The sequence below is a fragment of the Ictidomys tridecemlineatus genome, chromosome 14, assembly GCF_052094955.1.
Source record: "Ictidomys tridecemlineatus isolate mIctTri1 chromosome 14, mIctTri1.hap1, whole genome shotgun sequence".
NCBI lineage: Eukaryota > Metazoa > Chordata > Mammalia > Rodentia > Sciuridae > Ictidomys > Ictidomys tridecemlineatus.
In genome coordinates, this window is record NC_135490.1 from 67773573 (window position 1) to 68061930 (window position 288358).

General features: G+C 36.3%; 5 protein-coding genes and 4 pseudogenes across 23 annotated transcripts; 3 read left to right on the plus strand and 6 right to left on the minus strand.

Moving 5' to 3' along the window:
• Positions 1-24087: 24087 nt before the first annotated feature.
• Positions 24088-30685, minus strand: Thap1 (THAP domain containing 1). The gene is made up of 3 exons (XM_005342507.5): positions 30546-30685; positions 27820-28015; positions 24088-27195 (listed from the first exon to the last, which is right to left on the minus strand). The coding sequence occupies exons 1-3, from the start codon at positions 30614-30616 to the stop codon at positions 26821-26823; spliced, it is 642 nt and encodes a 213-aa protein (XP_005342564.1). The 5' UTR covers positions 30617-30685; the 3' UTR covers positions 24088-26820.
• An 89-nt stretch (positions 30686-30774) lies between these two features.
• On the plus strand, positions 30775-197585 carry Hook3 (hook microtubule tethering protein 3). 12 transcript variants are annotated; one of them, XM_078031291.1, is made up of 24 exons: positions 30775-30907; positions 89165-89250; positions 107526-107598; positions 113785-113835; positions 119613-119745; positions 125908-125975; positions 134967-135029; positions 136089-136172; positions 142216-142379; positions 148484-148624; positions 150321-150522; positions 157815-157925; positions 158636-158723; positions 160401-160421; positions 164392-164461; positions 167789-167929; positions 173268-173355; positions 177660-177694; positions 179035-179117; positions 181256-181356; positions 182265-182369; positions 182684-182755; positions 186707-186843; positions 190751-197585. In XM_078031291.1, exons 2-24 carry the CDS (start codon positions 89228-89230, stop codon positions 190776-190778), a joined length of 2082 nt encoding a protein of 693 aa, XP_077887417.1. In that variant the 5' UTR covers positions 30775-30907; positions 89165-89227; the 3' UTR covers positions 190779-197585. The 12 variants fall into 12 exon arrangements, with proteins under 12 accessions (XP_077887417.1, XP_077887420.1, XP_077887416.1 ...); XM_078031288.1 differs by lacking the exon at positions 30775-30907 and adding an exon at positions 77863-78233; XM_078031294.1 differs by lacking the exon at positions 107526-107598.
• Positions 39438-78359, minus strand: Rnf170 (ring finger protein 170). Of its 3 annotated transcripts, none has more exons than XM_040268287.2 (7): positions 78230-78359; positions 70847-70990; positions 58941-59016; positions 55719-55827; positions 50490-50563; positions 46489-46599; positions 39438-42250 (listed from the first exon to the last, which is right to left on the minus strand). In XM_040268287.2, the coding sequence occupies exons 2-7, from the start codon at positions 70981-70983 to the stop codon at positions 41981-41983; spliced, it is 777 nt and encodes a 258-aa protein (XP_040124221.1). In that variant the 5' UTR covers positions 70984-70990; positions 78230-78359; the 3' UTR covers positions 39438-41980. The 3 variants fall into 3 exon arrangements, with proteins under 3 accessions (XP_040124221.1, XP_005342563.1, XP_040124219.1); XM_005342506.5 differs by lacking the exon at positions 78230-78359 and adding an exon at positions 77583-77798; XM_040268285.2 differs by lacking the exon at positions 78230-78359 and adding an exon at positions 77431-77576.
• Positions 66171-70840, minus strand: LOC120883980 (thymosin beta-4-like; annotated as a pseudogene).
• LOC110597323 (chromobox protein homolog 1 pseudogene) lies at positions 111411-112338 on the minus strand (annotated as a pseudogene).
• Positions 197586-200496: 2911 nt separating the features above from the next.
• LOC101961734 (lupus La protein pseudogene) lies at positions 200497-201857 on the minus strand (annotated as a pseudogene).
• Positions 201858-215639: 13782 nt separating this feature from the next.
• Fnta (farnesyltransferase, CAAX box, subunit alpha) lies at positions 215640-242633 on the plus strand. The gene is made up of 9 exons (XM_005330565.5): positions 215640-215897; positions 218192-218277; positions 222850-222964; positions 226977-227081; positions 231504-231630; positions 234960-235108; positions 239339-239401; positions 241565-241736; positions 242001-242633. Exons 1-9 carry the CDS (start codon positions 215698-215700, stop codon positions 242121-242123), a joined length of 1140 nt encoding a protein of 379 aa, XP_005330622.1. The 5' UTR covers positions 215640-215697; the 3' UTR covers positions 242124-242633.
• Positions 242634-250428: 7795 nt separating this feature from the next.
• Pomk (protein O-mannose kinase) lies at positions 250429-272780 on the plus strand. 6 transcript variants are annotated; one of them, XM_040268281.2, is made up of 6 exons: positions 250429-250872; positions 254414-254499; positions 255416-255482; positions 257783-257879; positions 259799-260101; positions 268795-272780. In XM_040268281.2, exons 5-6 carry the CDS (start codon positions 259820-259822, stop codon positions 269563-269565), a joined length of 1053 nt encoding a protein of 350 aa, XP_040124215.1. In that variant the 5' UTR covers positions 250429-250872; positions 254414-254499; positions 255416-255482; positions 257783-257879; positions 259799-259819; the 3' UTR covers positions 269566-272780. The 6 variants fall into 6 exon arrangements, with proteins under 6 accessions (XP_040124215.1, XP_040124208.1, XP_013216378.1 ...); XM_040268274.2 differs by having other exon boundaries at positions 250429-250754; XM_013360924.4 differs by lacking the exon at positions 255416-255482.
• A 10648-nt stretch (positions 272781-283428) lies between these two features.
• On the minus strand, positions 283429-285987 carry LOC144370488 (myotubularin-related protein 10 pseudogene; annotated as a pseudogene).
• Positions 285988-288358: the final 2371 nt, after the last annotated feature.

Consider the following 288358-nt stretch of genomic DNA (forward strand, 5'->3'; position numbering starts at 1 on the left):
GATTTGCCTGCTTTAGCAGACTGAGTGGTTTGTTCTTCACAGTTCTTTCAAGATGGATAATATGGAGCCAGCTGACCACCAAGAGTCTACCTTAGATATCAGAAGGGAGAAGGGATTGGAGTGGTTACACAGCAAATCCCTCTGGGTACTGTATCCTAAAATGTGTTCTATTTTATTTTATTTTTTTTAATTAATAATTTTTGTTTTTAATGATACCAGGAGATTTTACCCAGGGGCACTTTACTACTGAGCTACATCCCAGCCCTTTTTACGTTTTATTTGAGACAGGATCTTGCTAAGTTGCTTAAGGCCTTGCTAAATTGCTGAGGCTGTCTTTGAATTTGCAATACTCCTTCCTTAGCCTCTTGAGTCACTGGGATTACAGATGTATCACCATACTCAGCTCTATTATTAGAGTCTAGGTATCATGAATATTCTAAAACTTTTTTTAGTTTTGTGGTGGGGATTGAACTCAGGGGTGCTTTACCCCTGAGCTTTATCCCTAGCACTGAATTTGTGATCCTCCTGCCTCGTCCTCCTGAGTTATTGGGATTGAGATTATAAGTGTACTATGCCTGGCATGAACATTTGAGTTGAATGGCTAAGTTAGAAAGTCTATCAGCAAAGTAATTTTTTTTTTTTTTGGTAGTGCTGGGGATTGAACCCAGGCCTTGTGCACGCAAGGCAGGCATTCTACCAACTGAGCTACATCCCCAGCCTGCAAACAAATTAATTTTGGCTAACTTTAGCAGAACAGAAATTACCATATTTCATCAATCCTTATATGTACATTGTTTTTCACTTTTAACATCATTTGAAGTCAGGAGCATCTCCCATTAGGTGGTGCCTTATAATTGGTATTGGCCATGAAACAGTCATGACATAATTGTCAGTGTCTGAACATAGGCAGACTTGCATAATTTTCTTGTAGGCACGATGGAAAACTGAAACTCCTAAACCATTTTAGGAGACATCTGAGGAAAAAACAACAGTCCTAATTTTTGCCTGGGAATCTTCCATTACCACCTTATGGTAAGGTTAAGAAAGTGTTAGCATCTCATCTTGAAAACCTGTATCAGGAACTTAGAAGAAACTTCAGAGGACAATAAAATGTATTCTTGTAATAAGCTCTCAATGACACAGAGAACAATAATATGTGGGAGAATACTGTTCTAGGAAAATGGAGAATAAAAGTGCAGACTGCAAGTTGCTGTAAGACCAAAGAAAATGGCAGGCAGATCCAGGATTCTACAGAGCAGCGTTTACTAGGGACTGATAAAAGTACAGTCAAAAGGTCTGGGGTTTTGGCCACGCAGTAGAGTGCTCACCTAGCATGTGTGAGGCACTGGATTCAATCCTCAGCACCACATTAAAAAAATAAATAAAGATACTGTGTTCACCTATAACTAAAAAATAAATATTTTTAAAAAAAGAATAAAAAAATAAAGTATGGTCAAGGGAGGCAGCAAGGCCAGTGGATTTCCACCATCTAGGTTAGAGGGATCATATTAAAATAGTGGTAAGGACAAAAGCGACTGCCATCTAAACTGTAATGTACCTGTATTATCTCAAGTAAATATCAAGGTGTCCTGCACATTACTGACACTGATGACATCAGGGTTTGGGCATAAAGTTCCACTCACTACTCTAATGGTTTTGTTTTTCTATAGTGTTCTGGGAAATTACATAGGGAAAATAGACCAGGACTATTCAGAAGCAACCACGACAGTTACAACTCAAGATGGCTGCAGTCAGGTTAAACTGAATCCCTAAAATATACCAAGAAATCTAAAAAGTCATATGGATGAGAATTTTTAGGAACACTTTAGACAACTTATCTTTATAATATTTTTCTTTTTATGTTTCCACAAGTGATATATCATAAGGAGTTATGTCAAAATATCACTTTTGATGAGTATATAAACTTAAACTTCTTTTTTTTTTTTAGAGAGTGAGAGAGGAGAGAGAGAGAGAGAGAGAGAGAGAGAGAGAGAGAGAGAGAGAGAGAGAATTTTTAATATTTATTTTTTAGTTGTCGGCGGACACAACATCCCTGTTGGTATGTGGTGCTGAGGATCGAACCCTGGGCCGCACGCATGCCAGGCGAGCGCGCCACCGCTTGAGCCACATCCCCAGCCCAAACTTAAACTTCTTGTAGTAAGAAAGCATTGCATCATTATTAAACAGGCAACTATTTTTCCTTCAAAGTGGTACTAAAACGGTACTCCTATGATGGCTACAACTGATCAAAATTAACTCCAATTGACTGCTCCAGTCTTCCTTTGGAAGTTGCAAGTAATTGAACACACAAATTGATTTTGCCAGTACAATTATGTCTAGGACCAGTAAAACTGTCTTCAGCCAAATCTTATATATAATTCTATAATCTTATATATAATTTCTAATACACGTTAATGTGTTTCAGTTTATCAGTGTAAACAATCACATTGTCTTTCCAAAAGTCTTAATTTTCTTGGGCTGGGGATGTGGCTCAAGCGGTAGTGCAAGTATGCGTGCGGCCCGGGTTCAATTCTCAGCACCACGTACAAACAAAGATGCTGTGTTCGTCGATAACTAAAAAATAAATATCAAAAATTCTCTCTCTCTAAAGAAAAAAAAAACCTTTAAAGAAAAGTCTTGATTTTCTTATAATATTATGCCTTTAAAGTATTCTGGTTTTTTATTTTATAAGAGAAAAAAATGTGCAAAAAAAATGGAAATTTTGAATCAATAAGAAGATTGATTAATTGATTCTATAATCTGGGTTAGGTTGTCAGCATCTACACTTATAGTAAGTGCTCTCAAGTAATTCTGATATACATCAAAGCCTAAGAACAATATCCTGGTAAAAAACACTTACTATTCTTGATTAATAACTAATAATTTTTTTCAGATATAAAAATATTAATTCTAAAATTCATATGATATTTCAAGGAATCCAATATAATCTTGAAAAAGAATAAAGCTAGGGTACTCAATATTAAATCCCAATATTAAAACTTACCACAATGTTACAGTAATTAAAACACTGTGATACAGACAGAATAATAGACAAATAAAATAATAGCATAAAATTCAGAGTCTGGACATAAACACATATATCTGTAATCACTTTTTTTTTTTTTTAACAAAAGTAGCAAGACTATTCAATAAAAGAAAGAATAGAGCCAGGCACTGTGGTGTGTACCTATAATCCCAGCCACTCAGAAGACTGAGGCAGGAAGATTGCAAGCTTAAGGCAAGTCTTGGCAATTTAGGAAGACCTTGTCTCAAAATTAAAGTGGGGGTGGGCACTGAGGATGTAGTTCAGTGATAAAGCACTGCTAAGAACACAGAGAGAAAGAAAATAGTCTTATAAACAAATGGTGCTGGTACAAGGGGGTGTCCACAAACAAAAGAATCGATTTCAAACATAAACTTCACACCACACACCAAAATTAATTTAAAATGGATCAAAGAGATAAATGTAAGTTTATAAAACTATAAAATAAGGGACAGTAGTAAAGTTCATGCTTAGCATGTGTGAGATCCTAAGCACAAAACAAAACAAGAAGAGAAGAAGAAGAAAGAAAGAAAGAAATTAGAAAAATAATAATAAACTAAATCCAAATTTGGTAGAAAAAGAGGAAATAATATATATTAGAACAGAAATAAGTGAAATAAAGACTAGAAAAATAAAATATCTTAGTTTTTCTTTTTCTTTTTCCAAAAAGATAAACAGAATTGGCAAATCTTTAGCTAGACAAACTAAAGATTTTTTTTTTTTCTCTTGAGTTGCAATCTTGCTATTCTGGCCAGGGTGGTCTCAAACTCATGGGCTCAAGTGATCCTCCTGCTTCAGCCTCCTGAATAGGTATGGTGACACGGGCATGTGTCACAGGCATAGCTAAGACAGTTTTATTTGAAAGAAGACTCAAACAAATAAAATAAAAAATGAAAGAGGAGACATTACAACTGATATACAAAGGATCTTTTAAAAAGACTAATATAAACAATTATACATGAACAAAATGGATAACCTGAAAAAATAAATTCCTAGAAATGTACAAACTACCAAGAGTGAATAATGAAGAAATAGAAAGTCTGAACAGAGTAACATGTAAGGAATTTGAATCAGTAATAAAAATGTCTATCATCAAAGAAAATCCTAGGAGCAGGTGGCTTACTTGCTGAAATCTACCAAATATTAAAAGAAAAAATACCAACCACCCCAAACTGTTCCAAAAACTTGAATAGGAAGTAATTCCAGACTCATTGTACAAAGACAACATTACTCTTTTTTTTTTTTTAAGAGAAAGTGAGAGTGAGGAGAGAGAGTTTTAATATATAATTTTTTAGTTCTCGGCGGACACAACATCTTTGTTTGTATGTGGTACTGAGGATCGAACCCGGGCCGCACGCATGCCAGGCGAGCGCGCTACCGCTTGAGCCACATCCCCAGCCCAAGACAACATTACTCTGATACCAAAACCAGACAAGGGCAATAAGAAAAGAAAATTTAGACCAATATTTCTGATGAACATACATACAAAAATTCTAAGCAAAATACTAGTAAATCAAATTAAATAGCATACCACAGACTATCCACTATGACTTATTGGAATCTATCACTGAGGCCAAGGATGGTTTGATTTATACAAATTGATAATGAAATGAAATATCACATTAACATAACAAAGTACAAACCATATGATTATTTCCATAGATACAGAAAAAAAGCATTTGACAAAATTTGACATTGTTTCATGGAAAAAACAATCAACAAATTATATATAGAAGGACTATAACTCAACATAATGAAGGCCATATATGAAAAATCTCATAGCTAACATCATATTCAATGATGACAAGTTGAAAATGTTTCTGTTAAGATCAGAAACAAGACAACAATGCTTACTTTTCACCATTTCTATTCAATATAGTACTGGAAGTCCTAGCCAGAGCAATTAGTCAAAAAAGAAATAAAAATCATCCAAATTGGGGGGGGGGCAAAATAATCTCTGCGGATAACATGATCTAATGTATAGAAAACCCTAAAGACTCTACCAAAAGAACGATTAGAACTGATAAATTCAAGTAAAGTTGCAGGTTACAAAATCAACATACAAAAATCAGTAGCATTTTAATACACTAACAATAAATTACCCCCCAAAAGAAAAGAATTCCACTTAAAATAGCTACTCAAAAACAATAAAACATTTGGGAATAAGTTTAAGCAAGGAAGTGAAAGATCTGTATACCAAAAACTATAAAACACTAATGAGAGAAATGGAACACAAATAAATGTGAAGATAACCCATGTTTGTGGATTGGAAGATTTAATATTGTTAAAATGACCAGACGGGGCTGGGGATGTGGCTCAAGCGGTAGCGCGCTCGCCTGGCATGCGTGCGGCCCGGGTTCGATCCTCAGCACCACATACAAACAAAGATGTTATGTCCGCCGAGAACTAAAAAAATAAATATTAAAAAAATTCTCTCTCTCTCTCTCTCTCTCTCTCTCTCTCTCTCTCTCTAAAAAAAAAAGAAAAAAAAATCCTAAAACTCATATAGAACCACAAAAGATGCAGAATATCCAAAGCCATCTTGAGAATAAGAAAAAAATTCTGGAGTTATTACATTAGGGGCCTTTAAAAATCTACTGTAATCCTCAAAACATCAGAATAGTGAGGCCCAAAAATAAATCCATGTATTTATAGTCAATCAATTTTTGACAGATGTTAATCCAGGCTCTCCATAGAAACACAAATAGGAGATTTTACACACAAACACACATGGTGGTGATGTTTATTATGGGAATTGGTTTATACATTTCTGAAGGCTGAGAAGCTATATAATATGTTGTCTTGTTAGATGAGAACCAGGGAAGTCAAGAGTAGAACTTACTCCAAGCCTAAAAGCCTAAGAAACAAGGGAGCATATGGTATAACTCTTGTCTAAAAGTGAAAGCCTGAGAATCTGGGGTGCCACTGGTACAAGTCTTAGAGTACAAATGCCAGAGAACCTGGTATTCTGACACCAATGGGCAAGACATTACGGGTTTTTCAGTTCCAGAAGAGAGAGAAAAATTCCTTTGCTTTTGCCTTATTGTTTTACCTGTGCTCTCAACTGATTGGATAGTGTCTACCTACATTGGGTGAGGTTGGAATCTTCCTTACTCAGTCCACTGATCCAAATGCTGATCTCTTTCAGAAACATCATTGGAGACATATCTATAAATAGCTATCTGGACAACCTCAATCCAGTAAAGTTGGAACATAAAATTAACCATCACAAATCTACCCTTTTTCTACTTGGTACTCATATATGTCTCCTTAAACCATTCTTTTTTTTAATATTTATTTTTTAATTGTAGATGGACACAATATCTTTATTTTATCTTTACGTGGTGCTGAGGTTTGAACCTGACGTCTCATGCGTGCTAGGCGAGCACTCTACCACTAAGCCACAACCCCAGCCCCTCCTTAAACCATTCTTAATCTGCAAACAAAGATTATACCAAGATCATAGTTCTATGTAACATGATAAAATTATCCTACATATAACTGAAAATGCACAATCCCTTCTCCAGAAGAGCAGGTGAAGATCTTGAGTGGTGTTTATTCTTCTGATATCCTGTAACTTAAATACTATATGTGAAATTAACAGTACTTAAATAGTTATATAAAGTCAAAACTTCTTGTTACATGATAAAAAAATAGAAAAGAAAACACAAATATTTGCTCAATATATGTCTAGATACTCACATATTCTCGGCTGGGCACAGTGGCACACACCTGTAATCCCAGTGGCGAGGGAGGCTGAGGCAGGAGGATTGCAAGTTCAAAGCCAGCCTCAGCAAAGGTGAGATGCTAAGCAATTCAGTGACCCTGTCTCTAAATAAAATACAAAATAGGGCTGGGCATGTGGCTCAGCGGTCAAGTGCCCCTGAGTTCAACCCCTGCCCCGCCCCATATTCTTAACAAAATAGAGAGGAAATATTCGTGACAATTATAGACCTTGTTTCTAGAACTGGTCACATAATTGTACCTGGTATTTATACTCATCCTGTATTCCCTTTGCCTTCAGCAAGCATTTTCACTGCATCTGACTCTTCACAAGGTACATGACCCAAATTGCATTCTTAAAGGGTCTGGTCTATCTTAGTTCTGCCTGGACTGAGTTGTGGTTTCTCTTTGATCTTAATAACGTCATGGCAATACTAAGATATGCTCTAAGGAGTCTCCTGTATTACAGTCACACTTATCTCCATTGTGGAGTAGCAGTCTAATTTTCCCTGGTAACCAGGATCAGTCAGTCACCTCAGTGGACACTACAGCTCCATTCTTGGCCTGTTGACTCAGATGCATGGGAAGCCTTAAGTTGCCAGGCAGTAGTCATAACTTCCAATTCAATTAAATCATTGTGTGTCTCCCTCTGGAACTAAAGTATCTAGGCCAACAGAGCATAAAGTTGGAGGAACAGGAAGCAAAAATTTTGCTAGTAGGTCACTAGGGATAGTGGTGAGTGATGTCACTCCCATTTCCATCCTTAATTTTGTGGGCCCATGGATCCTGGGCCCAGAATTCACAGAGGAACAGTATCATGTATCCGACAAGATTTAATGCACATACAGCCTCAGGAGAACCTTGCCCATCCCTACAAGGTAAGATCACCGAGTTGGCTCAGTAACTGCATCTTCGTAAGGCAATGTCACCTTTCTATCAAGCTCACTACTTCTGGATGGTGAGAAAGTAAATAAGACCAGTGACATAAGTATGAGCCCATTCATTGCCCATCACTTTAGCTGTAAAGTGAATCCTTTGGCCAGAAGCAATGCTGTGTGAAATGCCACAAGATGGACAAGGCATTCTGTAAATCCCTAGATGGTCATTTTGGTAGAAGTATTACATGCAGGGAAGGCACATCACATCTGTATCTAGAGCAGGTCCCTATTCCACTAAAGACAAAACAGCACCTTCCATGATGGAGGTGATAGGTATCTTACTGATCACCCTGGTTAACCGTGAGGTGACACATGGGGAGCTCAGTGTTGGTCTCTGTTCCTGGAAGATTGGGCACTGTGCTGTGGCCATAGCCAGGTCAGCCTTGGTGACTGGGAGCTTATGTTGCTCAACCCTAATGCCAATCACAGTTGTAAAGGGCACAAATCACAAACATGATAATCCCAAATGTTGAAATCCTGAAAGATTAAAATCCTTAATATCCAAAACCCTTAAATCACAATCCCAAAAGATTAAAAAAAAACTGGGGGGAGGGTACCAGAAGATTGAACTCGGAGAGGGGCACTTGACCACTGAGCCACATCTCCAGCCCTATTTTGTATTTTATTTATAGACAGGGTCTCACTGAGTTGCTAAGTGCCTCACTTTGCTGAGGCTGGCTTTGAACTCAACATCCTCCTGCCTCAGTCTCCCAAGTGGCTGGGATTACAAGCATGCACCACCATACCTGGCTACAAAAGATTAAGTTTTGATATATTGAAATTCTGAAGGCTGCAATCCCCCAAAAATGCAATTTTTTTTTTTTTTAGTTGTAGATGGACACAATACCTTTATTTTATTTATTTTTATGTGGTGCTGGGGATCGAACCCAGTGCCTCACGAATGCTAGGTAAGCACTGTACCACTGAGCCACAATCCCAGCCCCAAAATGCCATTCTCATTGTAAAAAAAGGGTAGAAGCCAGAAGCTGGGCAAGGTGGCACACACTTGTAATCCCAGTGGCACAGGAGGCTGAGACATGAGGATTGCAAGTTCAAAGCCAGCCTAGCAACTCATTGAGACCCTGTCTCTAAATGAACTATAAAATAGGGTTGGGGATGTGAATTGTGGTTGAGGGCCCCTGAATTCAATCCCCTGTATCCCCCCCCCCAAAAAAAGTGGGAACACACATGCTCTGCTCTGTCCTGTCTCTCTGTGTGTGAAACCCACAAAGTTTCATCCATTTTTACATTATGTTATTACTGATAAAAAAGGACTTCTATTATTTTGATATTTATTTTATATATGTCTTATAGTTCTCTCCCCATTTCCTACATTACTATTTTCTTTTCTTTTTAGTTGGTTTTAGTAAAATATTTTAGTTCCCTTCAAATTTTCTCCTGTGTAATTCTATACCATTTTTTCTGTGGTTGCCATGATGATTACATTTAACATTCTAAAGTTATGACACACTAACTTGAACTTGTATCAAGTTAGTATATTAATGTCAATAATATACAAAACTCTACTTTTTTATAACTCTATCTCCATCTTTTGGAGTTATTGATGTCACAAAAATTACATCTTTATATATTTTGTGTCCAAAAACAAACCTAATAATGGCTTTTTGATGCAATTAAAAATTATATACATGAATTTTAGTATGAAAAAAAGTAGGGAGATTCCTCAGAAAACTTAAATGGAACCACCATTTGACCCAGCTATCCCACTCCTCAGTTTATACTCAAAGGACTTAAAAGCAGCACACTACAGTGACACAGCCACATCAATATTCATAGTGAAGGGAAAGCTAGGAACTAGAGATGGATAAGAGAGACAGAAACCAGGCAGAGACACATAGGAGAGTTTATTTGTCAGAGCTGACAAATAAAGACCATCTCTCTATAGGAAAGAGAGGGCCAAGACAGCCTTGGGTTCCAGACTTTTATGAGGGAGGCTCGGGAATCAGAACTGTGTGGGTCCTCATGCAGGCAGTTAAGGGTTGAGTTGGTATGAGGGAGTGGTGAGCCTTTCTCAGAACCGCCTTTGGGCAGGAAATCAAAACTTTTTCCTTAAAATGGTGGCTGTCACTTAAGATGGCCGTCCAGACACTAAGCAAGGACCTTATATACAGCAGCTCGACTCACAGTAGCGTAATTATGGAACCAACCTAGGTGTCCTTCAACAGCTGAATGGTTAAAGAAAATGTGCTATATATACACAGTGGAATATTACTCAGCCTTAAAAAAGAATGAAATTATAGTATTTGCCAGTAAGTGAATGAAGCTGGAGAATATCATGCTAAGCAAAATAAGCCAATCCAAAAAATCAAAGGCTGAATGTTTTCTCTGATATCCAGATGCCAATTCACAATAAGGGGGGTGGGTGGGGACTAGGGAAGAATAAAGTTACTTTGGATTAGACTGAGGGGAATGAAGGGAGGGGAGGAAGATAGGGGTAGAAAGGATAATAGAAAGAATCTGAAATTTTTTCCCCATGTATACATGAATATGAAGCCAGAATTACACAGGCGGTCAGTATAGACAGGTAAATCCAGTCAGGTTGGATCAAGGAGGCCAATTTTGATTGAGTCTGCAAAGTTGGAGACTGTTCCCTGAGGGATTGAGATGTTAATTCCTTCAGAGCCCTTCCTCCACCCTTAAGAAGAAGCTGCCCCTGCTCCAACCTGTTGTCAAGGTAACCCGTCCCAGTAATTTCCCCTCCCTACAGGGAGCTGTGAGGTTGTTTTTGTGTCTTTGGCTACTTCATCCTGCCCCTCCCCCTTCAGCCCACCTGCTCCCATCTTTGGGCCCTCCCACCAAGCACTCCTGGGCCTAGTCACAGATGCAGGAAGGAGAAAGATAAGGGGAAGAGGGCAGGAGAACAAAGGAAGCCTAGGACCTACCGAAAAGGCAGAACACCTCACCTCTTGAGACACCGGCTATGGCCTCCTTCTCTCGCCCTGGAGAAGTCTCTGTGACCCCTTTTTAATTAAACCCTGCTTTATATGCTTGCCTCGGCGTGCTTCTCTAATGTTCAAACTTAAACATGTGGGGAAGCAAGACTCATCACTGATATCCGGCGCTATCAACTCTACAACAGGTGTGATTCTACATGTACAACCAGAAGAATGAGAAATTATACTCCATATGTACGATGTGTCAAAGTGCATTCTATTGTCATTGTAAGGGTCTGGCGAAACGTCGGAGGGAGAGACCACCCAAGAGACTGACTCCATGCAATTGGCAAAAGGGGATTTATTGGGGATCCATTTCAGCACGCTGGGACTCTGTGCTCACTCAAGAAGGGAGAGCAGCCCAGAGCCCAGAGCAGAGGTCAAGCAGAGCTTAAGTACACTTTTTGGAGAGGGTGGGGGGCTTTGCATACATCAGAACAAATCATCATGAGGCGCGGGAAAATTGAACAACAGCCCTGAGTCAGGATTAGTGCATACATTGGCGGGAACAATCAGGGCAGGAGTGATTGGTGCTCCTAGGTGGGGTACACATTCAAACTGATTGGTTTAGGTCCTGCAATGCCTACGTGCCAAGCAACTCGGAACCCTTAGCTATTAAACAACCAGAAAGTCAATGGAAATATTTACTGGGCAGTTCCAGTATTGTCCTAACAGCTACAGGGATTACAGGTTTTGGGGGTAGCAGAGGGACTCTAACAATACTAGTCTTTTACTTTTTAACCCAATCCCTGCACTTTGGAAACTTTAGGATGCCTGGTCTTTTACACTTTAACTCAGGCTCTGCGGCTTAGAATCAGCTTGGAAATTTTACCTTTACATCATGTATAAATAATTAGAACAAATTCAATATATATATATTGAATTGAACAAAATCTGGAGTTACGAACCAAAGTTATACTACTACTGTAACTGAAAGTTGGTCCTTGTCTCCAATGCCAATTCATGTCAATTTAATAATGAGGACATGATTTTGAGAAATAGGGAAAAGAAGTTTTATTGCTTTGCTAGCAAAGGAGAAACAGGGGACTCCTGTTCCAGAGCCTGTATTTCTGCCCACTAGGGAAAAAGAGGGCATTTCTATTCAAAGGCTGTATTCCAAGTGTGTCCTGGCAGGGGGCCCAAGGGGGCGGTGGTGACGTGCTAGAATTAACTTGTTCTTTTGGGAGGTATTCACTTCCTAGATCCTCTGGCAGGTATCTTCTTGGGGTGGGGGGGGGGAGCACTGGTAATTTAAGGTAATCTCGTTTCCTGCCCCCAGGTTAGGGAGGGGGAGAGGGAGAAGAGGAAAAGAAAAACAAGTTCTTTAAAAAAATAAAGCCTCAGAGCCTCAGAGGGCTATATTCAAAAGGTGAACCACTGTTGTACTACTAGACCTTAAACTAATAATTGTTTTCTTTTAAATATATTATTAGTCTCCGCAATCATACAGAAAACAAAACAACAACAGAAAGGTGTTACAAAGCCTTGTTACAATAGGACTAGATTTTACAACTACCCATGTGTTTACTTTTACCTAGATCTTTATTTCCTCCTACAGCTTCAAGTTCATGCCTAAGCGTCCTTCTATTTCAACCTGAAGGACTCCCTTGAGCATTTCCTGATGGGCAAGTCCAGTGTTAATGAACTCCCATATCTTTTGTTTATCCTGAAATATCTTAATTTTTCCTTTTTTGAAAAAAAAAAACACTGCTGGGAAAAATGAAACAAAACCAGACAACAACAAATGGTGCTGGGGATTGAGCCCAGGGCTTCATACATTCTAGGTAATTGCTCTACTCCTGAGGTATGCACCTGACTTCTCCCTCACTTTAAAAGGACTGTTTGATGGATATAGGATTCTTGGCTGACAGCTTTTTTCCTTTTGGCATTTTTTTTTTTAATTTATTGATCGTTGGCAAACATTTATTGAATGACTGTATGAAGGAGATAATGGTTTACCTGGTTTTGGAAAGCTGAGTAGGATCTGGGAAATTGAAGAAAGGATGTGTTTAACTGTAATAAGAGCTAGCCCAATTATCAGCAGCTTAACTTGTGAGGGCATCTATTGTATATTTAGAGATGTGGATGTGGTTGTTGTAATGTTGATTCTGCTGCTTAACAATGTCATTAGTCACTGTGGTTCTTTTAATTCTTCCACACTGGTGTTACCGCTGTTGACCGGTGACGAGTTCTTGCTTCCCCGATGTTGAAGAATAACACCAAAGAAGCCCGCCGAGGCAAGGTCAGAGTAGAGATTAGAAATTTATTAAAGGACAGAAGAAAAGACTTCTCCCGGAGGAAGAAGGGGACCCAGAAGGTGGAATCCGTGGAAGTGCGGTTGTTTCCCCTTTTTATAGTTCTTTCAGTGATGGAATGTAGGTTGGAAGGCCGAGGGGTGGGACACAGGTGGGCCAAAGAAGTAGTCTGAGCAGGAAGCACTTCATTATCACTTCTTTGTGATGGGCTATCTTCAAATCTGCTGGGGGCTATTCATTAATACTTCTTCCAGGTGGACTTTGGCCTAGGGCCTTTTCAAGACTTCATTAACATTCCATGAGTTGTCCTGTGTTTTCCCTGAGTCATTCCCAGCATGGCCTCCATTTTAGATTTCACTCGGTATTAGTCCCGATTTACCTAACTACACTGACTACCTAACTTTAAATCTGGCTTCACTGGTATCCCCAACATGATAGCTCTTGTCTTTCAAGCTTGATACCTCATGGTCACAAGATGGCTGCCACAGCTCTAGGCATTATATCTTCCACAACAGTGTCCAAAATAGGAAGAAGGATAAGGGAGCAAAAGAGCAACCTCTTCATATGCCTTTTGCATCCACAGAGAGGAAAATCCTCACTGCCACTCCTCACACCCCTTCGAGAGCCCTCTTGACATTACCCTCACTCTTGAACTGGACCACATGCCCACTCAAAACCAACAAATGGTCAAGCACAGAAATGACCACGATTCCTTTGGCCAGTGGGATTTACCTCCTGGGCTGTGTTCAGCTCGACCCAGGAGCCCACAGCAGTGCCTGCCCCGCCCCGAGGCCATGTGGGGTGGGCAGAGCTATTCCTTCCTCTTGGTCATTTGGGAATACAAGGTTCAGAGAGGCTAGGAAATGTGTACAAGATCACACAGGAAACTGGGAGGAGCAGAGGTCAGCTCCCACCCCACCTCCAGGCCCGGGAGCAGCAGGGCCCTGCACGGCCCTCACTCAGCTCTGCTGCTGGGTGACTGGCAACTTTCCCACGAGGCTGTCTCTCCCTGCTTGTGGGGACCTGGGGTCTGCCCACCATGTTACAGAGCCCACACAGCAGGGGTCCCGGGTGTATGGGACTGAGGACATCTGGCCTGTGGCTTGACACCCCGCAGCAAGTGGGAACGAGAGCCCTTGGCTGGCGCAGGCTGATGGGGACGCTGAGAGGTTCTGCTGTGTGGAAGAGAAGGAGCAGGAGAGGCCACAGCTTCCAGTGGGAGAAGCTTCCAGGGGACCGCCTCCGCTCGGCCACCGTGGGCGGCGGGGAAGTGCTTCCAGAGGTGGAAGGTGTCCTCTGGGTGCTCCTGGAGGGATGCCATGGGCACCGCGATGGGAGGCCCGGCAGTGCGCGCCCCAGGGCCCAGCTGGAGAGTCTGCCACTGGATCTTACAGTAGGGGACATGGGAACTCAGAGAAGGTAAGTCACCTGTCCGAGCCACACAGCTGATGGTGGAGACGGGATTTGACTCAGGTGGAGTGCCTGTCCCTCCTCTTGGTCACGAGGCCACACGGCCTCTCATGGTCCTCTAGCGGCCTAAGGCTCTGTGATTCTGGGATCTGGGCTCCAGCACGGTTAGGAGGTGTCTCTCTGATTCTCTGATTCCGAGCAGACGCGGGGATTCTGAGAGCCGTGGTGTCACCCCAGGCCAGCAGGATCCTTGGGATCCGCCATGACATTTGGTGTGATGGAAGGTGCTGGCTCTTTGGGATCAGCTACCGTGGGCCCTCTGCCTGCAGGCCTGGCCGCCGGTCCTGCGTCCAGCTGGCTCCAACCTGGCTCCCCCCATTGCTGCCCCAGGGCCAGGCGGTGTGAGTGCTGCTGTGCAGGAGGGACCTGGGGGAGGGACCCAGAATCAGCGGGAGCCCGGGCAGTGGCGGAGTCGCTAGCACGCAGAAGTCCCCTCTCTGCGCCTGGTGCCCGGCCCTGCAGGAATGTCCTCCCGCAGGGCAGCCCCAGCGCCCAGGGAGCCTCTGCAGGAGCCCAGGCAGCGGTGGAAGGCGCAGGCACTGGGGAGCGCTCCACTGAGCCCTCTGGTTTCAAGGGTGTCCCCGCAGCAGCCTCCGAACAGCAGGGCCTGGGACAGGGGCGCAGGGCCTCCCATCTGCCTTCCAGACGGGGAGCCTCGCTGACTGCAGGTCACTCTGTCCCTCTGTCCGTCTCCCCCAGCTGCAGAGACAGGACACTCCCGCCCTGGCGCCAGAACTACTCAGCAGCCCACCAGCCCAGGCCACCCTGGCCGGGTCCTTCCTGCTGCCTAGTTCCAGCGGCGCCTGCCAAGGTAGCACGGGGACCGTCCCTCCCCAACCTGAAATCCTGGCACTCTTCACTGAGGAAGGGCCACCTCCCCTGGTGTGCCCCCTCCCTTAGTCTCCCTCCAGGCCTCCCCTGGCTGACCTCTAAGAGCCCAAGTCTCTCTCCATGGAGCCCCAGCCAGCGTGCACCTGGCCCAGCCCTGCACCCTTCCCGCCCCCAGGAGCCCACGGGTGCGCCCACCTGAGCACTGAGCAGGCCACAGCCTCGCATCGCCAAGAGGAGCTTCTGCAAGTGGCTCTTGAGGCTGTTGAAACTCAAAGTAAAAACTTAATTGAAAGTATCACTGACTCCCAGAACCTGGGGATGCTGCCCCATTAGGGAACTCCTGAAGCCAAGAGTCGGAAAAGCCGCAAAATGTTTCCCAGCTGGGAATACAGGGGAAGTTCATCACACCACTCACAGAACCACCCACCCACCCAACCATCCACCCCGCCATCCATCCATCCATCCCCTCCTTTTGGCATTTTGAATATATCAATCCACCTTCTGTCCTCCAAAGTTTCTGATAAGAAATCTGTTGATAATTTTATGATGAGGTATGTATGTAATTATGGGATAATTAAGTAAGATTTCTCACATGATGAGTTCTCTCTTGCTCTTTCAAGATTATCTCTTTGTTTTTGTCTTTTGACAGTGTGACTCTAAGTTTTATAATGATGTAGGACACCTAGGCTGGACACTGAGGAATTAGCAGGAAGCAGGTTTATTGGCTGCAGCGGGTCCAGAGGGGTCTTTCACCTAAATCAATTCATCCCTCTGAACCTGAAGTCCAGAAATTTTTAGAACTTTATACCCAGTGTGTGTGGGGAGGGAGGATCAGAGGTTCACAATTTGCAAAAGTCTACATAAAAGTAGTTTTTTTGTTTGTTTGTTTTGTTTTGTTTTTAATGCAGCTGGTAAGTAACCCAAGCCTGGATACAAAAATAAACCAAGAATACTCTCTTGTGAAAATTAGTGCTTGGGAAAGGGAGGGTTCTCCTCCCCCTCTCTCCTCCCCAAGCTGACTTTCAAGTAAGCTAATTAGCACCATTCACTCTTACCTCTTTACCAGATTGTAGAGGACTTTCCCTAGGATCTAACTACTTGCCTTTGAAGTGTAAATGCTCCTGTGAAGGCTCCAGGCCCAAGACTAGAGCTTTTGTAAACCCACTTCCCATCTGAAAACTCTTACAAACTATCATATATTGTTTTAGATTAGAAAATTTATGACACTAGATAGCCTATAAATGTTCTGAAAATCTAATAAGGGGTGCTCAGAATGTGGAGTGCTGATCTCTTCTGTGCCCACCGCCAAATTTAGTTATTGCAAGATAGAGCAACAGGAAATAGAAAGCCTAACTATATTTGAACTCTTTTGCAGAAATTCTTGTTCATAGTCCAAGAACAACCATGGTAAGGGTCTCTGAAGAAGCTTAATTAAGATTTTCTGGGGAGAAGGGAATGCCACTACAATGATATGTTTTAATGTGGATCTCTGAATTCCTCCTACTGAGATTCTTGGATGTTTATATTCATGTCTTTCATCAAAATTGGGATATTTTTCAGCCATTATGTCTTCAAATAATCTATCACTTTCATTTTTTCTTCTCCTTCTGAAACTCCCACACTGTATGTATGGGTTCCCTAGGTAGTTCTTAGACTTTGTACATTTTCTTTCAATATTTTTTCTTTCTGTCCTTCAGACTTGATCATTTCAATTGTATTTTGTTCAAGTATGCTAATTCTTCTACCTATTCAGATTTCCCTTTGAATTCTTCTACTGAATTTTTCATTGCAGTTATACTTTTCAGTGCCAGGATTTCTTTCTTGTTTCATTTTAGGGTTTTCTATATTTTTATTGATATTTCCATTTTGTTTACACATTATTTTCTTGACTTTTTCACATCTTTCTTCTGTTATCTAGGTCCTTGTGTTACTGCTGTTGACCGGTGACGAGGTCTTGCTTCCCCGATGTTGAAGAATAACACCAAAGAAGCACGCCAGGCAAGGTCAGAGTAGAGATTAGAAGTTTATTAAAGGACAGAAGAAAAGACTTCTCCCGGAGGAAGAAGGGGACCCAAAAGGTGGAATCCGTGGAAGTGCGGTTGTTTCCCCTTTTTATAGTTTTGGTGATGGGATGTAGGTTGGAAGGCCTGAGGGGTGGGACACAGGTGGGCCTAATTATCACCTTTTGGGGTGAGATTATCACTTCTCTGGGATGGGCTATTTCCAAATCTGTTGGGGCTGTTGGTTAACACTTCTTTGAGGTGGACTTTGGCCTAGGGCCTTTTCGGGACTTCATAAACATTCCATGAGTTGTCCTGTGTTTTCCCTGAGTCATTCTCAGCATGGCCTCCATTTTAGATTTTACTCAGTATTAGACCCGACTTACCTAACTACACTGACTACCTAACTTTAAATCTGGCTTCACTTGTCCTCAATGCCAATTCAATAACGAGGGTATCCTTTTGATAAAAAGGAAACAGGTTTATTGTTTTGCTAGCAAAGGAGAAGCACCCAGAATTCCTATCCCAGAGGCTGAGATTCTTCCCTTCTGGGAGAATGCAGGTTTTTTTTAAAAGAAGAGATTCTTTCCAGGTGTTCCCAGTGGGGGCTTGTAATTCACTTGTTAATTTGGAAGATAGCCATTTTTTAGACCTTCTGGGTGCCATCCTGGGTGTAAAGATAATCCTCTTCCTGCCCCCAGGTTAGGGAGGAAGAGAGAGCAGAGTGAAAAAAAAAAATGAACCTTTTTTTTTTTTTTTTTTTGCAGTGCTGAAGACTGAACCCCTTGACCTCACACTTGCTATGCAAGAGTTCTGCCACGGAGCTATCATCTACAACCACAAGACTGGGATCCTAATTATCCATGTTTGTATAAATATGTGATAATATACTCTACTATTATGTATAACTAAGAAGAACAAATAAAAAGTTAGTATTAATAATATGAAAATATTAATGAAATTCAAACTAAAAATAAATAAAATGGTTAAAATTATAAGATTCATGTTATAATGAATACCTCTATATGAGGTAGAGGACAAGCCTCTACCTCAGAGCAAAGCTTGTCCAAGGAAGGGGGCGTGACCCTTGTCCTTGGAAAAACCGACAGAGCACTCCTAGGCACATACCCACCCTGCTGAGTTGTTTATCTACAAATAATGGGAGAGATCTGCTGTGCCTGGTGTCCCTGACTCAGTCAGGCTAGGTGAGAACCCATAGTAACCTCCTAGCAACTACCAATCAGCATGAGACAGGGAAAATAGCTGGGATGCCAGAAGACCCCCAGTAGTTTATGGTGGTTGATAATATGTTGAGAAACCATGTAGTTCAGCACGTACTCCCCTCGTGGCTTAACCAACCAGTTCAAAGGAATCCCTCTCTTGTACTAACCAATTACCCTTTCCCAACTTGTTCCTGCCAGTGAATGTGCTAATGATGTTTTAGAGTTGTTTTATGATTTTCCTGTGGTGTGTGATGATTTGCTAAGGGATGCTATTGTAAGGGTCCGGCGGAGCGTCGGAAGGAGAGACCACACAAGAGACCAGCTTCATGCAATTGCAGGGGGAAGTTTTATTGAACCAGCATACTGGGGCTCAAGGTTCACTCAGGAAGGGAGAGCAGCCCAGAGCCCAGAGCAGAGGTCAAGCAGAGTTTAAGTACACTTTTTGGAGAGGGTGGGGGGCTTTGCATACATCAGAACAAATCATCTTGAGGCCCGGGAAAAATGAACAACAACCCTGAGCCATGATTAGTACATTTATTGGCGGGAACAGTCTGGGCAGGGGCGATTGGTCACCCCTGAGCGGGGTACACATTTAAACTGATTGGTTTTGTGGCCTGGATGCTTACGTCTGAGCTATTTGGAGCCCTTAGCTAATAAACAACCAGGGAATCAATGGAAATATTTACTGGGCAGTTCAGGTATTGTTCTAACAGCTACAGAGATTACAGGTTCCGGGGGTAGCAGAGGAATTTTAACAATACCTGGCCTATTATTATTATTTTTAGCCCAAGCCTTTCAATTTAGAAACCTTACAATCTCCAGTCTTTTACACTTTAACTCAGACTCTTGCAGCTTAGAGTCAGCTTAGAAATTTTACCTTTACACTATGATGTATGTGAAGTGCCTACCTTCCCCAAAGACTGTATAAAAGTGCTGCAAACCCTGGGCCTGAGGGCCTCTCAGCATCACCAGTTGCTGTGTGTGAGCAGAGGACCGAGCTAGCTCTCAATAAACACCTCTTTGCCGCTTACATTGATCTTGGTCTCTGGTAGTCTTTGGGGGTCCCGAACTTGAGGAACTTGAGCATAACATATGTAGATTTCATAATGACAAAAGTGGAGATAAACCAAGCTCCAATATAAGTAACATTTTCTTATTTTTCTCCCTTAAAAATATTAAAAATTTATTTATTTGTCATCAGAACTAAATTGAAATATCAGAAATCAAATCAAAATTGACTTTAAAAAAAATAAAAATAAGCCTCAGTGGCAGAACAGTGAGGGTTATATTGAAAGCATGAGGTGACCTGCCTTTACACTTCAACTTGCAATTATCTTTAAGGTGGTTGTTATAATGCCCTTGTTTAATGGAAAATGTTAGCACAAATGATTGAGCTGGGTGCAGACTTCAAGGATCAGCAAAGCCTTTATTCAGCAGTGGTGTCATGCTTCTCATGGACCCACTTTCCTGATGGAAAGTGAACCATTGGCCAAAGTGGGAGTCTGTGCTTATATAGGTTACACTAAGAGGTAACTTTCTATCTATCTATTGTTGTAGATGGATAGCATGTCTTGATTTCATTTGTTTTATTTTTATGGGGTGCTAAGGATCAAACCCAGTACCTCACCATGCTAGGGGAGTGCTCTGCCCCTGAGTTTTATTAACAGCGCATGTCAGTTTGGGCACTCAGGGAAACAGGCTGGTGAGAATTTGAATTTTTTTTTTTTTTTTTTTTTTTTACTGGGCAATATTTTTACTTGGAGAAGAATGGAGGGTTTGGGGATCAGCGTTCAATGATGATCTCTTTCCATTATACTGTCACTGAGAAAGGAATTATTTGGGGAAGAATCAATGCTTTGGCTTCCATTTCCCACCACCCTAGGCTTTACTAGTTTTGTTTTTTGTACCAGGGATTGAACCCAGGAGTACTTAAATACTGAGCCATATCCTCAGCCCTTGTTTGTATTTTATTTAGAGACAGAGTCTCAGTGAGTTGCTAAGTCTAGCTTTGAACTTGAGATCCTCCTGCCTCAGCCTTCCAAGTCGCTGGGATTACAGCATGGGCCACCGTGACGGCTCTCTCTTTTTTTTTTTTTTAATATATATATATATATTTATTTTAGTTTTTGTCGGACACATCTTTGTTTGTATGTGGTGCTGAGGATCGAACCCGGGCTGCATGCATGCCAGGAGAGCACGCTACCACTTGAGCCACATCCCCAGCCCTGGTTTTGTTATGAATTGTCTCTGTGCTTGGAATCAGCCTGAGGTGTAGACTGCACTTTCCCCTGGGTAGGCACATTGACTTTATAATTTCCCCCTATGTGAAGTTGTTTTTGAATGTCCTAACTTTAATGCCTGGCTCCCAAGAGGGGTTAAAAAAAAAAGTGGGAGCGGGGAGGTGCCAAATCTTTAATTTCTGGACCTCCCTTCCATAGGGGAGGGGTTTGCATCTGTGTGTGTGTGTGTGGGGGGTGCAACTGTCAGATAAGGAAAATGAAAAACCCCCAAATAGTGCAGACTGGGAAAAGGAAGTGAAAAAGAAAGCCACACATTGATAGTATTGATCCTTTCCTGCATGAAACTCCATTCCTTCCCGGTGACAAAAAAAAGCCCTGGGGAGAAGGAGTCCTTCATACCTAGAATGACAGTCTCTGAGAAGAGACTTAAGCATTGATCTCTTCCAGAACAAATTATTTCCAGTTGCTGGCGGCAGACCCCCAACACTATACCTTGCCCAGTAAAAACAGGTCCCAGATACTGACTGCTGACCCCAACTCCTCCACTGCCCAGTCAAAACAAAAAACCCAAAGTCCTGAGTGCTCAAACTGACACATTCATTCATTAATAAAACAGAACCCAAATTACTGAGTGCCCAAACTGACAAGCTTCTCGCTCACATCCTGCATGGGCAAGAGAGAGGGTTCTCTGGACGGATGCGCCAGCTGAGAAATAAAAGCTATGAACAAAAGTACTACAGAAATAGGACACAGAAATACAGTTTCAGAATGGGGGCAGCGACCGGCCAGCCTGACCAGATGGGTACAGTTCTGACCAAGAAGGGAGACCGCAAGCTTGCTTTATTTATATCAGAATAGATTAAATGAAAGTTCTTCACCTAAACAGGATACAGGTGGGGGCAGGTAGGCCATCGGTTTCTAATGGGTCACGCCCATCTCGAGTGCTTCAGAAGATCTTTTTGGGCAGAGCTGAGAGGAAGTTCACTCGTATCAGGCAGTTTTAATAGCAGGAGTGCCACTATAAGTTCCCAAATAACGGATTCTACCCCCTCATGGGCTTCAATGCTGAAAAAGTCCTCGCTCTTTTCATGGGTGGATTCCCACACACGCAAGTCATCTCTCAGTATAACCAGCATAAGTCCAGACTCTCCCTTTGGCCAGTGGCTTTTTTCCACTAGGAAAGTGGACCCATCAGAGGTGTCATCCTGTTTCTGCATGAAACTCCATTTCTGAATAAAAAGCTGAGTGCTAACAGCAACAATGGCTGCCCCAGTGCACTTGCACCTCCGTGATTAGAAGCAACAGTAATAATTAGACACAGAAGCCTGGTACTTGGAGGGCAGGGTTCTTATTTGACTTGATTTTCATAAGTCATTTACAAACTGCTCCTGTAGCTTTTGCACTTTCTGCCATACGGCTGGGGGAAGGGGTGTGAAAAATTGTAAGTTGCCACTGAGCTAAGAGTTGAATTCAACTGAAGTTGACCCTGTAATGTGCCATTCAAGCCTTCTCTTGGTTTCAAGCATTCAAAAGACTAGAGTTCCAAAACAGTTTCAACACATAGATGATGACAACTATTTTTGTCTGTGTGGTGATATTTTCCTGGTATTTCCTATGATCCTGCCATTTCCCCAGAATCTGCCCCCCGCCCCACACCCCTTTTCTTTCATCCTCTGTAAAGAGCTGGGGATGGAACCCAGGTTTACTCTGAGTTACATTCTCTTTTTCATTTTTTAAAAATGTTTTTAGTAAAAAAAAATTTATATATATATATATTTTTTTTACTTTTTATGTGCTTCTGAGGATTGAACCGAGTGCCTCACATGGGCTAGGCAAGTGCTCTACCACTGAACCTCAGCCCCTCCTTTTTAATTTTGAGATGTCTAGCTGAATTGCAGAGACTGACTTTGAATTTATGATCCTCCTGCTTCAGTCTCCCAAGTGGCTGGGATTACAGGAGTATATCGGTGCATCTGGTTTACTTTCACTTTTGAGAGTTTTGCTACAGATAAATTTGACAAAAAGTTTTTCCTTTAGCACTCTGTCATTTGACTGCTTTCTGGTCTAATTTTTTTTTTTTTTTCCTAATAAGCCACAACATTAATCTTGTTGTAGTTCTCAGGTATACAACTTCACTCTTCTCCTACTGCTTTCAAAAAAAAAATTTTTTTTTAAACATTTTTATTACATGTCTGGCCGTGGATCTCTGAATTTATCTTGTTTGGTATTCATTAAGTTTCTTGTGTGCTTTGTGTATGTGTATTTCATCAAACTTGGGAATGATTATTTCTTAAATTTTCTTCTGCTCCTTCCTCTCTCCCCGCCCCCAGCCTCTTTCTTCTTTTGGTACTCCACTTACTCATATGTTGGTGTGTTTAACAATGCTACACATTTCTGAGGCTTTGTTCATTTCTCTTTTTTTCATCTCTACTCTTCAGATGGCATAATCTCTACCTTCAAGTTTTCCGATTTTTCTTCTATCAGTTCAAACTAGTGTTGCATTCCACTAATGAATGTTTTATTCTGGTTAATAACAACTCTAGAATTTTCATTTTTTTCCCCTCACATTTTTACCTCCTTATAGTTTTTTTTTTTTTTTTAAATAAGATATTGAGGATTAAACCCAGGATTTCTTAACCACTGAGCCACATCCCCAGCCCTGTTTATTTTTTATTGGAGACAAGGTCTTGAAGGTCTTGTTAAGTTCCTTAGGGCCTTAAGTTACTGAGGCTGGCCTCAAACTGGCCATCTTCTCATTCTCTTGCCTCAGCTTCCCAAGTCGCCACAATATAGGCATGTACCATGATGCCTGGCCTCTTTCTTTCTTTCTTTTTTAATAGTAAGGCTTCTTTATGAATTAACATCAACAATGAAAATAAATGAGCTGTTTCCATGAATAAACAGATAAAATTTAAAAACATGTTGAGTGAAGTTTTAAAAGATATACTCAGGGCTGGGGCTATAGCTCAGTGGCAGAGCACTTGCCTCCCACTTGTGAGGCACTCAGTTCCATCCTTAGCACCACATAAAAATAAATAAAATAAAGGCATATTGTCCATCTACAACTACAAAAAAAAAAAAGATATGCGTAGATAGTTGTATAACATAAAAAACAATTGATATATAATTTTTATAGATATATTTTTTTTTTTAGAGTGAGAGAGGAGAGAGAGAGAATTTTTTAATATTTATTTTTTAGTATTTGGCGGACACAACATCTTTGTTGGTATGTGGTGCTGAGGATCGAACCCGGGCCGCACGCATGCCAGGCGAGCGCGCTACCGCTTGAGCCACATCCCCAGCCCCTATAGATATATTTTGTATCATTATTTGCCTACTCAATGTTTGCTGCTATGCTCTTACCACAATGGCAAAATTATTAAGAACACACAACAGGTATAAGATCAGTATACACTTAAAATTCTTTTTTAATTCAAGACTTTAATTTTAGAATGTGACAGTTCAAACTAAGTAGGAGGTCAAAGTAAAGTTTATAGTTCCATAAAGAAATATTCTTTAATTAAAGTGGCAACTGATTCTATTTTTATCTAGAAACCCTATTTTAAAGAATTTAAGCAGAATATTTGCTTAAAAGTGAACAGAGAAAGGATCACCACTTACCAAAGATGTTATAAAAGGGAATCATACAGGGTTTGATGATGAGTCTTCAAGAATTTCTACACTACTTTGATTCTAAAGCCCTGTGAGATTTTCCAGTTCTCCCAGCAGTTCTGAGAAATAATTGTTTTTTGCTATTTCTTCCAAATTGTCACACACAAATGGATATTTTAGTATTTTACTATATGCACTTAAATTTCAACTTTCAGAATACGCTGCAATTCGCATTTTTTTTCTCCCCATTTCAGACTGACTTTTTCCCTACTTTTTTTCAGACTGAGTTCCACTATACTTGAACAGGACTTATTTTAGCCTAAATGTTTTACTTTTCTTGGAAATGTTATAAACAATAGATAAAATGAATTTTAAAAACATTCAACAAATCAGGCACAATGGCACACTCCTGTAATCCCAGCTACATATGAGGACATGGTAGGAGAATTGCAAAATTGCAATCAGCAATGGTAAATTTAAATTCATTCCCAGAATGGGGGGGGGAACAAAACAAAACAAAAAAAAAGAAAAATCAACAAGATGTTAAATTGTTCCACCTCAAATTCAGAAATAAGCATGTACATTTCAAACATTTAAATACAAGCTGTTGGTACATGTGCTGCTTACTCAGATACAAATGGGGATTTACATCTGTCATAAAGACAACAGCTTCAAATTAAATAACGCTAAATAATTATGATTACCACATTTATAATCTAACCTAGATTCTTGGTTTTGGACAACACACACACACACACACACACACACACACACACACACACACACACACACACAGTCTTTTATGTAGAAGACAATTTAGGTTAAAGATACACACTTTGAAAAAATATTTACCCAGTTTTCCAGGAATTGCTAGAGATGAAATATGAAAACAAACTATTTGAAGACTTTGAAGCTTCTAAAAAACGGTTGCGTTCCACCAGAAACCAATGAACGTGCTCTCATTCATTGTAGTCCTAAATATTGTTATCAGACTATGTAAGTAATCTAAAGATTATTTTCTATTTTTGAGATATTGGTTCACAAAGAATCAAATCTCCATGAATCAAACTGCTACCTATAGGTAGCATGGCAGTGAATAACAATAAAAATCAGTTCTATAAAAAACACTTTTTAACATCCTTGTTTTATCTCTTACTATTGTCTTTAAAAAAAACTCTGTTACTCTTCAACTATCTCAATGTACCTTTAAGTATAAAAGTGATAATTTTAGTTGGAATAATTATTCTAAATCTAAATAATTTCTATAGCAATATTTTGTACTCAGAACATGTTTTCATTTCAAATATATGTAAAATTTCTCACAAAATTAGACTACAACTCACAGTTTGAACAGAAACTGCAGTAAGTCTCAACATTTAGTACAATAAACATTACATATTAGGTTGCTTTTGAACATAAATCACTCATTTAAGTAGGTGGGATATAATTTCTAACATGTTACAAGTGAAAAACTAATTTTTTATGTGAAGTCTGGACCAAAATCAATTAGTTAAACACAAGAGTACCATGTCATTATACAAATCAAACTATCAACAGAACATATTTGGTAAGACATTTGGATGAAGATATAATTACGGTTAGGGAATTGGGTATCCTTTCATCAAGGGTCAGGTCCCAATTTTTACTTCAATGGTAACAAATGCCTTACTTTGTTGTTAAAGAATGTTTCTTCCAAAATTGGGCACTGCAGCCCATGTATGCAATCCCAGCAGCTCTGTAGGCTGAGGCAGGAGGATTGCAAGTTCAAAGTCAGGCTCAGCAGTGTAGCAAGGCCCTAAGCAATGTAGTAAGACTCTGTCTCAAAATTAAAAAAAAAGAAAAAAAAAATGGGGGAGTTTCTCTACCTGAGAATATATTCGATTTTATAATGCTGGGGAAAAATGAAAGGGTTCATTTTTTAAAAACTCACCTTTATATTTATTGATTACATACAGAATGATTCTTTATTTTCTGTTCTGAAGACAGTCAAATCTTTTTCAATTGATTTGCCAATTTATCTTTGACAAGTGATTCAGAAAGATAAATGAACCTTCTGCTTTTACGGATGTGAATGTTCGAATACACAGACAGGTTATACCCTACGATCTAATCCATACTTCTGATTTAAAATATAATTAAGTTTTTTCAATAAAGAGCATTAATTTTTAAAATTGAAACTTACATCTTATCTTTACTTCACTGTTCTCACTCTCTGTGCTTTTTATTTTTACATTATTTCTATAAATATTCAAACAAAATCTCCAATCTTGAAACCAACTTATTACAATGGCAGTCTAAGGCTTTTTTAAATAACTTTTAAAATATTTTTTTTAATGTAAAAACTCTGAAATTACAAACAAAAATTTACAATTTTACAGTATATATCTAATTTATTTTTTAAAAAAATATTCTGAATTGTTTTTATACAAGTAATCAAGTGCTTTTTTCCCCAAATGAAACTCCTATATAAGCTAAAAGAGGATGTGTGGTCTTGCCCCATTAAAAATCAATACACGTTTCATTTTTTTTTTTTATGCTGGTACTTCAACTATTTCAAAGAAGTCATTTGGTAGAATCACATAGCCTCTTTCTGATACATCATCTTTCTCTTTCTGGAAGTGTACAACCTCCTTTAGTTTTTCAAGCTGTCGTTCTTGTCTTCTGCATCGCTGCTGGGCAGTCTTGAGCTTCTTCCTGAGCTTTTCAACTTGTTGTTCTAGCTGATGAATCCTTTTCCTCTGGTGCATTGTATCCTCCACAGTATAGTTGTGGTCACAGAAAACTGAGAGATTATCGGGGGTTTGAAGTGGAGGCATTAGTAACCCAATAGCAGCATCGACCTGGGAAATGGGAGGTGTTAAAGGAGGTGGGGGAAGGTGTTCTTGTGGCTCCAGAAGATCTTCCTTCTAAAATAAAAATGCAGATCATATGTGAATTTAGTAACTAAAAATAATAGCTTAATTGAGTTAAACTGTGGAATTTTGGAAATACTAGACTTCTGTGACTCGGTGGTACAAAAACATTCCAAAATAAGAACAGAGCTTCAATTTTTACTACTTAAAATTGAAGTGGGATGCAGACAACAGATAATAACTTAAAACTAAACCATCACTGAGAAAGATAACCCCAAACTTATCAACATACAAGTAGAGGCATAGAGTGATCTATTTTTTTAATGTATATATTTATTTTAGTTGTAAATGGACCTTTATTTTATTTATTTGTGGTGCCCAGGGCCTCACATATGCTAGGCAAATGCTCTACCACTAAGCCACAACCCCAGGCCCTAGAGTGATCTTTAAGTCACAAAGTTAGATTGAATTCCTTAGGGTGAGGATACTTAATAAACTCCATTTTGTATTTTTAAAAAAGTATGTCACTGTTAAGAGTGGTTATTTACAAGCAATAGGTTCTAGCTACATCTGTTTTTTTAACTGTTCCCTAAGTTTTCCAAATTTTCCACAATGAATACATTAAACACATTAATTTTATAAATACAAGACAGCTCAACATTTTGAAATACATATTACCTTGTCATGTGGCTCAGTACAAAGAAATATTGTGGGTACAGCATTCTCTTTCAGTAACTTGTTGTTGCACTCCCTCTTAAAGCAGTCTGGAGTAAAATGTTCTGAACAAATACTGCTGTACTTGGTGGGCTTAAAGTTTTTTCTTCTGACAGCTGCCTCCCATTTTTCACAAAGACTGGGTCGAGTAAGAGGAAACCTAAGAAGACATAATTCAGTTCTCTAACCTTTTTAAAAATAAACAAATAAAGGCACCCAAACTTTTTTTCTTAGTAAAGAACTATCTTACATTGGTCTTGACATACTAAAGAGTACTTGATTAAAGATTAGCTCCACTTACATATTGATCTCACTGATTAATGTTTAACTTTCTATATTAAAGACAAAAAAGGTTCAAGTAAAACATATCCTATAGAATGAAACTGTACTTATATATTTTTTACTAATAAATTTCTGTGTGGTGCATATAAAAACAAAAATGGTATATACACATCTACTGTCCTAGGGGAAAAGAGATTTCTAGTTCTAGTACAATCACTCTGACTGAAAAATATGAATAGGCTGAATGTGAACTAATCAAATTATGGGCAGATAATGATAAAAAAAAAAGAGGAAATTATTTATTTTATTTATCTCTAACTCAACTGGGATATGTCCATTAGGCCCAAGTAAAAGGAGATAGAATTTGGAAGGATTAGGAAAAAAAGTCAAAACAAGATGTTTCAAATATATTTCAGTTTCTCTTCCAACTAAGGTATGCTAAAATTTGTGCTATAATCACAAAGATCTAACAAATCTATCCAAGAGTTCCTTTTCTTGGCACAGCAAGCTCTCTCTCTGCTACTATTTAGAAGCTGGGAGAAGAGGTGCTCTTTGAAAATCCCTGCTGGAAATGATGGTCAGATGTACAAACTAAGGTAGCAATCACTTGTAAAATTCAATACATAGGGCCTCCTGGCCCAAGGATTACAATTTTAGCTGTGAGAATCTATGAAGATCTTTCCCATCTACTTGCCCCCAAACTGTTCTACATTAAGGTTAGCCCTTCTGAATCATTCAACTTTTTTTTTTGTACTGGGAATTGAACCCAGGAGCATTTGGCCTCTAAGCTATATCCCCACCCATTTTATTTTAATACAGGATCTCCCTAAATTGCTCAGGTTGCTGTCAAACTTGCTATTCTCCTGCTTCAGGCTCTAGAGTTGTTGGGATTATAGATGTGCACTACAGTGCTCAGGCTTAATCTTTTAAAGATCTAACAGGAACACAGTATTTCTGATAAGTGTTATGTTATTCTCAACCATTTTCCATACTTTTAGATTTTTTTCTACCTGTTATTAGAAATGAGGGATGGGAAGGTGGAGAGCCAAATGCATATTCCTGTCATCTCCGGACCTATTCATTCCTACATCCTGAAAGGATATCATTTTCAAAAATTACAAAAACACCAATTAGGTTATACTGAACTGAATGTCATAATGGGCCAACCCTTTCTCCATGGGGAAAAGTAAACACTCCGAAGATCTCTTTATGCTCCATGCAGTTTTATTTGCCTGTGGTGCAGTTCAAGTTACATAAAACATATAAATATGCATCCAAACCCCCTATCACACATAAATAATTCCTCATAAAAATTTTTGAAAGAATATTTTAAAATCTGCTTTCGTATTATTTGGTTATGAAACACTTGTATAATTTACCATTGGATCTGACTTCTTAGCTATTTTATATCGTCAGGCACTCTGGCAGAGAAATCATGATGGAAATATAATAAAATTTGTAAACACTGAATTTGGCTGATTGAAAACATTGTGTGCATTACTTGATTATCGTTAATTTCAATCTTTTTTTTTTTTTTAATGGTGTTGGGGATTGAACCCAGGGCCTTGTGCATGCTAGGCAAGCACTGAGCTATATCCCCAGCCCGTTAATTTCAATCTTGCAATTTTCTTTTCTTATTTTCAAGAGAATATTCTCCACTACAGCTGGTTAGCTGCGGAAACTAGAGGATAAAATAGCCCTGAAAGCTGTGGAGCAGATCTGTAGTAGCTCACATTGACCTTTATTACTATTACGGCACCTGAGTATTGTCTATATTATCATTACTGTGTGCTGAAAGATAACAACTCCATGGCTGCACCAGAGGCTTCCTTTAAAACCAAGAGACCCTTAAAGGGTAATTCCTGGAAATTGTGTAAAAAAAAGAAAAATCCTGATATCCTGGCCAAAATCAATCATTAATTGCTATAATGCAAGCCTCCGAATCAGCGGAGATAAGAATATTGCGACTTCTTGGTGTTTTTAAAGGTTTTTGTTTTTATTTGAAGTTTGGGCCTTAGGGAGTTATTCTGGCTGCTCCACGACTCTTGCAAGACCAAGCCCCGAGGCCCTGAGCGGCCGGCAGAAATCGCTCCCGGTAGCGAGCTCGCCAGGCCCAGGAAAGTGAGAGCTTTGCAGCCAGGAACCCTCCCGAGAGCGAAAAAGGCCGCCTCGGCAATACACCCTAGAGCGCGCTGCTGTGGTCTCCTAAAGTATCCCCAACTCAGGCACGCCCACCACGACAGGGCCGGGAGACCCCTACGGAGCCCGTAGCCCGGAATCCCGTGCCCCGCCCCCGCCCCTCTCGTCAGGTCTCGCGCGGACACGCGCCTAGCTCCGCCCCCAGCCCGACCGGCCGCGCGCCCCCAACCCCAGCTGGGACCGTTCCGCGAGACGCTCTGGTTCCATACTTGTGGAAAGAAACAGGTTTATCCTTATCATATCGGTTCTTGCAGCCGTAGGCGGAGCAGGACTGCACCATCCTTCCGGTCCTCAGTCACTTCACTTAAGCCGACCCAGAAGAAAAGTGAAAGGGCTCACAGTGTCGCTGAGCTCGGTTTTGACACTCTCGCTTCTTCTGTAGTTTTGGTCAATAGTTAACAATGATGAAAACCTCACTCTGGGGCGACTACTGTGCCCGTTTTGTTGTTTGCATTAGCAGAAGGACCACAGCCATCGCCCGTCTCCCATCTCCAAGATGGCGGAGGCAGCTTCAACCTCACCTCTCGCGAGGAGTTCGTCCCACTGTCTCTGATTAGCCCAGCGGTCAGAGGTAACGTTTCCTGGGAGGCAGAACATTGGCTGAGGCCCGGCGTGACCTGCGGCCTGTGCTGCGTTACGGAAGTGGGCGGGGCTTCAGAGCTTTCGCAGGGAGGGAGGGATTTGTGGGGGAAGGAGGCGGGAAATGGGCGGTGTCCCGTTCCGACTTCCGCCTTGGGTGGTGGGTTAATTTATCCTTTTATTGAGGCGGCTTACAGTGGAGATCAAGTACGGCCTGTTGTATCTGGTGGGCTACAGAAAACACGTGTAAAACACCCATTTCTTTAAAAAGTGAGTGGGAGACTATTGATTTGTAAAACTTTTCAGACCCCTTTCCCAGACTGCTGATCTTTATCCCATTCCCTGTGTGTTCAGGCAACACAGCGCTCTGTGAGAGCCCAGGTGACCGATTTGTAGCAGTGAAAGAGGACCTACACATGCTGTATCTTCTCAGCTCCCGAGGCAGAAACGCTCTTTGCTGGCCATTCTGTGCTGTGATCTCCTTGTGTTCTGATGGAAATTACAAGCTGCTGGAGCTATTTCACATAGAGGTTTCACCTCCTGGTTCCTTCTTTCTCTCTTTTATGTAGATCTAAGTCTGGAAAACGGACTGTTAAATGGCTCTTGTAATACACTTTTCATCTCTCTTAAATGTTAATGTTTCCCTTAGGATTCCATCTTCTGGTCCTTTCAAATTCTAAATACCTTCCTCCTTAAATTCAGTGAAATGCCATGATTTCCTAGATTTTTTTTTTAAAATTTCCTACGTATATCTCCCTTCTGAATTATGTCTGTTGAGTTATTTGTTTAGCTGCCTAAATCAGAAACTTTGGAATCATCTAGGATGTGCCTCTCCCATCACCCCAACCTCTGAGGACTAGGTTGATTTTGTAAAATTCAAAATGAATCTCTTAAATCTCTTTCCATCTCTCATGGTATTCCTGACCAGCCCTTTCTGTTATTTACCTTGCTGCCACCCTTTGATTGTCCTGATGTCCAGCTTTGCCTCTCATCAATATATCATCCATAGAAACTTAATTATCACGCCTGTACATGTATCCTTCAGAGCTTTTCCTTATCCATTCCCTTGGACTGCAAGGTGCTTTCCCCAGATATCCTCCTAGCTAACTCACACTAATTTCAAATCTGTGAGCCCTTTCACTTTTCTTCTGAATAAAATCCATACTATTTATGGTAAGCTGTACACCCCTTTAGGAGCAAGTACTTTACTGCCACCTCCCTCTACTTGTCTTTAAACACTCTTTTTTTTTTTAAATAATATGTATGAAGTATCTATCTGCCCTTCTCCCCTGTGCACTTTTTTTTTTTAAAGAGAGAGAGAGAGAATTTTTAATATTTATTTTTTAGTTCTTGGGGGACACAACATCTTTGTTGGTATGTGGTGCTGAGGATCGAACCCGGGTCGCACGCATGCCAGGCGAGCGCGCTACCGCTTGAGCCACATCCCCAGCCCTTTAAACACTCTTATATATAGCTTTATGTTTTATCTTTTGTGACTTCTTTAAAATAGGCTCTTTTACTTGGTCAGAAATGCCTTTCCATGATCACTTTTAAGATATGGCCCAAGTGTTATCTGCTCCAACAAACTTTCTTTATCCTCTCTTCCTGCCCTCTCCAACTAACGAATTTCTCTTATTCCAGTGAAATCTTGTATTAACTTCTGTAAACACTTTGGAACCACATTTTAATGTTTATGTTGTCTTCCTCATCAGAACTGAGATGCTGTTGAGAATAGGTATTGTGTCTAACCCAGCCTGTAACCCCAAGAGTTTGTAGTGTCTGCCTTAAATTATTCTGAAAACAATGTTTAATCAAATGTATCTAAATTAAGCTGTGTATCTTTAATAGTTTTTTAAGCCATAATGCTAGAATAATAGTTTTTATTGCTATCATTTCCTAAAGTATTGAGACAGGTGGTAATCTTATTGCATAGTGATCCACTGTGCAAGAAATAACAGAATGTGATAATAGATGATGATCTGAAACTTTAACTTGAGTTCACTGAAATTCTTCATCAGTTAATTAATAAATTTGAACATCTGTGTTTTACGCACAGTTCTAGGAGCTTGGAATATATAAGTAATAGGACAATGATTTTTGCCCTATGGAGCTAATAGTCTACATGGAGTAAGGGGAAACATGTGACCACATAATATGTTACAATGTGAAAGGTGTGGGGTTGGGCTGAGAGGGCTGCAACTTCAAATACATGGAAAAGACAGGCCTAATAAGGAAGTGACTGTTGAGCAAAGATTTGAAACTGGTGTGAGTTAGCTAGGAGGATATCGGTTGGAAAGTACCTTGCAGTCCAAGGGAATGGGTAAGGAAAAGCTCCTGAGGCTCAGTGTTCTTGGCTTGTTCAAAGAACAGAAGGGGTTTGTGTATCTGGAGTAGAGCTGAGATGAGGGAACAAATAATAGATAAAATTATGGAAGAGGAAAGGGGACAGAAGCATGTAGGGCCTTATAGGCTGGTGCAAGGATTTTGAACTTTTCTCTGAGGAAAATAGGCTTTATCTTATTTTTTTCTTTTTTTGGTGGGTTTGGGAATTGAGGAAAGGATCCTATACAGGCTAAGCTGGCACTTATACTATTGAGCTATACACCTAGACCCAAGGTAAACTTTTGAACAGGGAGAAGATCATTCTGCTATATTCATGTAGATAGGAGGGGAGCAACTTAGAGGCTGGAAGACTGACATTTGTGGTAACATAGGTGAGAGATGATGGTGGCTTAGATGTGAGTGGTAGCAGTAAAGGAGTAGTGTTTCCTTGTCTCTTCGTGGTTTTTCTTTTATTTATTAATCCTTATTTATTGAGCACCTACTATGATATAGGCATTATGCTATGTCTGGGAATGTATTAGTGAGGAAAGCTATCATAGTCCCCATGTTCATAGAGCTTATATTCTAGTGAGAAGACACAACAAAAATGTAAATAAAATAACATTGTGTTAGGATGTTTGAATACATCAGAATGTTTTAAGAATGAATAGGTGGTGATGAGAGGGGTGATGAGAGTCACTACCTACTTTAACTAGGGTAATCTGAGTGAGGAGGGACATTTAACCTGAGAACCAGAGGATGAAATGAGTAAAAGCATGAAGGTGAGGAGGATAGAGGGAGCATTCTAGGCTTAGGAAGTGTGTGCTGAGACCCTGATTTGGTTCTGGTAGTACTGACAGTCAAGAGTTCTGTTTACTGGGAACCAAATAGAGAGGCTGTGGTGGTAAGGCCAGGGGGTAGGATGGGATAAAGTAAGGTTATTTGTTTGGATATTAAGTGCAATGGGAAACCACTAAATTATTTTTAGGCAGAGGAAACATGTGATTTAATAAGCATTTTTTAAAAAAAGGTCACTCTGGCTAAGCAGTGGCACATGCCTGTAATCCCAGTGGCTCCAGCTTGGAGGAAGAGACAGGAAGATAGTGAGTTCAAGCCAGCCTCAGCAATGGCGAGGCGCTAAGCAACTCAGTGAGACCCTGTCTCTAAATAAAATACAAAATAGGGCTGGGGATGTGGCTCAGTAGTTGAGTGCCCCAGACTTCAATCCCAAGTACCAAAAAGAAAAAAAAAAAAAAAAAAAGAAGTTACTCTGTCCATTGTGAGAAGAGTTAGGGACAACAGTATGAGTGAGCTGACCAACTAAGAGGTTGTTGCAGGTGAGCAAGAGATGGTAGTAACTTGCATCAAGGCAAAGGAGATATAGTGGTGGGATTTGAGATATTTGTACGTGTCAGAAATGCTTGCCTATTGATGGTTATCAGAGTTAGGAAGAGAGGAATCAAGATATCAAGGGTGATGATCTTGAGTTTCTAGTTTGAGCATTTGGCTTGAGCTTTAAGATAGATGGATGGATGGTGATGCAAAAGCAATTCTTTTGAGTTGCAAATGGATTTTTAATGGGAAAAAATACAGAACTTGGGGAGGAATGATTTAAGAAACTGAGTAATTGGCTGTGGGTGTTGTAGGCCTGGGGAATATCAGAAGAGAAAGTAACAGGCAGTTGTAGAAGTTGAGAGTGCCTGCCACTGAAAAGGGCACAAGGACCACAGCCAGTGTGGAGGATGAGTTTTGTGATTAGTCTAGAGTGAAACAAAACAATTTGGTTACTGTTTGATTGTATTTCCCTCAGTCAAGTTTTCTTCATTCTCTATTCTTATTTTCTATCTTCTATCTATCCATAACTTGAAAATTAAATACAGTTTTATTCTTTTGAGGATAATTCTAAAGTAAGGTGAATTTATGGATATCTTGAATTGTATATAATTTTAGAAATATTTGTTGAATTGAACTGAATATTGATTTTTTTTTAATAAAACATAGATCAAATACCTGTTTCTTATAACTTCTTAGTACTCAAGGGGTACAGTGGGGAGGCATTTTTACTTATTAAGATGATTGTCCTGCCTTTTAAATAAGTTGGTGGAAACAGACCAAATGTCCATTAACATTGGAATGAATAAATTGTAGGACGGCCCACATGGAATACTGTACAACAATCAAAATAAGCTTCAGCCCACAACAATGTGAGTGATTCTTACATATATAATGTTGAAGCTAACACACAAGAAAAAAAATATGTGGATAAAACTAGAGTCAGGAAAGGTTACTTCTGGGGAAAGAGGCAATGAAGATGGTCAGATAGCTTGTTAACTAATTCATCATTGACCCTCATGATTTAAACATTTTTTGGAATTTGTTATTCTTAATAAAACAGCTTGGGCTGGGGACTTGGCTCAAGCGGTAGCGCGCTCGCCTGGCATGCGTGCGGCCCGGGTTTGATCCTCAGCACCACATACCAACAAAGATGTTGTGTCCGCCGAGAACTAAAAAATAAATAAATATTAAAAAAAAATAAAATAAAACAGCTTATTAAAGGACTGTGTAAAATATGCAAAATTTGTTTATACATTCATTTGATCCTTCAATAAATATCAGATATGAACATATGTCTTAGCTTTATATATCATTGCCATTTAAGGGGAAGAAACTAATTAGGAATAAACTAAAGAAAGCTAGTTAGAATTCTTATGTTTTTTGTCTTAAAAGGCCAAGAGCTGAATTCATTTACTAATAGAATGCCTTTTAGGAAAAAAGAGAACCCATGATATTAAAAGGCTAAGTTTTTTTTCACATTTATTATAGATAAGTTCTATCTGAAGAAAAAAAATTATATTTTTTTGAGACAGGGTCTCGCTAAGTTGCTGAAGACTCTGAACTTGTGATCCTCCTGCCTCAGCGTCCCCAGCAATGTGCCACCACACCCAGCTGAAGGAAAGTAATTTCTATCCAACTGCTATGGACTGAATGTGTTCCCCCAAAATTCACATGTTGAAGCCTAATCCCCAATATGGTGACATTTAGAGGTGAGGTCTGCTGCAACACGTGAATGAATCAGTTGGGATCACTCCACATGAATTGGGCTGGCTACTAAATAACTACACAGAGACAGAAAATACCTTTTTTGGGATTCAGTGTGGCTTCTTGACCCCAGCTCCCACAAAGGAGGCAAGAGAGGCAGGCAAAAGAGAAAAGCATGCTTGAAACTCTCCTATTTATTTGTGGGGAAGACATTCAAGAAAGTTCAACCCAAATAAGGCAAGGGATTGGATTGCACGGGGTTGCTTAGTGATGTCTTCTGTTTAGCAGACTGACATCTTGGAAAGCCACACCCATCTCAGGTGCTATGTGGGGATCATAGGCAGAGTGATCAAAAAGGACAGATCAGAAAAGCAATGTCAGTCTAGGCTTGCGACATGACCCTCAGAGGTATGTGGGTAATGAGGGTGGAGACCTCATGAATGAGGCGGTCCCTCTATGTCATGTGAGGATACAACAAGAAGTGGGCCCTCACCAGAATCCAACCATGCTGGTACCCTGACATTGCACTAAACCATCCACTCTATGGTGTTTTTGATACAGCATTCAGGCTCTCTGTGCCTCTTTTTTCCATCTGTAGAAAAAGATTGTGGTACTAAATGAGGAAGTTTAAATCTGGAATCCATGAATAGTCAGGCCTTGAAACCCCTGAAAATTAATGCAAAATTATACATATGTTTGAGGATCTAGCTTGACATGTCAGCTATCTTGATCATAACTGTCATTTTGCTTTCAGATGACCCTGCACACGGTTCAAACCCTATATGATAGTTGTTGAGATATTTAGCCTAGTGTTTTGTACTGGCTACTGATGCCCAAACTGTTTGTTTTTATTTTTTATTTTATTTTTTTGTAGTTGGGTGTGGACAGCATGGCTTTATTTTATTTATTTTATGTGGTGCTGAGGATCAAACCCAGTGCCTCACCCAAGCACTCTGCCACTGAGCTAAAGCTCCAGCCCCCAATTTGTTTCTTACCAACACTTAATATGTTAATAGTTTTTTTTTTTTTAAGAGAGAGTGAGAGAGGAGAGAGAGAGAGAGAGAGAGAGAGAGAGAATTTTTAATATTTATTTTTAGTTCTCGGCGGACATCTTTGTTGGTATGTGGTGCTGAGGATCGAACCCGGGCCGCGTGCATGCCAGGCGAGCGCGCTACCGCTTGAGCCACATTCCCAGCCCCTGTTAATAGTTTTTAATAGCCCAAGTACATTCCTTTTTCCTTCCTTGGGGTGCAGGGATCTGTCTACTGCTGCCACCAAAGACATGCCTTTGCCCCTAGATCACTAATTGTGCTACGTGCAGGCTGTATATGTCTTGCCTTTTTCTTTGGGTACCTTGCACCTGTGGCAGGCCATCCTCATACACCAGGTTTTTCTGGTGAGCTATTCATAGTATTCACCTGATTTTCAAAAGAGAACACTAGAAAAAGCTAGCCAGTTGTGGCTCAGTGGTAGTGCACTTGCCTGGCATGTGTGAAGCCATGGGTTCACTCCTCAGTGCCACATATAAATAAATAAAAGATCCATTGACAACTTAAAAAATATTTTAAAAAGGGGGGAGGGGAAGCTAGTTTGTAAAAACCCTTACAGCTCTAATGTTGGAAGATTAGTAAAACAAAGATTAGTATAATATTTGGGTAGATAAAAATACTGTTTCACATAAGAATTATCAAAGTTTTGCTATTTTAATCTAAGTATTTTTTTATAATTTTTCTTTAATTTTTTTAAAAACTAGTTGAAATTTAAACTGATATCAGTATCAATGACTTTGAAATATCCTTAGCCCTTAACTCTCTTCCATCACATATTTTCTCAAGAGGCCTAGAGAATAGAGTCAACACTAGGAAGGATCTTGACTGAACATACTGTGTTTTCTAATGGAGCACTTACTCTTCTCATGTATCATTCTAGGACATAGTCATGTCACAAGACACGGGTGGATGAAGATGACACCCCTTATTTGTTTACAGTCAAGGACTGAATGCTTACAACAAATACTGATGCCATTAGAGTATTCTGACAGTAACAAAAGCTTAAGGATATCTTTTGAGAGTACTACCTCCTGTTAGTAGCTCTTAAATCTATTGGCCTGATCCTGGGAGATTGTTAAGGGCCTAAAACCCTTAAGTTCCTCTTGTTTCTCCAAGTCCAGGTTTATGAGTTGCTATTTAGCAAAATAGAGAGCCTAGAGTACATTTAGTAGTGATGGTGGTGGGAGTGGTGGTGTTGTAGACATGAAGGCATAGACTCAGAAAATTTCAGTTATTGAATATATGACTTAAATATACAATGAAAAGAAATGGAGGTGGGTAGTCAGTGTATAGGAAAATCAGCATATAGGTTTATTTAAATCTATACTCCATTTTTGCCCAGAATTAATAGATTGCCTAGATAAAGTATTAAAAAAATACCTTTTTACTTTTTCAATTTAAAAACATCTATAAATAAAATTAATTCAAAATGTGATGAGATGTTAGATGTCCACTAGAGATAGGACATAGTCATGTCACAAGACACGGGTGGATGAAGATGACACCCCTTATTTGTTTGGGAGTGGTGGTGTTGTAGACATGAAGCCATCACAGAGTGGTTATCCACAGCTAAGTGTGGGGAGCTGATGGGGAGAGATTATTCCATTACATAGGATTATCACTTAATATTTTTATTATATAATTCAAAGTAGCTAGGGGAGGAGTTTGAATGTTGCAAAGAGACGTTAAATGTTTCAGATATATATATAACCTAAAGATACTGAATTGATTACACAATGTATAATTGTACTGAAACATTGCACTGTAAAGATGAAAAGTTATTGTTAGTTCAAAAGAAGTTAAATTTATGAAGGGGGAGAATTTTCCCTTTTTGTATTTCATACATAAAAAGTTGAGTTGCTTCTTAAGACAGGTGTTAAGTTCTAAAGTCTGTACTGAAAAGAAAAAAATTGCTGCTGTAACACTACACATTGTTTTGGACATAACCCCACAGAAAAATGTTTATGTACAAAAATAAAATGTGCACAGTGATGTATGGGATCTAATATATATGGAAAATATTTTTAGAAAGCCATAGCAACCATTATAATCAATGCTTAAAAGAGTTAAGTTTTAAAGCAGATGGTGTTAAAGAAATGGAAAGAGTACACCTTTTAAACAATTTTAGATATGCTGCTTTTATTCAAAACAATAAAACACTTGACAAACTCTAAAATCACGAAGTTTTAACCAAACCACCAATACTCTATACCAACTCTGTGAGGTAGGTATCTGCATAGTCACAAGGGATCAGTACAAGTCCTTTCTGCCCTTGTTCCTCTCAAACACTGAGAACTGTATGAATTGAAACCACTATTCTAGTGGGCTGTTAGAACAGTTGTTTCCCCTTATTCCCCACAGAGCTGCCCAAGATGTGATCTGCTCCTGGGGTTGGACCATCTGTTTTTGTGAGTTATAATATTGTTTAAAAATATTTTTATTTTTAAACTGTTGCTTTGATTTATTTGATCTAACTGTGAATCACAGAAGTATTACTACAATGTTTAAAACACTGATTACGTCTACTTGCTTTAAATACTCTCTTGGATCCCTTCTGCTTTTGTCATCTATGATCGGTAAAAATGACATAATAAACGGGTCGAAAAATGTCAGCATGTTCCCTTTTCAGTTTAATAATGACTTCAGATCATACGGTGTTTTTGTATGTAGAAAAATTTGGTATAGTACATCTCTACCAAGAAAGTAATAATTCCAAATATTACAATAAAATTATTGTAACCAGAAATTTGACACTTGGAAACAAAACACATGCACAGAAAGTAAAATCCTTTCATAAGATGACACTGCTAATGCCCCATACCAAATTTATAATAGGTAGGAAATGCATTTCCAGTCTGATATAACACACTCCTACTCATTAGCTTCCCAAGTTGGTGATTGAGCTGAAATGTTCTTCTATGATATATTGCTACTTTCTTGGACATTTGATTTGGAAATATAGAATTTTCATGAAGTCTTTGATGTGTCATCTTTTTAGACCTTTCCTCTTGGGAGCACTTATCTCACTTCAGTGAAGAATTAATATATTATGAAAGACTTCCAAAGGATCCTGTTTTTCTCCTGATTTCTCCTCTTCAAAATAGTCTTCATGTCTAAATATCGACCAATTCATTCACTTATTTGCTGCAAAACTTCAGGCAAAATTGTAACGTCAGTCAATAGCATGGGATTTTCTCTTTTTAAAGTAAGGTGATACCCTGCCTTTCTCATAAAATTTCCCTAAGGATAAAATGAAAGTGTGAGAAATTGCTTTAATCATGTGCTATGTCTGAGTACTACTTCTGTGACAAGCAACAGCTTTGTCCTAGGGTCCAAATTAATTAGAAAACACAAATTGAAATTTCATTCAGAATCTTATCATTTAATGGCTAATCTGATTAACTTGGGAGAATGTGACAGGTTTTTATCTCCCTATGCATACACATACTTACTAAAATTAAAGGATAATATTAGTGACTGCACATGACAAAGGTAACACTCACTCCTGATCATCAACTGACATCAGGTTATGAATGATGAGAGCTGAAGTAAGGATCTTGTAATACTTTGTGGTATGACTCTTATCAAACAAAACTGCAGACAAGAGGATTAGATACTCATGCCATAGCTATCAGAAAGAAAGAAAAAAATAAGAGAACTTCCCTATCCAGTCACTTCATATTTGCTAATTCTGCACAAGAGATGGTGAATCTGGGCTATATGCTGCTATGTAGGTGACAGCATTATAAAAGTTTCTGACAGCAGACAACTAAGTTTTTCCATTCTGTTGCTAGAGCTAACCAAAGATGGTTAGTATGTTCCTAGTACTTTCCTAAGGTCTTTGATGCTAATAGACAAGAAGATCCAGTTTCCTGAGAAATGAATAAAACTATGTGTTTTCAGGATCATCTGGTTCCTAAAGTAATTTTCCCTTTACAAGTTATCTTTATATTTATTCCTAAAAATGACCAAACTCTTGTTTAAATGTTCTGTGACCATCAAGTGTGCCGACTAGAAACAAATATTTCTCATCTTGTTAATTCTTCTATTGATTAAAAAATGTTCCATAAACCAAAATATGGGAAATTATAAAGTTCAAGTTTCTTTCAGTTTTAGCTGATAACAAAGAATTAAATCAGAATGGAAAAGCGGAACTGGTCTAAATGCACAAAGCTTGCACTAAAAGAAATGCTGACTTTCCTCCACTATTGTAGGATATTTTATTGTAACAAAATATTTAGTTTCATAGCTACATATTATTGTATGAGTACCCACTGAGGAGGATAAATTAGATAGATTGTACATTTGACAAATTGTACTGTATATCCAATTAACATAAGTAATTTTGGGAAAAAAGATATCAAGTATCTCCCCCCACCTTTTTAAAATCTAATTCCATATTTTCCCAGAGACTTTATAGACAACATAGTATCAAGATAACAACTATAGACCATAATTAAGATCTCAACATTAGAACCTGCAACATGTAAAAATTCCAGTTATATATTGCTAAGCATTTGTCAAATGATAATCAAATGTTTGTCATACAATGGTTTTAAAACTTGTAAGATAGTATTTGGATGATTTACACTGCCTTAGGTCCTTTTGTTTGTACATTAGCTCAAATTCTAGTAAACTCTGTTTTTTAAAATTTTTCATCTCGTTAGTCTTTGGGTTATTACTTCTCGATACATAATAGAGATGTATATAAGCAACAAGAAGATGACAAAGAAATCATCTAGAAAGCCTAGAATTCCAAACAAGGCTTCAGGTACAAAATCTAGAGGTGATATTAGATAGAAAAAAGCTCCCATCAAACAAAGTATTATCCTAATGCGGAACATCCAGAAAAGACCCCCAACAGAAAACATTTCCCTGAATGCATGTCTCAGTAAAGTAGGTAGATCCATGATTCTTTCCATAATCTGGTAGAAGGAAAAACAAATATTAAGATTTAGCATCTAAAATGACAAGGTAATAAATAATATAATTTTCTTACAATGTGTAAACTCAGTTAAAATGAATTAAGGAGTTTCATGAGATTGAATAACCATGTTTTCTAATTATGTGTTTCACTTAAAAATCATTCTCTAATTACTGAGTTCTTATAAAATAGGTCTTAATTGAAGAAAAACAGCTAGAGTCAATAAGCTTAAATTATGGGATATACAGGTTGAACATTCCTTATTTAAAAATGTGACATCCAGGGCTGGGGATGTGGCTCAAGCGGTAGCGCACTGGCCTGGCATGCGTGCGGCCCGGGTTCGATCCTCAGCACCACATTTTTTAGTGTCCGCCGATAACTAAAAAATAAATATTAAAAAAAAAAAAAGTGACATCTAAAATGCTCCAAAATCCAAAATGCTCTAAAATCTGACTCTCTTCAAAAGCCAAAACTTCTTCATTGTCACCAAAATGATTTTGGATTTCAGAGCATTTCAGATAAGGGATATTCAACCTACAGTCATGCAAAACTCAGATTATTTCTATTTTGAGTTAGTAAAATAAACCAAACCAAGAAACCAGTGTACTGGATTGGTCTGAGTCTTATGCTTGGGTGTCAGCTTTACAGTGTGAATTTTATAGTGTGTAATATCAGCCTGGTGAATTTGGGGACAGTTGTTTAACTTACTAGAGATAATTCAGCTAAGTGCACATTTAGTAATTAATTAAGAGTAATCCCTGGGCTGGGGTTGTGGCTCAGTAGTAGAGTGTGCATCTTGCACATGTGAGGTACTGGGTTCGATCCTCAACACCACATAAAAATAAATAAAGGTACTGTGTCCATCTACAACTAAGAAAATATATTAAAAGAAAAAAAGAGTAATCACTGGGCTGGGGTTGTGTCCCAGTGGTAGAGCACTTGCCTAGCATGTATGCGTTACTGGGTTCAATCCTCAGCACGACATAATAAAGTTATAATGTCCATCTACAACTAAAAATATATTTTTAAAAAGTAATCCCCAAAGATTACTAAGAACTAAAAGAGAGTCTGTATATGAACTCTGTAAATTATCAGATAACATCTAAATATTACACATTAAAGATATGAAGGCTGTTTAAGAATAGCTGTCTTCCAGTGAAATCACTTCTCTTCATTCTTCTGCCTACAGTTCTGTTATTTTGATTTGTATAAAAATCTAACTCTGCATATATGTTTAGCAAGTACCAAATATGTTGAGAGGACAAAGGAAAGAGAAATGCAAAGAACTGAGTGAGGAGAAAATAGTTTTAAAAACTCAGCTACATAGCTTGTCACTTATCTTCTTTTCACTACTTTTGGAAAACTAGTCACAGGAGAACAGAAATGATCTTTTTAGAATGACTTCTTTTGATAATTTTCTCTAGGTATGGAAGAAACTTAAAAATAAATAAAAACAGCTACATAACTTTCACAAAGTCTATGGTAAAATATTTTAAATATTCTCATGACCAGCCAATATGTCTTCTGAATATCTTTCTGTTCTTTATAAGAGATATTTTGTTCACTTCTAAAGTGGTATCATCATTTATACAAAATCTATAATAATTAGGCAAAAAATATGGAATACTTTACAAGAAACCCTTGTATATCAAGTATAATCTTAACTCCAACTTTGAAGGAGGTAGAATATCAAAGAGTTAACTCTTTTTATTATAACTTCATCATATAACATGTCTTTTCATTAAATATTTGACTCCTATAAAAAATAATGAGCAATGATGTTTCACATTTAAAAATTTGAATTAAAAAATCTCAAAATGATTTTTGAAAATATTTTTTTAGATGTTGATGAACCTTTATTTTATTCATTTATTTTATATGGGTGCTGAGAATCCAACCCCAGTGCCTCACATATGCTAGGCAAATGCTCTACCACTGAGCCACAACCCCAGCCATCAAAATGATTTTTAAGTTCAGTGATAATTTTGAATTTGAAACAAGATGAATTTTCAAAGAATCATTCTATAGATATACCTGAGGATATGTTAAAAAAAATGTTGGATCAAAGTAGCAGAGGGGCTTCTAAATAATTATGAAGGACAACAATGTTTAAATTTAGTTTTTCTTATTGTTTAAACACCAAAAAAAAAAAAAAAAATGGTACCTGACAGAACAAAGAACAAGGGAGCACAAAAGCACACATTTGTTTAATACTGAACCACTTTAATAGCTTAGTATTTTTGGCTGGGAGCAACAGTATCAATTCTTATAAAGATAACTCAGTTTACTCAACAAATATTAAGGATCTACATCCCAGGCACTGAACATAGCACTGGAAATATAGTAGTAAATAAATAGACATAGTCCTTGCTTCACTGATTATAGTACTGTTTGTGATAAGTGGCATGAAGAAAATGCACAGAAGGCAAAACTAGAGAATACAGTTGGTGGTCAGGGGAAGCCTCTCTGAGGGTGGCTTATTTAAGACAGTTCTCATCCAAAGGATGAGAAGGTAGCCATAAGTAAAGTGAAGGGACAAGCATTTCAAGCAGAAGAAATGTCATGTGTGAATGTTTTAAAGTGGGAAGAACCTGGAGTATATTCTGAGGGCAGAGGGGGAGGCTTGTGTTGCTGAAGCACAGTAAATGAAAAGAAGTGGAATAAGAGATTAGAGAGGGAAGACCAGTTCAACTAGGGCCTTTCAAACCACAGAAAAAAGGGTGGGAACAATACCCCCAAAATTGAAAGTTTTAAAACACAAGGGCACCATGATCTGAACAAACTATTTAGGCTGCTAAGCAGAGAAAAAAGAAATGAGGAGGCCCCTGCAGTTATCCAAAGCAGAAGATGATGGTGACTTGCACTAGTATGATAGGTGCAAGTGACTCAGAGAAACAGGACTTAAAAAAAAAAAAAAAAAGTAAAGTGGGGAATGAAACCAGGGATGCTATGCCATGCACTACAAACTCAGCACCCCCCCCACACACACTTTTTGTTTTGAGACAGGGAATCACTAAATTGCTCTTATAGTTTAGATATGAGAAAAAGGTTAAATGCTCATGTGTGAGACAATGCAAGATGAAATGACTGGGTTATAAGAATCTTAATCTAATCAGTGCATTAATCTCCTAATAGAGAAATAGGATGTGGCTAGAAGGGGTAGGTCACTGGGGTGTGCTTTGGGGTACATATTTTGTCCCTAATCTGTAGTGTCTCTGTCTTGTCTGTCCCTCGCTCTCTCTGTTTCCTGATGCTATGTTCTGAGCTGCTTTCCTCTGAGACCACACTCTTCTGCCATGATGCTCTGCCTCATTTAGGGCTCAGAGCAATGGAGCTAAGTATTTGTGGACTGAAAGCTCTGAAACTGTGAATGCCAAATAAACTTTTCCTTCTCTAAAATTGTTCTTGTTAGGTCTTTTGGTTGCAGCAGCAAAAAGGATGACTAAAACTGTTGCCCAGGCTGGCCTTGAACTTATGCTCTTCCTTGCCTTAGCCTCCTAAGTATCTCTGATTGCAGGTTTGCATTATCACATCAGTGGTGAGTCAGGACACTGTTATGAAGCAAAAGTAACAGGATACCCCCAAAAGAAAAAGAAATAAAGAGACTTATAGATCACACCAGGAGAATGGAGGTTAAAGGAAATCAAGACTGAGAAAAAATGAGTCAAGGAGGGAAATCACTTTAATATTACACATGTAAAGTTTGAAATGCCTATGAAATATTCAGGTAGAAATGTCAGCTAAGTAGTTAGACATACAGAGTCTGGAGCTCACTCAGAAGAGAAGTTTAGGCTTCCCACTTAAATCCACTTTGGTATATGCTAGTTTATGAAGTACACACTCAGTCATATACACACTTCTAAAATCATTTGTTAGATTTTGAGAAAACAGAATCAGTCAGTATAATGCAAAAATTTTTAATTTATCAAATGCTTTTTGGAGGGAAGAGGCAATTACCTGTAGAATTGATGTTTTTCTTCTTTCTCTTTTATTTTTTATTTTTTTGCTAGTTACTCTTTCATAAAGATATTTATGATACTTTTTGTTTGTTATTTATGAAGGCAAACTTGTGGTCTTTGGAAAAGCTATATCTAAGTGATTAACAATGATGAAGGTAAAAACTTGACCCAACACACATAATGAAATTTTTCATAGTCAAAGAATACTTGTCAGTAAATCTCACTTTACAAAAAGTATAATGGTTCCCTCTAACCTTATGCCTGCTATAAGGTTACTTACAGATCTGGGCTGCCCTGAGAATCTCCGGTTATAATCATTAACATCTTGATGCAATCTTACAACATCCTGAGACTGATCATCTTCATCAAATACTGTTAGGAGTAAAGTTACCTGTACATTACATGAAAAAAAAAAAAAGCTGTTATACCTTCTGTTATCATTACTTTTTTTCACTTTGTTATTATTCAATAGAATGAAAAAAGGTTCTAAATTATATTTCACTCATTTGTTTTAATAAAAGGCAACATGGAGGGGGACAAGTTATTATTGCCTTATCAAGTGCAAATGCATATAAGATAAAATAGGTACCATATCCAAACACTGATTCTATTTACACCAAGGAAAAGTTCAATAGTTTTCTATTTGAGCGTATGTATACTTGAAGATAAAAGAATGATTAGAAAACATTCAGTAGTAAAGTGACACAATATATATATATATACCCATTGGGAAAAAATATATACCTATTATATTAAGAGAGAAAATCAGGCATTTCTACTTTGGTATTAAAGTAATGATTCCATATTCTCACTAGTATTTAATATATCTTTGCTACCATAACAGAGATTAAGTTATTGCAAGGATCAACTCTCCAACACCAAAATCTGCTACAATTAAAAAAATGTATTTTTAAAAAAATATATTTTTACTTCAAGTTGATGCATAGTAATTATACATATTTGTTGGGTGCAATATGACATTTCAATACATATACACTATATGTAATACTAATATCAGGGTAATTGGCACACCTGTCACCTCAGATATTTATAATTTCTTTGGGTTAGGAACATTCAAGATACTCTCTAGAAGCTATTCTGAAATATTCAATTAATTGTTGTCAATCACAGTTATCCCGTTAGAACATCAGAGGTTATTCCTGTCACCTAACTGAACCTCTACTCATTAATCATCCTTTCTCCATCCTTTCCTACCCTGTACCCATCTCAGGCTCTGGTTGTTACTACTTTCTTCTTTTTTGAAATAAAATTTTAGCTTCCACATATACGTAAGAACATGTAGTATTTGTCTTTCTCTGCCAGATGAACTTCACTTAACATAATGTTCTCCAGCTCCATCTATATTGCTGCAAATGACAGAATTTCATTATTTTTTTATGGCTGAATAATATTTTATTACCACATAAAAGATGTAATTCTTGATACTATTATAGAACCATGTTTAACCCTGCTATCTCCATGGTCTTAAGAAGAATGAGCCACAGATGTCCTGGGACCACACTGGATAATCTGAAGGTGATAGATCTTGAAAAATAAATTTAAAAAAATAACAACCTATAGAAAACGGTCACTGATGAGTTATGTGATAAGATAAAAATGGGAAGGAGTAGGAACAGATTTAAATCATCTCAGCTGTTGTTTTTTTATCTTTCCTCAGTTCAAGCTGTTAAACCAGGGCTTCTCACTGCCTAAATGCTTTCCAAATAGCTAAGCAAAGGAGTGACTAAGCTCAGTAGGTGGTAGGAACAACAGATATGGCCATCTCTTCATTCACAGATTTGTTAATAAAAATGCATTCTTTCAATAAACATCAATAGGGCACCTACTGTTGGCCAGGCACTATATTAGAGCTACCTATACAAAAAAGATGAAGAAGAAATGGACCTTCCCCTGGGTGATTTCAAGACCCCAAATAAAAGATCTGTTCTACAGCCTGTTCTATAGCACCGTGGGAGGTGTTATAAGATGCTTTTAGAGGACTTTTGACTTGGGTGTTTAGAAATACTGAAACTTAAAGCTAAACCATGGAATATGGGTAGAACTGTTTGTGTTGTGTACCGAGAGAAGTGATGAGTGTGTTCCAGTCAGAGGCACAGAGCCTGTACATTATTATTTCAATGACCATTTACTAAAGGAGCCCCATGAAGGAGGAAGTGTAGTGGTACCAGTCATCTGCCTTGCCTTTAGGATGAGTTACTCTACAATTAGGAAACCAATGGCTATTATATGAAGATACCTTCATCTCTATCTTATTAGCCTCAAGTTAATTTATGGATGGTACAAAAGATACTACAGCTTACATATGTCCTATGAAAAGTTGTGGATAGAGTCAAAGAGAAGGGACAGATGGTGGAATGAAATCTTTAATGCAAGACCTACTACCTGGTCCCTGTGTTGCTGGAAAATGGCAAAAGGTGATAAGAAGTGGTATTGGCAAATTAGCTCCAGTATTGACTTCCTTGTTTCATTCATCAAATTAGCCAAAGAGGCAATATGAAAAAAATCAGTTTCCTCCCAATCATTTGAGAAAATAAAACCTGAATGAGTCAGAATTTGGAACTGTAGAAACAAGAAAGAAAGATGATGTGGACTTCCCTCTGTGCTCAAAACAACAAGCCCATTAGTGATGAGGGAAATGGGACAGCCAGAATGAAGGCTGAAAGATTATATATATATATATATATATATATATTTTATATGTATAAAGATATATATACATCTTTATATGTATATATGTATACATATATATGTATATACATACATATATACACACATGTATGTGAGTATATATATGTATATATATGGGCGTGCATGCACACACACACACACACACAAAAACAATGCATACTATGTGTGTTTCATAAAGTTTAAGATTGGACAAAACTAAAAATAATACATGTATGCTGAAGTGAAGGAATGTCTACCACAAAAGTCAAATAGTAGCTACTTCTAGGTGAGGAAGGAGCAGGGTGGAGATTTGGAAGGAGGCCTAGGTGTGCTCCTGGGGCTATTGGTAGTTTCTAGTTCTCCATCTGATAGTAATTGCTAGAGTGTTGCTTTGTAATAATATAATGAAATGTACTTCTTTGTATTGTGTGTGTGTTTTTTAATGGCTTTTATGTTTCACGAAGAAATTTTTGAAAAATTGCTGCTTCCATCGTGTATTCTATTTTTTGGTCTCTATGGATTTATGCCTTTACAAAATGCCCTTCACTGTTTTAGTGGAGTTTCAAGAGGAAAAAAAGTAAAAGTGTGCATTCAACTAGACATCTTTGGAAGTTCTCTATTCTTTTTAGGACTTTGTTTTGCATACTGGAAGACATCTAAAGGAAATGCTATTTTTTACAAATATGTTCACAAATTGTTATCAGAAAAGTGTGTTTTTTTTGGGGGGGGTAGCAGGGATTGAACTTAGGGGCACTGGACCACCGAGCCGCATCCCCAGCCCTTTTTTTATATTTTATTTAGAGACAGGGTCTCACTGAGTAGCCTAGCGCCTCACTACTGCTGAGGCTGGCTTTGAACTGGAGATCCTCCTGACTCAGCCTCCTGAGCTGCTGGGATTATAGGTATGTGCAACCACACCTGGCAGAAAATTATATATTTTAAATGAAAAATAAGTATAAAGCTATATAATTACCAAAGCTATATAACTGACAGACTAAACTGTATCAAAAAAACTAAGAACTTTGGTTTTTCAGAATTGTTCACTATTTTGCACATTTTACCTGTGCTAACATTTTAGTCTTCAAATTTACACTTATAAAAACATACTGTCTCCTTTCACAGGTAGCTTCTACACTAACTATAATTGTCCATTGTGTAAATATTGTTATGTCTCTAAAAGAAATGAAAAATTTTAAAAAAATGTTATACAATATTTAAAGATATCAGAACCTTCACTAAAAAAGAGCAGATTAAATACAAGTGAAAAAAGAAAAACAATTTTTCAAAGAAATACATATAGGAGATATATGCTTAAGCATGATTAGCTAATTCAGATATTTCTTTACTGGTATTACAATAAAGACTTATGATTTGGGTAAGACTCAACTTCTACAACTGTCAGATTTCAAATAGAATGTCCCTTTTTGGTGGTATCTTAATGATTTTTTGTTGTTCTTGTTAAGTAAAATCAGAAGGTTTGGATAAATGAAGTTCTGCTAAAAAGTAAAAAGAATTCAAAATTTAAAATACAAAAACTATTAAAGTTTGTAAAAGAAGAATCATAAATGATGTTTTGTGGACATAAAGTATTACCGTTTGTCTACAGATTGGACAACTTATTGCCCCAAGCCATGAACCGTATCTCCAGTATGCAATAATGCAGGTACCTAATGGAAAAAAGAAAACATTAATACTGATGTTTTAAAGTCTATATATCTCGTGATAGCTTCAAATACTTAACAGTGTCACCTTATTTAAAAATAGGTTTTAGGTGCTGGGGCTGTAGCTCAGTGGTAGAGCACTTGTCTAGCATGAGTGAGGCACTGGATTCCATCCTTATCACCAAATAAATATAAACAAATAAAATAAAGGTATAAAAAAGACAATAACATTATTTTTTTCAAAAGTAGTTTTTAGGGATGGAGGTATAGCTGGGTAGAGTGCTTCCTCAGCATATGTTAGCCACTGTGTTCCATCCACAAATTTTTACTCCATCCTACCAACTCTCCAGGCAAATTCAAGCATAATAACAATTCCCAGCCATTAAAAAGTATTTTTATTTAAAGTATTAGTTAAGCAACAAACATTTTTATTTAATAGAGCAAAATATTAACTGCTTCAATAATAAGGCTTCATAGAAAATACTTTATTTCCTATGTAAAATAAATAAAATAATCATCACTGTAAATAAGATACCCAACAAGCTGGGCATGGTGGCACATGCCTGTAAGCCCAGGAACTCAGGAAGCTGAGGCAGAAGGATCCAGAATTCAAACCTAACCTCAGCAACTTAGCGAGGCCCTAAGCAACTCAGCAAGATCCTGTCTCTAATAAAATATAAAAAAAGGTTAGGGATGTAGCTCAGTAATTAAGTGCCCCTGGGTTTAATCCCTGATTCCAAAGAGGGGGCGGATAAGACAACCAACAAATCATAGCATAAATGGTTCCAAATGTGACATGTATGTTACAAAAATACAAGTTTTATTTTTTTAAGAATTTAGGTAACCATAATCTGGAAGTATTAATAGTAACTAAGTAGTAGTTAGATAAAATGAAGCAAGGAACCAAAATAAAATATTACATGATCTCTGCCCTAATAAAGTTTAAAATCCAGTTCAATAAATGAATTGACTCTTATTCTACATGAATTTGATTTTTCTGCTTGAAGGTATTCATGAGCAGCAAAACAGGTAAAGATGGGCAATATCGCCTAGAGCCAGTTTATGTGACTTCAAAAAGTGGCAGGAGAGCTAAGTGGATAAGCACTAATCTTTAGGCCAATAACATGAAGGACTATTTTAAAATACTATCTGTTTCTTAAGAGGCCAAATCATTTTCTTCTTTGTAGAATAACTGTAATCTTTGACCCTCCAAGTCCCATAAGCAAATCTGAACAAGTGGCTAAATGAGGTAGGATGGAATAAAACAAACAACAAAACCTGGTAGTAAAAAGTCATAAAGGAAGGACACGGAAATTCATCTTGAGATCACCAGACTGATGATCTACATAACTTCCCAAACCCATTCTTTTTTTTTTTTTTAAAGTCTTTTACATTTATTTATTTTTTCTTAGTTCTCGGCGGACACAACATCTTTGTTGGTATGTGGTGCTGCTGAGGATCGAACCCCGGCCGCACGCATGCAAGGCGAGCGCGCTACCGCTTGAGCCACATCCTCAGCCCCCCCAAACCCATTCTTTATCAAGTTTCCTATTAAAGGAGAGCTGGGAACCCCTCAAATGCATCTCTCACTCTTGAGATGGCCTATCTTCTCCCTTGAAAGTCTATTTCTTGCTTTCCTAAATAAATCTTTGCCTCTACAAAAATGTGTTGAAATTATTTTCCATCATGTCAAGGACCTCCCTGGTCCTGAGTCAAGGTCCCCCCTCTGAGAGCTCCTTGAGACCCTCTTTCCAGAAACATTTCTTTTCCCATGACACTAAGCCTCCTTTCACCTCCAAAATCCTCCCTGTAGTCTTAATCTCACCTTAGCAACCTAGCTTAACTTCCTGTGTTCCTTATTATTCTTCCAGATCAGAATTCAGAATAAGCAATGGTAACCCAATTGAGGAGACCAAGGTGATTTATTTAAATATGCTAGAAGATACCTAAATCTTTTCAAATTTTTCTTGTGGTACCAGGGATTGAACTCAAGGGGTGCTCTTCCTCTGATCTACATCCCCAGTTTTTCACCAAGTTGCCTAATCTGGCCTCAAATTTAAAATTCTTCTGCTTCACCCTCCCAAGTAGCTGGGGTTACAGGTATGGGACACCAAGTTTGGCAGAAGGTAGCTAAATCTTGAACTGGTTAATATTAAATAAAAAGGAGTACAGAGAGGGATGCAGTAGAAAGTTAAACACAGAGAAGAAAGGATCTGAACTGAACTTTGTGGGATACATATGATTCAGTAGGCAGAAAACATGAGGGAGGACAATTCAGGGTTTATGAACAGCAAGAGCACATGCTATGGGCAGAAATGGTCAATGTGAGCATAATGGTGACCAAATAAATAAGCAGAAGCTTATCCATTGGACATGGAAATTCATAGGGCCAACTGGACACTATAGGGCCTGTGGGGAACAACAGGTTCACCAATTTAAAGATTAGTTTAAAAGCTGGACAATAATCTTATATCTCTACCCTTCCAGAATACTGTATTAGATAACATTTATTAAGCACATCGAGCAATCTAATTTTCAAATAGAGACTATATGAAAACAAAATTCATTAATCTCTTAGTAGTATTATTACCATTTGTCACAATGTCTTCATTTTATATACTTTTTCACCCAATAAGTCAATGTGTTTTAACACATTAAACTCATTTAATCTCACATCTCTTTACAAATTAGGATGTAGGAGTCCTTGTTTACAATTTATGTCATGGCCACTTACCTGCACTGAAAAACTGTAGCCTAGAAAACCAAACACTTCATTCACTTAAATCTGCTATTAAATGCTTGATGTTTTCCTGTTCCTCAACTCTCCCCCTCCGTATAAAAAGGTCTCCATGTGAATAGAATGGTGGGAGAGATGACTCAGCTTTCATCTGGGTCACAATATTTCTGAATCTGTTTATTTGTAAAGTGATGAGATCTCATAAGCCTGCTGGATCATTAAATAAAATAATGTGTGTTACAAATGAAAGTAAGGTGATATCTGTTGCTATTTATTCTTAGTTCAATGAAATGTAAAAGAGGTGTGGTTTTTTATATAGGAATTCAGCCAAAGTGCTCTTGTAATACAGTTTAATATACTTGAAGTAGTACCCAAAGAAATATATTTCTGTTTACTGGGAAGTTGAGTAACTAGGTTTTTTTTTTTCTTCTTTAAACATTTGAGCCTACAGACACTAAATCAAAGTGCTTATTAAGAAGTACAGCAGGATATCAGAAGGAATCTACCCTATTACCTTAGAATCAGAGATAAAACCAAGAACACAATACAAGCCATCTTTCAATTGACAGGATAATCTACTCAATGAATTAGCTATACCTACGTTGGCAAATAATTCATCTTGCTTCTTTGACTGCTAACCCTTCCTGGAGGACTGTGCTAGAGGTTGAGTAAGGACTTATCCAGACTCAAAAGAGAAGAGTGTCAAATTGATTAAGAATATCTACCAAAGGTTTGAGAGGGGAAAGCTTTCTATTGTCTCTGATGGCCAGTAATATTTCCCCATCTGATCTTCCATTATTTTGCAGATCATTAACATTTCCAAGAGATAACTACAAAACTAAAAACTAGAAATAAATGTTTTATAATTTGTTAGCTCCTTAGGGAAGAAGTTATTAATGGATGAAGCAAGGTGGGATGAGGTTAAGGTACATAGAAAACCCAGCATTGCATGATAGGTATTTATATATTTAAGTCATCCTCCACAGCACAAATAATAATGTAGTTAAGAATTCTATGCTTTTTATCAAACATTATAACAAAGGGAGAAAGCAATTTATAGGATCATTGTATGCATTTATGTGAAAACTTATACATTTGGGGAACAATTAAGCCTCCATCTTGCCTGTAATTCCAGCTATTCAAGAAGCTGAGGCAGGAAAATAACAAGTTCTAGGCCAGCTTTGGCAACTTAAAGAGACAATGTCCCCGCCCCTAAAAAGCGGGGTGAGGGCTGGGGATGTAGCTCAGTGGTAAAGTGCCCTGGGTTCAATCCCCAGCACCACAAGAAAAAAAACAAAAACAAAAACAAAAAAACACAATCTTGATATGTCTGAGGTGATAAGGTAGATTACTTGTGTTATACTGCTTTACTTGCTATGCACTTTTATTTAGTGTCTGTACAAAGGTTAAAAAAAACAACCCTAGTTATTCTGAACTTCTCAAAAAACACAAAGTAGTACTATTAACAACAACATAAAAAGGTCTAATAATTAGATAAATTTAAAGACAGTTTTAAGAATGTCATCAATCACATACAGAACTGAGCACAGGACTTGAAGACAGACCAAGGTTTAAGACCTCACAAGCCATCTGGAGAATTAAATAAAATAATGTGGGTTACAAATGCACATAAGGTGATTATCTGTTGCTATTATTCTTCACTAACTATAATGGAACAGATCTCTGTTGCTTAGCAGTTAGGTTATCCTTTATAAAATTTCTTAATATCTGTGAGCCTTCATTTTTTCATTTATGGGGTTAGATGAGGTGAAGTATGTCCAGTACATATGGCCATCCCTCTAATCTTGTATAGCTGTAACAAGCAATGATGATATTTCATTATTTTCTGTGAAATCTTTCCTCTGGAGAGTCAAACAACAACAACAACAACAATAATGAGGTGGAAAGCATCAGTATGAGATCAGTACTCTCACTGTATGTTCTAGGTTTCTCATTGTCCTCCAAAAAGAGAGAGGGAAACTAAGAACTTCATATTAAATGAGTAAATAGAGATAGTAGAGCTAAGGGAAGGTTTTGGACAGGGTTCTTAAAAGAAAAACCTTTCTTCCCTGGGTAGGATGCATAATGAAACTACTACAGAGTAAAGAACAAGTTGAAATTCAGTGAATCCTTAATGCTACTGACATACTTGAATTACTATGCAAAGAAATGCATTGACTGAGAAGCTGAACAATTATTTTTTTAACCTTTGAACCAAAAATGCAAAATAACGTACTAAATAGAAAAAAACATACACATATAGTTGATTATTCAGATGCAGTATATACTTGGATGACAAGTAGAGCAGGATATCAGAAGCAATACAGAATGTGACAAAGGAAAAATTAGGGATCCAGCCTGTGTATACATATAGGTCTTGATTTAAACAGTTACTTCTACCAAAGTATAGAATTGTTTGCTTACCACAAAAAAGATGTCCACAGTTTGTTTCAACAGGTAAGGAAGCTTGATGTAAACAGATTGGACAGTACATGTCAGTGTAGAACTGCTGTCGAGTAGCTGCAGGTGCATCCTGATAAGAAGATATGTACACATAATTATATACTGAGCATTCAAAATTGTCTTTAATGTTAAATTACATATAAGAACACTGTCAAGCCAGGTATGGTGGCACATGCTTGTAATCCCAGCTAACTGGAAGGCTGAGACAGGAGGACTGCAAGGTCAAGGTTAACCTCAACAATTTATAGAGACCCTATCTTCAAATAAATTGAAAAAAGCTGGGTTATAGTTCAGTGATAGATACTTGCTTAGCATGTGCAATGCCCTGGGTTCTACCCCAGCACTGAGGGAAAAAAGAAAGAACACTGTCAATAGTGTGTAATCCATCAATTTTCAGATATGCAATAGTCTTATAAAAAATAGTTTAAGGGGCTGGGGCTGAGCTCAGTGGTAGAGCACTTGCCTTGCATGTGTGAGACCCTGGGTTCAATCCTCAGCACCACATAAAAATAAATAAATAAAGATATTGTGTCCATCTACAACTAAATAAATAAAAAAATAGTTTAAGGTCTTATATAAATTTAACAAGTTATAAAGCTATATTGTTTTTTTTTAAGCTATAGGGTGTCTACCTTCCTTCCTAAACACATTTAAAGAAATAAATCTAGATTAATTCAAGAGTTTCTCTTTTAGCCTTTCCATATAAGTTATTCTGTGTAGAATAAGGCTGAGCTAATACATTAAGCTGAAGAGTACGAAATGTCAGGCTGGAGGTGTAGTTCAGTATTAAGGCACCAGATTAGCATCCATGAGGCCCTGGATTCGATCCCCAGAACCACCAAAAGGAAAAAAAGAAGAGTCAAAATATTTTCTAACTATTAGCTTTTTAAAATTTTTAACCTCTTTTTCTGTTCTCATAGCTATCCTCCAGACAAAGTGTTGCATATATGTGATACTTTATACAAGATCAGAATTAAACTTTTGGAAAAGAATACTTCCTCATTTTGGAAGCAGAAAAATTTAAGATCACTGGTAACTTGAACTCAGAGCTTCAAAAAGTTGTGTTGTGATCGAACAGAAGTACCGAGTACAATTACCAGCATAAGAAGAATCCAGATATCAAAGATCTCACTAGAATACAAGTGCCATAAAGACAAGGCCTTCATCTGTAGGACTCACTATAGTCATTATTCATATGCTAAATATACTTGTATGACAAGCAGAGCAGGATATCAGAAGCAATTATACTACTTAGGAAATACAAAATGTGACAAAGGGAAAATTAGGGATCTAGCCTATGTATACATATAGGTCTTGAATTTAAAAAGGACTTAGAAAAGCATCCAGCATGAAATGTTTATCTTGTCAATAAACATTTATCAAAACCTGTTTGATAGCACCCAGGACATATCTTGTAAACAAAGTAGCTAGCATTAAAAACATCTAATTTTAAAAATATCAGATGTATTAAACATGAATTGTTAACTATAATGAATCAAAGAACTTGGCTTCCCTTTTTTTTTTTTTGGTGGTGCTGAGGATTAAACCCAGGGCCTTGTGATTGCAAGGCAAGCAGTCTACCAACTGAGCTATATCCCAAACCCTTTGTTTCCCAATATTGTAAACCACAATTTAAATTTCAAATTTCCTCTAAGTTACCTCTAAAATTTCAAATTACTGCTAAGTTACCAGAATATTCTATATTTCTAGGACACACTCAGATATTGTAATTATTCATGCCAGTTTTAATAGTACAAAAATAAAAATGTAAGGAGAACCTTAATGTTCACCTTTCCATTGTTTCTCATTCTTTTTAGATATTGACAAAAAACAATTATCAGTGCTGTTCAATAGAACTTTCTGTAATCATAGAAATCTTTATCTGTACCACCCACTTTGGCAGCTGCTATCCACATGTGGCTGTTGTGACTAAAGTACTGAATTTTAAATCTTATGGCTATTATGTTGAACAATGCAGAATAGGCTAAGTCACTAGTTTTATTTTAGTTCCAATAGGTATAATGTCATGCCCGAGGAAGCTGGGAGGTAAACAATGGGTTTGAGGTACAAAAAAATCTGGAAGATTCACTTCTATTTGTGACTCCACTATAGCTAAACCCATTAATGTAATTGCTAGTGTGAATTTAAGTAATTAGCAATCTAATGTGTTAATGCAAATGATAATAATTGCTATGCTTAGCATGTCTGAAGGTTAAATAAGATAGTTGTTTGTGAAATCACATTGTAAATTATAAAACATTATCTGAACATGAATTATTGAAAACAATTACTTTGGAATACAGCACTATTAACATGCTTAAACTATTCTCGAATGGAACTTCAGTTCCATGAGGGTAGGAATTTTTGTCTGTTTAGTTCACAATTGGATTCCCAATACCTATAACAATGCCTGGGGCATGACAGAAGTTTGAAATATATTTGGTGAATGGATAAATTATAAGCCTTCATTGGAACTAAAGTTTGGGTAGGAAAGCAATCAAAACTTTTTTTTTGCTACTGGGGATCAAACACGGGGGCGCTTTACCACTGAGTTACATCCTTTTCATTTTTCATTTGAGACAGGGTTTCACTATGTTGCCCAGGAGAGCTAGAAACTTAGGATCCTCCTGGCTCAGCCTCCTGGTTACAGGCATGTGCTACCAAGCCCAGCTAAAATTTTTATTTTTGATGTTAGTGATATAGGTATTAAGGTATAAAATATTCCATTTATTCTGACTTTCATAAACCATACTGTTTATGAGGTAAAAAGTAAAGAAGAGGCAGAGAGGAAAAGTTTTCTTCTTTTTCTAACTAGTTCTGTTAACTCTGATCACTGAAGAAAACGGGGAGGTACAAATATTTCTTTGAAGGTCTTTGGGTATATATGTTTTAAAAAATAATTTTCTACTACATTTCAGTTAATGCCAATTACAGTGATTATTTCTATACAAATAAATAATAGGAAAACTATTCTTTTTTAAAGCAAGTTAAAAAAACATGTAAACATCTGAATAGATGTTGACTGGGCAATATACTTAATCTGAAAACACACAACCTATAGAACAATGGAAGGCAGGAAAGAAAGCAGGAAAACAGTCCCTGTTTCTCAAAAGTAATTAACTGTACATTCAAAGGGAATTATAACATCTACTCCTTACATAAATGCACGTTACATAACAGTACCTGTTCTGTTTGAAGTTGTTCTCGAAGCACCCTCACTAGCTCTTGGTTTTCTGGATGAATGTTCTGATGTACATTTCTGTTGAACAGAATATAATAAACCTTGAATATAAAATATTGTCAGATTAATCCATTTACTTTCTGGGTCTGAGTTTTTTACTTAGAACCACTGGTAGTTTAGTAAATATAACTGATCATATACAATTGCACTACAATTCTAGGACTGTATATTACAGATTATTCTGTGCTTAGTTCTTCCCCAAATCAGTGGCCACTGGCTGATTTTGGGCTTAGGCAGCAAATGATAAAACCTCAAAGGCCTGGTACTTTTGGGATTTCTTGTAACTGCAAGCTTACAGATAATATAAAGAACAATTAACACATTTTGTAAAATTCCTTCAAAATAAGCTGCTATATAGCTCTATATATTATTGTGCATTTGAATACTTTTCCACATCTAATTAAGGCTTTCTCCTAATTTTTCACATTTGAGCAAAGGGAGACAGGGCAGAAACTAAATTTATGTAAATAAAAAAGCCAAAACTTAACATACCACTAATATCTTAACAAGTAAAATGAATTTGGTGGCTAATGATGAGACCACTAAAAATTAGAAGTGGAGGTAAGGTTGGGAGGGTGGGGGTGTCAATATTTACATCTAAATCACAGTGCATTTCATTTTAGACTTTCCCCCCTAAACTTAAAACATCTTGAACAAAAATATTCTGATTCTATAAAATCACAAGCTTACTCTTTAGAAGATCCTTTACTTACTGGGTAAACCATATACAACAGAAAAAAAGAACTCTAATAATTTCATGGGTTAGGGAAAATTAAATCCACCCTATAATTACTCAATTTTTATTAAGAAACACAAATTTTAGAAAAGAAAGCTGACAAAAAATAAAACCATTACTTCAATGAGGGCAACTTAAAGTCAAGTAACTAAAAAGAAGTGTAACATAAATGTAATGAAACTGCTTGCACTGTGTTCAGAACTCAAATTTTGGTAGATTCTTTTTTTTTTTTTTTAAAGAGAGAGAGAGAGAGAGAGAGAGAGAGAGAGAGAGAGAGAGAGAGAATTTTTTAATATTTATTTTTTAGTTCTCGGCGGACACAACATCTTTGTTGGTATGTGGTGCTGAGGATCGAACCCGGGCCGCACGCATGCCAGGCGAGCACGCTACTGCTTGAGCCACATCCCCAGCCCTGGTAGATTCTTTATTTCATAATAAGCTATACATTCTTTTGACTGAGTAAAATGCATATGAAAGCAATCAATCAAGGAACAATCTATCCAAGCACAGGAAACACCTCATTTAAATACCAGTGAACATCTAAACAGCATTTCTATTCTTTGAGAGTAGATCATCCTTCCAGTTTCATTGGGAAAAAAATATTGATGGCTTTTGGAAAAATATACTGATGACTTTTCAGTGTACTGATATGAACCATATGCCTGGAAAACCTTTCAGTTGGCATCTTTTCATATCAAGATGTTAAAATTATTAAATCTAGTGGTAGAATATTTGAAAAGTCAAAGTATAGCCAAAGAACAAGAACAGATAGACCAAGCTGCTGAACAGTACCTGGAGTTCAAGAAATTAAATGGGATTGACAGCTGTGAGTGAACAACCCAAAATTTAGAAAACAGCAGACAAATGTATAAGACTCTTTTCATTGGTTTGTTTGTTTGTTTCTTTTTAAAAATATAACATGTATTTTATATTACATATAAAATTTAGTTGGTATATAATTCTTATACCATACAATCTGTCAATTTAAAGTGTAAAATCCAGTAGCTTTTACTATGTTTACAGAATTGTGTATCTATCACAATAATCAGTTTAGAACATTTTCATTACCCCTCAAAAGAACCATTCTTCTTAGCCCCCTCAATCATCCTCCCCAAACTCCTACTGCCTCCAGCAATAGCCACTATTCCGCTTTCTCTCTGTACTTGTCTTTTCTAGACATTTCATATGAGTGAGATCCTATAACACATGGTCTTCTGTGACTGCCTTCTTTCAGTTACATGATGTTTTTGAGGTTCATTCATGTTGTGCCATGTACCAGCACTTTATTCCTTCTTATTGGCAAATAATATTCCATTGTATTCATCCACTGGTTTTGATTTACCCATCAATTTTGATTTACTCATCAATTGATGGACTTGTGAGTTGTTTCCACTTTTTAGCTGTTATTAACAAAGTTGCTTTTTTACATTTATGTACAAGTTATTGTGTGCACATAAGTTTTTTAAATATGAACTCTCTTATTATTATTATTATTATTATTGCATTACAATTCTTTTTTTTTTTTAGAGAGAGAAAATTTTAATATTTATTTATTTATTTTTAAAAAGTTTTCGGCGGACACAACATCTTTGTTTGTAAGTGGTGCTGAGGATGGAACCCGGGCTGCCTCGCATGCCACATTCCCAGCGCTTTTTTTTTTTTTTTTTTTTTTAGAGAGAGAGAGAGAGAGAGTACAATTCTTAATACACCTTTATACCACAATTTATCATATCTCTGATTGTATATAAGGTATGTTGACACCAAATTCACATCTTCATACATGTATTTTAGATAATGATGAGGGTCTCCTTCCAACATCCATGCTATTCCCCTTCCCTCTATTTCTCTCCCACCCCTATTCCCTATCTAGAGGTAATCTTCCTCCCTTGCTCTCACTGGTTTCTGATATGTCAACAAATCTGGTACAGATAGTTTGAGAAGGAAGGGCAAGCAGGGGATGGTGGTGCACACCTGTGATCCCAGTAACTCAGGAGGCTGAGGCAGGAGAATCAAGTTCAAGGCCAACCTCAGCAATTTAGCAAGGCCCTAAACCACTTAGTGAAACATTGTCTGAAAATAAAATGCTGAGGATATAGCTGCCCCTGGTTATATCCCCACTACCCCACCTCCCAAAAAAGAAGAGCGGGCAAATAAGAAAGAAATTAATTACAACTACAAAATACTGCTGAGGGGGACTGAAAAAAAAATAATGGAAAAATCCTGAGTTCACAGACTGAAAGACTTGCTAAGATGAAAATACTATCTAAAGGGATTGGTCTACAGATGCAATGCAATCCCTATCAAAATTCCCATGGCATATTTTAAAAAATTGAAAAGCTCATTCAAAAATTCATATGGAATTTCAAGAGACTCCAAACAACCAAAACAAATCTTTCTTCTTCTTCTTCTTCTGTTTTTTTTTTTTTTTTTTTTTTTTTTTAAAGAGAGAGTGAGAGAGGAGGGAGAGGGAGAGAGAGAGAGACAGAGAGAGAGAGAGAGAGAGAGAGAGAGAGAGAATTTTTAATATTTATTTTTTAGTTCTCGGCGGACACAACATCTTTGTTGGTATGTGGTGCTGAGGATCGAACCCGGGCCGCACGCATGCCAGGCGAGCGCGCTACCACTTGAGCCACATCCCCAGCCCCTTCTTCTGTTTTTTTTTAAGAGACAGTGAGAGAAGAGAGAATTTTTTTTTAATATTTATTTTTTAGTTCTCGGCGGACACAACATCTTTGTTGGTATGTGGTGCTGAGGATCGAACCCGGGCCGCACGCAGGCCAGGCGAGCGCGCTACCACTTGAGCCACATCCCCAGCCCCCCAAAACAAATCTTGAAAACAAAAAAAATTAGAAGACACTTCTTGATTTGAGAATTTAATATAAAGCTACACTAATAAAAGGGGATGATACTGTCATAAGGATATATAAACCAAGGGACTAGAACACAGACCCCAGAAACAAACTCTCACAAATGTGGTTGCTATAGGCTAAATATTTGTATGTTCCACACTCCTTATGTTGAAACCATAATCCCCAATGGAATAATATTTGGAAATGGGACCTTTGCGAAGCAAGTAGGTCATTAAAGTGACACCTTATGATGAGATTAATGCTCCTTAAGACAAGATATGAGCAGCTGGGGGTGTAGAACATATGCTTAGCATGCTCAAGGTTCAACCACCAGCATCACAGGCATACATAAAATACATGAAAGACATGTTTTCTTATCTGTGCTCTTTTCCATGCAAAGATGCAATGAACAAATAAGTCACCTGCAAACCAAGAGGTGGAACTGTGCCAGACACAGATCCACCAACACCTTGCGTGCCCCACAAAGGCCCCATAGGCCTATGTGTTAAAGGCCTGGTCCCGAGAGTGGCCTTATTGGGAAGTGGTAGAATGTTTTAGAGTGGGGCCTAGTGGGATATATATTGGGAGTGTGTCCTTGAAGGAGACTTGGGGACCCCAGTTCCTTCCTCTGATTTTTCTTCCATGATTAGATGCCTTGCCATAGGCTCCAAAGGAATGGGACCAATCAGTCATGAACTAGAACCTTCAAAACTATGAGCCCAAATAAGGTTTTTTCTTTTTATATGTTGATTTGCTCAAGTATTTTGTTGTAACAACAGAAAAGTGACTAATACCCCTTGATCTTGGACTTCCCAGTTTCTGGAATTATGAGAAGAAATCTTTGTTGATCAGAAATGTTTGTTATTCAATTTTTTCCTAGCAGACCAAACTGAGACAAAGGTCAATTGATTTTTGACAAGGGAACCAAGACTGTTTAATGGGTGCTGGGAAAACTGGATATCCACAGGCAAAAGGATGAAATTGGACCCTTACCTAAAATCATATACCAAGATGACCTCAAAATGGATCAACAAATTAAACTTCGGAGTTAAGAGGAAAAAAAATCCACAGATCTTCATAAATATTCAAAACTTTGGATTTGGCAATGATTTCATAAATATAAGACCAAAAACTGAGCAACAAAGAAAAACCAAATGAGCTGACTTAATCAAAATTAAAAACTCCTGGGGCTGGGGTTGTGGCTTAGTGGTAGAACGCTTGCCTAGCATGTGTGAGGCACTGGATTCAATCCCCAGCACCAGGGGATGTGGCTCAAGCGGTAGCACGCTTGCCTGGCATGCGTGCGGCCCGGGTTCAATCCTCAGCACCACATACAAACAAAGATGTTGTGTCCGCCGAGAACTGAAAAAAAAAAAAAAAAAAAAATTAAAAAAAAACAAATCCCCAGCACCACATAAAAAAAGTAAAATAAAGGTGCTGTGTCCACCTACAACTAAAAAATATAAATTAAAAAAAAAACTCTTATGCATGAAAGGTGCTATCAAAAAAATTAAAAGAAAATCCACAGAATGGAAGATATTTGTAAAGCATACACCTAAACGATAACATCAGAATATATAAAGAATACTTATAACTAAAAGACAAAAACTAAACAACCCTATTCAAAAGTGGGTAAAAGACTTAAGTGGACATTTCTCCAAAGAAAACACACAAATCATCAATGAGCACATGAAATGATGTTCAACATTAGTACTCATAAGGGAATTGGAAATCAAAACCGAAATGAAATTCTACTTATCTCCCGTGAGGATGGTTATTATAAAATAATAATAATAATTTACAGAAAGGAAGGAAAGAAAACCCTAGAAAATAAATGTTGGCAAGGATGTTGAGAAACTGGTGTCCTTGTACATTGCTGGTGAAAATGTAAAATAGACCAATCACAGTGGAAAATAGTTTAGAGGTTTCCTGAAAGTTAAACATACCAGTCTAGGCAACATAGCAATATCTCCTCTCAAAACAAAACAAAAAACTTAAACCTAGAATTATCACATGATCAGGAATTCAAAATAAAAGCAGGGATTCAAACAGGTACTAGTACAACATATTTCTAGTAGCATTATTCACAATGTAGTAGGTGTAATAGGGTTACAACTGGAGAACTGGAGGGAGAACGGAACTTATACAGACTTCCTACTCAATCATATGACAGATGCAAGCCAATGTCTAAATAATGGGGAGCACATTATATAATTTTAAAGTACTTCTTAAATTGAACCAAAATATCACCATTTATCTTTACCAATTGGCTTTGGTTCTATCCATGAAGCCACACAGAGGAAATCTAATTCTTTTTTTGTAGTTTTCTGAGATGGAATCTCATTTGTTGCCCAGACTGGTCTTAAACTCCTGGGTTCACATGATTTTCCTGCCTTAGCCTCTGAGTACCAGAACTATAGATATATATTATTGCGCTAGCTTCATTTAACAAAACAAGCCCTCTCCATATTTAGCAGACAGCTTTATGCCCAACAGTCTCTTTCCCTAAGCTAGATATCCCCAGTTCCTTCAAGGTGTTTTGTATTATAGTTTTCATTGTTTTGACAATTTCCCTGAACACTGTTTAGTTTAAAATAATTGTCCCAAACTGAATATAACCCAGTTATGACCTTTAGATGGCTGTTTTTCTCCTGTACATTTTTGTATTGGTGCATTATACTTGCACCCAATGGTGGGATTTGTTGTTACATTTTAGTATATACACAATATAACAACATAACTTGGCAAATATCTATCCCCAACACTTCCCACTCCAACCTCCATTCCCTGTTCTCCCTGTTCTCCCTTTAGCTGGTTATTTTTGTAAATGTACCCTATACTGTTACGTTTCTGGCATCTAAAATATACAATTGCCTATTAAACAGAAAATTTTAATTTGGGCTTCATATCATTCCCGTCTGTAGGGAAAAACTGCTATTATACAAGCACTAACTATTCATAGTAGACAAATTAGAAAAAATGAAAATGGTATTTAATAATAAAATCGATCCTATAAAATAGTATTTTAAATGGGCTACTTTAATTATGGTTTTGGGATACTCCTCTGCTCCCCACTACTTTTTCAAATAATTCACCTTAACTGAAACACTGTATCCTTTCAAACAAAATTTCTTAAATTCCACTAGGTCCCCACTTCTGTTTTGTTTTTGGGTTTTTTTTCTTCTTTTTTTTGGTACTGGGGATTGATCCCAGGGGTGCTTTGCCATGAGCCACATTCCCAACCCTTTTTTATTTTTTATTTTGGAACAGGGTCTCACTAAGTTGCTCAAAGTCTCGCTAAGTTGCTGAGTCTGGCTATGAACTTGTGATCCTCCTGTCTCAGCCTCCCGAGTTGCTGGAATTACAGGCATGTGTCACCATGCTAGCCCTTTGACTAAAATTTCTCCAGCTCTTCTCCTTTCTGATTCTATGATATCAACTTTTTAAAGATTCCACACATAACAAGATCACACAGTATTTGTCTGTGTTTGGCTTATTTCAGTTAGCATAATGTCCACTAGATCATACAGTTTGCTGCAAATGATAGGAAATCCATTCTTTTAAAAAGCTGAATAGTGTTCCTTATGTATCTGTGTGTATATATCTGTATATAAACATATATATCACATCTTCTTTTACTCATTTATCTGCTAATAGTCACTTAGTTTGATTCCATCTTGTAGACCCTATAAACCAATACTGCAATAAACAGTACAGACAGTTCTTTGAAATATTGACAGTTTCTCCTCAATACATAGTCAGAAGTGTTATTGCTGGACCATATAATAATTTCTAATTTTAATTTTTAAAAAAATTTTAATTTTAATGTTTTAAGAAATTTCTATATTGTTTCCCATAGTGACCACACCATTTTACATTCCCACCAATAATGTACAAGGGTTCCCTTTGTTCTACATTCTCACTGACACTTGCTATCTTTTGTCTTTTTGATAATAGCCATTCTAACAGGTGAGAGGTGATATCTTATTGCAGTTTCACTATAATTTTTCATTGGAGGAGTGTTAGATTGCATTTCCCTGATGATAAGTGAGGTTGAACATTTTTTCTTTTACCTGTTAGCAATTTGTATATCTTTTAAGAAATGTTTCTTTAGGTTCTCTGCCTTTCTTACTTGGGATCCTCCTGCCTCAGCCTCCCAAGAAGCTGGGATCATAGGTATGTGCCACTGCACCTGGTTGAACTAATTTTTATATATGTGAAGAAAGGATCCAATTTTGTTGTTAGGCAAGTGAATATATAGTTTTCCAAACATTCTTTATATTAAAGACACTTACCTTTTCCTGCTATGCTCTTGGCAACTTTATCAAGATCAACTGATAATAAATGAATTTATTCCTGGGTTCTCTTTTCCTTTCAATTGGTCTATGATGTCTCAGTTTTTAATACTAGTACCATTCTTTTTTTTTTTTGGCGGTGCTGGGATTGAGCCCAGGGCCTTGTGCATGTGAGGCAAGCACAGTACCAACTGAGCTATATCCCCAGCACTCCCATTCTATTTTGGTTACTATAGGTTTATAGTCAATTCTGAAGTCAGATAGCACTACATCTCCAGCTTTGTTCTTTTAGCTCAAGAATGCTTTGGGTATTTGGGATCTTTTCTGGGTCCACACAAACTTTAGAAATTTTAATAGTGCTGTGAAAAATGACTTCGGAATGAAAGGAATTACACTAAATCTGTAGATTGTTTTGGGTAGTATGAACACTTTAAGAAAATTAATTCTAATTCATAAACACAGGATATTATTGCACTTATTTGTGTCTTCTTCAACACTTTTATTAGTGTTCTCAGTGTACAGATCTTTTGGTGACCTTAAAAGTTTTGTATTTAATGCTATTGAAAATGGGATTATTTTCCTGATTCCCTTTTTGGATAATTCACTGTGCAGTATTGAAAATGTAACGATCTTTGTATGTTGATTTTGTATCCTGCAACTTTACTGAATTCATTAGTTGTTATATTTTCTGGTGGAGTCTTTATAGGTTTCCCATATATAAAACTGTCATCTGCAAACAGATAAAAATTTACTTCTTTCTTTACTATTTGGGTTTTTTTTTCTTCTTCTTTTTCTTGTCTAATAACTCTGGCTAGGAGTTCCTGTACCACACTAAATAGAAGTGACAAATGTGGGAATCCTTGTCTTGTTCCTTGCTCTAAGAATTTCATTAATGAATATGTTAGCTGTGACCCTCTCATATGTAGTCTTTACTGTGTTGAGGTATATTCCTTCTATACCTAATTTATTGTTTTTTTTTAATCATGAAAAGACACTGAATTTTGTCAAAAACTTTTCCTGTCTATCTTAAAGATGATCACATGATTCTTGTCTTTCATTCTGGTAATATATTGTTATTGCATTGATTTGTATATGCTGAACCATCCTTGCGTCTCAGGGGTAAATCCCACCTGATCATGGTGTATGATTCTTTTTATGTGCTGTTGAATTTGGTTTGCTAGTATTTTGATAATTTTTGTATATATGTTCATCAAGGAAATTGGTTGGTAATTTTCTTTTCCATAAGGTACTTTTTAGAGGGGGCAGTACTGGGAATTGAACCCAGGGTCTCGTACTCATATATGCTCTGTAAGCACTCTATCACTGAGCTACATCCCCAGCCCTTCTGTAATGTCTTTATCTAGCTTTGGTATCATGGTATTGTTGGCCTCAGAGAATAAGTTGTGTTCCTTTCTCTTTGGGTTTTTAGAAAAGTTTGAGAAAGACTAGTAATAATTCTTCTTTAAATGTTTGGTGGGACTGCAGAATTTCCTTTCTGAAGCTGAATATGTATCCACTGTATGTATATGCATATATACATATATGTGATCTAATCTCTTTGTATCTTAAAAAGTTCAACAGCTAAAAGAAGTAAAATAAAAAGGCAATGTTTGTGGAATGTACAGTGCATACTGGTGGTGTACCCCTCATTATGATTTGCCTGCTTGCTTCTCTTATTCAATTGTTTCTTTAGGTAGAGGATTTTTCTCTTGCATTTCTGTCTTCTTCAATTTCGACTTATCGAATTTCTCGATCTCAGCTGTATTGGGTTTGTCAGACATGGTTTCGGAGGAAGCAGAACAAGCCGCGAGAATGACAGATGTCTGATCTGCAAAGTGACCACTATTGAGTTTTTCTCCCATTCTTGTCGGTTATCTTTTCACTTTCTTGATGATGTCCTTTGAAGCATAAAAGTTCTTAATTTTGATTATGTTTGGTTGGTGTACTTTATCTTTTGTTGCTCATGATTTTGGTACCATATCTAAGATCCTTTGCCAGAAACTAAGGTCATGGGTTGGGGCTGTGGTTCAGAGGTAGTGCACTTGCCTGACATGTGTGAGGCACTGGGCTTGATTCTCAACACCATATATAAATAAATAGAATAAAGGTATATCATGAACTAAAAAAAAAAAAACCACCAAGGTCATGATTTACTTACTCATATTTTCTTCCAAAAGTACTGTATTGGTCTGTTTTGCACTGTTGTAACAAAATACCTGAGGCTAGATACTAAAGAAAAGAGATTTATCTAGCTCACAATTTTGGTGGAAGAAAGTGGTGAGGAAACCCCTAATCATACTGCATCATAGTAAATGGCCTCATGACAGGAGGTCATGGTGAGACAGGAAGCCAGGGACCAGGAAGGGGCAGGTCTTGCTCTTTAACAACTCAACTCTTCTTATGGGAACTAACTGGGGATCCAACTAGAACTGCATTAATTTCTTCCAAGGGCAGTGCCCTTGATGACCTAAAATCTTTCACTAGACCCCAGCTCTTCCACATCACTTTCTAACACTACCACTCTGAAGACCAAACTTCTAATACATGAACCCATTCAGGGCAAACTCATCACAAATATTATAGTTTTAGCTCTTACATTTAAATCTTTGATCTATTTTGAGTTAATTTGTGGTGGTATGGGTCCAGTTTCATTCTTTTGCATGTGGCTACCCAATTGTTTCAGCACCATTTGTTGAATTTTTTCCCCACTGAGTGGTAATTGAAGGTTATGGTTCCCTACCAGTCCTCCTGCCCCACCCTCAATGGTCCTGATACCAAAACTCCTCCCATGACCTGGCCCTGCCCTGCCCCCCAAAAGGGCCTGCAAAATATAACTAACTCCTCCCATGGCCTGGCTCTGCGAAGGCTGTATATAAAGCCCAGTAGCCAGTAGCCATTTTACCCCCTAAAAATGAGCCACATCAGATATTTGACCATTGACTCTGCCACTGAATCAAGAAAAGCTTGCTGATCCAAGGTCTGCTCCCTACTTCCACATTTGTGTGCCATGCATTGTCAGTAATGGCATGCCTAAAAAAGGTTAGTTGACTTATGAGTTGACTATTTCTAAATCTTCACTGTTTTACTAGCCTCCTAGCTGATAATTTAATAAGCCTGTTTCTTATGTATTCTTTACCCTAGTTGCTATTAAAAAATGAATATAACAGGCCCAAGGATAGTCTTTCAGTAATATACAGCATCCTCCTATTTGGTTTATATTAAACATTAGTCAGTATTCTTAAAAACAATGAACAAATCAGTTATGAATTCAATTATATCTGCTATCACCAAGACATCATTTCCTGATTATATCCACAACTTTATCACCAAGTAAAACTATGGAGAATCACTCCATAAAATATCCTACTGAAATCAAGGTTATATTATTCTAATAAGAGATTATCAATACAGAGGTAAAAGAATAAATCACCATTTCCCCCCCAAGTGTCCACAAAATGTTGAATAATCCTTTCTACAAATGTTTTACAGGAAACATATTTGTAATTGGGGGATTAAAAATCTACAAAAATCTAGTGTCTACATATTGTTATATAGACATCTGAGACCTTTAAATATTATTCCTGATTCTAGAAAAGTTCATTAATTAATTGATTCTAATCTTAATTTCCTCTATACTGTCTAAGTCTTTTTTTTTGCTCAGTTTTTTCATTTAAAATCTGAAAATATTTCTCTTATTATCTATATTGCCTACTATTGGTAGATTCAAATATGAAAATTAATTTTTTCACTCTATGATATTCCCCCAGAATGGATGATGGCTGGGTAAGTTAGGAAAAATATGTTAGCATTCAGAACCCAGTGGAAAATAAAATACTTTAGCAAATACATACAATCATTGAGATCAGTTACTTGCATTTCATATTAAGTACTATATATTACAAGGAGTCAAAGAGTCAATGATCTTTAGAAATATATAATATTTCAATTCATTTGTCTTTAAGTCTCACCTGAAAAGTGCATATACCAGGGTAGCAATCAAAGTGAAACTGACCACAACTGCCACAAGTACTTGGTCACTTACTCCTTCTATAACTGAATCATCATCCAGTTTCAAACTTTGAACTTCACCTTGATATCTGGCCATTCCAGGTCTAAAATATGAAGAAACAAGACAAAAGTACAAATGACACAGTGCAAATGAAATATATCAGTAAAAGTAATGTAAGTATAGCTGACTTCTAACATAATTAGCATTTGTGGCATTCCCTTAGTGTAAGGTACATTAACCACAACTCTTGTGAAGATTCCTCTACTAATGAATTCTTTAAAATTTGTCAGAAACATTATTTTGGGGCGTACAAAATGCTATTTCCTTTAAAACAACTACTATAATTTATCATCCATTTTTTAGACTTTTTTTTTTTTTTTGGTAGGGAGATTGAACCCAGGGTTCAATCCCTGAGCTCCAACCCTGGCCCTTTTTTATTTTTTGAGATAGGTTCTCCTTAAGTTACTTAACACCTCACTAAGTTGCTGAATCTGGCTTCGAGCTTATGATCCTTCTGTTTCAGCTTCCAGAGTCCCTGGGATTCTAGTGTGTGCCAGTTGTTCAGCCCTTAGATAAACATTTTAACAATAGCTTCCTGCTGCAGGGCACCCTGGCGCATGCCTGTATACACAGCAGCTAGGAGGCTGAAAGAGGAGGATGGAGAGTTCAAAGCCAGCCTCAGTAATGGGGAGGCCAAGAAACTCAGTGAGATCCTGCATCAAAAAAAAATTTTTTTTTGACCAACTACTCTTTTCTAACTCCTGAATACCAAAGAAATTCTTCAAGTTCATCAGATTACTCTTCTCCTTTATAGCACTAAATATGTATGTCTTATGGAATTTTCCATGTATGAATGCAAAAGGAAATATATTATAGCCTTTTACAAATATTCCTGTATTCCTATGTTGTGCTCTGTACACAGGACAACCTAATAAATATCTACATAAATAAGTCACTTACTATACTTACAGTGTAATTGGAAAAGCAAAAGATGGTTAGGTGATAGGACATTTATATTTATACTAAGATTACTTAAATTAATGAAAATTCGGATGCTTGAAAATCTATTAATCCTACCTAAAACTAAACTCAGCTTACTGTTCAGAATTCTTTCTGAAAATATGAAATTACTGTGAGGCTGCATTTCCTTGTGAAGAGAAGAGGAAGAAAACAAAACTCTCTTTCCCATACTCTAAACCAGAGAAAAATGGTAGTATCCAATTCTATAGGTAAGAGAGGAGAGAGCCCAAGCAATTAAGAGTCTATTAAATATCACAGGTACTTCTTTCTTCAGAAGACAAAACTATAAAGTTCAAACTTAAAGGGAAATAAAGAAAATATTAAATATATGTAATAGAACTAAATTTCTGCATTTATAGAATTTATTACATTGGAAGAGTTTTTAATCCAATATCATCATAAATCAGGTAAGTCTCTGTTACAAGGAAATTTTTGAGTGAAAGTCTAATATCTTTGAAAATGAATCAAACTGAATAACTAATAAGAAAAATACCTCTCATGGAAGAAAACTAAGCAGAAAAAGAAAGATCAAAGGCCAGTTTAGTAAGCTTACACTTAACAATAGCCTGATGACCAAAGGCCAGTTTAGTAAGCTTACACTTAACAATAGCCTGATGACCAGGAACTCTCTAATGACAGATTTCAAATCCCCTTTATGAAGGTACATACCAAGAAAGTCAGACAAAGAGCTCTAATTTCAGTATTTTCATTCAAAAAAACAATCAAATTAACTGCTAGCTGAAAATAGGGGTAGGGAGGAACCTCCAATAATACAAAGATAGGCCAGCTAGGTAACTTCAACTTTTTAAATAGGTTTCCTCTTTTTAAGTTAGAAATGCAATGTCAGTGTCAAAAGTCCTACAGGCAGCAAGACCTACTTGTATTTGTTCAAAGATAATCAAAATGCTATCTCTGTCAAGATTCCTGGCCTCTAATTACTGAACCTAATTACTTCAGAGTTGTGAGAATTAAACCATATTAAACAGAGGCAAAAGTGCTTTGCAAGTTAAGTGCACCAACAAATATACTATAATTATATTACTCATATTTTTTCCTATGTTATACATTTAGGCGGCCTACTACTCAGTAGTTAAAAAAAAGCTTACCTACTATGTGCAAAGCCCTAAATTCAATCCCTGGGATGTACAAAAAAGAAAAAAGAAAAAGATGCCTTATATTTGTTTCCCTGTCTTTCCATGTGTAATCAGAGATAATGTGATTAAATTCTACTGTACATGTATATATCCTGTCCATAATTTGACTTCTATGCAATTAAACCCTTAAGATATTACTTCCTACATACTTCAACAGCTCAGAGATCCAGGATACTTTAGGTATTTATATTATAACATATAACATTATCTGCATCATTTTACAGCAGACTCCAACATTGTTGAGAGAACAACAAAAAAGTGTACTCTGTCACATGGAGATCTACTAATGGTATTAGGTCTATGTTGAGGGACCATATAATACTTTGTCATAGCTTGATTAGAGTTAAAAAGGAATCAAGAGCCCTAAAATCAGATAAAATAAGGTACTATACTACAATTTCAGTTTGGAAAGAGGATGGTCTGATTTAAGAGAATAGGAGATAAACAATACAAAAAGATCACAATTTCCTACTCAAGTTGACATAATAACTCAGTCTTAAAGATGAATTCCAAAATCAATCTGGATTACAATTCTCCAACTTCTGTTTTTCATAGTCAATGCTGGTTTAGAACAATATTGTAAGGCAATTCTATCTGACAGCGCAGTTTCTTAATTGAAGCCCATTTTGCTGCTTGGATATTAATAGCCTGGATTTTAGTTCCAGTTCTGCTGAGGAGACCCCACCATCTTCCAGGACCTCGCCTTTTCTGCAAGTGTTAAAGTTGGACTAGATGGTTTCTTCAGTTTCTTTCACCAAAACATTTTTCAGTTTTCAGAATAGGAAAAAGTCGCAGGCTAGGGCTGTAGCTCAATGGTACTACAAGATGTTATAAATGAGGTCTTGAGTTCTATCCTTAGGACCAAAAAAAAAAAAAAAAAAAAAGCAAAGGAAAAGTTGGGCAAGATAAAAACCCCAAGTTTAAAGTGGTTATTCATTGGGGGTGCTGAAAGGAAAGGGCCAAACCATCATCTTCCCCAGGATATGGTTCTATATTTTAAATCCTTCTTAAGTATGAATTACTTTAAGAGTAAAAACAAAGCCAGTATCTGCCTCTTCCACTGAGATGCAAATTAGGCCTCAAAGTTCCTTCTTGATACCAGAGATTGAACTCTGGGGCACTCTACCGCACACACATTCCCCAGCCCTATTTTGTATTTTATTTAGAGACAGGGTCTCACAGATTTGCTTAGTGCTTGCTAAATTGCTAAGGCTGGCTTTGAATTTGCAATCTTCCTGCCTTAGCCTTCTAAACCATGGGGATTACAGGCGTGCATCACCACACCCGACTCTATACCCATTCTTATCACCTAGTTATTTATTTTATTTCCTGATGATATTTTCTAAGACATCCCTGAAGGGCAAATGGAGGTACCCAAATGGACTATAGGGCATGTCAATTGCTAAGATCTTTGTGTTATGAACTCCTTTCATTCAAGAAACTTGAGCAGTGCAGAATCTTACATGGTATAGGGGCAATTAAATGTTGATTACTTGAAACCCAGAAACAAGATTATTAAATGTATGGAACATGACCTTTAATTTACTTCATAGGATCCTGTGCAATACGAAAATAAATTTATTAGTATTTTGTTTCTGAGTATTTACAAAAACAAAATACCATAGACCTTGGAAGGTATAACTGATAGAAGTCTGAAGAGGAACTGGCTTTGCTATTGCTTAGCTATCGAAATCTTACTGAATAGTAGCTCAATATAGCAAAGAAAGCATAAGCTTTGGAGCCAGACAACTATGTACTTATGTAAAGCCTGAGTCTCAGCGTTCTCATATATAAAATGCATAAAATTAGGTTGAATCACATCAAACTGCTATTTTGGACAAAAATTAAAAAGTGTAACCTTGTGAAATTTACTATGAGAATATAAAGATAAAGCACTTAACATATTGCTGAGCACAATTTACAGGTTCTTAGAAAATGAAAGACATAACATTTTGATTACCTTAAGTAACTGCCAAGGAATCAGCAGAATGATGATAAAAGTTGTGTCTTGTAATATTGCAAAAGAGGTCCTAAGTAACTTAGCAAGACCTTGTCTCCAGAAAAAAATAAGAAGGGGCTGGGAGATGTGACTCAGTGGTTAAGCACAACTGAATTAAATCTCTGGTACAAAAAAAAAAAAAAAAAAAGACTTCAAGGGGCAAGTAGTATTTTCTTACATTTACAAAATAATGATAAATCATCATATGTAAACAGTTAGCTAGTAATCTTCTGCAAGCCATTATTAAAAACTCAATACTATTAAGCATCTCAACATCTCTTTAATTAAAGTTCTAAGTATCTGTTCCTTGGGGAAGACTGGATGAATTCGGGAATACCACCATATGGGTCACTACCATGTTCACTGGAATCCGATAAACATCTACAGAAGACAACTAGCTTCCATTTAGCCAGAATAGGGAGACAGCTAAGACAAGTTCAATTCACCTCTCCTGAGCCTTTTCCCTGAGCTTCAGGGAAGAGAGAAAAATAAAAACCAAAACCCCAAACCAACCAAACAAACCACAATAATAAGGAGAAAATAGGAAATTCTAGAACTTCTTGGAACAAAGGAGAAACTCAGGGTTTCATGTTCATATAGAAATGTGATGGCCTTATGGCTTCTTCAATTACTCATTCAATAAGCTTTTAATAAAATTTTCATAAAGGCTAAGTGGAACTATGAAATAAAATCTCAAAACACTGCAATATCATGCAGAAAAGCAATGTGGGTAAGCAGTCAAGCTTGGAAAAGGAGGCTTTAGATCAATTGTGTCAAAGCCTTGAAAACCTGAACACTTGGAATAAAGGTGCTTACTACAATATCATAGTCCCTCCAGCAGGGACAGGATCAATGGTCACATCCAAAGACAAGGTGCATAAAGTCAGCACAACATATACTTACTGAGTTTATTTACTTGTCTAAAAGGGCATAGTCACTTACAGTGACTAGTAATCTACAGAAACAACTTAGTATGGAATGAAGGAATTCTGGTTTGACAAAGATTCTGAGGTAACAACACAGGAACCAAAAGCAAAAGAGATTCACACTTTAATTTCTAAAAGCTTTTCCCGCTTGGTGTAAGGAAGAATGTTTGCAAGAAAGACCACTGAGAAGCCTTCAGGTGGAGATGGGCGTTATGACTGTTATTCCAGAGGCTGGAAGGGCTGAGGTTCAAAGCCAGCCTCAGCAACTGAGTGAGGCCCTAAGGAACTTAACAAGACCGCGTGTCCAAAATAAAAAGAAAGAAGCGGCTGGGAGATGTGGCTCGGTAGTTAAGCACACCTGATTTCAATCTCTGGTACCCCCTCCTCCGCAAAAAATGACGTCAAGGGACAAGTAGTATTTTCTTGCATTCACAAAATAATGATAAATCATCATGTGTGAGCAGTTAGCTAGTAATCTGAGAGCCATCATTAAAAACTCAATAATATCTTGACAGTTCTCAGTGCTGAGAATATATACTCCTCCTAGCCACCTGCAACACTGGGGACTGAACCCACAGCCTACACATGCTAGGCAAGTGCTTATTAATCGGAAGGGGGCGGGGCGTGGACTCCAGGAAACAAAATGAAAATGTGTCTTGGGAAGTTAATTTTGCACCATTACAAATAAAAGTTTTGTATTATATAGTATCTATGCACACCCTGTGAATTTACAATTCTTTCAGGACCTCAAGGTTCGTGTCTTAGAAACTCTAGCACCTTTGCATGGAGTCCACGTATTTTTATAGCAATTGTTCTGAGCAGCCTCAAACCTCAACAAAATGTCCAACACCAGATTGGATACACTGCTAAATTCACCCAATACCAATGATGAAAATTACCTTATATAATGACAAATTTAATAGTAGTTGAAAGTCACAAAATAACGGGATATGATTCCATTCATGTAAGTTCAAAAATCAGACAAAGAAGAACCAAACTGCATGCATACATAGGTAGTAAAATTATTGGGATGGAATTACGCTCAGAAGAACATATAGGTATGGGCGAAGAAACTCCTGAAGAGCCGGCAATGCTGAGTGTTTCATTCATTAGCCCTTAAACATGTATGTCACGCAAGTTTCTGCATATAACTAAATTGTTTTAAAATGTATCCGTATACCTATGGAGGATGGTTCGTCTGTAAGGGCGATAATAATTTACTCTTCATTATAAGGGAAGCCTACCCTGAACACCAGAAGAAACAGGGCCTAAGCACTGTTGCAGTCCTTAAGGATAGGTGAACTAGTGTCCACCCTCTCCGACTGCAAGTAAAGTTTTCGGGGAATCGAGGCTCCAAGAGACCCAATAGAGAACGAATGGCTCCCCTCAGGGAGGGCCAAACCCACTTAGAGCCACCCAGAAGCCCTCCACCTAGCCGTCCCACCGTTGCCGAGCGGCTCCGGACCCGGCCAGGGCTTCCCTGGCCCGCGGGCAGCGACTCCCGCGCGCAGCCCAGAGACGACCCCGCGCATCCAAGGGCCTGGGTTCGGGGGCGTGGCCGAAGACGCACTCGTGTCGGGAAGTGGGGGCGCGTACCTCTCCACCGCAGGGGACTACCTCAACAATTCCTGGTGGCGGAGATTAAAGATTATTTCCGGGGGATGCCCCCGCCACCCCTCCAGGGCAACCACAAGCCGTCCCCTTTACAATCTGAAATGCGGGCGCAGGCGCACGCGCACTGCTAAGCTTCCGTGACGGCGCCAGCGGGCTGGCAGGAGAGGAAGACCCGCGCCGCAGGCCGGGCGCGTGCGCGTCGGGCACGCTGCGGCCAGCGTCGGGGCGCGCGGGCGGAGTGCAATTCGATTGTGCGCAGTGGCTCGCCGCCGCGGCGCTCGCCGGCAGCGGAGCTCGCTGGAGGCGGTGGAGGCGGCCGGGGGCGGGGACGCGGGTTGGCGGGCGTGGTCGTGGGCTCTCGGCGGCGCGCAGTCCCGAGTGAAAGGAGAAGGAGGGGCACGGGGGTGACGGTGCGGGACCTACTGCCGCTGCCGGCCAGTGTTAGGCGGCCAGGGAGCGCAAAGGAGGTGGGCCAGAGGCCCGGTCAGCTGCCCGGACCCTCCGGACCAACCCCAGGCCGAGCGGCGGCGGTTTCTGGCTAGGTGGGGAGGCGCTGCCAAGCCCCAGCAGAGGAAGATGTTCAACGTGGAGTCGTTGGAGCGGGTGGAGCTGTGCGAGAGCCTTCTTACTTGGGTATGTGGTGACGGCGGGCCAATGGAAGACCCCCCTCCTCGGGCGCCTTTCCGGGGTACCCTCACGCTAGTCCCGGGGGTCGAACGCCGAGGGCGGCGGTGCCGTCACATCCGGGGCCTGGGGCGGGCGGAGCTGAGGACGCCGGTGCGGGCTATGACTGCACCCGCGGCCCGGCCGGGGTCAGCGGGGCGCGACCCAGATCGTGACAGGCGCGGCCTAGGGTCCGAGAGAAACTTGCCCTGATGAGGTGTTGGCTGTTCTTCGAGTGGAAACCGGCCCGGTGGAAGCTAATGACAGGGTGCTGGCGACACTGTAATTAGGATTGTTATTTGCAGCTGAGGCGGCGCTGGCGTTCTACTCTGGAGCTTCTTGGGACACCAAAGCGGTGCCCTGGCAATTGGGGGCTCTCGGGACCCCTGGTTATGACGCTTGCTTCTCGCCTTTGTTGTAACGTTCACGAAGGATAGAATATAGCCCCTTGAGGAATGAGCCCTGCCCACTGGAAAATAAAAGAAGTATTTCTAAGGGAGTGTTGGAAAAATATGAAGAGGCACCCGGGTCAGAGTACTCAAGATGCCCTATGCATTTAAGCTATTAGAAAGTAAGCCATGTGCAGGTACTTATAAAATGTATAAAAGATAAAAATTTAAGTAAAACTGGAAGGTATTTGGGGAATCATCAGTGGAACTCAAGGACATTTTGGGACAACGTTGTAGGATTCTAATCTGAAATTATTAAAGTAAAAGTGTTGGATTCTAATTTCAACAGTAGTGCCTTCAGTAGCTTCCTTCAAGAGCTGGACCTATGCTTCTATGTTTCATATTCTGGTGTAGGGGTTACAGGGGTATACAGAATCCTAGGTTAGACCAAGTGCCCCTTTCTGGAGCATTTGTTTGACTTGTTGCTAAAGAAATCAAATGTCCTTTCTAGAAGAAAACAAATGTATTTATGGAGGAGAGTATTTGTAATAATTTCATTTATTTATATATGGTTTGAGTGTTGGAGATTGAACCCAGGGCCTCCTGTATGCTGAGCATGGGCTCTACACTCAGCCGCAGCCTTCAGCCCTTTGTGTTAATTTTAAAGGTAAAAACACACATTAAAGGAATTCTGTTGTGCTGCCTTGGGTTACAAGTTAAGAATTCTGGAATATATACATTACTCTTTCCTGTTCAATGGCATTTTGCTAGAACTGTTTGAGAAGCATCACCTTGAGTTAGTTGTAACAAGTGAATGAAAGTAGTGTCTAACATTTTTATAATTTGACTACATTATGAATCAAGTTATGTCCTCTAGAGTCCAGAATATATACAGTGGTAGAATATGATATATTCTTTTAGTTTTTTATTAAACCATTCTTGGGATTTCAGTTTGTTTGCAATAATATTTAGAATTTACGTGCAACTAATGGTTCCAACTTCAGGCAAGGAGATAGACTTCACTGTTGTGTTTTAGAAAAGAGGATTTTGGTAAGTTGCATGATGTGGGCAAGATTTGACTAGTCAGGGGAGAGATAGATAAAGGGAAGAATTAGTAGATTCTTTGATTCTGTGGAAGAAAAAGATTTGCAAAGTTTGTAAACAGAAGGGTGAGGATCTTCAGAGTTTCAGTTGTTGGATCTGTACAAGTCACTACTCGCTATAGCCTCCCATAATGCTAGAAAAAGAAGCAGGAAGACAGATTGCATTGCATCCGAAGTGGTGCTACATTGTTTAAAATCTAGTTTAAAGTCTAGAAATAAAAGTCATGAGTATAGAGATATATTTGAAGAGCATCTGCAAAATAATAATAATAACAACAGTGCAATTGAGGGAGAATGCTTATAAAAAGAGGAAAAGTTAGAACAAATTTGAAGGGCTTCTAACAGAACCTTACAGTTTAAGAGAATTGTCAGATGCTGTGGAGCATTCCTATTATCCCAGCAGCTTGGGAGGTGAGACAGAAGCATCCCAAGTTCAAAGTTAGCCTCAGCAATTTAGCAAGGCCCTAAGCAACTTAGTGAGACCCTGTCTCAAAATAAATAAATAAATAAATAAATTTAAAAAAAAAACAGGCTAACGATTGGACTCAGTGGTAAAGCACCTCTGAGTTTAATCCTTGGTACCAAAACAAACAAAACAATCTGTTTAGAATTGGATACAGTGTCAGAAATAGGGGTAATCCACCTTATCAGCTGCAGGAGATGTCAAGGAATTTAGTATTATGGACTTCCTGAAATGTCACTGGAAGCCTCTTCAAAGAAAAGATCTAGAGAAGATAAGATTAGAGATTATCACTGACAAAACTGGAGGGTGGTAGGGTCCACTAGGTGCTATTCTCAAATTCACAAACATTTTAAAACATTTTTTATTAAAATGTTTCAAGGTAGAGTTTTAATTCTGGGTTTGCTCTCTTTTGGCTGTCATTGTAAGAAGAATAAATATTTATGTGAAAATGTTTAGGCAGCTGAACATGTTTGTTTAGTTTAATAATACTTCTGTCTGAAGGTCAGACAAATGCTGAACACAACTCCAAAACCAAATATAAAGGAAAATTTATATAATTCACTCAAAGAAAGCACTATCATTTATAATAATTAAACTTCTAGTCAACTTGGTTGTGTGGTTTTATTAGCACACCATAGGCTGGAAGGTGGCTGCAACACTAGCAAAATACAGATAGCTGTTAGTGATAGAGAAGCCCCAAGAACTGACAGTCAGTCTGGTGATTCAGTCTTTGGGCTGACAACCTTGTGCATCAAGAACTACATGTTTCAAATTTTTGTTGAAAGCGGAATGCTTATGAAAAAGACAATGTATCATCCTTCTAGTGGAAAACATTTTAAGCTTAAATTCCAAATCAGTTTATGCAGCAAGCAAGCTCAGCAGGGTGTTCTTAGAAATTTCTACACTACCTTGTCTCCCCACCCTCTGATTCAAAATATATTCCTACCTGTTAGGGAAAAAAAAAAATCGGTCCTGTCTATTACACCTATTAAGCCTAATTTGTGAAGTACATGAATTGCGTTTTCCTAGATTTTATGTATTGTTTTGCAATGCTGGAGGTAGAACCCAGTGCCTTCCAAATTGTAAGCACACTCTCTCTACTATTGGCCTACATCCCCATCCTCTTTCCCAGGCTTTATTTTTTTTTTTTTCCCCCAGGCTTCAAAAAGTGCTAAGAAAAACATTGTTGATGGCAAGAAGCTAAATGAAAGAGAATTGTCATATAGGCTTGCCTCACTTCTGGGAAATCCAGAAACCTGAACATATTCTTTTTTTTTTTTTTTTTTTTGAGAGAGAGAGATAGAGAGAGAGAGAGAGAGAGAGAGAGAGAGAATTTTATTTATTTTTTAGTTTTTTCGGTGGACACAACATCTTTGTTTATATGTGGTGCTGAGGATCGAACCCCGGCCGCACGCATGCCAGGCGAGCGTGCTACCGCTTGAGCCACATCTCCAGCCCCTGAACATATTCTTATTAATTTCATGTTATTTATTTAGAAGCCTATAAAATGCATAGTAGTGTATAGAATTAGGAAGGGTAAAATTATTATGGTGATATCTCCTCTATTCCATTGTTTCTCCTCTGCCTAATTCCATTCTACCTATAAATTTTATCTTTTAATGAAATAAAGAAATTTCTAAAAGAGAGGGTCAGTAAAGCATAGTAGTTCAGAATATAGCTTCTAATTTTAGCCTACCTAAGTTTGAATCCTGGTTTTAATTCATACTGCATTTGTTTCAGTGGCATTCATATTTATTATTAATGTTACCAACTCCAGAAATGGTTCTTATGCATTAGCATTAAATCAGCATTACCTGGAGTGTTTTCACTCTTGTGCACAGGGTCAGAGTTGCTAATTCTATTGGTCTAGGGCCTGCAATTTTGCATTTCTTACAAGTTCCCTGGTGATGTGTCCTTAGTGACGTGGGAACCACATTTTGAAAATCACTGCTATAGAGCAGGTTTTTTTTGACCTTATTGCCATTTGCCATTTTGGACTGGATAATGTTTGTTGTGGGCACTACCTGGTGCATTGTAGGGCATTTAATAGTAACAATGATTACTAAATGTTAATAGGACCCACCTAGCTGTAACTGCCAAAAATGTCTCTGAGGGAACAAAATCACCCTTGGTTGAAAACCACTGCTCTAAAGGTATTATTACCAGGTGATTACCATGCTTTACTTCTTTTGCATTTATGGAGGTGTGAGGGAAGGGGAAGGTTAGGTGGTGTTCATAGAGCTTGGTGAAATGAAAAGAGTAGGTAGACGGTTCTATCCTTCAGTTAGAATTTTATGACAATGCAGTTAAATGCAGTTATCTTTTGATTTTACTATACTGCTATCCTGAAATGACCTATAGATGTTAGCACAGAATTGGTGATAGCTTTTTTTTTTTCTTTTGAGGACTTAGACTTAGTTTTTTTTAAATATATGTTTATTTTTTTAGTTGTAGTTGGACACAGTACCTTTATTTTATTTATTTATTTTTACATGGTGCTGAGGATCAAACCCAGGGCCTCACACGTTAGGCAAGTGCTCTACTGAGCCACAACTCCAGCCCTCAGACTTAATTTAATAACTACCCTTATCAAAGTCTTTTGACTTTTCTGTACATGAGTTACAAATAGGTCACAGGTACATGGGCTAGAAGTATTCTAACTTAACCTTTTTCTTCTCACAACACGGGAACAAAAAGATACTAATAATTGAAAGAAGAGGAAGGCTGCTGAATCAGAATCTTATGAACTTTTTAAAAACCTTTTTTCTAGGCAAAAGCAAACTGTATATTCTATCAGTTTTTTTAATCTAGATAATCTACATACCATGAACTTTATCCTTTTAAAGCATACAGTTCATTGGTTTTATTATAATAGAAAATAATTAGATGCCACATCTTAAAAATCAAAATGAAAATTTAGCTTTCTATGAATCCTAAAAGAAAAACAGATTGAGTCTTAGAACCAAATCTCTTGTTTATAAAAATTACTTGTTTTATTGAATTGTTTCTTCTGATTGGCCCTAGGCAGTTTTCTAATTTGTGTCCTAGGTGGAGATAGAGCTCAATAATAGAGACCACATGCCAGCAGAAGTCTTTGGGTTCCCTTCCCAGCCCACAGGGGTTTAGGGAAAAAAATAATCTTGTATCCCAAAGTGCTTTAGATTAGAGGGTTCCAGATGTTAATCCAGTGTCCAGCTATGAGAGATTATTTGATGAGTTTGTTAAAAACATTCCTAGCACTGTGCACTGTGGCACATACCTGTAACCCTAGCTACTTGGGAGGCTAAGGCAGGAGGACCACAAGTTCAAGCCCGTATACACACACACACACACACATTCACATACACATACACACATACATTCTGATTTAGTAGCCAGAACTAAGGAATATGCATTTTCTTTCTCTTTTTATTTCTTTTTCTTTTTTTCTTTTTTCTTTTTTTTTTGTAGATGGACACAACAAAATGCCATTTTTAAATTTTTTTTAATGTGGTGCTGAGAATTGAACCCGGTCTGCCACAATCCCAGCCCAAAATATGCGTTTTCAAAATGAAAACTTCCTCTGGGGCTGAGGATGTGGCTCAAGCGGTAGCTTGCTTGCCTGGCATGCGCAGGGCGCTGGGTTTGATCCTCAATACCACATAAAAATAAAGATGTTGTGTCCACCGAAAACTAAAAAATAAATATTAAAAAAATCCCCCCCCCTCAGAAAAATAATGAAAACTTCCCAGGTAATTCTCACGTATACCAAATTTGGGGGCCATACTTTATACTTCAGAATATCTAATGTGTACTTGTTTTCTCATTCATTCCTCAAATAACACAACCCTCTAGAAGGTATTTTTTCTCAATCTTTTTTTGGGGGGAAGGGGTACTGGGGATTGAACTCAGGGGCACTAGACCACTAAGCCACATCCCCAACCCCCTTTTTTTTTTTAATTTAGAGACAAGGTTTCACTGAGTTGCTTAGCACCTTGCCTTTGCTGAGGCTGACTTTGAATGTCAGTCCTTCTGCCTCAGCCTCTGGGAGCACTGGGATTACAGGTATGCACCATTGCGCCCAGCTTCCCTGTCTTTACATGGAAACACAGATGAAATATCTAAGATTATATAACAATTTAGAAGTAAAGTTAGGGATTAAAATTAGTTCATTGGGTTGGGGTTGTGGCTCAGTGGCAGAGCACTTGCCTCTCACATGTGAGGCACTGGGTTCGATCCTCAGCACTACATAAAAATAAACAAAATAAAGATGTTGTTTTCATGTATAATTTAAAAAGTATTTTAAGAAAATTAGTTCACTAGGGCTGGGGTTGTGGCTCAGTGGTAGAGCGCTCACCTCGAACGTGCGGGACCCTGGGTTTGATCCTCAGTACCATATAAAAATAAATAAGTGAAATAAAGGTATTGTGTCCAACTACAACTAAAAAATAAATATAAAAAAATTAGTTCACTACATTTGAAGAAATATTTATACATTCTGGGCTTATTCTGTATGGGACATTGTACTAAGGTTAGTGGTGAAGAGATAAATGAGATAGTGTCCTCCCTGTTGCTTCACTTTCCTTCTAATCAAACCTACAAGAAAGGCTTTTTTTTTTAATTTATAAATTAATGGCCATTAATTTATCATTGCTAAAATGAAAATAAGTACTAATTTATTTTTAAGTTTTTACTACATTATGTAATATCTGATCATATGGTAAAGTTTTAAATCAGTTCCTGCAGATGATTATCTATTTGTTCCATTTATTCATTTACTTTTTTTTTTTTTGAGTTTGGGTCTTTTTATGTCACCCAGGCTGGCCTCAAACTTGCAGTTTTCCTGCTTTACTCAGCTACATGCCTGGGACTGTAGGCATGTAAAACTGTACCAAGCTCATTTACTAGTATTTTATTAGTGCATGCATTATCTTGAGAGCTTCTCACCACCTTCCCACCTTTGCCTAAGTAAAAACTACCTTCTATGAGGATCTTTAAGACAATTCCCTTGGCCTCTGCCACTTAACCATTATTACCCATGAGACTGTTCTATGTAAAATTTGAAGAAGCTATGACTCTATTGTTAACAGTTCTGTTTTAAAAGATTTTATAGATGGAGTAATGCAGAGAAGTAGAATTCTTTCACTGTTAGTAAGGGAGTAAATTGCTACAATATTTCGGTTTTAGTGGGGGATTTTCATGCTGTGAACAAAGGACCTGGCAAGAAAAATTGTAGAGGAGGAAAAGTTTATTTTGGAGCTTATGAGTTTACAGGTCTTATTCCATAGTGGCCAACTCCATTCCTTGGGGCCTGAGTGGAGGCAGAACATCATGTTGGAAAGGTGTGGTGGAGGAAAGGCAGCTCAGGACTTTACCAGCCGGAAGCCAGAGAGCTCTGCTAAATAAGGATGAAATATAAATTCCAAAGGCACACCCCCCCAAGGACCTACCTCCTCTAACCACACCCTACCTGCCTACAGTTACCACCAGGGATTAAAGCACTGATTACATTAAACTTCTTAAACCCCAGTTATTTCATCTCTAAACTTTCTTGCGTTGTCTTACTTAAGAGCTTTTATCGAACACCTAATATCTAAACCATAATATTTCGCCCTGGGCCCACAAAAGCTCATGCCCATCTCACAATGCAAAATCCATTTTCAAGAATTTCCTTAGCAATTTTAGCATTGTCCAAGGGTTCAAGTCCAAGTCACCACTGAGACTCAAGACAAACTCTCAGCATGAGCTCTTGTAAAAATCAAAAGCAAGTTAAACATATTCAATATCTAAAGAGTACAGAGTACTCTTTTTCCATTCAGAAAAATAGGAGCATAGAAAAGAAGGGATGGTACCAAAGCAAGACTGAAACTCAATTGATCAAACAAGTTCTAGAGCTCCATGTCCAGCATCTGGGGCACATGGCATTCTCACCAAAGGGCTTGCATAGTTCCACCCCAATGGCTTTGCTGGTTGTAGCCCATATGGTCCCTTTTGGCTTGTCTCTGATCAATTCCTGCAGTTTTCCTGGATAGGCATCACATGGTACTGGCATTTTTGAATCTTGGGGGTTCTCCACTGCAGCTTCAGTTTTCTCTTCACATTTCTACACATTGCTCTATAGGCACAGACTGCAGGGATCTGACCCTGCAACACTGCCTGCCTTCTAGGCCTTGCTTTAAAATCTTTGTGGAAGCCTCCATGACTCCCAAATTCTTGCATCCTGCAGTCCCTACAGAACCAGCACCATGTGGTAAATACCAAGGTCTGCTGCCATCTTGAGCAGTAGCCAAGCCTTCAGGGACCATGACTGCAGCAGCCTTTGAGTGCCTGGGTGGCTGGGCATGTTGAAAAAATTTACTATTCCTTCATGTGCAAGTAGGGTGCCCCAGTGGTCTCTGGTCTTTGCTCATAGGATTTTTACTTTACACCCTTGAGCCTAAGATGGGTTTGGTCTTGCCAATTCCTGAGATGTCCTCAAGCCATCTTTGCTATCATCTCAGGGCAGTCTTTAGCATATCTTTAGTGACTATAATTTGTCTGAGTCTTAAAAAACAATACTTTTGTATGTGTGTTAACAACAACTATGTCTTTAACAACACACACATTGCTTTACCCCACTTTTAATCAGTTTTCTGGCCAAATTGCAAGTTCTTAAATCTTTCTGCTTTGCTTTCTGCTCCTGAGTATCAAAATAAACTTGGCTAAAAGCTGTCAGCAATATCCGTGCCATCCCCTGAATGCTATGCTGCCTAGAAATTTCTTCCACCAAATTAAGAAGCCTTTAAATTCAGCCTCACAGAATGTCTCAGGACATGGACAAATGCAGATAAGTTCTTAGCCAAAACACAACACAAATAGCTTCTAGTCCAATTTCCAATAGAATCCTCCTTTTCCTCTGAAACCTTATGAGCTTGGTGTTTACTGTGCGCAGGCCTTCCAGCATTCTGGTCTTCTGAGCTCCCACCATAATTACCCATTAAGCTGTGCTTACAACAGTCAAAAACTTTTCCAGCTTGCATTGCTGTTTCTCAAAATTCCTTCCACAAATTTCAAAAAGCTCCAAAGCTTCTGAACCACGTAGTCAGGTTAGTCACAGCAGTGATCCTAATCCTGGTACTAATTTCTGCGTTAGCTTTTTCATTGCTACAACCAAAAGCCTTCACAAGAAAAATTTTAAAGACAAAAAGTTTATTTTGGGGCTCCCGGTTTCACAGGTCTAATTCCATAGATGGCTAATTCCATTCCTTGGGACTTGAGGTGAGGCAGAACATTGTGGCAGAAGGGTATGATGGAGGAAAGCAGCTCAGGTCATGATCAGGTAGTAGAGAGCTCTGTTCAACACAGGCAAAATATAAACCCCAAAGGCATGCCCCCAACATCTTGCCTCCTCCAGCCATATTTTATCTGCCTATAGAAACCACCAAATTAATTCCTATCCAGGGATTAATGCCCCAGTTATGTTAAACCTCTTATGACTCAACCATTTCATCTCTAAACTTTCTTGCTTTGTGTCTCACACATGAGCTTTATTGAGGGTAGTTTGGCAGTATTTATCAAAAACTTTAAAATGTCTTGAATATAGCAGTATGTACCTATAATCCCTGCTACTTGCAAAGCTGAGGCTGGAGGATTGTGAGCCCATCCTGGGCAGCATTGGGAGACCCCACCTCAAAAGAAAAAAACACAAACTAGAACTTTAAAATAGGCGTACTTTTGACCTTGCAATTTTGCCTTTTTTAACCCAATAAATACAAATAGATGGTCACCTGAGCATCATTTCCTGTATTTCCATCATTGCTTCCTAGTTTATCCTCATCTAAATCTATTAAAATACATCCAGTATAATCTTTATACAGCTTAAATCTCATGACTTCACTTTCCTGCTTAAAATCCTTTGCTTACTACCCATTGCTCTTAGGATAAAGTCCTACTATGGCTTACGGAGATTTTGGTGATAATGTTTCTTTCTTGAGTCCTATCCTTTACTATTTTATATTTCTGTGTTCCATCTCTTCCTACAGCTTGAAAACTTCACCCTTTATGCCCAGTTCCATACCAGGCTTATTTTAATTCCTATAGTATATCACACTCTCACTTATAAACTCTTTTGTGTTTGCTGTTTACACTTCTTATAATATTGTTTCACTAAATTATAAGGTCTAAAAGAGGATGCCCCATGTCTGTCTATTCCTAGTGATTTATTTTCTTCTAAATCCAGATTGGACTTCTGGTTGTAATTATTGTTGACTCTATTACTTTTTCTTACATTTCTTAGCCACATCCTGTTGACAATATGAAGTTAGTTCATATTCAGAATATATTTGAAATCAAGGTGAACTGAATGCCTAACCTAACCATGGTAAATATGACTTCTCCATCTATATAAAGATACTTTGGCACTGAGTAATAGAAACCTAAACCTGGCTAGGCTTAAACAAGAAAGAAATTTATTTCACACAATAGGAGGCTTTAAGGTTTTTTAATTTAAGGGTTCAATTTTTACCCCAAGTACCTAGTTCTTTCTCTTCTTCCTCTCTGCTTTCCATTACCTTGGCCTCGTTGCTTTAGTATTCAAAAGATGACTTCTAGCAATAATTGAGGCAATATAGACTTACTCATGTCAATAGGTGGACTTTTCTTTCCCAGAAGCATCTTTGTGTATCTCTTTGTTCCAAATTGTGTTCAACTTGTTTTTCACTTAGTCACTGGTAAAGGGGCTGAAGGTACGATGATTTTCTTAAATTGATCATCTGTGGTTAGAAGGGATGCTGGGAAGTTGGCTAGTCTACCCAACTTCTGTCTTGCCAAAAATTAAAATAATAATTTATAAGAAGTTTCCTTTAAAGGAAGAAGTTTCCAATTGTTTTCTTTTAAAACATTTATTTTAACCCCTAAGATGAGATGATCAATCCCCAAAAGCCCAAGAAATCTTTTCTAGTTAATCATAGAATCTTTTTTTTCCTTCAGATCCAGACATTTAACGTGGATACACCATGCCAGACCGTGGAAGATTTAACGAATGGGGTTGTGATGGCCCAGGTTCTCCAAAAGATGTAAGAATAATCTTTGTGTATTTTGTTATACATATTTATTAGATTGAAAACATGAATTAAAGATGAGTGTTCTTATTAATAAGCTTTCTGTCACTGTAACAAAACACTTGGAAATCAATTTATATGGAGGAAAGATTTATCTTGGCTCACAGTTTTAGAGGTTTGAGTTCATGGTTGGTTTTCCTTTTGCTATCGTGCCTGTAGCCTCTTTCTCTATGATTTTACTTAAATGTTATCACTGAGGCCTTCGCTGTTCACCCATATAAAAGAGCAACAACTATTTCCTATGTTTTTATCATTTTCTGAAGTATGAAATATTTGATATACTATATTTGGTTGTTCATTTATGTCCCCCTCCCTGGCACCAATAAGTATGTGTATACACTGCATGCACACATGCGCGTGCGCACACGCACGCACGCACGCACGCGCGCGCACACACTCTCTCTCTCTCTCTCTCTCTCATAGTGTAAGTGCATCAGGGAGCTTGTCTTTTCACTGCTGTGACCAACTGGAACAATGTTGAGTTTTTGATTGAACCATGTGAAATTACCATTTTTTTGTGAGTCAGAATAGATACCAGCAACTTATCCTGGTTTAGTCTGTTATTATGAGTACTCATGATTGATAAATGACTAAAAGAATGGAATATTTGGGATATATAAAAAATACCTGATTCTTTAACGTTCTTTGAAATATAATAGTTGTAAAACTAATATTATGTGAGTTTCAACTTTTGACTTGGACTTTTTAAAATAAAGCCTTGTGTGTGAATTGGATTTCATGTGATTTGGGGATACTTTTATAATTGGAAGTCCTAAGTATTTGTCAGCTTGGAATTTCCTGTTGTGAATCAGAATCATTAAGTGAATTCTTGCTGTTATTTACTTGAAGTAAGCTATAAAGTTGTGCATCTGAGAAGCAGCTCAAATGCCTATATTTCAGAGAATATCTTTGTGTCTTTTTAACTAGGGACTCCATGTTTGAAAACTATAGCTTATTTTCACTTTCTTCTATAAATGCATAGCATATTTCCCTCCAGATGTACAAACACAATTCTTTTCATTTTCATGTTCACTTCTGAGGGGTACCCTAATATTTTTTAGTTTTCTGATGGGTGAGAGTTTCTCAGAATTTGTTTTGTTTTGGCTTGGTTTTGGTATCAGGGATTGAACCCCGGCACTTAGTCAATGAGCCACATTGATAGCCCTTTTTAATATTTTATTTAGAAACATGGTCTTGCTGAGTTGCTTAGGGCCTCACTAAGTTGCTGAGGCTGGCTTTGAACTTAGGATCCTCCTGCCTCAGTCTCCCAGGCTGCTGGGATTACTGATGGTGCACCACGATGCCTGGCTCACAGAATTTCTTTTCTTTTTTAAAAATATTTTTTAGTTGCCAATAGACCTTTTTATTTTATTTATTTATATGTGGTGCTGAGAATCAAACCCAGTGCCTCACACATGCTAGGTAAACACTCTGCCACTGAGCCACAACCCCAGCCCTGACAGAATTTCTTAATAAAAATTATTTATGGGTATGTGGGCTTAAGTGAACTTTCCAGAAATGTGTCAATAAATGAATTTTTTTGCCTACCCTAGTTTTTTGGGATTTCAGTCACTTGCAGAAATCAGAAGAAAGAACAAATATGTGTATTTTATCAAAACAATATGTAGGGAATATGACAAGGATGTCTACTCTTGCCATATCAATTTAACATAGTACTGGCAGTTGTGGCCAGAGAAATTAGGCCAGAAAAAGAAATAAAAGATATCTAAACTGAAGGAAGAAGTGAGTGGTTTGCTGACAACATGATAGTATGTGTAGAAAACCGTTAAGACTTCGACAAAAAACTGTTAGAACTAATAAATGAATTCAATAAAGTTGCAGAATACAAAAATCAGTTGTGCTTTTTTTATATGAATTACCTGAAAAAGAAATCAAGAAGCAATCTTATTTATAATAGCAAAAACAAAAATTTAATCAAGGGAGGTGGAAGATCTATACACTGAAAACTATAAAGCATTAATGGAAGAAGTTAAAGAAGGTACAAAAAATGGAAGATATTCTGTGTTCATGGATTGGAAGAATTAATATTGTTAAAATGTCCTTCATAGATTGTCCCAAAGCAATCTATAGTTTTTGTGTGACCCCTATCAAAACCCTAATGTCATTTTTCACAGAAATAGAAAAAAAATCCCAATATTCATATGAAACTACAGAAAATTCTTGAATAGTGAAAGCAATCTTAAGCAAGAAGAACAAAGCTGGTGGCATCACACTTCCAGATTTTAAGCTATAGTAATTAAAACAGCATATTGACCAGTGGAACAGAATAGAGAGCCTACAATTGAACCCTCACATCTGCAGCCAGTTGATTTTTCCACAGAGGTGCCAGAATTACCCAATGGGGAAAGGACAGTTTCTTCAATAAAGGGTGTTGGCAAAACTGATACCCACATGTATACTAATTGGACCCTTAATTGTCACACCATATACAAAAATCAATTCAAAATGGATTGAGGACTTAAATATTAATCTGCAACTGTAAAAATACTGGAAGAAAATGGAGAGAAAAGTGATATATTGGTTAGGGCAATTATTATTATTTTTTGGTTTTGAGCCCCAAAGCTCAAGGCAACAAAAAATGGAATTACATCAAACTAAAAAACTTCTGCATGACAAAGGATACAGTTTACAGAGGGAAGAGACAAACCAGTGGACTGGGAGAAAATATTTGCAAGCCTTACTTCTGATAAAGGGTAAATATCCAACATACATAAGGAACTCAATAACAAAACAAATCAGTTTAAAATTGGGCAAAAGGCTTGTATAGATAGTCTCAAAAGAAGCCATACAAATTGCCAACAGGGGTGTTTGTGTGTGTGTGTCTGTATGTGTGTGTGTATAAAATCCTCAACATGACTAACCTCAGGGAGATGAAATTTAAAACCATGTGAGATATTGCTTGTTAGAATGAGTGTTATCAAAAAGATAAGAGTATTAGGGAAGACATGGAACAAAGGGAAGCCTTTCATACTTTTGGTGGCAATGTAAATTCATTCAGCCATTATGGAAAATGAACAATTTTTAAATGAACTTTCATAACATCCAACAATCCCATTACGGAGTATATATCCAAAGGAAATGAAATTAGTATGAAGGGACATCAGGATTCTCGTGTTTATTGTATCTTGATTGACAACAGCCAAGATAGGAATCAACTAAGTGTTCATCAGTGGGTGAATAGATAAAGAAAATGTGGGGGGTTTTTGTTGTTGTTGTTTGTTTTGTGTACCAGGGATTGAACTTGGGGGCATTCGGCCACTGAGACACATCCCCAGCCCTATTTTGTATTTTATTTAGGGAGTCTCAGTGTCACTGAGCTGCTTAGTGCTTCGTTGTTGCTGAAGCTTGCTTTGAACTGAAGATCCTCCTATCACAGCCTCAAGAGTCGCTGGGATTACAAACTTCCCCCACTGTACCCAGCCCCCATTTCATCTTTTAAAAGAAGAAAATCCTATCATTTGCAGAAGTATAAATGAATCTGCAGGACATTGTGCTTAGTGAAATAAGCCAGGCATGGGAAGACAAATACTAATTTTACTTACATGGGGAATCTAAAACATTTGAATTCACAGAAATAGATAGTTGAATGATGGTTGGGCAAGGGAACCAGGAGTTGATGATTAGACAGGATAAATAAGTTTTTTAATGTTTATTGAATAGCATGTTGACTGTACTTAATAGCATATATTTCAAAATTGCTAAGAGTAATTTCAAATGTTCTTACCACACAAAGTGAGTATTTGAATAGATGTTAATTAGCTTGATTTAATCAGTCCACATTGTATGTGTGTGTAAATATAGATACATCTATGTGTGTGTGTGTATATATATATATAACATTATTTTGTACCTTAAAAATATATACATTATAATTTGTCTATTTGTAATTAACATTAAAAATAAAACAAGATCATAATGTATATTGGCCTATAAAGTGTCTGTTTTTACTTACCAAAGTTTTGTGGGCATATTTGTCAGCAATATTTAGTTTTCTATTTAATTTTCCACAAATGCTTCTCAAATTTTCCTTTTTTAAGAGTTATATGACATATAGAAAAGCATACTTTAAAAGGGGATAAATTTGTATATGTTAATGTAGGTTGTGTGTGTGTATCTCCTTGTTACCACCATCCTGGTAGAGAAAACATTTCTAGTGCCCTAATGGCTCCCCTCATAGACTGCTCTGTAGTCCATATACCTTACTCCAGAAAATAGCTAAGATTGTGATGTCTACAACATTAAGTTCTGTCAGTTCTTGAACATCTTATTAAATGGAATCATGCAGTGCCTTATTCTTTGTGTTTCTGTTTGTTTTTTTTTTCCATTTATCTATGCAATACCTTCACATGTTTGGGTAACATCTACTTTATTTCAAATGACTGTACAATAAGCCCAACCTTATCATCATTGGATTACTACTTTGTCAATTGATATTTAATGAACGGCTACTTTGTGTCCAACACTGGTGATACAAGGACAGGCCACACAGACATGGTATCCACCTCCACAGAATTTATAACATGGAAAAAAATATTAATTAAACTCTAAAATAAAATTGTAACAGAAGCTACAGAGGAGACCTATACAGTGTTTCTAAACTTCCAAAAGGTATGGATATTCATCTTAGTTGAGGGAGTCATGGACATTTTTATTTATTTTTTTTTTATGTGGCGCTGAGGATCGAACCCACTTGCCTTACACATGGGAGGCAAGTGCTCTACCACTAAGCCACAACCCCAGCTCCAGTCATGAACATTTTTACCTGAATAAGTAAAGGTAAATTAAATCTGAAAAATGGTAAGAGATTTAGAAGAGAAAGTTGCATATAAAGAGGCTCTTCAGGTTGATGGAATGTGGTCAACACTGCTATGGGAAGAAAGATTTGAGCTAAAGCAGGGGGCATTGTGCAGAACAAGCTGTAGCCAGACTATGTAGTCATGTGTCTTTATTTTAAGGATGTGAGAAAGAATTTAGGGGCTTTTAGGGAAGGGAAATAGGGGTTAACACAATTGCATTTAAATTTTGAAAATATTTGGGCTGCTGACATAAAATTAACTGAAAGAGGTTTAGGTGATGAGGGATGGTTAATTGGAAAGAAGTTTGTAGTAATTCAGAAGGAAGATGAAGGTACCTCAGAGTAGGAAGTGGCAAAGGAGATACAGACAAATGGACTCAAAATGGTACATAAAAACAGCAGATTTGATAATTCGTTTGGGGTAATGAGTAAAAGGGAGATGTCGGTTGACTTTTTTGTTTCTGACGTGCAAATACACAGAACAGGATATTAGCCACTTAAGTGGGAACACAGAAAGAGGATCTATTCTGGAGGAGTGCTGGACAGGTTATGAGTTTAGTTTGGGGAACAGTATTCCTGAGTGGTATTGAGACATAAAGAGAAAATGCCATATTGGCAGTTGGCTATATAGGTCTGTGTTCAGAAGAAGAGTCTAAAGTGGCACTATCTACATGGGTATTTCAATTGAAGGCATAAATGCAAATTAAATCAACATCAGGAGAGTATTAGGTCAAAAGAAAAAAGTTATTGGTTAGAGTATGAGCCAACAGAGGAACCAGATAGTAGGAGGAAAGTCTGGAGTATGGGAGTTGATAAAAGAATTTTTTTAATATTTATTTTTAGTTCCATAGAACTAAATATTGGACACAATATCTTTATTTCATTTTTATGTGGTGCTGAGGATCAAACCCAGTGCCTCATGTGTGCTAGGTGAGCGCTCTATTACTGAGCTACAGCCCCAGCCCAGGAGAATTTTACTGAAAATATCAATCCTTTTCATTTTGTCTGAGCTAATGAGTAGAAATAATACCATATTGTAGTCTTTTTAATCAAACATGAATAGATCTAAATATGCTGATTATCAGAATAATTTTTTCTCTTTAGTCTTTTTTTTTTTTTTTTTAGAGAGAGAGAGAGAGTTTTTTTTTTAATATTTATTTTTTAGTTTTCGGCGGACACAACATCTTTGTTGGTATGTGGTGCTGAGGATCGAACCCGGGCCGCACGCATGCCAGGCGAGCGCGCTACCGCTTGAGCCACATCCCCAGCCCTCTCTTTAGTCTTTTAAATAATATTCCATTTATTTTACTACAGTTTCTTAGTTTGTTTTTTTTTTTTTTTTTTAATGAGCAGAAAATTGAGTTTTTACATTTGGTCTTCCTCCACCCTACTATCAGCATCCCACACTGGAGTGATGTGTTTGTTACAATGAATGAACTAACATTGTTACATAATTATCACCCAGAGGTGATAGTTTATATTAGGTTCACTATTGGTTTTGTATATAATGAGAGTTTTTATAAATGCATTTCTTATAATATACTACATATAGTGTAATGCAAAGTAGTTTTTGTGCCCTAAATATCCTCCATGTTCTGCTTTTTCATCTTTGTCTCTGAACCCTTGGCAACCCTGATCTTTTTCTGTCTCCATAGTTTTGCCTTTTCCAAAATATCATATAGTTGAAATAATACGGTCTATAGCCTTTTTAGATTGACTTCTTTCAATTAGAATATATATTTAAGGTTCTTCCATGTTTTTTGAGGATTGATAATTTATTTCTTTTTAGAGCTTTAAGTCTTCCTTCACAGTTTCATTGAGATTGCTCAGTGAATTGTTCTTTTTTGTGTGTGTGCTGGAGTTTGTACCTAGGGCCTTGCCCACGCTAAGCACATGATGTCCTATTGTTTTATACCCTAACCCCAATTTGTGTTAAAAGTGTATAATTTGATAAATTTTGACCAGTGTTTATTCCCATGAAACTACCCCACAGACAAGATAATTAATATATCTAGCACTTCCAAAATTGGCCTCATGCCCCTTTGTTATCTCCCCCTTCCTGTTATTCTTTTCCTATCTTCAATCAACCACTGATTTATTTTCTATCCCTATAGGTTAGTTTACATTTTCTAGAATTGTAATATCACTGGATACACACAGTATGCTTTCTTTTGTTTCTTCCTTTTGTTTATCTATTTATTTATTTATTTTGAGGAAGGTGGTGTAGCTCTTCCATGTAATGTAATTATTTTGAGATTCATTCATGCTTATGTTAATAGTTTATATTTATGTCATATGGATGGATATACCACACTTCATTCATCTGTTAGTATACATGCAGGTTATTTCCAGCTTGGGGTTATTACAATTAAAGGTGCTGTGAACATTAGTGTACAAGTCTTTGTATGAACATATACTTTCATTTCTCTTGGATGAATGCCACCCAGGAATCATATGATATGGGTTATATGGCAAGGGTTATTTGGTATTTGAGAAACTGCCAAACTGTTTCAAAAGTGAATTTATCATTTATCATAGGCAGTTTAAGAGTTCCCATTGCTTTAGTCTTACCAACACTATCTAAGGTCAGTACTTTTAATTTTAGTCATTACAGTGATGTGGTCTTTAATTTGCATTTCTATAATGATTAATATTGAGTATCTTTTCACATTTGTCATCCATATATCTTCCATGATGAACTGTCTACTGTAATCTTTTGTTTTTTGTTTTTTGTAATACTGAGGTGCTTTACCACTGAGTTACATCTCTAGCCCATTTTATTTTGAGTTGCTGAGGCTGGCTGCAAACTTATGATCCTTCTGCCTTAGCCTCCTCAGTTGCTGGGATTATAGGCATGCACCACCAAGCCCAGCTGTTTTCTTAAATTTAGAATTTACATACTGTAAACACAAGTCCTTTGCCAGATGTACCTTTTTGTTGTTATTTACTTTATTCATTTATTTTGTAGTACTGGGGATAGAACCCATGGGTGCTTTCCTCTACCCCCCTCCTTTTTTTTTTTTTTTTTTTTTTTTTTAATTTTGAGAGTCTTGTAAGTTGCTAAAGCAGGCTTCAAACTTTGAATTGTCTTGCTTCAGCCTCTCAAGTCAATGGTATTACAGATGTATACCACTAATGCCCAACTCTCAGATGTATATTTTAAAATATTTTCTTTTAATCTGTGGTCTGTCTTTTCATTTCTATAGTGTCATTTGCAGAGCAAAAATATTAATTTTGATACTTTATTTTGTAGTTTGATTTTTTTTATTATGTTACATCTTTCCCAAACCCACAGTCACTAAGATTTTTCTTCTTTATTTTCCTCATATGTTTCATAGTTTCAGTATTTACATTTAGATCTGTGGTAAATTTTGAGTTACGTTCTGCATATGGTACAAAGTATAAGGATAGAGTGCTTATTTGTTGTTGAAGCATTATTGAAAAGATTCCCACGTTTCAGGACTTTTGGTTGTTAAATTGCTTAATGATTTGACAGACCTCCATGGATGATTAGACTTTTGTTTATTTAAATATTTTCCACTAAAACTTAAGAGTTGCAGAAACTATCCTTTTGCATCTGTGTATCAAATGAAAATGAATTTTTTTCTTTAAGTCTTTAGGGAACTGTGATTGTTTGGATAATATTATCTAAACCATTTGTAGATTTAACTTGAGTGTTTATGCCAGAAAACCTGTGATTTTTGATAATCCTACAGTACATGTGCCAAAAACAGTCAATATTTTGCCCTGATCTGACTCTAGTTCCCTTTGCCTTCTTGCTCTGGAAGAGTTTTCCCTGAAAAACTGCTTTTGCAGACTTCACAAGGAGTGGCTATTTCTCTCAAAGGCTTCCTAATACCACTTTATCCAATGGTGGTGCTCCGCAATATGACTTCTAGACCACCTTCCCTCATTTTCTCAAAAAACCTGTAATTTTGAATTTTATGACATAATCTCCTACCCCTTGTTACTGTAATTGTGTTTCTTTTTTTAAATATGTTGTGTCTATAAATGTTCTCTTTTTTTTAAGCTCTACTTAGTTTTCTTTTTAAATATCTTTATTTATTTATTTTTTATGTGGTGCTAAGGATCGAACCCAGTGCCTTACACATTCGAGGCATGCACTCTACCACTGAGCTACAGCCCCAGCCCCTGTAATTGTGTTTCATTTCTATTTTGGATCCTGGCTCATTGTCTCTCTTTGTAATTCTACTTTTGTCTAAATTCTTGGTGATTCAAATATTCACCTACATGATCCTTCATATCCTTGCCTATCAGTTTCTTCTTCATTTATCTTCTGTTCAATTTCAGCCATCAATTCCCATGGTCATGCCCTATATCTCATAATTACAAATAACACGTAATCCCTCCATATCCTTAGTTTGCTATTTGCTATTGCTTATCACTACTTCTTGCCCTTCTGTTTTACTTGCTCTGGAATCAAGACCCTAATCATTCATCAATGCTTTCCTACCAGTAGGACCTCAGTACTTTCCTTCATCTTCATGCTGCTTGCTCGCATGCCACCGCCCCCCACCCCCCAATTCAGCTGAGATACCTTGGTCAGTCATAATCACTCCTTTGTTGTGCACTTTAGCTTCTTTGCTTCTTCCATTTATTTGTATTTATTTTATAGAAACCACAGTTCTGGTTATATCTAATGTTTTGTCTCTTCTGCTTTTCACCGATGTAACTGAATCTGGCTGGGTTAGGTGGTGGAGACAACACAAACAGGCTGATGGATCTCACTTAATTTCTTACCAAGAAACCTTAAGTGTTACTTTATAAAATCCCACAGTTGTATTAGCTTCCTAGTTCTTCTACTCTTCTAGATGACTACTTTATGCTTACTTCAAACCTCTAGTCTTATCCTCCTTACCTCATCTTACAAGATTAGGAAACATCCTACTTCTCAGCAAATTGAAACAAAGAAAAATTTCTGTAGAAACCATGACTACATTTACCCACCTACCAGCATTCTGGTTCATTTTGCCTTGCTGCTTATTACCACACATGATCTATAATGTTGAGCAGAGAGAATCGATCCTATCCTAACAGTAGGACCTGCACTTTGTATATTGGATCCTGCTCTCAACTAATCAGGATCATCACTTTACCCATTCTTCCCACTTACCCTACTCATCAGTTTTCTCCTCTTTACTGGTCATATCCATTACTATGCAAGCAAATTCTTAATTTCTTTTATCTTTAAAAATACTTTTCCTGTTCTTGCTTTTGTCAGACATTACTCCATTTTTTCTCCCTTTGCAGCAAAACTCCTTTAAAGAATAGCCTGTACCCAGTTGTCTGGATTCTTTCCCTCTTGCTCTCTTAAGTGCACTTTTTCCTACCACTATATTAAAACTACACTTGTCATGGCTTCCAATGATCTACATATAGCTAATTGTAGTGGTTCAATCTCAGTTTTTGTCTTAAACTGTCAGCACTGTTTTTGTGGTACTGTGGGTTAAACCCATGCTCAGCAAGTTCTGTATCACTGAGCTGTATCCTCAGCTTTGTCATCATTATTTGGTAATACTCATCAAACTTATTACCTTCTTGTAACACTTTTTAAAATTGGCTTCCAGGATACTAGAGTGATTTTTTTTTTGTTTTTATTTTTAATAAGTCATATTTACTGCTTAGAACCCAACACTGGTGTCCCATTTCACTCAGGGTAAGAGCAAAAAAAACTTAGGATTTTAAGTACTATTAAATCCTAAGTTATCTGGGCTACTTATATTACTGCTCGGACCTCATTCACTAGTGTTCTTTCCCATAAAGGCTGCATTGCTCATCCTTAGGCACATTGGGCATCTCCTGCTTTGGGGTTTTTGTGTGACCTTTCCCTCAGCCTTCACTGATATTGGTTCATTTCTCAATGTAACTATCCTGATCACCCTGTTTAATGTTGGCACTGTTCTTATACTTCATATCCCCTTATCCTGTTGTGTAGATGTTAAGAAAATATTTGCTGAATAAATGAATATGGAACACACAATTTTGATTTAAAGGAAGCAACTTTATCTTTTAGCGAATGAATCTCTTCTTTTAGTGAATCTTCAAGGATTCAGTACTCATCAACAATTTCAGGGATGCCAATTGGATATCCTGTAGTTGGATTCAATTCTGATACTACCTGAAATAGGCCAGACCTAACAAGTTAATGGCATAGTACTCCAATTCTGAGTTAATGCACACCTCACATGTGAAAGTTAAGGTGAGAGTTAAGACCTCAGTTCCATAGACAGCCACCACTTCAGATGCCAACTGGAAATAGGGTTCTCAGTGCATCTGTAATTTCTTCTGGTCAACTACAAATTCAGTTGTTCCCATGCCCCAAATTTTGATAATTTATTACAGTAACTCACAGAACTTAACGATTGCAATTTTATTATAAAGGACATAACTGAAGAACAGATGTGTAGGCAAGCAAATGTACTGCAGAGCTTCTATAACTTCTCTGGGTACAGCATCCTCTCTGTATATCAGTGTGTTACCAACCCAGAAGCTCCTAGAATTCTGTTGTTTACAGTTTTTATTTAGAGTTTTATTACATCCGGCATGATTGAAATCATTGGTGATGTGATTGAACTCCATCTCCAGTCCCACTCTTCTTCCCAGAGGTCAGGACTAAAAGTCCCAACCTCTAATCATGTGACTGTTTTTTCTGGAACCAATCCCAGTTCTGAAGCTATCATGAATTGCCTGATTAACATCAACTCTGGTGTGATTAAAAGGGTCTGATGAATTATAAGAAACACCTGTCACTTAGGAAGTTCCAAGGGTTTAGAAGATCAGTCTAGGAACAAGGATAAAGATTATATATTTTTGGGGAAGGGTGCTGAGGATTAAACCCAGGAGTGCTTTACCACTAAGCTACAATCCCCAGTTCTATTTTTTTATTTTGAGACAAGTTCTTGCTGAGTTGTTGAGGCTGGCCTCAAACTTTCCATCCTCCTGTCTCAGCCTTCTGAGTTGCTGGGATTATAGGCCTATGCCATCATGCCCAGCTCAAAATATATTTATTATACCACAACAACATGCTGATTGAGAGAATAAGGTCAGAAGGAGCAAGTTGTGCCCCTAAGTGCCATCAATTTTTGTTTTCAAAGCTCATGAAAGATGGAAAAAGAAAATAGATAGAACCAAATAGGATAAAATGGAGGTCAAACATTGGACAGTGGTGAAATGCCTGATAAATGGATACTTTTATGTTGATAGTACTCTAAGTTGTCTGTCCTTGGAGTCTATCCCTTATGTGCTTGTATTGCTTATTTCGACTAAGATAATTTGCTCTATTTCTGTTGTCATTTATGGATGTGAAATTTAATTATTGTAGTAAACATTTAGTGGCAGGCCACCAATATGATTATTTTTAGTAGTTAAAAAGGTTGTTAGGAAATAGTTGTAACTAATGTCAAAAGACAAAAATTATAACATTCTATAAAGTAGAATGAATGTTTCAAGGAGCTGAGCAGAGGAGGTTGGTTTTGTAAAGAGAAAAGGGCTGAGGAAAGCAAAAGCAGGAAAAAAGCCAATTGGTCATTTTAAAGTCATTTTTCTTGTAAACATTAAAAAGAGCACTTCCTGTAATGCCAGGTGAAACTGGCTATTCTTTCTTACTCCTAATTCCTTGGAAGCTTAGATGAACAATTTTGATTAACTTCACAGTGTATGACTGATTTGGTCTGTGGGCCTAGTGTGAAGAGCTTGGTCCAAACCAATGTCCTCATCTAAATTTATTTTAAGAATCAGCACATGTATAAAAATATTAAAGTTTGCTTATGCAAATGTCATTAAGAAATGGAACCAAAACACACTTGTGACCCATCTTAATTTGGAAGGGTTCAAAAAAGAATATTACTTAAATAATTTTAGCAGTAAAAGTAAAATTTTATTTTTTTGGTTTCTGTGAAGTTATTTGACTACAAAAAGATAATATATTCCTGGAGTTATTTTTAAGGATTAAAATCAATAGACTTTTCCCTTATCCTAAGTTATGATTAGTGTATTATAAGTACAGATATGTAAATGTGTTACTGGTAAAATTTAAGGAAATGATTTTGTTTTTTGTTGACAGGATTCAGATCATAGGAAGAAACTAAAGATACATTGTTGTTGTTATTTATATATTTGCAGAACTATAATCTGCTTATAGAGTTTTGAGAAAATTACCTTTTTTATGTGATCCTAGACTGAGACAATTAAGTAAGGAATACTTAGAAAACATTGCTGAAATTGTAAACTACTGAAAGAAAGAGAAGTTGTAGCAAGAGGCCTTCATTTGGAGTCAGAGCTTATTATTAGTAAAAGTTACATTGAACTTAAGAACATTTTAGACATACTATTCTTGGTATGTTCTGCCTAATTAAAGGTTGGAAGCTTATTAAGTAAGTGTTACCACTTTCCAGAAATTTATTGAGAAGCAGCTAGCTATGTACCAGACGTGGGACCAGATAAGATAGCAGTAACTACAAGTGCCAGCCCATAATTGATGTAGAATGTCATGAGTAACATTGGTCTTTTTCTACTTATGACCTAGTTTACTGAGCCTTAAGGAGATAATTGATCATGAGACCTTAGTGTTTTTTGCTAGAACCAGTTATGTTTGTTGAATTCTACCAATCTGTTTTAACAAAATGATTGTACTCTCAACTCTGCCATTTAACCATTTTTGAACCTGGGAAAATTAATCTGAGTCTAATATTCCTTAACTTTAACAAAATAATAGTACCTTCCTTACAATGCCTTTGTGAATGTGAAGTGCCTGTTTTAGTGCCTGATCTGTATCACATATTGAAATACATGCATTCCTGGTATAATATGTGATGTATTTGACACTAGCTGCTGTTTTTGTTGTCTTCCTTTTTTATTGCAAACATGATTCTGAGATTTTTTTAGAGAGAGAGAGAGAGAGAGAGAGAGAGAGAGAGAGAGAGAGAGAGAGAGAGAATTTTTTAAAAAAATATTTATTTTTTTTAGTTATCGGCGGACACAACATCCTTGCTTGTATGTGGTGCTGAGGATCTAATCCGGGCCGCACTCATGCCAGGCAAGTGCGCCACTGCTTGAGCCACATCCCCAGCCCTGATTCTGAGATTTTAATTGGTAATCTTTCAAGGATTAAGCAAACTATATCATGCTGGATTTGAAACATTTTAGACTTTTCTGAGTATTTTTTCATAAGGATTATTACTCTAAATTGGAGTATGAAGTATCCTATAACCTTGGAGTTCAAAATATATAATTTCATAGACATTTAAAAGCATTTTTAAAACAAGGAATTCCTGGATAAAGCATAACTATCTTTTAACTATGAATCTGACTCGTTACCTAGCCAGTAAGTTCAGAGTCCTTGGCTTTGGATAATTATCAGCTGCACAGTACCAGACTCGCACATTGTCCTCTTATGAGTCTTTTTTAATTGGAAAGATTAATACTTGATTGCCAGTGATTGTGCTTTTTAGATTTAGTATCAAATAACATTGACTATTTTCTAACTTTTATAATAATTCTTTAATATTTTGGGAAAATCCACGTTGGTTGTTTTTCTTTTATTATCTATTTTTCTAAGAGGTTTTAAGCAAAAAGAATGTTTTTAGGGATTATTCACACAGTTTACAGTAGTCCTTTACAAGTGTCCTTGTATGTGGAGAAACAGAAAAAAAGTTCATCTACAGAGAGAAGATGGTATAGATGGAAAGAAAGAACAAAGATGAAGGTCAGAAAGCACTGGGTAGATTCTTATTCTAGCACTTTGTAAAGCCCGGCTATCTTTTAGTAACATAATATACTCTAGTGATCTTCCCCCAAGTTGCCTTTCTTTGGGTAAATTTGCTCAGATTGGTTTCTCTGAATAGCAAAACCTCACATAAAAACACTAAAGTAAACTTAAAACAAAAATATATGGATATGAATATCCATATGCCTAACAATGAAGCCACCTTCCTTCTATATATAAATGGATTGTAAACCTAAATATAAGCCTGTGTAAATTTCTTTTACAAAACAGCAATAAATCTTTATGACCTTGAGCTAGGCAGACTCCCTAGATAAAACATCAAAACTATTAGAGAGAGAAATTAAATTTCATCAATATGCCGTCAAGAAAGTGAAAAGACAGCTCACAGAAGGGGAAAAATATTTACATGTGTCCTTGTATCCTGAATATTAAAACAAAAAGAACAGAAACTTATAATTTTGTAATAAAAGACACACAGTTTTTCAATGGACAAATTATCTGGTTAGACATTTCTTCAAAGAGGACAGTATAAATGGCCAATAAACCCATGAATAGATGCTTACCATCATTAGTCATCAAAGAAACACAAATCAAAAGCACAAGGAGATACCTTTTCACCACTAGTATCACTATAGTATCACTATAACTAAGTAGACAAATAATAAGTGTTGACAGGGCTGTTCAGAAATTGGAACCCTCATACATTACTTGCAAAACAGTGTAGCTGTTTTGGAAAACCAGTCGTGGTTCAGATGTTAAGCAAAATTGTCAGGGGACTCAGCAATTCTACCCTTAGCCATATACCAGGCAAAACATATGCCATACAAGAATGGGTATTTGAGTGTCAAAGCATCATTATTCATAATAGCCCAAAAGTGAAACAACCCAAATATAATTAGCTGATGAATACCAAAGGCAGAACATTCTCTCTAATAATGTGGATGATAACCCACAATATGAGAGGGCAAGATTAGAAGGTGGACTAGACAAAGGGGAAAAAAGGGAAGGGAGAGGGGATGGAAATAGAAAAGACAGTAGAGTGAACCAGACATAGCTTTCCTAATCTTATGTATGACCAGTGTATCTTCACATCATATACAACCACAATAATGGAATCCTGATTGGAACAAGTTATACTTATTCTACATATGTATAATATGTCAAAATACACTCATATATATCTGGAAAGAAGAAATTAAGCAGATGTGAGCAACTACAAAAAAAAGCTAATGAATGGATAAACAAAATGTGGTTACAATCATAGGTCACTTAACAGTAGGGATACTGGCTGAGAAAGCATCATTAGACAATTTTTGTCATTGTGCAGACATCATAGTACTTATAACACAAAGACAGCTACAGCATTACTAGGCAATATATCTTATGGAACCACCTCATACATGCAGTCCATCCATCATTGACCAAAATATGTGGTGCAGGACTATATACACATAAATGGAAAATTATTCAGCCATAAAAAAGTGAAGTAATGATACATGCTGCAATATTGATAAACATTTTCAAACACTAAGTGAAAGAAGCAGGAAAAGGTGAAGAGAAGACAAAAGAACACATAATGTATGATTTTATTTGTATGGAATGTTCAGAATAGACAAACTCATGGAGATATAAAGTAGATTAATGATGTCCAGGAACTGGGAAGATGGTGTAATGGAGAGTGACGACTAACGGATACAGGGTTTTGTGGAAAAGGATACAAATGCCCTAAGATTAGATTGTGGTGATGGTTGTACAACTTTGAACATTGTATGCTAACCTAGTTTGTATTCTTTAAATGGGTAAATTGTATGACACCTGATTTATATCTCAATAAAACTTTTTTTAAAGTAGATAGAAAATATAGTATGTTATCTAGTGATTTTTTTTAAGTAGATAGAAAATATAGTATGTTATCTAGTGAAACAAGCTCTAACTGAGTGGTGGATGCCTGTAACCCCAGCATCTGGGGAGGTTGAAGCAAGAGGATCACGAGTTCAAAGCCAGCCTCAGCAATTTAGCAAGGCACTAAGCAACTCAGTGAGAACCTGTCTCAAAATAAAAAAAAGAGCTGTGGATGTGTCTCAGTGGTCAAGCGCCCCTGAGTTCAATCCCTGGTACACCTCCCCCACCCCACCTCCACCCCCCAAAAAGAAACAGGCTTCAGCTGGGCGAGAGGTGCAAGCCTATAATCCCAGTGACTCACAGGCTGAGACAGAGAATCATAAGTTCAAAGCCAGCCTCAGCAACTTAGAGAGGCCCTAAGCAACTTAGTGAGTTGCCCTAAGCAACTTTAGTGTCTCAAAAGTAAAATATGAAAAGGTCTGGGGATGTGGTTTAGCACCCCTGGGTTGAATCCTTGGTATAGGGGGAAAAAAAAAGAAAGAAAGAAAAGAAAAAGGCTTCAAAAATAATTAACTGAGGGCTGGGGATGTGGCTCAAGCAGTAGCGCGCTCGCCTGGCATGCGTTCGGCCCGGGTTCGATCCTCAGCACCACATACAAAACAAAGATGTTGTGCCTGCCGAAAACTAAAAAATAAATATTAAAAATTCTCTCTCTCTCTCTTCTCTCTCACTCTCTCTAAAAAAAATAATAATAATAATTAACTGATCTCTATAAAAATAACAGTTTGGGGTTATGTATTTATTACCTAAATATTTTTTTCATAAGGAAAGTTAAAAATACTAAGTAGCTGTTGCTTCATTTGAAGCTAATTGGAATAAAATTTTGTACTGATTGTATTTATTGGCTTGAATTACACCAGAAGTTTAAATAGATTTATTCTAACTTATCTGTCTCATTGCCTTTTTTTTTTTTCCCCCAGGGGTAGGGGAGTTTGAATAGAGACAGGTGTGTCATGGAAAGATCATGGTCTTAGCATTTGTTAGGCCAGGACAAATACAGGTGCCCATCCAGGTTTTGGACAAATGATATAATTTCTTAGACTATCCATTTGAAAACTTTAAAATAAGTGAGTTGCTGGGTGTGAGAATTTTGAAGTTTCTTTTTCTTCCTAGTTGTTTGTTAGAAGTATGGGAGATTTTCCTAGGAAAAATAAAATTAAAATAAATAAATACAAGTATAATTAGGTTCTATCCATGTTTTAATATATTTGTTCATATTAATGTTAGATTTTAAGCATTTTATAAACAAATGTTTAGACTGTATGTAATGTCTAAACCTAAAATAGATTCTCAATAAATCTCAAGTTATTTAAAGAAACCAAAATTTAACTACATTGTGGGTGGTCTTTGAAGTATTAGGTGATAGAGATCATTAAAAATATTAACTAAAAATTTTTAAAAATTTTTTAGTCTTTTAAAAATTGTCATTGATTTTGACTTTTTTTTAGATATTTGCATAGCATCTACAATTAATTCTAGCACTTTCAACTAATTTTTTAATATACTAACTTATGTCACCATTTTTTTCCTGTTAGGGGTTTTTAATAATAAAATACATATTTTTAGGACAGCTAAAAACAGGTTGAATTTAGAGAAATCTGCTATAATTACACATGGTCTTTTATACTGAGTTATTTTGTGGCTGATGTGTGGCAAATACATTTTTATGCTTCACTTAAATAATGGTATGGGGTGGGATTCAATTGTCTGTTTTTTAGCATGATTAGCTTACATGATTTTAATATACTAGCATTTCTTTATTTGCAGAGATCCTGCATATTTTGATGAAAATTGGCTAAACAGAATCAAAACTGAAGTGGGAGATAATTGGAGGCTAAAGGTATTTCTTTTTGTTGTACCATCTATTGAATCTTTAAATGTTTGTGTGTGTTTGATATTTGTTATGGTGGTGGTTTTTGTTTGTTTGTTTGTTTAGTCTAATACATTTAGTAAGTTTTAGAAACCTAGGTAATCCGTAGTGAAATAACCTAGAATTAAAGATTGGAGGTATCCTGAAGTCAGTAAGACATAGTTAGTGAGGGCATGGGCTTTGGAGCCAGAGTACCTGTGTTCTCACACAGGTCTACCAGTACTTTCTGTGGGGAAGTGTTGTCATCTTTCTGTGTTTCAATTTCCCCACTGTAAAATACAGATTGTAATGGGATCTACCTCACAGAAGTAAGTGAGTTATTGTGTACTTAGAATAGCACACAGAGGCCGGGGTTGTAGCTCAGTGGTAGAGCACTTGCCTGGCACATTTGAGGCACTGGGTTTGATCCTCGGAACCACATAAAAATAAATAAATAAAATAAAGATATTATGTCCACCTATAACAACAACAACAACAAAATAGTGCATAGTATGTGTGTTGGTTGCCAATGATGATGGTTGTGTTGGTATTGAGAAAATGTTAATCATTATTTACTGTGTCCAAACACTCAAAGAATGAAACATTTTCATTTCTTTCCTAATAACCTTAAATTTCAGTATTTCTCAATCTTAAACCAAACCCACAATAAGAAATATAGTTTACTTTTGTAACCTGCTACCCACCTGAATGTGTGTGCATATATAGGCAAGCAGCTTATTATTCATACTTTATATACTGATGTTTTTATTTTATTTTTTCAAATGTTGGTTGCAATCCACTAAATTTTTTTTAATATTTTTACATAATTATATGCTCACAGGAAGTTGGTCCTGTGTAACTTTTCATCCAGTTTCTCTATTGGTAGAATCATCTATAACTATAATGCATTATCAAAATAGGGAATTAAACTTTTTATGATGTACAGATCATTTAGATTTTACCAGTGTTGCATGTATTTCTGTTTGTATGTTCAGTTCTTTGTCACCATCTCATGGCATAGCGTATTTCATTACTAATCACAGGGTACAGAACTATGGTATCACCAGAGGCTTCTTGGTGCTGCCTTTAAAGCCACATTCATAATACCAACACATTTGTGTCCTTGCAACCATCAATTTCTTCTACTTTTCTGTAATTTTGGTACACTAGATTGATAGATTTTTTTCTTTTTAATATATACCAGTATATACTAGTGGAGACTCAGAAATGCAAATGATTAAGCATGTAAAGCCCCTGATCTGTCTAGATTTTTTTTTCCTTTTTTCATTCATATATTCATTCACAAATATGTTTATGAACAAAGGAATGAGTAAATGATGAGGTCTCGCTCTGTTGCTCAGGCTGGTCTTGAACTTTTGGACTCACGTGGTCCTCCCACCTCAGCTTTCTGATTACCTGAGACTACAGAAGCATACCCACCAAGTCCAGCCCTGGTTTGTCTTTATATTTCCCCCAGAAAGCACTTGCTTGATTAACAGGTGTTGGTTGCTTAAGTATTGGGACTGACAAAATCTAATTCCTTCTTTTTTCTAAGCAAGGGAATGAAAACTGTTTAATGGCTCTGTTTTAATTTCTGAACAACCTTTCAAGATTAGGCAATTAAAGTAATCATTATATAATGTTATAGTGTGTTCAAAACAATTTAGGCATGTTTAAGATAATGCTACTAATCCTTTTGTGTTTGCTTGCTGGCTTGATCAAAAGGGGAGTTGCATATTCTCTTCCCAGTGTGCACAGAAACACACACATGCCCAGATGCACTATATTCGTTGTCATGAGTATGTGGCAATGGTATTTAGACAGATAAAAATACAGTTATACAGTAAAAATGTTTATTATATTCTTAATGTTTAGAACTGAAATTTGTTTTCCATATTTTACCTCAAGTTATACTTCCTAAATTTTATGATGCCATTGAGTAAAAAATATGGTATATATCTTTGTGATTGAGGAAAAGCTACTCTTTTAAATGAACATATTTGTTTTTAAAATATTCTAATTTTAAATATATGAGAAAAAGTATCATCTTAGAATTATAAAGAAAATAAAGAATTTTCATATCTCTAAATTCTTCCAGAAGAACAAACATGTTATTTTTGAAGTTTATTATTGTTTTTAATAAATGAGCAAGTTTTTAGTTTATTTTTTCTTAAAAATAAATGTCTTCAACCCTTGGGTTGCCCTTAATTAATTCAGCCTCTTTTTAAAAAAATATAAATCTATAGTTTTATTAAGACAAAAACTGACCATGTATAGGAAGTTTACATTTAAACAAAGTTTTCATAGAAATCTAACACAGGCCTAAAAAAGATTTTATAATGTAGCTCTAATACATGTTAATCTTCTAAGACCAGGTCTTTTGAAATCATTTGACCCTTAAATTGACTCAGTGAAACTTGTGCTGTCAGTGAATGAAACTTGCACTAATGGTTCCAGAGTTTAGAATTAAAAAATGAGTTTCCAGTAGTTTCTCCAGTAGTTTCCATCCTAAGAGCATGGGCTGTCCTCTTTCTCTAGTCTCCTCTTTACCTTCCTTGGTGCCCCCCCACATCCCTCCCACCTGTGCCCCTCCCCATGCCCCGCTCCCCAGTATATCAGCCATTGGTTTGGATGGACAAGCTGATATTTATAACTTCATAATTGGGAAAAAAAAAAGGGGGTCTTTTTGTTTAACTTCAGGAATTAGCACCTCTAAGACAGAATGATCTGCCTAAATATACTCTCCCAATAAAACACTTTCCCATCTCAACTCAGTTTCCATCTCCAAAGTGGCAGCTGTGATAATTTTGTGGGGAACAACATTAAGCTCACTTTGGCTCATAAGTTTCAGGCATTCACAGCCTTTAAATAGTCTCTCACAAGTCTTCATTTATGGTGCCAATGACATTTTTTGAAATGGTAAAATACTTACCTCTTCCAATCATTAGTTACTTGTTTTTTCCATTGTTTTACCATATTCCCAGTCAGGCCCCCATTTTTAAAAAATTGTTTATTTTATTTATTTTAATGAGGTGCTGAGGATCAAACCCAGTGCCTCACAAGTGCTACACAAGTGCTCTACCACTGAGTCACAGCCCCAGCCCCTCAGGCCCCAAATTTTAACTACAGTGATCCTATTCATTTCTCTTCTACCCCATCCTATCCTTCCCACCCCCAAATACTACACCATTAATAGCCAAAAACTATATACATGCTGCACTATAAAAAAAGCAAAGTTAAGCAGGGTATGATGGTGCACACCTGTAATCCTAACAACTTGGGTGGTGGAGGCAGGAAGATTGCAAGTTTGAGGCCAGCTCAAAGCAATTTAGTGAGACCTATCTGAAAACTAAAAAGGCTGGGGATGTAGCTCAGTGGTAAAGCACCCCTGAGTTCAATCTCCAGTACCGGAAGAAAAAAGAAAGAAAGCATTATTGGGAAGAGGGCTATGGGTTGTGGAGATGTTCTTGGAAGATTGACAGTACCTTTTTGCTTTCCCACACACCCAATTCTCCAGAGTTTGACCTTCATCGAAGGCTCTTTGCTTTTCTCAGTAAAGTGTAGAATGGGTTGCCTTGAAATACTTATCTCCTCTCCTCCCCTGGAATGGGTGTGCAAATTGTCCAGCTTGGAACAGCTTTTAAGTGCTTGGGCTGCTGCAGGACACAGATTTAAGACTGGTTCTTCAAAGGACATCTTCTCAAGCTACCTAAATTGTGTCAAGATAAGTAGAACTCCTCCTCTTCCCACTTGAAACCCAGTCTGAGGCAACAAGGGTTGAGACTCAGGAGAGTTAATTCTTATTATCTTTTTTTGTTGTCATCCTCCAGGGTGTGGGAATGCCATTGAGTCAGCCTTTACCCATAGAGTGCTATGACAGCCTGTGAGCACTTGACATTGGCTTCCTTGGAAGGGGTGAAGTCAGCCTTGTCAGAGTTTTTCAGCTAAAGTCTGTAGCTCCATTATTCAGCTCCAGCTTTAAAACCTGGGCAATGCCTTTTTTTCCTTCTTCTTTGGTTTGCTCTTTTCTTCATTATCTTGAGAGTCAGAATCAGCTTTGCACTTTCTTCCCTCTGATTTATCTATCTGTCCTGGGCTGTTTTCTATGACCTTAGAAACTCAGCAATGAGCTCCAAGGAATCCAGGTTCTCTTCTGGCTCTGTATGTTGTCCTCATCTGAGAAAACTTTGTTTTAGGAGGTACTTCACTTTGCCCTTTACAACTTGACCATAGATAACCTTTTCCCCCCACATATTATTCTTCCTCTTTTAGCACCTCCTCCACTTTCTTGTTTTGTTTTTTCTCCAAAGTGCCTGCTGGCTTTCTAATATGAAGGGGGATGCTGCCCAGAGCGTGCTTAAGAATCTGAAAGGAGGGGCTGGGGTTGTGGCTCAGCAGTAGAGCATGTGCGAAGCGCTGGGTTTGATCCTCAGCACCACATAAAAATAAACAAAATAAAGGCATTGTGTCCAACTACTGTCCAACTAAAAAAGTATTAAAAAAAAAAAAAGTCTGAAAGGAATCAGTGTTAAGCTACTGGTATATCTTGTTGTGCCAGTTGGGGGAATGCTGCCTAGGAATGGAACAAGTTGGGTGGCTGCAGTCAAGCCCCTTCCTGAAAGCTGCAGCATACTGCAGGCCTTGCCAATATCCCTCAGCTCAGCCAAATAAAAGAGCTGAGCTCAGGGCTTGACTGCAGCCAAGGTGGTGCTTCCCTACCACCTGTTCCATGTAGATGTGGACTAATTTAGCCTATTTGATTCAATAGCCACAAGTTCTATCATTTCCTGTTCTAAAATGTCTTCAATTACAGGTCCTTAATCCAAAATTTGAAACTCTCTCTGGTCCTAAAACATTCAGACAGTGGATGCTCAACCTGTTCTAATATAGGCCAAGGTCAGCTAGATCAATTGGATGATCAACAGAATCATATCATATACACATTTAATTTAACATAGATTTAACTGTATGAGTTGGGGGAAAAAATTACAATTTGCAGTAAACATGGCAGTGATACTCTGTTATTTCTCCCAAATAACCTATTGGCCAGAGAATTTAAGCTCTGGGATGAGTAAACACTGGGCGATATCTGTGGTGTTTCCTTTTATTTCATTTTTAGGGTTCTTCGTAGAGTATAAAGTCTTGTAGTACTCAGTATTATTTATTCTAATGTTTCAAGATATGACAGTAAATTTTACAACCTGTCCTAAAAGTATTTACTTTGAAAAGCTAAAGAAACAGCAATCTTTTCCAACAGTGAGGGAATTTGGAGACATTATATTTGGTGGGTTAAGAGATCTGTAAGGGTAATTTTTACTATAGTTTTTAGCTTAGTGCTCTAAATTTAGAATTTAAATCTGTGTGTAAGTGATAGCTCCACTTTGCTGAGGAAAATAGCACTAAACTTGAATCTTCATTAATGACAGCAATTTTTTCTTTGTAGAAAATCTGAATAATTCAATGTAACTGTTAAGTCTCATTCACTTACCCAGCATTTTCTGTCAATGTGGTCAATACATTGAAACTTAAACTAGTTGGAAATTTAATTTTTTGCTTTTTTGTTGTACTAGGGATGGAACTCAGGGCTTTGCACATGCTAGCCGTAAGCACTCTACAACTGAGCTATATCCCCAGCCCATTTTTAAATTTGAGACAGGGTTTCTCTAAATTGCCCAGGCTGAACTTGAACTTGGAATCCTCCTGCCTCAGCTGTCTGATTATCTGGGATTACAGGTGTGAGCCACAGTGCTCAAGTCTTAATTTTTTTTTAATAAATTTCTTAGACCTGTTTTGATGATGGTAAATTCAAATATGCTCTTAAATTTTATGTATTTTTTTATACATGTTGGGTGTCCCTTATCTGAAATGTTTGGGGACCAGAAGTGCATCAGATTTCAGAGTGTTTTGGATTTTGTAATATTTGCGTTAGATTTTGTGGGTTGAATATCTCTAATCTGAAATCAGAATGTTCCAAATCCAAACTTTTGAGTACTAATGTGACTTTCCAAAAGTTTCAGATTTGGGAGAATTTAAAATTTCAGATTTTTGGATTAGGAATGCTTAACTTGTATATGCTTTATGATTAACTAGAATGATGTTTGGCTTAGAAAATTTTATGTTAAACTATATTTTGATTTTTGCTTGTCTTTGACCCAGTTGTTTTCTCTCTTTATACAGATTAGCAATTTAAAGAAAATATTAAAAGGAATCCTAGATTACAATCATGAGGTAAGGACTCTCTTCTGATTCTACTTGGAAGTATTACCATAGGATAATTTAATTTTATAATAGTTTTAAATAAGGAAAATACATTTTCAAATTTAATAATGCACCTATTTTCTCTTATTTAGTTTCTAGGATATTGGTTCCAATAACCATCTGTTACATGCCAAACAGATGAATAAGCTTTATTGCATTATGGGTAGTTTGTGGATGATTACTAATTTATGTTAGATTTTGCTTTCTACTATTAATTTTCCCTTCTTCCCTAACTTGTGAAAATGGTTTAGAGCCTGTGCACTATCATGGTTAACTTCACTGCCTACTTGTGTCTTATTATTTGGCAAGACCCTGGCCCTAGGTGAACTTACTTTACCCTCTGAATCTGCATATCACATTGCTGGGGAAATTTTCAGAGAGTGTGACTAAATCATTTCACTTTAAATTTCATGATCATAGATTCCAAATGGACACAATACTATGTAGAAATCTGCATTATTTTCCTATTGTTTTCTTCCCCCTGCAAGCTTACGAGTGTTAATGATTACATTTATAACCATAACACCAGTCTTCCCATTTCAGTAAGTGTGACACTTCCATCCACCCTAGTACACCGTACAATCTTAACAATTCACACTCCATCTCTACCAGGTACTGAGGATGAACAAAGAGTTCTTTACCACTGAGCTATATCCCCAGCTCTTTTTATTTTTTGAGACAGGGTCTTGCTAAGTTGCTGAGGTTGGCCTTAAACTTAGCAGTCCTGCTGCCTCAGCCTCCTGATTACAGGTGTATGCCACTATGCCCAGCCCTTCCTTCTTTTAATACCATCTGCAAGATCTATTAAACCTTCAAAATAGAGTTTTCTCCAGCTCTCCCACCACGACCCTACACCAAACCATCATTAGCTTGTGTTTAGATTACTAAAACACCTAACAGATTTTACCATTATCCTTTGGTAGTTGGGTCTCCACTTTCAAGCTAGGATAGTTTTTAAAAATATAAACTAGAATATGTCAGTTTCCTTCTTTAAGTCTTAGGTGATTTTGTATTGCCTTGAAGATCAAATCTACATTTCTTACAATGTACCACCAGGTGTTACACGATCCTCTAACTACTTCTTACACTACTTTCTCCTCACCAACAACACTATAGCCCCTTCATCCTCCTCCTGTTCCGCAGATATGCCAAACCCCTGTGTGCCTCAGAGCCTGCACTCCTAGTTCTCTTGATATATGTCATGTTCTTCCTTCAGCTCTTGTCATTGCTAGCACATACTTATTTGAACCTATTCTTATTTCCCAGAGATGCATTCCCCAAGTATGCGCTATCTCAGCTGGGACAGCAGTTACTTCAGCCCCATTTATTCACAGCACTGTGTTTATTCCCTTTGATCTTTGCCATATTTGGGATCTTTTTGTTTTGTTTTGTTTTGTTTACTTGGTTGTCTCACCCTCATATTAGTCATGAAATGAGGTTGGGACCAGACCTGATGTAGTCAGTGTTACATCCCAGCCCCATTGCATAGTATTACCACATATTTGGCACTCTAGATTTTCTAATTATCTCAAGTATGTGGTGAAGCCCTCCTGTAATTTCAGCTACTGGGAAGGCTGAGGTGGGAGGATCATAAATTTGAGGCCAACTTCAGCAACTTAGATCCTGTCTCAAAATAAAAAATAAAAAGGTCTGGGCTTGTGGCTCAGTGGATTGAATTGCTGAGTTCAATCCCCAGTACCATAAATAAGTAAATATTTATAAATATTAGTAAATAGATACTATAAATGTTTATATATTTGGAAATATGTAAATAGATGACTACTCTAAAATTAATAGTATTTATTTACATAAAGTAAATACTAATTTCCAAGAAAAATACGACACTTAAGACGTATAACAGTATGTGTAGGGTTTGTGTTAGACATCTTGACAAATGTGTAAAGGAGTATTTTGTTACTGTTACTTCTTAAGTGTACTAAGAAGTAATATTTATTAGATCTTTTGGCTTAGAAGAAGTAATTGTTTTTGTTCTGAGCATTGTGCCTATTTTGTGAAGTATAAATGGTAATTTTCACTAAAGTTTTACAGTAAAAAAGAACGAAAACTTTTATCAAAGATCATGATGATGTTTCAGGAACATTTTATTGAGTGTTATTGTGAGGAAGGTATTATTTGTAATGCTGTACTCTTACTAGCTGTTAGAAGTCCTGTTATCCCCATCTTACATGTGAGAAATTTAGGTCAGGTAATCTAACCATATATACCTCTTTCTGTTAATCTATTTTTTTTTTTTTTAATTCCTCCAACTATTCTATCTCTACTCCACAAAATGTTCCTTGTCAATGTTTTGGTCCTTGAGTCTATCACTGTTACTCTGTGGCTTCAGTCAGCATCATCCAGTCATGCTCCTTGTATTCAGAGAGTAGAAAAATCCAATCTCTGAAGATGGAACTTTTATGTCTTTGGAACTTTTCTAATGCCCTTTTAAGAGCCCAATTCTATTCAGTACTAAATGATTATGACAAAGAATGGGAGAATAAGTAAAACTAAAATCAGTATATATAGTTGGTATTTGCTTAGTTTGTGCCTGCACAACTATTTAGTAAGCATACTATGTGACTCATTATCAGTCCTCATTTATTCTCATAGCCCAGTGTTTTTTTTTCTTCTGACTACCTACTGTAATTTGTAATTGTGTATTTCTTTGTGCGTTTACTTATTCATTTTATGCCTTCTACACCCTACATAAACTCCTTGAAGGCAGAATACTTCTCTGTTTTTAAAAGCCTTTAACAGAATAATTCTAGTTTTAGAAATTTACCTACTAAAACTTCATAACAGCCACTCAGAAGTCTGAGGCAGGAGGATCACTTGAGCCCAGGAATTGGAGGCCATCTGGGACAACAGAGTGAGTGAGACCCTATTACAGTAAAATAAAATAAAACTACTTAGGGCTGTCTACCTCGTCATTATTTCATAGTAGGTAAGAATTGAAAATAACCCAAATGTCTAACAATAAGAAAATGTTTTGTAAATACCTTGCAACCATAAAACTTCATATTAATAAAAACTATTTAATAATATGAAATATGAGATTGTATGTGGCATATGATACCAGTTTTATAGAAAATATACATAAATGTACTTGTAAAATATGTATGCAGATCCATAGTCTCTAATCCTTTAGACCAGATCCATTTTGAAATCCAGAGTGTTTTAGACTTTAGAAAGGTAATATGAGCCTGATGCAGTGGTGTACAACTCGGGAGGTTGAGGCAGGAGGATCACAAGTTTGAGGCCACCTTAGCAATTTAGCAAGATCCTGTTTCAAAATGAAAAGCACTGGGAAGTTAGTTTAGTGAGAAAGCACCCTTGAGTTCAATCCATAATATCTCCTTCCCACCCCCAAATAAAAAGGTAACATGGTATAACCATGTATTGTGTAAATACCCCCAGGCAGGTTCCCTTATCCTATTATGTTGATATTTCTGCAGTGAAACTATTTTTCACTCTAAATGGAATAATAAGAATAATAAATAAACTGTTCATTTATTACCTTTCACCCTTATCCTGGGAAGAATTCCTTTGTCCTATCCTACCTTATATTCCATTGACTGAATAATATGTATTTCTTGTTCCTGGTTGTTTTTTTTTTTTTTTTTTGTAAAGCACATTTTCCAATAACATCTTCTGAAAAGTACTTGATAGATAACTTTTTTAAGTCATGTACATTTGAAAACAATCTTTCTTGAGAGTTGAGTTGGTTATGGAATTTTAGTTGGAAATAATGTAAGTATTTTGAAGGCATTGCTGCATTGTCTTCTAACTTGCAGAAATGTTGAAATTTCATGTGGATTCTCATTCCTTCTTGGTAACTTTTTCATTTTCTGGAAATTTTTAGGATCTTTTTAAATCTCCCAAGTTTCAGGATGGTGTGCTTTGGTGTGAGGTGTATTTTTTGCAGGAAAAAAGCTTTATTTAAAAAATTATTACTATGCTTTGAGACTTTCCAAGTATTCAAACTACCCATCTATTAGTTTTAGTTTTAGAAATTTTTCTGATTTTTTTTTTTAATTTATATTTTTTCAATTTATTTTCTCTATTCACTTTCCAGCCTTTAAGCCTCCTGGATTAATCCTTTAATTAATTAGCTAACCATTTCTCTTGTGTTTTTGCTCTGTTTTCTGAGATAATCACACACCTTTCTTCCAGTTTGTGCATCAGAGCTTTCATTTATGCTATCATATTTTCAATTCCCATAAGCTTTGCTCTTTTCTAAGTGAAACTTTTATATCCTGTTCTTACTTTATGAATGTAATACTTTTTCTCACCTTTCTGTGAGTACTAATCACAGATTATTTTTACTTCCATATATTTTTTTTTACTTTATTTATTTATTAATCCATCTGCCCAGGTTCCTCCCAGTAGGCATCACAGTTAGCAACTGCCAAGGAAATAAATGATCTTCCTCCCACTCCCATCACTCCTTCTCCCCAGCCATAATGATCTTGATATTGTTGGAATTCCAGTACACTCCTATCTCAGTACTTTGCCCCAGGCTAAAATCTTGTGTGGCTTGTTCCTCCACATTTTGTTATGTGATTTTCTGGTTTATTCTAGATCTCTATTCATTTTGTTGTTGTTGTTGTTTTGGAAAGTTATTATTTTATTTGGGGGGGGTGTTTTGATTTTGTATTTTGGTTTTTGTTTGTTTGCTTGGTTTTGGGCCTGGGGATGGAATCCAGGGTCCCACGCAGGCTAAGCACAACTCTGCCACTGAGCTGTATCCCCAGCTACTCTGTTCAGATTTTGTCTGAGGAAGATTTTGTTAGAAGCTTTCATTGACTGCTTATCTGAAATAGCAGCACCCCTTCTGCACAACACCCATCAGTTTTTCATTGTAAAATAAACATATATTCAGAAAAGTATGTGACATACTTAACAGTTAATTATAAAGTGAACAGTCTTATAATAGGTCTGTGGAACATTGTCACCACCTTAGAAAGCCCCTGTGTTCACCTTTCACAACCTCTTCTTTTCACTTCCTATCTGCAGCATAGAGTGATCCAGAGTATGTAAAATAAAATTTAAAAATCCATTCTTTGGCAATTATCAAGAATACAAATAATAAATGTTGGCAAGGATGTGGGGGAAAAGGTACACTCGTACATTGTTCATAGGACCACAAATTAGTATAGTCACTCTGGAAAGCAGTATGGAGATTCCTCAAAAAACTAGGGATGGAGCCAGCATATAAACTAGGTATCCTATTCCTTGGTATATATCCAAAAGATCTAAAATCTGCATACTATAGAGATGCAGCCATATCAGCTTTTATCACAGCACAATTCAGAATAGATAAGCTATGGAAACAACCTAGGTACTTGTCAACAAATCTTGCTACCAGCATTTAAGCACTCAAATGGAGTGAATGTGACTATAGGGTCTGAGTTTTTATTTAATCTCGGCTTTTTTGGTGTCCCCTAGTTCAGAACCTTTTGTTTAAGGTTCACAAAAAGCAAACATCTCATCCTTCTTGGAATAGTAAAAGGATCAGTACACAGCTTCTTTTCTCAGTGTGCATATCACATGCCAAATAGTGACTTAAGTTGCTTGAGTTATCAGGATTGTTATAACTTAGGTATGTGAGGTAAAAACAAATTGGGAGTGAGATTGAACAGCTGTGTCCTTGGCAGTCAGTTTCTAGTGATTAAAAAGTAATCTATCAAATATTTCATGTGGTAATATAAATGTGAATGTAATTGTAATCTTTTGTTTCCATTTAGATTTTAGGACAACAGATTAATGACTTTACCCTTCCTGATGTGAACCTTATTGGAGAGCATTCTGATGCAGCAGAGCTTGGAAGGATGCTCCAACTCATTTTAGGCTGTGCTGTGAACTGTGAACAGAAGCAAGGTAATTTATATATTAGTGTATATATTTAAAATATTGAAGCAAAGTAATATATACTGTATATTTTATATATAAAGCACAGTACAAACAATAACATCTCTCAAAGGTCACCTGTTTTCTACAAATTTTTGCTAGTTTTTTTTCAATTTTTTTTTTTAGTTGTAGATATCTTTATTTTATTTATGGATTTTTACGTGGTGCTGAGGATCAAACTTAGTGCCTCACACATGCTAGGGGATCTCTCTTCCATTGAGCCACAACCTCACCCCAATTTTTTGCTAGTTTTAGTATTTTTGTTTTGTTTTGATTTTTAGTTTAAGCAAGTTTTGCAAGTTACAGTAAATTTGGTTGTGGTCCTCTTCTTTCTGTTTCTGGGAGACCACATAATTCTTTTTGAGTAGATTGTTTTGTTGTTTATTTTTTATTTTTGTGGTGCTGGTACTGAAACTCTACCTTGTACATGCCAAGTATGTGTCTACTACTGAGCTACATACCCATCCTGAGCAGAATGTTTTTAATGTATTTTAACTGCATTGGATATGATGAAATTTTATTGTTAATTGGACAAGGTTCACCTATTAGTTTGGAAAGTGAACACAGATGCCCAGCAGCAGTTCAGTGGGTATTCATGTCCACCTTCCCAACATAATCTATAATAGATGCCTTAGAGTCGACATTGTCCCACACCCCGCCCTTTTCCCCATACTATAGTTTGAAATATTTAGAAGTTTGTCTTTGCTGTGGGGAAAAGAGGAGAGAAGAGTATCATAATATGTTGTCTTTAAATGATAAAAATAGTTTGAAATTCTGTTCCCTCTAAATGTGGTAGATATTCTTCCCCAAGAAATCACTTAAGTCGGTTTTTTAAAGGAAAGAATATTACATATTATCCAGATTGTTTCATCCTACTTACTTATAAGTGATTATAAAACTTTTAGAAACACTATGGGATATTTCTTATTAACCTATCTAGCAAGAAAACTTGAAATTCAAGGGCTTTTGGGGATTGTTTTCACAAAGATGAACAAAGACTTTAAAATAAATTAATGATTTGTATATCAGTGCTAGAAACATCTCACCATATAAATATGAATTATTTTTTATTTTCTTTGTTTCCTTTGTATTGCAATCTAAACTATTGAATTTGAAGTTCCCAGAGCTGAATTTTATCATTTTTATCAAAATATTGGTCAATTTATTAGCTAATTCAGTTTGTAAAATGGCAGTTTAGAAAACATCTCTCTACTTGAGATTAAGAGCATGGGCTGTAATGCCTTGTTTTCAAATTTGATTCCACTTTCAGAAACTATGGAGGGATATTGAGCAAATCACTTAATCTCTGTATTTTAGTTTCTTAATAAAATGAAAATTTAGTACCTACCTCATAAGGTTATTTTGAGGACTCAGTGAGATATGTGCGTAAAACAGTATAGGTTCTTTCACATAAATGGTTCAAATGATCTTAGTTATGTGGAAACTCTTTTTTCTCTTTTGCAATACTAGGGAGTAAAGCCAGGACCTTGTCATGCTAGGCAAGTGCTATTGAGCTATATCCCCATCCTTTTTTGTTTCTTTTATTTTATTTTTTGAGACAATATATCACTGAGTTGCCCAGGCTGTCCTTGAACTTGGTATTCTCCTGCCTTAGTATTTCAAGTAGCTGAGATTACAGGCATACAACCACTGTGCCCAATGAAACATAATATTTTATAAAGTATTTTAAAACATTAATTTTGGTTCTATTTTCATTGTGTGTTTTGTGGAGTTTTAGGTTACTACAATTTTTTCAATGATAGTTATCATAAGGTGGTGTTTAGGGATTTATATTCATTTTCTGAATAGTGGAACATAAATTAGTAAATCAACTTACTTAAAGACTACTTTTAGTTAAATTTAGTTCACAAATTTTGTTAGAAAATATAGTACTTTATATGTATAGCAAATCTAAGATGACAGATTTGTTCTTTGCTGAAGATACTTGAAGACCAACTTTGATATGTAGATAACAATGTAATAAATATCTTTAAAAAATTTTTCCAAGTAGCTTTTAAATAGCTTTTCTAATCTTAAATAGCTTTTCTGTCCCCTCTATTGAGAGCTACTTATCTGCATGGAGATCACTTATTAAGAAATACTGTCAGATTTATCATAAATAAAGTGAATAAATAATACCCTCTTCTAATTGATTTATATCACAAATGTTTATTTTTATGTCACAAATGTTTATTGAACTGATACATTAGAGAATAGGAACACAGTGGTAGATAAAACAGAGACAGTACCTGCCCTATTGGAATGAGAGTAGAGGGAAAAGGCATTAAATAATAACATCAGAATGCTGGTGAGTTCCTCTGAAGACCAAGAACAGCCTGGATATGGGGTGAGGAAGCTATTTAAGTAAAGCTGTGGAGGATAATGGGTTAAGTATAATCTAAGTAGTAGAAACTGAATGTAAGAAAGTTACCTTTGAAGGATTTAAGAGCTCCACAAAACTACGATGAAGTATAGTGAGGAACAGATAAAGAAAAACAAAGCAGGAGAATAGGTAGATGAGGGTTATTCTAAACGATGACAATCACAATATTTTTCTTGCCCCTTCCCTCACCTTTGGTAATGCCAAAGAGATCTTTATTAACTTGTTCTTTGTTTTTTTGCGGGGGAGGGTGTTCTAATAGTAAGTTTGATAATAGTCAACGTTGTTTTCTTAAAACAGTGACTACTTTTACTGATCTGATTTAATTTTGTTTTTTTTTTAACAATGAATTTCTTTCTCTCTAGCTTCATTCCTTTTAGATTTTATCATGACATACTCATAGTAAATTTCAGTTGCTTATTCAGTTTAGCTGAAATATTCTGTAGAGTCATCTACAATCATTTTTTCCTCTGAAATTGTATAAATAATAAAAAAAATTTTTTTGAGCAGGATTTTAACATCTCACTGATTCAGATTTAGGGTATTCCTTGCTCTTAGGAACATAGTAGAAAACTAGAAATCAAATAAATGAGTTTCAGAATTACTAAGCATTAGCTGTCTCTGTATGTATGATATACAACACAGGGCTTATTGAAATGGCTCTATCATTTACTACCTGACTCACTTTGGACAAGATCTCAGCCTACTTCCATGTCTGCAAAATGAGTATACAAAATCTCCTAGTCATACAAATATAAGGGCTTTGTGCTTAGACACAGTTTGCAGTTAAGAAGTGAAAAGCAGCCGCTAAGAACTTTAAATATTTGTGTTATCTTGACTAACTTCTTTAATTAGGGCAAATAAAATTGAATTTGTAAAAGTAAAGATTAGTAGAGACACTGATAATATTTACTTAGTATCTCCTTTCTCTCTGGTATTCTACTATTCATTAACAGAACAAAAATATGCTTTTTATAGATTAGGAAACTGGGATTCCCAAATATTAAGTGACTTGTCCAAGATTTCTTACTTGTGAGGGGCTAGTCAAGAACAAACACTCATGTTTCTTCCACATTTAAACTTAGGTTAGTATTCTTTATACTATATCATGCTGTAAATTTTGGACAGCTTAGATTTTAGTGTAAATTCCCTTATATACTGCACCTCATTCTCCAGCATTACCTCATAGATATGTACCTAATAACTGTATGTAATTGTATTTTGACCTTTAAAGATTTGTAAATGGTTAAAATTGTACATTAATGTAGTTTTCATCATCATTTTATCATTTAGCATTTTACGGTGTTCGCGGGGAAGGGCCTTGACGTGGCAACACCGCTTCTTAACTAACGCTTCCCCTCTCACACCTACTAACTTCCTAACCCCCATCCCACTTTCTTTACTTCCAGTAGGCTGCCATTGAATTTCCCTTTGCCATTATCAGTGCCATGGCTTCTTCTCTTTCATGTTCACAGTCTTCATTTTGAGATCGGGTCAGTCATCTGAGTTTCATTAGTTTTTGTAGTTTGATGCCTTCAAACAGAATATCTAAAGCACTCCCTTGCTTTATCTCTAAACTCATAGGATGATTGTCATTGAGAAAAACAGAAGAAAACATTGATCTCAGACTAAAGGAATTCCTTACTGGCCAAATAGTAATTATGATGTATTCCTCCGCTTGGATTGTGTATGTTTGTATAATGAAACATTTGATTGGGTTCAAGTATCCTTATGAAAATACTTCCATTAAAACACATTTTTAAAAAAATTTTTAGTTATAGGTTGACACAATATCTTTTGTGTTTTTTTTTTTATGTGCTGCTGAGGATCGAACCCAGGTGCCTCATGCATGCTAGGTGAGCGCTCTACCTCTGAGCCACAACCCCAGCCCCTAAAACACATTTTTGATAAACTAAAAGCTTTGGCATTGACACCAGAATGTCATAATGTCATGGTTTAATAGTGTTTTTAAAATACTTTTTAAAAAACAAGTTGCCTGTCAGGTAGAGGATTACAGTTTAGCATTCCAAATATGAGGGTTTTTATAAATGGATTTTTGGATTTTATTTATGAAACCTAGGGTCTTCGAGTTTCCAGTTGATAGCTACCTAATGTTTATAGTATTGAGAGAGCACAGTGGTGCAAAATTCACAGGGTTAGGAGTTAAGTTCATATTTAAGTCTTGGTTCTACACTTTTCGAGGTGGGTGCTCCAGAACTCATGCATTCTAAGCACTCACTCTACCACTGAAATAAATTTCCTGCCTCTGCATTTTTTAAACCTTGGGTAAAGTTTATTTATCCTTGAATAACTTCTATTAGTTTTCAGTTTTTAATCTGCAACAGGAAAGTATTAACATACTTTGCAGAGTTGTTGAGAAGTATTAGAGATAAACTACACATAAGTCCTTACTAATGAATCTCATCAAAAAATTACCTTGACAATTTGACAAGATTCCTTCATATTCTACTTCTAGTGGTGAGATTTCTTTTATATTTGCTTTTTTTGTATATATGGGATTAGAGTGACAAGTGAAGGCTAAAATTTCCTTATTAGTTTACCTTTTAAAATATTTTTTTGAAAACATATTTACCATGTTTGTTGGAATCCACCTATTTTTTTAATGCTTAATGCCACTTATCCATTATTATATTTGGAAATAATGAAAAATCACTTCCTGGACTGTTTCTTTTAAAATAATATATATATATTTTTAAATATATTTATTTATTTATTTTTATGTGGTGTTGAGGATTGAACCCAGTGCCTCACACATCTATGAGGCAAGTGCTCTACCACTGAGCCATAGCCCTGCTCACTTCCAGGGCTTTTAAGAAGGAAAGAAATTATTGTTTCAATATTGTTGTACTAAGAGCTAAAGAGACCTTTCTTTTTCTGCTGTGGTGAGGATAAGATTGATGAGGTTGCTGTTTTAGCATATTAGAAATATTAGACATTATTTTAAAGCCTGGGATTATACAGTATATGTTTCTCTTTTTTTCCCCTTTCACTCATTTATTTATTTTGTTTTCATTGATGTTTTATATACATATATAAATGATGGAATTTACTGTGGTATGTTTATATATGCACATAACATGCTTTTGTTAATTTAATTCTGCATTTCCTCCCCTTTTCTGTCTCTCTTCCCTTTCTTTTGCTCTTCTACTCCACTAATCTTCCCTATATACAATATTTGTTTAACTATACTATTAGATTCTATCTTAAATTCATCTTAATTCTTTGCTAAGCATGTCTTGGGTTTATTAAGTATTTTCTTTTGTGTAGTAGAAAATACTAGTGTAGAAATTAAAAATAATTCAGTGCTTTAATGTTATATGAGAATAAAAGACTTCAGAGTTTTTTTTAACCATTTAGCAAAGAATAATGTGAAAGATAACTTTTAGATTTTAGTAAAAGTAAGTAAATAAATAAGTAAATGCCTTAAACTATATGATTTCATTTATTTACATTGACAACATGTAATGCTGATGTTGCATTCCCCTGACCCATAGCTGTAGCATCAGCTTTATAAGAAATGATGTAAGGGGAGAAAATGTCTTCAGGAAAGATAAATACTGCGATTTCAGCCTTTGCTTTACCTATGGCACATATGTGAATACATTAAGTATGTATGAGGGACTCATAGGAAGAATCAAAACAAGAAACTAAGAATTTATGAAGTGTTAGCCTTCATCCCCTTGGCTGTATTTACCTTGAACAGTGACATTCTAGATTGTTCTTGTTTGCAGAGTACATCCAAGCCATTATGATGATGGAGGAATCTGTTCAACATGTTGTCATGACAGCCATTCAAGAGGTATGTTGGAGCTTTGTGGTTAAAGAAGTAGAGATTTTACAAAGTAATTTCTCCTACTCATTTTTAGAGCACTTTTTTTAGCAGTGCTGGGGATTGAACTCAAGAATCTTACACATCTTGAGCATCATTCTGCCACAGAGCTTTACCCCCAGCCAAGACCTTTCTTCTTTACATTTATGATAGAGCCTATTTCTTTCTTTTTTGGGGGTGGGGGTACCAGGGATTGAACAACCACTGAATTACCTCCCCAACCCTTTTAAAATATTTTATTTAGAAACAGTCTTTTGCTGAGTTGCTTAATGTCTCCCTAAGTTGCTTTGAACTTGTGATCCTCCTGCCTCAGCCTCCTGTGCTGCTGGGATTACAGGTGTGCACCACCATGCCTGGCCAAGCCTGTTTCATTTTTTATTTTAAAAATCATGTATTTAAAACTCACATCTATTTAGATTTTAAACATTTATTTTGTAAATATAGTTGCAGCTAATCCTAATTTTTAAAAGTGTCCTTAATGAACTAGGAATAGTAGACTAATTCCTAAAGGTAATAAAAAATCATATCTATGTTAAACCAGCAGACTACCTCATACTTAACTATTGTTTTTTCTGTTTGGCAAAAAAATGGGTCCTCAACTCAAGCTATACTCAAAGCAATTACTATTTGAATATTTATTTTAACTGGAAGACATAAAAGTACAAATAAATTGATCAGACTAACACCTGGTTAATCTCAGGATGTGAGAATATTTTCAGCCATAGAAACAATGGAATAAGCCCTGAAAGAAGATAGAAAACTGTATACAGGACATGAATATGCAAGTAACAGAAAAAATACAAACTGCAAACATGAAAAATGCCAAATGCAAATTTAGATAGTGTTTTTTTGCAATGACTTCTGATACCAACTAAGAATTGGGCCCCACTTCAAAGAGGAAGGACATAGCTGTCCACAAGACTGCCCTTACTTCAGAGAACAGCCCCACATTCAGGGTTCCCCAGGCTACTCTCCTATCTGACTATCTGGGTTCAAATTTAGGAGTTACCACTATCCTTAAATTTTGTAATTCACTGGAATAACTCAAAACTCAGAAATGTTAATATGTGACAAATGGATACAAATAAAACCAAATTAATTTCTGAATTTTTAAGTTTCTGTTAAGCCAAAAAGTATATAGGATAAGGTCTGGGAGAGTCCAAAATGCAAAGTTTCTATTGTCCCTTCTCTAAAGATTCAGGATGTCACCCTTATGGCACATCACTGTGTGACAATACATAGATTATTATCACCCAGGGAAGCTTATCTGAGCTTTTGTGTCCAGTCTTCATTGGAATCTCATTACATAATATTATTGATTGAATAACTTACCATAGGTCTGAAATCCATTTTCAGTCCCTACCTCTCCAGAGGTTAAACTGATATCAAGTGGCTTAAAATCCCAATCTTCTAATCACATGGTGGATCTTCCTGGATGTCCAGCCCCCATCTGTAATCATCCTCTTAGATCACATGAATATAAAGACTCCTTTCAGTAAGAAATCCCAGCAGTTTAGACACCACCTCCCTGGATAGGGGCAAAGACTAGCCAAATTCTTTATTACCTAGGACCTTTCAAAAAACCAAAACCTTGGGCTGGGGTTGTGGCTCACTGGTTGAGCACTTGCCTAGCATGTGTGAAGTAGTAGCATTATAGCAGATTATTTGTCCAATTTTTGTGATAAAATATATGTAACACAAAACTTGCCATCCTACCCACTTTTAAATATAAATTCAATTATAATAAATTTTATTCTCTTATACTTTTTGGGGGGAACAGTACTGGGTGGGGATTGAACCCAAGGCCTCATGCATTCCAGGTAAGTGTTCTACCACTGAGTTACACACAAGCCCAATTGTAGTGAATTTTAAGTGCATTAACAGATGCAAATTTATATAGTAAATACAGCACTATCAAAACTGTATTTGATTCTCAGAACCACATGTAAATAAATAAGGTTCATCAACAACAAATATTAAAGAAAAAAAAAAAAGGCAAAGAAGTAGATCAACCCAGCTGCAATGTTGTGAGCAGCTGGTGTAGCTCCAGCTCCTTGGGAATCTGGGGCAGGATGATGACTTGAGCCCAGGAGTTGGAGACCAGCCTGGGCATCATAATAAGACCCCATCTCAAAAGATAAATAATAAAAAGTTGATTAGTATGGCATTTAGAACTGATGTTAGGAGTATAAACTGGCAAATCTTTAAAGAAAATGTTATTATGTCATGTAAGATTAGGTTTGATTATAAATGTTAAAACACCAAAATGATGATGGTCCTGGATTGTTATGAAGACTCTATAGTCCTCAGGGACCCAGCATTCTTCCAGTACATTAAACTTAATAAGGTCTTTGCCATCCATAATACATGATACGCACCTAGTGGTTCAACTGTGGCTTTTTAAGCTTCAGCTTTCACATTTCCAGCCAGCATGAAGGATTAAAGGAAGGGTTTGTATTTCCTTGACATAAACCTGCAGGATTTCCCTCCTTAGTAACCAGATATCACTCACATAGCCACAGCAGGGAGACTGGGGGATCTGGCCCTTACTCTGGGTGCTAATAGACCCAAGTCAACATGTGCGAATTCTGTTGCTAAGAAAGAGTAGGGAAAATAACAGGGGCCACAAACAATTACTGTAATCTGTCCTTATAATTCCATATTTAGGAATTCATCAAAATATATGACATGTAAAGACATGTAAAAATAATTGTAATAATAAGCACTTTCCAGCACCTATTATGTGATAGATAGTGTTGTATTTACTATATAAATTTGCATCTGTTAATGCACTTAAAATTCACTACAATTGGGCTTGTGTGTAACTCAGTGGTAGAACACTTACCTAGAATGCATGAGGCCTTGGGTTCAATCCCCACCTAGTACTGTCCCCACTAAAAAGTATAAGAAAATAAAATTTATTATAATAATTGAATTTATATTTAATAGTGGGTAGGATGGCAAGTTTTGTGTTACATATATTTTATCACAAAAATTGGACAAATAATCTACTACAATCTTGTGAGATGTTGTCATTTGTCCCCATTTTATAAAAGAAAACTGAAATATAGAGAGTTTGAGTAACTAGCTCAGGTTCACACAGGAAATAGTGACAGAGTTAGAACTCAGATCTAAACAGTCTGAATCTAAGGCTCATGCTTATAACAGTTGTGCTGTATCGCCTAAAATAGTTATTTCAGTATTATTTCCTAGTACTGAAACATTAGAAATAACCTAACTACTCAACAAAAGGGTAATTGATAAATTATGGTATATTGGCACATTATGTAGGCATTATGGCATATTTTTTTAAAATAATGACATAGATGAATAATGTTATCATAGATCAGGTTTAAAAAGTTAGATTATAAGCCAGGTGTGGTGATGCACCAATAATCCCAGCAACTTGGGAACCTGAGGCAGGAGGATTGCAAGTTTGAGGCCAGCCTTAGCAAATTAATCAAATCCTGTTTAAAAAATTAAAAGTGCTGAGGATGTAGCTCAGTGGTAAAGTGTCCTTAGGTGCAGTCTCTAGGACCATTAAAAAAAAAAAAAAAGGTAGAATATAAAGCACACGAAGAATGTGTGATTCCATTTATAAAAAAAATAGGATGAGAGAAAACAAACTTACTCAATTTTAACTTCTCTCTTAAAGGTTGAATATTCTTTACTCTTTGTCTGATTTTACTGTAATAACAGATATTATAACAAGAAATACTTTCTAAATTAAAATCTGTGATCATGTGATTTTCATTCTATGAATCTGTCCCAAGAAATTAATTTAAAATTCAGAGATTGAATACAACATTTTTCAAACTACTTTAAATTAATAGAAATGTGAAAGCAGTATATATTCATTGGTACACTTGTATTTAAATTGTGTTACCTTCATCCAATGGAAAATTATGTAATTAATAAAAGTGTGTTTAAAAGGATATCTTATGACTGGAAAAAATTTAAAACATAGTATGAATGAACATATAAAATTAACATACAATGGGATTATAATTAAATTTTCAAAATAAATTATATATTTATTGTATGTGTATTCATTTAGCAAATACTATTTATTGAGTACACAGTATGCACTAGGCACTCTAGTAGATATTATAAATATAACTGAAAGAGATGAAGATGTCCCTTGCCTGTCAAAGGAAAAGAATTAAATAAAAATTCAAGTACAGTAAGAAAAGTGCCATGATGGGGGAAAAATATAGGAGTCCTTGTTGAGAGTATCTAACTCAGTTTGAGGACATTAGGTAAGGCTGCCTCTGAGAGGAAGTGAGGCTGAATACTGAAGGATGAGAATGAGATAAGGAGGTACAAAATTTTTTTCAAAGTCCAAAAGTCAAGAAAAACCAAGACCAAATGACATGGGTTGGAGCCATTGAAAGAACAATGCCTGTAGCAAACATTGTGAGAGAGAAAATGCTCAGAAATGAAATAAGACATACAAGATTATTAGGACACCATGCAGTTTTGTTAAGAGCTATAATTTTGGAAATGAATGAATAGATTCTAAGGAAAAAATACATTGAGACCAGTAATTGAAAAAAATCTGTGCAATAAGGATGGATTGGGGGAAAACAAAAGTGGAGAAAGGGAGACCAATTAAAAGACCTTAATACTTACTCAGTGAAAACAGATGAAAGCCTATACTAAATTATGGCAGTCAGTGTTAGAAATAAACAGATTTGAAAATTGGTAGACATGTTGATCAACGGAACTTAAGAAGAAGGCTTTTCCCTTTGGGCACATTCTGTTTTTATGGTTTCTGATCAGGTGCTATTTTGATTTTTTTTTTAAACTGTAGTAAAATATACAGGACATATAATTTCCCATTAGTAACATTTAACATATAAACAGTGTTGTACCGATATCACCATTATTTAGTTCAGAACTTTTTCATCATCTCAAAAGGAAACCTAGTACCCATGAAGCAGTCTCTTCATTAAGCACAAACTTCCTCCAGCCCTTGGCAACCAGTTATCTGCTGTCTTGTCTCTATAAACATGCCTATTCTGGATATTTTCTATAAATTGAATCATAACACTTGGGGCCATTTGTGTTTGGTTTCTTTTATTTAACGTGTTTTCAAGGTTTGTTCTAGTATATATCCTTACTTTTCCTTTTTATGACTAAATATTGTTCTGCTTTTTGGATATACCACATTTTGTTTATCTGTTCATTGGTTGATGGACATTTGAGTTATTTCCCTCTAACGGCTGTTGTGAATAATGCTGCTGTGGACATGATTGTAAAAGTTTATCTTGAATACATTTTAAAATCTTTTGGATGTTTCCAGATGATGGTCCCTGACTTAAAATGTTCATCAGGGTTTGTTGATTTTAAGATGGCACAGAGAGACTGTACTTCATCTTTTTCATGAAAATTTTCATCTTTTCCTGGGCAGAGATATGATATTATCCTCTTTTGTGATGCTGGGCAGCAGTAGTCATCTATTCCCAGTCAGCCACAAGATCACAAGGGCAAACAAACTGTGGATATTCTGTAGAGTACTCTGTTGCTAAGTTAGGATGTTCAGTAAGCTAAGAATATTAAATGAATTTTTGATGTAACAAAATGTGGCTTATTAGGACATAACTGTAGTGTAAGTTGAGGAGTATCTGTATCCTGAAATGGAATTGCTGGATCATGTAGTAATTCTATGTTTAATTACATGAGGAACTTCAAAAGTGTTTTCTTTTTTTTTTTTTATTGGTTGTTCAAAACCTTACAAAGCTCTTGACATATCATATTTCAAACATTAGTTTCAAGTGAGTTATGAACTCCCATTTTTACCCCAAATACAGATTACAGAATCACATTGGTTACACATTCACCTTTTTACATAATGCGATACTAGTAACTGTTGTATTCTGCTACCTTTCCTATCCTCTACTATCCCCCTCCCCCCATCTTCTCTTTCTATCCCATCTACTGTAATTCATTTCTCTCCTTGTTTTTTCTTCCAATTCCCCTCACAACCTCTTTTCTGTAGTTTTTTATAACAATGAGGGTCTCTTTCCATTTCCATGCAATTCCCCTTTTCTCTCTCTTTCCCTCCCATCTCGTGTCTCTGTTTAATATCAATCTTTTCTTCCTGCTCTTCCTCCCTGCTCTATTCTTAGTTGCTCTCATTATATCAAAGAAGACATTTGGTATTTGTTTTTTAGGGATTGGCTGGCTTCACTAAGTATAATCTGCTCTAATGCCATCCATTTCCCTGCAAATTCCATGATTTTGTCATTTTTTAGTGCTGCGTAATACTCCATGGTGTATAACTGCCACATTTTTAAATCCATTCATCCATTGAAGGGCATCTGGGTTGGTTCCACAGTCTAGCTATTGTGAATCGTGCTGCTGTGAACATCGATGTGGCAGTATCCCTGTAGTACGCTCTTTTAAGGTCTTCAGGGAATAGACCAAGAAGGGCAATAACTGGGTCAAATTGTGGTTCCGTTCCCAGCTTTCCCAGGAATCTCCATACTGCTTTCCAAATTGGCTGAACCAATTTGCAGTCCCACCAGCAATGTACAAGAGTATCCTTTTCCCCACATCCTCTCCAGCACTTGTTATTGTTTGACTTCATGATGGCTGCCAATCTTACTGGAGTGAGATGGTATCTTAGGGTAGTTTTGATTTGCATTTCTCTGACTGCTAGAGATGGTGAGCATTTCAAAAGTGTTTTCTTCTACAGCTATATCATTTTGCATTTCCACCAGTAATGCAGGAGGCTTCTGATTTCTTTACAGCTTGGTCAACCTTTGTTATCATCCATCTTTGTAATAATAGCCTCAAAATGTACATGAATAGTATCTTATTGCTTTGCTTTTGATTTCCATAATGACATTATATTGAGCATTTTTCATGTGTTTGTTGTAGTATCTTTTGGAAGAAATATCTGTTCAAGTAAATGATCATCTTTTAGCCACTTAAATGCTAATAAGCCCCAAGAAAGAGAAAGACAGATGTTGTGATATAAGAAAGAGGACTGATAAATGGAATAGGGTCTCTAAGAAGACCTGTTCTTAGAGGCTTATCCTGCCACTTGTGCTCTCAATTCCATTCCTTCCAGCTTCTTAGCTGGAAGGTAAACTAGAGAAGATAATTGATAAAACAAATGACAAACATGGATTCTAAAGTGGAAAAGGAAAATCCCCAAAATAAGATGACAATGTTAGTAGAAGAAAGAGAAGTAAACTTTAGCCAGGCAAAACCAATAGTGTTCACTGCAATTTCTAAGCAAAGTAAGGAAGAAAGTGAAAACAAGAATGATGGGCTAAGACTGGAAACACGGAGAAGGTGAGAAGAGGGATAGGACCTAGGAGCTCAGTGAAGCTGAGGAACAACTGAATGAAAGATTGACAGTGTTCAGAGTGGGATATTTAACTTTTTAACTTTTTATTGAGAGGTGTTATAATAAGGACCAAAATACAACAAGGGGCAAAAAGGAGAAAAGACTGAAAAAAAATATTTCTTGCTCCCTGCTCCTACCCACTTCTGAATTACAGAATTCTCTGAATATCTTGCCACTGCCTGTATCATACTATACTGTATTTACTGATTTATGTTTCTTTCTTGAATTCTGCTAGACCCATGGTTGTCAAACACAGCTAATTTTTAAGTATATCAAAATTATAAAAGTTATTTTTTTCCAGATGGTAGAGATCTTTTTCATTATATTTTTTCTTCTCTACAATGAGTACCATTTTTTTCAATTTGAAGAAAAGTCTTTTTAAAAATCTTACTATTAATATACTCAACTAAAGCATAAAAATTGAAGCTGGTATTTTTCACTTTCTTGAGATTTTTCCCCCCTATTGTGTTAAAGGATTTTCATTCTCTTCTCATTAGTGAGTTGGAGCAGTGATTCTCAAGTTCCAATGTGCTTCAGATCACCTGGAGTACTTATTGAACTGGTACTTATTGGAGTACTTATCGAACATCAGGCTAACCCTAGATGTTCTGACTCAGTAAAACTGGATGGGGCCCAAGAATTCATATTTCTGACACCAGACCAAGCAGTGCTAATACTGTTGGTCTGGGGATCTCATGTTGAGAAGTGCTGATGTTACTGAACATAACATTTCAGTTCTCTAGAGAGCAGAGTGAAGGATGAAATCACAAGATCTCTTGATATTAAATCCCCACATTTCTAATTGTCCCTCCCCCTTTTGTCCTTCAGATGAAACATGAGAAATCATACAAGACTGGGGCCGTTTGAGTATGCCCCTTTTATTTGTCATGGTCAGAATTTTATCCCTTTCTCCCAACCTTTCAGACATGCTTTGAATCTTCTCTTTGCAATGCAAGGCTGAGAGAAGCAAAGATTTAGGGGAATACTAGTATGTGAATGTAAGTGCTATATTGACATTGTCCACATTTATTCTTTTTTTTTTTTTTTAAAGAGAGAGAGAGGGAGAGAGAAAAAGAGAGAAAATTTTAATATTAATTTTTTATTTATTGGCAGACACAACATCTTTGTTTGTATGTGGTGCTGAGAATTGAACCCGGGCCACACGCATGCCAGGCGATCGAGCTACCGCTTGAGCCACATCCCCAGCCCCCACATTTATTCTTTAGAATTAAGTTGATGCTTAATACCACTATTTTTACTGAAAATCACTGTTTTTAAATTTCTAGCCACATTTTAAACTTTACTATTTGTCTTTTTAGTGATAAAAAATATTATACTTGATTCTTGGCTGAGGCTTATAGTGAAAATGAGCACCTGAATTTAGACCTCTTATATTAAATGAAGGCATTATTCTGGAGTAGAGAAAAATTTCAAACTCTGAAGTATTATTTACAGGAAATTATTTCATTTACTTTTGTGTTTTCATTTTAATTTTTATATTTCAATAGTGGCTAGGTATTTATTTATTTGTTGTGTAAGTATATTATGTAGACTGTCTTTTTTTTGCCTCACTTTTATAATAATTTAAATCTTAATTTCAGCTAATGAGTAAAGAGTCTCCTGTCTCTTCTGGGAATGATGCCTATGTTGACCTTGATCGCCAGGTATGTAATTTGGCCTTATTTATATTCATGCAAAATTTAAAAGGGTAAATTAATGAGAAGCTCTTTTAGTTGAAATTGCTTATGGAATATATTTGTATAATTTTTTATATTTTACCTAAAATTTAAGAACTTAAAATGTTTTGTGAATTGACACCATTTGTAAATTTTTTTCATTCCCCAGTACCTCACCTTTCTGTCCCCTCTGTTGTCTTTATCTCCCTCTTCCTTTTTTAAATTTGTTCTAATTAGTTATACATAAAGTACAATGCATTTTGACACATTGTACATGAATAGAGCACAACTTCTCATTCCTCTGGCTGTACAGAGTCACACCAGTAGTGTAATCATACATATATGTACAGTATTATAATGTTTTTCTCATTCTACTGTCCTGTTTGTAATTTTAATTAAAGTATTATTGCATAACCCACTGAAAACTCTTTTCTTTAACTTATTGTAATTCCTGTTTTCTAGTCATGATTTTTTTCTTTTCCCCTTAGTTTGGTCACATGAAATAGAGAGAAAATCTTACCTTAAGGAAAATTTTCAATACTTTGCTAATTTATACTTTGTAATAATAATGGGATACAACTTGGAAATGTTTGAGAATTAGAATAATAAAAATCCTTTATTAAAAAAAGGGTGCAGTACAAATTAGCATAAAAGTTTAATATGATGGAAAAAATTGTGTTAAAACTATTTATTTTAACCGTTGAAACTTCCATTCCTCTATGAGATGTTTTATGAAGGTAAAACTTCTCAGCTCTTGAAAAAACCAACATTACCAAGAACCAAATAGTCCAGACAGGAGAAAATGTGAAAGAAAACTTGACATGGAGAAAGAGCCAAGTTCAGAGAATAGAAAAGACAAGACTTAGGACTAAAAGAAATTCAAAGCTAGAAGTACCTTCTTTTGAGTCTTAAAAGATGGTTTTTGATTTCCCCTTGTACTTTTCCCCAAGAAATAAAGGAGAAGAACGTTTTAATTCTGTGTTGCATAAAATAATTATTGTTTCCATCTTATATTGAAATAGTTATCATATCTTTGTTTCTAACCAGTTGAAGAAAACTACAGAAGAATTAAATGAAGCTTTGTCAGCAAAGGAAGAAATTGCTCAAAGATGCCATGAATTAGATATGCAGGTAGGTGGTCTGTTCTGTGTACCACCAAATGTTTTGTGTACTGCTGTGTAGTACAGTTTGAATATAATACAACTGTAATTAAATGAAAAAGGAAAAAAAACATGTTTCTGGTTAAGGATAATAGACTCAACAAACATATTCATTTTCTTTCTTTTTTGCAACCCCATTAAATTTATAATATTTACAAGTGAATTAAAATGATATGAACCTCTGAGGAAGAAAGAGTAGTGATATCAGCATCCATGAGTCTTCATAGTGTGCTAGTAAATTGGATTTCAGGAGGGTTGGGGAGATTTTTAAAGCCTGGATTTATAGTGTTTGCCAATTTCTGAATTCAAGTTTCTGATGGTTTAACAGCTAGTTTGCAAGATCTTAGATATTTAATAGTCACCTTGAGTGTAGCCAGCTCTGAAACACATTCTTCATCAACATCTGAAAGTCAAAAGACAGTTGAAAAGTGCTAAATGGATAAAAAGAGCAAAAAATGCAGTGACCAAAAATATTTGTGAGGAGCTGCTATAACAACAGAACACCAAATAGACCAGATGTGGCAGAAGACTGATGTGAGGCTCTAACTAGATATGTAAAAGGGTTAAACTTCTTGCATCATGTTACCCACTCCACAAATTGATATAATCTAGCATAAATGGTATCTAAAATTGATAGATCAAGAAATACTGATACATTCATATATTTAGAGAGATAAGCAAAATCCAAAGCAGAAACTTGGGAATAGTGAAAATTAGTCTCTGGGGAATGAGAAAATTCAGTAGGAAACTGTTTCATTGTAAGCTCCTTTGTCATGTTTTTTCTTAAATAAATCATGTTTAAGTTTTTTTAAATTAGTCACTTTTTTTCTGTGCATATATAAGGATGTCTGCCATAGATACTAAATTAAAATGTTTTAGTAGCATTAGCTTGTTGTAGTTTATTTAGTTGTTTACTTTTGCAGTATTGGATCAAACTGAGGGCCTCACACATGTTTGGTAACACTCTATCGCTGACCTATATTCCCAGCCCCATAGTTGGTCTGATAATTCTAATATTAAGGTTTTTTTGTTCAACACTCAGCCTTCACATAAATTTACTACATCCCAGATGGTATGTCAATTCTCAGAAAAATTGAAAGAATCTGTGATATGTATTATGGTCTCTGATCACCATGCAGTTAAAGTTGGAATGCAATAGCAAAAAATATGTTTAAAAAACATACAGCCTTCAATATTATTTTAACTATGAAAATAGAAATAGTAGAAATGAATGAAGTAGATCAGGAATATAGAGTAGATCCTAGAAAGACTAATGTGGTTTTAGAAATTAGACAAATTATAGAACTGACATTTCATATTCTTTCATTTAACCAACAACATTTGCCAAGCACCCACTACATTTTTTGTACTGTTCTAGTTGCTTTAGATAAAATAAAGATGGGGGAATAGAAACAGATGAAACATCCCTCTTCAAGGTGCTTCTATTCTAAGATAGCTGCTAAACAAGATAAAAATACACTAAGTTATCTGGGCATGGTGGCGTGTGCCCATAATCCCAGCAGCTCTGGAAGCTGAGACAGAATTGTGAGTTCAAAGCTAGCCTCAGCAAGAGTGAGGTGCTAAGCAACTCAGTAAGACACTGCCTCTAAATAAAGTACAAAATAGGGTTGGGGATGTGGCTCAGTGGTTGAGTGTCCCTGAGTTCAATCTCCAGTAATCCCCTCCACCCCAAATACAGTAAATTATGTGGTGATAAGCATTCTAGAGAAGAATAAAGCAGGGAATGTAAAATAAGGAATACAGAGTCCAGAAAATTTAATTTTTAATTGGGTCAACCCAGGCCCACCTTAAGAGAGTGATGAGTTAGTAAAATCCCAAAGAGATCAGGAGAGCAAGCCTACCATATTTCCAGGGGGGAATACAAGCTAAGGGCCATGGAAAAGGCAAAGGATCTGAGATAGGAGTGAAGTAGTGTATTAAAGAGATAGGAAGGGCTGGGGATATAGATCAGTTGGTAGAGTGCTTGCCTTGCATGCACAAGGCCCTGGGTTCGATCCCCAGCACCACCAAAAAAAAGAGAGAGAGAGAGATAGTAAGATGAAAATGATAACAGAAGAAGGGAGAAAATAGGAAAAGTCAGTTGGTCCAGAGAGGCCTTAATATATTTCTTTATAAAAAGTGACATGGGTAGCCAGCCATTGAAGGATTTTGAGCAAAGTAGTCATGGGATTGAGTTGTGTTTTACTCTTAGTTGGCTCAGAGACCAACTAAGAGGCCACTGCAATAAGGCAAAAAATTATATTAACTTTGATCTGTATGTTAGAGATGCTGAGAGGTGACCACAATAGATTTTTTGAGGTACAGCAAATGTTAAATTTGCTAGATTGGATTTGAGTGTGAGAAAGATGTTAAGGATGATAGCTGAGCAATTGGAAGAAGGGAGTTACCATTTAATAAAACGAGAAAGACTACTGGCAAACTAGGTGACGGTGGGTATTAATCAAGAATTCCATTTAGGAGCCAGGCATGGTGTCACACCTGTAATCCCAGTTACACAGGTGGCTGAAGGAGGATTTAAGTTTGAGGACAGCCTGGGCAACTTACACCATGTCTCAAAATAAATTTTTTAAAAAAGAGCTAGGGATGTAGCTCAGTAATAGAACACTTGCCTAGCATGCAGTGAGGTACTGGGTTCAATCCCCATATCCCACACACACATTCCATTTGGGCAAAGATTATTTTGAATAAGACCTCAAAAGCACAAGCAACAAAAGCAAAATTAGACAAACAGGACTATACCGAACTGAAAAGCTTCTGCACATTAAAGAAAACAATTAGCAGAGTGAAAAAACAACCTATGGATTGAGAGAAAATATTTACAAACTATTCATCCAATAAGGCATTAAGAGGAATAAGGAGGGGTTGGGGATGTGGCTCAAGCGGTAGTGCGCTCCCCTGGCATGCGCGGGGCGCTGGGTTCGATCCTCAGCACCACATAAAATAAAGATCTTGTGTCCACCAAAAACTAAAAAATAAATATTAAAAAAAAAGGAATAAGGAATTCAATCCAACAACAGCAACAATAATAATAATCTGATTACAAAATGGGCAAATGATCCTAATAGATATTTCTAAAAAAAAAAAAAATACAAATGATCCACAATTTATACAAAAATACTCAACATCACTAATTATCAGATAAGTGCAAATCAAGATCACAGTAAGAAAGACTGTTATCAAAAAGACAAATGATAGCCAGGTATGGTGGCTGGCACATACCTGGAATCTCAGCAACTCAGAAGGCTTAAGCAGAATGATTGTGAGTTCAAAGCCAACCTTAGCAAATCAGCAAGCCCCTAAGCAAATTAGCGAGACCCTGTCTCAAAATAAAAAGGGCTATGGGTGTGGCTCAGTGATAACTACACTTGGGTTCAATCCCTAGGTATCCACAAAATAAAAGACCAAAGATAAAAAGTAGAACTGCCACATGATCCAGCAATCCCACTACAGGGTGTATGTTCAAAGGAAATGAAATGAGCTTCACTAGTTACAAATAGCCAAGAAATAGAAACCTTATTAGTGTCCATCAACTGATGACTAGATAATGAAAATGTAGTACATATACACAATGGAATACTAGTCGGCCATAAAAAGGATAAAATCCTTTTTGTCAGAAAATCATTATATTAAGCAAAATGAGCCAAGTATAGAAAGACAAGTACCACATGATTGCATGTGAAAGCTAAAATAATCAATCCCAGAGGCCAGGAAGGGAGGAGTGGATAGAGAAAGGTTGTTTAATGATACAAAATATACAGTTATATAGGAGGTTTAAGTTCTAGTGTTCTGTAGCATAATAGGTTGACTATGGTCAACAATAATTTGTTGTATATTTCAAAACAGCTAGAAGAAAAAATTTTGAATATTTCCAATATAGAGAAATGATAAATGTTTAAGATGGTACATGTAATTATCCTAGTTGTTCATTATACATTCATATATCAAAACATCACACTGTAGTCCATGAAAATATACAATTATTATGTATTAATATAAAAAAGATTTTTAGGGGCTGGGGTTATGGCTGAGCTGTAGAGTGCTTGTCTCACACGTTCAAGTCCCTCGGTTCAATCCTCAGCACCACATATAAATAAATAAAATAAAGTTATTGTGTCCAACTACAACTATAAAAATAAATATTAAAAAAATGATTTTTAAAAGTTCTATTTGTAAAATTTTAATTGGAGATTGCTAGTAGACATACGAATAGAAATGATTCCAGTTCAGGGTTCTAGACTAGAAATAGAAATATGTCAGTTGTCAGAAAATAGATGGGGCTTATAGCCATGAAACCTGAAGCCATCACTATATTTAGAAAAGATAAGCTCTAGGCACTGTTAGGGAAATTGAGAAGAATAGAATCCAAAAGAATGAAGCCAAATGATATAAGTGCTTCAAGAAGGATAACCAATTGTGTCAAATGTTGACTTAGTGACTTGGGGGTCAGTGATCCTGATGAACAGTAGAGTGATAGGGCCAATAGCCCAATTGGAACAAGTTAAAGAGAAAATGGATAAATAAATAAATGTACCTGTCAAAATTTGCAAAAGAAAATGGGGGATTGTAGTAGGACTGGAATATATCTCAGTGGTAGAGTACCTGTGTGTGCAAGACCCTGGGTTCAATTTCCAGCACCACACATGTATACTTTTTTAAAAAACAGAACAAAATAGGTGGAAGAAAGAAAAAAGTAAAAACATCAGGCAACTTATGTTTATTACTGGGGATTATACCCACTGACACTTTACTACTATTCCTAGCCCTTTTTAAAATTTTTTGAGATAGGGTCTAATTTGCTTAGGGCCTTCCTAAATTGCTGAGGCTGACTTCAAACTTGAGATCCTCAGGTTCCAGGTTGCTGGGATTTAGATGTGCACCACTATTCCCAGCTTTTTATGACTATAAATCCCCTTCAGTTCCCAGGTCTGCATTCTGAAACTACAGATTAGCTAATATCTTCTAGAATTATATTAATAGGAATCACACATATTCCTATGTTCTCTTTTGATCTGGTTTTTGTTGTTGTTGATTGTTTGTTTGTTTTCAGTATTTCATGTTATCATTATCAATGGGAACTTTTATTGCCAAAAAGTTACCTGTACAGTGGATATATTCTAATGTATTTATCAATTTACTTATTGATAAATGTTTGGGTTATTTCCAGTGTTTCTCTATTACAAGTAAAACTGGCAAAATCTTTTTAAGGACTGGGGCTGTGTCTTAGCAGTAGAGTACTTGCCTCGCATGTGTGAGGCACTGAGTTCGATTCTCAGCACCACATGTAGATAAAGTTTTTTAAAAAAAGGTCTATTGACAACTAAAAAAAAAAAATTTAAAAAAACTTTTAAAGTTATTGTGTGGGCATATGCTTTTACTTCTCTTTGAGTAAATGCCTAGGAGTGGAATGGCTAGATAAGTTACATGGTAGTTACATGTGCAGTTTTTTGAGACTGCTGACCTGTTTTCCAAAGTGTTTGAAATATTTTATAGTCTCATCAGTGATACCTTTTATTCTTACCTTCACCAATACTTGGTACAGTCTTTTAAATTTTAGCCACTTTAGTAATATTTTAGTGTGAATTTTCATTTCTTTGGTGACTCATGATGATTATCTTTCTGTGTTTGCCTTCTATCTTTGTTGAATATCTTTTCAAATACAAAATAAAGCCAGATGTGGTGGTGCATAGCTGTAAGCCAAGCTACTTAGAAGGCTGAGGCAGGAGCATTGCTTGAGCCCAGAAAGTTGAGGTGCCTGGGTAGTGTAGTCAGACCCATATCTCAAAATAATAAATAAATAAGAAATAAAAAATTAATTCTTATCTACTTGTACATATTGTTCTATGTGAAAAATATTCCAAAATAATGCAAATGTTTTAAATGGAAATTAACTGTATTCTTTAAAGTAGGGTTTGATTCATAATAGTAATTCACAGGAGACTGAACTGACGCAGTGTAATTGAAGGAAATAATTGCTGTCTTCTGTATTTCAACAGGTTGCAGCATTGCAAGAGGAGAAAAGTAGTTTATTGGCAGAGAATCAGATATTAATGGAAAGACTCAATCAATCTGATTCCATAGAAGATCCCAACAGTCCAGCAGGAAGAAGGCATTTGCAACTCCAAACTCAATTAGAACAGCTACAAGAAGAAACATTCAGGTAAAAGACCACTCATTAAACTTGAATTTTAAAAAATTTTGTAACTGTCACTTAACGGTTAGAAATATAGTATTAGGACTTCTGGTTAACTGCAGACCGAGACAAAGGTGTGTAATAAACAACTTCCTCAGATCTTTCCATACAAGTTATGTGACATAACTTCACATCTAGGATGAATTGTATCCAATATTTAATATTTCTTCATGACAGAATGCTCTACCTACAAAATAACAGTGAAAAAAATAAAGAAACCAAACACCAGCCCTTCATTCCACACATCTGTCCCACCCCCACTATAGTGTTGTAGTAAGCAAAGGCAGACCACGAACAAATTAGAGGAAGACAGGAAGAATGCTAGTGAAGGGATATGAGATGAGTTGGGAGCCAGGTGAGTTGGCATACTCCTGTAGTCCTAGATAATAGAGAGACTGAGGCAGGGCAGTCATTAGACCAGCATGGGCAACCTAATGAGACCCCCTTCTCAAAAAAGAGAAGAAAAAAATAGGCAAGGTGAGTTGGAGCAATCATCAGAAAGATTAAATTCATTCAAATCTAAAATTCCTTTTAAAAAAACAACAGATAACTGGGCAGAGTGAACCACAGATTGCCTGATAGGAATTTCAAAGTAAATTCATTTTTGTAAAGAGCCAGATTCGGTAAAAGGATACAGAAGGAAACTTTAAAGAGACACAGTATGCACAGGCATACAATTTAAAGAGATAATACAAAGACCTAGGGCATGATTTTTTTTTTTTTTCTAGAGAAAAACACAAGACCAGGTTTATTTCATACAATGTTATTCACACATTTTTCATTTTCTAATTTATACATAATATACAAAGAAGTGAAGATAACATTTCAAATGAACCAATAAGAGCCAGGACTTAGACAAACTGGTCCAGAAACAACCTATATCAAAAGGAGACACTCAAAGAGTTGAGCCTAAGTGGTTCTGCCCAGTTAATTTCTTTATTCTGAAATGTCAGACTTTACTAAAATTCCATGCCAACATACTAAAAGGTAGAATAGGGAATTGGGGTGGGCAGCAAAAATGGCAGACCGTAAAATTTCCACAAGAACAGGAATTTTTCTAGAATATACTTCAGTATTGGGAGGGTTGAGTTGTTAGCACTGGGAAACATTGAAACAACAGGACCCCTAGAGGAAGGTTGTTTCCCAATGTAACATTCTCTAGGACTTGGAATTTTTAAAACTGCAGTGATAACTGCCTGTGTCAACAGAGTATGGTAAGGATAAAGGCAAACTAGGAATAACTGTATTAATACAGGAAAGTCAGTACCAATCTCCAACAAGGAAAGCTTTGATCCTGAGACCAGGGGCTGAAAGTGGAAAGAAAGGTTTGACACAGGGTTGAGACTCTTGAGGCTGGCAAAACAAAATTAGGAAAGGATGGAGAGAGAAGCTTTTTAAGGGACTGGGGAATACTGATAACTATGAAAAGGACATGCTGATGAGCCAGTGTGACTGAGAGGGAACAGTGAATGACAAGTGGTTGGATTTAATGGCCTCACCAAGGAATGTCGGGTTAGAAAACTAGAATAACAAAATCCAACATAAAAGGTATTCCTGGCACCCCAATGTTTATGCTATTATTTTAAGGTTCAAGATATGAATGGCTAAGTGATAAAATCTTTAAATTCAATAATATTGTGCTCAGAAGATTGCTTTTCTTCTGCAGACCTCTAGTAAAAAAATCCTTTCCATGTTCAACTCATGACAGAGATAGCATGTTCATTTTAGTTTTCAGCATTAAACATAAATGGGTCAACATAAATGTTTATACAAAATACTGACTTCAACAAAATACAAAGCACTATCTTTCAGAAACTGAATATACAAAGCAAGTTTTTTTTCCCAAAATATTTTCATAAGCAAAGGATTAAAAACGATTTTAATTATACACATATGGTCACAATTTTGCCTTAAAAAGATTGTTGGGAAATGTACATAAGGCCGCTTGTAAATGTACATCATGTTACTGTTATAATGTCTTATGTCCAGAGAAAAAAACATTATCATACAGATTTGCTCTTACTTGGGAGTAGGCTATTCAAAAATACAGTACTCTTCTGTACAAAGAAAAAAAATCACATCACATTTTAATAAGATGGAAAAAGCATTGGCCTCCTTGGTAAGCAAATATCTCAGTCCAATACTTTCTATTATGCACAATACCCTGACTTCAATTGAAAATGATCCAAATCCTAGCATGTCCGTATTAACAGAGTCAACAACTGTGTTATAAAACAAAATGTTTCTCACAATAATAAAAAGAAAGCTGGTTCATACATCTGAAACCATATAAAGATAAAAAATGTTTTAAAAAATCACTCTCAATTTGGAGAAATAAATTTACATTATACAACACTATATTGCCAGGTCAAAGAGGGTAGGGACATAAATGTACACTAAAATGCAAATGTTTCCCAAAGAGATAAAACAAATTCCATTTACAGCATGAAGGTTTACAAATGTACACCTGTACAACCAAGGAAAGTGTTACTACTAAATTAGCAAGGCTTTTTAATAAACATTGAAACAAGATTTGCTATTAAAGTGTAAACTTACATCTATTACTACACACACAATGCATATATTTATAGGAAGCAAAAAAAGCTATCTGAATATGTAATCATGCTTAAATGTTGAGCTATCAAATTCACTTTTCAGTGGCCCCTTTTCACCTCTGTTTCCTACTTTCTGCATCTACTAGGAAAAAGCAAAATAAAGCTCAACACGTCTAGGGCCTGATTTAAGAGATAAGTTTATTTTAAAAGACAAGCTGATTTAAAACAATAGGTACAATTTAAAGGAACCATCTTTCAAACACATCTTCTGGAGAAGTAAAAGGCCAAAAGGGAAAGGGAAAAGAGAATCAGGAAATTTTGATATGCTTTAAGATGAAATAGAAGCACAAAATTGAAGGTCTTAGCAGCATTATGAAAATATTTTGTCATGGTTTACTAAAAAATATATTATGATCTATTTCTTAACTGGCTATAGATTTCCATTGCTAAAACAGAAAAATTATACTTTTTTTTTTTTTTTTGGTATCAGAGTTTGAACCCAAGGGTACTTAACCACTGAGCCACATCTCCAGCCATATATATATATATATATATATATATATATATATATATATATATATATATATTTTTTTTTTTTTTTTTTTTTTTTTTTTTTTTTTTGAGACAAGGGTTTGCTGAGTTACTTAGGGCCTCAGCCTCATGAGCCTCTGGGATTACAGGCATGCACCACCGCACCTGGTGGAAATTAATTTGGTTTTTACTTTCCAAGTAGCTTAATTTAGTAATATACCTACTGTCCTTCATTATTTCTAAATGAGATGTTTCTGAATTTTCTTCTTCTTTTTTTCTCTAACAGAATAAAAAGCTTTCCTTAGATCTCTTGGAAACCTTTGAAACAATCCATTCCTTATTGCCTTTACCAGCAATTCCAAATGGGATCTGAGGACCCTGAAGGTTCTTTGAGACTGTTTTAGAATGCATAAGGCTCTCTCTTTTCTGACTACATACTTGTGCAAGCCTGGATTTTCCTCATGTACTTCATTGAAAAACATCACAACAGATGAATGTAGAAACGGTTATTAGAACCCAACTTTCTTCTGTAAAACCAGATATTTCAGTTATGTAAATAGTGTTAACCTTCATTTTTTTTTGTTTCATAAAAATGTAATTTTTTTCATAAACAATATGTTTGTATTAACATAATGGGCTTATTACTGTTATTTTCAGTTGAACTAAGTAAATAGACTTAAATGTTTTAATTATTGATATGACAAATAGCAACAGATAAAACCTACATAATTAAAGGTTCTTTTTAAAAATATTTTTAGTTATAGATGGACACAATATCTTTATTTTATTTATTTATTTTTATGTGGTACTGAGTAAGGATCGAACCCAGAGCCTTACAAATGCTAGGCAAGTGCTCTACCACTGAGCTATAGCCCTAGTCCCTAACTAAAGGTTCTTTAGGGTTTTCAGTAATTGTAAGAATATGAAGGGATCCTGAAACCAAAATGTTTGAGAACCCTTTATCTTGACCTCCTAAGACAAAAATCTATGAATAATAAAATATAACTTTACCCTTTTGTTTCTAAATTGTGGCTAATTTTCCAGTTATAGTTTAGGGAAATTACATTTTTATTATTAAGGAAATCATGTTTAAAGTTTTGTTGATCCAGAATACATATTCATAATAATATATTTTGAAGTGCCTTAAAAACTCAAATATTTGATCAGTACTATATTTCTCAAGGATTTTTGTTGTTGTTAAATATCCTTGTAAAGTCAGATATATTTGCCCCACTTTCTTAGCTAACTAATGGTACAGTAAACATACACAAGTAACACAAATGAAGATCTAAATATATAAAATGTGTGATATAACATTTTCTAATCAATAAGGAAAGTTTAGATTGTTTGTTTATGGCTTGGCATAGTTATTTTGGCAGAAGTTAGATTCCAGCATTGCATCATACGCAAAATGAATTAAAAACTTTAATGTTAGAAATGAAACCATTGAAAATGTAATAGGGGACAGACAGGAAGGACACCAAATAGGAAACAGGAAGCAGGTTTCTTTTGCTGCAGCCCGGTTAAGAGGGAAATCAATTAATCCCCTGAACCCTTAGTTCAGGCCATTTCAGAACTTTATACCTATTGTGTAAGGGAAGGGGCTCAGAAATTCACAGTCTGCAGAAGTTCACACAAAAACAGCTTTTTCTTTCACTGTTCTGGGCAAGTTAACCCTTCAAGGACAGTGCCTGAGAAGGGGAGAGTTTATTTTCCCCCTTCTTCCCTCCCACTGCCACCTGTTACCACAGATCCCAATTAGTAACTACTTCTCTTTGAAATGTAAACATCTCTGTGAAGCTCTGGCTCCAGGCCAGAAGCCTTGTTAAAGGATCTTTCTTATCACACTTTGCATTTGCAAACACACTTCTACAAACATATATATAAATTTTTTAAATTTTTATTTTATTTTTTTGCTTATACTAGATATTTCATAAATATTTGTGAAAAAATCTCTTCCAGGCCAGTGGGCACAATGATAGTGCAACAGGAACTAGGAAGTTTAACTACATTGAACTCTTGTAGAGACTCTTCTACTTATAGACTAAGATTAATTATGGTGAAGATTTCTGGAGAAGCTTAATTAAGATTTTCTGTGGAGGAGGAAATGCCATTACGAAGTACTCACAGAAAATGTAGAGTTAAAGAAAGTTATACACTAAAAGTAAAAACTGAAGTTCCAATCAGTTGAAATGCATAAAAATTAGGACTTATGTACATATTTTTTAAATACTTATATATAATTTTAAATAAAATTAAAAGTCACTAATTGCATAAAATACTTGCAATAGGAGAGAGAAGAGCATTATAAATCAAAGAAAGGGGTTGGGGTTGTGGCTTAGCAGTAGAGTGCTCACCTAGCATGGGTTCAATTCTCAGCACCACATAAAGATAAATAAATAAAATAAAGGTACTGTGTCCAACTACAACTAAAAAAATAAATATTAAAAAAAGTTAAATCAAAGAAAGGATATATGTTAAGTAAACAAGTCTAGTTAATTACAAGTAGAAATAGTATTAATGATTTTTTTTAACATGAGAATGAAAGATGCGCTCCCAAAATGTTAAACAATAGTTATTTGGATTAATACATGGTATTAATTTTCTTTGCTTTTCTGTATTTTGAAAATTTCAGAAAGAAATATATATTAATTTCATAATTAGAAAATAAAACCTTAGAGGTGGGGGTATGACTCAGCAGTAGAGTGGTTGCCTATTATGCCTAAGACCCAGTATTTGGGGAAGCATTCTTTGATGTCTAGCTTTCTGACAATGGAGGAATGGTCACAAGTTGTCACTTTTTTCAAGTGTGGAACACTGGAATCAACTTTAATAATAGATACAATTTAGGAATACAGCTTTTGGCCACAAAAATCACAGATATGTTGAAGAGTTTATTCTTATGTTTTCTCTTCTTTTATTGTTCCAAAGAGAATTATGAGACAGTAAATAGTGCTTTCTTGATCTATTTTATTCTGGTTACAGACTAGAAGCAGCCAAAGATGATTATCGAATACGCTGTGAAGAGTTAGAAAAGGAAATCTCTGAACTTCGGCAACAGAATGATGAATTAACTACTTTGGCAGACGAAGCTCAGTCTCTAAAAGATGAAATAGATGTTCTTAGGTAAACAATCTTTCCTTCATTGTGTAATTTCAGACCCATCAGTTCTGTGTGTGTCTCTCTCTCTCTCTCTCTCTCTCTCTCTCTTAACAAACTCTTGAATCTCTTAGCACACCTCAGTGTGTTTTAAGAGTCATAGTACCTGGGTTCATATCCTACAGCTGCCACTTATTTAACCTCTATATTTTCTCAGCTATAAAATGGAAGTAATATACATACTTACCTCAGTTTTATATGAAGAGTTAAATGAGCTTATCTCTTGAAATGCTATCTGGCAAATCAGTCCTCCTGCCTGTTAAATAGAAGTTAATCTGACCATCATTTCACACTTTTCTAGCTCGGGAACATTTTTTTCTTATTACCCATATTCTTTAATTCTGAGCCCTCCAGGCACTTGATCTTTTTTTTTTTTTTTTTTTTCTTGGATGCTGGCACATGTTGCAGGGCTTCATTTCCTTCATGGGCATTTTCATGTTCACTTCAATTATTTTCTTATTGATACTTCACCACCTGCCACCTCAGTAGTCTACCATTCTGTTTTTTGCATAATCTCCAGTTATCTGTTGAATCATTCCAGTCATTTCTATTTTCTGCTTCAGTTCTTTGAATACTGAGAATGAACAGAGAAAATTACATAGATAGTTTTGTCTAACTACAAATTAATGATCTTTATTCTTCACTTATTATATCTGCAGTATTTTGGGGAAAAGTTTCTTACTCCTGGTCCACCATTTCACTATTAACCAGTACTTAGTCCTGTATCCCATTTCTCTCATAGTTGTTTGTTGTTTTTATAACTCTTTCACCTGCCCCCTCCATGCCTTAATCTCAGTAAATGACCTTGTCTCCTACTGCTCAGAAAAAAAGAGATTATGAACTGTTGAATTCTCCCATGCTCTTTGTCTCCAGTACCTCTAAATTTTCTGAGTTTCATCATTTTTCTGTTGCTTGTAGAGTGTAGACCTCTACTCTTCCTCCTGTCCAGCACTAATTCATTTTTCAGTATGTCAGTCTCAAACCTTCATGCTAATGTAGGGTCTGTGTTATATCAATTATCATTTTTCTTTGCATCTTGAATCTCGCTTCTTCACAAACACACACACACTTTTTTTTTTTTTTTTTTTTTTACATTTAGGTCTCTTTAATTTTAAAAAGAAAGAAAAAGAAAGATTTATTATTCCTTCCTTCCTTATAAAACTAAAATTATGTAAGAAAAATTTATATTCTCAGCTGGGGTTATAGTTCAGTATTGTAGCACTCAGCCTAATATGCATGAGACATTGTGTTCAGTCTTCAGCACCACATACACATATATACACACAAATTACATTTTCCTTTTAGTTTCTACAATTTGCCACTGTCTGTCTACTATTTTTTCCACTAAAACCTCCGTTCCTATGATCACTCATGACTCATGCCTGACAACTTACTTTACTTTTGTACTAAATGTGATTTTGCTGGCAGTCCCCTGCTGCTTTCCTTGAATTGTATAACATTCTAAACAATATATTTTTCTGTCATTTTGGACATTTTTACAAAATCTGAGCAAAAATTATTCTGAAATCACTTTTGGTATCATAATTTCATTATAATGTGTTGTTGCCTGATAATGCCTAGTAATCTTTCTTGGTTTAACACTGTCTAAAGATTTTAGCAGCCGTGTGTATATTTCTGATTTTTAATTTCTATCTCATTCTAGACATTCTTCTGATAAAGTATCTAAACTAGAAGGTCAAGTGGAATCTTATAAAAAGAAGCTGGAAGACCTTGGTGATTTGAGGCGGCAGGTTAAACTCTTAGAAGAGAAGAATACCATGTATATGCAGAACACTGTCAGTCTAGAGGAAGAGTTAAGAAAGGCCAATGCAGCACGAAGTCAACTTGAGACGTATAAGAGACAGGTAAAAGAACAGAAACAACTTTCCTCATGATGGTTTTAAGCAAGCTGTCTACTAGGACATATAGTTTATCAAAACCACTAACTTTTGTTTTTCCAGTTTTTAATCTTTTCTTTATTATATTTTTTTATATTTAAAGAACTTTAAATATAATTCTTTTGGGGGGGTACCAGGGATTGAACTCAGGGGCACTTGGCCACTGAGCAACATCCCCAGCCCTATTTTGTGATTTTCTTAGAGACAGGGTCTCATTGAGTTGCTTATCGCCTCACTGTTGCTGAGTCTACCTTTGAACTTGCACTTCTCATGTCTCGGCCTCCTGAGCTGTTGCATTAAAAGTGTGCACCACCATGCCCAGCTAAATATAATTTTTATCCAGAGGATTTTGATTGGTCTCTAAAGCAACTCTCTCCCACTTTTTTAATTTTTAAAATTTAATATGGAATACTTGAGAAATACACAACAGGGCTAGGTGTGATGGTATGCTTCTGTAGTCCCTCTACTAAGAAAGAAGGCTGATACAGGAGGATCACTTGAGGCCAGCCTAGGTAGATAACACAGTTGAGACCCTGTCTAAAGGTGTGTGTGGTGGCACATGCCTCTAATCCCAGAGGCTCTGGAGTCTGAGGCAGGAGGTTTGCAAGTTCAAAGCCAACCTCAGCAATGTAGCAAAGCCCTGTCTCAAAATAAAATATAAAAGGGCTGAGGATGTATCTCAGTGGTTAAGCACCTGTGGGTTCAATCCCTACCAAAAAAAAAAAAAAAAAAAAAAAAAACCACAACAGCAAAAGTATAATACAGGTATAATACAGTAAATACATGCTTAAAAATACAACACTTTCTCCCTTGTTATAGGTAACTTCTGTATTGCTATATGGTTTTTGTTCCACGCATCTTTTTATACATTTGCGACATATCTGTTTATTCCTCAAAATTTATTACATTTTTACATGTTCCAAAACTACATAAATGATTCAGTGAAAACACTCTTCTGTCAGGGCATCATGGCACACCTACAGTCTCACCTACTGGGGAGTCTGAAAACAGGAGGATCACAAGTTCAAGGCCAGCCTTGGCAACTCAACAAGACCTTATATCAGGGTACAAAATTGAAAGGGCTGGGGATGTAACTCAGTGGTAGAGTACCCCTGGCTTCAAAGTCAAAAAAAAGAAAATACTCTTCTTTATTTGACTTTTTTTTTCCCTCAGTATATTTATGGGATTCATTCATGTTGATAGGCATTGCTTTATACTTACTATTCATTGTTAATGCTGTATATTATTCCATTGAGTGACTATTCCAAAATTTATCTACTTTACTTTTGAAGGACATATGAGATGTTTCCACTTTTATATACACATGCACATACACACAAACATGCACACACACACACACACACAAACATAAATGCCCCTATTAATCATACTGATCATGTCCTGTGCACATGGTGGAGGTTACAGAGATTTATCAGTTCTCTCTCTCTCTCTCTCTCTCTCTCTCTCTCTCTCTCTCTCTCTCTCTCGGTACCAGGGATTGAACCTAGGGGCACATAACTATGGAGCCACATCCCTATTCCTTTTTATTTTTTGAGACAGGGTCTTGCTAAGTTGCTTTGGGCCTTGTTAAGTTACTAGGACTGCCCTCAAACCCGGGATCTTTCTGCCTCAGCCTCCCTAGTAACTGGGACTATAGGCATGTGCCACCATGCTCAGCTTTATGGAATTTCTTAGAGCATTGTCAATGTAATAGATGTTCTAGTCTATTCTTTGAAGTGATTATATTACCAACAAAATGTTTATATGGATTCCTTTGCTCCCCCACATCACCAACACATAGTATTGTCAAATTTAAATTTTGCCAATTGGTGAATATAAAATAGTGTCTCCTTGTGATTTTACTTAGCATTATGCAGATGACAAATATATGAACTGACCATATTTTTTTTGGAATTTCCTATTTTTATCTTTTACCCATTTTATATTTAATTCTTTTTCTTACTCATTTAACTTTTTCCCCCTGGTACTAGGGATTCAATCCAGAGATACTTTGCCACTGAGCCTCAACTTTAGGTCTTTTTATTTTTTATTTTAAGAAAGGGTTTCACAAAGTTGCTGAGGTTGGCCTCAAACTTGCAGTCCTCCTGTAATTTATAAAACCTTTTATATGTTCTTTATGTTAATTTTTTTTAATATTTATTTTTTTAGTTTTAGGTGAACACAATATCTTTATTTTTTATGTGGTGCTGAGGATCGAACCCAGTGCCTCACACATTTCAGGCAAGCACACTACCACTTGAGCCACATCCCCAGCCCTTAATTTTTCATTTCTTTAGTTTCATTGTTCATTTCCTATAGATGTCTGACCTGCCAGTATTTTTTGAGTCCTAATTTTAATGTAATGAACTTTAAATATCTTTTTTGTTATGATTTGTACTTTTTATCTTAACACATTATTTTCTACATAAAGATGAAAGTCTAATCTCCTCATTACAAAGATTTAAAATTTGTTTTGCATATTTAGATTTATAATCCATCTGGAGTTTATTCTTTCCTAGGATGTGAGAGGAATCCATTTAATATTTTTGTCTGTGTAGATATGTAATGGTCCATTCTTCTTCCCCAGTGACCTACAGTTCTACCTTATATATTTAAAGTTTTCATTTTATATATGGGTTTATTTCTGGGCACTCTATTCTATTGGTGTCCTTGTTTATTTCCATGCTTCTACTACACTGTCATATTTTCTGTAGATTTTTAGTAATTTTGCTTTTGGTAGAGAAGACTCTTACCTGTCCTTTTGCAAAACTGTCTGTTCTTGGACCTGTTTTTTTTTTTTTTTCCCCCTCTAAACTCAAAATCCTTGGAGTTGAAATTCCATTGCGTCAGTTGATTGATTTGGAAAAAATTGACATCTTTGTGACAAGAAGTATTCCTATGTATGAATATATCTCTATTTGCATTTATTTAGGTCTTCAGTGTCTTTCAATTTAAGCTCTTTTAAAGATCATGCACATATTTTACTCATAGGTATTTGTGATTTTGGTTGTTTGTATAAATGTAGTTATTTGATGGAAGATACCATTTTCCATTTGTTGATGATTTATACTAATGAAATAGATTTCTTTTTCATTTTTTAAAATTTTAATTTGTTATATGACAGCAGAATGCATTATAACTCATATTACCCATATAGAGCACAATTTTTCATATTTTAGTTGTATACAATAAATAGATTTTGTTTGTTGATTCTGTAGCATTGCAAAATTCTCATATTACTTATGATAATATCTCATTAAAGGTGATATAGTGAACAAATGAAAGTAATTTTGTTTCTTTATATTCCATACCTTCTTTTCCCTCCAGTATCAGCACACCTGGCCTTTAATACAATTTTGTGTAAAAATAATAGTGGGAAACCATTTCATATTTTTTATTATGTCCAGAATATTATTTTTTAATAATACTTATTGGCATATTTTAACTATACAAAATAATGGGTTTCTTTCTCTTTTTGGAACTGGAGACTTAACATAGGGGCATTTTTGCACCTAGCTACATCCCTGTTCTTTCTTTCTTTCTTTCTTTCTTTCTTTTTTTTCTTTTGAGACAGGGTCTTGCTAAGTTGCTGAGGCTGGTCTCAAGACTTATAGCCCTCCTGCCTTAGGTCAGTGGGATTATAGGTGTGTGCCACTGCAGGTGGCTAAATAATGGGTTTCATTGTCATATTTTCATATGTGTATATAAAATACTTTGATTGTATATACCTTTCCCATTACTCTCTTTTCCTCCATTCTTCTAGTTCCTTCCTCCTTCTAATAGTCCCCTTCTATGTTCATGTCATCTTTTTACCCCCTAGATTCCACATATGAAAAAAACATGGAATACTTATCTTTGAATCTGGCTTGTTTCACTTAACTCGTTGATCTCCAATTCCATCTATTTTCCTACAAATGACATGATTTCATTTTCTCTATGGCTGAATAATATTCCATTGTGTGTATTTACCGTATTTGTTTTATTCATTCATGTATTGAGCATCCAGACTGATTCCATAAATTTGGCTATTGTTAATAGTGCCATGACAACATAAGTATGGAGATATCTCTATTGTATGCTGACTTTTGTTCTTCTGGGCATTTACCTGGGAGTGATATAGATGCTGAGAATGTTATATGGTCCTTCTATTTTTAGTTTTTTGTGAAATTTTTATAGTGTTTATTACTAATTTACATTCCCATCAACAGCATATAAGAATTCCTTTTCCCCACATCCTTACTCGCATTTGTTGTTGGATTTTGTTGTTGTTGTTTCCTTGAGAATAACCATTCTGTCTAGAGTGAGATAGTATCTCAATGTAGTTTTGTTTTGTTTTTTTAGTTGTAGATGGACACAATACCTTTATTTTATTTATTTTATGTGGTTCTGAGGATTAAATCCCATGCCTTACCCGTGCCAGGCAAGTGCTCTGCCACTGAACCACATCCCCAGTCCTCAATGTAGTTTTGATTTGCATTTTCTGTATATGTGTGTATGTACATATATATGTACACATATATATTTTATTTTTATGTGGTGCTGAGGATCGAACCCAGTGCCTCAGAGGTGCTAAGCAAGCACTCTGCCACTTGAGCCACAATCCCAGCCCATTGATTTGCATTTTCCTGATGACTAAAGACATTGAATATTTCGTGTATTTTTCAACCAGTTGTACATCTTATTTTGTGTTAAATTTCTTTTAGTTCCTTCTATGTTCTAGATACTAATCCTGTGTTGGATGAACAGTTGGCAATGATTTTCTTCCTTTCTATAGGCAGTTGCTTTACTCTGTTGATTCTTTCTTTTGCTATGCAGAAGTTTTTTCATTTGACATAATTCCATTTGTTAATTCTTACTATTATTTCCTCAGCTATTAGAATCCTATTCAGAAAGTCATTGCCTATAATACTGATTTCAAGTGTTTTATCTATGTTTTTTTCTAACAATTTTAACATTTCAAATCTTACATAAGGTCTTTGATCCATTTGAATCAGTTTTTGAACAATTTCAAAATCTAGTTTTCAACCATTGTGGGACCTTTCTATCCCTTTGTGTCTTGTAGTGTTTTTGTTTGTTTGTTTTAAATAAAATTGGATGCTGCAAAGTTCAGTGCATATATATTTACAATCATTATATTTCTCTTGATTGATTGTACCCTTATCAGCATATTGTGATCTTTGGGGTTCTTTTGACCAATTTTGGTCTTTTTTGTCAGATGCAGGGATAGCCTTGCCTGCTTTCGGATTTCATTTGGATTATCACTCTCCATCTTTTTACCTTCAGCCTGTATGCGCCTTTGTCAGTTTCAAAGAGTTGGGTCTTGCTTTTTAATCCATTCAGCTAGTCTGCATCTTTGCATTGGAGAAATTAGATCATTTACATTCGGGATTGTTATTGCAAGGCAAATTACCAGTTCCTGTTGTTTTGATATTATTGTTTTATATGTTTTAAATCATCTTTGTTTATTTCTTTCTCTTTTATTTGTCTTAGGTGTTTAATGTTTTACTGAAATAATCATGTTTGATTCTATCCCACTTCTCATTTGCTTATCCACTTATTCATGTGTGTGTGTGTGTGTGTGTGTGTGTGTGTGTGTGTGTGTGTGTGTATAATTTCAGTTGTAGATGAATACGATACCTTTATTTTTGTTTGTTTTCATTTTTTTTATTGGTTGTTCAAAACATTACAAAGCTCTTGACATATCTCATACATTAGATTCAAGTGGGTTATGAACTCCCATTTTTACCCCAAATACAGATTGCAGAATCACATCGGTTACACATCCACATTTTTATATAATGCCATATTAGTAACTGTTGTATTCTGCTACCTTTCCTATCCTGTACTATCCCCCCTCCCCTCCTCTCCCATCTTCTCTCTCTACCCCATCTGCTGTAATTTAATTCTCTCCCTTGTTTGTTTTTTTTTCCTTTTCTTCATTTTTTTTTTTTTTAATGTGGTGCCAGGGATCAAACCAGTGCCTCACACATGCTAGGCAAGAGCTCTACCACTAAGCCACAACCCCAGCCCATCTACTTATTCTTTTCCTTGCTCTTTTGGTTGTTTATCTTGGTTTCTCATCTGGGTGTAGGATTCCTTTGAGTATCTTCTGTAATGCTGATTTAGCAGTCTTGAATTCTTATCTTAAAAAGTCCTTTTCCTTCTTAGATTTTGAAGGATATCTTTTCTGGATGTAGTAATTTTGTTTTCTTCAGGGCTTGAAATACATTATTCCATGTCTTCCTAACCCTTAGAATTTCTGCTGAGAAATCTGCTATTCTCATGGGCTTGCATTAATAGGTGACTTGGTGCTTCTCTTTACAACTTTTAATATTCTTTCTTTGTTCTGACCTATTGATAGTTCATCTTGGAAAGGTTCTTTTCTGGTCATGTTTATTTGGAGTTCTAAATGTCTTCAGTACCGATGGCCACATCATTGCTAAGATTTGGAAACTTTCCACCTATTATTTTACTGAATAAAATGCCATTTACCTGTAGTGGGACTCCCTCATCTATCACTTTAATTGCTTACTTTACATTTTCCCAGATAAGGCTAAGAATAAAAATTCAAGCATAATTCATCTATTAACTGACTATGATTATAGATTTATAAATCATACTCTTTTAAAACCCAAGTACTTGATTATCTTGCCAGCTGAAGAATTTTTGTCCTGATCCATCTTTTTACTACCTTACTACCTTTTAGAGCCCAAAGCAGTTTAATAACCACTTAACTCCTATTAAACTGGTACTGGCAATTTCTGCATGAACTTCTCACTTTATCTTAGCTATGTGATTGGATACCTACCCCAGCATTTCTTTCTCTCTTTCTTTTTCTTTGTTGTTGTTGTTTTTTCCTCAATTCAAAAAGGATTTTAGACTATCCAGATAGCTATATTGCTGGAAATGAAAATTCCGGAGGATTCTTTTATAATTTTCAGCACTGTTACTCTAGATGATTCTGATTTGGGAATTCAGTGTCTAGGCATATTTTCATTTCTGTTTTTCTCCATTGTGTTCAGCTGCTGGGTTATATGCATTCATTTGAGTATTGATGGGGAGAGGGGGTTTTCATAGACTTGGAGAAGAAGAAAATGGTTGTTTCTTTTTTGTGGGGAGGGAATTGGGTTCTGGAGATCAAACCCAGGATCTCACACATGCTAAGCATATGCTTTACCAGTAAGCTACACCTTTAGCCCCCATAATGATAATTCCTAATGTTTCAAATAATAAAAATTAATGGTATCTTTCTGTATCAGGTAGTAGAACTGCAAAATAGATTATCTGAAGAATCAAAGAAAGCAGATAAATTAGACTTTGAATATAAGCGGCTAAAAGAAAAAGTTGATAGTCTTCAAAAGGAAAAGGATGTAAGTATGTATATTAGGCATTTTGATTTTGACCACTGATAAATTTAGACAATTATATTTAATTCGTGTTTTAACTAAATAAATTCCTTCTGTTCACGAATTTAAAAATTAGAGATTCTATTTATTTTTAAATTACAAAAAATTCAAAAAAGATTCCATTTGTTTTGGAAATAGATCTAAAATAAAATATGAATTATTTTACTTCCATTCTAATTTGTTAATATTTATTTATCTTTTCTACCACTATTGCCTCTTTTAAAGTGTTTTGCTCTTTCTGTAAATTTGTGTAGTTTTTCTGCTTTCTATGTGATTAATTTATAAGACATTTATTTTTCAGCATGTTTTGAATATTTTAAAGATATTTTTGCTTTTCAAGGTTTATGAATACTTAGTTTTTATTCTTTGATCTTTTATGTTTAATGAAAAGGATGTTAAGAAATTAATTCCTTTTACTTAAGGATGGAGTAGATAGCTCTGTTTCTTATGTTTGACTGTGTGTTGCATATTGCCTTGCAATAGTGGACATTCAGTATTATTAAATTAAAAAAATTGTTTTAATCTTTTTCTTTATGATCTTTCCATAAAAGACCAAAATGTAAAGCATGTCCAGGTTCACTGTTGTTTATCATTTTATTAGGTAAGGCAAATACCACTGATGAATAAATTCATAAAGCTTGAAACTGACCTTCCTTGTTTATATATCCTTCCAGAGATTAAGAACAGAAAGGGATTCTCTGAAGGAAACTATTGAAGAGCTTCGTTGTGTGCAGGCTCAGGAAGGACAGCTCACCACTCAAGGTAAAACATCTTGTTAATCCAAACAAGATGATTTATTTCTGATGATTACCAAAAACATTAGGTTCACTTTAAGATAAAAATGAAAAATTGATTCAAGGCAATAAAATTGATACGAATTTTTAAACTCTTACCCAGATTATGGAAAGTAGGCTATAGTTATGGGACCAGATTTACTTGCCAACTTTTAGAGAAATTTGCTGGCATTTGAGTTTTTATTAGGTCAAATCATTTCTCTTTTTTATACCTTTAAAATAGACTTTATTTTTAGAATACTTTTAGGATCACAGTAAAATTGAAGACACAAATTTCCCATAGACCCTATGCCCACAAACATGGATGGCCTCCCTCATTAACAATGTCCCCCACCAGAGTACATTTGTTTCAATGATGAATGTATATTTTTTATCAGTGGGAGTTCATACTAACATTAGGGTTAATTCATATGGGTCTGAATAAATATATTGATATGTATCTACCATTATGGTATCATGCAGCGTATTTCTGCTGCCCTGAAATTCCATGTCTGCCCTCACCCTGTTCAGTCCCCACTAACCCTGGGCAACCACTGATCTTACTGATCTTTTTTTTACTATCTCCATAGGTTTATTTTATTCAGTAGCACAGAGTTGGAATCACCTACTATGTAGTGTTTCCAGATGGGCTTCTTTGTTGTTGTTTTTAAATATATATGACTGTAGAGTGTATTATACATACATGGAGTACAACTCATTCCAATTAGGATCCCATTCTTGTGGTTGTACATAATATGGAAGTCATCTTTGTTAACCTGGAAATTCATTCTGAAAAACTCCTCATCTCTTCTTTAAAAGTATATCAAACATTCTGAGTCAGTATTTTTTATTTGTTTGTTTGTTTTCCCTCTACTGAGAAAAGTGGAATGGATTTTAATCCATTAAGGAACATCTCCAAAATCTATTCTTCCTCACTTGAGAGAATCAACACTCAGCTCACTCTTCTACTGCTCTTGAATGACAGTGGAGGACTGTGAAAGATTGATGACTTGAATAGCTTTGGTTTGTTCACTCCCACACTAATAACCAGTCCCTGCTTGTTAGTTAGATAAAACTGGAATATTTCTTTTCCCATGACTACCCTTTTTCTTAATTCCTTATTTCTTCTAAAAACCTGCTTATTTATTCCTTTACCTTCTAATCTGCTCCTGTAGTCTCTCTTTTTTTGGGGGAAGGGCGCTTACCAGGGATTGAACTCAGGGGCACTTCACCACTGAGTTGATTAGTGCCTCAGCCTCCTGAGCCACTGAGATTACAGGCATACTCCACTGCATTCAGCTTCCTATAGTCTCACTTAACTAGCTCTCTCACCTGGCCTTATTTTCCAACTTATTCAGCCTGCCTATCAACTATTTTAACCATTTTCTCATCACTGCTTTCTTTTCTTCTTACCTTGTTTTAGTCCAAGCTTGTCAAACCTTAATTTAGGCAGCCTAAAGTTTCTCCCCACACACATTGCAAATTGCCAAAGTCAACTAAAGAAAAATATATCTTTCTTAATTATCTTCACCAAAAATTCATCATTTCTTATATAATTGGATCTTCATTGCTTGCCTGGCAGTTTTTTCACTTGTCTCTAATCAATTCTGCTTGAATTTTTCTAAAATTTTGACTCTAACCTGAACTTTAACCTTTTTATTCTCAGCTCCTGTATCATCAAGAAAAGGTAGACTATCTCATGTAAACTCTCATGTTTCTGTTTGCTACCTAACAACCTGTATATTTTTACCTTCTTTATGTACATACCCTTTGACCTAACGATTTTACTCTAGAAATTTACCTTAATATGGCTTAAGGCATTGTTTCTAATAGTGAACTTTAAAAATAACCTAAAAATTCAACAATGTAGAAATGGCATTCTCATTTGGCCATGTACTGTAGAGCTATTAAAAAGAATAAAGAATCTGGGCATGGTGGTGCATGCCTGTAGTCTCAGCGGTTTGGAAGGCTGAGGCAGGAGGATCCTGAGTTCAAAGCCAGCCTCAGCAATTTAACAAGATGCTAAGCAACTCAATGAGACACTGTCTTTAAATAAAATACAAAAACAGTGCTGGGGATGTGGCTAAGGGTTAAGTGCCCCTGAATTCAATCCCTGGTACGGAAAAATAATAATAATAATAATGATAAGGCAAATCTTGTACTTGCCTGACATGAAGAGATGTGTATGTTCCATCAGTAAGTTAAAAAAGAAGGGGACAGGGCTGGGGTTGTGGCGCAGTGGTACAGCGCTCACCTATCAAGTGCGGGGGCCCTGGGTTCGATCCTCAGCACCACATAAAAATAAATAAATAAATAAAGATATCGTGTACAACTACAACTAAAAAATAAATATTAAAAAACAAGTAGGGGACAGCATTCTTGATAGTCTCTCAGCAAACTAGAAATAGAATGAAAGTTACTCAGCCTACTAAAGGGTACCCATGAAAAACCTACAGCTAACCTCATATACCACATACTTAATGATGAGAGACTGATTTTTTTCCCCTCGAATTAATGCAAGGATGTTCACTCTCATCACTTCCATTCAGTGTGGTGTGAGAGTTTCTAGCAAGTGCAGTATGGCAAAAGAATGAAATAGAAAACATTTAAGATGGAAAATTTTGAAAAATGGAAATCTGGTGTGGAATCCCAGTGGCTTGGGAGGCAAGAGGATTGCAAGTTGAAAGCCAGCCTCAGCAACTTAGCAAGGCCCTGCCTCAAAATAATTTTTTTTTAAGGGCTAGGCATGTGGCTCAAATGGTTAAGTGCTCCTGGATTCAATCCCTGGTACCAAAAAAAAAAAAAAGAAAGAAAGAAATGAGATCAGTGTATTTCTGTATACTACCAGTGAATATTCTGAAAGTAAAATTAGAGTGATATGAAAAAGAAATGTCATTCAGGGCTGGAGGTATAACTCAGTGGTACAGCACTTGCCTAGCAAATGTGAGGCCCTGGGTTCAATTTTCCAGAACTGCAAAAGAGAAAAAGGAAAAAAGTGCCAAGCACAGTGGTGTATGCCTATAACCCCAGCAGTTCCTGCAACTCAGATGGCTGAAACAGGAAGATCACAAAATAAAATTTGTATTAAAAAATTTGAATAAGGGCTGGAGGTGTAGCTCAGAGGCAGAATGCTTCTTGGTCCAATCCACAAAAAGAAGAGAAAAAAAAATGAAATAAAATGCTTAGGAATAAGTTTAAGAAAGAAATGCAGGACTTGTACACTGAAAACTATAAAGCATTGCTACATAAATTAAAATAAGGTCTAAATAAATGAAGAGATCTCTCATATTCAGATATTAGAAGATTCAATACAGTTAAGATTACAGCTTTCCTTACATTGATCCAAGGATTCAGTGCAATCCCAATAAAATAATCTCCAGTGGACTTTTGTGTAAAAACTGACAAGCTGATCCTAAAATTGACAGGAGGATCACAAGTTCAAAGCCAGCCTTAGCAACAGCAGGGTGCTAAGCAACTCACTGAGACCCTGTCTCTAAATAAAATACAAACTAAGGCTGGGGATGTGGCTCAGTAATTGAGTTGCCACCCAGTTCAATTCCCAGTCCTCACCCCCCACGACCACCAAAAGACATAGCAATCAAAGTAATTTACCACATTAACAAAATGAAGGGAAAAACAACTGTTCACCATCATGTAAGTAGATGCAGAAAAGGCCTTTATGTGTGTATATACTTATGGTAATGGGATTTACCCAGGGCCTTGCACATGTTAGGCAAGCACTCTATCACTGAGGTGCACTCCCAGTTCTTTTATTTCATCATGAGATAAAGTCTTGCTAAATTGCCCAGATTGGCCTTGAAATTGCAATCCTCTTGCTTCGCCTCCTGAGTATATTCTCAGCTGAGGTTATAAGCATATGCTACCATACCTGGCTCAGAAAAAGCATTTTACAAAACCCAACATTCACTTATAATGTTAAAATCTCAGTATAACTAGGAAGAGAAGAAAATTTCCTCAATATGATTTTTAAAAATACGAAAAACCTGTAGCTGGGGCTGGGGCTCTGCAGTAGAGTGCTCGCCTAGCACATTTGAGGTGCTGGGTTCAACCCTCAGCACCACATAAAAATAAATAAATAAAACAAAGATATTGTGTTCAACTACAACTTAAAAAAATTATAAAACAAAACCTGTAGCTAACATCATATTCAATGGCAAAAACTAAAGCTTTTCCTCCAAGAGCAGGAATAAGACAAAGGTGCCCACTATCATCAATTCTATTTAATAAAGTACTAGAATTCCTAACTTGGGCAATTAGATAAAGGGTGGAGAGAGAAGAATTTTAACAGAAAATTAAATATTTAGAGGAATATCTTGATGACATTGAATTTGGCAGTGATTCTCTGGAATTAATAATAGCAAAAGCATAGGGCAACAAAAGAAAAGCATAGGATTTTGTCAAAATTGAAAACTTTTCTTCATCAAAGGACACCATTAACCAACTGAAATTAACCATAAAGTAGGAGAAAATATTTGCAAATCATCTATTTGGTAAGGAATTAATATTTAGGATTCTATAAATCAATAGCAATAAACACAAAACACAGCCAGGCATGGTGGTGCAGGCCTGTAATCCCATCTATTTAGGAGACTGAGGCAATGGGATTATAAGTTCAGGAGTGGCTAAAGCAATTTAGGAGTCTCTGTCTCAAAGCAAAAAATAGGTTAGGGTTATATTTCATATACCTGCCTAGCATGTATATGCCCCGCCTTGAGTAGCACTTACTTGGCATGTGTGAAGACTTGGGTTTGATCCCCAACACCTCATACAAAACAAAACCACGACCACTTAATACCAGTTAAGGTAGCTAATACTCTTACTCATCCTTAAAAAAAAAAAAAAAGAAAAGAAAAAAAGTGCTGATGAAGATACGGAGTATCAGAACTCTTATACATTGCTGGTAGGAATGATCAGTGCTGTAGAAACCAGTTTGTTGGCTCTTGAGAAAGTTAAACATAAAATTACTGTATGATTTAGCAGTTCCATTCCTAAGTGTATACCCAAAAGAATTGAAAATGGTGGACAAACCAGATGCTTGTGCACAAATTTTCATAGCAGCAGCATTCACAGTCATCAAAAGGTGAAAGCAAGGCTAGTGTCTGTTGATCGATAAATGGATAAACAAAATACATTTGTATACATAGGAATATTATTTGGCCACAAAAGGAAGGAAATTCTGATAAATGCCAAAATATGAATGAATCTTTAAAACATTGTTTTAAGAAAGCCAAACACAAAAAGACATATATTGTATGATTCTACTTATATGGGGTATTTAGACTGGACAAATTACTGAGACAGAAAGTAGAATAGAGGTTACCAGGGACCAGGAAAGGAAGGAATGGAGAGTTATTGCCTAATGTCTATAGAATTTCTGATTTGAGTGATACAAAAGTTTTGAAAATAGGCAGTGGTATTGGCTATATATTGTGAATGTATTTAATGCTACATAGTTGTATACTTAAAATAGTAAAATACTGTAAGACTACTACAGTGAGATCTTGTACTTGAGAAAATGGTGATTTTATCTGTTAAAATTAATGCTCAAGATAGAGTTTCCTCTAAAGTTTGTATTACTTAACTAAAGGATGTAGTTGTGCTTTCTGTTAACCTTGTATTTGCATCTGTGTTTATAGGATTAATGCCTTTGGGCAGTCAAGAATCTTCAGATAGCCTCGCAGCAGAGATTATTACTCCTGAAATCAGGTAAGGAGATTATGATGTTCACAGTCACAATGCATAATATTTCTGGATAAAAATGATTCCTTTAAAGTGTAAAGAGAACCAGTTCTTTTTTATTACTAATACTTTAAACCTGAATTCAGTATTAAATTTCTATGTTTTCAGCATGTTAGAAGCTTTCTTCAACTGGCCTAACAGATAACTGGTCTTCTCATTTCAGTAGGACAATCTTTCACACAAAGTAAACTAATACCCTCAACAAACATTTAGCAATGAAAATATTTGGCCAAAGACAAAGGTTATGCTTAGCTATCAGCCTGCAAAATAATTTTAAGGTTTTATCTACTAACCACTTGGAATGGTCTGGGAAAGATACAGTGCTATAGAGAGGAGGAAACATCTTTCTATCTCTAAATACTCTTCCCTCAGTAATAATCCTTTTTATTTAGCCAAAGCATTTTTTTAAATTCCATTTAACTTAGCATATATATGTGAATGAGAAATGGGTTTGGGGGAAGTCTTCAGTGACATACAACTGTAATCCCAGCTACTTAGGAGGTTGAAGCAGGATGATGGCTAATTTGAGACTAGCCTGGGCAACTTATTGAGATGCTTCCTCAAAGTAAAAAAGGGCTGGGGGTATATCTAAATGGTGGAGGGCCCCAATGTTCAATTCCTAGTACTGACAAAAAAGAAAAAAAGAAAAAAAATCTTTGGAATTATTAAGTGGAATAATGGTTGTGTAAAAGTTTTATAAACTGTAAAAGTTGAAGTAAGTACTCATTGAATAAATGATTTTTTAATTTAAAAAGTACAAACAAAAGAAGTATAATTCAATATCATGTCTGGAGATATCTTTATTACTTCCTAATATGTTACATTATAATTGAACCAATAAAATTAGTTGAATGGATGAATACTTATTATTTAAAAACATTTATAAAAGTCTATGTCTATTACAGTGGCTCTCTAAGAAAAGAATAATTATAAAGATTTGACAAGGTTTTTTTTTTTTGCATATTACTAGATACAAATTAGAATATGCTGTATGTCCAGAAGAACTGTCAAAAAAATGAAATGATTAGCAGTGATGAAAAGTTTGCAACTTAAGTCATAGACAGTGGGATATTATTTCGTACTTTTTATTGATGTTGAGTGAGAAATTGAAATACTCAAAGTAGGGGAAAAGATTAAAATAGAATAATTTTTTTAAGCAAATTAATAAAGTGTCTCATCTAAAAGTGTGCTTATCTTTTAACTGAAAAATAACACTTCTGAGAATTAATCCTAAGGAAATTTTTTGTACACAAAGGTATATCCTATTAAAATGTTAAAACTCAATTGATAATCTTCCCATAATCATACTTTAATGAAATAACTGATTCACTTATATATTTTAACAGTATGTCACTTAAAATTTATTAAAGTGGGGCTGGGATGGTGGCTCAGCGATAAAGTGCTCTTCTAGCACATGCGAGGCCCTGGATTCATTCCTCAGCACCACATAAAAATAAAAAAATAAAAATTTATTAAAGTGTAGTTAATAATAAAGATTATGAACTTTTAACTGTAAATAGCAGCTATGAGTGCAACGTGTGTTGTGTGATACCATTTTTTAAACAATGTGTACTGTATGTATACACATATAGAAAGCTATATTTAAACAATAGTTCTTTTGCATCAGAGAGTTAAAGAGAGTTATATTTTCTTTTATCTTTTATTCTCTACAATGAAGGTGTGTACTTTGTAATTGAAAAATACAAAGTTATTGCTGTCCATATACAAAATATTTCACATTCTATATGATTTCTTGAATTGAGTTGCAAGGTTTTTTTTTTTATTTATATATGACAGCAGAATGCATTACAATTCTTATTACACATATAGAACACAATTTTCCACATCTCTGGTAGTATACAAAGTATATTCACACCAGTTTGTGTCTTCATACATGTACTTTGGATAATAATGATCATCACATTCCACCATCATTTATAACCCCATATCCGCTTCCCTCCCCTCCAACCCCTCTTCCCTATCTAGAGTACATCTATTCCTCCCATGCTCCCACTCCCTATCCCACTATGAATCAGCATTTTTATATCAAAGAATACATTTGGCATTTCATTTTTTTGAATTGGCTAACTTCACTTAGCATTATCTTCTCTAACTCCATCCATTTACCTGCAAATGCCATGATTTTATTCTCTTTTATTGATGAGTAATATTCCATTGTGTATATAAGGGCATCTTGGTTGGTTCCACAGTTTAGCTATTGTGAATTGTGCTGCTTTAAACATTGATGTGGCTGTGTACCCAAAGGACTTAAAAACAGCGAACTATTGAGTTGCAAGTTTGATTCATCTTTTGAGTAGCAAAAGTAAAAGTACTTGAGAAGATTTATGGTGTTTACAAAATAAGAGCTGGTTTTAATATGTATGTTTCTCATTTTGATTTGTTTTTCATTAGAAGCACAGCTTTTTATAGGATTTGGTATCTGAAAGCATTCTCTTCATGGGCCTGTCTAAAGAAGACCCTGTATAAAGAAGAAATGAATTATATATTTAAAGAACATTTTCATATGAATAAATATTTAATTATATTAGCTCTGTAATAAATGTGGTTACCAGTTCAGTGAGACTGTTGCTTTTAACATTCCTCTATGTAAGCTTTGGCTTGACACAAGAATGAATGCAAAGCAATGTAATCTAGTAATCTGACTCTAATAATTCACCTTGTTAGAAGACTATACTTTTATGTATCTCTAGGATTGGGTGTGCTGAATTTCTTGAAAACAGTCCTCCAAATGATTTGTAATGTAAGAGCTTGGCTTTAGAGGTCATGTTTTCTTATGAGAACCAAAGAACAAGAAAACATAAATTTATTCACAGCTTAAATATTTAAATCAGAAGGGAAACAGAATTTTAAAATGCCTTCATTATAAGTCATGATATGTAGAGATTATTATCTTCAGATTATTCCTTATATAAAGAATTTAAGAAATGATGGTGGAATGTGATGATCATTATCATCCAAAGAACACGTATGAAGACACAAATTGGTGTGAATATGCTTTGTATACAACCAGAGATATGAAAAATTGTACTCTATATGTATAGTAAGAATTGTAATGCATTCTTCTGTCATATATAAATAAAAAAGAATAAATTAATTAAAAGAAAATAATTTAAAACCTGAAATGGAATGCCTTAACAGTTAGAAAGAAGCTAAATTCATTGCAGGTTCTTTTTCACTTATGTGTATTGAGTCTGTAACTATACATGAGTAGATTTTTTTATACCTATATTGTATTAATGTACCAGGTAATCAGTTTTTGTTTTGTTCATTCAGGGAGAAACTTATTCGTCTTCAGCATGAGAATAGAATGCTAAAAATTAATCAAGAGGGTTCAGACAATGAAAAAATTGCCTTATTGCAGAGCCTTTTAGATGACGCAAATCTACGCAAGAATGAACTGGAGACAGAGAACAGGTAGAGTATATATATAGGTGGCAGCATCCAGCTATAGGCACTCCCTATTTGCCTTAGTTTTGATTCCCTTAAAGAGAATTTGGAATTGTAATTTGAAAAAGAGTCAAATGCTATTATATTGCCTTTGAAAAACACTTTATTTCTCCACTTAGACTTGCCAGAAAGTATTGTATATCTTTCTGTTAGCATTATCTTCTTGATTTTTTTTTCAAGCAAAATAATACTAAAGCTCTACCATTTACCCTTTCTAATCGCTAGTTAAAAGTAAAAAAGAAAGAAAACTAATCATTTAGTTTAGCCTTTTGCAACAATTTCAATTCTTATTTCATAATCAGGGTAATAAAGTTTATTGTTTTCATGGGCTGATGGTTTCAGAGGATCCATTGGCATGGAATTCAATTGACAAAGCATTATTTTTTATAATCTGGTATTTATTGTGACACTAAAAGAAAGTCATTTCTCTTATGAGCAGTTCAGTTATTTTGAGAATTTAGAATCTATAAATTTAACAAGAAAATCACTTTTCTGAGAACTTATAAGTTTTTGGTGTATTATACAACCATTCAGAGTCAGTTACATTAAAATGAGCAGTTTCCTTTAACAAAGGTTACTTTTATATTTTTGTTGTAACTGTCTTTAGATTCTTTTGGGAAATGTTTCTTAAATAATAAACATAATATTTTCCTTTTTCTTACTGATGTAATATTCTGTCTTTAGGGAGACTTCATTTTTATTATATAATTTATATAATTTCATAGTTTGCCTGATATTCCAGATTCTTTATTATGCCTGATTGCTTTGGCCTTTTGCAAGTGAGAGTCAATCTTGCGAGTCATAATTGTTATGACAGTTTTATATATCCTACCCTTCTTCCTATAGCTTTAAAAGTTAAATCTACCAAAGCAGAATCAGCAAACAGTATACATTGGCATAAATGCCAGAGTGATTATAAGAACACCTAATATTAAATACAAATGGAAGGAAAACATTTTTACATCAATTCTTAGGAACATAGAAAATGAGTGTTTTTTAAAAAGTATTAGAAAAAGTAGAAAATGCAGTAAGTGGAGGAAGGATTGTAGAAAACAGCTTGCTGCTGTTTACAACTTAGTGTTATGTTTGTTTCTTAAATTACAAAACTGATGACAACCTACCTTTAGATTATGATCACCAGTGATGTGTGATTATAACAACTAATATTTATTAAGCAACTCTTTTTTCCAAACATTGTGCTAAGTGTTTTAGACATGTTTTTTCTTATTTTAATGTAAGTTTTACAGAAGAGGGAACTTGGGCTCAGACTCTGGCTTCCTGGCTTTGCAGTCCTTGTACCTAACCTATACCCACCTTCTTACCACTTTATCTTCTACTGTTTTTGTAGAACATTTACTCTCTTTCCTGTCCTCCTTTCCTCCTCTGTGAATCAACCTAAATTTGTTCTTCCTGAGTTTATAAATATTTACCTTATCTCTACCTTGATCTTGTAATAGGTTGGCAACAGGAACCTAAGGTTAGTCCCATTGTGTCTTGTTTATTTGTTATTTCACGATAGTTTATTTAAATGTGCCATTTACTCCTCAATAGATTTTACATATTTCTCATATTCTTATTCACTCGATAGTATCTAGTTCTGAACGGTCACTCAGTGTCATCTTTATCAGCCAACCATCTTCATAACAAGGTTTGTTTATAAGCCCTGGATTTTCTGCACATGCCTCATTAATTTCAGTTATTTCTGATAGAGGAGAACAGAGTTCACTGGCAGTTTTCACTATTTCCAAAACACCAAACTCATCTTGTTTTATCAACTTTTGTCCCAACTTCAAGCAGACTACAGTTAACATTTCCCAGAGCTGCCTTCCCAGTGCAAAATCGCTGATTCCCACTGTTTCAGTACCATTTTCTGGTCTTATCCATTCATGTTTCTCTGAACTTATGCACAAAAGTGGAGCAGACCTCATACACAGTGTCCTGGGGACCCAGCCCTCAGCCACTCTTCATCATTCATAGGATTATGTTTAAAAAACTATTGAGAGTGGCCATGTGTGCCTTGGCCACCCAGTGGCTTAGACTATAGTCCCCACTGAGTCTTTTAACCTTAAATATAATTGGTTAGCCACCCCATAGGTCAGCTATTAGTAGGCCATGTTTGTAGTAGGCCTCCAAAGTCCTTTCCAGTGAGTCACTTTTTTTTTTTTAAATCTGTAGTTCTGTTATTAATGAAACAATATTAGAAGAGTGATAAAAGATTGAGAGTGGAGCCATAACAAAATTGCTCAGAGAACTTTCTCAAAGTACCCATGATCATGTTTCCCTACTTCTCAGAGAAAATTTTGAAGCTCAGCTTGTCTTCCATACTACCTTGATATCTTTGTATTCAATAGTTAGACTTCGATTAAAATGTTAATTAAATTCCTGAAGGAAGAAAGAGAAGGTAGAAACAATTCACATTTATAGAATATCTGCTTTGTGCCAGTACTGTGCCTAACATACTGCATATGTTATCTCAATTCATCCTCTAGACAACTCCATGAGTGAAGTAGGCATTATAATTCTTTTTTTTAACAGATAATCTTTTTCATATATATTTGTTTGCTCACATGCTTCATATGTACTTGTTCATCTCATTGCTGGGCATTGCTACATTGTTTTCAATTCCCCCAAGGAACATGTTGGTACAGACTGATTATACTTTATGACATTTACAATGATCTCTACCTAGTAGGCTTACAATGTTAATTAATGAAATAATCTCAAAAGTGGCTAGATGAAAGTTGAAATCATCTTATAGTTTGAAACATTTTTCCCAAATGCTTTCTGAAAAGATTGAACACAATTACAGTGTATTGGTCATGTATTTATGAACTTGTGTTGAATTTAGATTTTCAGATAATTTGATTTCTTAAAACCTCTTGATGAAAAGAATTTTAATAAAGTTTCTGACTGTTTTGATTCTAAAAATTCACTGCTCTCTTTTTTATCTTTGAGACAATCTGGCTTCTACTCCCATTTCACTATATTATTTTTTACTAAAATAACTAATCATTTTTAAATGACTAATCCAGTAGGAATATTCAAGACATTATCTTTTCTCATCTCTATATTCAATGATGCTTATTTCCTTCTCCTCCAAACTTTTTTTTCTTCACAGTAAAGTTGTTTTTCCTCCATCCCTTGGCCAATCTGCCATTGGACATCTTTTCTCCTCATTACTACTATATTTCACATGCTTTCTAGACATTGCCATTTATGATTTTAGCTAACCTCAGATGGCTCTCAAGTGTGCATGCTCAACTTGGAACTTTTCTCTATACTTAAAGTTCAGGTATATTACTGTTTGACAGACTTTTCTAGGCACATTTTCAACAAATACAAAATCAGATGCTTTATATTTCTTTTTTCAAATTGTTCTTTCTGTCTTTCCTTTCTCGGTAAATTTCAAAATCCTAAGTGTTATTTTTGATTCCTGTATTCTTTTGCCGTTTCTCCAAATATTTCCTCTTCTCTTCCCTTGGATTTCAGGCATATTTAGTAGTAATAATTATAATAATTTTCTCCTAGTTTTCAGGCCTATTTTTGACTTTTAAATAACATCTCTACTTTAAAAACCAATGTGATCTTTTTAAATGCTATCTGATTATATTTTCCCCTTCTTGAAATCCTTCAGTGTCACCCAAGACCTAGGGAACCAAACTTGTCTACTGAAGCATGCATCACATTGAACTAGATAATTTATGAAGCCCTGGAATCAGCATTATGAAAATTTGTTTGGGTTATTTCAATTTTAGCCAAATTTTAGCTTTGTTCATTACAAGTTTCATATACTTGGCATTTTATACAAATGCCAAAGGAGCAGATTGTATCTGATATACTCTTTTTCTCCTCTAGTTTCATTCTTCCTCTACAAACTTATTTTTTAGTTCTACCATTTCTGAACACTCTACCCTGGTTTTTGGTTTTTATATTTTTTATTTTGAGAAGGGTCTTAAGAGTCTTGCTAAGTTGTCCAGGCAGACCTCAAACTTGTGGAACTCCTACCTCGGCCTTTTGAGTAGCTGGGATTACAGGTGTACACCACTGTGCCAGGTTCATTTTTTGATGCTTTTGTTGGACATACTGTCTCAAATCCCCTTCCCACCCTTAATAACTTGGGCATTTTATTTATTGTTCTAATCTTAATTTATATCAAACATACCTTAATTACTCCATGGAATTCTTTTTAAATAGTCATCGTTTCTTTTGTATATTTCTATACACCATTTTGAAGTATTTATTTCATTATTTTTTATTTGTTTACCTTTTTTTTTATCTTTTAGTTGTAGCTGGACACAGTATCTTTATTTATTTATTTTTATGTGGTGCTGAGGATCAAATCCAGGGCCTTGTACATGCTAGGCGAGTACTCTACCGCTGAGCCACAATCCCAGCCCTTTGTTTATCTTTTTATCTCTACCACACTGTACATTCCTTGAGTGAATAGATATTTTCATGTTAGTGCTAATAACAGTACCTGGTACTTTATAAGCATACCAAAGTGAATTTCAGATAAATAAATATACATTAGCACTTCAGCTTCAAAAAAAGTGTCTACCAAAAATACTGTGTTAGAAATCATCCTAGAAATTTAAGCACCTCGGAAACACTGTGAGGTAGTAAGTTTTTATCAAACTTTGTATATAAGAAACAGGCTCGGGAAAGCCAGGTCATATGCCCAAGGTGATATAAACTGAGTGAGAACTTCCAGAATGGCCACCTTCTAGACTTCCCAGGGAACTCAAAATGAAAAATCCTTAAAGAGCTTAACAAAAGAAAGCAACAGCAGCATAAGCTTCAGTTGTCCTGACTACTGGAGCTCCTGTTCTGGTAAGACTGTGACATCCTCAAACCAGGAGAACAGGCCTCAGGCATTCAGACAACTGGCACTGTGGTAACCAGCTATATACCTGAGACAAGTCACTTCGCTGTTATGGTACTGGAAGCACCATGGATTGTAATAAATTTAATATACCCTTCCAATACTCTTCTTTTTCTTCTTTTAGTTTTTTAAAATTTATCTATATTAACTTCTGGATAATTGTTTTGCTAGTATTTTTATTCAGCTTAATATAAATAGGTTATATGTTTTGCCCAAAAGAAAAAAATTCAAGCAATAGAAAAAAGAATGTGAAAAGTAAGCTCTGCTAATGACATGAGACTGCAACTAAACTACTATGTACTACTACCATAATGTTTGTTTTAGTTTGCTAATAATACTTTCTGTATAGCCAATATAACAACCAAAGGAACAGAAGCATTAATAAATCTATACTTAGGAAATTAATGTACGTTTGATTTGTAGGCTTGTGAATCAAAGACTTCTAGAAGTACAGTCACAAGTTGAAGAACTGCAGAAATCTTTACAAGATCAAGGCTCAAAAGCAGAAGATGTAAGTTTTAATATATACCAGCCATAGTCCAAAAGTTTCACAAAGTTGAGAAAAGTTGTATACCTTATGTTCTCTCTCAAAGTAATTTAGCAGTATATTGGTTATGGAAAAGAAACTGTTACTCTTTTTACTAACTTTCTTTATGAAAAAGACTAGATAGTACTTAATTATCTGTTTCAGATTTACTCTGCTGAGAATTAGTTTATTTCTATTTAACAAATAAGGAATTAATTGAGACTTTGTTTTAAATGTGCCCAATTCAGCATTCAGATGTCAAGAATAGGGTTTTTCCCTCTTGTCAATATATATATATTTTTTTTTCCTAGTAAAAATTTTAATGTAAATTAGATATGGAAGAAAATAATGCCATCCCTAGAAGTCCATTTTCCCTGAATTTGTGAATCCCTCCTACCTCTTTTAAGATAGGATAGTACCCTGTTGCTTGTGATGAACTTGCAATCCTATCCTCCTGCTTCAGATTCCAGAGGAGCTGGGATTACAGGTGTGCACCACTGATTCCACTTTAAATATTCCTTTAGCATTCTGCATATTGAATCTCTCTGCCTACATAATTGACACATTTCCTATTGAATATGTTTTGAGCCAAAAAGTATGTCTTTCTTCACCTCCTCATGCTAACTGGATATCACAGAGCTTCAGTAACACACAGTAGTTAATTATTCTCTAGAAAAAGCAGAGCTATTGCTGGGTGTAGTAGCATATGCCTGTAATTCTAGTCACCCAGGAGGCTAAGACAGGAGGATTGCAAGTTCAAAGCCAGACTTAGCAACTTAGCAAGACCCTGTCTCAAAATTAAAAATAAAAAGTGCAGGGGATGTAGTTCAGTGGTAAAGTGCCTCTGGGTTTAATCCCCAATACCAAAGAAAAGAAAAAAGAGAGAAAGAAACACTGAATAGATTATAATTGGCAAGTCTTTTCCATTTAATGAGAAGTATGCAATAGAGCTAAGGCTTGTAAAGGATTAAAAAAAAAAACAGTGTTAAGAGGAAAACTAAATTTTATTTATTTAATTGGTCTTTACTTCAGCCAGCTGTTTTGTTTCATTTTTTTCCTGTTACCAGTGTTATTTGCTGTAATTTCTAGTCTTGAATATATACTTGATTGTTTCCATTGATACAGTCATTTTGGGGGATCAGTTCAAAAGTATAGATTCAGCCACTCACCCTTATTAACATAAGAGGGTATTAAAACAAAAGGAATCAAAGAGAGGGAGTTAAGTAAATACTTAAAATCTGAGAATACTAAGTATTGAATGCTCCAGAGGGACTTAATCAGTTTCTCTATATACACTTAGTTTAGACTGACAACACATGCCCTTCTTTCTAATTAGTGATTTTTAGTTTATTCCTCAACTATTGTCTTGGTGTAGTCATCTTTGTTTCCCAAATTGATTTCCAACTTCTTTCATTGTCACTAGTGTTTAAATTATGGCTTTATCAAAATGGAACTAGTTTGAAATTTTGTCATACTTACTGAAGTGGGGTATGTGGGGGATTTAACCCAGCACTATGCCACTGAGCCCTAACCCCAGCCCAATGTCATGCTTTTAAAAGAGGTATGTTTTTATCCAGAATGCTAGATCACAAATTGCAAACCATTAGTGTACTAAAACAGTATTGAGCCTAATTAAGAAATCTTTGAAATGAACCACGGGTTGTAACATTTTCTATTCATTGACATCTCTAGATCTCTTAAACTGGGATAAATGTAAATTTTTTTCTGGTCTCTAAAACTTAAAGGAGACTTTTCTGTATTTTTGTTTTGGTAGGGAGAAGAAGGGCCTGTCATAAACAAAGTAAATTTGGTGAACTATCAGTAGTGTTCTGATGATGACCATTGTAAACCATAAGTAAGGGAGTTTATTGTTTAAAAATAACTTGGCATAGCCTGGTTAGGTATCACTGTGGTAATCAAATCTAATTAAATATGCTGTGGGCCATTACTTTAAGAGAACATACTTCAGAATTGAAATGCCAACCCTACCAAATACTATTTGCATAAGTTGATTGATTGATTAATTTGACTGCCTAATGAGATGTCTTGCTTTAAATTAAGCAAAAATTTCCTCTAAGCTCTCTTCTGTGTGTAGAAAAGATTCAAATGGAAAACTATTTCTGTTTTAAAACTCTGCCTTCAAATGGCTTGGAGAAATAAAGAGTATGTGATACTTTGCCCCTGTACACTTGATGTTTTGCCTTATATTTCTCTTCACTAACTCACAGTATTGCATCTCAGGAATATGTATCACATAGAGCAACCTGCCAGATGGAATTGGTCCCCTCTGAGGAACAACAGCATAGTTTCCGCCTGTTTCTGTTATCACAAACACAGTTCTTTCATGTGACCTTAAGTCAGAGTAGGATGGTTTGCATATTTTTATTATTATTTTTATGTCATTTGTTTTTAGCATGGAAGCAGAAAAGCATTGTTATATCCAGTCATATGGATAATTTGAGCTAGCCACAGTATATAAAACTCCAGAGAACAAGACAGGATGAGGAGAACATAGAAGAAAGAAAAATGTACATTTCTGAAAAAAAATTCATATCTTTTACTTCTGTTCATGAATTACTAAATCGTTCCTTCTATTGGCTGCTGTGTTTGCTTCATACTAATATGTCCTCTCTGTCTCTTGGCATGGTTTCTGCTCAAGGCTATTGTAAGTATGGCTTCCTGTTCATTTCTATATATTGAGCAGTTTTTAGACTTATAACTGTTATTCAACATCATAGTTGATGTTAAAATTTTAAATAAAGGCAATTTTATGCAAAATGCATATACCAATATTACTTGCCTTATATGTTTATATCCTTTATAGTTAAGATACTTACAGGATATCCAGATCTTAAAAGTCAAATCATAGCGAAATCTACCTTTATTTTCCCCCCATCGTTCCTGCTATGGCCATTATTATAATCAATTCATTTATATAAATTATTTTGACACCAGCATCCTAATGCAGTCTGGCCTCCTCCTGCCATACATTTGGATAGTAACAGTCTTCAATTTGGAAAGGTACTTTGCATAGAAGACATGAAAGGAAAGGAGATGCATGGATTTGGGGGTCTTATAGACCTGGATTTTAATTTTGGATCTGTTAATTGAAATCTTCTAAATATTCTTCAGCCTCATTTTCTTCAACTTTAACATGGGGCTAATATTATAATGTTGTGAAATTTACATAAGATAGTTGTATGTGACACACTTTAGTGCAGTGCCTGGTGTATTGACCACTTATTATTTTATTATCTGTTATCTCAGTTCAAATTAGTTTTGCTAGAATCTAATCAAAACATAATTACAAAATTTAAAGTTGAGGTTTTTTAAAAGAATTTAATTTTTATTACTCTTTACTAGAGAGAACAAGTAAAAATCAAAATGCTAATAGGATTGTTGTCTGTGTGTTTGAGGGATGCAGTGATACGAGACATACTGAGAAAAGAAGTGCATTTAGAATGTTCCTAAGTTGTATTAAAATGGACTTGAATAAACAATTATGGTGACCATTATTAAATAATGCAACTGAAAATTGAAGAACTTAGTGTAAGGGATTGTTCTTTCCTCAATGCTACTGTTGATCAATTTGAATAACTTGTTTAATAAGCCTGTATTAATTGGATTTGGCTGAATTAATTATATAATCATTTATCTTGAAATGTTTTATAAAATTCATTATTAATATATAACCTTATTAGTGTTTAATTATGAAACAGTGATTTTTTCGTTGTTTATTTTTAGGTCAATTTTTATCTCCAGCTTTTCAGACGACTTTTTTTTTTTAAAGAGAAGAGAGAGATCTTTAAAAAAAAAATACAGAAGCTGAATTCTCCAACATATTTAAATCTGTACATACTATCATCCTTTATACTTCTCATACCAATGCATAAAATATATGCAGCCTCTGCATATTCACAAGTCAGAAAGTATGGGAATTGATCAGAGACTTCATTGTGGTACAAGGGAAACAATATAACAGATAAAAAGTTATTGGGAAAGATTTTATTATTAAAGTCTTACCTATATATTGAGTCAGTCAGGAATATTAGTAGTCATTTACTTGACTGCAGATAGAGGATTCAGATACAGTTTCTGGGTGTTTATACTTACTGTTATCACATATTGCTTTTCTCTCTCTTTATTAAATAGAATTAAACTGTGGCATATTATGTTTTGAGCTCTCGGTCAAAGAAATTACTGAGGGTTCACTCAAAGTTAGTTACTACTGTTAATTTTTTAAAAATAATTTGTTAAAGTACTACACTAATTTTTATTTTCATTTTCAGTCAGTTCTTCTAAAAAAGAAGCTTGAAGAACATCTGTAAGTATAAATGCTATTGCAATACATTATATTGTGGAACAAAAGTACTTCGTTTGGGGGGATGCAGAAGTTCTAGACAATAGCACAAGTGATCCTTGAAGATACAGAAAATTCTTTTAACACGTTAGTAGTGTTTACAAGTTTATCTCCACCCAGATCCTCAAGTCAAAATAGTGACTGCATTAGAACTGTTTTCACCTATGAGACTTAAGACTTTTATAGTTTCATTTTGATATTTACAATCATCATTTGGAGTATGAGACACTAAATCAAGGGTCAGAACACTTTTCTGTGAATGGCAAGATAGCAATTACCTTAGGCTGTGTAAGTCCTGGTCTCTTGTCATAGCCACTCAGCTATGTGTTTATAACTTGAAAACAGCCATGGATAATACTTAACTAGTGGTTGTGACTGTGCTCCAATAAAACTTCATACATAAAGAGAGGCGGCCAGCTGTGTTCACTCCAAAGGCTGCAGTTTTTACTTCTGAAGTATGACCAGCCAAATATTTCTTTTTAAGTAAATTTTTTGAAGTCTAAAACTTGACATTATATCTAAGTAGGTCTCCTCCCTACCCGCTCTCAAGTACCATAGATAGTACTTGAGTGGTAACACTGAGCTATATTCCCAGCCCCTCCCCCTTTTTACTTTTTTGAAGCTGGCCTAGAACTTGCAATCCTCCTGCCTCAGCCTCCCAAGTCACTGGTATTATAGATGTGCACTACAGCACTTGGCTTCTAAGTAGGACTTTTTAATCTAAAAGAAGAATAAATGTTAAAATATTAACATTTTGTTTCCTCATACAGAAGAAATCTTCATCCAGATTTATCTGAGATTGGCCATGTTAGGGATATTTCATAATATTTCTTATACCGAGAAACAACTTTAATCCTTTCTAACAAAACTCCTTACAAACATTGAATATAGGGTGACCATGAATTGGTAGCCTATTGGAGTATTACAATGTTTCACTATTCTAAACTGGATATCCAGAATGGCAGAGATACTTTTCTACTATGATTAGAAAGAAAGTCTGTTGTCTGGAAATTTAGCTCATGTTACCCCAATTTTGGTTTGTTTTAGTGTGGGATACTGTTAGCAACTGAGATTTGTTAGAAAGTCTAAGAATAGGCAGATTTATAATGACTAGAAGAACAAAAAAATGTTACTTCTCAGCCTTTGTGAGATTGCCTATAATGAGAATTTAGTACTAGATTTTTTTTTTTTAAATTCCTCTTCCTTTATGGCTAAAACTGGAATACCTAATCAGTTCATAAAACTAGTCTTTAAAGCAAATAAACACAAAAACAGTTTATACAGTGTCACATATTTTGTTGCAGAGAGAAGCTTCATGAAGCTAATAATGAATTGCAAAAGAAGAGAGCCATTATTGAAGATCTTGAGCCAAGATTTAACAATAGCTGTGAGTTTTTTCTAATTAACTTCACCCATATACTACCCCAGTGATACTGAGTTTTTATAACTTGTTTCTTTTATAAATAGGCTGTATTACCTATTCTTGCAATTAAATAATTTCCCCTATTTATAGAAAGATTATGTCAACTTTACTTCCTAAATTACTAATTACACTTTTTTCTTTATGATATGTATATTTATTCTAAGTAGTTATTAATGATGTTAGAATGCATTTTGACACATCATACATAAATGGAGTATAGCTTCTCATTTGTCTGGTTGTACATGATGTAGTTACACAGGTCATGTAATCTGTATGCACATAATGTAATAATGTTTGATTAATTCTACTATCATTCCCACCCCCAACTACTTTTGAACTTTTCCTTAACTAAGTATTCTAATGAATATTAGGTAAAGTTGAAAATTTTTATTGAGTGCAGTTGCATGTAAGTTAGCCAAACTTGTGCTTCATTGATATATTTACATATAGATAGCTTGTCTTTATTCTTTTTTTATGGAGATGAGAGGACATTTACTTTTTCTTTTCTTTTTTTGATCTTTTTAAATTTTAATTTGTTACATATGATAGCAGAATGCATTACAATTCATATTACACATATAGAGCACAATTTTTCATATCAATGGTTGTATACAAAGTAGAGTCACTACATTTGTGTCTTCATACATGTACCTAGAGTAATGATGTCCATCTCATTCCACCATCTTTCCTACCCCATGACCCCTCCCTTTCCCTCCCTCCTCTTTGCCATATTAGTTCATCTAATTCTTCCATTCCCTCCCCCCACAAACCACATTGTGAATCAGCATCCTTAAATCAGAAAACATTCAGCATTTGGTTCTTTGCTTTTTTAAAAAAAGTAAAATCATCATATTTATTCTTTCATGTCTGGCTTATTTCATATTATGTTGTCTTCATGTTGTAGCTTGTATCAGAATTAGGCTATTATTACATAGTATGAATATACCAAGTTTTGTTTATTCATTCATCCATCAATGGGCACTTTTTGATTTATGCACTACCATACTGGAGTTCTTGTTTATTTACAAGAAAAGCTTTTTGAAACTAGGAATGGAACCACCATATGACACGGCTATCCCACTCCTTGATGTTTATTCAAAAGAGATAAAATCATGGGGTCGGGGGGAGTGGCTTAGCGGTAGAATGCTTGCCTAGCATGTGTGAGGCCCTGGGTTCGATCCTCAGCACCACATAAAAATAAAGGTATTGTGTACAACTAAAAAATAAATATTAAAAAATTTTTAAAAAGATAAAATCAGCTTATCATAGTGCTATAGCCACATACAGCAGTATAATATATACAATATATGTACATGTATAGCAGTACAATTCACAACAGCCAAATTATGGAATCAGCCCAGATGCCTATCAATAGATTAATGGATTAATAAAATGTGGCATATATACATAATGGAGTTTTACTCAGCCATAAAGAAGAATATGGAAGCTAGAATAAAATGAGGGAAGAAGGTGGGGATGGGGGGATGACCGGATCAAATGTCATAAAGACATAGGGAAAATCAGTTGAGTAGAAGAAGGAGATCAAAGGGGAAGGAGAAGGGATAGGAAAAGGGAGGAAATGTGAAATAAATTTAACAAAATTATTTATATGCATATATAAATATACCACAAGGAATTTCAACTTTAATATATGTAGAAAGCACTAATAAAAAGTAAAGTAATGATTGAAAGATCAGGAGTGTAGAGGAAATTCTAAGCATAGGTGATTTGGTCAAAATGAACCTCACAACTATAGTGTGCTAATAAAAAATAAAAGCATGGCTAGTGTTGTGGCTCAGCAGTAGAGCCCTCGCCTAGCACATACGAGGCCCTGGGTTCAATCCTAAGCACCACATAAAAATAAATAAATAAAATAAAGGTATTGTCCAACTACAACTAAAAAATAAATAAATAAAATCTTTCTGAGATTTATTTATATATGTGTGTACGCACATCTATATATGATATGTGTATGAATTTTTTAAAGAAAATCATGTATAAGCATAGACTAAACAGTTCCTCAAAGTTACTAGTTATTTATCCATTAAAATATTTTTAAAGTTGTTATAATCTAAACTTTTTTCCCACTATCTCATCTGCAGCCTTAAAAATTGAAGAATTACAAGAAGCATTACGGAAGAAAGAAGAGGAAATGAAGCAAATGGAAGAACGATATAAAAAATATTTAGAGAAAGCCAAAAGTGTAAGTACTTTTTGATCATGATTCTCTGAAATCTTCAAATATGGTAAAGTATGCTGACTGGTCGCATAGAGTTATCAGAACAAAATCTTTTATCAAAGAGCCTGACCAAGAAGTAATGATCAAAATATTTCATTCCACAGATTAATTACTAATTATCAAGAAGAAATGTGCCTTATGTAGGAAAGAAATAACAGTCACTATCTTAAACAATTTTCAAAACTAAGAACACATGGTGGGCTGGGGTTGTGGCTTGGTGTGTAAGGTACTGGGTTTGATCCTCAGCACCACATAAAAATAAGTAAAAGGTATTGTGTTCATCCACAACTAAAATATATATATATATTTTATGGATTTTTGTATTTTAAATAAAAAGAACACTTGGTGCTACATCCAATCTTTGGTGCATCCTGATAGTGTATCATTGTCCATAATGTTTAACTAGAACCTAAGCAATCTTCTAGACCTCCAGCATAGAGGAAAGTGGTTATCAAAACAAGCTAAATAACATTACTATTGGGTAAATCTAGAATTGGGGATAAAAGTCAGTGTCATGAAAGACAAAAACATGCAGTGGAGTGTGAGAGACAGATGTTCTGATTTTAAAACCCTGCAGAACTTCCAGGTGCGGTGCAATAATCTTTGGATCCTGGATTGGGAGCAGATGAGTCACTTTTAAGGGACATTTTGGATACAGTATGGAAATGTGTATTGTGATCAACAGTAACAGTCTTATAGAATTGTTAATTTTCTTAGATGATAATACTATTGTGATCATGTAGGATGATATTTTTAATCTAAAGATATGTACATTGAGTATTTAATTTATTTTGATTTTTTTTTAATAGTTGCTTTTTTAGATGTTACAGTCACTTAAAAATTTTACATTTTTCTTTTAATACATTTTGCAGGTTATCCGTACTTTAGATCCTAAACAGAATCAAGGAGCAGCACCAGAAATACAAGCTCTTAAAAATCAACTGCAGGAAAGAGACAGACTATTTCACTCATTGGAGGTAGTCCTGTACTGTGCAATAAAAAGCTGATTTTCAGGGGGTGGGGCTGGGGTTGTGACTCATCAGTAGAGCTCTTGCCTAGCACATGTGGGGCCCTGGGTTCTGTCCTCAGCACCACATATAAATAAACAAAATTAAGGTATTGTGTCCACCTACAACTAAAAAAAATGTATTTATAAAAAAAGAGCTGATTTTTTAAATTATTTTCTGGAAGTGTGCAATTGTGTCTGTGGATTTAGACAATTAATTGTAAGTATTCTATTTATATTGAATTATTTTATATCTTTACATGTTTACCTATGCTTGTGCTTCAGAAAGAATACGAGAAAACGAAGAGTCAAAGAGAGATGGAGGAGAAATGTATTGTCAGTGCCTGGTACAATATGGTAAGAAAATAGCATCTCAGAACATAACTCAAGAGTTTCATGAATATGTAATATTTTTCACAAGCTTTTACCATAGAAGTAATTCTACCAAAATAATCTGAAAGTAATTGCGATGCTAACACACACTAACAACATCATTACTGACCTTAGGATTGAAAAGCAGATATGTTAACCAGCAAAAACTGGGTTAGAACATTTTGAAAACATAATTTTGTCTAGGAAATAGAAAGATAAATGTCAGTTTAATTTCTGTTCATCCAAAGCACTTATTATAGGAAAAGGAATATTAATAATATCTAAACACAGATGCACTAATTCTTGTTTTGTGCTATTTTGGTACCTTTGCAGGATGATGCTTACATTAAGAATAGCTTTTCTCATGGGCTGGGGGTGTGGCTCAAGCGGTAGTGCGCTCGCCTGGCATGCGTGCGGCCCGGGTTCCATCCTCAGCACCGCATACAAACAAAGATGTTGTGTCCGCCGAAAACTAAAAAAATAAAATAAAATAAAATATTTAAAAAAAAAAAAAAAAGAATAGCTTTTCTCAAAGGGCTTAGAGAATGTTCACTGCAGTGCCAGACTCTGAACCACTAAAAGTTTTGAAACTGAATATTACATCACCACATACACATACATACCTTTAACTATATTGCAGAGGAAAAGAAATACTCACCATCATCTGATCTAGATATGAATAGCTATGGGTTTTACAAAATTCAGCACTTTTTCCTACATTTTTTCCCCCAAGTATTTTTGTCTTCCTTTTCTTTTTAAAAGAAGAAATCAGCAACTGAGGAGACTGAGACAGGAAGATCACAAGTTCAAGGCCAGCCTCAGCAACTTAGCAAGGCCCTCTGCACTTACCGAGTCCCTGTCTCAAATTTTTAAAAAGATAAAAATTTTTTTTTTTAATTTTTTTATTGGTTGTTCACAACATTACAAAGCTCTTGACATATCATATTTCATACATTAGATTGAAGTGGGTTATGAACTCCCAATTTTACCCCAAATGCAGATTGCAGAATCACGTCGGTTACACATCCACAAAAAAATTTTTTTTAAAGAGAGAGAATTTTAATATTTATTATTTTTTTAATTATCGGCGGGCACAACATCTTTGTTGGTGTGTGGTGCTGAGGATCGAACCTGGGCCACTTGCATGCCAGGTGAATGTGCTACCGCTTGAGCCACATCCCCAGCCCAAAAAGATAAAATTTTTTGAAAAAGCTGGGAATGTAGCTCAGTGGTAAAGTACCCTGGGCTAAATTCCCAGAACAACAACAACAAAAAAAAAAAGAATACAAATAAATCATTTTGGATTTAGAATATCATTATTAACAAATATAGATTCCTCAAAATGTAAATTTTAAAAAATAATCTAGAAGGGCTGAGGATGTGGCTCAGTGGTTGAGTGGCCTTGGGTTCTATCCCCAGTACCAAAAAATAAAAACAAAAAAAAAAGCTAGGTAGTGGCTCACACCTATAATCTCAGCTATTTGGGAGGCTGAGACAAGAGGATTCCAAGTTCAAGGTCAGGTTGAGAACCCTATCTCAAAATTAAATTAAAAGGGCTAGAGCTGAGCATAATGGCATATGCCTGTAATTCAGCACCCTAGGAAGCTAAGGCAGGAGGATCTCAAATTCAAGGCTAGCCTGAGCAGTTCAGCAAGACTTTTAACAATTTAGCAGGACCCTGTCTCAAAAGAAAAAGAACTGGGAATGTAGCCCATTGGTAAAGTACCCCTGGGTTCAATCCCTGGTACCAAAATAATAACAGTAAAAACAAAAGGTTTAGAAATATAGCTCAGTGGTAGACTGCTTGTGTAAGGCCCTGTGTCCAATCCTCAATATCACAAAAGACAAAAACAATAAGCAGATTCTCTGGGAATTAATCCTAACTTTCACTTTTCTGTCTCTTTGTGTTCTCTGAAACTTAGTTAGTATTCTCAATTTTGTAGCTCTGCACCTCAATGCTCATTATTAATTTCATAATTATAATTGATTTTTGCAACTCCACATGTTGTTTCTTATTGACCCAGATTTATTTAATCTGTGACATGGCACTAAAGAATAGGCCTAGGTTTTTTTTAACTCTTCAGAGAATAAAAGAGAACTCCAAATAGAGTTAACAAAGTTATGTTCAGATATAATAACCAGGAACAGAAAGTCTTGCATCTCAGGCAACTTAAATGGAAATGAAGATGGTTAGTGCTGGTATTAAGTAACTCAATAACTTTGTGATGGATACTGAGGTCTACAATATGTGTGAAGAATTTGAATAAATTGCTTGAAATGTGAAAGTGAAAATTTTAGAGTATTTTAAATAAAGTGTAACTAAGCATATGGAGCCAAAATTAATCAATTAATAGATCTTGTCAATTTTATTCAAATTTTTAAATGCTTTGATTTCAAGTTGAGTTTAAAAATGTGGAGTGTATGTGTGTGTGTGTGTGTGTGTGTGTGTGTGTGTGTGTGTGTGTGTCTCTTTCACTGGGAAAATGTGCTGTATGTTTGGGTATATATCATAGACTAAAATTATATTTAAAATGCAAAGCCACAATCAGCATTTTTCCTAGAAGCTAAACTAGTAATAGGAAAACTTATCTTCTAGTCTTCTGTCTTCTGTGCATTGTTATTTCTTCCTTGTTGTCAAACTACTTATTCCTATCAGTTTTCCTATATCTAATAATTGGTAAGATTAACCAACAGCTCTTTGTTCTTAAGGTTTTTTTGGCTGGGGTTCTTCATTTTGTTATTAGAGTCCTATGCCAGAGGCCTGACTCTGCCAAATGGAAAAAGAATGGTGAAAAATAGGAAAGGAACTTTTTAATCCCAGGAAGATAAGGGAAATATTTCCAGTTCTGTCTTTGGTGGGTACTGACTTGAACTTTTAAACTATATAGACCAAGAGGACCAATAGTATGCATAGTCCACAAGTAGTCTTGGTGAAGTGGTGATCTGATTGATCATTACCTCAGGAGTGGTCAGGTGGGACCTTATTTGTGGCAATAAGAAAGTTGCTGTTATCTGGGGGGATAGTTTGATTCATCACAAGGTGTTTATTAATCATGCCTGTCATTTCTGAAATCCAAGAGGACTTATTCAAAGCAAAGGAGGCAGATGCAAAATGGAGGAAGAGATCCCAAGTTTTTCACATTTGCAGGCCCATGTGAAATGTCCATATTATAGTCAGTTTATAAAAATTATATCAACACTGCTTTTTTCCTATTTTTATTAATGCAGATCTGCCATTAATACAGTAGTACTATTATCATCATTGTTATTATTCCCCATTATGGGAGCATTCTGGAGGTCTCCTCCCTCCTTCTTAAGGTGCTTTGAGCCAGGCGATTGTGCCTTCTCTCTCTCCTCTAAGGTAGTAGGTGATACTTCTGTCTTCAAGAGAGACTCCCTTACTCTTGGTTGAGCCCTCTATCTTGGCTGTCAGGAACTTTTCTTAATTTGTTTTGGGGATACACATCTGCTTTGAAGTGAAGAAAAACAGCTTGGTGGTATGTATAATGCCTAGTGTGCCTTTCCATTTCAAGACATAAGTGCATCTATGTTTTTCCTTTCTATAAAAGCTGTGTGATTTCCATAACCGATGTGAATCAACTGCTTCTAATCAATTGTACTTTTTTTTCTTGGAAAATCACTTTAATTTGAAAGGGATTGAATATGGGGAATGTATTCCAAAAATTTGTCTTCTCTATTGTTTTGGTAATTATAAATTCAGAAAATTAAGCCTTAATTTTTCCAAAAGAAGATTTCTACTTAATTGTCAGAACTAAAATGCCTCTGTGAGATTTTTAATCTATGAGTAAAATTAATATTCCTAATTCTTTATATTGCAATGTAATAAATTCTGCATGATGAAATTTTTTGTGTATGTGAGAGTATATTCCAATATTTTTTCATTGATTATTATGTTTTTTTTTTTTTATGTTATAGGGAATGACTCTGCACAAAAAGGCGGCTGAAGATAGACTAGCTAGTACAGGTTCAGGGCAGTCATTTCTAGCTAGGCAAAGACAAGCAACCAGCACAAGAAGATCTTATCCAGGCCATGTTCAACCAGCCACAGCAAGGTAGAAAAGTCTTATCATTAGAAATAAAAAGCAACCTGCATTGAAAGCATACTTCTGTTACATATAATGACATTTCAGGAAATTCAGCCAGCTTACTTTTTGTTTTTCTTCTAAGTCAATACTTAGTGTTTGTCATTTGAGGACTTTTCCTCTCTTAGATCTTTGTTTTAGTTTCTTTGTCCTTTATTTTGTAGTCTTTTAAGTTCCTTTTAATGTGCCAAAAATTTATAAATGTCCAATTAAAAGTGTTGTATAATAGTGTAATTCTTTTCTTTGTATGAAAATGTCCTCTTCCCCAATGATGTAGGCTTTGTATGAATTAGATTTTCTTCCAATAATTGATATACAATTTATATTCTTTATTGTGCCTATGTGTTACCATGCTTTATAAGAATGTCTTTGTTTAAAGGGAATTAATCTTTTTATGATGTATTAATCTGTTTTCAATTGTTTTCCAAATGCACTTCAAATAACTTGCATATTTACTACACAAAATAGTTGGCAAGTGCACTTTTTGCAAAGACTTATACATTGGCAGAGGTGCTAATCAGATCTTACTTGAGGCACCTGGCAGAATTAAAAGAGAAAAATAAGTTTTCACATTGTTTTATAGGAAATTGAATTTGTTCAAAGATTTGGAGACAATTTTTAAATATGTAAAATTTCATTATTTCCTGCTATCTTGTTTGCTGGCAGAAATGAATGCATTGGTGAGGTTATTTTGGGAGAGATTAACAGAATAAAAGAAATTCAGCAGTATATTATTTTTTTTCTTGCTTTAAAATATTTTAGGATCAGATTCTAACCATTGCTTTACTTTATACTCTCAATTGCTCTCCATATCTAAAAGATTTATTTTTCATATACTTACAAGTAATACGTAGCCTTACCTTCTGGGCAGTTTGTTGACTTGTGCCTCGTTTGTGTTACTTCTTCCTTTATATAAACTCTTATGTTTCTCAATAATTTCTAATACTTAACATCTTAAATACCATTCATTAAGATCAGTAAGTGACTTCTTGTATGTAATATTATCACAGATCTCTTTACATTTTTTCTTAAATCTAACTACTAGTCCAGGAATTTGTTACTGAATAGGTTTTCTTGGATATTTGGTTGCCTCAAAGTGCTTACATTATAAACCACATTTTTTTTTACCTTGATGAATGACTGTCAAGTAATCATTGTAAAGCACTTTTATCTCTGTAAGGTGCTATATAAATGCAAGATAGCATTCATTTGAAAATGAAATGCCTTCTGTTTAACTTTTTCCACATTAACTTGTATAAGTATTTGGTCCCAAATTGTATTTGACTTCCCCTCCAGCCTTTTTTTTTTTTTTTTTTTCACCATAGCACATTTTTTAAAAGCAAAAATTTCTCAAATTAAATCAGGGTTTTTTTGTTTGTTTTCTTTAGACAGGTCACCTAATAGGAGGATATTATTTCATATACTCTGTATTTGGAAGTTCAGGTTTCATTTAATTCTGTGTATCAAGTACAAATAAGAAACATTCAATCAAGTTTGTTAGGACTTCAGAAACTATATTCATGTCTTTAGTTTTTTAACCCTTCCTCTTTTAAAAGAAAGAGGACCTAGCTCAGAAATTATTCTTGAAGAAAGACATTAGGACATATACAGAAACAACACTGTGCATTGTGCAGAAGTGGCTTTTCGTTGTTGTTTTTCACATTATGTTCCTAAGTCTGAACATAGTTGAGTGCTTCTACCTAGGAAGACCATAAAGCAGCAAGAATCAGTAATAATGGAGAGAGCCATGTGAATAGAATGCATTGAGGGATTTCAGTCTAAGCAGCCTGGTTAATGGATCAAGCCCTTATTTTTTTTTAAAAGACAGGGTCTTACTATCTTACCGCGCTGGGCCTCTAACCCCTGGGCTCAAGTAATCCTTCTGCCTCGTCCTCTAAAGTGGCTGATACTACAGGTGTGTGCAGCTGCTAATGTATCAGATTTTGACAACAGAAGATTAAAAACTACTTAAAATGGTTTTTTAACCCTACGTTTATTTCACAAATAACATAAAAATTCAACTTTTTTTTTTTTTTTTTTTGAGGGAGGGTGGTGTTGACTTTTGAACTCAGGAGACTCCTGCCACTAAGCTACATCTCCAGCTGTTTTGTTTTTTATTCTGAGACAGTCTCACTAAGTTGCTTAGGGACTTGCTGAGTTTCTGAGACTCACCTTAAACTTGTGATCCTCCTGCCTCAGCCTCCCATGTCACTGGACTTTACAGGCATATACCACCCCACCCAGCTCAAACACCTTTAAAAACAAATTAGGTCTAGTAAACAGACTGACTTGGAGCCCTTATAGATATGTTAAAATTGCTTTTATAAGTTTATCAACTTTTAATGTATATTATTTCTATAATAAACAAATTAAAAACAAATAGGACATAAACACTAATGTTGGTAATTAAAATTATTGGGCTATTTGCATAACAAAGCAGATGAAAATGAGACCCCAACTACTCATTAAGTGAATTTTATCTGTGAGGTGAGAGCTCTGGTTTCCTACCCACCCACCTACTCAGATATTTTTCTCTAAAGGGGTTGGAAAGGCATCAAACCTTAATTTTACTCCTGATTTTCCTCAGCATCTGTTATAACAGTCTTTTATAAGAAATAGTATCTGAATGTACTTTAGGTTTCAAAAGGCTAATAATAAATATTAACTGTAACAATAACAACCCTTATTTCTTGTCCAGTTTTGGACAGGATCTGGTGTTTCTATTTCTCAAGTCATTATCAATTTCTCAGGGGGTGCATGTTGATGCATGGTGTTTATACATGTTAAGAGACAGTAGGAGGGCACAGTGGTACACAGTTGTAATCCCAGTGACTCAGGATGCTGAGGAAGGAGGATTATGAATTCAAAGCCAGCCTCAGCAACTTAGTGAGACCCTATCACAAATAAAAAAGAAAAGGATTGGGGATATGGCCCAGTGGTTGAGCACTCCTGGGTTCAGTCCCTGGTACAAAAATGAAAGAGAGACATTAGCAGCTTGATCTAGGTATGAGTAATTCTGGGCTTTATTTTCACAAGCTTCTTGTATCCAGTAGCTTTGTGAAACCCCCATGTTTGTGCATAGTAGAGGTCCTCCTGGCATCAGCAGTGCAGGAAGCACTGGGATACTGCATTAGGTTAGTCTGAGCTGTCACCATAGCATCTGAATTCTTAAAAGATCTATTTTCTATGCTCCTTCTAAAAAAACAGAAAGTCAATAAATAAAGAATATTAGCATTTATGCTCCATAGTATGTGTTTGAGAAGTTTATAATAGGAAAAAAATCTAGTAAATGTAATACTTTGATCACATCTGAAATGAGAGTAAATAGTACAGTTGTACGTATTTTAAAAGAATTTTCAAAAACTAGATCTTATCTTTTTACCATTTGTCTAACTACTTGATAATAACCAGAAAAGAAGTCCCTAAATTAAAGACCCAAATTCCAAAATTTATCAAGATTGAATTATTTCTATTAGATATCATAGCCTGAAAAATTGGCTTAATGAGATGTTTAAATTATAATAATGTTGTCTTTTATTTTCTTGAAATTTTATTGTTTGGTTAATATAACTAAAGTTTAATTGTACAAAATTAAGCTAAGTGTTATTCAGTTATAAATATCTATATATTTCATTCTCACAAAGAAATGAAAATCCATGCTGTGCAAATAGATCAGTAGTGAGAGACTGTTAAGTTGAAAGATGAATTAAATTTGAAAAAAGATACATTTTATATATGAGCCACTTTACTCACATTTTTTTCAGTGACAATTTGGTTTAGTCTTGTTAACTAAGTAAACAATGAGAATGACTTTAAAACAAAATCTAAATTTCTAAAAATTCTCTGAACTCTCTACATTTCATCTTTAATTGTCCAGATCTCATATTCCAGGAATGTTACAGTGACATCCAGTTGGAAAAATGTAAGATTGGCCACAGCTGGTGGAAACCCGGCTAGTTTACAGCCATGTGGGCAAGAACATCTTTGAGCAAAGTGAGAGGAAAATTTCTAGTATATTGCTTTTTGCTGAGGGTGTATCATCATTAACATCAACTGTCTTTTGTTGTCTACTCATTAAACTATGGAAGAATATTTTTGAGTTTTTGTTCGTTGGTGGTGCTGAGAGTTAAACCCAGGGCCTTGTGCATGTTAAGCAAATGCTTTAGCATTCATTTGTACTCTATCCTATTTTGACTTTTTATCCTTGCATATAAAGGGAATTTTTTTTTGTCTCAAAAGGTCATCAAACCTTGTGCTTTTTTTTTTCTAATATTTTTTAGTTGTAGTTGGACACAATATCTTTATTTTATTTATTTTTATGTGGTGCTGAGGATCGAACCCGGGGCCTCACATGTGCTAGGCGAGCACTCTACTACTGAGCCACAATCACAGCCCAAACCTTGTACTTCTTAACAGTGAAATTTCTGTGATATCCTAAAGTGAAAAAAATGTACTGAACAAAATATAATGGAATATCAGACAATCTTTGAAAATTATTTTATCATTTTTAAATTTTTTCCTTTTTAAAAGTTAAAAGAAGGGGCTGGGATTGTGGCTCAACAGTAGAGCTCTCTCCTAGCATGTTCGAGGCCCTGGGTTTGATCCTCAGCACTACATAAAAATAAATAAATAAAATAAAGATATTGTGTCCAACTACAACTAAAAAACAAATATTTTTAAAAATAAAAATTAAAGTTAAGAGAGTTTTCCATTCAATAAGCAGTGAAGAAAATCTCTGCCAGGCATGGTGGCTCAGGCCTGTAATACCAGCTACATAGGAGGTAAGGCAAGAGGATCACAAATTCAGGGCCTACCTGGACAATTTAGCAAGATTCTGTCCCAAAATTTAAAATAAGGGGTTGTAATCTGGGGTAGATAGCTTGCCTACATCAATCCTCAGCACCACAAAAATTAAAAATAAAAATACAGATGATCTCTTTTCCTATAGTCCTGTTAAAATGGCAGGTTATTTTAATACTTGGCCAGTCCAATTTCATTACATTTAGAAAGAGGTTTCAGAGTTTATTCTTTATGATAACTTGAGTATCTTTTTTTAAAATACATATTTTTGCACTTGCCAATGGACCTTTATTTTATTTACCTGTGGTGCTGAGGATAGAACCCAGGGCATCAAACATGGCAGGTAAACATTCTGCTACTGAGCCACAACCTCAGCCCTGATTTGAGTATCTATGTCATCAAATTTTTTATATTAGGCTATTCTCAATGTATCTGTCACCTGATTTTTTTACTTTCTATGAGTATTTAAGTAATTGGCATATGTTCCCTTTTGAAAAATTTGAAGATGTTTTATTGCCCTATTTTGTAATGATGATGTTCTAAAGTTTTCAACAAATACTCTTTAGTTCTCAGAAGCATAGAGAACAAAATAATTTGGTACTGACACAGCTAATTTCTACCCCTCTTTATTCCCCCAAAGTATAAAAGTATTCCTATGTAGCATCCTTTTTATAAAATGAAGGACAGCACAAATATGATGGCTTCCATTTCTTATAAATCATTGATTATGTTCTTGGAAGTAAATACTGATTGTTCTTTTTATTAGTTCTTTTTAGTTGTTCATAACATTAGGATTCATTTTTGGCATGATTAAAAAACCATGGAATATAATTTGCTCTAATTCAGTCTTCAGCACTTCTGCTTTTCCTCCCTTTTTCCCTCCCCATTCCCTTCCCTCTATTCTGCTGATCCTTCTGTTATTTACTTGTGTTTTTTTTAATTAGTGCCTTGTGGATGTACATAAAGGTGAGATGCACTGTGTATATTCATATATGTAATAGAAAAGATAAGTCAGATTCACTCCACTGTTCTTCCCTTCTCTCATCCTTCCTCTCTCCCCCTCAATCTCCTTCCTCTACTGCATATATCTTCTGGTTTGATGGAATCTCCCCACCCTTTCTTTCCTTTTTTTTAATTTTCTCCTTATTTTGGACTACATACTAATTATTCTTCAAAAACCTTTCATTAGGGCTGGGGTTGTGGCTCAGTGGTAGAGTGCTGACCTAGCATGCATAAGGCCCTGGGTTTGATCCTCAACACTACATAAAAATGAAATAAAGATATTGTGTCCACCTACAACTAGAAAATAAATATTTTAAAAAACACCTTTCATTAATCCAGTTCACATGTATTGTCTTTATGAATAGAAAAACTCATAAAATCTATATTTAATGTTGTCTTTGAACATGAATATCCTTGGATTTTCCCCCATTGCACTGAATGAATAGAGAAGGGACATTATTTTGAGGAACAAGAGGCATGAACCTAATTATGATAAGTATCTGAGTTTTAGAAATTGTGGGGAGTCCATAAAATGCTTCCTAAGATAGATACGTCACACACATAGATATCAGGAATTACTTGCTGTCTCTTCAGTATTTTTCTGTTGTGTTTTCTCATATATTCTAATGTTCTGTGAAGTTAAGTTTGCATGTAGTATGTATGTGATAATAAAGATAAAACAGAAGTAACAAGATTTTTAAGGAAATCCATTCTAGAAAGTAGAATGGATATTGGGATAAGGAATGGCCCAACTAATAACAAACATCTAGGCAAATAGAAGTACTAATACAGTAAAAATTTACACTATCTTAACAAATGTTCCTGCAGTAATAGTTTACGTAAAATCTGTCTTTATTATGTATTCATTTGATAAAAGTGTAAACAAAAATTAATTTGATTTCTGATCGTCCTTCCCTTCATCAAGTATTAACAAGGCATATAATATATTTTTATTATTCATGGAGGGGGAAATATTTATTCTCATTTTGAGACCATTAAGCCATTACTAAATCTAAGATAGCTCTATTAGATTGTTTTTAAAAAACAGTATAATTTTATGAGATGAGAAAAAGATCTGTGGTGACTGAAATTTATGATCACTTTCCCAACAGTTATCTAGATCTGCCATTGACATTTTTTTCTAGTTTACAAGCCAGAGGTTTAATGTTATGTTCCCCTTAAATTAGACATAGTAGTCCCACAAAAGATGATGCTTAATTAAAATAAAGGCCAAAGTAGACATTTTTTTAAACATTCAAAATGAGCCTTTATATGTCTGATACAAACCCCCATGTTTAAAATCAGGTGTTTAAGGTCTGAGAATAAAGTTCACAGCCTCAAAGTTTTAGGCACATAGGGCAATCAAATCCTGTATTACATCTACTTGGAGCTTAAAAAAAAAAATTAAATAGTCATGAGAACAAACTCAAAGTGAGAAAAAAAAAATACTACCAAAGCATACTGAAGCTTTTGTGTAGACATACAGGAAACTTATGAACAGGCTTTATCACTTTAGAGAACTCTGAATTAACAAAAGAAATTAGTTTAGCAGATGTGTTGTAAAATTAATGAAAACCATGTTTGTTTTTGATGTGTTTGTCAACCTATGGACACTCATTAATGTATATGCATTCTATATTATGTTTATTTTATGTAAGTGTTAGAGACAAGTGTCTTAATATTATTTACTATTATTATGATCATTTATGTATTATTTATACTTTACAGCACTTTACTAATATTAGATAAAATTATTTGCCCTCTTCCCTTCTACTTTTCTGTGACATTTCTGTTAATATCTTAGGAATCTGAAGTTCTAAGTCTCGAAATATGTTTACAGCTGGGTTGGGTTACTAGCATGGATTACTTTTCATATGTCATATTAAAAAGCCTCTTTTATAATAGCCTAAAATCAAATCATCTTAAATGCAAACACACTTGAAACTTTGTTTTCTGGAGTTATATTAATAAAACTAAATAGTCTTCTGGTTAATCAGAAGTACTCCCAGCAGTTTGGGAGCTGAGACAAGAGGATCACAAGTTCAAGGCCAGCCTCAGCAGCCTAATGAAACCTCATCTCAAAACAAAAAATACAAAGGACTAGAAATGTAGCTCAGTGATAAAGCACCCCTAGGTTAATTCCCTAGTACCTCCCCCCCCCAACAAAAAATATATATATACATCTTCCCCCTTTTTCCTCCCACTTTTGTTTATTTGGAGTGGGGGAACTGTCTCCTAATACAAATCTACTTTCTCTCCATAAATTTAATAGTTTTTGCATCATTTCAGATACCCAAAGGCAGGAGAAAAGAAGCCACTTTTTAGGAACTGTCAGTTCAGAGAATCTGAAAAATAGTAGGGGAGAGGTAATGGGAAAAAGCACGTGCTAAAAATCTAAGGATGTTCAGCTGTAACTTGTTTTTTTTAACTTGGCTGTTTTCTCAAGTTCGAATTTGGCAAAATTTTCAGCTTAGTCTATTGAGGGTTTCTTTTAGGAGCCAACTTTTTTAGGACCTTTTCTATTTGGAACATAAATATATTAGTATCCAAATCATAGTCCAAAGTACTGAAATATTTATTACGTAAATATTGATACATGATTACTGCCAAAGAATAGGGAGATTTGCTCATAAGAACATTCAATTTTTTTTGGTCTGGTTTTTAAATGAGATACATGTTTTCTAACAGTCTTGAAAAATCAATACCCCATTATTTTAAGCTATTTTCAATATATTATTTTTCAAAAACATATTCTGAGCACTTTATTTTTCCAAATGAATAATTAAATCATTTCATGAATGATTTCTTAATGTCTTCAGGTTTTTTCACCTTCCTTTGTAAACTGATGCATAGTTGTCCTTCAAGCAGAAACTGATATGAATGCTTTATATTCAAGGAAAAATTGATAAACTTCTTTATATTCTCCTTGTGTTATTTTAAAATCTATATAGATCTAGTAGTTATCAACAGTTTGTTTCTGCCCCTAGGACCATCTCCTTAAATTCCCATTTAACTTTTCCCACTCAAAGGTACATTGAGATTAAAATAATTGTTTTTTTCTTCTTAGCTTCCTGCTCTTATTAACTGGTATTATGAATCAAATTAAGTATTCTTTGTGAAGTAAACATTTACTGTTACAGGATGTAACTTAGCTAATTAAAACACTTTTTAAATATTTATTAGTTTACTTGGCCTGTTACTAAAGTGTTTAATGTAGCTAAAAGTATCTGTTCTGCCATAGCTTTGAATTTTTTAAATGAAAATAAGAGATTTGTTCAATTTTTTTTTTAAGGTGCTGGGAATAAACCCAGGCCTCAAGAGCATGCTAGGTAAGCATTCTCCCAATCATATTTTTTTTGAGTGGGCTTGGTGTTTAGTTAATATCCTGTTAGGGGGCTTGGGATGTGGCTCAAGTAGTAGCGCGCTCACCTAGCATGCATGGGGCACTGGGTTCGATTCTCAGCACCACGTAAAGATATCGCGTCCACCTAATAAATGAATAAATAAATAAATATTTTTTAAAAAAATATCCTGTTAGGAAGTTTTGAGATGCTTTCCTCATTCTTTTTAAAGTTTTGTAATGAGGCAAAATAATTGATCCCATAATGTCAGATTCCAAGCAAGATAAAATTCTTTCTGTAGTTCACATACAGATGATTAAATGGTGTGTTTGTTTTATTTTCTTGGTGGCCTGACTCAGGATGTGTTCTACAAAGACTCATGTTAGTTAAGGGAAATTTTCAATATGCTTGAAATATGGAATAACATTGTAGTATAGATACAGGAAATGACTGTACACAAATGCCAAAAAATGATTTGGGACCTTTTAATTTTTTTTAACAGTAGTCTTATTTTTAAATAGCCTTATTTACTTATGATTCAAATGCACTAAAATGTCACTGCTGTTTACAGGTTCTGTATAATTCATAATGCTTTGAACTCCAGAAAATAATTTCTAGATTTATCTTGTTTTGCAGTTATCATGTTTGACAGTTGTCCACCAAACTGAATTTTTGTTTATCTATGAATGGTAAAACTCAAACATATTAATATTTTGCCTTATTTTGATTAGTAAATTGAATATATAAAAATACTAAAACTTTGGGAATAAAAAGAGGTTTTTTTCCCCCCAGTTGTATTTTTTAAAATGTTTCAGATGAGCTAGAAAACAACTTAGTAAATTGGAGTTGGAGTTGTATTGATTACATTGCCAGCTCTAAAGCCTTATACTCATGTGTTAAGTATTTTTGATTGTTCTATGAATTGTTAGTTTCATATTTAATATTGTAGCTTCCACCTTGCATTTTAGCCTTTGCAAAAAGAGTATTGCTAGGTAAATTCTTAACTTTGGTTAACTATTGAATTTACAATTTCACAATTTTATTCTTTGTCATTATAATCCAAAAACAATGCCTACATAGAAATCTAAATTTCTCATTCCACAAATAAAAGTATAATACAGATTGAATAACGTTGTAATTGTACATAATGATGTCCAAGCATTTCCACCTATTTACCAAGTTTACCAACAGCTTCCTATGTGTTGAAATTGGTGGATTTTCTGAATGTTTTTCTGAGGTGAATGACTTGTTAGAAAGCTTCAGTAAGAAATTTTAACTAAAACAAAACAAAGTCAAAGAAACCATCAGAAGATGGATTTTAGTGTTTTTGAAATCGTATATTTCCTTTTGGTATCACTCATTTTAATTATACAACTGCCAACTTGTTATGGTATTAATTATATGTATGTGTTTATATATATGCATATAATATATGTATATGTATATGGAGAATAAAGTTAAGATTTGGTCAAACTATATTTTCCCATTCAGTACAAAAAATGTTTTCAAGGCTGCAAAAAGTGTACAGTTGTTAAACAAGTTGTAAATAAAGACTTGTATAAAAATTCAGCTTTTTTTTTTCTGCTCTTGGTAAAGTGTCTTATCGATCTAAGGATTATGTCACTGATCTTATTGTAAATCATGAATATTCCTTGAGTTTTTTCCCTAATAACTGTAATAGATTTTGTGTTTAGTCTGCTACTTAATGATCTGAGCTAACTAGCCAGAGTTCTTACCGATAAAAGTTAAACATAGCTTCTTCCCTTTTAGGGTTATGTTAACATGATCAATTTTACCACAGACAGTACAACATTTTTTCATGACAACTTAACTTCACGACTTAAAGTCTTGTTGAAACATCCTATTTAGGTAATAAATACCCTCTTTACTGACTTTGTATACTCTTCTCCATCTCTCTATCCTAAACATTATTGAAATCTGGCATCTTCAATATTATGTAAAGTAGTGGTAGCAGGATGGAAATTGATTACATTTACATTAATAAAACAATGAGCTAAGTAATTCCAAAATGAAGTTAGCATCAAGACAAACTACTATGCATATAGGACACATTTGAATGTGTATTTAATGCCATTTTAATGTTAGAAAAATAAATGTGAGTTTTCTTCACTTCTTATCATAGAAGGTTATTAGCATTTAAAGTTCCCAAATAGAGAGGGATCACCCAGCCAGATGCCTGGTGTGCTTTGAGTACATTTATGCTGCTATTCTAGTTATCGATTACTGTATCACAAACCATTCTGAAATTCAGTGGCTTCCTACAATGATACATTATCTCTCAAAGGCCTGGAGGCAGGCTCAACTCTTTTCTATTCAGGTGTGGTTAAATGATGTCTTGTTACAGGTCAGGGCCTTCTGGTAAACAGACAACATGAAACACCTCTTCCCCCCACCCCTCCCCGCTACTTTCAAACCCATATTTCAAACATGTTGCTTAGAGTAACAGGCATGAGTTTATTGGAAGGGATAGGAAAGGGGAAAGGGAACACTCTCAAGGGAAAGAATGTGTTCTCTGAAAATGGAGAGGTACGGAGTGCCTCTTCTGCCCTCCAGTTTTTTTGTTTCATTTCAGGGCTGAGAGCTAAACTCGGGGCCTTGCATGTGCTAGACAAGCACTCTGCTAATGAGATAAATCCCCAAACCCTGCCTTACAGTTTTATTGGGAGTACCAGGGAAATTTCCAGAGAGTCCCTCCCAGGTTTACCTCTTGACTTTTTGATTGACAGCAGGACAACATCAGACTTTCAAGCCCCCACTGCCATGACCACACTAAATCACTTTGGCCCATGCTGACTGGTTCTAATTGGAATCTGTTCTTGGAGTTTTAGGGTTGGGGGAATTATTCTCATCTCTCTGAGTTCCAAGATCTGGTCTAGGTAAGGGCCACAAAAGTCCACCTCTGCAGGATAACTTGTGTTCCTCTTATCAACACTATTTTGGGCCTATATTTCTCCTGCAGATAACAGGTAGTTTACTGAGGAATGTAACATCCTGTACACTTAAGTCAGCAGGGTTGCAGGTAAATTGCTTCTTTGAGAAGAAAGTGTGTGGAGGTCAACACAGTAGGTTCAGTTTATAATACTATTCCCTTAGCCTTGCATTTCCACCACTAACATTCATCTGTCCCCTGTGAGTCTCAGGCTAAAATCACTGGAGGAAGTACTTGTCTGGCATACCTAAAGGCTGATCAGGCAGCTCTTTGCACAACCTCCTGACAATTAGATTTTCTCACAAGATAAAGTCTTAGGGCTAGTGATGTAGTTAGGTGCCTGAGTGCTCATGTGTATACCCAGGGCTGCAAACGCCTCAAACATGCTGTTTATTGATCCCAAAGAAAGAACTTGGAGGACTCAAAAGAGAGAAGTTTGGAGCGTTTTATTACTTACATGAACCTTATAGCAACAGGCCAGGACAGAAGAGAGAGCTGCACTGTACCTACAAGCAAGGAAAATACACGGGGTAGGTTGCATATCCACTATGCAGATGGATTTCTTCAGATGTTTTATGACACTCTTACTTTACAACCAAGGTCACTCTGCTTTGATTCTCACCTAAAGATTAAAGATAAGAAATGTGGTAAGGAAAGAAATGGACAAGGGGAGCTTACCTAGCATGTTCTGAGATCCTGGATTCCATCCTGTATACTCAAAAAAAAAAAAAAAAAAGAATGTGGGAAAAGGGGAAGAAGTCATCTCATATTAGGCAAATTTATTACTTGCAGCTATCTTCTGCCTCAGCAAAAGTTCTGAGAGACCCAGATGAATGAGTCTAGACTTTTTGTGTGTGTGGTGCTGATTGAACCAAGGGTCTTGTGCATGTGCGGCAGACACTCTACTAACTGAGCTACATATCCAGCCCCATTTTTAGACTTCTTATGACCTACCTTTGAAGTTCCACAAGTTGGTCTAAACTTTTACAAGATAAGATCAAAGGGCTGACAGAATATACTCACACTTTTCAGTGAAGGAATGACCAACTTACCACAGCGACCACTCTGGATGCAAAAGGAAGGGAAATTTCTCATATAAAAACTGTACTTTTGAAGGAAAAATATTTCCCCATTTTCTAATCACTATGCTGAGCACATTCCTTGTGGTATAGAACAATCATGTACATAACCAGCATGAATAAAACCTGTGGTGGGTAACTACATAGAAATCATACTACAAGTTTTTCTTTTCTTTTTTATATAGTATATATTTTATTAGTTTGTACTAGAACATTTTCATATTACAAAGGCAATTAGTGGAAGAATCTTCCTTTTGATATTTGAATCCTCTGAACACAAACAGAACTATATATTAAAAACAACAACAATAACCCTCATTTTGATAATGGAAAAAGAGACAAGTTAAACAACAATTTTTTTTTTTCCTTTTTTACAGGTAGACATTGAAGTGGACCTAATTTGTTTTTCTTTTTAAAACCCTCCAAAGACAAAAAGCAGCTTAAAACCTAACTACAATGAGTTGTGGGGTTGTTTTTTTTTTAATGTATTCAATAAGCTACTGGTCTCCGGCACCATTTTCTGTTGCTTCTTTGTTTCTTCTCTTGCTGTTTTCACTGTTCCTGCAGCACCATTTTCATCATGATCATGATCACTATCAAATTTTGTTTTCTTGCCCTGAAACTGTACTTTTCCTTTAGACCCAGGCTGGGCAGCTTTATTACCCTTTAAATCTGTGACCTTTTTTCCTTTAAATCTGTGACCTTCTGACTTCCATTTTTTTAGGGATTCTTGTTGGCCTTATATGATTTTTTTCAAAGGTGCTTTTCCCATCTCTCCTAGTACTTCCCAAGTCACTTCTTTGTTCCTTAATTGTAACTTAACATTGTGTGCGTCTTTGGCTTTATCCAGTGCTTCCTTGGCTTTTTCTTTTAAGAGAATAATTCCCTCTTTTGCTCCTCTAACAAATTCTATCCATTGTATTTCACCATGATTTGAAAAAGGATGTGCAGATCTTTTCTACAGGTCTGATCATCTAAGTCACCCAAAAATTTCAACAAACATCCGATGTCGTCTTCTAAAGATTTCATTTCAGCATCTTCTGCTAACTTTTGTTTTTCTTCTTGCTCTTGTTTATCTCTTAACTTAGCTTCCACTTTATATTGCTTGCTTGCTTCCTTTTTTTATTTTTTATTTTTGGCAAAGTAATCTTCCTTAAAAAATATTAGCAGATCTGTGTCTTTGAACTTTTGTTCAGGGGTCCCCACAAACTTCTTAGCAGAGTCAATGCTCTCAAACACAGCAAAAAAAAAAAAAAATGCAGGGGTGGGGGTATGGGACCCCAACCACTGAGCCACATCCCCAACCGTATTTTGTATTTTATTTAGAAACAGGGTCTCACTGAGTTGCTCAGCGCCTCCCTGTTGCTGAGTCTAGCTTTGAGCTTGCAGTCCTCCTGTCTCAGCCTCTGGAGCTGCTGGGATTACAGGTGTGCACCACTGTGCATGGCTACACAGCAAATATTGATTCCTTAAATGCTTTGTACAATGTTCTTGTCATCTGAATATTCAGTATTTGACCTTTATTTTCTAGCCACTCTTATGTCAACAAGGGTTGCATCAGTTGGGAAGCCTTAATATAAAATATCTGTTTTTTACACCATTTTTATACTCATTGGTCACTTCTGGGAGAGGTTTGCTTGGCCATATTCTGATCTTAGTTTTGTCTTCACTGATTTCTATAAGTTCTGCCTTAGATTTGCTCAGTACTTCCACTATTACATTAAAATTTGTTGTTAGGTAGTTTTACCTTGATTTGATAACAGATTTGGGCTCCAGAACAGCCATTTTTTCATTATCACCATTTTCAGCCATTGTGGCTACCTTTAAGGTCTCGACCCCCAACACTAATCTCTAGGGTATATAAAGAGCTCAGAAAGCTAAAGTTAAATAAATAAATAAATAACCCAATTTATTTAAGCTAAGGAACTGAACAGACACTTCTCAGAAGATGACATACAATCAACAAATATATGAAAAAATGCTCAACATCTCTAACAATTAGAGAAATGCGAATCAAAACTACTCTTAAGATTTCATCTCACTCCTGTCAGAATGGCAGCTATTAAGAATACAAACAAAGGCTGGGGATGTGGCTCAAGCGGTAGCGTGCTCACCTGGCATGCATGCGGCCTGGGTTCGATCCTCAGCACCACATACAAAGATGTTGTGTCCGCCGAAAACTAAAAAATAAATATTAAAAAAAAATACAAACAACAATAAGTGTTGGCGAGGATGTGGGGAAAAAGGCACATTCACACATTGTTGGTGGGACTGCAAATTGGTACAGCCAATATGGAAAGTGGTATGGAGATTCCTTGGAAAATTGGGAATGGAATCACGTTTTGACCCAGCTATCCCTTTCCTCGGTCTATATCCAAAGGCCTTAAAAACAGCATACTATAGAGACACAGCCATGTTAATGTTTATTGCAGCAGAATTCACAATAGCTAAACTGTGGAACTAACCTAGATGTCCTTCAGTAGATGAATGGATAAAGAAAATATTGCATACATACACAGTGGAATATTACTCTGCAGTAAAAGAGAATAAAATTATGGCATTTGCAGGTAAATGGATGGAGTTGGAGACTATAATGCTGAGTGAAGTTAGCCAATCCCCAAAAAACAAATGCCGAATGTTTTCTCTGATATAAGGAGGCTGATTCATAGTGGGGTAATAATGATATCTACTTCATTATTATTACAGATACTCCAACTATCTTTTTTCTCTTTTTTTAAGATATATATGACAGTAGAGTGTATCTTGACATATTATACATACATGGAGTATAACTTACTCAAATTGGGATCGCATTTGGGTGGTTATAAATGATGTGGAGTTTTACTGGTGGTGTATTCATCTATGAATATAGGAAAGTTGTGTCTGATTCATTCCACTGTCTTTCCTATTCCTATTCTCCACCTTCCCATCATTCCCCTTTGCCTAATCCAATGAACTTCTTTTCTGCCCCCACCACCACCCCCTCCCGCCACCTTGTGTTAGCATCCGCATATCAGAGAGAACATTCAACTTTTGGATTTTGGGGAATTTCACTTAGCATAATTGTCTCCAAATCTCCAACATCTTTTATTGGTGTTAATATGTTTTATATATATATATATATATATATATATATATATATATATATATATATAGTATTTTTGTTTACCTTTCTACTTTTAACTTACAAGTGTTTTTGCATTTAAAGCAAATTTCTTGTGGGAAGCATATAGTTTTTTTAACCTTATATCTGACTTTTAATCACATGTTTATGCTATTTTTATTTAATACAATTATTGATATGGTTAGGTTTAAACCACCATCTTGCTATTTGTCTTTTCATTGTTTTCTTTTTCTCTGTTCTTTTGGAATAATTGAGTATTTTTTGGCATTCCATTTTATACCCTTTGGTGACTTTTTGTTACAATTCTTTCATTATTTTAGTGACTGTTGTATTACTTTAGTTTAGGTTCATATTATACATGTATAACAATATACTTTCAAGTGATTCTATATCTATTTGAGTACAGCATGAGAACCTTCAACAGTTTATCTCTTCCTACACTTTATGCTACTACGTTTTGAATCTATATTTGTTACACACATCTTTTGCTTGGCTTTAAGTAGTTAATTATTTACCTTTCCCTACTACATTACTGTATTTCAAACTGACTGATAGTTCATTTTCAATACAGAAGTCCTAGTGACCTGTTAAAGCCTAAGTAAGTTCTGTCACTCTGCTAGTAGAATCCTATAATGACTTCATATCTCACGGAAGAACAAAAGCCAAAGTTCTATAAGGCCCTATGTGTCTGAGACCTCATCTCCTCTGACCTTCTCATTCAACCACTCCACTCCAATCACATTTATCTCCGAGTTTCATAAACCCACCAGACTTTTTCTCAGTATCTTTGGACTTGTGCCAGGAATGGTCTGCCCCATGAATTGTCAATAGTAACCCACCTTTACCCTTTCTGTTTTTCTTCTCTACTTTTTTATCCTTAGCATTTATCACTATCTAATATTCAATAAATATTACATATTTATCATTTATCATTGTTTATAGTCCTCACTAGAATATAAGTACCATAAGAGCAGGGATTTTTGCTGTCATGTATACCTAATTAAAATAAATTAATTATTTTTTTAAAAAAACAGCAGGGATTTTTTTCTTGTCATTATTTTTTTCCTGCTTTATCACCAGTGTAGAGAAGAGTGGTCCAAGGCAGTCACAAAATGAATATTTATTAAGTTTTTGAACATGAAAGTATCCATTGAATGCAATGTTTTTATTTACAACAGTGAAAAGATAATATTAAATTCTTGACAATGGATAAATTAAGTACTATGTAAAGCATAATATCTAAAAGAAATATTATGAAATCATTAAAAACTTTCTGTGAAAGAAATTGGCCACACATGTTTGTCTAATATTTATATTTAAACCATGTTTTCCAAGTGTTTAGACAGCTCTCAAGTCTTGTACCAGTTGATACTCATCAGTGTGAGGTTTTTTTAACAGGCGGAATAGGCACAGTAGGATATCTGGCAAAACTGACTCAATTCACATTTTAAACAATTGTCCAAAAGATAATAAATCCCCATTAATGCCTCTTTTTTAAGGGGTTATTCTCTGCCACCTCCATTCTCCCCACCCATCACCAGTGCAAGTTAATTCCTTCTAAAATAAAATCTTGGTTAAGATAACATTGATCATCTTTCTGAGGGTCTTTTTGGTTTAAAAGACCTTACTGACTTCTAGTAGACCTCCAGCAGAGCAGGCTGTTTTTCTTTCCTGGTAGGCACTTGCAAATGAAATTGTTGGTTTTTGGGTGAGAATGTTATCTGTACATTTAATTTATGCAGCAAATTTTATCCCAGGAGAGGGATCACAGCCTGGCATATACCAAAAAGAGAAAATAAAATAAAAGAAAAAAACTGTGCTTTAATCTTTTTTTCCTTCCAGTTTGCACTCGAGGGGTTGGAGCACAGGGTATTATTGTTCGACCAGTCTCCCTGCTCATCATCATAATGCCATCAAGGTTAAGTTGAGTTCCCCACTGTCAATTATACCCAGAGACTCACTCTTTATATACATGTGTATCTAGGGCACTCTGTCCAATGAAGGTCACATTAACCATATAAAGATTGTTAGGTAACTCTCTCTGCAGGACCCAGACATAGGCTCTTGCACACACAGGGACTCTGGGAGGCCCTAGTATTTTAGCTCTGTGGGCAACAGGCAGCACTGCAACAAGAAATGTCAGCAAATGGCCAAATGGGGCATCATGTCAGATTTTAAAAGGGGAGACTATTTTGTCCCAGGGTATAACTTAATATTACTGGAACCCATTGCCTTATTCTTTGTGACTGGCAGTTTTTATCCCCACCCTACCCCACTCCACCCCAAAGATAGGCTAGTTAATCAGATGATGAGGGTAATAGTCCCAAATAAGTTTTTTCCCTAATTTAAAGGCAACCCTGTGAGGTTAAGCATTCTAGTCCACTCCTTTGTCCCAGAGTGGCGGAATAATGGAAATGTGGCTGGACCCAAATGGAGGTTACAAAAAATTCAGACTTAAGAACTAAAAGCACACAGCCAGATAGAAAATCATGGGTCAAGCCACCAGTAGCCTTGGTACATTCCCAATATCTGTACAGCATAGATTCCAACAATTAGCCCCAACACTTCGGACTCAGGTCAGTGCCTTTATCCAGAAAACTTAAGTCCCCAGACTAGTATACTCAAGTGGAAAAGCTTTCCACCAATTTCACCCTCATATCATAGGGAGTTCCATCTTTTTTCTTTTTATTCAAAACTAATTTTATGGGCTGGGGATGTGGCTCAAGCGGTAGCGTGCTCGCCTGGCATGCGTGCGGCCCGGGTTCGATCCTCAGCACCACATACCAACAAAGATGTTGTGTCCGCCGAGAACTAAAAAATAAATATTAAAAAAAAAATTCTCTCTCTCTCCTCTCTCACTCTCTCTTTAAAAAAAAAACTAATTTTATTTCTTTAATTTTTATACTCTGTCACCATCGGGCTTTCATTCTTTGAACTTATGAGACAAGAACCTGGAAAGAAAATCAGTGAATCCTACAGCCCACATAGATTTCATTTGTCTGCAGAAGTGGCAAACTGAGCCCTGTTCTCAAACTCTGATTTTATTCCCATGGGCAGAGAGCCTAGAAAGCAGGGCAGAAGCCAGGTACTTAATGCCCATTTCTCTACAGACCAGGCAACTTTCCTAGGATTTTTTTTTCTTTTATCCCATGACTGGTGGCTCTGATCCACAGCAGGATGATTTGTTGCTGCTTGGGGCCAGGCTGGGAAGCAGTTCTTGAATTATTAGCACTGGGTTGAAAAGGTTTAAAAAAAAAAAAATGTTTAATTTTTTTTTTTTTTTTTTACACTGGGGATTGAACCCAGGGCCTTCTGCATGTGAGGGAAGCACTCTACCAACTGAGCTATATTCCCAGCCCTTTAAGTCTTCTTTTGGTTTCCTGTTATGCCATATTCCGGCTGCAGCAAAATACCTGGGGGATGACCAGCAATTTGTGAAGACTGATACAGCAGGAGTGGGAGCCCTTTATTTTAGGACAGGAGGGGAATATATACATTCCACACAGCTTATCTTAATTAACATAAACTAGATACAGCAGTCAACCAATAAGGAATCTCCACACTTAATGGCTTGCTGGCGTTACTTCACAAATCACTCCCTCTGGCAAAATGCCAGGCACCATCCTGACTTGTTTACAGACTCTAACACTGTTATACTCACACATTAGAGGCAGCACCTTTTTGCATCACACTTAGTTTTTGACTGTTTAAACTCCTTGTTATTGTACAGGCACAATTGCATATGTGCCTATACATATAGGATGTATAACTTATTTTATCTGACAGAATAACTCCTAACTGCAAGATTATACAATAATTCAGAAAATCATTCAAAGACAGATTGTTACAGTAAAATATCATCTTTTTTCTTAAACAGGATTATATCTATAGATATCCCATTCAGCCAAGATCTTTCCCAAGAAACAATCTATAGGATCAAAACAGTAATGGCCATGTCATAAAGGGCTAGAAACACAAAAACCATAGAGACAGACAAACAGAGAGGATCCCCAAAACCATGGCTGACAGATGGAAACCTTTAAAACAGACTAGATAGAGGGAAATCCCCCCAAATTCCTAATTTCTGCTTAACTGTGCCTTCTACACCAGTGGTGCCACAGATGTCCCCATAATGAGGGACCAGATGTTCCCACAAAAGGAAACCAGTTGTGTAAAATCAAGGGTCTTGGTGTACACATCAGGGGAGCTTACTGAATGGCCAAGTTGTCGTGCCTTTACTGCATTCACTTACCTTTTTCTCAAAGTAGACCAAGATGGAGCAATTTGTACAGTTCAGGGAAGGAAGGCAGGAGTTCATTGAAGCAAAAAGGGCTTGGGAAGTTGCTGGGACAGTTCTTCAGTCCCTCCCTTTAATCACGGGAACAGCTCCTTTGGTTCATCCCTAGGCACACTCGCTCATCTCCTGACTTTCCAAGAGTCAACTCTTAAAAAGTTTGCCTTACATCCTCAGCATGGAATTGTAGTTGCTTGGAGTGCCAGGTCTGCCAAGTAAGCCAGAGAGGGAGCTGCTCTTGGGTCCCATCTGGGTTGTCAATTTTGTTACCAAAAGCTTGGTCATTGTTCCTAATACCAATTTGCGTGGGCTCTCTCTCGTCCAGCAAGGAGGTCTATGGAACAGGGTAGAGGAGAATGTGGCTTAGGAGTCGCTAACCAAGACCTCCGGAGACCAAGAAGGAAGCAGGTCTGATTTTATTGTGTAGTTACCATGTATATATACTCAGGCAATAGCTAAGCAGATTATAGGCAGCCACCAATACAGTTTCTGGCCAACTGTCCTTGAAGTGACCAATTGAGGAGCGGGCTATGGAGCAAGTACAGAGACTGCAACACATGGCCTCTTGCCCAGGGCTGTGCCTACAGGATAAGCAGTTTGCTGCTCACATGCCTAGCACAGGGGAGTGGTTTGTCACTCAGATGCCCTTAAAGTATGCCATGTATGCAGTACTCCATGCACTTGTCCCCACACCAATCAATGCCAATTTAATAAGAAGGGCATGGTTTCGGGAAAAAGTAAAAAGAAGTTTTATTGCTTTGCTAGCAAAGGAGAAACACAGGGGACTCCTGTCCCAGAGGCTGTGATTCTAAATATTGAAAATGTCTTAAGACTCAAATAAGAATAGTAAAACAATATACCAGAACCTCTCCAACACTATGAAGGCAGTTCTAAGAGGAAAGTTTATAACTATGAGTGCCTATATAAAAAATTCAGAAAAATGGCTCAGTGGTAGAGCACTCATCTAGCATGTGTAAGGCACTGGGTTGGATCCTCAGCACCACATAAAATAAAATAAAGATTATTAAAAAAATAGGCATTTCTTTGAAAAAAAAATAAAAAAGATACCAAATAAATAACCTAATGATGCATCTTAAGGTCCTTGAAAAAGAAGAGCAAACCAATTCCAAAGCCAGTAGAAGTAAGGAAATAAGATTAGAGTAAAAAAAAAAAATCAATGAAATTTTGAATAAAAAACAACACAAAAAATCAGTGAGGGCTGGGTTTGTGGCTCAGTGGTAAAGCGCTTGCCTAACATGTGTGAGGCACTGGGTTCATTCCTCAGCACCACATAAAAATAAATAAAATAAAGGTATTGTGTCCATCTACAGACACACACACACACACACACACACACACATATATATACACAGATACATATACCTATATATACATATACATATACACATATACGTATGTCTGTGTGTGAGTATGTGTATATACATATATACATACATTAAAATCAATGAAACCAAGAGTTGGTTCTTAAAAGATAAACAAGATTGATAAGCCCTTAGCAAAACTAACCAAAGAAAAAAGAAAAAATACTCAAATAAAAAATTAAAGATGAAAAAAGAGAAATCACCACAGATATCACAAAAATCCAGCAGATCATTAGGGACCATTTTGAAAACTTACACTCCAATAAATTGAAAAACACAGAAGAAATGACATATTCCTAGAAACATCTGGTCTGCCAAAATTGAATCAGGAAAACAGAAAACCTTAACAGATCACTAACTTGTAATGAGATAGAAGTAATAATAAAAAGTCTTCCAACAAAGAAAAATTCAGTTGAATTCTCAGCTAAATTCTACTATACCTTTAAAGAAGAACTAATGCCAATACTCCTCAAATTATCCCATGAAATAAAAAGGGATGGAACACTTCAAAATTCATACTATGAAACCAGTATCACACTTATACCAAAACAAGATAAGGATACATCAAACTACATATATTGGAGAAAACAGTCTTTTTAATAAACAATAGTAAGAAAACTTGTTATCCATATGTTGAAGAATGGAACTAGATCCTTAACTCTCACCCTACACAAAAATCAACCTAAAACAGATCAAAGACCGAGGAATTGGAAAGAAACTATGCAACTCCTAGAAGAAAATGTAAAATTAACACTCCAGCATATAGGCACAGGCAATAATTTTCTCAATAGAACCTCTAAAGCTCAGGAAATAATGCCAAGGGTTAATAAATGGGATGGCATCAAATTTAAAATCTTCTGCATAAGTAAAGGAAACAAGAATGTGAAGAGAGAACCTACAAAATGAGGAAACTTTTGCTAGCTACTCTTCTGACACAGGATTAATATCTAGGATATATAAAGGACTCAGCTTTATACATACACAAGATAAATCAAATCCCTCAATTGATAAATGGGAAAATGAATTAAACAGACACCTCTCCAAATAATGAATACAAATAGCCAATAAATACATGAAAAAACGTTCAACATCATTAGCAATTAGGGAAATGTAATCCCAGCAGCTCAGAAGGCTGAGGCAGAATTTCGAGTTCAAAGCAAGCCTCTGCAAAAGTGAGGTGCTATGAAACTCAGTGAGACCCAGTCTCTAAATGAAATATAAAATAGGGCTAGGATGTCGCTTAGTGGTTAAGTGCACCTGAGTTCAATCCCCAGTACCGCCCCACCTCAAAAAAAATTGCATTGAGATTTCATCACACACCTGTCAGAATGGCAGGCATCAAGAATACAAACAATAATAAATGCTGGAGAGGATGTGAATAAAAAGGAAGACTTTTACACTGTTGGTGGGATTGCAAATTAGTACAACCACTGAGAAAATCAGTATGGTGTTTCCTCGAAAGACTATGTATAGAACCACTGTATGACCCAGCTATATCATGACTCTGTATTTATCCTGAAGAATTAAAGTCATAATACTATAGTGATACATGTATGTCCATGTTTATAGCAGCATAATTCACAATAGCCAAACTATGGAACTGGCCTAGATGCCCCTCAACAGATGAATGAATTTTTAAAAATGTGGTACATATACAGAGTGGAGTATTATTCAGCCATAAAGAAAAATGAAATTATGTCATTTGCAAGAAAATGGACGGAACTTGAGACCATTATGTTAAGGAAAATAGCAGACTTTAGAAGGTCATATGTGGAAACTAGAGAGGAAAAAGGGAAAGAAATGTATATGGGGGGGCAGGGATCTCATGAAAATCAAATGAAGATCAGTAAAGGACAGGGAAGAGAGGAGAAAGGGTGAAAGTGTTGGACAGTGACATTTGTCAAATTATGTCCTTACATTGTGTACATGTATGAATATATAACAAAAAATACCATCATTATGTACAACTGTAATGAACCAACTAAAAAAAAAAAGAAAAAAAAAAGAAAGAAAGAAAGACTACGAGGATTCTATTTATTAAACTGGGCCTTATAAGAGTCCTTTCTGCAGAATGAAAATTAGCCTTATATTTTGTCTATATTCCACCAGTGAACCTTTTGTACTGCTTTGGAATAGGTTACTCAACCAACAATAGTTACATAATTCCTAGTTACATTGCTTCAAATAATCACTGTAACTTGATTACATTTTGTTTATTTAGTATAATATTGTAGCTCTTATCAAACATATTCTATTCTATCTTGTATCATAATTATGTACTTCTTTAGCTTTTTTATCCTGAAAAATGCTGAAGCTACCTACTCTATTGATACCTGAAAGCCAATGAAAGAGAATACAAAAATCAAAAGAAAGGGAGGTTGACCTCAATGGATCAGCGATGCTTTATTAAGCAAAAGAGGAGCGCATTTTCAAGGAGAAAATGGCAATGGGATACAACAAAGACCTGAGTCTTGTGGGTTCAGCAGGGTCAAATCATGGGAGGAATTTTGGTGATGGGTTCATTTAGGGTGGACAGGAGGGTGAGTTGTTGATAAGGGAAGTTCCCTGGGGCCTATTATCCATATCCTTTAATATCCTTATTTTTGTCTGTACTTACAGTCTTTTCTATAAGTCTTTTCTATGGAATATGTCCAAGCTAATTAATTGATTTGACTGTTTTTTTTTCTGTAATGATGTTATTGGCATAATGTAATGATGATTCATGTTCATGTTTTAAAGATTTTTACAGAAACTTTATAATCATTGGAAATTCTCTCTAAAAGTAATGTTAATGATATTTTGATTAAAAAAAACAAGATGTATGGGAGGCAGTCCTGAGCTTCTATTAGGATGGATCTCTTTACTTTTTACCCTTCTCTATAGTTCTTTAATAAACATTTTCAGACCTGATTCAGGTCCTCATTTGTAAAGTGGGGAATAGCACCTGTTCTGTTTTCTCTTCAGGGTTTTAAAAGTGTCAAATAAGATTTTTTTTTTGTCCTACCAGCTTACATTGTCCTCATAGATATTAGTTCAGATCCCGTATGTCCCTTATCCTTTGTTATGAAGTCTTTCTTCCATTCGGTCCCACACTTTCTCTTCTCTGACTTCCATCTTTCTGTTCTTATTTTCACCATGTACCTTTTACATTGCTTCTAATATTGTTGAAGACTGGAAGGAAAGCAAAAGAAATTAATATTTCCCCTGCATCTGTTGATAAGATGCACCAGTAAATTGCCCTAAGGCCATAACAAGGATCTAAACAACATTGACAGTTCCTGAATTTCCATATACTGGATTTTTACAGGTGTCTATTTCAAAGGCATATTAGTATTTTAGTTTTCACTTTACTTGTATTTTAGTTTGAACTTGTTTGTGGGACGGCTGATGAGATTTACTGTACTTCAACTGATGGTAGCAGTAATTAATTTTCCCTCCTTAATAGTTATAATCATATGTTCTGTGATCTATTAGGATAGGTTATTAGTGTCTGAAGCAGATATTAGATTTTTGGGAGGGACATATCAAAAGAATCAGGAAAGGCAGAAAAATTGTTATAGCCCATAATACCCAAATTTTTCATTTAAAAAACAATATATGTCTTAAAAAAAAAACAATATATGTATGTGTGTGTATGTGTGTGTGTGTGTATATATATATATATATATATGGTTTTAAAAAATTTGTATGTGTAATTTATGTAAATATGTATAATATATAAATATATGTAATTTATTTATATTTCTTGGGTTTTTTTACTTTGTTTATATATGTATATTAATGTAAACTCACAGGAAGAGAACACAATGTACTACTAAACTACAACTGGAGGGATGGCCAAAGGGACTGTGCCTATTTTTTTTTTTTTTTTTGGTGCTGGGAATTCAACTCAGGAGTACTTAATCATTGAGTCACATCTCCAGCCCTTTTTATATTTTATTTAGAGTCAGGGTCTCACTAAGTTGCTTAGAGCCTTGCTAAGTTGCTGAGGCTGGCTTTGAACTTGCAATACTCCTGCCTCAGCCTCCCCAGCTGCTGGGAATACAGGAGTGTGCCACTGTGCCTAGCTGGACTGTGCCTATTCTGATAAAAAAGAATTTTTATGGGATAAGGGGATAGAGACTCGCTATGTTGCCCAGGCGGTTTGGGACCTCTAGGCTCAAGTGATCCTCCCTCTTGCTTCAGACTCCCAAATAGCTGGTACTGTAGGTCCACACCACTATGACTGTCAAAAGGAAGTTCTACCTTGGAGTCATCTTTTTGTTTTTTTCTTTTCTTTTTTCTTCCTTCCTTTTTCCTTTCCCCTGTCTCATATTCTCCCAAGCAGCAAATTCTATCAGAGCAACCTTTAAAGTATATCCAGAATCCATCCACTGCTCATGATCTCCACCACTATTAATACAGTCCATTGTTCCAAAATTTTTGGCGAAGTCCCACAGTAGAAATGCATTTACAACGTGACCCATTATACCTAAACATGTATAAACATGAAATCAAATAGTAAGATGAAATTTGGGCTACAAAATCAGGGGTAAACACCAGGTGAAGCATCATAGGGAACTGCAAAAGCCCTGTGACGCTTCACCTACCCAGTAGAGAGCTCTGTTCTATATCATTTTCAGGCTGTTCTCATCAGGGTATAGTGCCCAGGAATTTATGTCTCTGCCTCAGTTATCCAGTGCCAGCAGCCTTCAAGTCATGATGGAGACTGTCTGCTGACTGCAGTCCTCAAACCTGGGCAGCAAGTCCTGTCTCAGAGAATTGGTATGCCTGTTTGCCCAGATAGAACCTACTAAATTGATTTCATGATTCAATGAATTGTATTAGAGTGGGCTTTAAAAAGTTGTTACATGCTCTTCTCATACTCAGATCATTCCACAAATTTCCATTTATAATCCATTCCCACAAACGTCCAATAAACCCATAAAATTGTGCAAGGTCACTAATCATTAAGGGAATGCAAATCAAAACCACAAGAATCTGCTTCATAACAATTAGGATGGCTATTCCAAAGAAATAGGAAATAAGCATTAGCAAGTATGTGGATAAATTAGAGTACTGTGTCGCCACTGTAGAAAACAGTATGGCAATTTCTCAAAAAATTAAACATAGAATTGTGACATGACCCAGAAATTCCATTTCTGGGAATACACATAAAGAAGTGAAAGCATGGACTCACACAGATATTTGTATACTAGTATTTATAGCAGTATTATTCACAATGACCAAAAGGTGGAAACAACCCAAGTGTCCATCAACAGATGAATAAATAAAGTGGGATATACACGCAACATTGAGTTATTCAGGCTTAAAAATGAATTCTGATACATGCTACACATGAATTTGGAAGAGAATATCTGAATGAAATAAACCAAATACAAAAATACAAATAGTATCTGATTCCACTTCCATGAGGTACCTAGAATAGTGAGAAACAGAAAGAAGAAAACTGCAGAGCTATTGTTTAACCAGTACAAGTTTCAGTTATAGAAAATGTTCTGGAAATGGCTGCACAACAATGTGAATATATTTAATGTCACTGAACTACACACTTAAAATAGTTAAAATGGTAAAATTTAGGTTTATTTTGCCACAATTAAAAATACGAAACCCCCAATTCTTTTAAAAAAATTCTTTATTTTTTAAAATATTTTTCTTAGAAGTTGATGGGCTTTTATTTTGCTCATTTATTTATATGCAGTGCTGAGAATCAAACCCAGTGTCTCACACATGCTAGGCAAGCACACTACCACTGAGCCACAACCCCAGCTGCTTTACAAATTCTTTAAAAAATATTTTTTTTATTTGTAGTTGGACACAATACCTTTATTTTATTTCTTTATTTTCATGTGGTGTTGAGAATCGAACCCAGCACCTCACACATGCTAGGTGAGCATTCAACCCCTGACCCACAACCGCAGGCCCCAAATCCTCAATTCTTACCCCAGTTTTTCCCCTTTCTTGGATTCTTTCCCTCATTCACAAGATTTGTCATACTGGCATCCTCAGTGAATCAAGAACATGTTAAGTATGCATTTCCTTTTAGAATCTCTGCTTAAATTGCCCCTTAAAAAGTCTGACTATCCTACCGAAAAAGAAATACAAATATCTTTATCCCACCAACCTGCTTTGTCTTTAATGCACTTACCATACGACATGTCTATTCTCATCATAATCTCCCTTACTAGAACATAAACTCCATGACTGTAGAGAATGGTTTTTGTACTGCTGCGATCAAGCATGGGACACAGAGGTGGTCAGCAAATATTTGTTAAATAAATGTATCTGTTTTATATAACAGAGAAGTATTTCCTTTTATTATCATATACTCGAACAGTATTTGTATAACCCGAAATTTAATTTCAAAGGTCGAAAATCCTGGATTAATGAAGTTTAAGTCTTTAGCATCGAGGAAAAAAACCCCAGTGAAAACATGAAGGCCCTTAAAAGGTTAAAGTGGAGCCCTTATCAGTTAGGATAAGGGGGTTTGTCTTGAGCTGCCCGCCCGCTGCCCTTAGCCAGGGCTTCTAAGTGCAGAGATAGCCAACTTCGTTACTGGGATCCCCCACCAGCACTAATAGATTCTGAAGTGACAAGTCTTCGGGGTGGGGGCGGCCTACAGATTGCAAGACGTGTGTCTAGCCTTGAGCCCCGTGGGGCCGTCGCGCACGCTGTCCCACCAGTGTCCACGCCCCTACCCAGAGAACACCCGGCCCCGCCCGGGCCCTCTGGCCCGCGTCTCGGTGGCCGGAAGCAGGACACCGGAAGTTGGCCACGAGAGGGAGGGGAGCAAGGGGCGAGGCTGCGGGGGGCGGGGTCTCCGCCACCACCTCCGCAGCGGGCCGAGGAGAGATGGCGGCCGCCGAGGGGGTCGGAGAGGCTACACAGGGTGGTGAGCCCGGTCAGCCGGAGCAGCCCCCGCCGCAGCCGCACCCACCGCCATCCCAGCAGCAGCAGGAAGAAGGGATGGCGGCCGAGGCCGGAGGAGCAGTGGCGTCCCCTATGGACGACGGGTTTCTGAGCCTGGACTCGCCCACCTATGTCCTGTACAGGTAACGCCCCCGAGCCGGGCCGCGGCGGAAATTCTGCCCCGGTACAAGCTTCCGGCCTCTGTTCTGCCGAAGTTTGTGCGGCCCGGCGGGCTGGCAGGCCGAGAGGTAGCTGGTTGGTTGGCGCCAGCCCGCGACTCTCGCGCTCCTTCCCAGATTGCCGCTTCCCGGAGGCAGCGCTGACCCCCGAGAGACATTGCGGAGTCCGGGCGCCAGGCACGTCTCTGTGGCTTCCCGCAGGCTTGAATGAAACGTAGAAACTACAGAACACCGGACAGCACTCTTTTAGGTGTCATGATTCATACACTTAAGAAATTTCCCGCTCTCTTCTAAAGTCCCAGAACGTTATCCTGTTAATGACCACAATGAAAATGGAAGGGTTAGGGTGCGGTTTTTATAGAATGCCAAGAAAATAATTATTTAATAAAGAGCCAGCTTTCTCTTTAAAAACGAGCTGTACTGGCTTCCTGCGGTTTGTTCTGCCGTATTAATAAAAGGTATAAGAATTTCAAGGACTGAGACCTTTTCATTTAACCATTATTTTCGCCCCTGCTGTCTCCAGGAACTGAGTTAGGCCGTGAGCGTGAAAATAGAATTGTTACCTAAATTCTCATATGCATCTCCTACTCCTGGTCCCTTGTACTAGCAATATGAAGGTACTGCTGTAACTTTCTTGCCTCTTTTCCCGATCTCTGCCAACACCCAGTCTAATCCCCATCTGTTCCTTGTGTTCAGATAGTAATGTGGATTGCCTAGTTCTTGGGAAGCTGCAGAAACAATCAGAAAGTCCTGTCTTCTGTAGTTCAACCTAAACCCATTAGATGGCTTATTTGCCTTGTTTTTATGAATGAGTGAAAGCCACTATCTAGTTTTCTTTTTTGTTGGAGCTAATATTTTCCGATTTAAATTGGTTTGTTCCTGTAGTCTTCAGCCTCCTCTTTGGATTGTGAAATGCTGAAGTTTCTTCACATGACTGTCTAATTTCCCAGTGCCTAAATGACAGTCTTACGTTTCTCGTGCCATCCCGTAGACTCTAGGTTTCACATCTCAGGTCATTGTTTCTCCTGTTTCTTCCTGTATGAGGGGCACCATTTCAAGATTGTAAGCCACATATCTCTGCTGTGAAATAGCTGATGAGTATAGAGAGGTAAAGAGTGGGTGAAAGAGCCAGGCACAGTGGCACACACCTGTAATACCACCCACTTCAGAGGCTGATATAGGAGGCCAACCTCAGAAACTTAACAGGTTTTCGAAACAGTGAGAAACTGTTTCCAAATTTAAAAGTTAAAAAATGGGCTGGCAATGTAGCTCAATGGTAAAGCACCACCATATTCAATTCCTTGTACCAAAATAAATAAAGCAAGAAAGAAATAGAGGGTGAAAGGAAGAGAATGTAAGTAAAAGACAGTTAAAACAAATTTGATCACATAGGGCAATTCACATTGAAATTTCTGTAAGCACCTATAGTTGCCACTCTACTGTTATTTTAGCTTGATAAAGAGTAATATTCATTGAATGCTTATTATATATTGTGCATGTTTTAATAGCATAGTATTTCATCCTCAAATTAGCTTTCTAAGATTGATTAATAATGTTATTTCTGTTTTTTTAATGAAGAAACTGAGTCCCAGAGAGATTAAGTAACTTTTTCAAGGCCACACAGCTAGTAAGAAGTAGAACTGATATTCCAGTTTAGGCAGTTGTTAGATTCCAGAACCTGCTCTCACCTTTTGCTACACCCTTAGCCCTAGAACCTGCTCCCTTAATGGCCATCAGGGCCACCTCTCTAGTACAGAGTAGATTGTTTACTTTGATTTTAAAATGTCAGTCCAGACTGGCTGCAGTGGTGCAACCTTATAATCCCAGTGACTCAGGAGGTAGGACAATCACAAGTTTGAGGCCAGTCTCAGCAATTTAGCAACCTTCAACAAGTTACTGAGACCCTGTCTTAACATAAAAAATAAAATCCCTGGGTTGAATTCCCAGTACTGGGGTGGGGGTGGGATGGGGGAGGGGGTCAATTTATAGTAAATTATTACTCAGATTTTAAAAATTGCTGACTGATTCCAGTCTTATTAGATCAATGAGATTGATTTGTAAGTTGTATACTTGCTGCAAAAATATGTTTTGCCACTTCTAAAACTAAATTTGAAAATGTTGATTTATAAACTTTTTTAAATGTAAGATCTCTGTAAGTTACTAGTGTTAATGTAAGTGTGATTATTGCCATTTTTGAAAATGCCAGTTCTTCTAATGTGTTTGAATGTAATCACTGAAAAAAAAATGTATATTTTCAGGGACAGAGCAGAATGGGCTGATATAGATCCAGTACCACAGAATGATGGCCCAAATCCAGTGGTCCAGATCATCTATAGTGAAAAATGTAAGTTTATTTTTATTAGGAAAAGGTCTGTAAGTCAAACATTGTTTCAGTGTCAAATTCACAACTATGTAGCAAGATGATTGATAGGTTTTTGTCTAATAAGGATCTGAATTACTTATGATGAGTTGATTTTTTTGGTTTTTCTTTTTGTGATTTATTTTTGCAATTTAAAGTTTTATTTTGTCCAAAGAATGGAGATATCCTAAGTGATGAATGTTACATTATAATACATAATAGCTATTATGTGATTGTACTTTTCATTTGCTATTTAATCTGTGTGTTAGATAACAAATGAGTTACTGTTTTATTTAGAAAAAACTTTGGTTGCTGAAACATCAGCATTTTTAAATATATTTTGACAATGAATGTTAGGCTCAGTTGGAATATGTTTACTGATATTAAAATGAATGGATTATTTTCTTTGACAAAGTGTCATTCTTTCCATGATGAATGTTAAAATGCTTTGTAAATTGAAGGTCATACAAATGTTAATTGTTAGTTGTTCTAGGAAAGGGTAAATGAATAAAATGGAATGCTGGTTTTGTAATTTTGTGTGTGCGTATGGTATTTTTTTTTTTCACTTAAAGTTTTGTTATCCAAGATCTTTCCTCTTTTACAAAAAGCATATATTTATTTATTTGCTGATTAGGAAATAATGGCAAGAAAAATTTTAAAAGAAAGAATAGTAGTGTGGGGTTTGTCCTATCAAATATTAAAAAGTACTACTAAATAATTAATGTGTGATTAGTATACAAATAAAGAGATAAATAAGGACTAAAAGTAAGTTACCAGAATATATGAAAACTTAGTATAGGATACATTCCATACCTTTATAAAAAAGATAGATTGATCAAATTAGTTTGATACAGTTGGCTATGTGTGTAGATAAAAGTTGAATTATATCCCTATCTCATAGCCTTTCTTTTTTTTTTTTTTTTTTTTTTGGTAGTGGGGATTTAACCCAAGGGTTCTTTCTCACTAAGTAACATCCCAGCCCTTTGTACTTTTTATTTTGAGACAGGATCTCACTAAGTTGTTTAGGGCCTTGCTCAATTGCTGAGACTGTCCTTGAATTTTTGATCTTCCTGCCTCAGCATCCTGAGTTGCTGGGATTACAGGTATGTGCCACCATACCTGGCTCCTATCTCCTATCTTAATGAATATGAAAATAATAGATGAACTAAAGTTCTAAAAGTTCTATTATTAGGCTAGAAGTAAAATAATTCATTAAGATCAAAATGTATAATTATATAAAAATGCAAAATTTCCATATTTTGAGATATATGAACAAACAGTTTACTAGAAGAAATAGAAATATCTATGAAGAATTTCAGCATTACTAATAATTAGAGAAATATAAATACTTTTTCAGATTGATAACTACCTATAACAAAAATGTTGGGGAAACTGATAAAATCATACATTTGTATTGGGAGTAAATTATTAATCTATTGTGGAGTAGACATACTTCAAATCCTTATATATGCCATAGTTAGCAATCACAAGGGACAAATATAGATAGGTTTGACCTATCAAAAATTACTGAGTTCGGCTGGGTTTGTGGCTCCATGGTAGAGCACTTGCTTAGCATGTATGAGGCCCTGTGTTTGATTCTCAGCACCACATATAAATAAATAATAAAATAAAGCTCCATCAACGTCTTAAAAAAATTACTAGATAAACATATCAAAATTTAAAGTTACATGACAAAAGAATCCATGAACAAGTTAAAAAACAAACAGCAGTGTGGGAGAAGATTATATGGTAGAAAACAAGATTGATATTTAGTATTAAAATAAATTCCTACAAAAGGATAAGGAGACTAACAAGGTAATCCCCAAAATGGACAAAGGGTATAAACTGGTAGTTTATGGAAAAGGAAATTTCACTAGTCATTAAACAGGAAAAATCCATCATTATTAGGAATAAAATATATGGAAATTGAGAATGTCATTTTTTACCCATGAGTGAAATGGCAAAAATTAAAACTATTAAGATTCATACATTTCATACAGCTAGTCATTTTAAGAATCATTGTGGTATAGCTATTGAAATGGGAAATTTTTAGATCTTATAACCTGGCAGTACTGCTTCTAATTATATATTCTGGATTCACTTTGGCACATGGCACAGCAAGATATGTGGTAGGCTTAGAGTATAGATTTTAGCCAGGCCACCTGGTTCAAATTCTGATTTCACCATATTGCTAGTTCTGTAACATTGAACAAGTTATTTGAACTCCCTGGACCACTCATTGTAAACTCCCTGGACCACTGTAGAGGCCAGTGGTAGAAACTATAGATTGAGTGAATTATTCACATAAATAATAGAGCAGTGTCTGATTCATAGTAAACACCATATATATTTGCTGTTAAAATTTGCAACATTTTTTTTAAAAAGCAAGGTATTAGAAACCACCTGTATATCTTTTAGATAAAAATAAAACTTTTGTCATATAATCAAATGCTATATAATATTAAAAAGTTTTAGATCTGTTATGGACAGATATCAGAAACAGTTGCATGGAAAAAAGTTGTTTTGGAAACTTTGAGTAGGACAATATATTGTTTATTTTTGGTATCAGGGATTGAGTCCAGGGACACTCAATCACTGAGCCACATCCCCAGCCTTTTTATTTTTTGAGACAGGAACTCACTAAGTTGTTTAGGGCCTCACTAAGTTGCTTAGGGCCTCACTAAGTTGCTGAGGCTGGCTTTGAATTTGTGGTCCTCCTGCGTCAGCTTCTTGAGTCGCTGGGATTACAGGCATGTACCACTGTGTCCAGCAAAGTTTATAATTTTTAAATTATTTAAATATTTTTGTTTGTTTACTTATTTATTTTTTCAGTACTAGGGATTGAAATGCTTCACCACTAAGCTACATCCATGGTTCTTTTTATTTTTTTATTTAAGACAGTCTTGCTAAATTGCTGAGGCTGGCCTCCACTTGCCTCAGTTTCCTGAGTGGTTGGGATTATTGTCCAGCAAAAGAATATTTAATATAAAATGAAAGCTACAGAAAAAACTTAATGAGTATAAGATTCATATAATATTATAATATTATAATATATAATATTATAAGATTCTATGTTATAATAATCATTTTATTATAAATTTAAAATTTCTTTTTTTTCTGAATTATTAGGGATTGGATCCATGGCTGCACGCATGCTATGCAAGCATCTATACCACTGAGCTACGTCTTTTTTTTCTTGTTGTGAGATGGGGTCTTATTAAGTTGTTGAGCCTTGCTTTGAATTTGTGATTCCCCGCCTCAGTCTCCCCAGTAGCTGGGATTATAGGCGTGTGTCAGTGTGCCTGGATTAAACTTAGTTTTTTAAAGTTAGTGTTTAAAAGTCATCTGTGCTCCTAAGTACTCAGGAGGCTGAGACAGAAAGATTGCAAGTGAGCAGCCACCATAGGCAACTTGGCAAGGCCCTGTTTTAAAATTAAAATAAATAAATAAATAAAAAGGTTTGGGAATATGCCTTAGTACTTGATCCTGGGTTCTATCCCTGCTGCCTCTTCTCCCCCAAAAGATACTGTTTAGAAGCAGGTAATCTTTGTGTATCTTATACTTTATAAAGAGCTATAATTGTGCATATTCTTATCTGATACTTTCAGTATGATGGTTATAGTCTGACACCAAATGGTTTTCCACACCAGGCAGTTCTCTAATTCTCAGTAGACACTAACTAGATGTCCTACAATTTCCTTCAGTTCTAACATTAATTCCTAGAGTTAGCACATACACCACAGGTCAAGGACATAGTTCTATGAGACTCTTCTCTACTGTAAATGCTACTCACAGGTCGTGAGTTCCTAGATTATCCGCATTTTCTGTCCTACTTTGCACATATAAGAGTATTTATAAGAAAAAACTTTCTAGAACTCAATTTCTTGAATCATTGAATATGTAAGTTTTGATTTTTAATAGATATTACCAAATAATTTCCCATAGAAGTTTATACTAGTTTATACAATCTGTAATAATACATGCATGAAAAAAGCAAGGGCCAAAGTGTTGAGTGTGCTATGATCTCGTTGTTGTAAAAACTGAAGGATGGAAGTATACAATTGTATATGCTTAGCATATATTTGGCAGGATATATTACAATCAGTTAACAGTGGTTTCTGGAGAGGAGGACTGGGAATTTAGTAGAATGGAAATTTAATGTGAACCTTTTATACTCTTGAGTTTTCTGCCATTTTACTATATATTTTTTCAGTTAAGAATCTGATCAAAATAAAATAAGAAAAACAGCTATGTGAATGTATTTGAATACTACTTTTAATTTTACGTAAAATCTTAAGGAGATTTGTAGTTTGGCATTAACCCGTTTAAGTGCATATAAATAATAAGCATGGTTAGACCTGTGTAGCTTGTGTGTTGACTGTGACACAGTATTGTTGGAGTGGCAGTCACAGTCATTTGATTCTATTTCACTTACTGATATAAATGTTACATATGCAAATAAAATGTCTTTCTATGTAAGTACAACAGCTTTTATGTTATAGTGTTAATTTTAAATAAGAAAGGTAGTCCTAATGCAATTGTGTGTTCTATCTCCAGTTAGAGATGTTTATGATTATTTCCGAGCTGTTCTACAGCGTGATGAAAGAAGTGAACGAGCTTTTAAGCTTACCCAGGATGCTATTGAGTTAAATGCCGCCAATTATACGGTGTGGTAAGTAATACACAACTTTGAGATATTTTCTGCTTACATTTCTCAGGTTTTAGTTCAAATGACTTTTCTTTATTTAACTGAATTTTAGTTTCTATCAAAATAATAATTCACATATGGGTGTAAAGTCAGAAGTTGAAGGGAGAAAAATCTCTTCCCTATTTCTTCCCACGGCCAGGGTCCCATTCCCCAGAAGCAGCACCTATGCTCTTGTTTTGCTTTTCTTTTGTTTGGAGACAGGATCTTGCTATGTTGCCCAGATTGGCCTTGAACTTGTGATTCTCCTGTCTCAGTCTCCTGAGCAACTGAGATTATAGGCTCATGCCACTGTGCCCACTTGTTATTTCTCTACTTAATTTCTGTATGTTAGATAATATGCTTTGCTGTTATTTTTATTTTTTACATTTTAAAACATTTTAGATGATATCTATTCGTTCCTTGAAGATGGAGTGTTCATGTACTACTTTCTTCCCTTCATCACAAATTAGTTATCAGTTCCTAGTTCATGCTGAACCACATTTCATAGTATATTCACATATCCCTTAACAAATAGCCTTTTTTGTTTGGTCTGATTTTCTTTGTACCAATAAGTAATTCATCCCCCAGACATTCTAATTTATGTAAATGTTTTATTATTATTGAATATAACAGGTAATCCTTGCATTCCATTTTCCCCCTCTTCATTTGTTTGGGTGCTACAAATGGAGTCTTTAGCTCTTTCATCTGTGTAGTCTTCTATTTTCCAAATCCCACATCTTTCTCTTCCTTGACTTACTTTCTCATTTTAAAAACAAAGTTTTGAGGTTTTTTTTTTTTTTTTTTGTGATGCTGGGAATTGAATCCAGGGCTTTAGCACTTCCTGGGTAAGCACTCTATCACTGAGCCAAATTGCTAGCTTTACTTTCTCATATTGTAGAAGGCATACTTGACTAGAAGAAAACTTATGGATGGATGTGTGGACAACAGTGTTGGAGATTATACATTAGAAATCTTAAAATCTTCCTTCAGCTTTATTAGTAGAATTCTACATTCAAAATCATTTTCCCTAAGAAGAATTTTACAACTGCTTTCCCATTTCTTTTGCCTCTGAGGTTCAGGTGGAGAAGATTCCCATTTCTTTAGTTGAACCTTTTTCTCTTTTTTAAGTTCTAGGAATTTTTGTATGTTCTTTAAATAATTTCTTCTCTGTTTTCTGTCTTTGGAATGACTTTTAGTTGCATGTTGTACCTCCTAGATTGTATTTTCTTTATTTTTATTCCTTTTTTTAAAAATTTACTTTTATGATATTCCCTCAGTTTTATCTTCTAACTCTTCTATTGATTTTTAAATATTTTTGCACTCATTTTTAATTTCTCAGAGCTTTTTTCCTTAATATTTAAGAAAAGACATCATCTTGCTTTTTGATTCCATGAATGAAATGTCTTTCTGTCTGTTGTTTTAGTCTCTTTCATAAAAGGTTTTTCTATAAATGATTGGTAATTTTTGGTTCTCCTTTTATACTCATAATGGAGAAAGGAAAAAGCCTGATTGGAACCCCTTTGTGTGGCATGATTTATCAGTTATAAAGTTACCGAGATGGGGATGTGGCTGTTTTGAAACTTTTGTATATCAGTATTTTTTTTTTTTTTTGTACCAAGGATTGAACTCAGGGGCACTCAACCACTGAATCACATCCTCAGCCCTTTTTGTATTTTATTTAGAGACAGGTCTTGCTGAGTTGCTGAGGCTAGCTTTGAACTCAAGATTTTCCTGGCTTCAGCCTCCCAAGCTCCTGGGATTACAGGCATGTGTCACCGTGCCAGGCTCAATATTTTTTTAAGTCTTTTTCTTAGTGTGTTTCTCCAAAGAGGATCCATCTGATTTATTGTCTAAGAAAAATATTTGCCTGCCACAATTCTGGGGGATCAGGCAGGGAAATATGTTAGGAAAGTTTCACTGTTTAGTGTATCAACTTTGTTTTCCTTTTTCTTCTTTTTTTTGGGGGGGGGGCAAATCAGTCTATTAGACAATTTCAACATTTTTTTTTAATCTATTCTTTTTTAAAAAATTTTTTTTGAAGTTGTAGATGGACAGAATGCCTTTATTTTGTTTATTTTTATGTGGTGCTGAGGATCGAACCCAGTGCCTCTTACATGCTAGGCAAGCGCTCTACCGCCGAGCTACAGCCCCAGCCCTTATCTATTCTTTATTTTATCTTGTTTTAATTTTTTTCAGTTTTGTATATTAATATTTTAAATGTATTTATTTCCATTCTTTACCTCACCCTTCTTTGAATGTACCTACTATCACTTTCTGCTTTAGGTTTTTCTAGAAAATTAAAATTGTTTCCTGCTCAGGTCAGGAGATGTCACCTTTCTGATCAAGGTGAAGGGAAGGATTGTGGCTGCTAAGAATGTTTCTCTAGACCTTGCTCTATTTTTCAGCCCCACTCTTGACTTCCAGTTTGGGAAAAAAACTAGTACCTTCAATTTTTGAAACTTTATTAAGGTTTCCACTACTGTTGACAGGTTTACATGATTCCTCCTGCCCCCACCTGCTCCTCAGTACTTGGCATAAATCCAGAGTTTCCTGTGTGCTTAGCACTGAACAACATCCCCAGCCATTTTTATTTTATTTTGTGATTTTCTTTAAGTTGCCTGGATTAGACTTGAACTTGTGACCCTCCTGCCTAAGCCTCTGAAGTAGCCAGAATTATAGGCATGTACCACTGTGCCTGGCCTACATTGCTTTTCTAAGTCAGTTAAAAACTTGTCTGTTTGCTTACATTTTCTATAATTTTCTTTACCTCTTATACTTGCTGTGGTAACCCTTTGCACCATTTCTCCTTGTGGATTTATATCTTCTGTATTGCTTTAATATCATTTTAGTGGGGTTTTATTTAGGGAATAAGAGTAAACCTATTTAGTCTACCATGTTTAACTGAAGTCCTCAGTAGGATATTCCATTATTTTATGGCTTTAATATGTACTTTCTTAAATTTTAAGAAATTACTGACTATATGGCATCTTAAATTTTCCTAAGAAATTTATTTGCTGTTTTTTTAAATGCACTATACCTGAGTTCATTACCCATATTAACCAAGTGTTTGCATTTATATGCTCTATTAAGACAATTTTCTCGGGCTGGGGATGTGGCTCAAGTGATAGCACGCTTGCCTGGCATGCACAGGGCGCTGGGTTTGATCCTCAGAACCACATAAAAAATTTAAAAATAAATAAATAAATAAAGATGTTGTGTTCACTGAAAACTAAAAAATATTTAAAAATTCTCTCTCTCTCTCTCTCTTAAAAAAAAAGTCAATTTTCTTTAATAATAGTAAGAGAAAAATGCTGTAATCTCATATTTTGCATTTCATTTTAAAAGATAACTTTTAAAGTAGGTTCTGAACTATTTGTCTCTTAATATATATTGAGTTGCAAATTTTTGAAAATTAGTTTACTAAGATTAGACCAGTACTGTCCATAGAGAATTTCAAAAAAATGACTTGACTCCACTTTCTCTTTAATTTCAGAAATTATATTTGCTTCACTTTTAAGTTTTTTTAATAATCTGAAATTAATTACAAACATTTTGATGGTGGTTCTAGAAATAGAATATTTGATAATGTTTATAATAGAATTAATTATTATATGACTAATATAACCTACATGAGCTAACTTTTCTATATAAGGAAAGAAATGTCTTTGCTTTTTGTATTATATAACACATGTAATTAGAGTATTACCTGAAAATAGAATTTAGTTGCCTTTTCATTCCTTAAGATTCCAAAATCTACTTTTTTTCTATCATATTTATTGCCTTTTACTCTTTTTTACTTTAAATGCTTGATTCATCCAGTTACCAGATAGTTGTATGAATATTGACAATTTGTGCACTTAAATTAAAAATTATTTGTTATATAAAATAACTGACAAAAATTTGTCTTAACCGTATTGTTCTTTTAGCTTTATTTCATACTGTTGATAGGCAACTTAATTGGAGTAATGAGACTTTCTATGCTTGATGTTTGCTGTAGGCATTTTCGGAGAGTTCTCTTAAAGTCACTTCAAAAGGATCTACATGAGGAAATGAACTACATCACTGCAATAATTGAGGAACAGCCCAAAAACTATCAAGTTTGGTAAGATAGAAATGTTATTCTGCGTAGTTTCTGCCAGTAGATGATGATATAGTAAAGGATTTTTTTCTTGTATTTACTTATTTTTTGCCCTCCTGGGGATCAAACCCCAGGCCCTTGTACATGCTAGGCAAGTGTTCTACCACTGAATATCATCCTAAGCTTCTTTATAATTTAGAACTTTACATTGGGGCTAATGTTACCTGCCCCACAGGATTGTTAGGAGGATTGTTTGGATTTTGATCTAGAATGTTCCCAAAAGGCTCATGTGTTGAATACTTGGTCTTCAAAGTTCAGAGGTGGGGCTTTTGGAAGTGATTAGATCATTAGGGCTCTATCGCCACTGATGGATTCATAGGTGAGTGGACTATTGGAAGGGGATGAAAACTGTGGGAGATGGGGCCTACTTGGGGGAATAGGTCCTATGGGAAGTGCCCTTGGAGACTACATCTTGTCCCCATCCTGCCCCGGCTCCTTGCTGGTTTTGCTCTACTGTGCCCTTTTGCCATGATATTCTGCCTCACTAGAGGCCCACAATCAACAGAGCCAGGTGGCCATTTACTGAAACCATAAGCCAAAATAAATCTTCCCTTCGAGTTGATTTTCTCAGGTATTTTTTTACAGTGAAAAGAAGCTAACACAAGGATTAAATGAGAACTATGTTGAGTGATCAAATGGTGTCTGCTCCACAATTAACATTCAAATGTTTAGCTGTTATTATTATTTGAAATTTCAGAATCACTGTGCAGTTGCTGCTAATGAGAAAAAATGTGAGTAAAAATATCTGAAAAATGTTTTCTAGAATTCTGGATATAGCTCAGTGGTGGAAAGCTTGCTGAGCATGCGCAAGGCCCTGGATTCAATCCTCAGTACTGAAGAAAAAAGCTTTCTGTTTGGTGTATTATAAAATGACTTTCTAATATTTAATCTTTTATTCATTTGTTTATTCACAGGCTTTGTATTAGTGCTGAGTATACAAAGGCTTTGTACTAGTGCTGAGTATACAAAGATGACCAAGACACAGTCTAATAGGGAAAGCAAATAATAATATCAGTTACTTTATAAAGCAATGCAAAAAATATAATGGTAGAATTTTTCAGCATATACAAAGATAAGAGTATGGAGATTGTTAGGATGGGAGTAGTGGAACACAATAGGGGAAAAGGGAGGAGTCATGGAGCACGTACACAAAGAATAAATAAGAAAGATAATTTGAATGGTGCCCAGTCTCTAGTGTGAAGCCTATGAATGGTAGCTATTGCTACTGCTGTTATGATTGTGGTGTGGCAGTAAAGAAATTATGCTGAAGTAGAAGAGGCAGCATGGCATACTACCAAGAGCTCTTTCCACTTTCTTGTGGATGGACCTTTGTTTTGTTTATTTATATATAGTGCTGAGAATTAAACCCAGTGCCTCACACATGCTAGTCAAACTCTCTATCACTGAGACACAACTCCAGCCTAAGCTCTTTCCACTTTCTGTGCCACGAACTGCCTGCTTAGTATACCTGTCTTCTCAACTCCAAAATGAAGTTGCCACCATTTTATCTTCTTTCAGCATAATGTCCTACACACACACACACACCACACTATCCTTATGTCAAGATTTAAGGAAGACTTCTGAAGAAAAACCTCTGAGGCAAGGAAAATATTCTTAGTAGAAGTATGGGAAAGCAGCTTATTCATGGAACTTTGTATAATTCCATGTGTTTTGTGGCCAGCTGAGGAATATTCTGCCCAAATATTAACACGAATCAGTATTTAACATGTATATAGCTGATTAATTTTCAAAGAATTAGAACATAATAGACCCAACAGCGAATAACTCAGTATTATACAGATTTCTATTTGTAAACAAATTGACCTCTGAAGCTTTCTTTTTTTTTTTAACTAGATTTTTGCATTCCTAGGAGTTGCATTATAAAATAATTGTTTTATTGAGAAAAAAGTTTAGCTAGAGAATTAATGTACCTTTCGGTTTTGTTTTATGTTAAGGTGTTTTATATAAAAAAAAGTGTTGCTATAAAATTCAGATATCAGGCATTCTCAATATAATTTAGTTTTTGGCTAAAAAGAAAAAAATAACAAAACTTTTCTTTTCCTGGGTACTGCAAACACTGCCATTAACACCTTAATAACCATTTTTTCTGAAAAGCAGAATACTGACCCACCTAAAGCAACTAATTGCTATTGAAAACTCAATAATGTTTTAATTTTTTTTGTTGTTGTTTTGTTTTTGTACTGGGGATTGAACCCAGGCGCGCTGAGCCATATCCGCAGCTCTTTTTATTTTTTCATGAGACAGGGTCTTGCTAAGTTGTTTAGGGCCTTGATAAATTGCTGAGGCTGGCCTTGAATTTGTATTCCTCCTGCATCAGCCTCCCAAGTAACAATAATTACAGGCATGTGCCACTGCACAGAGCTTAGTTTTGATACATTTTAAATTGCCCACTCTGCTTGTTTCCATTATAACTAGTATAGTGAAGTAATAAGTTGATAACTTTTTATTAAATACCACTGTGAGATATTATACTATAAACTAATTCCCTGTGTTTAATAGTCGTTAAATCTTGAATATCAGAGAGAACATCTTGATATTTTGTTCTGAGCAGTCACTTTGATATACTGAAGGATCTAATTCTTAACTTTTTCTTAAATTATAGAATTCACCAGGAACCTGAAAAGTAAAACGCTTTCTAGTGTTCACTGACTTGAAAGATTTCTAAAATAAGTTCAGTAATCTTTCTCTTTAAGAGGATTTTCTCCTTGATTATCTTGCCTTCTTAATATTCTATAAGATAAATTTTAAAATTTTCAGTGTATTTAGAGTAGGTCACCAATTAAGCACTAATGTCTTCCCTTTTTTTCTGTAACTCCTGTTCACATTAATATAGTGAATACAGTAGATTTTTTTAAAAATCAATTTTGAGATGTAGTTCACATATCATATGTTCATTCATTTAAAGAGTATGTAATTCAGGGGCTGGGACTGTAGCTCATGGCAGAGTGTTTGCTTAACACGTGTGAGGCACTAGACTTCAGCACCACATAACAAATAAATAATAAACAAAAATATTGTGTGTCCATCTTTAACTGAAAAAATATTAGAAAAAAAAAAAGAGTATGTAATTCAGCTGGGTGTGGTGGCGTAAACCTGTAATCCCCGCAGCTTGGGAAGCTGAGGCAGGGGGATCACGAGTTCAAAGCCAGCCTCAGCAAAATTGAGGCGTTAAGCAACTCAGTGAGACCCTGTCTCTAAATAAAATACAAAATAGTGCTGGGGATGTGGTTCAGTGGTTGAATGCTCCTGAGTTCAATCCCTGGTACCCGCACCCCCCCCTCCCAAAAAAAAAAAGGAGTATGTTATATGTTTGCAGACGTGGCAGCCATTGCCACAGTGATTTTTTTTTTTTTTTTTTTTGTACGAGGGATTGAACCCAAGGCCTCACAGGTTAGACTCTACCACTGAGCTATACTTCTAGTCCTCAGAGTAAATTTTAGAAATTTTCACTTATAGATTTGTGTAACTGTTTTAGCTTAAGGAAATTATAAAAATGGAACCTAATATAAAACTCTTAGTCTTATCCTAGTATAGAAACTCCTGTTTTGACAGACTTGCAATTTGTAGCTATTTATTCCCCAGGGTAGAATTGAATTTCATTGTACTAACTGGTGGAGTGAAAAGTTGCTTAAATGGTGGCATTTTGAATTTAGGGAAAACTGATAAACTATTTAAAATTATATTTCATAAAATGGTATCAAATTTCTTCTAGTCTCATCTGTAATGTCTTTTTTGTTTCTTTGTTTATTTTTAGTTGTAGTTGGGTACAATACCTTTATTTTTACGTGGTGCTGAGGATCGAACCCATGGCCTTACTCATGCTAGGCGAGTGCTCTACTGCTGAGCCACAACCCCAGCCCTCTTGTAATGTCTTTTTTTTTTTTTTTTTGATACCGAGGATTGAACTCAGGAGCATCCCAAGCCCTATTTTGTATTTTGTTTAGAGACAGGGTTGCTTAGCACTTTGCTTTTGTTGAGGCTGGCTTTGAACTCGAGATTCTCCAGCCTCAGACTTTGGAGCCCATTACAGGCATGTACCACTGCACCTGGCTTGTTTCTAAATTCTAAAAACAGAATTTTGTGATTGTCAAAAGATAACTATACTTCCAGGTTTACTTCCATCTTTAAGCCCTATGTATCTAAGTTTACACACAAATTACTGTTTTATATTTCTCAACCCTTGCTTAGTGTTCTGAAAATTTTCTCATTTCTTTTATGTTAGATTTTCTCTCTAGTAGTGTCTTTAATTAGATATGAATATTTGTTTCTTGAGTGTGTTTCCACATCACCTAGTATAACCCATGTAGATGATTTGTTAGCTTGAGTAAATTAACACAAAATTTCTCTCCCTTCTCTGGGTTTCAGGCACCATAGGCGAGTTTTAGTAGAATGGCTAAAAGATCCATCTCAGGAGCTTGAATTTATTGCTGATATTCTTAACCAGGATGCAAAGAATTATCATGCCTGGCAGCATCGACAATGGGTCATTCAGGTATTACCTTTCTTTTTATAGTATTTTTCAGAATTTTATTTTTTAACTTAAATAATTAAAATTAGTATTAGAGGCTAATTAAATTTCCAAGCCAAAGCACACAAGTAGATCATTACACACAACATAATAAAGAACTGTTAAAATACTTAATTAAAATGTGACATTCTTCATGGTGGTTAATCTTTATAATCTCTGAGTTGGTTAGTGAATAGGTTCATATTAAAGAATAATAATAGTAAACTGATAAACATTTAACACATTTCAGATTGAATTCTCATTATCTCTTATATTTGTTAGCAAATTGAGCATCAAAATTAGTAAAATGTTAATATATCAAGAGCATGTATTAAGGTTTTTGCATATATAAATTCAGAATACGGTCTTATCATAACTGTTACTTATTGTATATCTACCCCTCTGTTAAATTTATGCTAAATTCTAAATAAAATAGTTACAACTTTCACACTAGACATTGTATTTATTTTAGCAAACAATTTTATTGTTTCCTATAAATTTTTTCCAGGGATTGCTATTTCATGTTCTATTCATTATAACCAGAGCATTTCACTAAATATTTTTTACTGAGAATTTTTAACTTCAAATTTAATTAATTATATATTTTATAAGATTTTTATTGAAATTTTTAATCATATAAAAGTGCATGTTATACACATACCCTATCTACTACCATAACAACCTGAGAAGTAGAATATTATCAATATCTTTGAAAAGCCACATTAGCCAGTGTGTTTCTTACTGAAATTATGAAAGATTTCCATGAGAAAGACTCCAAAATATCCTTCAATTGTTACTTGTGCATTTTTTTTTAAGCTGTATATGAACACACAGTATCTATTTATTTTTATGTGGTGCTGAGGATTGAACCTAGGGCCTCACACATGTGAGGGAAGCGCTTTACCACTGAGCTATAGCCGCAGCCCCTGTACATTTTTTTTTTAATGATTTTTTTAATCATTGGACACAATACCTTTATTTTATTTATTTTTATGTGGGGCTGAGGATCGAACCCAGTGCCTTGTACATGCTAGGCAAGCGCTCTACTGTTGAGCTACAACCCCAACCCCTGTTGCTTATACATTTTTATAAATAAAGTACGTATAATTTTCTGTCTTGCTTTTACATTTGGTATATTATGGTTTCACATGTTTTCACAATACTTTTTAAAGATAAGATTAATTTTACCAATAATGAAATTCTGAAAACTGAAGAGAATCTATAAGATAATGTTCTTTTGGGGGGTGGGGGAGCGTACCAGAGATTAAATTCAGAGGCATTCAACCACTAAGCCAGATCCCCAGCCCTATTTTGTATTTGATTTAGAGACAGTTGCTTAGCGCCTTGCCATTGCTAAGGCTGGCTTTGAACTTGAGATCCTCCTGCTTTAGCCTCCCAAACTGCTGGGATTACAGGCGTATGCCACTGTGCTCAGCTACAAGATAATATTCTTGAAATAACTGAAGATGTAGAGAAAACAAATCAGTGGTTAGGAGTGATTAGGCAAAAGTGAGATACAACTATAAAGAGATGGTATAGGACACTTTCTATGTGGTGAGGGAATAATTCTGTATCTTGATTGTAGTGTTGCTTGTGCTACACATGGGGTAAAATTGCAAAGAACTGTATTCTACCTCTACTAACACCCTGGCCTTCACTGTATATACACAAATGAGAAAACATAAAATCTGAATAAAGTCTGTGTTTTTGTGAAAAATAATACACCATATCATTTTATTGTTTTGGCGTTAAATTTTAGTTGGTAAGATAATGCCTTTAGAGAATCTAAATGAAGGGTACACAGGACTCTTTCTTAATTATTTTTATTATCACTTGGTAAAACAGGGACCATCATACTGAAATTCATCCTTTTTCTGTTATCAATAAGAAATATAACTCCACTTTTTCATAATGTGCCCACTTCTGTAACATTTGTAAGTTTTAACAGTTTTCCCTATAATTTTTTTCTATTAAAGCAGCATTATGCCAGGAATGGTGATTCATGCCTGTCATCCTAGCAGCTCGGGAGGCTGAGGCAAGAGGTGGCAAGATCAAAGCCAGCCTAAGCAACTTGATGAGACCCTTTTTCTTTCTTTTTTTCTTTTTTAATATTTATTTTTTAGTTGGACACAATATCTTTATTTTATTTATTTATTTTTATGTGGTGCTGAGGATCAAACCCAGGGCCTCTCACATGTTAGGCAAGTGCTGTACTGCTGAGTCACAACCCCAGCCCGGTGAAACCCTTTTTCAAAATAAAAAAGATCTGGGGATGTGATTCAGTGATTAAGCACCCCTGGGGTCTATCCAACAAGAAAGAAATACTTAGAAAATACTTAAAACAAAAAACCCAGTTTTTTAATGTAAAAATTTGTTTGTAAATCCAATCTTAGATATTTCTTTCTCTTTCTCTCTCTCTCTGTTTTTTTTGGTACCAGAGATTGACCCAGGGGCCCTTAACCTCTGAACCATATCCTCAGCCCTTTTTTTATTTTTTATTTGAGACAGGGTCTCGATAAGTTACTTAGGTCCTCGATAAGTAAGTTGCTAGGGCTGGCTTTGAACTTGTGATTCTTCTGCTTCAGCCTCCTGAGCTGCTGGGATTATAGGTGTGTGCCACCATGCCCAACTAAATTGTATATATTTCTCTACATGTATTTTAAAGGTAATTTATCACATGTACATTTTTAATGCTGTTCTTTTGCTTATTGTAATATCAAATCAAATTCATATACTATGTATAATGCTATGTATAATTAATTACTCATTCTCTTACTAGTTGAGTTTGTTTTTATTTTCCCCTCTAATTTTTCTTTGGTGACTTTTATCTTGGCTTTTTGTATATTTTTTTCCTAGGATCTATCTCCAATTTAGTTCTTTTTTTTAAATATATTTATTAGTTGTTGATGGACCTTTATTTTATTTATTTATATGTGGTGCTGAGAATCGAACCCAGTGCCTCACACTTGCTAGGCAAATCTCTACCACTGAGCCACAACCCCAGCCCCAGTTTTTTTATTCCCCTCTGTTTCCTTGACCTGTGACTGTTCCCTCTCTCTACATATGTGGTAAATCCTTTTTCTTCAGTTCTACCTTTTTAGCTTTACTCATGTTTTATTTTTACTTATTTTTTTGGTGGTGGGAAGGTCTTGTATGTTGTTCAGGCTTGCCTTGAACTTGTGATATTCCTACCTCAGCCTCTCCCATAGCTGGAATTACAGGTGTGTATCAGCATACCCTGCGTGATATTTTGTTTTTAATATTTACAAATAATAGGACATTTCTAATTGTGTTTTTAAACAACTTTCTTTTAGGAATTTAAACTTTGGGATAATGAGCTGCAGTATGTAGACCAACTTCTAAAAGAAGATGTGAGAAATAACTCTGTCTGGAACCAAAGATACTTTGTCATTTCTAATACCACTGGCTACAGTGATCGTGCTGTATTGGAAAGAGAAGTCCAGTAAGTTATGTCTTTTACTTGCTCATTCATTAAAAATCTGCATGCCTACTATGTTTCAGGCATTGGGAATAAATCAAAGACCAAGACTGCCCCAGATCCTTTAATCATGGAACTAAAATTGGACAGAATAGAAAGATGAAACATATAGTGATAAATTTACAAATAATGTAGTAAGCTTCTATGTTTAGTGTCTGAAGGTTTTTAAAATATTGTTGCTACTAAAGATTGGAAATAAATCAGATTTTATAGTGTCCAGGAAACTTTATTTTACAACTATATCATTAAATCTGTTGCATTTTTGATAATAATTTCCAGATGCCATGTTACTGTATTATAGGGTTCTAGACCAGTTCAGTCTTGGTTATCTTTTATACTGTGGGATATTTCGTAGCACTCCTGGCTTTCAACAAAAATTTCTCTAGACATTGCCCAGTGTCCTTTTTGGAGCAAAAATTCATCCTCATTTGGGAGCTTCTATACAAAAAGCTATTATAAGAACTAGAAATTTCTGAATTGTCCTGAATTTGAGTATTATGTGTATAAATAGCAATAGCCATTTTTTTCTGGTCTAATTTGCCATTTTGTCTCCCTCTATTTGACAATCTGAATGTGGATTTTTTTAAAAAAAAAATTGTTTTAGTTATACATGGACGCAATATCTTTATTTTGTTTGTTTAATTTTATGTGATGCTGAGTATTCAACCCAGTGCCTCACATGTGTGAGGCAAGTGCTCTGCTACTGAGCACAATCCCAGCCCCTGAATGTGGATATTGTTTTTAAAGCTTGATGAGCTCATAGTAAAATTTTAATTACAAAAGTTCTTTTAATTATTGTTGGGAAGAGCAGATTTATAGCACATCTGCCTGTAATCTCCCTTGACCCATTTTTTTTTTCTCAGTTTAAGGCAGCTAACTCCTCTCTTATCTTTTCTATATAAGGGTTTCAGTGGCATATATTTTTTTTCTTTTTAGTGTTGAAGATAAAACCTAAGGCATCATATATTCTTTACCACTGAACTATATCCCTAGTCCCTAGCCCATATATATATATATATGATTTTTTTTTTTTTTAAGGCTTTAGTCCAGTATCCTCCATTCCCTCTCTGCTCCAGGCTTTCAGACCTACCTCTCTTCCATCTGAAGCTGCACTGTCCAGTATGTAACTACTAGTAACATATAGCTATTTAAATTTAAATTAACTACAATACCACAAAATTTTAAATATACTTCCTCGCCTGGCATGGTAGTGCACACCTGAAATTCCAGTGGCTCAGGAGGTTGAGGCAGGAGGATTGTGAGTTCAAAGCCAGTCTCAGCAACTTAGTGAGGCCCTAATAAACTCAATGAGACCCTGTCTCTAAATAAGATACAAAAAAGGGCTGGGGATGTGCCTCAGTGTTTAAGTGCCCCTGAGTTCAATCCTTGGCACATACACACACATAAAAAAAAACACACAACAAAAAAATAGTTCCTCAGTTGCAGTAGTTACATTATTTCAGGTACCACATGTAGCTAGTGACTACTGTACTTGACAACATAGATAAAGAACATTTCCAGCATCAAAGCAAGTTCTTCTGGAATTTACTGAAATGATTTTATTAAACCAACCTAAAATAGTGGAGTTTAAGTAGAGATAATTTATACTTTGTCATTTAGCACTCTCTATTCCCCTTTGTATTCTCCAGTCTTTTTTAATATTTTAATTTAGAGACAGAATCTTGCTGAGTTGCTTAGAGCCTCACCAAATTGCTGAGGCTGACTTTGAATTTGTAATTCTCCTGCCTTAGCCTCCCAAGCTGGGATTATAAGCATGTGCCACTGCACCTGGCTGTTCCATGTATTTCTCTTTGCATTGGATTTCTTGCCAAAAAATAGAATGCTTCAGGTTATTTTATCTTGAATTGATCCAATTGAGAATGGATTTAAAATATTGTATATTCCTAATTTGCTATGTCTTACTTCATTACTTCATAAAATTTTTTTTTAATTTTTATTTTTTTTAGTTGGACACAATATCTTTATTCATTTATTTTTATGTGGTGCTGAGGATCGAACCCAGGGCCTCGCATGTGCTGTGCGAGCCCTCTACCACTGAGCCACAACCCCAGCCCCAACTTCATTAAAAATTGAATGTGACTGGCTCACTTCTGTAATCCCAGTGATTACAGAGAGGTTGAGGCAGAAGGATTGTAAGTTCAAGGACAACCTTAGCAATTTAGTGAGGTCCTAAGCAACTTAGTGAGACCATGACTCAAAATTAAAAAGGACTGGGGATATAGCTCATTGGTAAAGTGTCCCTGGGTTCAGTGCCCTAGGGTTCAGTCCCCAGTACAAAAAAGAAAAATTAAAATGAAGTTTGGAAAATGCAAGTCTTTTAGCCTTTAGAGGCAGATCACTAGTCATCTGTTATTAGATAGAAACAGAAATAATCAGTCAAGAATGTAAGAACTTTGTATATTTAAAGTTTGTTTTTCCCTCAGGATGTGTAGAACAAATATTTTAAATATTGATAGTAGCCATACTTCTAGAATTTATTAAGTATATTTTTAACTTTATAGATAGGTGTACCTGATTGTGTTCCTCAGTTTTTTTCCATTCATTTTTTTTCCTATGCAGTATAGTTATCAGGGGAAAAATATACTGAATTATATAAAACTATAAAAAATTAAAATCAAAATCTCTTATTCTTTTTCCTCCTTCCTGCCACTCTCTAGAATGAGCTATAATTATATACATTTATACATGGATTTATAAATAACATTTGCAACCTAGACAGTGACATATAGGCATTGATTTTTTTCACTAAATGTATCGTGGCCATTGTTTCCATGTGAATAATGGTCTACTAGTACCATAGGTTAGGTATTTTTTATGCAGAATATTTGGGACCAGAAACATTTCAGATTTTTCGAATGTTTACATATAGATAGATAGATGGATAGATAGATAGATATAGATATGATCAGATATTTGGGAGATAGAACTCAAATCTAAACACAGAATTAATTTATGTTTCATATGTGTCTTATACACATAGCCTGACTATAATATTATACATATTTTTAGTGCACCTGTATTTTGACTATGTGGTATCATGTCAAAACTCAAAAATTTTCAGATTTTGGAGCATTTTGGATTTTGGGTTTTCAGATTAAGGATGCTCACCTGATAATTATAGGATTTATCTAACATTTACTGTACGCCATAAATTCCTATTTAATTCTCATAACAAGACTCAGAGATACTCATGAAGAACTTGAGTTTTCAAGTAATTCTGTAAGTAGGATTTATAGGTAGGTAGTCTGACCTCAAAGTTCATGTTTTCACCATTAAAATAGATGACACATTAGTGTACATTGCCAAAGTGAAATTAAGAATCTTCTACTAGGACCAGCTAAGACCTACACAGACATAATATTCCAAATAACTGAAAAGGTTAGGTCATGTCAGGGTGGTTAGAAAAATCTTTTCATAATGTTAAATGAGTTTGTTACTCCTGTGAAAAAATTCCTATTGTAATAGCCCCAAAGCAAGAACAAGATCACTAAGCTTTAGTCAGTTCTTTGCTCATGTGAAGCATAGTTTTGTAGATTCCTTAGAATTTGTGACAGTTGCATCTGAATTGTATTTAATAATCAGGGTAAAGAGAAGAGAAAGGAGTAGGGAGTATCCATTTTGACTGTGAAATCACATTATAGTTTAATAGTAATTTTATTTTGAAAGGTAAGGAATATGTACATGTTGTTTAATTTTTATTCTTTGTATTATTTCCACCCTACTTTTAATTGTAGCTCCTAAGATTATGTTAATTACCCTTTTTCAGTGACTGAGGACTTAACAGGCATAAATAGATGTTTGACTTTTTTTCCTGGATTGTTTTACCATTAAAAAGAAAGTCTCCACCTTTCCTTCAAACAGAAAAAAATATCTTTCATATTTATTTTCTTTCTTGATGTGAATTAAAGCTTTATGTCAGTTAAGTGTTATTCCTCGGAATTAGACAAGAAATATGGGAGGGAGGAACTATCTTGAGTGGACAATTGCAGTTTTGGGGGTTCTCTAATTTAGATATGAGCTAGAGTGGTGGCAAGGCCAGCTGAAAGAGATGTATGTGGAGTCTGACACAGCAAAAACACTTTCCTAGGTTTTGCCACATTTGTTCAAATTGTATCTGATTATTGCACTGCTCTTTTAAAATTACACACTCATTTGTGGGTTCTTTTCTTACAGATACACTCTGGAAATGATCAAACTTGTACCACATAATGAAAGTGCATGGAACTATTTGAAAGGGTAAGAAGGTATTTTTTGCTGGAGATACACCACACACACACACACACACACACACACACACACACACACATAAAAGCTGCTAATATATATATATCATGGAATATATACCTAATTAGATTTTCTTATTTTTTTTGGTACTGGGGATTGAACCCAGGGGCTCTTAACCACTGAGCCATATCCCCAGCCCTTTTAAAAAAATTTTATTTTGAGATTGGGTCTTGCTAAGTTGCTTAGAGCTTTATTAAGTTGCTGAGACTGGCTTTGAACTTGTGATCCTCCTGCCTCAACCTCCTGAGCTGCTGGAATTATAGTCATGCACCACCACATCCAGCTCTTCTAATTAGATTTTATTTAAAAGGAAACTAAAGAATTTTTCTTTTTTTGAATCTAAGAGCAGAAGCATAATGGCAATTTTGGCAATTCCCAAGAACTGTGCCCTCTGCATTTCTTCTCTTCACCTCCTAAGCACATACCAATTTTTTTTTTTTTTTTTTTTTTTGATACTGGCAATTGAACCCAGGATGCTTAACCACTGAGCCACATCCTCGGTCCTTTTTATTTTGAGACAGGATCTCCCTAAGTTGCTTAGGTCCTTGCTGACTTGTTGAGGCTGGCCTGGAACTTGTGATTCTCCTGCCTCAGCCACCCAGGTATCTGGGATTACAGATGTATACCACCATGCCTGGAAAGTAATGCATATTAAATTATATTTATGAATCCTCTAGGGTTTTTGTGAAAAATTAGAATACAGACACTTAGGTTCTGCCCAGCTCAGGATTACAATAAAGCACAGAGGACTTTTTACAGATTACACAGATGGGTGGCCAGCATTTCTGCTTTAGTTGCTAAAGGTTTCCAATTATAAATCTTAACAGAAACATTTCACTTGTCTGACACTGACATAGCCAGGCTTACTGTTGAATTTAAGGCCTTTAAGGAAACTGGTCCCAAAGAGCACAGTTTGGAATCCAGACACATTTAGAGATATGTTGGGAGTTGGGACCTATAGTCCCTGAGGAGTTAAAGAGATGAGGAACCATCTCAAGAAGACACAGGGACATTTCTCCTTCATCTCTCTTCACTTAAAAGATGATTTATTTTCTGCTTTAATTTAATATGGTGCATATTCACATTATACATGATTACTTTTAAACTTTTTTTTTTGATCTCTTGAAGATTTTAATGCTGTTTTCGCAAATAATAGTTTCTATAAAATTTCCTGATTTATTGTAAAATGTACTAACTTAAAACATGTGCTGTCTCCCACACTTTTTTGCCTATCATTTTAAACTGAGAACTGGGTGTTATTAGCCCAAGAAACATTATGTCTTGCATACACTTTAACTACATATCTTAGGAATAAATGAAATCTGTGATATTTTGGTAACTCTTAGTGTATATAAAATGAAAAGCTCTGTCAAAATGCACTTTTCACTGGGAAAAAATAAGTAAAACAAATAAATGGATCTACACAAAACAAACATTAACATTGGTAGTCTTAATTGTGGGACAATCTATAACAAGCACATTTGCCTTTATTTACCCAGAGCTGCTCAACTTTCAAGTTATGAATTTTAAAAATCTTAACAGATTTTATTATGTTGACATTTGTTTCTCATTCCACATCATCTTCAGCCAAGCTCTGAGCACTTAAAATTCTCTTAATTGTTGGGAACTTAGTCAGAAGCATCTGGAACACTGCTGGTGGAAGAGTTTGCTGTAACACTTAGCAACTGCTGTGGCTGTCTACACACAGCAGTTGCATTTGTCAGATGGTCCACACCTTTCTCATATTCATGTTCCCACAGCCTGTTAAGTTGGGGTTGCTCATCCTCTAGTGGTTGAAGTAGATGCAGTAGCTGATGAAGGGCTCCCCCACATGCTGGCAGTGGTGGCGCTGTTCCAGCCCACCATCTTCTCTTGGTGCAGCCATGTCTCTGTGGGCACTGGGAACAAGGCTTGCCACCTGCCGCTCTGAACTTTATTATTTTTTTAAACTAATTTTACTCAGCTTCTAACTATCCACGATAAAACTCACATAATTTAAAATTTCATTTTGTTTCAGCGTCGTTTATTCAAAGTAAGTCTTCTTTCTTGCTGTGTTTCTCTTTGATCTTTCTGTTGTTTTTGTTCTTCTCAGAATCAAGTATTATTTTCTTTCAGGATTTTGCAGGATCGTGGTCTTTCCAAATATCCTAACCTGTTAAGTCAATTACTTGATTTACAACCAAGTCACAGTTCCCCCTACCTAATTGCCTTTCTTGTGGATATCTATGAAGATATGCTAGAAAACCAATGTGACAACAAAGAGGACATTCTTAATAAAGCATTAGAGGTAAGCTGGTGTGACTCAGTATTTTTCTCTTAGGCATCTCAGAATTGGCTGTACCCATTACCAGTAATATTCATGCCCCTTTTCAACATAGGTATTCAGAATTCAATGTGGGGTTATTTCTGGTTTAGGGCAACATCTTTGTCAATGGAGAACATAGTATATAGTATGTAACTCTACAGTGTGTCCATTTGACCATGAACAGAGTTAAATTGTGTTGTTTCAAATGCTTATTTACTTTAATAAATTTTTATTTTTTATTTTTAGTTATGTGAAATCCTAGCTAAAGAAAAGGACACTATAAGAAAAGAATATTGGAGATATATTGGAAGATCCCTTCAAAGCAAACACAGCAGAGAAAGTGACCTCCCAACAAATGTACAGCAATAACACCATCCAGAAGAACTTGATGGAATGCTTTTATTTTTTTAAGGGATTCTAATGAGGAATTTGAAACTAGATCGATCATTCCCTTACCTGTGGCCTAAATATGCATTGCACAGGTATTGCTTTTTAACAAGAACTAAGTGTGATGTTCTTTGGGTGCTGCTGCTATTCAGATTAGCTCTAAGAAATTTGATTCTTTTTAAAGTAAAGTAATTGGAGGGGAGGGGGGAGAAAAAAATGTCCTATAAAGGAACTACCACTTTTGTAGTCTTACCAACATTTACTCTAATCCCTTAGCATCAACTCTTCCCTAAAGGATTTGTATTAGTAAAGACTGCAGATAACTTGTATGTAATGGATTTGAGGTAACTTAAATTTTGGTTCAGTAAGCAGGGGAATACAGCTGTTACATTAGAGCTGCTATGCTACACTCACAGTATCTTGCTTTCACTGTAACCAACTAATGCCAAAAGAATGTTTTTATAATAAAATTACAGATGTATTTAAAAACAATACCATGGTAGTTTGGCTTTTTAATAGCATATAATTATATACCAGGGATATTGCTTCAGTTTAGAAAATCAATTGAAAAACAAATGAAATTGTAGAAAACAGATAAATGATTATGCTAAAGGAAACATTAACTGTTAAAATGTGAATTGTTCAGTTCTTGACTGCAAGCAACACAGTACACTCAAGGTAGTTTTAAACCAGTAATTATTTCATCTTCTAGAAGTACACCCCTAAACCATACTAGGGACCTGGACCATCTAATTGCTGCTGCCTGGGCCAGACTCAGGAAATTGCATAATGAGGAAGCCACAGCCTAGGTTACTAGCTCCAAGCTAGTGGCGTACATGCTACCTTCCATAAAAACACATCTTCTTCCCTTCCCATGTGATGAAGTTCCAAATGAAAGACTCAGGTTATTGCATCTGATTGGGAAGAACTGTTATATTCTGATTGGGTGTTTTAGTGATGTATAAACCTTAACTGCAAAGGAATCTGAGAAATATAGTTTATATAGTTTTCTGGCCTCTATAATTTAGGAAGACACGTAAGACGGGAGTAGGAGTGGAACATATAAAGGATTCTTGTTCAATGTTCAGATCACCAAACTATAACTAAAGAAATTATATACAGTTGAATAATCAATCACCTTTTCTCAAGATAAATTTAAGAAATAAGAATATTTAAATAGAGAAACATATTTGAGGAGAGTTGTGTTTTTTTTTTAATATTTATTTATTTATGTGTCTTTAGCTTTAGGTGGATACATTAGTTTGTTTTTATGTGGTGCCAAGGATCGAACCCAGTGCCTTCTGCATGCTAGGCGAGCACTCTACCACTGAGCCACTACCCCAGCCCCGAGGAGAGTTGTTTTTAACATGTTTTTGTCAGTTTTTTTAGGATTCCAAAAATCTCTGATTTTTATATTTGAAATTGGCATAAAGTATCTTCCCTAAGTATTTAATTTCAACAGTGTTGTAAAAAAACAAGTGTTTAGAGAAATTCATATAAGATTGAGTCTCAGGGCTGGGGATGTGGCTCAAGCGGTAGCGCGCTCACCTGGCATGCGTGCAGCCCGGGTTCGATCCTCAGCACCACATACAAAGATGTTGTGTCCGCTGAGAACTAAAAAATAAATATTAAAAATTCTCTCTCTCTCTCTCTCTCTCTCTCCCCCCTCTCACTCTCTCTTTAAAAAAAAAAAAAAAAAGATTGAGTCTCAGAAACTACCATCAATGTCCCCAAATTGACTAGATTCAGGGCTGCTGACTCAACAAAGCTCATTAGAGACTGTTTAATGAAAAGAATAATGGCAGTTTATTAATTTACATTGAGAAATAAAACTCTGAAGCAGACCAAAAGGTTGCATCAGGGTAGCCACTTCCCATCTTTTGCCTGAGTTTAAACTGTGCAATCTTTTGATCAAAAGATTGTGTAGTGAGCTTTGAATCAGCTAAGGAATCTCCATAATTTAAATGTATGATTATTTTAGGCTCTGATCATCCTAATGAGGGCCATCTAATGGGCAAGTAGATACATAAACCTGGCAGCACACTTCTTTCATTTTATTTTTTTGTTTTGGTTTTTATGGGACTGGGAATTGAATCCAGGGTCTTGTTCATGATAGCGAAGCAGTCTACCGCTGAGCTATAGCCCTACCCTTCTATTTTCATTGTACCAACAGTTCTCAAAGCGTGGGTTGTAGAAGGGATCTGCTAGTTCAAAACTATTTGCCCAATAACATTATCATTGTTATCATTCACACTATCATTCACAATTTTCTGGAAAGGGTAAGATCCTCCCTCACCAACTGTCTAGATAGCTATGTGAGTTTAGATTTTATTCACATACTTCAGTCAAAACACTATATTATACTGGATGCGGTGATGCATGCTTTGTAATCCCAGTTAATCAGGTTGCTGAGGCAGCAGGATCACAAGTTTGAGGCCAGTCTGCGCGATTTAATGAGAACCTATTTCAATAAAAAAGGGCTGGGGATGCAGCTTAGTGATGAAGTGACCCCGAGTTCAGTCCCCAGTACCACAAAACAAAACAAAAATACCATATTGCAACACATTGAAAGTAGACGTTCTGAGGATCTAGGTATTTTCTATTAAGTCAAGAGATTTGTAAAAACATAAAACAAGGTCATTTTTCTATTATAAAAGATTATTAGGGGTTGGGGACGTGGCTCAAGCGGTAGCGCGCTCGCCTGGCATGCGTGTGGCCCGGGTTCAATCCTCAGCACCACATACAAAGATGTTTTGTCCGCCGATAACTAAAAAATAAATATTAAAAAATTCTCTCTCTCTTTAAAAAAAAGATTATTCTTACATATAATGATTTTATTGCTTATTAGTAAATAAAATTTAGAATTTCAGTAGTATCAATACTATCAAAGTAAATGTAGGGTTAGAAACAAAGAACAAGACACACTCTACCCTTAGGGATCTCAATTTTGAAAGAGACTAACAGTATACTACTCACCTCAGTACCTTGAAAAAATGCTGTATTGGCAATTTGAAGAAATATTTGAGAATAAGAAATAGAAGGTAGTATTTGCTTGATAGTGTCAGGAAGAGTTCACAATGTGGGACAGATTTGACTATTCTTTAATAGTCATTAAAGAATAGTCTATAAAGTATTCTTTTTGACTATTCTTTGTTATATTCTTTAATGAAGCCTTAATTCTACAATTGGTTGAATCCCAAATACCAACTTCTGAATTAGCAAGGGAATTCAGAATATTTTCCTCTGGAAGTTAGGTTATTTAAAAAAAAAAAATGTTTTCAAACATTTGTTTCAAAACTCATTAATGAACAGTTAAATAAGTGGGTTTCAACCAGTTTTTTGAAATGAAATAAAATAGAAAAATTAATTTCATTGAATTATTTAAATGTCTCATTTTTTAAAAGGTGGAAGATTTTTTTCTAAAATGAGCATTTAGTACTATAAATATCCCTCAAAGAACAGTTGTTCTTAGAAATGCTGATGTACTTTCTAATTTCCTGTATTGTCTTTTTTTGATGACTTATCTTTTCCCATGCAAGATGTGATTTTTGTGATATTTCATATACCTAGTGATTTTGCACTTTGTCCTGAGCATTTTAAATATCCTAAGACTGATTCTTGTATAAATGTCATGTAAAATGTTGATACTTGTACTTCTTGCAAGTAATTTTGTTAGGTAAGGTAAAGGTTGCAGGTCCTTCTACAGACTGTTCCAAACTAGATAACACTTTTCATGTGGGCATATCCAGTTTGGGACCTGAACAGAAATCTGTTAGTACAGTTCTCAAAGTCTTTGTTCTGCTAATTAGAATTAGATCAATAATGTGCAGGTCATGGGTGAGTTCAATTTTATGAGGTTACTTGCTTGGTCCCCTCACTTTCTTCTGTCTTTCCAGTACTTTTGATTCCCCGGAGTTCCCCATCTGGCTACAATCCTACTTTCATTTGCACTGTCAAGAACCTACTCACTTCCACAATTGTCTCCAGCAATGGGAAAATGGGGGATGGGGAGAATGGCACCAGAGTTTGTCTCTGCTCTTTTGGAGTCATACTTTCTCTGAATGGAAGGGAAGACTTCCTCAGAGTTTTGAGTCATAGCATTTTGTTTTCATTCATTTGCTGCTGCCACTGCTTTTTTTAAAAATATTTTTTAAGCTATAGATGGGCACAATATCTTTATCTTTATTTTTATTTTTATGTGGTGCTGAGGATTGAATCCAGGGTCTCACACGTACAAGGCAAATGCTCTACCACTGAACTACAACCCCAGCCCCTGCTTTTTGTGACCAGAGTTACTGGGGGCTTCCATGCAAGGAAATAAAGAAAAAAGGAGAGAGGGAAGAGGAGGAGGAGAGAGAAATGATGTGTACTTTCATCCTGGAAATAAAATAGAAAGATAATCAAAATGACAACAGTTTTATTTCAATGGTTAAGAAATGCATATGTAAACTAGGAATGTAGCTCAGTGGTACTCAGTGTTTCAGAGATTCCATTTTTTTGCTCCATAAGCCAGGACCAGAGAGTTCCCATGTTTTGAGATTTGTTGAGTGAGTTCAGGTCAGAGGAAATCAGGAAAAGGAACATTTTGACCTGTTCTGTAGTGCTTCAATTTCTGGTGTTCTTTGATTCACTCCAAATAGCTGTGTCATTTGTTCTATTTAGATTTTAAAACTGTGTTTCGTGGAAAAGAAAGTTTTTCATGTGTTCACTCCATCTTACCAGGAGTCAACCCATTTATCTTTATTTAGATCTCTGCTTTATTGACTTTTGCAGTGTTTTTGTTTTTGCTTCCTCTCAACACACTCGCTGGGCCTGAAATCAGAGTTTCTAATCGATCAGTATCCTTTGGGACAGATAATTCCTATGTAAAAGGAATCTTTATTACTGCCCTTTCACCAGAGAAGTAAATTCCTGCTTAATGTTAACTTGCTTACCACTCCATTTCAAACAAAATTTCATCTCCCTGTCATCTGATGGTTGGTTGATTACTGAAATTCTACAGTCAGTTCTACTAGAACATGACAGTTGTACCCCTAAGACTCATCATTCTATACAAAATCCTAAATAAAAATCTTGGAGTTAGGATGTGAGCATTTTGGCCACCATGTGGTTTAAATGAATTTTTTGATGCAATAAAATTGAATATGTATTTTAAAAAATCACAAACAAAAAAAAAAACCTTGGGAGTTTACAGAAAACTGGGGTTCTCTAGCACTCAAAAAGTTTATTGGCTAAAAAAATTAAAAAGATCAAAATGGCAGCACAGTTTTACTCACATCAGTAGTTCAAGAGCACATATGTGAACTGGGAATGCAGCTCAGTGGTACAGTGCTTGTCTAGCATGCATGAGGACCTGGATACAATCCCTAGCACCAAAAAACAACAACAAAAAAGGCATATGTATGATAATAAATTTGGCGCTTTACCTTGTGTGAAGCCTAGCAGTCATAGGAAGGGTAGCAGCTTGTGAGTTATTGTGAAGTGGTAGAGGAAGGGTCATTTGAAATCTGACAGTTGTAAAACCGGATGTGCATGGATATGGCTCATAACACGATAAAGACACTGATAGATGTTAGGAAATGTCCTTGTGTGATTTGTGTATACCTATGCAGCATGTCTTAGCTGGCTGCATTTTTTATACCTACCTTTCTTTCTTTCTTTCTTTCTTTCTTCATTCATTCATTTATTCATTTATTTATTTATTTTTATGTGGTACTAAGGATTGAACCTCACACATGAGAGGCAATCTCTCTACCATTATGTTACAACCCCAGACCTGGTTTTTGCATCCACACAAGCGCTTTTCTAGGATAAAACTGCACATCAACAAATAGGAAATTTGTGTTGTGCTAATATTATTTCTTAATATACCAGTCATATTGAAACAAATTTTCATCTTTAGAGTGTGCCATAGAACTGACTGTACATAATTTTATTAATTTCTTTCTTACTCTCCTATATCTACTGAATTTTCAACTCTTGATTTTTTTCTTCCAAGTTCTTATATTCAGAGGTTCACATATCTCACATTTTCCTTTAACTCTTAAAAATTATTTTTTATTTAATAGGTTTGTTTCATGAGCCTCCTAAATGGTCTACCTCTATCTAATACATATCACATATTGCTACCAGGCTTATTTTTCGCACATACTCACACACACAAATAGATAAACACTATAGAAAGAATAAATACACATTTTTAAAAGTTAGATTGGTTCACCACCCTTAGTCATATATTGTGAATATTCTTTCTTGTCAGTACATGTACATATAGGTCTATAGCATCATTGTTTTATTGTAAAATACACATAATGACTTACTATTTAACCACTTTTAAGTGTACAGGTCAGTGGTGTTAAGTATGTTCACACTGTTGTTCATCCATCACCACCATCCATCTACAGAACTTCTTCATCTTCCAAAACTGAATCTTTGTACCATTATATAGCATCATTTCCCCCACCCCACCCCCAGTACTGAGGATGAACCCAGGGTCCTGCATATAAACTTGCCATCCTCCTGCCTTAGCCTCCTAAATCACTGGGATTACAAGCCTGGGCATTTAGATGTAATTTAAACATTTTTTTAAAAATATTTTTTGGTTGTCAATGGACCTTTATTTTATTTATATGCAGTACTGAGAATTGAATCCAGTGCCTCATACATACTAGGCAAGTGCTCTACCACTGAGCTACAATCTCAGCCCCAGTTTAAATATTTTTAAAGACTGTGGGGAATATAATTTCCTTCCACAATCCCTATTATACTTTTGGATTTATTTTCTACTACAAATATTATTTTTCATAATACTCAGATCTCTTGTGTATATTTCCACAGGACAAATTTCCACATGTATTATTTCCACAGGACAGATTCCTAGAAATGGGATTTGCTAGGGCACACAGGAGGAATTAGTACAGGTTCTTCCATTTTACACTGTGTAAGAGGTGGGGAAACAGATTCTGGGCATCTGTAGTATGTGTTCCAATTCTTTTTGACAGGCAAAAGTAGCTCTTAGGTGTTTTGTTGTTGTTTTGTTTTCACTGTGCAGGGGATAGAACCCAGGGCCCCACAAAGGATTGTAGTTTTGTTTTTAAATTTTTTAGATGTTGATGGACCTTTATTTTATTCACTTATTTATATGCGGTGCTGAGAACCGAACCCAGTGCCTCATACATGCTAGACAAGCGCTCTACCATTGAGCCATAACCCCAGCCCCAAAGGATTGTAGTTTTAATATTCATTGTATAGACTTTTAGTACAGGTTCAGTTCTTTTAAACTCACATTCTGTTATTCTCTTAGTTTCCAACTTGGAAAACGGGTCAGTATGAGGGTACTACTTTTGTTGGGGAGGATGGTGGGAATTAAACCTAGGGAAGTTTACCAGTGGGTTACATCCCCAGCTCTTTTTTATTTTTTAGAGACAGGGTCTTGCTAAGTTGCTGAGGATCTCTGAAGTCTTGCTGAGGTTTCTGAGGCTCGCTTCCATCCTGTAATTTTCCTGCCTCAGCCTAGAATCACTGGGATTATAGGTGTGTGCCACTGCACCTGGCTAGATGACATTTCTAACTTAAATAAAAAGTTACATCACTCTATGTCTCATTTTCAATGTTGCAACTTATTCCTTACCCCTATCATTTTCCCACCAAGTGCCAATATTGGTATGGTGTGTTGAGGCTTTTCTACTTTCTCCAAATCTTTAGGCTTGCTTAAATTGTTATCTGCTGGTCTTTGAATGTGTGAAGCTCAGCTTTACTGCTCTCTGGGGGAATCCCCACAGCCCACAGTGTCCTTTACACCAGTGATTCTCAAATTCCATTGGCATCAGAATTGCCCAGAGGCCTGACCTAGGATGGGGCAAAGAATCTGTAGTTCATATAATGTGCCGGTGCTGCTGATCTGAGAACCAGACTTTGGAACTACCGCTTTACAGTGAATGTAGATTTTTTTTTTTTAAGTTGTAGATGACACAAGACCTTTATTTTATTTATTTATTTTTATGTGGTGCTGAGGATTGAACCCAGTTCCTCACATGTGCTAGGCGAGCGCTCTACCACTGACCCATGGCCCCAGCCCTGTGAGTCTAGATCTCACAGGAACCAGCATCATGCTAAGACCAGACTGGGTCAGCACATGCTCACAAGTTCGGATGTAAGAAAAGCACCTAGGCTGGGCTTAAACTCAGGTTTTGCTCCGCTGGGTCAGGCCTCTGGGTGCATGGTGAACAGTGGACACTAGAGGGCAGCCTCGTGTTCGCCTTTCCAGGGCTGCTTCCGGCCGCGCCGGCGCAGTAGGCTGCGTGCGCGAGGGCGAGAGGCGCTGCGTTTTGCTGGCGTGAGTCCCCGGAAAGTCGGGAAGGAGGCTCTGTTTTGTGCCGGGCCGCACCTGGCTGGCCAGCGCCTCGGGCCCAGGCTCCGGGTGGACAGGCTCGGACTCAGTACAGCCTCGGGCCGCCCGCTCCGAGGTGTGCCTCACCTGCTGGGCTGTACCGGCCCGCATCGCCTTTCACCCCGCTGCTGAAGGCCGGAGGACTCCGCCCGTGACAGGCAGACATCAGTCCTTCCATCTGGCGCTTGTTATGTACGGGTTCGTTTCTGCCAGAGCTGTGTGAAGTGAGACCATATGCTGCTTTTCTTTTCTTTTCCTTTTTTTTTTTTTAAAGCAAAATTTAGCTACTTAGTAATTTTGTATTTTCCTCCCATTACCTTTACAATGGAACCCAAACGCTAAGTAAGCATCCAGAATATTTAAAATAGTTAATGTACCTTGTGTTTTACCGGAAAATTGGGTTCTGCTCTACATTGTATTGGTTGACACTAATCTGTCACTTCTAGAATTGTATAAAATGTTCTGTAAATTGGTTAAAATTAAGCTGTGCCTCTACAGCAGTGGATCCCATCTGTCACCTCCCCTAATTATCAAGATTTTATCAGTGACAGAAATCCTTTGTATTTAATTAAATAGTTCCTAAATATTTCCTACCCAACTGACTCCCACATTCCTTATTCCTTAATGTGCAAGGTATTTTTCAGGACCAGTAAATCTTAGTGTTTTGTTTGTTTGTTTTATTTCTAGGACAAAATTCTTATGCCACACTACCTCATTCTAAGCTCTAGGCAGCCTGCTCTAGAAATATACTTTTAAAATTAAAAAGCCAATCAGATATTGAGATGGGCTAAAACCTTCTTTAATAAACTGTCAGTCTCAGTGTCACACACACCCCCATCCCAGTGATCATAGTGGGTTCAATTCAGTTCAGCCCTTGAACGTTGCAGGGTTTAAAGGAAAAATGTGGGTTTGAGGCCAAAACTTGTATAGTTTAATGACCTTGGAGAAGTCACTTCACCTTTGAATCAGTTCTTTATCTGTAAGTTAGGAATAACAACACGAATTATATCTACATCACAGAATTGGTTGAAGTTGACACTGTGTAAAAGTCATTTGAATTTTTGGATGAGTGTTTTTGAGGAAGAATTCAGAGTGTGAGGCCTTAGGGATAATTAAAAGGCTATTGATGCATATAAAATACAGAGGCAACGAGAAATGCATTAACAGTGTGCTGAGTAATGTCAAAGGTACAATAGTGATCAGAGATCGAGAGTTATAGAATTTTGTATCTGATGTTGGTAGTTTTTGAGTGTGTCAGCTTTCCACTGCTGTAACAAATACTTGATTTAAATCAATACAAGAAGAGTAAAGATTTAGTTTGGCTCACCATTTTGGAAATTTCAGTCTATCAGGGGTTGGCCCTATTGCTTTGGCCTGTGGTAAGGCAGTACATCATGGTGGGAGCAAGTGGTGGAAGAAAGTTCTTTATCTCAATGGCATCCAGGAAGCAAAAAGACACAGGAAAGGACCCAGGGCCAAAATGCCCTCCAAGGTTATTTCCCCGAATGACTTAACTTCCTTTCATTAGGCTCTGCCTCTTCAACGTTCGTTGAACCACTTGCAATAGTGCCACAGGCTGGTGACCAACTTGGTCTTTGGGGAAAGGGTATCCAAACCATAGAAGAGTGAAAATGAAGAAAGTGTAGAGAGCAAGATACCAGGTGCTAGAGAATGATAAGCAGATGTGAATTTATAGTCTAGATTCTTCATTTGCACAAATCCCTGGCAAGGAGGTCCAGCAGTTTTAAACTCATAATTGTGATTTTTTTTTTATTCTTGTTTTTTATTTTGGGGAAGTACTGAAATCAAACCCAGGGCTTTGTGCATCCTAGGCAAGTGCTTTACCAATGAGCTGCATCTGTAACCCTTTCTTTTTAAATTTTATTTTGAGACAGGATCTTGCTAAGTTGCCCAGGGTGGTCTTGAACTTGGAATCTTTCTGCCTCAACCTCCTGAGTAGCTAGAATTACAGATGTGTGCCACTGGCTTACATGTTCTTTTCTTATCCTTTCCTTCCCAAAATTATATAAGCTTCAAGCCCCATAAAACCTGAAGCCATCCTTAGTGACAAGGTAGGATCAGTGGAAGGTTACAGATAAAGGAGAACTTGAAAGTTGAAAGAATTAAAAAAATGGAAAGAGGTGGTGGGTAAGAGACATTAGAAGGCAGATACCATAAAGAGACAAAGAACAGAGTTAATGAGCATGAAAACAGGTGGGAGAAAACAGTGAATTCATGAAGATGGTGAAGTCAACTGTGTTTAGCAGTCATGCTTTCTTATCTAGTGTCTGCTGTGTGCCAGGTGCTGAAGGACATGTGGGGAACAGAGCAGGCAGGCAGACCTCTATAGAACAGTCTAACAGGAACAGATGAGCCAAACCTGGAGGTGCAGCCCCAAAGGGTGCTTTTGAGCTGGAGTGTAGGGCAGGGAAGGGTCTGGAGAGGTGGATGGGGTTAGAAGGCTGGTGAAGAAACTCAGTTCTAACTACTGAGCTACATCCCCAACCTCTCAGGGAATCTTCTGAAAGTTTGAACTTTTTCCTGAGTACAAATAGGAGCTGTTGAATGTTTTTAATCCAGAAGAAATTAAATATGTGATTTGGAAGAATCATTATATCTGTCAGAAAGCAACTCTTGCACATATATCTAAGGAGATGTGTTCCAAACTTGTTTCACTAAAACTGCCAGGGCAGGTAGGGACTAGGACTCTGTCTTTAATGATCATTGTGTGACCATCCCCATAGCTCTCGGGAGTTGTTCAAGAGTATAACTCAGCAACGTAGATGTCTATGATATTTAGTATTTCTCAGTATTTATATATGTATAGCTTTTGAAAAATAAAAAACTTATAGTGTGGTCAGATGATTAAAAATAGTGAACTAGAAGGGAATAGAGTTATAATTCAGTAGTAGAGTGCTTGCCTCACACATGTGAGGCCCTGGGTTTGATCCTCAGCACCACATAAAAATAAATAAAGTAAATATATTAAAAAAATAGTATCCAAAGTACATGTATGAAGACAAAAAAATAAAGTTATTATTATTATTTTTTAAAAAAATAGTGAACTGGCAAGATTCAGTGGCTCACACCTGTAATCCCAGCATCTTGTGTGTGTGTGGGGGAAGCAGGAGGATTACAAGTTCAAAGCCAGCCTCAGCAATTTAGCAAGGCCCTAAGCAACTTTGAGACCCTATCTCAAAAAGGTCTGGGGATGTAAGTTGGTGGTAAAGTGCCCCTAGGCTCAATCCCCAGTACCAAAAAAAGGTGAACTGGCATTTCATGTACATAAATAAATCTCAGAACCATTGTTGAGTTTAAAAAACATCATTAGTTGCAAATGGATAATACAAGTACACAACCACTGTATAAAGCTTGAAAATGTGTTATTGCTTATGGGTTCAATCTTGTGAAAATAGAAAGCATGTGAGAGGATTGCATACACCAGTGGTTCTGAAACGTTAGCATGCGTCCAGATCACCTAGAGGAACTTACTAAAACAGAATTTGTTTCTGTGGTAAATACCTAAGAATTTGCATTCTCTCAAGTTCCCAGTGAGGTGCTACTACAGACAGGTCCAGGGCCCACAGTTTGAGAATTGCTGATACATACCAATGTGAGGATAGTGACAGCTGCTTGGGATGGAGTGACTCAAACTGGACAGGTTTCAGAGTGGTTTTAAATGTATATACACTATTTTATTTCTTTCACAAAGTTTGGGCTCAGTTGTAGAATGTGTGCTTAAGCCTCTGAGAGCCCTGGGTTTATTTCCCAATATCAAAAACAAAACAAAATATTGGAAACAAATATACATTGTAAATTGACAAAGCCAAATAGATATGCACAGTTTTACTTTTTATTTTTCTCTTGGAACATTTTATTAAAGGAAAAGACCCTATCTGCTCTGTGGAGAATGGATTGGAAAAGAGAAAGAAGGGGGAGACCATGCAGGAAACTCTTGCAGAAGTTCAGGTAAGAGATATTGATGACTTAATACCAGGGCAGAGGTGGCAAGGAAGGGCAAATATGAACAGATTTGAAGAGGTTTGGGTGATAGAATTGGCTATGTGTGCTGATTGGTTGGTTTCAAGTCACCCTGGTTCATGACTTAGTGAGTGGGTAGGTTGTGTGTCCAGAGTAGAAACCCTAGAGAAGGGGCATGGTGAGGACAGGAAAGAGTCTCTGGAGTCAGCTGTTGTCATCCCAGACCTTGAAGAACCTATTAAGTAAAGTGTTTAGGAGAAAATTCAGGGATGCAATATAGACTTAGAAATCATAAATATTTAGAGAGCCACTGAAGCCACAGATGTGGATGAGATGACCTTGGCCAAAGGAATATCACCTGATGTTGCAATTGGCCAGCTCTGGCCTGTTTTTATATAGCCTAATAGCTAAGAATGCTTTATTTTTTTAAGTATTGTGGGGGTGGTTGGGATCTAATAAGGAATAATATTTCATGATACATGAAAAATATATGAAATTTAGATTCCAGTGTCCATAAATGAATCTTACTGGAACAGAGCCACACACATTTGTTATATTGTTTGGAGCTGTTTTCACACTCTGGTGACAGAGTTGAATAATTGTGACAGAGACAATATAGGACCAGATGTTACCTTGTACCACCTCTCAGTTTACTGCAAATCACAGTGATAGGTTTATTGCTAGACTTTGACTTATAGCTGCTAAGCCTAAATATTTACCATTTGTTACTTTATAAAAAGAAGTTTGCTGCTCCTGGACCTGAGGTCTAAGTTGAGAAACACTTGGTCACTTAATTATTGTAAAAAAGACTGCAGCCATTTTATCTATTTCTTTATGTGTACCTTCCAAGAATCAGCTGTAGAGACTAAGACATTAGTAGTAAAAGTTATAATTTCAATTGAAGATCCTGAAGGTGATATGAGGGAATGGACCAGAGAGAAAGATGTGGGCCTGGAAGCTTTATGAGAAAGGTAAGCAAATGATCATCCTGACCATAGACAGGCGCACTTGGGAAGGCTGAGGTAGTGGGGTGAGCAAGCAGCTGGCATTATGTCCAGGAGAGGGAAGGTGTAGAGTGAAACAGAAGTGGTTCCATAGTCAGGGTTTCCTGGGCGTCTTTAATGACAGCAAGGCTAAGCAAGCAGCGTTTTCCTTTGCCAATTAAGAAAATATATATATTTATGGGCTAGGGTTGTAGCTCAGTGGTAGAGCGCTTACCTTGCATGTGTGAAGTACTGAGTTTGATCTTCAGCACCACATAAGAATAAATAAAATAAAGATATTGTATCCATCTGCAACTAAAAAATATTTAAAAATTATGTATATGTGTGTGTATATATATATATGTATATATATATATATATAAATAAATATATTCAAATTATAGAAGAATAAATTATTTAAAAATTCCCAGATTAGAAAAAGCAGTACTTATGTGCTGGTCCCTCCTACAGCGTCACTGGCTAGGAAATAGAAGGATGGAGTAATCATTCACAGAGCTTGTGAACAGCACAGAAAGAATAGATTAGGGAAAAAGATCAGAAGTACAGTTTGTTATTTTATCTTTTTCAATTGAAACATAATTTAGATACTATAAAAGTTGTCATTTAAAAGTGTACAATTCCTTGATTTTTTAAAGCACATATTTATAAGATTGTGCACCTATCACCACTAAATCCAGAATTTTTTATCTAAAATGAAATCCCATGTTAATTAGTAGCCATTCCTCATCTCCTTGCCCCCCAAACTCTGTGCAATCACGTTTCTGTTTTCTGTCTACATGGAATTGCCTATTCTGGACATTTCATATAAATGAAATCATACAACATGTGGCTTTTTGTGTCTGGCCTCTTTCATTGACCATAATGTCTTTAAGGTTCATCCCTGTTTGAGCAGTAATAGTGCTTTATTCCTTTTTATGGCTGGATAATAATCTATTTATGAATGTGATACATTTTGTTTATCCATTTATTAACTAATTGGAGTCATTTCTATTCTTTGTCTGTTATAAATAATGCTACTTGGGCTGGGGTTGTAGCTCAGTGGTAGAATGCTCGCTTCGCATGTGTGAGACCATGGGTTCGATCCTCAGCACCACATAAAACTAAATAACTGAAATAAAGATATTTAAAATAAATAAATGATGCTACAATAAACATTTGTGTACAAATATAAACATTTGATGTATGTTTTCAATTCATATAAGTATATTCTGAGCAATGGAATTATTGGGTGATATGGTAAATATGTTTGAAATAGAAATGCTGTATTGTGCTAGGCATAGTAGCATAGCTGGGAAGGCTGAGGCAGGAGGATTGCAAGCTCAAAGCCAGCCTCAGCAACTTAGCAATGCTCTAAGTAACTTAGTGAGACCCTGTCTCAAATAAAAAATAAAAAGGGGCTAGGGATATGGCTTAGTGGTTAAGCATCGCTGGGTTCAAGTCCCATTACCAAAAAAGAAAAAGAAAAAAAGAAATACTATATTATGCTACATTATTTGCCACCGTGGCTACATTTTACATTCCCACCAGCAATATATGAGGACTACAGTTTTTCTTTAACCTCACAAACATTTCTTATTGCTCGATTTATTTTTATTGTAACCATCCTAGATGTATTTCATAATTCTTTTTTTTTTTTTTTTGCATTTGCCTTCAAGACAAATGGAATTGAGCATTTTTCATATGCCTGTTGGAAGGTAGATTTTACTTCCTTAAGGACAAGGTACGAAAGAGCTGTCTTCCGGCTGGCTCCTCTCAGGCCTCTGGGCTTGATATGAATGTTATATCTTCAAAAAGCTCTTCTTGGATTCTTCAACCATTTGTTCTCTATCCTTGAATCCTCATCACAGGATAATGATGAATTTTATTTATCTATTTATTATCTGTCTTTCCTGCCTGATTTTTTCATTAAGCTCTAAGAGGATAGGAACCATGTCTGTTTAATTCACTCGTGTATTTCAAGTGCTCAGTGCAGAGATGGGCCAGTGGACATTACTTAATATGGTGGAAAAAGCAGATTGGAACCAAATAGAGACTGGTGAGGAAATGAGGGGGTCTGCACCCACATAGGCTGACAGGGTTTTGGTGATGCTGGCCAGGTTGTCCAAGGCTTTCCCTGTAGCTCCTGGAGCTTGAAAGTCCAAGAGACATCTGGTCACTAGGAGGGCCTCTAGGAAAGAAGAATGAATCATTTGGACTGCTGTGACTTGTCTGTGTACAGAGTTGCAATTTTTCTTTAACAAACCTCCTTTTTTGGTACTTTATGGAAGAGGACTTTCAAACCAGTCCCTGAGACCAACCAGAACACTGTTTGACACAGACAACTGGATGGAGACCTAGCTGGGAGAAGGAAGATGCTCCTGGAAGGTAAAGTTTCATGTCATAGTTGTATCTGGCACAAGTAGCACACAAGGCAATTCTATCACTAGTATCTCTGGGCATCCCAGTGCCTATATTCAGCTGACACATAGTAATATGGCTTTACTGTTGTACTGATGGTCCTCTACTCTGCTTCATACATAGCCTTTGCCCCCAACATCCTGAGTGACAAGCACTCTGCTCATTGTCTTTCCCCAGGCCTGTTCCCCATCTGGACCCCTCCAACACAGACCCTATAGTGGCTCCATTGCTGGAGTCCATCCCTTCTCAGGGTTACTTATTGCCACTGTCACCTGAGTTCTTTTTCTAATCTTACCACCCTTATTCTAGCTCATAAATTTTTTGATTCTTTTTTTTTATTGTTGGTCATTCAAAACATTACATCTTTCTTGATATATCATATTTCACAATTTGGTTCAAAAGGGTTATGAACTTCCATTTTTACCCCGTATACAGATTGCTGAATCACATCAGTTACATCAGTTACATTTCCATTGATTTACACATTGCCATTCTAGTGTCTGATGAATTCTGCTCTCTATCCTATCCTCTACTATCCCCCCTCCCCTCCCCTCCCCTCTTCTCTCTCGACCACCTCTGCTGTAAAACATTTATTCCACTTGTATTATTCTTCCCTTACCCCTCACTTCCTCTTGTATGTAATTTTGTATAACCCTGAGGATCACCTTCCCTTTCCCTGCAATTTCCCTTCTCTCTCCCTTTCCCTCCCACCTCTCATCCCAATTTAATGTTAATCTTCTTCTCCTGCTCTTCGTCCCTACTCTATCCTTAATTTTTTGATTCTTATCTCAGATCATTTCCAGGTCCTCCTAACTGGTCTCCAAGCCTCTAAGTACCTTCCAAGGAACATCCCAGACTCACCTTTCATATCAGCTCTTTGGGAAAACAATTTGGCATGTTCAGAGTTTGGGGGTTGTGGTTGTGGCTCAGTGGTATAGTGCTCACCTGGCACACATGTGGCACTGGGTTCGATCCTCAGCACCATATAAAAATTAAAAAATAAAGATATTGTGTTCATCTACAATTAAAAATGTATATAAAATGTTCACAGTTTGGGCTGGGGGTGTAACACAGTGGTAGAGTACTCATATAGCATACCCACTACACTGGGTTCAATCAGTAGAAACACAAATGAAAAAATAAACCATGAACTCCCCCCCCCCCGCCCTGCCAGGGTTGAAACCTAGGCCTTGCACATGTTAGGTGAGTGCTCTGCCACTGAGTTACAGCTCCACCTTCTCAAGGGCTTTTGAGTACCTTCCAAGGAACATCCCAGTTTCTTAGCTGGGTTCAAGTGGGCCCGACCTACTAATGTACCCCTTTGTCCATCTTCTGCCCCAGCACCACTGCTTTTATTTTACTAAATATTAATGCATATCTACTTAGTGCAAAGTGCTGTAAGACAGAGTCAAAGGCAGACACCTCCCATTCTGCATAATCTAGATGAATCCAAATTTTAATTTAATAAAGAATAATGAGCCAGGCGGCACATGCCTATAATCCCATCAACTTGTGAGGCTGAGGCAGGAGGATTGCAAGTTCAAAACCAGCCTCAGCAACTTAGCAAGAGCCTGTCTCAAAATTTAAAAGGGTCGGGGGTAGGGTTGTGAATTAGAGGTTAAGTGCCCCTGAGTTTAATCCCTGTTGCCAAAAAATTTAGAAAAAGAATAATGAGTATGGGGGTGCGGGAAAAGCTGAAATTGAGTGGTTAATATAAGCCTAATGTTCAGTTCCTCTCTTGCTCCTCATGTGACTCCAAAACTTATAGGACCTACGAGTGGGGAGGCATGAGAGAGTGTAGCTACCTTCAGGCCAGTGTCATCAAAACACTTCATGGAAATTATAGCTGAAAGTGTTATTGCTTCTTGTCTCTTGTTATATTGCAGGAACTGATACAGGATAACAACATGGAAAGGAAAGCCCAGGAGAGCAGGAAAGGTCTGACCCACAGAGAAGTCCCTCGTGTTGTTGGGCTGCTGCTCGCCATGGCCCTTATGAATGTGGTCCTTTACCTCTGCTTCGACCGATTTTTCATATCCCCTCAACATTCCACCAAGGACCCTAGATCTTGTCCATATGGTTACTTCAAAATGGGGCAGATGAAAAACTGTTCACCCTGGCTGTCCTGTGAGGAGCTGAGGACAGAAGTAAGACAGTTGAAGCGTGTTGGGGAAGGAGCCGTGAAGAGAGTGAGTACATGGTTTTCTTCTGCATTATCACTTGTGTCAGCTCTTTGGGAGAACAATTTGGCTTTCTGGGCTAAGACCCATAAAAGGAAGTGGATGTAGTGGCACCTGCCTCTAGTCCTAGCACTTGGGAGGTTGAGTCAGAAGGATCACTTAAGCTCAGGAATTCGAGGCTAGTCTGGGCCACATAGGAGATCCTGTCTTAAAGATCCATAAAGGCTCTTTATATCTGTCTTTGAGCCCAATAATCTCATATCTGGGATTTTAATTTTAAAAGAAGAAAAGAATCTGAAGGAAGGAAAAAAGCTAAATGCATAAAGGAGTACTATACTCGTGGAAAACTAGGACCAACAATTTTAGGAGAACAATTAGTTAAATTATGGTCCAACCACTTGATGGAATATTCTATAGCTATTTAAATGTAGTTAGGATTACTCATGTAGCAACAGGAAGAAAATCTTAAGAAATTAGAATAAATTTTTAAAAAATCATTTCAGTAATGAAAAAAGAAAAAGAAAATAAGTTAAAAAAAAGGAAGATTTAGAATTGTGTAGTGTGTTATTTTCAACTGCAAAATTAAATATTTTTGTGGAAAAATGCAAAAGTGGCAGAAATTGTGTAAGACAAAAGGGGAATTATGAGCAGTTTTTTCTTGATTTTTAAACCATGATGGTATTACTGATTTTTTTAAAGTTATAGTTAAGACACAATACCTTTACTTTGTTTGTTTTTATGTGATGCTGAGGATCGAACCCAGGGCCTCTCATGTGCTAGTCGAGAGCTCTACGGTTGAGCCACAACCCCAGCTCGGTATTATTGATTTTTAAAATTTTCTTTTATTTGAAAGAGACATCAAGGAGTCAATTCAGTTTTCATAAGAAACTCCAAGATCTTTGTCCCATTGATAACCAGTGTATGCTACACTCTATATGGTTGTCATTTCTGTGGAAGCTGAGTCTACCAGTATGCAGTCAGTGGCTTTAGAAGACAATTAAAGATTGTTGAACGAAGAAAGGTTCTTTGTGAATTTGCAACAAGCAAAAGGCAGGGAGAGATCAGGAAACGCACCTACAAAGCTGCAGTTTGATAAATGGCTAATGAGGATGCCATGGTTTCCTCCTGAATATAGATGGAGGCATCTTAAAGGAAGGAGTTAGGGAGAAGGGGAAGGAATTTATAGAAAGTACTTTCTTCATTGTAGGTGCCATGGGTAGAGTGGTGAAAGAAACAAAGACACTGATTTCTTTTTTATTTGGAAAGTCAGATACTAAGAGAAATAAGAAAGTTACATTATGATGTGTTAAGAAGACAAAACAGGAAAAGAAATGAGGTGCTTGTCATTCTAGGTCTTTAGGAGAGGACATTGGCCAGAGCAATGGGAGACCATGATGAGAGTGTGGGCCTCTGGGGAAGAGGCCCCATTCCTCTGTGCAGGGAACATTCCTGGTTGTTCAAGGAGCAGGAAGGAACCTAGTGTGACCAGAGAGCAGGAAGAGAAAAAGAAGTCCGTGAGGTCTGAGAAGGGTCAAATTGGGAACCAGGTTATGCCAGGCTTCACAGAATTTTGAGAACCACTGGAAAAATTTTAGTAGAGAAATTTATTTTGTAAAGGGATTATCTTAGCTGCTATGTGAAGAGTGGATGAAAGGTGGCAAAGGTGGAAGACTGGTTAGGCTTTTTTGCATGTGAGGGATGGTTATGGCTTAACAAGTGTGTTAGTAACAGAAATAGAAATCAGTAGATTCTGGACATATTTTCAAGGTATTAACAATAGGATTTTCTAATTGACTGGATGTGGGGTATGAGAGAATGAAGAGATTCTATGTGTCTGAGATGGACATGTTAATTCTGGTGTGAGACATCCAGGTGGGGGTGTGAGTAGTTAGATGTGCAAGCCCAGCATTATGGATGAGGTCTGAGAGAATATAAATTTGAGACTCAATATTATTTATATGCATTTGAAAGTATTAGAATGTGGAAAAAATCACCAAAGAAGGGATATAGATAGAAAAGAGGACATAAAACCAGCTCATTTCTATCTTCTTCAAAGAGATGTCCTTGAAAGCTGGTATAGTGGTGTATGCTTGTAATCCCAGTTACTTGGGATGTTGAGACAGGAGCATCACAAGTTTGAGGCCAGCCCCTGCAGCTTAGGAAGATTCTGTCACAAAATGGATGTAGCTCAGTGGTAGAGTGCTAGCATGCATGAGGCCATGGGTTCATCCCCAGTACTGGAGGGAAAATGTACATACTAAGAGGTGACCTTGAATGTGTTGTGTCTGTGGTTGTAATTGTTCAGAGCATTTTTGGAATTTGTTGGAATTGCTTCTTTCCTCCCAGGGAATATGATTTTGATGATGGCAATTATTATCATTTGTAGATAGACAGATATAATTTTAGGGAGCCACAAATCATGTTCATCCAAATATGAAATTTAGTATTATGGCTAAGAAGCCTAAGCACTATCATTTTATTAAAGTGAAATGTGACTATCCAGGCATGATGGCACACCCCTGTAATCCCAGCTACTCAGGAGGCTGAGGCAGGAAGATTGTAACTTAAAAGCTAACTTTATTTTGACCTTGTTTCAAAATAAAAGTAAAGTGTAAACAAAATGCCATTATATTCTTTTGTTGGGTTTTTCTTTAGCTGACACTTCCCTCCTTCAGGACAAAATATTTTGAACACTTGGGTATTAATAGTGTTGGTCAGGAGCCTTGTCTGCCTTCTCCCCTGTCAGAGCCTCAGGATCTGTGCAGTTTGGCACAGAGGAGAGTATTAGTATCCTGAATATAGTCACTTATTGGAATAGCTGTGGGTAACTCAATTCCATTCCATCTCAATGCCCCACCTCCTCTCCATATGGAAGGAACAGGTTTTTCAGTAGGAATTTCTTTCTTTTTTTACAGTCTGCAGGTTGAATCCAGGGCCTCATGCATGCTAGGCAAGTGCTTTATGACTGAACTACATCTCAATCTCATCCCCTTCAGTGGGATTTCTAAAGTCAAAATTCTTGACATTTCATTCTGACCTCCACCTCCTCTTCTAACTCTCTTGATCCAGTAGTTCCTCAATTCCATGGAGAATTTCAGAGTATCCATCTCATGCTTTTTTACTTTATGACACCTCCTGATTTCCCTAGCAGAGATTCCACGGGTTTTTATTTTCATCATTCTTTTACAAAGAATTGGAACAACTCCATTACATCTGTCTCTATCATGCCTGGCTGCTTAAACCCAACTCTGCTCTTGGACTTGAGCAACTGTACTGGAGTAAGAGAGAAATCCCACAATCACGTAATTTAAATGCACCATGACAAACTTCAGGTAAGCACAGAGAACTATCCTTGGAAATTTCATTCCCAATCTCTGAGAAGTTTTTCCTCAAACATTCCCATCCTTTGCCTTATCCAATGATCTTGTTTTATGAGATATGAAACCAGAAACCATCCAAAGGGAATATCTTCATTCTACTTCCACCAGATCTATAAACCAGCAGCTCAGCTCTCATTCCTAATTCCATTGTCAGCCTTCCCACTCTGAACATCATTACTATTGGTATACAAACATACTCTCTTTAAAAAACAAAGTCCTGTTCCCTTGATTCCCCAGCCCTCTGTAGCTCCTGTCCTTTCTCTACTTCCATCATAGAAAGCTGCTCTAACTCTATTTCCACCTCCCTTGCTCTCACTCTTTCATCCTCTTCCAGTGTGTCTTCAAATCACCAGCACTCTAGGGAAACTTCTCTTATTGAGGGACCAGGTCGTGTCAGTTCTATTTTCAGAACATGTCCCAGTGTGCTCAACAGAATCTGTCCACAGACTCCCCTCTTGCCATCTAACAGTCTCCCTGCTACGTTTTTGCCGACTCCTATATACAGTTGTCTTCTAGACATATTGGATCATGCCATTTTTCTTCCTTAAAACCCATTTGGTGGCTTCCTGTTGTCCCTTGGGGAAAAAAAAATTAACCTTTTAATTATCCCTCTTGCTCCACCCTCCCTGCTGTGGATCTTTCCTCCCTCCCAGAACTCCTACCAGGATTCTCACTCCTTGTCTTGTAGCCTTTCCTTTGTTCCTTGTTTAAACCAAGCCCTTTCTTATGGGTCTTTCTCTGCCTGAAGCTCTGCCACTCCCCAGCCCAGTACTGGAGATAGGCATTGGACTCAGTGATGCTCTGCCAGTGAGTCACATTCCCACCCTTTCTACTTTGAGAGGGGTTCTTAATAAGCTGCCCAAGCTGACCTCAAATTTGTGATCTTCCTGCCTTAGCCTCCTGAGTAGCTGGGATTAGAGATGTGTGCCACCACTCCCAGAGTTCTGTTACTTTTCTAACAAGAATTCCCTCCCTGATGGCCCTAAGTCCACCCTTACCATATCTTCTCGTTCTCATTTATCTTGTTTTTTTTGTTTGTGTCTCTTATAAATGTGTAAGTCCCCTGAGAGCACAGAAGGTGGGTCCAGAGCATCTAGCCATACCTTATTGTATCTAGGACACATTTTGGGGGCCAGAGCACAAAAACTCTTTAATTGAATTCTCAGTACATAAAATATTGATTTAATCTCAGATAGTTTCCTCAATATATACAAACTGTGCCACTCCCTTGTCTTCCCCAGACTTTTTTTTTTTTTTTTTGCTTGTTTTTGGAGTGGCCAGGGGCATTATATCCTCTACCTATAGCAATTTGTAGCTTTGCCCATAAACTATAGTAACCTGTTTATGGTAGGCAGGTTGGCCTATTGCTTTTTCTTTATTCCTTTTTTTCTTAATTATAAAAGCAGTATATTCAAGTATTTAATAGGAGGCAAAGTAGAAAGTTAAAGTTTCCTTTTCCTTCCTCTTGCTCTCTCTGTCCTCAGTCTTATTCCCTAGGAATAACAGTTGGGGGTTCATCCATTTTGGGTTTTTAAACCTAAGATTACATTGAAAGACCCAAGCTGGGTGTGATGGTGCATGCTTATAATCTCAGCTACCTGGGAGCCTGAGGCAGGAGGATCACAAGTTTGAGGCTAGCCTGGGTAACTTAGACCCTGTCTCAAAATAAAAAATGAAAAGGACTGATGTAGCTCAGTGGTAGAACACCCCTGGGTTCAATACCTAGTGCCACAACAAACAAACAAAAACAAGAAGGGTCTCTGCTTTCATGGCCCCTGTACTCCCTTCAGTCTGTTAAAACAATAGGCCAGATTATTAAATTATAAGTCAAATATGGGTTGTTTTTTCCCCCTTAAAATCCTCCAGTGAATTACTTTCTCACTCTGAAAAAGTAAGAGTCCAAAGTCCCCTCCTTTTTATTTATTTATTTATTTTGTTTGCTACTGGGGATTTTAAACAGAGGGGTATTTTACCACTGTGCCATATCCCCATCCCTTTTTATTTTTTATTTTGAGACAGGGTCTTGCTAAGTTGCTGAGGCTGGGCTTGTACTTGGCAGTCCTCCTGCCTCAGCCTCCCAAATTGCTGGGATCACAGGTGTGTGCCACCCCATCTGGCAAAGTTCTTTCAGTAAAGCCTTACAATATCTGCTCCCTTTCACTAAACTTTTACCTACTCCTTTATGCCTTGCCCTTCCCACTCTAGCAGCCCAGCCTTTCTGTGCTGAGAGTCTGTGGCTGTACTTCCCTACAGGACATCTGGCCCTGATGTTTTCTGCCTAGGATGAAGTTTTTCCCTATATCAAAATGGCCCATTCCCTTATCTCTTTCAATTTGTTGCTCAGACCCAGCAAGACCTTCCCGAGCCTTATTTTAAAATTGCAAACACTTCCCTGTTTTATTCTAAAACACATTTCACCTGATAATATACTTTATATGTTTCCTGTTTATTTTATTGCCTACCTCCTGTAGTAGAATGTAAATTTTATCATTGCAGTTATGTCAGTGTTTTTCCAGCAGTGCTGGGGTCTGAACCCAGGGCCCCCACATGCTAGGCATGCTAGGTTCTACCACTGAGCTAGATAGAACCCCAGTTTTTTTTTCTTTGACATAAATTCTCCCCCCCTCCCATTTCCTTCCTGGGGATTGAACTCAGAGGTGCTCTTTACCACTAGCTACATCTCCAGACCTTTCTGGTTTTATTTTTAAATTTAAAGACGGAGTCTCACTAAGTTGCTAAGGGTATCCCTAAGTGGCTGAGCCTGGCTTTGAATTTGTGATCCTCTTGACTCAGCCTCCCAAGTCAGTGGGATTATATGTGTGTGCCACCTCACCTGGTTGACATAAATTATTGTTAAATGAACGAAGACACATTTGACTACAGTTAAATTCTTTGCTTTATGAAAAGACTACATGACCTATGTTCTATATCTTTTACATTTATATTAAAGGATCACATGGGTGATATAAGAAGTTCCTAGTAATAAATAAGGGACAGGCAAATAGCCCTATAGAAAAATTGGATGAAGGACAATGACCAGACTTTTTATAGTAAATATATAGAAATGCTGATACAGATGAAAAATGCTCCCAGGCACCATGGCACCTATATGTAATCTCAGCAATTTGAGAGGCTAAGGCAGAATGATCACAAGTTGGAGGATAATTTAAACATCTGGAGGGTTTCCTGTGGATCATGAGAATGAAAGCAGATGTACATGAAAGTGTTTATAAACTTTAAGATGCTGCATCCATGTTAGTTATGTTAGGTGGATTCATGCTCAGAGTGGGTGTTTTTGGAACCTATATCTGTCAACTCAGCAAGATCCCCTCGCAACCAAAAAAACAAAAAGGGCAGAAGATGTAGCTTTGTGGTAGAGTGCCCCTGGGTTCAATCCCCAGTACTGAGTAAAGACAGAGAGAGAGAGAAAGAAAATATTTTTCTGTAGTTGATTTTTTTATACCAAGAAGTCTATTTATGATTAGTTTTACAATTAAATAAAAGATGAACACATTGCTGTTGTCTCCAAATATAATTGTTTTAGAAAGTGATAAAAAATAACTAGAGATTGCTAGGAAATGATTCGTAAAATCCATGATTTGCAGATTTAAATTTTTTTATTTATTCTTTTTAGTTACATATAATTATAGAATGTATTTTGGCAAATGATTTGCATATTTTTAACACTAGAGGTTTTAGATATCTGTGAGTCATCCCAAAGACTAATAATATTTATTAACAAATAACTTTAATTTATCTGAGGCACAAAAATGAATATGACATAATTGAGGATTCAGGAGTAAATCAGTTGGGGCCTGGTCTGCCTCTTCCATGATTTATTGTTGAACATAAGGTAGCAGCTTCCTTAAGGTGAAATTTGTTTTTGTATGAAAATGGGCCTTGAAAACCAAAACCAAGCCAGGCACAATGGCACATGCCTGTAATCCCTGTTACTTGGGAGAATGAGTAGCAGGAAACCAAATTCAGATCAGCCTAGGTAACTTAGTGAGACCCTGTCTCAGGAAAAAAAAAAAAAAAAGGCAAGAGGATTTAGCTCAGTGTTAAAGTGTTTGCATAGTATGTGGGAGGCTCTGGGTTTCATCCCAGTACTACAAAACAAAAAAATAAAACAACCAAACAATAACAACAACAACAACAAAACCTACCAAAGCCATCTGTCAGCACTAGTCATGACCATGCACAATAGGTCCAAATAAGTGATGGATCTTAGCCAGGCAAGTGCAGGCCTGTAATCCCAGCAGCTCGGGAGGCTAAGGCAGGAGAATTATGAATTCAAAGCCAGACTCAGCGACCTAGTGAGGCCCTAAGTTAACTCAATGAGACCCTGTCTCCAAATAAAATATAAAAAAGGCTAAGGATGTGGCTCAGTGTTTTTACGTGCCCCTGGCTTTAATCCCTGGTACCAAAAAGAAAAAAGAAAGAAAGAAAGAAAGAAAAAAAAGTGATGGATCTTAACAAAGTATTATTTTTATTTTTTTATTAGAGTCAAAATATCAAATTCAGTGGTAATACAAATCTATGGAGTATGTTTATTTGAAAATTTTATAAATTCATCAAAGTTTTACTGAATGTAGCAGCCAGAGTAAAAATGACTTTTTCCCCCCAATAGAAAAGATCCATAATGAAATTTCTTGTTTATGGAGGTTTGAGGTCTTGAAAGATTTCTCTTTTGAAGGTGAAGGGTTAGTTTTTTTATTTTTTCCCCATTAAAAACCCTCTCTTCTTAAATCCAAAAGAAATATTTGAGATCCTTTAGTCCACTTCCATTTTATGTAGTGTTTCTGAGTCTTAATCTTTTGAATTATAGAAGTAATGTATGTTTGTTTTGAAAGAATTGGAAAATACCAAAAGATATAAAGTACAAAAAGCACCCTTTGTGCTACAGTAAGTTGGAACTGGCAGGCAGTTGGCTGCCCCAGGTCTTTACACAGGCAGCCTCTCCTCCTGGGCCTTGCATTCCCCTTTTCCAACATGTGTGCTGCAAGTCCTGACCATCCTCTAAGACCAACTTCCAGGAACCTTCCAGAGTCATCTCCAGCTAGCTCTCACATCCAGACTACAGTCAGTCCCTCCTGCTGAAATTTTATGCACTAATTTGTTGTTCACCTTCTTGCATGTTATATGTTTGTTCATAGTGAGTCTTTACAACTAGACAAAGTGCAACTCTAGGACTGCAAAGACTGGGTTCTTGTCTCATTCATTTGTCTTCTGTGCCACACTTGTTAAACAGAAAGTATTTTTCTTTCTTGTCTCACTTTAGGTGGAAGGGTTAGGTTTGATGTTCTTCTGGCTTTGTTTCAGGTCTTTCTGTCTGAGTGGAAGGAACGCAAAGTTGCACTCTCACGGCTCACCAGTCTGGAAATGAGAGATGATTTCCTCTATGGACTACAGATGCTGAAATCTCTACAAAGCAAACACATTGTCACACTGCTTGGCTATTGTGAGGAAGACAACACTATTCTTACTGAATATCACCCCTTAGGTTCCTTGAGTAACCTGGAAGAAACACTAAACCTTTCAAAGTACCAAAATGTGAATACATGGCAGCACAGGCTGCAGCTGGCCATGGATTATGTTGGTGTCATTAACTACCTGCACCACAGCCCCCTGGGCACGCTGGTCATGTGTGACTCTAATGACCTGCCCAAGACACTGTCTCAGTATCTGCTAACAAGTAACTTCAGCATTGTGGCAAATGATTTAGATGCCTTACCCCTGGTGAACCACAGCTCTGGGACATTTGTGAAATGTGGCCACAGGGAGCTTCATGGGGATTTTATAGCTCCTGAGCAATTATGGCCTTATGGAGAGGACATACCTTTTCATGATGATCTCATGCCCTCATATGATGAGAAGATTGATATCTGGAAGATTCCAGATGTTTCCAGTTTCCTTTTGGGGCACGTTGAGGGTAGTGATATGGTTCGATTCCATTTGTTTGATATTCATAAGGCCTGTAAGAGCCAGAATCCTGCAGAAAGACCCACTGCTCAGGATATTCTGGATACTTATCAAAAGGTTTTGAATTTACTCAGAGATACTGTGATGTCTCAGACAAGAGAAATGTTATAAAAATCAGTGCAGCCATTGAAGGGTGGGGTTTGAGGACCGAATGGAAGTTATAGCAGTTCTACTCTGATGGTGGTTTTTTGTGTAAGCCCTATGGTTTTTTGTTTGTTTGTTTGTTTATTCAGCTATGTGGCTTTTTTCCTATATCCACTTGGCCTTTTTTGGGTTTTTTTTTTGGTCATTTTTTTTCTGTGGTACCTGGGAATGAACCCATGGCCTCACACATGGTAGGCAAGCACTCTACCACTGAGCTACATCCCCAGCTCTTTTTAGTTTTTGAGACGGGGTCTCAGTTAATTGCTGAGGCTGGCCTTGAACTTGAGATCCTCCTGCCTCCGCCTCTGGAGTAGCTGGAATTATAGGTGTGCACATCAGTGCCTGGCTTCATCTGCACATTTGAATGTGTTCTACCTCTCCTGGCAACTGGATGGAGGTTTTAATTAAGAGCCAACTGGGTCTGATTTAAAGCTGGCTTCATCTTTCTGAGGCCATTTGCTTCCTGGCTGAGATGCAGAAAAATAGTGATCTACTCATATTTGAAGGAAGTAATTTATTATAAAGAGGTTCTATTGCCCCTAATAACTGAATTTATGAGCTTACGAGAAATATGTAGGCAGAAGATTTTTAACTGGCAGTATATGAAAAAGACAGTGATTCTTCAAATAATGGTTTCTCTATATAGTTTAAAAAATGGCATTGAAGAAAAAATGTTTATAGCAGCACAATTTACAATGTCTAAATTATGGAATCAACCCAGATGCCCATCATTAGACGAATGGATTAAGAAATTATAGTATATATGTATATACAATGGAATTCTACTCAGCCATTAAAAAAATGTAATTATGGCATTTGCCAGTAAATGGATGGAAATGGAGAATATCATGCTAAGTTAACTAGCCAAACTCAGAAACTTAAGGTCAAATGTTTTCTTTCATTTATGGAATCTAGAGTAAAATAAAGGAAAGGGGAGGGAAGGATAAGAGTACATAAAGAACCAGTCAAATACAAATTAATAGATGAGTGAAAGGAAGTCCAGTAGAAGGAGAAGGGGAGAGGGTAGGGAAAAGGGGAAGAGAAAAGGGAGGATCATGAACTCAAATCAATTTCCATGATGTATGAGTTTGTCAGGTCTTTATAGTTATACTATGTATAGCCATAAAGCTCTAATTTTTTTTTAAAAAAAAAGAAAAGAATTTAAAAATGGCATTGAGGGTTAGGGGTATAGCTCAGTGACAGAGCACATGCCTAGCATTTGTGAAGTCCTGGGGTTGATCCCCAGCACCAAAAAAAAAAAAAAAAAGGATTTAACATATGGGGTATCCAGAGTGTTTGTGGTCTGTTCACATGGCATTAATGTGAATCATTTAAATTCTCTATGAAGCTTCTTGTGTTACCCCTTTCCAATGAGATTTTGTTTGTTTGTGTTTTCATACCAGGGATTGAATACAGCTTAACCACTGACCACATCTCCAATCTTTTTTTTTTTTTAATATTTTATTTTGAGACAGTCTTGCTAAGTTACTTAGGGCCTCACCAAGTAGCTGAGGCTGATTTTGAACTCAAGATCCTCCTGCCTCAGCCTCCTGAGCTGCTGGGATTACAGTTGTGTGCCACTGCACCTGGCTCCAATGAGTTTTTTAAAAAAGAACTGTTATAGCATACTCTTTGTAATTTGGAATGGATAAAAATATTTAGAAAAGAAAATTGAGGCAAGCAATAGCTATGTTACTGGGCTTTAGAAGGTGCTTTTAAGTTCCTATTTATTAGGTTTTCCACGTCCAAAATTTGTGGTGAGCATTTTACATCAGCAAGTGTTCCTCATTACCGCACAGTATCAAGCCATCCCACTTGGGTTGCATGGCTGAATCCTTCAAAAAGTTCTTTCCTATGACACTATCAGCCTCATTTGTAGGGGTTGAGGATTTGGTTTGTATTAATGATCACTAACAAGATGGCTAAAGCTGATGTTCAGAATCGTAGATGTTCTGCATTAGACTCTGCCTTCGCCTGACTCAAGAAGGCATCAGAATCACCAGAAGGCACAAGCTGGGTCCCCATAGCTTCTGACTCATTAGGTTTGAACATTTATAACTGGTTCCCAGTAAAGCTCATGGTGCTGGTCTGGGGACTACATTTTGAGAAGCCCTACCCTGAGCTGTCAAGGAGGCACCACAAAGTAGGATAGCAGTATTATCAATATTGTTCCCTATTGCTGGTGGATTGGCCTGTGCTTGGTGAGAGAATATGCTTGCCCACATTCTCTGATGTCACTCTGAAGCTCAGTGGGCACTCCCTTCACCCTGGATTAATTTTGTTACAATAACTCCATTGTTGGGATAATATCAAGTATTGGTGAGGATATGAAGAAACTAGAGTCCTCATAATGTTGCTCATGGGACAAGAGCATGGTACAGGATCTTGGGAAAATAGTCTAGTAGTTCCACAAAAAGTTTAAAATACAGTTAGCACATGACCCAGCATGGGTATACCACATGTATACCCAAGAGATAAATACATCCACACAAAAGGCACATGTCAACATTGTCCATAGATATTCATAGTGCAGTTATTCACACGATAAAAGGTAATAAAAACCCAAATGTCCATTAGTCAATGAATAAACAAAATATAGTATATCCATACAATGGATTATTATTCAGCCTTAATGAAGTTCTGGGCATGGTGGCACATTCCTATACTTCTAGCTACTTGGGACTGAGGCAGGAGAATTGCAAATGTTAGGTCAGCTTGATAAATTACTTAAACATTGTCTCAAAATTTTAAAATCTAAGAAAGATCTAGTGATATAACTGAGTGGTACAGTGCCCCTGGGTTCAATTCCCAGTACTACAAAACAAAAACAAAAGGAATGAAGTTCTAATGCATGCTATAATATGGATGGACCTTGAAAACATACTAAATGAAGGAAGTTACTCACAAAAGACTGCCTATCATGATTCTATTTATATGAAATGTCCAAAATAGGAAAATCCATAGAAACAGTATTTGCTAGAGGCTAGTAGTAGGGAGTTGGGGTGGAAGAATGACTTATACCAGGTACAGAGTTTTTTGGTAGTGATAAAAATGCTCTGAAATTACATAGTAGTGATGTTTGTACAACTTTGAATATATGAAGTACCACTGAATTGTTTTTTAAGAAAGGGCAAATTTTATGGTATGTGAATTATGTCTCAATAAAACTTATTTTAAAAATATTCTCCACAATGCTGTGTATGTACACTTTAGAAGCCTTTCACTTGATGTAGGCTATTAATATGTGGAATTAATTATTTGCTCTTACCCTATTCATGTTGTATTTTCATTTGAGGGCTTTTTTTTTAGCATTTTGGTGAAAAACTGTCAGTTTTAAACTAATTTGTTTTTAATAGGACAGTGAAGCTGAAATAAACATCATGGTTCAAGAGAAAAAACATTGTACTAGGATTAGAAGATCTAAGTTATCCTAGCTCTGATCTCTGACAACTCAGATATATCCGATCTCTGTCATGAAAATTTGGAAGTAATTTGTGCTTTTCTTTCCCAAGTTTCTCTGATGCTTTATGATGCCACAGCCAGACAGGGCCATTGCCTGTCATGGTTCAATCTTCAGTTTGGGTTTGGACACAATTAATTATCAATAGAACTGCAAAAATCAAAAGAGGAAGTCGTCATCTAACTAAAACCTTGATGGGGAATTCAGTGTTACGTGGCTTGCTCAATGGAAGTTCAGTGGAAGTATCAGAAGAAATAGATGAGGGGAGCCATTCTCAAAGCACAAACAAATATCCAGTGCTCTCCCTGCTTACCTCATTCCAAGTGATTAAAAAAAGATTGCTGGACATGGTGGTGCACACCGGTAATCCCAGCGGTTTGGGAGGCTGAGGCAGGAGGATTGTGAGTTCAAAGCCAGCCTCAGCAAAAGTGAGGTGCTAAGCAACTCAGGGAGACCCTGTCTCTAAATAAAATACAAAATAGGGCTGGGACTGTGGTTCAGTGGTTGAGTGCCACTGAGATCAGTTCCTAGTACCTTAAAAAAAAATCATCACCACTATATGATTTGTTCTGTAATTACATTTTCTCATAGGAGGCTATAAACAATCATGGCATCATTCAGCACAAGCAAAAACCTGGTAGTTCCCCAAATGAGGCACACATAGGTGGGGGTGAAAGCCTTACTTCATATAACTCTCCATAGAAAAGGTCTTTTATTGTGATACACACACACATATATATGTATATATATATATTATTTTTTTTTGGAAAGGGCAATAAACTGAATTTTTTGTTTTGTTTTGTTTTTGGTATGGGGGCTGCAACCCAGGACCTCAAGCCCGAGGCCTCCACCTGAACCCAAATGGAAAGGTCCTGCAGTGGAGTCCAAGCAGGCCCCACCCCAGGGGATACAGCCCTTTCCCTGTATTTTTAAAGTTAATTTTGCTTGTTTGGGGGAATCACTATTGTCATATGATTTAACCACATAAGTAAATTAAAATGTGGAATCATGCATTTCTGTGTTTTTGTAGTAATTCCCCCACTCCCCTTTTGGTGATGCTGGACATGAAACCCAGGGCCTCCCACATGTTAAGCACATGTTCTACCACTGAGTTCCATCCCAAGTCCAACTTTGGTAATATTTTGCGAGGACAAACAGAATGAAGAAAAATAATTTAGATTTTTTTGGAGCTGTAGTTTACAATCAAAACTCTAATAAAGCAGTTAGCAAGAGTACTCCATCTAGGGGTTGGGGTTGTGACTCGGTGGTAGAGTTCTTGGCTCACATGTGTGAGGCACTGGGTTTCATTCTCAGAATCACATATTAATACATGAATAAGATAAAGGTCCATCAACAACTAAAAAAAAAAAAAAAAGAGTACTGCGTCCAGTTGGGCATGGTGGCATTTGCCTTTAAGCCCAGCAACTTGGGGAGGCTGAGATGAGGATCACAAGATTGAAGGCCATTCTCAGCAATTTATCAAGACCCTGTCTCAAAAAATAAAAAGGGAGGCTGGGGTTGTAGCTCAGTGGTAGAGCTCCTGCCTAGTATGTGTGATGTGTGAGGCACAGTGTTCAACCCTCAGCACCACATTAAAAAACAAATAAATGAAAGTATTGTGTTCATCTACAACTAAAAAACTAAAATAAAAAAGAACTGGGAATGTAACTCAAGAGTAAAGTGCCCCCCGGTTTAATCCCCAGTACCAAAAAACAAAAAACTTCATGCAAGTTTAAAGTTCTGAATGAAACGGGGACAGAAAGTTGAAGGTAAGTGCCAGCAACTTAATGAGACCCTGTCTCAAAATGAAAATAGAAAGGACTGGGGGTGTAGCTCAATAGTAGAGCTCCCGTCAGTTCAATCCACAGAACTGAGAAAAAAAATAGTAAATAAAAATAAAATTCTTATTGATACCATAGGCACTGGTCAAGATTTTGTTACCTGGAATTACCTCCTTTGGAAAGAAAATTAAGTTTATTTACTTCTAATTCCATCTAATCAATTTAAAGCATTTCACATGAGTAAGGAATGATAGTTATTTTTACTTCTATTCCTTTGGGTTTATTATTAGGAAAAGCACCAATTTAAACATAGCACATGTGTATAGAGTAATAATATCTGTCTCATTCCACTGTCCTTCCCATCCTCATACCCCTTGAAGGACTCTACCCCATACTCAACCAGAGGAAGGAGGAGTTGTGTTCCATTTGTGTTCAATATGTCAAAATGCATTCTTCTGTCATGTAGAACTAATTAGAACAAATTAAAAAATAAAATAAAAAAGAAAGAAAATGACACTTGGGAACAAATAACAAATTGGTCTTCAGTGAGACTAGCTGAAATGTGTAGATGATAGCATGGTAAATGAATTTTTTTGAGGTACTTCCAAAAAAATAAAAAAGGCACAATGTTTTCATGAGTTCTTTTTATTCTCCCCACCCAATTCTTTCCCCCAAGATTATGTTGTCTATTAAGATTTCTTTGTGATTCCATCTGCATTTTAGGTGGATTTTTCAATTTCTGCCCTCCTAAAAAGTCATTTGGATTAAAAAGATTTTTTTTTATAGTTGTAGATAGATAGCATAGCTTTATTTTATTTATTTATTTTATGTGGTGCTAAGGATCAAATCCAATGCCTCACACATGCTAGGCAAGTGCTCTGCCACTGAGTCACAACTCCAGCCCGTCATTGGGATTTTGATAGATACCACATTGAATCTGTACATTGCTTTTGGTAATACTGACATTTTAATGCTATAAAGTCTTCCAGTCTACACACAGTGTTTTTTTTTTTTAAATTTGTTTTGTTTTGTTAATGGACTTTATTTTACTTATTTTTATATAATGCTAAGGCTCGAACCCAGCATGCTAGGCAAGTGCTGTACCACTGAGCCACAACCCCAGCCCCACACAGTGGTTTCAATATCCATTTTCCTGGTGACTTAAAATGACTTAAAAGATGCTGAGCATCTTTTCATGTGCTTATTGGCTATTTGTGTATCTTCCTGGGAGAACTGTCTATTCAGATCAGATCTATACCAGTTTTTTTTCTTCACCCAATTTCAAATAAAATTGTTTGCTGTTGAATTATAGGAGTTCTTTATATATTCTGCATACTAGACTATGAGCTATATGTTTCACAAATATTTTTTTCAAATCTATGGGTTGTCTTCACTTTCTTGGCTATGTCTTTTGAAACAAAGTTTTTTTTAAAGTTTTATTTTTTTATTTTGCACACAATACCTTTATTTATTTATTTATTTATTATGGAGAATTTTTTAATTTATATATGACAGTAGAATGTATTATAATTCTTATTACATATATAGAGCACAATTTTTCATATCTCTGGTTGTATACATAGTATATTCACACCAATTCATGGTTTCATACCTATATTTTGGATAATAATGATCATCACATTCCACCATCATCCATAACCCCATGCCCCCTCTCTTCTCCTCCCACCCCTCTGCCCCATCTAGCGTTCATCTATTCTTCCCATGCTCCCCCTCCCTACCCCACTATGAATCAGCCTCCTTATATCAAAGAAAACATTTGGCATTTGTTTTTTTGGGAAGGGCTAACTTCACTTAGCATTATCTTCTCTAACTCCATCCATTTACCTACAAATGCCATGATTTTTACTCTTTATACTGCTTATATAAAAAAATAAATATTTTATTTATTTTTATGTGGTGCTGAGGATTGAACTTAGGGCCTTGCATATGGACCACAGTCTGTTCATTCATTCACCTAATGATGGACATTAGGTTTCCAGTTTGGGATTGTTATGAAAAAAAAAAAAAAAACAACCCTGCTGTTAATGTTAAAATTGCACATCTGGGTATGGACATATTTTTCACTTGTCTTGGTCAATATATAGAACTGGTCAGATAGTTATATGTCAATGTTTAACTTATTAAAAAAACAAAACCATTTTCAAACTATTTTGCAAAGCAGTTGAATCATTTTACATTCCCACCAGCAATGTTTTCATTTGAGCCCAGTGAGGTAGTGTGTACCTGTAATCTCAGGCTCAGGAGGCTGAGGCAGGAGAATCACAAATCTGACTGAGCCTCAGCAATTTAGTGAGACTACATCTCAAAAAAAAAAAAAAAACAAAAAGGGCTGGGGTATAGCTCAATGGTAGAGCACCCCAGGGTTCAATCCCTAGTACCAAAATAAAAATAAATAAAATAAAAGTCCATTTGAGCCAGGTGCAGTATAGCAAGTACTGCAGTACTACTACTCTGGAGGCTGAGACAGGATTTTGAGATTGAGGCTAGCCTTGGCTACATAGTGAGACTCTATCTCAAAACAAAAGAAACAAGGGGCTGGGGCTGGGGCTTGGCTGTAGCACACTTGCCTGGCATTTGTGAGACACTGGGTTCAATTCTCAGTACCATGTATAAATAAATTTAAAAAAATAAAGATCTGTCAACAACTAAAAGAATTTTTTAAAAACCCCAAAGAAACAAAAAATGAAGACTTTCATTCTATCTACATCTTTGCTAATATTTGTTAAATTATAGCTTTTCTAGTAGGTGTATAGTGATATCTCAGTGAAGTTTAAATTTGCCTTTGCCTAAAGACAAATTCTACCTTTTCATGTGTTTATTGGCAATTTATATACCTTCTTTCATAAAGAGTCCAAATCTTTTGCCCATGAAGGAAAATAAAAGGTCATTTGCTCTCTTATAATTGAATTGTAAAGTTCTAGCTAAGCTTGGTGGTGCATGCTTGTAATCCCAGATACTCAAGAGATTGAGATAGGAGGATCACAAGTTCAAATCTAGCCTCAGTAGCTTAGCAAAGCCCTAAACAACTTAGTGAGACCCTGTCTCAAAATAAACAATAAAAATAGGCTGGGGATGTGGCCCAGTGGTTAAGTGCCCCCTAGGTTCAATCCCTAGTACACAAAAACAAAACAAAATAAATACAACAATAACCAACAGAAAAGAGAGAGAGAGAGAGAAAAAAGAAGAAATAGTAATGATTCTTCCAATCTATGAACACAGTAGTTTACTTCAACTTTTTCAGTCTCTAAATTCTACAAACTGTCTTATAGTTTTCAGTGTTCAGTATACACCTGTTTTTCTAAATTGATTCAATTATTTATTTATTTATTTAGTATTGAGGATTGAATTCAAGGGTGCTTTAATACTGAACTACATCCCCAGTCCTTTTTATTTATTTTGAGACTGGGTCTTGCTAAATTGCTGAGGCTGGCATTGAACTTTTGATCCTCTTGCCTTGAACTTGTGATCCTCCTCCTCAGCCTCCCAAGTTTATGGGATTACAGACATAAGCTATTGTGCCTGGTTAAAATTTATTCAATTTTAAAATTCTACTGTATATTCTAATTTTTTCAATGTCAACATCTAGTTGCTTATCTAGTAGGAAACAAAAATACAATTTTTGTATATTGACCTTGAATTTTTTTTAGAGAGTCTTTTAAATATTTTCTTTAATTTTATCTTTTATTATTATTATTTTTTAATATTTAGTTTTTAGTTGTAGGTGGACACACAGTATCTTTATTTCATTTTTATGTGGTGCTGAGGATCGAACCCAGCGCCCTGGCATGCCAGGCGAGCGCGCTACCGCTTGAGCCACATCCCCAGCCCAACCTTGAATTCTTGACTTTCCTAAACTCACTTATTAGTTCTAGTAGTTTTCCTTTTTTGTATATATAGATTTAAGGGTTTTTTTCCTATGTATAATCATGCCATTTTAAAACAGAGCCTATTTATTTTTAATTTATTTATTTATTTATTTATTTATTTATTTATTTATTTATTTATTTATTTATTTATTTGCCTGGTGCTGGGGATTGAACCCAGGCGATGTGTTGATGCTCACTGCTCAGCTGAGGCGGTGTTACCAGCAGTGGGACGCCAGAGCCTGACTTCGCGGACTCTGGCACCTGGCTTCCCCTACTTACTGGACCCTCCCATGTCTAATCACGCAGCGCAGGTGCCTGGGGGATAAACCGCGGCTGGCATCTGGACACAAGCAGTGTGAACAACGGTGGCTACAGCAGCCTGGTGCTCATGAGCGGCAGAGAGCTTCACTACAGCCACCATCACCACCTGAGGCCTTACTTGCCCTCATGGGTGTGCCATAGATGCCTGCCAGGCCGACTGGACCCTTCCAGACTAAGGTGCTGCACAGCTTGCAGAGCCAAGCCTGAGCCCTGCTGCAGTGCCTAGGGGCTCAGCGCAAACCTGCTGGAGGACTTGCAGAGAGCCGCGAGTGCACTTACTAGGCTCAATCAGATGCCCTCCACTTGATATCCTCAGTGTTTTGTGTGCGACATGAAATGAACCTGCTCACGAGGAGCAGTGGTTCTTCAATCTAGTAACACTGAAGAAGTACACTGATGATCACCCTACTCAGGCCAGAACAGTTGTGAAATGCTCTCTGGGTTTCAATTAGTATTTCTGCATCCCAGTGACATTCTCTTCAGGGGACATCCTGGTGGAGTCAAAATGCATTTTACAGTTCACTTATCTACGCATACGTTATGATTTTCCTTGCAGAAATGCCCACTGCCATTCATATACTCATAAATGCATGGCCAAGATCACCCTGGAACTGAGGAACATGTTTACGCCTTGAAGATCATGACGTCATCACGTAGTGGTTCCTAGGGGAAGGCATTCAAGTGTCCTTGGTGGTGGTGGCCACAGGCAGGCTATAGCTGTGTTTGTTGCTGTGGGGGAAATCGAGGTGTAATTTTTCAGTGGGTGTGGGGTTTTAGTTCTGTGAGTTGAATAAGTTCTACATATCTAGTGTGCAGCATGGTGACTCTGGGCAACATGTCTGCATCATATTCTTAAAATGTGCACAGAGGGAAGATCTTAAGTTTCTTAATGCCAACCCTCTAGAAAAAAATCATAAATGCATGAGATGATGAGCATGATGATACATTGCTGGTAATCATTTCACAATGTATCCAAATATAAAACATCAAGTAGTACACCTTAAACATATGTAATGCTGGCTTGTCAGTTATACCTAAAGACCAAGTTGAGAAGCATGTGTTTGTGTGCATGGGGGAGGGAGGCAAGAATAGTACATATGGTTACAGGAGACCTGGTGGTCATCTAAGTTTGCTTTTTGACAGAAAACCCTACTTCCTGAACTTGAGATACATGGGATCCATGGATGGTGTGTAGAAGTGATGCTAGGGTGTGCTAAGAGCCTGAGTTTCGCAACTTGGACAGTATCTATATTGCTAATGAGGGAGAGTCCCCAAGAAGAAGCATGGATGAGTCTATCAGAAAGACCCGCAACCCAGCAGGTACTGGGATGTCTAGTGCCACTTGCTGGTTGGCAGACCCAATTACCTGAGAAAGGCACTCGAATCCCCTTTCTGCTCAGCTCTGCAGCCTGAACAGAGACAGAACCTTGGAGCCTTTCCCACTTAGTGTATTTCAGCAGAACGGCTCCAGATGGACATTTTTCCACACCTGCTTTTCCGGACACAGATGTTCAGGTCAGAAACACGAGTAGGGAAACTTTCATCTTCCCAATTTGCCCAAGATGCCCAGCCCAGAGTGTGACATCTGACACTCTGGATATTTTGCATTGAAAGAATATAATGAGTTACATATTGCAGGAAAAAATAAATGATTCATACATGAATTAACTCATTCTCTTGAAATGTCAGTTCCTATTGAGGCGCATTTGTCTGGGATACTCTGAAAAGAGGAATAAATGTGCAGACCAGGTTTGGCTGCTTCTGTGCATTCCTCTGATTGTGTCAGGAAAGAGAAAAGGATATCAAGGAACAAGAATAATATTTTATTCCCTAAATTTTGTGGTTTCCAGCTGTACTCAATGGCTAATTTGTCATTTTTTCTTCACATGAACATGTGAGGAAACTGAAGACATGTTTAGTTGGAGCCTTTGGGTTCCAGTCTTCCAGGAGATGAAACAGAACTTTCATTTTTGCTTTCTTCCTCTTCTATGGAAAGAGGTAGAGTGAGGGCTCAGGGGAATGACATCAACACAGGATCCAGTCAGTGATGGGAGGGGCGTCTTCAATTCATCAGTCTTAGGCACAAAGGTTTTTGTTTTCTAAGTCGAGTTTTAACTACTTGAGGTTACTGCTACAGCAAGCAGACATTGTTAAAGGAAGTGCTGAGCCGTTTTCACCGTGTTAGTACAAATTAGTATCCTTTCCTTAAATAATGTTAGACAATTTTCATTTTAAAATTGGTTCCCATCATAAAACAGTAAGACCCAGTAGGTCTTGAAGTCCAGCACCAGGAAGTCCATCCCATCTGTCCTTTGCCTGAATTCCGACAGCACAGGCTCCACAGGGCCATGGAGACTAGGGGTGTTGGCTCCCTTTGGTACACTGCTTGCAGCCGTGCTTGCTACTTCTGTCACCACAGTGTCATTTTAGTTGACAGAGATGCCAAGCAGCTTTATAATGACCCAGACTTAAGGCTGTTAATAGGTGGTTTTCATAATATGCACAATGAACTGTGGCACAATAATCATGATGATAACAACTACTCAGTAAAAATAAAACAAAAACTCATATTTTACTACATTTGATCATCGTACAAAATATGCATTTTTCTATTTTGAGACATTATTAGTAGTAGCTAATCTTTTTAAACTTATAAATTTACAAAAAACAAAACCTAAGGGAAATGAAATAAATGTATGAGGAAAGAAAATTGTACAGAAATAGATGATCAATCCAAAAAAATAAATTTAGAACAATTTGTAATGGTAAAAAATCAGCTTAGTGGCAAAGGGGAAATTATTAAAATTTCAGTGGCAGAAAATGCTGTGGTGTTTTAAGGGGGTTAGGACTGGTTTCTATTCAAAGGCTACAAAGAGTTTAATGACAATAATACGATTTGTATATTTTGAAAATAGCCCTTGTTTTCTAGGCAACAAATTAGCTTTAAAAACGTAGGGTTAATCTGCAAAATGATGATATTCCTGAGTCATTTTTTAAAACTTCTGTCCTATTAAATTCAGAAACATTATCAAACAATATTTAATAGGCAAACAATTAAATTAGAAATAGCTATTTAGTTTACATAGAGGTAAAAATATCCTGAAAAAGAAAAAAAATTGTTTTAGGAAAGGAAATAAGCTAACTAGATACTTTACTATAAAAATTTTCAAAATCTTATGATGGTAGTTTAAGGATTCTAACATAGTGAGATTTTAATATGTGTATCCTTTAAATAGTGGGGGTGTGGTGACCATGTGTGGGGGGAATGGCGCCAAAGGTCACTACCAGTGCCACCACTATAAGGAGCTTAAAGCTTGGATCTTGCAAAGCTGGCTAGATTCTTGTCATAATTTGAAAATGAGGGAGTTTAAGATCAGGAAAACACTTTTTCAAACTTATTGGTCTTCTCTTAATATTGCTGTCAGAAGTTAGGAAGGGCTGTGAGGGAGTGCTTTTTTATTTGTTAGAACAGCAGTAGTTTGAGAGAATTACACTTTTCTTTCTCCTAAGCATTAAGAACTTTAGGAGAAGAATTCCTGTGCAGGTGTCCTGACTCTCGACCTCACTAGTAATTTCCATGGAGTGTCTGCCAGCCACACTTCACCAGGCCCGGAATGCTGACAGGGAAGCCAGGATGCCTCCAACAGGCCCTGTGGTCTATGCAGACAGTGCTCTCCCGTCTAGGCACCAGCCTGCCAGAGATAGGGCTGGGGGCCTGTGGAACCTCTCAGGATCAGCACCCAACAGCTGCTGTGTCCTCAGTGATTTTCCAAAGGACAGAAATATGGCTTTGAGAACTCCTGGCTACTGTTATGGAGCTTAGTATGAAAAACCTATGTTCAGTTGCAGTGGTATTTTAACCCCCTAATTTTAAAAAGTGAATGAGATTTTTCTCTGTTATTCATATCTTAAGTCAAAAGCACCCCTCAGTTTTATTATCTACAGTGATACTCTAAGGTTACAGTGCACATCATTTTAAAGTTAGTCTTGTGGAGTTAAAAGCAAACTCATGATTTTGAAACACAGTTGTCTAAGGACCAAACAAGGTGATCAAAAAATTTAGCCTCAAAACAATGAATGAATTGAGCTCATGTAAGCTCAATTAGAGAAACAGAATGTGACCAAAAAAAAAAAAATTACAGGAATACCTACTGAAGTTTGTTGTGGGTTTTACTGGATGTTCCTGGAAATATACCAAATACTAATTTCTTAACTTTCCTGACCTCTGCTTCTTTAAGTTGCTAATCTGATCAGGTTCAGGTCAGCTTTAGTAGATAGGAAAAATGGATGCAGACAAAATAAATTTAGTAAAGAAAACCTGATTAGTTTTATCATAGTTATAAGAATGGAGAAGCTTTGTCTGCACATCACCTAAAATGAGCCAGAACTATAATGATAGAAAGAGAACATAAAAAATAAAATTATATTTCTCTTACAATAACTGTGAAGGGAGAATGGTTCAACATATTTTTAAATATTAGAGCAATTTCATCTATTATTCTTACATATAAAGTTATCAGAGTTTTTAAATGCCTAGGTTAACAATTTTGATTCAGAGGGAAAATTTTAGAGCTTGCCTCAAAATGTTCGAAAATACTACATTTTAGTCTTCATTTGCAAGTGTCTTGGTAGAGAACCCCATTTTGGCCCGACTTTACAGTTTGATTCCTAAAATACCTCATCTGCACAGATTTCCTGCAGGAAAACATGGGAAGGAAGAGGAGAGAAACTCTGATGTCCCTTAGGTGTCATGAGGGCCACTAGCTCTGAAGTACGTCCAGCTCTGCATAGAAGGCTTCTCAGGGGCTGCACTGCTGTGGTCTACTGAGCGCATCCACTTCGTGAGCCACAAGGGAGAGCTTGTGAAAGGCAGTGATGGACCCCCCAAGATTGTTCTGAGCCTCAGAGATCCAGCAGAAGTAGCACAGTTTCCACAGGTTTTTGTGGGTTCCAGAGACGTGGCAGAATAACCCTGTGCAGGTCAGCTGGTTTGGAAAACCACTCTCTAAAATATTGCTCCATATCATTGTTCTTGCTGTGGGTGTGCTTAAGTGGCTTTAGTTAATGAGTTAATTCTCCTGGGCATTAATTCTTGGTCACTGATGATTCCATTCTTTATGGAAGATGGCATTCCTCTTAGTGTGGAGCTGTAGCTTTTCTTCATTTATTTAAAAGACTTGATAGAGCCATTCTGTATGCAAGGCGTGCTCTTTCCATTGTAGAAGGGGTTGTGGGAAAGTGTGCGGTCCTTTGCTGTGAACTGAGGAGACCAAACTGAAGGGAATTTTAAGCCCTTTTCATCACCCAATTGGATATTTTTGCTTATAACAAATTCTGTGCTTTGCTTCACCTGTTGATGAGGAAAGTGGAACAGGAAGGTGCTGAACAGTGAGAACTGGATTCTGTCACAAAGCACTGCTAAGTAAGTCTCAGAAAACTCAAAGGCTGCTGGGTACTGTTCTAACAGTTGCCACATGGCATTCAAGAACAGCAAAAATAAGGAAGACTCTTTTTCTGATCTCCTCAAATGGTTGCATCTGTTTAGGAAGTGAAATCCTGCCATGGGCCACTCCTTCTGTAGCAGACTCTGAAATCCAGTAATTATCCTAAAATATGGATTCAGCATCACTTGAACATGAGAAGCTATAAGACAACTTAAGTCTCTTCCCTCCTCCTCTTGTAATATTATAGAGAGATGTTTGCTTTCTAGCATGTACACAAGTTCTGCTAAATATTTAAGAAAAGCCCTGACATATTCTAACCACAGAGTATTTTCTAGTGAAGATAGCCATTTCTCTACATTTCTTCAAAAGTTTTATGAATGCATAGTTGCTTAAGTTTTACTAATGTCGCCTGTATTTCTTGAACATTAGGCAAGATCTTATCCAAACCTGAGTTGTAAACATAACTTCTCTGTGGATGAGTTTTAGTTATTGCATAACAAATCCTCTGGTCAGTTTTCTCTGCTGCAACACATCTTTAATGAGGGCTATTCACACAAGAGCACTACCATTGAGTGGCTTTAATAGCAGAGTGACATGCTTCTTCCAACAAAAGAATGCGAAAAGATTTTCAGATGTTGCTCTGCTAAAGAACTTGGCACTACAAAGTACTCTGGAAGGCAAGTCGATCTCCTGTAACCCTCATTCACAGAACAGACTCTCCACCTGAGAGCACCAGTCCTCTTGATTTCTCTGTCCCAATGTGAGTAAGTTTCAAGTAGTGGGGTTCTCTGGCTGCTGCCACCACTAGCTCCACTACTTCCTCCTCCTCCACCTATTGAGGGTATTCCATTAATTTTTAGCTGAATTGTGGTATTTTTCGCCCAACTTATTCAAATGCAAAGAGTAGCTGGAGGTCTGTTGGCTGGGAAGAATCATGAGCTATTGCAAGGCATACCTTTGGGGCACTTTGAGGACCTAATTCATCAAAGCAAAAATCTAACAATTCTAAAATCTTTACAATAAACCCTGTTTTGATTTCTTGTTGGAACCTGGGACTTTCTGCTACCTCTTATGGTCATTTATTGTGATATTTTGTTCAATACATGTTAAAGGGTCATCATGTTCTCCAAGAAGAAGTTTTCTATAATGCTATTGGGTCATCCATAATAAAGGAGATTTTGAAGTTACTGCATATCAGCTGTCCCCACAAATCATACTGACTTGTGTATGTTGCAATGCATTTTCTTATAAAAGCTGACTTTATTTAAATAAACAATTTTTCCTGGCAAAAGTTCTGGCTCCAGTTATTTAATCTTTGGTTCCGAATTGATCTTGTATTCAGTCTGTGGCGGCGGCAGGAGGTGGGCCCTGGAGGTGGGTCTGGGTGACTTGAGGGAGAACATGGTGTCCCTACCTTCTTGCCTAGGCTCTGTTGCAGGCCAGCTGCAGCATGGAAGCCTCTGAACTCCTCTGGCCTGGACCTCAGAGCTTCTGGAGTGGCTGCGCAGGCCCAGTCTGCTGTCCACCTGGCGGCCAGCTGGCCTCCCAGACAGGTTGGCAGAGACACAGCAGAGCACCCACCAGACTGGGGTGGAGCCTGGCAGAGCCTGGCCCATGAGGGCACTGGGGCCCATCCCCCAGCCATCCCTATGGCAGCAGTAGGGAGCAGGAAGGTTGCCCATCACTTCAATTCTAGAGGGCTTGGGTAGCGCTGAGGACCCTTGGTATGCTATAGGGCTGCTTCCTTATGCAGCTCTAAGTCTTGATCAGTGACATGAAATCCAAGTTTTGGGTGTGGTGGGGGTATGAGAAGTTCTCCTCCTCTATATGTCAGTAGAAGAATCTTGTGATTTCAGGATCTAGAACATTTGGGTGGGGCTGCTAACTTCCTAGAGGTACCTGTCTGTCCTGTGAATGTTTCTGTCACTTTGTCATATGGATTCTTCCAATAGGCCAACTCTAAAGCTGAAATGGAAATCTGGGATCCCTACTTGCACAATCTCTTTGCAGACTTGAGGATCAGCCTGCAGTGGAGAGTCTGGTCTTCTCCTCTGCAGCAGCTGAAAATCTCCAGTGGAGCAGTGTGAACTTCTGAAGTGCATTCCATTGGGGGCAGGATCACACAGGAGTTCTGGAGTTGACCCTGAGATGTCCTGTAGCCCAGCATCTCTTGGCATCACCATCTCTTGGTGAAACCAGCTCAGCACTCTATCCAAGACAGAAATGAGGAACAAATAAGTAAACCATCGGCAATATAGAACATTAATCTCCAGAATATAGAAAGAACTAAAATAACAGCTCCCCCAAAAAACCCCCAAAAACTTAATCAGATACTTCCCAGAAGAAATATGATCATTCAATAAATATATATATTGGCAAGGATGTTGGGAGAAAAGGTACACTTACACATTGCTCGTGAGGATGCAAATTGGTAGAATCACTCTGGAAAGCAGTACAGAGATTCCTCAGAGAACTTGGAATGGAATCATCAGTAGACCTAGTTATCCCACTCCTTGACATATACCCAAAATACTTAAAATCATCATACCATAGTGATGCAGCCATATCAATATTTTCAGAACTCAATTCACAATAGCTAAGCTATGGAAGCAACATAGGTGCCCTTCAACAGATGATGGATAAAGAAAATGGGGTATATTTACACAATGGAATATTAAAAGCATAAAAATAAAATCATGACATTTGCTGGTAAATGGATGGAACTGGAGACTATCATGCTAAATGAAATAAACCAATCCCAAAAAACCAAAGGTCGATGTTCTTGGATATGCAGATGCTAACAATAAGGGGAAGAGGAATAGAAGTTTATTGGATTAGACAAAGAGGAATGAAGGGAAGAAAGAAGGGATGAGAAAAGTGGAGAAGGATGAGAAAAGGTAAAATAGGATGAACCAGACATAACTTTCCTATGTTCATATATGAATACATGACCAGTGTAAATCCATATCATGCACAACCAAAATGTGGGAAGTTATACTCCATGTACCTATAAGGTTTCAAAATGCATTCTACTGTTATGTATAACTTAAAAAAAATTTAAAAATTCATATGCAAGAGGCTTTACTGGGGCCTATTCTGGAGCACAAGATGGGTAGTACATGGAACAGTGGTGTCAGAATGTCCCAATGAGCGTACGAGGAATTGTATTGTCTTCTGATCATAGTGGCAAAAAAGCTAACTAGACTAGAAATGGTTACCAGGAGATGAGTTCCTTACTGTGACTAATCTGACCATGTGGTTTAATAATGTCTAGGTCCTTTTGGAATTTGGGGTAGAATTTTCAAAAGTTGAGAGATGCCATCTGGAAAAGCTTTCACCATGGTAAGCAGAGCTTTGGGTGTGAGTTTGGTGGAGGCTCAGAAGGCCAGAATGCAAAAGGACTATCAATACTAAAGACTGTGCTCATGAGGTTGCTGAGGAGAAGGAGTACTCTATTGGAAGTGGGACTAGAGGGCATTCATGTTACATTCTAGCAAATTCATTGTCATTTTGTATTTTACACATGTCCTGGCACTGTGTGGCTGAATTTAGAGGCGATGTCTTAAATATTCTAGTGGAAAAAATTTCAATGCAGCATGAATATTTCAGTTTCATCCAGTGGTATGGATATTGCTAGCAGCATTTGTCCAGATTTCTGTGAAAATGAATAGCAGGTAGCAGAGGGTAAACTCGAGTTTGGCCAGAGAAGTTGCAGTAAAGCTGGCTCCACAAGTAGCAAACTAGGCCACTAGTAGCAAACCCCTGGAGATAAATCTTGCCATTTGCTCCTTCTTACTCTCTGCTTTGTGGCTGCCATGAGGTGAGCAGCTGCCTTTCCAACTGTCCTTGTGCCCTAATGTTCTGCTC

Bases quoted from the DNA above. Each gene is read 5' to 3' on its own strand.
- Thap1 (XM_005342507.5), bottom strand. From the start codon at position 30,616: ATGGTGCAGTCCTGCTCCGCCTACGGCTGCAAGAACCGATATGATAAG. The intron at 28,016-30,545 runs GTATGGAACCAG...ATGTCTTCTTAG, and splicing joins AAACCTGTTTCTTTCCACAA to GTTTCCTCTTACTCGACCCA. The intron at 27,196-27,819 runs GTAATATGTATT...TTTTTATTTTAG, and splicing joins GTACTGAGCCACATGACAAG to AAGGAAGATCTTCTGGAGCC.
- Rnf170 (XM_040268287.2), bottom strand. From the start codon at position 70,983: ATGGCCAGATATCAAGGTGAAGTTCAAAGTTTGAAACTGGATGATGAT. The intron at 50,564-55,718 runs GTAAGCAAACAA...TTTTTCCATTAG, and splicing joins CTGTGGACATCTTTTTTGTG to GTACCTGCATTATTGCATAC. The intron at 46,600-50,489 runs GTAATACTTTAT...TGTAATGTACAG, and splicing joins GTCCAATCTGTAGACAAACG to GTAACTTTACTCCTAACAGT.
- Hook3 (XM_078031288.1), top strand. From the start codon at position 78,177: ATGTTCAACGTGGAGTCGTTGGAGCGGGTGGAGCTGTGCGAGAGCCTT. The intron at 89,251-107,525 runs GTAAGAATAATC...CTTTATTTGCAG, and splicing joins GCCCAGGTTCTCCAAAAGAT to AGATCCTGCATATTTTGATG. The intron at 181,357-182,264 runs GTAAGTACTTTT...TACATTTTGCAG, and splicing joins ATTTAGAGAAAGCCAAAAGT to GTTATCCGTACTTTAGATCC.
- Fnta (XM_005330565.5), top strand. From the start codon at position 215,698: ATGGCGGCCGCCGAGGGGGTCGGAGAGGCTACACAGGGTGGTGAGCCC. The intron at 231,631-234,959 runs GTATTACCTTTC...ACTTTCTTTTAG, and splicing joins ATCGACAATGGGTCATTCAG to GAATTTAAACTTTGGGATAA. The intron at 241,737-242,000 runs GTAAGCTGGTGT...TTTTATTTTTAG, and splicing joins TTCTTAATAAAGCATTAGAG to TTATGTGAAATCCTAGCTAA.
- Pomk (XM_040268281.2), top strand. From the start codon at position 259,820: ATGGAAAGGAAAGCCCAGGAGAGCAGGAAAGGTCTGACCCACAGAGAA. The intron at 260,102-268,794 runs GTGAGTACATGG...GCTTTGTTTCAG, and splicing joins GGGAAGGAGCCGTGAAGAGA to GTCTTTCTGTCTGAGTGGAA.